The sequence below is a fragment of the Oreochromis niloticus genome, linkage group LG20 (assembly GCF_001858045.2).
Source record: "Oreochromis niloticus isolate F11D_XX linkage group LG20, O_niloticus_UMD_NMBU, whole genome shotgun sequence".
In the NCBI taxonomy this organism is placed as follows: domain Eukaryota; kingdom Metazoa; phylum Chordata; class Actinopteri; order Cichliformes; family Cichlidae; genus Oreochromis; species Oreochromis niloticus.
This window is the reverse complement of record NC_031984.2, coordinates 15,649,227-15,887,175: the sequence shown is the minus strand read 5'-3', so window position 1 is coordinate 15,887,175 and position 237,949 is coordinate 15,649,227. Positions and strand designations below refer to the sequence as shown.

The window sequence follows — 237,949 nt, the reverse complement described above, 5'->3', positions numbered from 1 at the left end:
TAAGATTTCTTAAAAATATTTTCATGGGAAACTGCACTGAGGGTATTTTAGACCCAGGACACACATCTTTTAAAAATGACCACATTAAATGTATTTCTTGTGAGTTATGTACAGTAGCACCTGCTCGCCTTCATTGTTTTATAATCTTCTGATTTACTGAAATGAATAAGTAATTTGATCTAAAACTTATAGGAAAAAAACTATAATTGAAATCAGAATACATGTGATCAGATCTTTTTAAACTAACATTTTGCACAGTATTTTCTAGCTCTATTTTAACTATCCCAGCAACCGCAATTACAAATATATATATATATATGTGTGTGTGTGTATAAAGCATTACTGTTACCACTTTATGTTACTCCTCTGAAAGCGTGAAAAATTCCTCACGTACAATGATGTAATAAATTTCATGTACCTTTAAAATCTGTATTTTTGGCAATTTTGCCAACATTAAAGAGCAGCAGGATTCTTTTGTTTTTCGAGGCTTCTCATGATTTTTGGGAGGAAGTGGCTTTAAAATCTTACTTAACGTAAACTGCCAATAAATTGGCGGGACAGGAGAGAAGAGTCTGTTTTGCAGTAAATGTATCTGGACAATATGCAAAATGCAAGATTTTATTATCCCTGAATACTGATTCTGCAAGCATCCCGTCAAAGGCAAATGGTCATGTACAAAATGGACTGGAGGAGTGTGTGACCTCACTGACATTCCTTTCATCCGGGTTAAGGGTCAGATTGGGATAGAAGTCTCTGTGGGGAGATTAAACGCGGTCACCAAGGTAACATTATGAACACTGGTGATGAATGAAGGGTCACTCTGGCGAACGCTGACCCACATATTAATCTTGAAGGTGAGAACGTGTTTATGTTTGTTGTCTGTATTTTGTAAAATTGGCTTTGTTGATCTGAATTATTAATAAATGTTTAATTAAAACATAACCTTAGTGAAAAAATTCTTTGAGTGTGTGTGGATGTGCGTGTGTGTTTTCCTGCTGGCTCGCCTAGCTTTAACCTGTGTTCCCCTACAGCATTCTGTCTGTGAGTCAGCCGACCAGAGTTGAAGAGTTTGAGCCATGTTGCTGGTGGTCATTTGGCTGGAAATGAATGTGTGTATGGAATGAAAAGCCAGAAGATGGTGGCCAAGTGTGAGACGAGCTGGCTGGCACACAGTGAACTCTGAGGGTCAGTGGAGGGGTTTAGGTCAGCTCGTGTCATGAAAGTATAGGGCAAAAAATAAAGTAAAACACCTTTTCTGTTCATTTATAGTTGCATTAAAAAGTACATGAAATGATTAGGAAGATTTCAAATCTATAATAACGTATTTTTTTAAAAATACACTTAACCTTGCAGTGAAAATCGACAATGAAAATTACAATTTTTACATGATCTCATTAAATTTAATCTTCTCATAAGACTCGTGACCAAATCAAGTCATGCCGAGTGGATTTATAACAATGTGTCTAACATTTTAGGCACCTATTTTAAAAATTATTCTAATAAGTTCCCATTAACTATACTGTGCGTAACTTTTCTTTAATAGACGAAGCAAATGAATGTTTATGATTGATTGCCTGTATCAATTAATTTTCAGTGTATCGCTGGATGGTTTCCATATTTTTCTGTGCATTCATTGTGTTTAATTGTGTGCATCGTGTAGGAGGTAGTCAATCTAGTAACCTGTAGTATGCTTTGGAAAATGGCTGGCAATACTATGATGATCATCGGCTCTGCAGCTGCAGAGCCAAATGTCATATATCACCACTGTGATCCTACTTACAGCAATTTTCTCCAGCAAAGTGGATGTAAAACACAATTATGAATATAATTATTTATAAAAATGCTGGCTAAGTGTTTTGCTACATTGTAAAAAAAAACCAAAACAACAACCATAGAACGTAGAACGCGCAGTCACAACACTGACATGTAGTTCAACAATCAATCATTATGTATAAAAGTATGCGACCGTGCCTCATCTACCAATCTTGCGGGCATCTCTGCGTGTGAGTGTGTGTGAGTGTATGTGTGTTAAAGAGTTTAAAGGTGTGGTGGGAGTTGTAAGCTGAGGTCAGTTAGTTCCGACCTCGAGGAGAGCACGGCCACAACCTTGGAACAGTGTGGGGGTGGTTCACTTCCCCTTTCCCTGCCTCACGGCTTCCTGTGAGTGCTAGAACCGTTAACCACACCCTCCTCCTCTGGCCTACACCCCTACACACCACCATAGCAGGCCCTAGAAAACATCCACAACTCTCCTCTCCCCTCTTTCTCCTTCATTCCCTGGCCAATGAACACACACACACACTCACACACACTCTCCAACAATAGCCCTCTTCCCTTATACCTCTCCCTGCTCTTGAACTCGACTCTACCCTGGCAACCATCTCTGCGCTTCCCTGGCCTGGTCCGCCTCTGACCCCAGACCAGCTAATTGTCATGAAGATGATTTAGGATGGATGTACGTAGGCACGCTTCTGTTTGAACCATTGTGGTTCTGCAGGTAGGTCTGCGCTCGTGATCTGACCACACAAACGAGATGCACGACCACCTCGTTGAAAGGCATTCTAAAGATCCCGTCTGTGCTTAGCAACAGCTGAGTCACCGATGAAAGATGTCGGTGAGCTGATTCTCCAACACTCGCCATTATCAAAAGAGATGAAATGATCTGTTTTATGGGATTTATGACACCAATAAAACAACCACAACAAAGCACAGTCATGTTCTGATCTATTTCACTTTATGCCACCGTATCACACCTACAGCACCAGCATTCCTACTATACTCCCATCAGTCATTATGCTGCAGAAGAGGAGAATTGTGAACGAGATCTTCTGTGTCAGTGCGTGTGTATGTGTGTCTGTGTGGGCGTATATAAGCCTGTGGTCTGTGGAGGGACAGTGTGGAAGAGGATGTGTGTGTGTGGGGAGAGAGAGGTGTGTGTGTATATATTATGAACAATGGTAGTGGTGTTTTTTTTTTCTGGGGGGGGGTCTATTCCTCGAAAGGGAGTGCTGTTCCCGTAGGGGGAGAGGAGGAGTGGGGTGGAGCGCATGGTGGACTGAGTGTATGTGGGGGAGTGAGTGTGGGGGCAGTTAGGCCATCTGGACTGTGAGGAGGCTGAAGAAAGGGAGAGAGTGTGTGTGTGTGTGTGCGTGTGTGTGTGTGGGTGTGTGTGCGTGCATGTGTGTGAGAAAGCAAGAAGGAGGCAGTAGGGATGAGAAGAGAGAAGGAGGGAGGGATGGAGAGCCAGAACTGAGGCTGTAGGAGACAGGATGGAGGTACACGAAGAGCAACAGAAGGAGGAATGTTGCTCATGGTCATAAACATTTCTACAGCATGGTAGTACTCAGCGTCGGCAATATGTATCGATTTCACTTGATAGAGAGACAATAAATGTGAAAGCTTATGTGAGCATAAAGAAAAGACGTGCATCTCAAAGCCTCCACATTCACTTACTGTGTTTTTTATATATATATGAAAGAACTGTGCTAAAGAAAAAATTCTATATACATAATGATAGCCTGCCAAAGCCATCCCACAGCTATTCTTGCGCTCACTTTGGTTTACTAGCATATATTAAAATGCAATGAAGGGCATGTAGACTCCACAAGATATGAGTACAATCTAACTGAAATCATCCTAATTCATTATTTACATGCAGTGACAGCAGAGTCTTTGTAGTGTTCATACGTGCCTGGAGGAGAACTCGCTGTTTAGTCATTTTACATAAGTGCTTCCAGAATTTTACTTGATTTTACTGTTTAAGTTACAATAAATATCTTTACAGACAATTTCGAAGCAGTTTGTTCTTCACTCGGAGACCAAAATGAATCTTTCCCGATCCATCACAATCCACAGCAAGCACTCTGAGGTATTAGAAAGCATTCTGAAAAAAAAATAAATCAAGATTGCAAATTCCATATTTGTCTACTGCTGCATGCACGTTCAGATCAAGATGCAATTTTCACAAAAAGTTCCACAATTCGAGGTTCTTTGTGCCACTGCAGACACTTCTGTCTTTCACAGCTGAACAAACATGGCTGGTGCTCTGCAACCACTGTCAATTCTCACAGTCAAATTTGTTCTAATTTCATCCTATATTTATTTTATAGTTACAGCAGAATAACATGCAACACTGGCCCTAAGCCTATATCAAACGGTTACACAGAATGAAGTCTTACTGGGGGGAATGCCTCCATTTGCACACTGAGGTGTGTTTACAGATCTTGGAAGGTTATTTCTGCAGATTGCATGCGTATGTACGGTGTGGAGAAGAAAAAAACCCATGCTATGGACAGCCTAAAGTGATGGTCCTTGACTCAGTATCAGTTGTGGCCAGTTGTGGAAAGAGGTGAGCTGGCTCTTCATCTCTGCTTGAGGCTAGTGGCTGGAGGCCCAACCAAAGATCACACCCAAATCTCTGAGCAAACTGTCAAGAAATGAGTTGCATAGTAGCTAATGTAGATGCCAAGATCTGACAAGGAAAAAACAGTATGGAATAGAAATATATAGATATTCTAATTCTTAGTCTGCTGCAAGGATTTTGATCCTGCTTGCAAACCCATACATCGTGAGTGAACATGGAGCCTGACTATGTTACAGGAGTGCAATGCTAAATAAGGTCAAATCATCAAGATGCACAACTTTGACGTCTGAAGAGCCACTTATCACAGAAGCATTCATTTACTGGTTGCATATATGGGCTACCAACCCGACCACCCCGACTGGATTATTATCTTTCAAGAATTGAAATTCAGTGTATGTGCAGCACCAAAAAAAAGAAAGAAACAAAGAAACAAAAAAGAAAAAAGAATTGCTTTGGGTCCATTATTCATTTCCTTTACCACAAATACCACCACTGGGCAACTTCTCTGTCTGCAAAAGCACAAGAGGCCTTTTCAGAGCAGCCGTTTTAACTCATTATAAAGAAAAGTACAGCTGATCCTTGTACAGCAGTGAAACTGAAACAGAAATCCACCATCTTTGATTTGTGTGAAAACATGTGAGAATGCTTCTCATGAGAAAACCTACAGTAGGGGCACTGGGAGACAAACCTGCATAGCAATCCTTTTTCAGCACAGAATATTTCTCACTGTCTGTGTAGTAGTGCATTGTTGAGCCCTGTGTTTCCTCTTTCAAAGGACTAAACTGGATTTTGAACAGGGAATCATCCTCAAGACAGGGTCGCGTGGATTAGCCAATGATCCTGGGGTACAAACAAAATGTGTGCCAGTTATCCTGGCACAAATGTGTAGCTTTTAGGAATGTGGAGCTGTTTATTTTGCTACATGTTAGTGATAAGAAAATAAATGTACCTGTTATCCAGGTAGATGTGTGACATGCGCAAATGTGAGTGCGCTACCAGAACGCTCTGTGAAGGAGACACACAGGTGCACAAAGCTGATGTGAGTATTGAGGTGAACTCAGTTCCGGAGTTGTGTACAGTATTCGTGAGAGCAAAAAGAGGAATCCCTACTGTCCCTGGATTGCCAGCTGACCCCCATCCCTTTTGACAATCAACCTCATTCCTCCTCCCATCATTTCCCTCCCCTGATGTTTTGGCCACATCAATATCACCTCCTCCTTTTCCAAACCTCCCACAAGACCTCACCTCATCCCCTTCCCTGCCCTGAGCGCTTCAGGTCCTCCAGGCTGAGAGGTCAGTATGGGTCAGGAGCTCGTGACTCCCTCATTCACGGTCTCTCCTCTCTGTCCTGACCCCCAGTGTTGTTCTATCACAGCTCTGTTCCCTTTTTCTGTCCTCCACACAAACACTCACCCTCTCCACTCTTTATCCGACCCACTTTTTTCTCTCTCTTCGCTTTCTCCCGCTTTCTGCGCTCTTCGTTAGCTCAAGCTGTTCTTGGATGCCATATTGATTGGGGTTTCTATTCACCTTCACTCACATCCTCTTCTCTCCCTCTCTCTATTCCTTTTGTTCCCCAGTGTACTGTAATGCTCAAACCTCTTTGATCCGCGTGTTTGTGTCTGTGTACTGCTTTCCTAAATGTCTCCATTTACTGTAAGCTCTACTACCACGCCATGCACGATTTCACTCTGTCCAGCAAATACGCACATACACACAAACACACATATTACAGATATATACTGATAGCGTCAGAGGACTTTGATTTCTCTCTAACCTTAACGATAGCAGTTACTTGGTTAACCCTCACCTTAAACTGACCTTACGTTAAACTTAAAATACGGTGAATGTCTTCACTTTACAGTTTAATAATTTACATCACTGGGACACCCTAACCAAGACATACCCCCATTATGTGTCTGCTTAAACAGATGCACAACATGAGTAACACCTGGACAACCCACACACACAGAAAAACACATCATACACATAGTCAGGCTCACATTTTATTTATTTGTCTGTTCTGTCTGACTTTTTTTCATTCTTTGTGTTTGCGTGCACTTTTGGATGTGTGGTTTTTTTTGCACATGATGTAAACCAACATGTTTCTCCCAGCATGTTAACCAGGAGTCTTATGTGGGGCGTGTTTTCCCAAAGGCCACCAGTGTTAAATCATCATTTTGAAGAAGGACCGCACAGCTAAAAACCTCAGGTACTTTAGGGGATTTACTCACAAACCCGCATGGGCACAGTGCGCATACACATTATATTAACAGAGCAAACACAAACACCGCCGAAGGGAGGGGCTGCACTTTACCCCCACATAGACGAAGGGAGAGGAGATGAGGTGCAGAACAAAAATTAGAAACCAAATTAGAGGAACTGGTCAGGCGAGGAGAGGAAGAGAGGAGATGGAGGGGTGGGAGGGAAAAGGGTAGAAGGAAAGGCAGGCTAGGACAAACAGAGCCGGTGACCTGAGGAGGGAGTGTCTGAGAACCTTACCAGCATGGATCAACAAGAAGGCTGCTGAGAGGACAGAAATACAAGTTAAAACAGTGAGCGCAACACACTGAGAGAAAAAGAGCACGAGTACAAATGTCAAACATGTTTGTTGGTGTGAGGCGTCTTTGCCCAAACTATCACCTTTTGACCCTTGTGTAGCACCTCTAAAATGATCCCAACAGAAGGCTCTCACTCTTTGACCTCACGCTAAACCCCCTCCCACCCTCCACCCCCAACACATGTCATCATCACCCCCTCAGATCCCAGTGAGATAAACACAGGTTTGAACACAAGTAAGCCTCACAGCAAAATAGGATTTTTTAAAAACTCACACGGCACACTTCGACCCCCCTGGCTCCCGCTCGTGATGAAACCACCTCCTGACTGGTGCATCCCACGCCTTCCCATTCAGCCTCTCCTTATCGAAGAGCGTAAAAAAAAAAAGAAAAAAGACAGAGAGTCAGCAGGGTGGGGCTGGAGAAAAAACACTTATCATACTGTCATCCTGATGACTTTGCCTCTTCCCACTTACAATGCAGCGTTCTAGTCGTCACACCTAGATACGTGCAATTTGCACCGGCCTAACGCTTGATGAGTATCCCCCTCACATAAAATAAACCCTTCCTTGATATGAAGACAGTCTAACTGGGATACTTATACATTACAACCTCCTACAACCATGACCTCCGCCCCCGACCTCTTCCAACTCTTCCCCATTCTCCCTCTCTCATCCTTTCTGCAGCTTCTTCTCCCTTTCTGTCTCCCTGTCTTCTATTGCCTCATCTCTTTCTCTTGTTGGTGTAAGTAAGCAGCTTAAACACCTACAGGGTGTGACATTGGGGCCCCACGCGCCTCCGAATGCAGTCAGTGCGGGCGGGAGAAGGCAGCGCTGAAAAGGAAAGCGTTTCATCCGTCTATTCTCTCCTCCCCGCTCTGCCTGGCATCGACGGCGCGAGTGTGGTTAAGGCATACCCAAGGCTGTCCCCTCACATTAGCCGGGGCTGAGCCAGACAAGCCGTCATCCCCCCCGCAAGACTGTCCTCCACTGCTCATCTTAACACCCCCCCCAATCAAATTTTTTTTCTCTCATCCTCTCATCCTCTATCCTCCTCTCCTCCACTCAGCTCAGCTCTGCCATGGGCACCAGTCCCCAATCTCCAAGGTGATTATGACAAAAACGAACGACCCCCAAGAGACGGGGCCAGCAGAGATAAGAGAGAAAGAAGAGGATGGTGGAGGGAGAGAATGAGGAGGAGGAGGAAGGGATTGGAGATGGATGATGTAACAGAGAATTTTGGCTGTGCATTATGATTTGGGTTGAGAATTTCAGAACCAGCAGCACATAGCAGTTCATATCTATCTATATCTGTATCTCTCTATCATACTGAAATTAGTTTTGTGCAGGAAGAAAGAAGCCAGTGGTGGTAGGTTGATAGCTGTAGGGGGAATTAAACAAGTACTCTTGTACCGCAATGCATATGGATACCTTTACTTTATGTATTTCTTCCAACTTCCAGCTTGCTACTTTCTACTTGTACTTTGCTTCATTTAAGAGGGAAACACTGTACTTTTTTGGTTTCGAACAACATATGGTGCATTGGTATAAATTAAACTACCCGGCAGTGGATTAAAATCTGATTCAAACCAATCCAATAATATGATCCAATAACAAAGACTATTAAAGGCCATTATGTATAAGGAATACTTCTTAATTTGAATGCCTACAAGGGACTGAGGAGATAGATAGATAGATAGATAGATAGATAGATAGATAGATAGATAGATAGATAGATAGATAGATAGATAGATAGATAGATAGATAGATAGATAATTAGATAGATAGAACAAATAAGATCTGTAAGGGTCAAAGATCATTGCTGTGGTGTGGAATGGGGTCATGACCCCAAATGGTCAGCAGAGTCAAATCAAGTAGCAGTGCTGAGCTCGAGGAGGTCATTAAAGAGGCAGAGTGTCCTGATGGGGACAAGCTGTATGGGGGGGAGGCTGTTAACCCCTTCCTTCGCCTTTCCCTGCTGAAACGAGAGAAAGCAATGAGAAAGGAAATGTAGTGGAGGAGAAGAGATGAGAGGTCATATTATTGTAGCATAGCAACCCAGGTTTCAGTGTGGGTTGAGGCGAGCAATAATATATAATATTGCTGAGAGGTTAGACAGCTTAGAAGAACCTTTCAAGATGGATGTGGAAAGAGAGGTGCACTTTCTGCACAGAAGAGGGGGAGGGAAGGTAGGAGAGGGGGTGGGGGTGAGCCGAGTCGGTAGAAAAAAATAGCCCAATCCTCCCATCTCCATCCACTCCCGACACTCGTCTCTTTCTCACTGTCTCTCACTCTCTAATACTATGTTAGTTTCCCTCTCTCTATCTTACTTTCCCTCCCTCTTCTTCCGCTCTGTGCATCATTAAAACAAGCAGAGTAGTGTTCAGAGCGTGGGGCTGAACTGAGACGGTGACCTCCACAATAAGAAGATGTTCTTGCTTCGGGGAAGAGAAGGTCGTTTTGTACTCCTCTCTGTCTCTCTCTTGCTCTCTGTCTCTCTCTCTTTTTCTTCTACTTACTTCCATTGGAGTAAATGAGATTTGGAGGGGGTAGTATAGTGGAGGAAGGGATCAAGAGGGTAGACATGCAGACGGAGAAAGACGAAGAAAGAAAGATGCAGAGGGGGAGAGGGCTGTTTAATGTAGGATTCATAACACAGAGAAGAAGAATATGATAATCAGGAAAGATGTGAATTCCCCTAAAGTAAAGTGGATAGTAGGGTTAGAGCAAGGCAGCCAGGGGCTGATACCACAGAAATGGGCATGAAAAGCCTGAATATGAGTCTGCCTGCATTTTCATTTGGGAAGAAGATCCTCTTTGCTCGGAAAATGGGTAAAATACATCTTCCTTGTCCACACATGCCGATGGACAGCATGAGATCAGCCAGGAGCAATTGTTATCAAAGAAAGGCACGATGTTGGATGTGGGGATGCGCAGCTTGTCCAGGGGCATCTTTTCATCTCATACATACAATAGTCACCAAGGCCTGAGGCCTTAGGGAGGACAGAAATTCCTATGGGTGACACAAGGACAGGCAGTGGTGTGAACAGCTCCACTGCCCCCCCCCCCCCCCAAACTCCACGCGGTGCCTTCACGCTGGCGCAAAATGTGTGGGCAGCGAGCACAAACACATTCTCTGAATCCTCCAGATGATTATGCATCCCTTAAATCCAATAACCTCAATTCATTCTGCTTTTCCTGGTGTCATTCTACATTGTAATTCATTCATTTACACCTTCTTTGAGAAATCGGCTCATTCTCTGGATTCTTCTCCTCCATTATTAATGCTACTTTCCTCTTGCCCCTCGTTCCTTTCCTTCCTCCCTTCCATCCTCTCATCAGTGGACTTGGTTCCCATACTCTTAATTTGGCCTTTCTCTCTGAGGGAGGACTCTCTTTATAAAAGGCTTGTCGTTTCCCAATACTGATTTGAGTATCACTAAGCTGCACCTTCACACATATTGTTGTCTCACACCTTGTGCCAAATATTCCTTTGTAAAGCCTTCCCCCATCCCCTGCCTGCACCTGGTAGAGATAGTGTTCTTTCAGCCGCAGGCTCTGCCTTCTATACAAGCAGGGCTAGGATGGCACAAGCAGCACACAGCTGTTCCCCTTGGTAAATTGATAGTGAAGGGTAGTGGATGGGGCTTTGAAAGCGCCTTGTGCTATTTTTGTGACAGTTGTAGATTTTTTTTGCTGTTTAATTCAATGTGACCAATTATGCTCCCGCGATCCTCAGCAGGGGAGCTTGGAGAGCAAATTAATGCTTGACTTCAAAAAGTTTTCCTAAAGTGCGTTTACATTCTTCATCCTGTTTTTTTGTTTGTTTGTTTTTTCTCTGATTCAAATACAAGTCATTAGAAAGGGACCTGGTCTCACTTCCTGCGCTGAGACAATGTGTGTTCTTTGTGTCTAGCTTTTAACTTCTTCTCTGCCTCAGCGACAAACTGTTAAAGTCTAAACAACAAGCTTATTTTCATTATTTAATAGCGAAACTTAGGTGGGAAAGGCAGAATACAGAAGAACAGTGACTGCCCCTTTGGGTAAACAGCAGCCCACAACACACCCATCACCTTGTGCTTCAAGGACTCTTTGTAAACATAAGTACCACACACACTCGCAGGCTAAACCCACTGTAATACCAAAATCCCGCTTTTCCCTCACACCACTCGCTCTCTCCTGGGTGGATTGCCTTGATGAGTGCTCCTAGGAGTGAATACATGTGTAAGTGGCCTAATGACGCCTAAACCCATCCATGAGCAGACAGGGGGAGAGAAAAGAGCGGGCGAGAGACAGGAGGAGTGGGGTTGAGGAGGGGATGCCAGGGTCATGCTTGTCGTGAGAGGCGGATTGGAAGGCCACGCTGGCGTGAGGGAGCACAGCTTTGAGTAAAGCAGCTTGTTTCAGAGAGGGATTGTGTTTGCAGACCCTACTCACAGAGAGCGAGTGTGTGAGTGTGTGTGTGTGTGTGTGTGTGAGAGAGAGAGGGATCTGTGCCTGGGCATTACAGACCTACAGCCTTAATCCACATGGCCTGACATCCTCTGTTATCCAGCCCTCTGCAGCCAACTACCAGACTGATGGAGACACAGCTCTACCCCCTGCTGAGCCACGCCACACATCACTCTCTCCACAAATGCACACACACACACGTGCATGCACGCGCAGTGCATGTTTTGCTGTACTACCCGCTCTCTTCCCCATATTTCGTCCCCACTTCCTCAAACCTACAGTGATTCCTGGTCACAGCCCATATATTCTATTTCCTAAGAAATAGGCTCATACCCAGTTCCTCATTACTATATACATCCACACACAAAGTTCACTCTAATCAGTGACTTGGACACACTGACACATACAAACTCCAGTCTGTTGACACTGTAAAAGTTCTGAATAAAGAGACAAGTTCTATATTTAAAATATTAATAATAATTAAAGTTTCCTTATGAGTTAATATGCATTTCCCCTCAGTTTTCTTTGTTTACTGTTGTTTATCTGCTGGATTTCTGTACATCAAGGAAGGGACCAGTCATAGCAAATGCTTATACACTCACTGGAAACTTTATACACCTGTTTGACTGTTCATTAATGCAAATGTTTAATCAATCAGTCACATGGCAACTGCTCTGTGCATTTAAGCTTTTATGGTGAAATTCTAAGTGAGCATTAGACTGAGGTAGGTGATTTAAGTGACTCTGAACGTGGTGTAGTAGTTGGGTCAAATGGGCTGCTTTCATAAACTGCTGATCTACTGAGATTTTCCTGCACAACCTTCTCTATGGTTTACAGAGAATGGTCCAAAAAATTAAAAATATCCAGTGAGCAGCAGTTTTCTGGGAATAAAAATGCCTTGTTGGTGCCAGAGGTCAGAGGAGAATGGGCAGACTGCTTCAAGCTGACAGGGAGGCAATGCTAATTCAAATAACCATCCATCCATCAACCTGGATTGGGGGTGGGGTGGGGGTGGCTATTCCAGTAACTACTTGTTACAAATATTAAGAAGAGCATCTCTGATCACACAACACATGGAAGATGGGCTACAGCTACAGAAGACCACACAGGCTGCTCCTGTTAGCTAAGAACAGGAAGCTGAAGCTCCATCAGCTCAATCAATTTGAACAATAGAGGGCTGGCAAAAGGTTGCCTGGTTTGAGTCTTGATTTTTTCTGTGGCATTCAGATGGTAGTTTCAGAATGTAAGTAAGTAATAAACAACATGAAAGCATGGATGGATCCTGCTTGGATCAGGCTGATGGTGGTGTACTGGTGTGGATGCTATGTTCTTGGTACACTTTGGAATCCTTACTACCAACTGAGTGTCATTTAAACACAGCAGTCTACCTGAGTGTTATTCACCAGCTGGGCCCACGTCCTCATTTTAGGTTTGACAGCGTTTTAGTAGATAAAGATGAATGCTTGGACATGAATTGAGCTGCGGTTTGGGGAAGGCCTCGAAGGGGACTGGTGGCGGCTCCCGGGCCTGGCAGATCCCCAAACAGAAGTGAAGAAGTTAAAGAATTGAAAGGGGAGGGAGGGTGGGGCATGTAAACAAGAATGAACACCTTGTAGAACTGGGGGAACATATATAGATAAGAACCGGAAGGAGTGTGTTTGGAGGTGTGGTCCCACTCCTGAAATTCAGACTTTATCTCCAATTGCTGACCATGACAAACCCTATATGACCAAAGTGTAGCCATGTTTTGATGGCTGGTTCCAGAAGGATAGCATACTGTGTCACAACGTTCAGATTATCTTACTAAACATGACAATGATTTCACTCGACTGGCCTCCATAATCACCATATCTCAATCCAATAGAGAAGCTTTGGGAGGAGGTGGAACAGGAGATTCACATCATGGATGCACAGATGACAAATCTGCCGCACTTGGGCTAAAACTGTCTGAGCAACCTTCCCTCCTTGTTCAATCTATCTAAGACTCATCTAGGTGCTGGAAAGAATTTATGCAGTTCTGATGGTAAAACGGGGTCCAACCCAGAACTAACAATGTGTACTTAATAAAGCAATTAGTGAGTCTATAGTAAAACGTGGTGTAAAAAGTTCTTGTATTTGTTGTAGCTCTACAGCATAGAATACCACATGAAAAGGATGTTTGAATAGTGGAAGATGTTAGGATGAACCTTATAACTGAAGCAGAAACACAGTGTCAGGTTTCAAAGTTTGTATTGTACCGAATGTTATCTACACACCTATGAATGTGAAAGTCAGTGTAATACATATCAGCCAGTCGGGCAGCACAAGCTGGACCGTGATGCCCTGCCTGATCTTATGACACCTGCAGTTTATCTCAACACCCTTTGGAAGCATCTGACTCCAGGTCCAGCTGGACTAAACAAGAGTTTTCAGATAAATAAATAAACAGACAAACCTCACCTATTAAGTGTATGTTCCTCATAATAGCAACATCTGTGCTTTTGCATTTTGAATGAATCCATTTTAGTAGTAACAGAGTATTTTTACATTCTTGTATTGACGCTTTTACGTAAATAACAACAACAAAAAAAGTCTGAGTGCTTCTTCCGTGTCTGAGAATTTCATCTGTTCAGTCAGTCCATCTGTTGACTCTAAACCCACCGATGCAGACCTGTACTTTAACGGGAAGTACACTACATTCCAATAAATGCACTGTTTGTTTTGGACTCGCACAGAACTTCTCACATCTGTCCCCCCTACCTTTTGTGTTAAATGTTTGCCACCTCATAATTTTCCCCAGAACTTAAAAGCATGCAATGAGAAGAAGAAAAAAAAAAATCCATCATGTGTGAAAAGGAGAGCTCAGGCTGAAAGTGGAATTACCCCTGACTTTTTGCCAAAAAAAAGAGACACTTGAAGGCCTGAGCATCACATGTCTGTCATAGGTGTTTTCCAGTCAAACTGTGTCAAACTGCAAAAGCCACTCTTGTTTTTGTTTTTTTGTTTTTTAAATCTTGACTGATCGGTGTTTTCTTGTTGTTGCCACAAGAGGGGGTAAGTTACAATAATCCCCCGGTCACTACTGAGCCCTATGGCAACAGACGCACAAGCTAGAAGACCCACAGGGGCTCATCACAGCCCCACTGCTTACATCATAACGCATATTATTATTACTATTATTACTACTACTATTAGTATCATTATTATTATTATTATTATTATCATTATTATTATTATGGCCGTTTCGGAATCATTTTACATTAAATGGATATAGGCTACACATAGTGCGTTCACGCTGTCTCATTTCCTGACTGTCCAGAGAGACAGCGAGAGGAGATACGGGGACACGGAGAGAGAGAGCGCGTAGGGTTAGAACTGAGAGAGAAGGGGAGAGAGAGCGAGAGAGAGAGATAGACATGAACAGAAGAGGAGGAGGAGGAGGGGGAGGCTCCTGATACCAAGACACGGAAAAGCAGGGGAGGGAAAGAGAGAAAGAAAAAGGGGCTGGTGGAGGAAGAGGAGCGGGGAGTTGGAGAAAACGGGGAATAAGACTTACAGAAAGCATACAGAGGAGAGGAAGGAGAGTACCTAGTGCTTTGGACATCCCCTCCTTTCTTCTCTTAGGCTGTCACACCAGATTGGACTCCGAAGGACCGACACCACGTCCACCCCAGACCCCATGGGGTAACAGGTATGTCTGACTTCCTTATATTACTAGTAGCCCTTTAAAAAAATACAGCGTTCAGCCTCTCTCCCTTTGGTAACAGGTTTAAGATTTCATTGAGACGCGGCGGATATCGCAATATTTCCATGGCTTCGGGCTCTATCTTACCAACAATTAGTTTTCTGCCTCACGGAGCCATCGCGTCTACAGCTGATAGTTGGTGGGCGCACAGGTTGGAGACATGACACAATGCAACTCTTCACAAATCGTGGCGCTATAGTAGTTGGGCATCGGAAAAGCTACTGTATGAAGGCCTGTCTGTCTGTTTTTTCTTTCTTTCTGTTTTTTTCTCTCTCTCAGTGCTTTTTAGTCCAGTCCGTCGGCATCATGTTAGCCACGCAGAGTGTATTTTGACAGCGATATACCCGACCGAGTGAGCAGGCAACAGTCTGAAAGTACGCCTACCTGTTCCATACGTGACAGCCAGCTGTCTATTGCGCTTGTTGATATTTGGAGAAGCTGTAATTTGTTGAATGGATACGCATATTAAAGCCATATTTCACACATTAGGCGGCGAATTATTAAAAAGATAGACAAAAAAAAATCTATTCCTGTCCACTTTGCTGTGTTTTTCCACATGTGTTTGAACATACTACCAAACTGCTTCAAATCCAAATGTATATTACTCGTATAAATGGGTAGTAACAAATACTTTTTTCATTGTTAGCACGCAGGAAGAAAATGCAGTTTCCAGTTTGCGTAATTTTCGACTGGTTTTGAATAAAAGCCATGCAACACTTAGTCAAACGTGTCCTTTTGACTTTTCGAAAAAGCCCATCTTATAGGTTAGGCAGGTGTATGTGACACTTGCCGACACATACATCATTTTTCTCTTGGGGTTAGTGTCAGCTCCTCGAGTTTGACGAAACCACCGGATCCTGCTGAAATTTTTTACAAAGTTTTGAAAAGCATGACATGATATCGTCACACTGATTGGGGTGTGGGGGGATTGTCAAGCGCACACGCCGTACCAGAAAATACGAGTGATGCTCCGTACAGCCGTCTGGAGGGGATTCAAAATGAAAGCGCTCTGAGTCTGGAAGACAAGGGCTTAAACCCTCCTCCTTCTCCCCTCGATTAACCTCCGTTTGGGGGATTTCTCCAGCTGGAAATTTCTGCTGCGTCAACACCCAACCCTAGAGTACCAGACAAGACAGAGGGGGGGGATTTTGTTTGCAGATGGTGCTCTTGGGTATTTTTTTTTCTTCTTCTTTTCTTTTTTTTGTAATTGTTGAGGTACAGCTGATCATCATCTGATCCGCGTTGAGAGTTGAAAAGAGAGTGGCGTCAAGTGTTTTCTGTTTATTAAAGCTGAAGCGTCTCTCCCGCTCGGTCTGTCTCCAGTGCTGTGGGTACAGTGTATGTCTGCTGTCTGTGTCTGCCCTCTCAAACCGGTCAGTTCCGTCTTCCTCCATTTTCTACCATGCTTACCATGTGAGAGGGGAACAACCCCACTTCATTCACGCTCTGTAAAGAAAACGGCGGTGGGCGCCTGGCTGTCGTGCATCCCCTGCACAGCCAGGTGAGCGCTCAGCAAAGAGATCTATGCATTGCTCTAATCACTGTCCATTATCACAGGGGATTTCAAACTTTTATATAACATAAGACAAACTTAGACTGACGCTGGGATTTATTCCTCATGAGATTATTTTAATTGTTTCACCTTGTTATGTATAACCTACATCAGTTAAAGCCTGTTTTTTCTGATGAGGCAGTAGCAAAGTTACAAGTTACAAAAGTCAGCGAGAGAAGGCTGAGAAGACATACACTTGGGCTTTTTTATGCTAACACAAATCAAACAAAAACACTGCAGATTTAAAGCGTGCCCTTTTGGCTTATAGCTTTGTAAAGCCAGTTAGATCTAGGTCTTTTCCTCTGTTTGACATCAGCTAACTGGATCTCTGGGATTAAGAGACCATCAAGCCATTTTTCCAAATTGTCTTAGGCCTCTCTCTGGATTTGTCTGGTTACTTTGTCCTTCCTACTACTCAGTTAAGAGTTGGCGCTTGATATGATAAATCCTCCAAAGTCTTTTATTCAGTAATTCAATTACTGTAGGCTTGTCTGTGTGTGTTTGTGTGTTTGCATGCATGCCGTGCACATTTTGCAAAGTCCTCATGAGGAGGTGAAAGCCTAATTATCTTCTTTTAATGCCTACAATCCTCAGCTGTTCTGGCATTCAAACACATTTCAATATGCCATCCATACTGTCACCTTAGCTTCTTCCAAAATCCTGTCTGTGGGTCCTGACATGACATCCCAGTGGGGCTGCTTCCCTAAAGTGGGGTTGTGTAGTATCATTATTGAGAACAGTGGATGTCAGTGTTTCTGTGTATGAGTGTGTGTGTGTGTGTGTGTGTGTGTGTGTGTGTGTGTGTGTGTCTCTGCACCTCCATCTGTGTGTTCCACGGGGAGAATATAATACAGACCAAGACAACAGTTACAAGGATGAGTGGAGGAGGAGTGTAGGCGAGATCGGCCGAAAGATGGAAAAAATATTAGCTGCGCGTGTTCTTGTGGGACTGCAAAGCAGGATTTGAAGCACTTTACACTTGTGCATTCTCTCATGAATGGACCTTTTGAAGTTGATTAAACAAGATTAAGTGCATCAGCATGACTTTTCTGTCTTTTTCTCGGTTGAAACCAAAGTTTCCCATCGTGTTTGCTGGAGGCTGGCGGAGGTTGTTGCACTGAATAATATCCACACGCCGCAGCAGATTTTGGACATCTGTGGGAAACCGTGAGGGTGTGGCTGTGTGTGAATAGAGGGTGAGAAAATGAGAAGGAGGGTTCTTGGTTTGGGTGGTGGTCAGGTATGAAGCTCCACACTATGGCCTCTTCATTGTGTGCGTGTGTGTATGAATGTAAGCCTGTAGCTGTGTAGGTGGTGCTCGGGTTGTGGGCTGAGCTGTGTGGTAGCGACTTCAGCTACGCAGACCCTGGGGATGCAGTGTACTACACCCTCACAACATTATGCGCGTGTTCATATAAACAGCGTGACAATACTCTATACAGTAAGTTTATCTAATTTACAGTACATTTTCCCGAAAGATAGATCAGTGCTCCACAAAGTCACATTTGTCCCTGTTAGCAACCTTGTACTTGATTCATCTCCCTGTCTCTATCTCTCCCTGCCAGTTTTCTCAACCCGATTGCCCCTCAGAGCTTACTTGTTAATGGGAACACCTGTTTGGTTAATACACTGCAAAATGAACCGCTTACTCTGGCATGTACATGTCTTACATGACACAACACATCTCTCTGGAGTTTTGTGACAACTCTGTTTCCTACCTGTTACATCGTGGATATTATAATTCTCACATCTATTTCATTTTTAGACAGTTTGGCACATATTAACCCCCCACCTCCCCCTACCCATATCTCCACCGGTTCCATCCCCCCATTTCGTAATAGCTCCCGAGGCCCTTTAGCTTAACTGGTTCTATAGCTCATTGTGCAGGGATGAATACAGGTGTTCCTAATCCCCATGGGGTTACACGGATGATGTGGGGGATGTGTGTGCATCCGTGTATTTGTGTGTAACAGCTGGCTTCCCTTTCTACTCATTTGACATGCTCTATCTGCCCCCAGCAGAGAGAACAGGTGAGTTTAATCCATCCCCACCCCAGACCCGCACACATGTGCAGAATTGCTCCCTACCTCTCACATATATCTTAATATTTCATAGCATTGTTTGCGCTCACTCGGTCACCTGCTTGTGCAAAAGGACGTCAATGAAAATAACAATCTGTTTAGTTCCTTTCTTTCGTTACTTTGCCCCTGAATCTTAAATTAAAAGATCGTTTCCAGCTTTTAACCTTTTTTTTTGGTTTTTTACAATTCAGAAGAAAGATTCAAGTCCTGAAGGAAAATTTAAATTTGATTGCTGCTAAAAATAAATGCAAGGGAATTTTGAAAATTTTTGCTTAGGAGCTGTTGATATTGCAAAACACCTTTTTGGATCACACATTCCTGAGAAAACAGATGACGGATTTCACTTTGCGTGCTCTCACCAGGGTGTGTTTTTCTTTTATTTAGGAATGTGGAGCAGATCGGCTTTTTTTCCAGGGAGCCATCATCACACAATGCTTATCAGCATCATGAGTAATTTTCTGGAATTGGCAACATTATCTAACATCAGTTATCAATTGCATCAATGCGCACATTCGGGCCAGCCTGTGGAAACCGATCAGATCCTCTCCATTATTTCGTCACCGCACTTCTAATTGTTGCTTTAATATTCTGTGCGTTTTCACTTGCTCGGAAGATGTCAAAACAAAATTGCAACAAGTGAAGTGATGATGGCAGTTTTGCACGTCAGGTAATGCAGGCCGGTTAGATAACAAACACATATTATCTTCCAGTTAGCATTCTGTCTGTTGGTAATAAACAAACAAGAGACAAAACAGAAATTATATCTGTTTTCTTATCCCTTTAAGCTTGCTTATTTACACTACATATTTCTCTGTCTCAGGCAGTTAGCAACTGTGCCCTTCATGTTTTTTCAAGCTACAGATTACCCCATGTTTTAGGATATTCTGACTCAAACTTTTATATCTCTGTGGGAAGTATGAAAAAAAATCAGCTTTTTAGAGTTAATCTATCTTTTTGCATCCAAGTTATTAAAAAAAAAAGGACCGATCACAGTAATTTGCAAAAGAATGACACACAAGAACAACGTCTGCATTATGAACCTGTGATACTGTATCACCACACTCTAGTAATGAGCTGACATGGGACTGATTAGTGTTGTTGTTCGCATGATTTGCTTTTGTTGACAAAAAACATAATATTTTATCTTACCCAGACTTTCTTACCTCTTTCTAGATTATTAAATAATTTCTGCCTCATTTGCAAATTGTTTTACTCGCCCTTGAATGTTTCCAATTGTCATTTTTTTGGCTCAGTCTCATATGTATATATGCTGGGTAGGCCATCCTTAATGCATATCTGGCGTGGATGAACTGGTAAACCAGTGAGAAAATACAGTCTGCACGAGCGGGCGCGCTCAGTTGAATTATTTTATCAACAAGATAGTTGGCGTCCTCGTCTCTCCACTTTGCAGAAAGGTCACCGTCTCCTTAGTCAAATTTATATAAGCCATTAAAAACTTGAAGGTTTTTGGGCTTAGAAAAACCTCTTTGTTGAGGTCTGGAGTTTGCAGACTGTTGAAAGCTTCATATAAGTACATGGTTGTTAGTTGTTATTTTCCCAGTGAAAGAGTTTGTCTTTTATACACATAGTGTGAGCATTTGATGAGAAATTGAGCGGCTTTGAGCAAATACATCTTTAGAAACAGTCAACTAGCCTCGGGCTCTGGCTGGTGAGAGATTTCCATATCAAAGCTCAGGTGAGAGAACGAGACAGGGGAGGCAGAGCGAGGAAGGAAAAGAGGGAACGTGAAGGAGAGAGAATGGGGAGGGGGGTAACTGTGTTGGAGGAGGGGTGGTGGTGGTGGTGATGAAACAGACATTCATTCCAAAAGCGCTCTAGCCCTTGTTATTCTGTCGCTTTTTTTTGTGCAGCACAGTTTAGTCTGTGTGTGTCAGTGCTGTCTGTCTCAATCTAAACTCCTGCATAAAAAAAACACACACGCAGAAAGGAAGGTTGGCAGGACTCACATACAAACCAGCACCTTTCTGTACTCAAATACCACACAAAAACTGTCTCTACAACCTTATGTTGACTGGCTCTGACCGCAGAAACAGTGTGTGGAGCAGAGAATGGTTCTCTCCCACTAATACTGAATAACATCTGACCTGTAAGCTTCTGCCAATATTTGGATCTCAGTTTAATATTAGTACTGTAGCATAGCGCCATCATTTTCCCTGGAACTATTTCTCTTCTTTAGCTATAAGTATCAGACCTGACCCCATGGAATTGATGGCGACACTCTAATTAATGGATAGAGTTTTCGTTTGACGCTTTCAAAGATGTGTGTGCGCCTCCGTATGTGTGTGCGTGTTTCTGACGAACATTATTCAGCTTTGTAGAGTTTTGTAATCCAGCCATGGACTCAGGCTAGAGTGCTAAAGTGCTGCTAACAAGGCCTGTTTAACATTCTCTCCCCTGCTCAACATACAATTATTCCACTTCGCTGCCATTAACATGTACAGTAGGACTGGGCTTTTAATTGGCCTGATATGACTAATGCCAGATCAACTTGGATTTGCTAATTAGTTTTTGCTTTAAAAGTGCCATCAGGACATGAAATATTCATTGATGTGAGGTGGAGCGAGGACTGTGGGTGGTATTAGTGGGATATTAGTGGTATAGGCAGGCTGCTCGAATGTGCTGGGAGAAGAGATTGAACCTACGTTGGCCTGTTGTGGTCGGTTATTCATACTTTGGGTGAGGTGTTAGTTTTTTCGTCATAATTTCAGACACCCACACGCACACACAAAGAGAGACACGCACACAGATTCATTGCGCTCACGCACGCACGCACGCACACCACCTCCTTTCTCAACATCACAAGGCCACCTCGTCGTCTCCAGCCTCCACCTCTTCTCTCTTTCTCTCCTGCTCTCACTTCCCCCTGTGCCCTTCTCCCCCTTCCCATTATTTCATCTCCTATTTTTTTCTTCTTGCCTTCTCATCTCACATCCTCTTCTCTCCTAACCTTTCTGCGTTCCTTCACTTTGCCCTAGCCCCCGTCCTCCCCGCGCCCACCTCCCCTTGCTCCGTCCCAGCTGTATCAACCTGGCTTTTTTCTCTCCAGGCCTCTTCTTCCTCATCCTCTCCCTCCGCTTCCTCCTCCTCCTCCAAATTCTCCTTTTCTTTTTTTCCCCTCCCACTCCTTAATCTTCCACCTCTCCTCCTCCTCCTCCGTCTCTCCTCCACCACCCCCTCCTCTGCTGTAAGTGGGCCAGGTGCCTCATGTGGCCTCCCCTACTCCATTTCTCATTTTTACCCTCCCTCTACTCCTTTTCTCATTTTTACCCTTTCTCTGTTCCCTTTCTCATTTTTATCCTTCCCCTTGACCCTAGCGCATATTTATACATTCTGTTAATATGAAAAGTTGCAGGGTCCAGTTTTCTACCAAATACACCAACAGACTTAGCTCTGATGCGGTATTACCTGTGAAGATAAGCCGTTCAACTTGCAGTAAGTTTTCTGCAGGACTGGAGGAAGTTATTTCACTTCAGAAAGGTTTTAACAAAGCTTTTTTTTTTGTTCCAAAACCCCATCCTTTGTGTGTTTACATGTGAAATTCATAAATCAATGAAACAAGTGGACCTTTGTCATAGTGGCCGTACATTTTATGGGCTCTTCGGCGTCAGCGTAGTTCCCTTTATGAACAAAAGAGGTGAAGCCAATCCACATGGGAACAGAAGTGAGTAGGTTCACATCCCTTTTTCGGTGGCAAGGGGCAAATTTCCCCAACGGCCCTCTCACCACTCTTTCCAACACCGCATTTTCAAACATGTACAGGCACACACACACTAACTGAAACATGCATATGTAAGCGTCATTGTTGCTGTCTTTTTGTTCTCTTCGAGCATAGTGAGATGGCATTGAGCTTTTCACCTCTCTCTCTATTTTTTTTCCTCACTCTTCCTCTTTTCACTCGTTGCCATTCTGTCTGCCTTTGTCTGTAGCTGGCTCTATCCCCGTGCCCTCATCTTTTTTACTCTCTCTTTTTCACCCCCGCATCCCTCCCTCCCTCCCTCCTGTCTTGTATCTCACCTCCCCCCTCCTGGTTGTTTTGGTGTGTGTGCTGGTGTGTCATGAAGGGGGTGGCAGTTGATTGGTGGTTGGTGGTTTGGACAGACACCTGATACTGGCACTGGCTCACAATGTGGGAATGTGTGACTTCTTCAAAATTAGGTTTCCGTGGTGGGTGTTGTCCTTAGCGATGGTGAGCACTATGGTGAGAGTTTACACAGTGGTCCTTTTGTCCTTCCCTCGCTCATTGTGTTTCTTATGCCTTCTTCTCTTTATGAATTTACAGTTCTTTCCATTGCTGTCCAGGGGTCGGGGAGGTGGGCGGGCAAGCAGTAGTTCCAAAAGCCTGCAAGCCATGGCAGCAGTCAACAGGTGACAGTCAGCGTCACATTCAACTTAACGCTGGCTGAGTGAAGAGACAGACAGATAAGCAGGGAGGGGGTGACAGAAAATGAGGTATCAGGACCGAAGTGAGGATTGAAGCGAAGCGTTTGTCTGATCAAGCCTCACTTTTCGTCAGTCACAGTGGACATAATGGCCTTGAGCCACTCTTCCGTCAATGCAAATGTCCTTTAAAAAGTCCCTTTTTATAAAAAAAACAAAAAAACCACTTACATTCCAACAAAAGAAACTTTACTTGAAACTTTACCTTAAATCCTCTCCTTTTTTTGCAAGAAGCTTTAGGAGGTATGCCATTAAAATGGAGCAGTTACTCCATGCGCAGCACAGCAGCGAAACAAGGAAGACAAAGAGTGTAATTGATTTTGTATCTTCACTGATTACTCTAAGAATTTAGTCAGAAGAGGAGCTGCAGCCTTTTTGTTGAAGAGGTAGAGCCTCCATATCAATGCTATGCATTGACTAATACCTGTGGTGATACCCTATGTCATGTACTAAACACTTAAGTCTTGTGGACTTAACACTAAGTGTCTAGTTCTCCAGAAGTCCACTAAGCAGTGCAGTAGATGAGAAACCTAATGAGTCTATACTGACGGTTTTCCATACTCCCTCCTTCTTCTTTTGCAGCTTCAAGGCTACTTTTTTCCACCTCCTTCCATTTCTGTTGCTTTTGTATTAGTTCCCTGTCTCTCCTCCTCTCTTTCCGTTCTCTTACATCTCCTGTCTCCCTGCCTCTTTCTTACCCTTCACTGTCTCTTTTCTGACTCCAAAATGCGAGTCTCTCTATATTTAGATACTCTTCTCCTCTCCCCTTGATTTCTCTCCCTTTATCTCACCTCCTTTTTTTTTCTGCCGTTGAAGGACAGATTTGCAAAAGCACTCCAAGATTCATCAGTGTTGTATAGCAGCTGCTTTTTGATCAGCTTGATGAGTGACAACACAGCCCCGGGCTATTATATACAAATGTGTTTTTATAAACGCTTCGCTCACTATATGTAAATCACAGAGCTGCTCAGTAGTACAGTTAGTTTTGGGAGTTAATATTGTATGTCGAGTGCTAAGCTAATACAGTACGATGATGTGTTGTTGTTTTTTCTTTAAATTTCTTGTTTTGTGTGCGCTCCAGAGTGTTTGTGAATAAGATTAGCAGGGAGTAAAGTCTCGTAATATTTGCTCAGGGGGATGCAGGGTGTGCCTGTTGAACTTGTGAGTACACACTTAAGCTGTCGTGGGTTTTTTTTTTTTTGCTCCCCTCTTTGCGTGAGCTCATTGTAAGCTGTGGCCCAGTGTGGATTTGAGAAAGATGCCTCTGTTTGCTGTCTGACAGAGCGACAGTCTCACCAAGTTACCCTAACACACACAGACACACTTTCTGGACGCCCGCCTCGGCACCAGATAGCGACTGGCCACCAGCAGTGAGTCACCATCATTCAGTCATTCAGCTGTACATCGAAAAACCACACACTCGAACAAACAACAATTAGCTTTCGGCTGTCAGACATTTCAGACGTGTAGTCCTTAAGGCCTACTATACAACGCGATCTTTTTTTTTCTTTTCTTTTCTTTTTTTACGTTGTCTTCCTCCTCTCCTGGTAACCCTTTGTCTCATTTCCTCCTCACTGTTCACTTGCTTTATGCGTGTATATGTGTGTGCTTGTGTCCTAGTGTGTGTTCTTGCCTGAGACCTTTGGAGCTGGTGGCTGCAGTGACTGTTTTAACAGCTCGGGAACAGCCTGCTTGTGTTCTTTGTGGTGCAGTCATGTACAGTCGTGTCTAGCTGAGTCGTGACAGGTTGCTTTTTTGCTGTGACAGGTTTTGTGTTAAGACCTATGAGAGGGTCTGGACAACCACACACACACATTTGCACGCACACACACCGAGTGGCTCGCTGGCATGGAGAGAAAGAGAGAGAGAGAGATCAGAGTAAGTGTTAAATGTGAGTTGTGAGCCAGTCCGTAGCCTTATATTGTCATCATCACTCTGGCCACAAAGCCATTTGGTGCTTTTGAAAACAGAACTGAGATTTGCCAAAATAAGAGAAACTAGAGGAGACGAGACAAGGGGATATAAAAACAAGCCCAGGGGAGAAGAGTACAATAAATGAAAATTATGCCTTTTAAACAACTTGAGTCATAATTTTTGTAATTTTATTTCGTTTGGGCTTTATTGTGACAGGATGGTTTGAGAGTGGACGAGAAAGTTTAAGCGGGGTGAAGACACGCAGCAAATGGCTCGGCGTAGAATCAAATCTTGGCCTCTGCAGCACATATTTTACCTGCTCAACCCAGTGAGCACCCTACTGTAGTTTTGTTTTATAGTAGCTGCTGTAGTCAAACTCATTCGTGGGTAGAAGTCAAACAGCAGAATCTGTTGCTTCTTTTATGTCGAGTTTTGGACAAGCTTAACCTTTTGTACAAATAAACATATATATATATTTATATATATGGGAACTTGATGTGCAACATATCACTGAAATGAAAATTGAACAGGTCGCAAAAGTTAAAGAAAGTCCAACAATAATATCATCCAATAACTCTCTAGAGTTGAAATTTTGAAGTTTAAAGTATTTCACCGAGAGCCCTAGAAAGGGTTAATGCTACGGCACCCAACACCACTTTTGTTATTCTTTTTCTATGTTTGATGTGGAAGTACAGTATTTAACTCCCTGCTCAGAGTCTAGGTTGGATGATATGTTAAATGTTTCCAACTGGGCGCTGTCAGTTCAAAAACTGGCGACTGCCAATATATTCACAAAGGTGTGAATGTGGTGTGGTGTGTGTTTGTGTGTGTGTGCAGGGAAGCCCTACACCCATATGCACTTGCTTGTTGTAATCAAAGCAAAATTTCCTCTCAAGTATTTGTTTGGTTTGAAACTGGACAAAACCAGCAACCTTTGGGGGTCCAAGCAGAAGCTATAAGATGTTAGGAGTCTTTGTACACTTTAACTAAACAACCTTATATGTTATTAAATGATCAGTATCTCCAACCAGTAACGCGTGACGGTTGTTGCTTCTGTTAGCTCGCATGCTTGTCTGACATGAGAACAGAGACTTTCACACCGGTTCTTTGTTGTGCAGTACTTAACATCAACTATACAATGCCAGGTCTCCGCGGTGCTAGATTTGCCGTTCAGAATCTCGCTTTCAATCTGTCAGTGTCTGTGTACAACTGCAGCTCGACACAACAAAAAGGAGACACTGCGCAGCTATTCAGCAGTCGCATTTTACAAGTTAGGTATGTACCAAGAGGCAGGCGGCTAGATCGGCAGAATAAAGAGACAAAAGCATAAGCAACAAATATCAAGTCTGAAAAAAAAAACAGCCAACACTAACAGAGCCCTAAATTCAAAGTCATCAGGGGTCTTTGGGATGAACTTAACCCTCAGCTGCGAGTCAGTAAGTGTTAGTGTCGTGATGGTCGCAAATCATTTGTTTGCAGGGAACAAATCTCTTAAAGGAATTATACATTCTCTACTCTTACTGCACAAGCAACTTGTTGTTTTTCTTCCACTTCTCTGTCGAACATATAAAATCAAATCAGCTTCACTCACCAGCTATGGCCAGTAACAGCCAATGATGCATGCTGTAAGCTAGCATATGATTGGCTAAGAACTAAACCTGGGACTAAGAGGATAAGCTTACAATGAATAAACAGGGGCTGAGAGCCGGGAACTGATGGAGTTGGTGAGTTAGTGGGTGAATGAGAGCCTCAGATAGGCTACCTCTTGGTTACGACAGAGTGAGGGACGCATGCCGGAAATAATCACTGCAGTATACTGATGCAGTGACAGGAGTGAGGTGGTGACTGAACCACAGCAAATATTTTAGGCAAATAGAAATTAACCACGCCCCCCTCACAAAAAAAGTGAAATTTCTCCCATCACTAGTAACTGACCTTACTAATGCTCTTTTACCAAATGGAAGTAAATCCCTGCAGCTCGTTTCCAAAATCATGTGGAAAGCCATTTCAGTAAAGCGGAGACTGAGGTGTTCACTAAGAACATTTAATGTTACATGTGTTGTGATCTGGCATCCACATATTTATGCAGTTATGCAGTACAATTGGTCAAAGTTTAACTTGAAAGTCTGTTAGCAAAAGCTGTCTTCAAGTGCTCGTCTGCATAGTTTTCTTTTTCTTTTTTTTTGCTTCAGCTTGTGTTCCTTCCCCTGTATGACACACATGTAGAGATTTTGCAGTGATGGGTGTAATGTTATTTTTTTCAATAGGAATCATTCGGATTGAAAATACAGAAATAACCTTGGTGTTTATAAAGAAAGAGGGAACATTTTTCTGTTGTAGCAGTCCAGATAATGTACTACTCTCCCTCGTGAGGAATGTAAAAGACATGATGCATTTGTGATCCATCAGAATACTCTTTTTCTTAAACAAAGGTTTCAAGAAGCCATGGACTAATCCTGCTATTAGACAATGCCAAACCTTAAAACCTGCACGTCCCATAAATTTCCTCAGACTATCAGGGGGTTGTGACTCAGCAGATGAGTCTCTGAACTATTCCAGTCATGAAACTTGGGTTTCACACCAACAGACCACATAAGGTGATGTGATCATTCTCACAAGTGACCTTCCCCCACCACCCCACCCCCATCTCTAATGCCACACTTATACCACTTGTCTCCACCCACCTGAAAAACCATAAACGAACACTTCCTGTTGGTGATTTCACTTCCACGTACACCGCAAACGTTTTTCACAAACCAGTAGCCTTTTCCCGTCTTTACCTGCACATGCATCGCAGGTGATTGTGCGACAGATTCTGGAAGATTCTAGCACTGGCTGTTAGATATTTGAATGATACCTGCTCATTTGCAGCAATTTATTTATCAGGGTGCTCCCTCTGTCTGGCTAGTCCCCGTCCCCTTTCTGTTAATGACAGCGTGTATGGAAGAAAAGACGCGCTGTCTGGGGATCTGCTCTCATCCTTTCACCCGCTTCATATCCTCCCTTTCCTTTTCGTCTATCCTTGCCTCCTTTATTTCCAGCTCTTGCTTGTTTCTCCCTGTCCTCTCACCTTTCCTCCCTCCGGTATAGCCCTCTTTCGTTGTATTACAGTCCCTGGCCGCCGCCTCCACCCCCCAAGCCTTGCGCTTCTCCCTCCCACTCCCTCCCCCCCTCTCCTTTCATTTTGGGTTCTCCGACAGTAGTAATGAGATGTTTCATTATTTGCATTTCACAGCTTTTAATAGAGGGAGAATTTAGGCTAAGCCCCGGGTCGTCAGTCAGGGAGTTACCATGGGAGACATAGCAGGCTTAGGGGCCTAGAGAGAAAGATAGCCCAGAAACTACATTCACATACAGACACACACACACACATCTTGGAGTGTGAAGGAGGAAGACATTGGAAAGAGACAACAGAGAGATGGTCACATGGATCTTCTCACCCTTTTTTAAAACTCTAAAATATTAAGTAGTGTCACAGCTTGCAAGGCATTTAAGGTGACGTTGAAACCCAGCCAGGGTATTTAAGCTAAAGGACATCAACAGCAGTGTGTTTGAGTCACACCTCTTTCCCGGTCACTCCGGGATGATCCCAGTCCATCCTTACTATGACCGGATTTCCATCAGATCACTCTGGGCTTAACACCTGCCTGGCTGAAGGTGAGAATGCATGGTGCCGGAAAACGTCTGGAGCTGCTTAACCGTATAGATCAGTGGGACGGAGGGATGGGAGGGTTGTAGAGGCTGATGTTTTTGGATGTGCAAAAAAATCTCCAAAAACAATAAGAAGTACAAGGAGCTGCATGAAAGTCTTCAGGTGAAAATAAGGGAGGTGCGGGTATTGTTTTTGGTCAGTGTGTGCGAGGTGTGACCAAGGATGGAAGAGCAAGGGATGAAGGGAGTTTTGCTAAGTCTCCCTAAGCCTCCTGGATCCTCTTTGGTCCCTCTCCACATGACATGGCTATCCTTCTTTGAGTCAATCTCTTCCTCCACCTTGGCTCCTTGGATGCCGGCCAGTGAAACAGAGAGCGGGCAGAGAAAGGGAGAGTGAGGTAGAGGTGCAAAATGTGGCACGATTAGAGCTGGTGGGGAAGGTGGAGAAAATAAAGGTGGACAGATGGAGGGCGTGTGATAAAAGAAACAAGGGAGACGGAAAACACAGAAAACCTACAGGGAGATTTAAAGAAGTCAGAAACTGAGATAAAATGACAGAAAAGACATTAGCAATAGTTTTTTTTTTCAACTGACAATAAAGGAAAAAGAAGCTAAGAACAAGCCGGCTAATAGCTTTGTTGTTTTATTTTTTTTTCTAATTGCTTGCATGCCTGCCTGGGCCTGGCTCTGTGTCATATGCATGTGTTTGAGTATGTGTGTGTTATTTTTGTTCGTGCCCGCCTTGTTGATGGACTGCCACCCTGGCTTGTCCCGGAAGGCTGCCAGCTCCGTCGGATTGGGGATTAACCCCGGGATAATGGCCTTGATGCCCAGTTGAGTGGAAGCAAAGCTGTTTAAAAAATATTGGCTGCCTGAGTCACTCTCCCCTCTCTTCCTGTCTCCCCCTCTTTCTATCTTCTCTCTCCATCGTTCTAGCCTTGGCATTTCTGTGATTCTCTGCTCTAGCTCTTTTTTTTCTCTCTCTGTTTTTCAGTGGTCTTTATCTCTTCCATTCTCATCTCTCCAGCTCTACGTTTTTTTCCCCCTGTCTCCCTTTTGACTTTTCACCTTGCTCCGTTTTCGCCTAACCTCGTCCCGCGTTCACCGCGACCTCTTATAGGCCCCTCATTTGTAAAGTGTTCGGCGAACATCACTAACACTCATCACACATTCAGTTTTACATTGAAAATAATAAACCTTGAAATTCAAAAGAACTTTTGTTTTGTTTTGTTTTGTTTTTAAGTAGTGGAAGCAGTAGATTTGAAACTAGAAAGTAACAGCTGCCCTGTGCCACATGTGTATGTAAGAACAGTGCCTCTATTGTTCAGCCGAATATCATTTTAATTCCCTCTATGCATGTTCTAATTTGTTCCAGTACTTTTCTCTCATTACGCAGAAAAAAAAGAGTCCACTCACATTCAAATAAACAAATTCTTACTTCCTCTTATTTTTGTCGGTATTAGTGTCAAAAAGCCACGTAATATAAACAACTTATTTTCATTCTACTTTGTTTGAAAGGTTAACACAGCGCGGAATCATTCAGTTCAGACCTGCCACCTCGGTTCCCTTTTCCACAGAAACTGCCTGCTCTGATATGATAGTGTGATGGTGCAAGTCAGTACTAGAAAATATGCAAAAAGGAGCGTGTTGCCTTTTTAGCTTAACTGATAAAATTTTGTAGCTCAGGCATGAAGCCGGGGTGGTTGACAGCATAAATGCCAGCTCTTGGCTACCGAGTCCCGCTTTGATATTCCTTCTGCCTACCTCCTTATATTCATTCACTTCTTCAATCTCTGGCCAGTTTCTATTGCATCCTCCCCTGCTGATTGTCAAAGACAGCGCCAAGATAATGATAGGGATGTTAAACGGGGGGAATTCAGTGTAATAAGGCCTGCTTTTGTTTATGAATTAAATGAATTGATCTTGTATTAGTAAAGATAAGCGATCTATTGCAGCACTGTGCCCTTTGGCAGTGTGTTTCAAAGCTGCATGTATTCTGTAATCTGTGCTGAACAGAATATTATTGTGAACATAAGTCTAATATTCGATGTCGTTTAGCTGCCGTTGGTCTCCACAGACTCTTGAAAGAAATATCTGCAACAACAATGTAAATGCAAAACACAGAAAAGTGGTGTAAATGAACCAAAAGAATTTTATACGTGCAAAAACAAGTTCACGCTGGACTTTAAATGTTTTTTAAATGTTTTCACTCTCATGATTTTATCAGTTTTGTTTTTTTTCCTCTTGATTTATTAATGGCTTTATTTATTTATGTGGCCACTCAAAATGGGGGCTGTGTGAACTCTGTGTTCACTCGGTTTGACATGCCGAACTCATTTTATCAAATAATGAGCTGAATTGTTACATTTGTCGAGCAGAAGGCCACAATTTGAATTTGGAGTGATTAGCTGAGGGTGGCGGTTTTGCGAGCAGCACATTGGCCACTTAATGATAATTTGCCCTGACCAACTGGAAATCCTTTAATTCAAAATAAATACAACTGCAAACTGCCCAGATAGCGCTAACATGCACATGAAGGAATTTTAAAGCCAGTTAATCTGTGTACCTGCTGACAGGAATGTTAATGACGCCTGAATCAACAGACACCAAAAGTAAAAGTGTGCTTTTGAGCGAGTTGTATTTGCTAAAATATGTCGTGCAATCCCATATTATCACCCTGTGCGAAGATGTTGCACATGTTGTAACTTCTTCATCCAGAGTGATGTGCGAATCCCTCGTGGAATCTCAGCGTTGGCCTGCCGTGAAAGCTCTGTGTTAAACCCTAGTACAAACAAAGTATCGCTCTGCCTTTGATCCACAAGGACCTTGCGCTCCGTCTCCCCTCGGTCCTGTGCGGTCAAGGAGGCAGAGAAGTGGCTCGGAGGGACAGGCTGCATTAAGAGAAACAGAAGAAGGAGGAAGCCCCATTCTCTCACTCCATCACACGTCTCATCTCTTTAGTCGTCTGGCCGGGGCCTAAAGTGACTTTGCCGTGATGTGACCAGGACAAACCGGGTGTGATGCCATGACGGCTCTGCTAAGCGTGTGAACGTGGGTGTTTTTAGTTCTTGCATGTGTATTGTGTATTTAGGGGCAGGGACTGAATGTGTGTGCGTGTTTTGAGGGGAACGGGGCTCTTGATTTTGTGTGCGCGCGCGTGTGTGTGTGAAGAAAGGAGGGGTTAAGGAGGACAGTCACTTTTGATTTGGCCTCAGAAGGGTGACAGGGACTTGGAGCTCCAGTGGCATGCTTTACTGAAACAATCTTCTCTGACCTCAAACAGGCGCACACAGACTGTCAGCCTGCCTCCTGATGACTTGTTCCTTGCTTCTTTTTTTTATTATATATTTTTCACTTTTGCAGTGAAATTTCATAGAAGGATGAAAAGCTTTTTCTTCCTGCTGTGTGACATCCTGAAAGCAGGCTTTAGTTTCTGTAGCCTTGGTGAGACTGCTAATGCTTTGGATGAGACGCAAAAGTCTCTGGCTCGCTCTCTGTATGGCTGATTGTTTGACAAGTTCATTTTACCTTGCCTTCCAGTCTTGCATCAGATACAGTATATTTGAAAAAAAAAGTAATGCTTTAATATAACTGGCTGTACTCATATTGTAGAAGGGATGGGTTTTGGTCTTGGTGATTCTGGGGTAAAAAGGCGGAGATCTTTGAGGAAGAGAAAGCTACTATGAACACGATGTTTACATGTAGCTCGGGATTGGTTCCTCTGGAAAAGGGGTCTTTGACTGGAGGGATTTGGACATGCTGAAATTAAACAAGCCAATTAGGCAAGCAAAGAGTTTAGAGGTCAAAGCGCTCTCCATTAAAGCTGCTTTTCTCTACCTAACGACTAACTCAGTATGTCTCGAGTCTGTTGAGGCAATAAATCTGATTATACCTCTCCCTTTCTTTCTCTTTTTCTCTCAGTCACTGCTGTTTGGGGGTTTTTCTTGTTTTACACTCCACTGGTTGCTGCTTTTGGTAAATCTAAGGCATCATTTAACATGTTTTGGGGTGCAATTCTAGCTGCGCGCTCACATTACATTCAACCAAACTCAATGACACTTTTTTTTTGTACCTGGTCTATTGTATCAGAGCAGTACCACAGGGCCATTATCATTAGATCTATGGACATCCATCACAGCAGAATATGAAAAGTCGCAACTATACGCTGATAAGGATTGTAAGCTGTATTTAAAATAAGTCAAATCAAATTACCATCACATTTTTTTCCCCCTCATCTCGTGGTGCGTAGCACTGATGCACGATATCTGTGTCAGACGTTTCTGACTTCTCTCAGTTATAGATGTGCAATGAATTTTGTTACAAACTGATTCCTGCACAGGCTGTAACTAATGGTTATTTTCATCACCTGCTAATCTGCCGGCTTTTTCAACTTAGACGTTAATCCCTCTCTCTACACATAATAATGAACCTTCCTATAGTGCAATTTTAGAAAGTCCAAGGTGATTCTTAAGATGTCCTTTGTCCAACTTTGATTTTAAAACCCAGAGAAATTTTGGTTAGTGTGACAAAGAAACACATTGAAATCTCACACAGACTTTTAAAAAATTAATTTCTTTCTCTTTTTTTTCATGTTACTCATTCAGTCGAGAGCTCATCTTTGTAACACAGACGGAAACAGAGAGCTGGCTGATCCTAAATGTGTGAGCGAAGACATTATTGCTCCACCTGATGACTTGCTACAGCTGACTTCCTCTAAACTACCAACAAATCTATGTCTGAAATGGTGCTGACCGCTGCTGAACGGTGTGTGTGTGTGTGCTGTACAGTGACCCTTTATTTCTCCATCCATGTTGGTTGAGAGAAAAAAACCAAGGCACAGAAATCAGAGGAATATGTCTCAGTGAATAAATGACTCCTTTTGTGTTTTATGTGGCTCTGAGAGCAAGTCTATCTTATAGACTTGTCTATACAATTGGATGTGCCAGTGGCCCTGAGAGAAGAAGGGCAGAGGGATGAGGAGCAGAACAGCTATGTCTTTAAAGCCGCTCGGTTTGTCCTCAGAGGTGAGAGGTGAAGACTCTCAATACCTCTATCAGAGCAATGCAGAAAGGAAAGAATATTTCAAGGTTAAACTGCCAATAGATTTTTTCTGAGAAATGTGTGAGCTGGTGGATAAAAGCATTGCGTCAAAACTTGCCTTTTGAGACTTTGAGGGACACTGTTATTCTACCTTCACATCCAACTTTCTTCCTCCTCGCAGTTTTTTTCCTCTGACAAACACCAATCACAGCGAAAGGTTTTGAGCTTGCTTTGCATTGATTGTTTTTTTTTCTACTTGTGCAAGGCAGGCTTCACTAGTTGTCACCATCACTCCATCCACTTGTCCACTGCTGTTCATAGGAGGTGTGTTTGTCCAAGTGGACGTGGGAGACACTGTGGATTTATCTGATCTTACAAGCCATCAGGTTGAGCAGAGCTTTGCTAAACATGACCTGAAGTGTGCCGGCCCCCGAGCAAACGCTGCTGTCACCTTGGCCAACCCGAGCTGTCATCTCTTAGAATGGCCCATGAGAGCTGACAGCTGTGGCGTTCCCAAAACAAATCACTGCTGCGTTTGGTAACACTCTGCGTCCCCACGATTTAGCCCTCACCGAGACAAGAGCAGGAGCGGCGGCTGCTAATGCTCTGGCTAATGTACTGCCTGCATGTGTGGGTCTTCTTCTTCCTCTCTCTCCCTCTCTCTCTCTCTCTCTCTCTCTCTCTCTCTGTGCATGTACATGTTTGTATTTGAAAAATCTTAATGTGGTTTCTCTTTGTTTTCCCGCCACCTTCTTCCCTGGTTCAACATAACGATGTTCATGTCTCTCTTTGTCTCCTTCTTCACTCCCCTCACTATGGCCTTTTCCTGCAGCGCTTCTCCAGTGTTTGAGCTCGCAGTACATCTTATGTGTCACCTAACCTGTGCACAGCAGGTTATAATGTTTCATCTACATTCAAAGGAAAAAAATGATTAAAAAAAAAACAAAAAGACAAATCAGAAATTGCTATTTGTGTGGCTAAAAGTAGAATCTCACTTATGAGAGAAGAGATTGTAAACATTCAAGTCGTGAGCTTTTTTATGGCATTTAATTTGCAAGAGTAACAATAAAATATGACAGTCTTCCTGTTGTACCACCATGAAAGTTAGATCTTTGTTCCCTGAGCCACTCCACAATTTGTCATTAAGGGTCCTTTCTTTGTAGTTTTAAAACAAAAAAAACCCTCAGTGTTCGCAAACCTTGACTGAACCGTGCAAGATCACAAACACTGAGGTGAAGGTTCAAGAGTGGATTTCTGTCTTAACTAGACAGCTGATTGAATATTCATAGTCAAAGGGAAATGAGAAAAAATAAATAAATAAAACAAATAGGAACCGAGGCTGTTTATTGATATATGTAATGGTGAAGTGGTCCGTACTAAATGAGTCTGTTTGCTCCCTCAAAAACTGTTTTGTGAAAGTGTTACACTTTTTAACTGACATTTTTAATGAGCTTACACCTGCTCTCTCTCTCTCTCACACACACACACACACTCACACACACACATTCGCAGCCACACACACTCCCACACACACATAAATGTACCTGTCAGACACGGTTTAAACACAGAGAATTTTGACTATTTGTTACTGGGCTGTTTTTAGACATCAAACTACAGCATTTGAGATGTGGTTTCCATTGATGTCAGGTTTTTTTTTTTTTATGTCACAGTCATTACTGATATATCCTTACCCTGGCTCATCTATAAAAGAGTGGTTCAGTTAAATTCACTTTTTTTTTCTCCCCCGTTACATGAAAATTAAATAAGGTTTGCAAAAATGGATTAGATTCTATTGCTGCTATATATACATATTTATCTATTTCTCTGCATTGCAGAAACCAGATGTCCGTACTGTACATTTTAAATGGTACACTTAAAATATTTTGATATGTTTTGCAGATTTAGTTGACTGATTGTGCATAATTTAATTTTCCAGCAGATGTTTGGAGGAGAGGCTTTTGTTCAGCTACACAGATGAACAACAGGAAGGAGGACATGGAGATCTCGTCTCACTACCGTCAGCTCCTCAGAGAGCTCAATGAGCAGAGGCAGCATGGCATCCTTTGCGATGCCTGTGTCATTGTGGACGGAAAGATCTTCAAAGCTCATAAGAATGTCCTCCTGGGATCGTCACGCTACTTTAAGACTCTTTACTGCCAGGTAAGAGACCTCGTTGGGGCAAAAAAATGATCTTTTACAGATATTTTTTCTTTATAGCATGAGGTAAATACATTTTTTTTTTTCTGAAAAACCACTGCTGTTAATACTCCTTCTTATAACCCTCCAGGTTAAAAAAGGGGCAGAGCCTCACCACCAGACTACTGTCACTCATCTGGACATTGTCACAGCAACAGGCTTCAAAGCCATCCTGGACTTCATGTACTCGGCGCACCTTGCTCTCACCAGTAAGAATGTGATTGAGGTCATGTCAGCTGCCAGCTACCTGCAGATGACAGATATTGTCCAGGCTTGCCACAGCTTCATCAAGGCTGCACTAGATATCAGCATCCGCTCAGAGATGGCTGACGAGCTGGCTGACTTTGAAATGGGCGCTGTGGCTGCTGCTGGCCTAGGTGGAGGCGGGGGCGTCGGAGGTGGTGGAGGAGGAGCTGGTCTACCAGGGGCAGGGGTGTTGCAGGAGCTGGTTTAGGAGGCGGAGGGGGCATAGTGGGCATGGCGTCTGAAGCCCTTGCTTCCATCATGTCTGGTCGCAGCACCTCTCCTTGGCTGGCGCGCCGGACCAGCCCGGCCAACTCTTCTGGGGACTCAGCCATCGCCAGCTGCCATGAGGGCGGCAGCACGTATGGAAAGGAGGACCAAGAACCACCTAAGAGCCATGAGAGCCAGGAAGAAGCCTGCCATGACTCCCAGCCCGCATGGCCTCATGACTATCGACCTGGCATCACTGTCAAAGAGGAACAGGTATCCCCTGCCTCCTCCTCTCATCCCCGGGACACTCCCAGGGGGGCAGCCCAAAGCCAGGCAGAGCAAGGGACTGGGGGACCTGGTGGAGGAGGTGGAGAAGGGCCCTGGCAACCTCTGTCGGGATCAGGGCGAAGGAAGAACAGGAAGAACAAGGACACAGTCAGACATATTACCCAGCAGGCTGAGAGGAACTGGGACCGCGAGCGGGACAGAGAGAGAGAAAGAGACAGTAGGCCTGGATCTCCTCTGCCCTCCATGCTGGCTGTAGCTGGATGGAACTACAATGGGCAGGATATCCCAGGTAGGATTGGCAAGCTTAGAACACTTTCTCCTATTTGTGGAAAGTTTAAAAGCAGTAGTAGTGAAAACAAACAAGGTGTCTTCAGGTCAGAAATGTGGTCTTTAGATTATCAGGTCAACAGAACAACAGCAGATGGAATTAAAGTGAACGGGCTCTCAAAACTGGTAGGATGGAGGGAGGCCAAAGAAAGCCCTTTGTGGTGCTGATTTGATGACTTTGAGGCTTTAGGGTGTCCTGGAGTTGCTAGAGTTTTATAATGCTGGTCCCTACTTAGTTAGTTATCCAGTCATGTAATTAGTGATTACTGGTGAGATAATAAGATCAGGTTAGATAATTGGGTGAGAGTGTCACCTAACACCTAACTGTAGCAAAATCTAATTTATCTTTTAAAAGCCATCTTCTAACCAACAGACCAGTAGATGTGTTGGAGCAATTAAATTGCTTTGTTGACTTTATGTGCATTAGAGTGTGCATGACACTTTACAATACGGTGCATTAGTGCCTAATACTTTGATTCCTGCATGCGTATTTCAATGCATGTCAGCTATCCACAGTTTACTAGTATAAAATGACCTCTTTTCCTCCTCCGGGGTTGAGATTAGCGAGCTTATACACTAACGTGTTAGGCCTAAGATGATTATCTCAAATCTTGGAGGTGTGAGGTGAAGCCTGGGTAAATGCAGATGGATAATGAAATCCTCTCCTTACTGCAGTTTATGTAAGCCACACTCCCACATAAACAAGCAAATGCATATGCAAACACACTCATGAACACATATTTATTTTGAGAAAGCCTGTCTTGATCCTCGGCCTTGTGTGTTTAGTGAATTCCTTTAGACTAAAACTTATACATGAAAAACTTACCTGTCTGTGTGTGTGTTCGTTCACCTCTGTGTGAGTGTGAGCGCGTGTGTGTATGTCTATGTGGAGCCCAAGGCGTCGATAGGTAGATCATTAAAAGTAAGGGAAGCTAATCCTGGGCGCATTAAGGGAGTTGGCTGTGAAATGGGCACACGCGTCGCGCAGCGAAAGAAAACAGGATAATTGAATTGACCTGGGTCACTGCACGGATTACCAGCGCGTCCTCGCCATCCCAAGCTCCTCCCCTCTCTCTGGGGTTTAGGGAAGGACCTTCTGGAAAGGGCGAGAGGAGGGAAAAGGAAGAGAGAGTGGCAGATGAGAGGGGTAATGAGAAGGAAAAACGACAGAGACAAAAAGAAACGCACGTTGGAGAGTGCGTCAGGCTGCGTATCTCAAAGTCTCCTAAGCAAGGTTATTGCAGTTACTAAAGCTAAAACTGAGAGTGGATATGAAAAACAAAAAAACGTTTTCACAAACTGAAATGGAAATTAAAAATTATACTTTAGAAAGAAGAAGTTTAAGTTAAAGTAAGATTGAATTTGGTCAAAAGCATGAGGAGACTGAGAATTCTTCTTAATTTCTTGCCCTTGGCAAACACTGCCATGTTATAATAAAAAAGGCCTTTAAAACTAATGAAACCCACTTTGGAAATCAACAAAAAGTAAACTGATTAAATTAATAAAAATGTCCCAGGTCCCTGATTTTTTTGATTGTAGTACGGTGCCAGAACCACATGCACTCACAAGGTGAATGGCTCTATTAAGTGCCTTGGCCATAACCATGGTTCTGAGCTGTGGTGGAAAGAAGAGTTTAAGCCTGCCTGTGGTGAAGCAGCCATTAATAAGAAAGGTGTTGTCTCACCTAAAGGTTAGAGGAAGTCTAGTGTTGCTGCTGGTGTAGACTCGCCTGGTGCTCGCCAAAAGGCAACCATTTATCCTCGCTTTCACCCCGGTTTTGGGACTGGGCTCAGCATGGCGAAGAATGGAAGGATTGGGTCTCCTTCAGTTGGATGCCATTTAGCAGTAAAACATCATGTTACCAGTGGGCTTATTTGAGATTTAACAGCAGCAGTTTATATCAGGATGTGTGACACCATATTGTGTATTGAGTCAGTTTACAGTGGGTGGTGTCTGTGTGCTCAGTAAAAGTTTAGGGGATTGCTGAACAGGTTTAGTGGCCTGATATTAGTCAGGGAGCCTGTACGGGGAGTGGTGAATTGTTTTGGTTGTGGGAGTGCTCCTCTGCTTGTAATGTGTAATGTCCACAAGTTTGTTTGACAAAGTCAGGGGTAAAAATATACAGGATGTCTGTGAGCTTATGAGAGTTAGTGTTCTTAAGTCCTAAGTCCCCTTTAAGTCCAGGATTTTGTCACCTGCAGGCAAAGATCACAATCAGGAGTGAAGGGGTATGGAAAGGCCAAAGAAATAGAAAGTGATGCATGATTCTGTTACAGATTTTTCAAATATAATATTAGAAAGCGTTACAGCAAAGAGTTACGTCTGTTTTATGACAGATTCTTTGTTGCTACTTGACAAATAAAGAGCTTATAATGCTGGAACACTAAAAGCTCTAGCTGACACATAAATAATATTAATTTAAAGATGAAAACAAACAGACCCAACAAACGTAAAACATGCAGCCTATTGCTGCGATTGTTATCCCTACAAATAGAAAGCCCACGCTGCATTATTTTGATGATGTGGCCATGGCAGGTCTGCTACTGTATTCTTTAGGCAATAAAGTCTGTAATTACTGAGTCATTCATTCTTTACTTCATTAGTTTTACTGACGTGTGGGATCGAACGCAGTTTATCCCACTGCCAATTATATAAATCAGAGCAGATTTAATGTTTGCCCGATAAACGATTTTCAAGTTTTCCAAATAGTTGCCTAAGTTCCTGCTGATCGACTTATAGGCTGTTTTTTATTGTCTTTTTTGTAGGGATGATTCTGAATGGTCACATCAGTTCAAAAGAAAAAGCATACATGAAAGTATGCATAATAATGATGATGATTCATTCCATTCACTCTCACAGTAAGCCAAGACACTGCAAGCAGGCGTTAAAACAGTCACATTGAAATAAAAATGCAGACATAATAAATGTTACTAATACAACAAAGCCTGCTAAATGTCCTTATTGTGAGGTGGTAGGTTAACGGTTTAGAGTTAGTTAGTGTGGTGAGGGTGTTGTTTCATGAAGTCCAGTTGTTGCTTGCCATAAAGGGTATCCAGGAGAAAGGGCACCTTCAGTCTTAGATTAGCTTAATTGCTTCATTCTTTATTGATGAGAAGTGCCTAGACACACTCTCTCACTCTCTCTCTCTCTCTCATTCATTCATCTGTAATCAGTGTCCATGCTTTGCTATTAGAAACTCTGATATGACGCACAACCATAAGGATTTCATTGGATTATTCTCTAATATAAGGATAATGTATAGCTGCGTAAAGACTCAGTGTATTAGCGTGCATGAAAATGCCATGTGCCCGTGTTGACATAAACAGCTGCGGGAATTAGGATTTGTTTTCTTTAGATCCCCTTCCGTTGCAAGCATCTGCTCTGTTCACTTGATGTCATTATTGAGGCCAGTAAGCACTCAGCATCCTTTTCTCTCCCGTGGTAACGCTTGATCTCCGCATTTCTTACGTTCACCTTGTCTGCCGCCGCGAATGTTTGAAACATCACACGTGACGCCAGAAAAGAAACCAGCCCCGCTTACATCTCGGTGAACTGAAACATGTGTATGTTTCTTTTTTACACAATACTATATTAGAGGTGACAATTTTTGAGGAAGAGAGTTTTTAATAGTCTGTACTTCTTTTGCCTGCATACGTCTCGAACCTTTGAATAATTATCCAAGATTATTTTTAGTTTGGCCCCCGCTGCTTTGTCCAGACCTGGATTAGAAAGCTTCAGCAAATCAAAGACATTGTTTTGAATATCAGGAGTCAATTTTTTTTTCTTTTATTAATCAGTTTAGTATATTCTTCTGCGGGGCCTTGTGTCAGCCTCTCTTTGTGTAATCCACGCAGGGTGTGCAATCAGTTAATCAATTTGATGAATGTGGCAGCTGTGTTTAAAGGAGGTAAAGTTGGTAGTCTGCTAATCTTGGGCCGGTAGCTCAATCCCAGGCTCCTCTAGTCCGCATGTCAAAGTGTCCTTGGGCAAGAAACTCAACCCCAGCCCTGGCTGCCCTCGATGTGTCAGTGTGTTAGTGAGTGCGGCTGTGAGTGGTCTACAAGACTGCAGAACTGCTACGTAACTGCAGTTCGTTTGATTAAGCAATATTAAATATTTTTTTATTAACCAAGAAAGTTAACCTCAAATGTGCACATGAGAGATAATATTCCTAGCAACTCCTGAAACGTAAGATTGTGCACACTACACACAATCTCATACAGTATTTATAGATATCGCCAGACATCAGGAAGACGGCTAAGTTGTGACTATATGAGTGTCATTTTGAGACATTATGTGCCGTCTGTGCTCATTTTACTTATTTTATTAAAGTAGGTGTCACTTGTTTGGTTGGTGGATTTGGAGGCAGACGTCACCCTTTCTTCTGAACCTGCCCCCTCAGACTGAGAAGGAGCCAGAGCTGCTGAAAACACGAGTTAACGATTGATTTAAAAAGAAAAAAAATTCTTGCTGCTTTTATACTTGGGGCAAACACAAACTTGATCTTTATCCCACATAATAACGACACTGGAAATACTTTTTGCTTGTGTTTTTGCTGGTATTAAAACACACACACACACACACACACACACACACAGTGACCTTTAGTGGCAGCTTGGGGGATTTTGGCAATGGCCGGTGTGATATACACGCTCACATACACACAGCTTAGAGCATCTGATTATGTAGACGTGAACAGTTCAATCACACGTGGGCTGTTCTTTCCATTTCCCTCTAGCTGTTGCACATTGATTACATCGAGAATCTTTTTTGAAATCCAACATCTTTATCTGACTCTCTTCCTCTCTGCTCTGTGGCCTCAGAGTTCCCCTCCTAAACCACTTATTCACATTCGCTCACACATATGCCCACAAAGATGCACTAAAAAGAGTGAAATCATTTTTCCATAGAAGCTCGTCCTGTTTATTCGTGCGAGCTCTTAAGCGTTGCAGTTGGCGCTGTGTGTTTTGGCGTGCTCGAGTTCACATTTTCATCCTCTCCTGCTCCGCAGCCTCCGGGAGCCTCTCAAAATTGCCCTCTACTTTGCACTTCCGCATAAACTTTCTCTCATTTTTTTTCCCTCTTCCTCTCCCTGCGCTCCTCTCCCCAAAGTCTCGGCAGTCTAAAAGGTGAACACTTGAAATAATGAATCGGATCCCCCTTTCGCCCCCTTCCTCTCTGTATTCCAGTTAAGACTCTCCCCATAGTATTTGCACTTCATTAAACTTGAAATAGGTTTAATATTTAAAACACCATGAACAGATTTCAACCCCCACACCCTTCGCACACCTCTCCACTTTTCCCTCTCCCATCTCCTCGCTCACGGTTTAATAATCTACTCTCATATTTCGTCCCTAATTCACTCCTCCTTCATTAAAAACCAAAATAGATTTAATATTTCAGACTGTGTAGACTTAATTTTTAACCCCTTTCTTCACGGCTTAGTGTTTGACACATGATGGGTTAGATAACTACATCATGTTGAGGCCTCTCTTGTCAATCCCCCCGATTCACTTTTTCACTCATTCCAGTTCACTTTTTCTCCTGCCTCCCAGTTCATCTTTCTCATTTTTTCCGCCGTCATTCTATTATCAGTTCTGTCTCTCTGCGCCTTTGTACTGCAGGCCTCTCTCTATGCCTCTTTCTGTCTCCCCACCCTCTGTTTGCTCTGCTGCTTTGTCCTCTCTGACTGCATAGCTGATTTTGGACCTTTCCTCCCATCCTATTGACTTCTACGGCCTGTTCACCCCACCTCCTTCAGTTTCCCCCTACTCCCCTCCATCCTCTCCTTCCCCTTTTTGTCCTTTGCTACCGCACATACACAAACTCATTTGCCCCCTTGTATGGTCTTTTTTGTTCTCTGGGGAGTTGTGACAGAACACTGCAATACTCTTTTTTCCCCCCTTTTGCTCTTTCCATCTCCTTTTCAGTCCCCACTAAATTTAAAAAGAAAAAAAAGTTCCATTATCACTGTGGTAACCAATCGTTTCTCACCGCCCACCAGCCCTCTTTGTCATATGACCTCACATCCTGCTGGACATTACGGGCAGTCCACCAGCTAAAAGCCCCTTCTCCTACTCCACCACGGCATCACACCCCACACACACACACACACACACACACACACGTTCACACAATTTTTCACACTCTTGCTGTCTGTCTTTTTCTCTCACAGCACTCTCTCTCTCTCTCTCTCTCTCTCTCTCTCTCTCTCTCTCTCTCTCTGAGTTCTCAATACTGACACCTGCTCTATTTATACTTCTCTGGCTTTAAAAGAACCATTTTGGACAGGAAGCTGCCCCCTCCCCACTCTTGACCGTGGCTTTTTTCCAAAACGTCAGCACCCCCCACCTCTCTACCTCCTGCCCCTGGAACAATCCAGAGAAGGATTGCTGGGTGGAGGAGAAGAAGAAGAAGAAGGGAAGGATATTTTGCATGTGATTGTGTGTATGTTTGTGTGTGTGTGTTGTTGGAGATTGGCGGGGGGGGGGTTAAAGATTAGCCATCCCACCTTTAGTAAACTTGGGTCGTGCCAGCACGTGTGCTTTAGTCAACCACAGCCCACACACAACCTGTAGACTCTCACCCACTAAAGCGCGGGTATGTAAACGCATACATGCAACAGCTGGAATCGTCTTCTAAAATGTTCTGTAGTATAATTCCAATATCTCACTTCAAAATATGGCCAAATAAACCCCCCCCACACACACACGCGCACCACACACAAACATCTTGGCATTGATCACACAGGTCTCAGAATTAAACTACCCAGAATGCATCCTGACAGGATGTCCTGTTGGCACGATGCAGGGGTGGGTGGGTCAAGAGGTTTCTGTGGTTAAACATTCATAGCAGTACCCCCACAGCTAAAACATGGCCCCGGCACATCCACACGCAACTCTTCAAACTGCATTGGAAGATAAATTTAATGTCTGTGGCTGCGGATCAAAAACACATGACGACACTTTTGTTATTCTCTCAGAGAATCTTTAAAAAAAATAAGATGATTACTCATTTGTCTTTGCTTTCCTGTTGACTTTCTGAGATGCGTTTTTCCTTTCGTATCAACGACCGCATACAACTTGTTTTACTCTAATTGTTGGGTGCCTAAAAAAAATCAATAATACCAAAATCTGGGTCAAACCAGATTTTTTAAATAGTATTTGCCTTGCAAGCACCCCTCACTATAACCATTCTATTTTTGCTTACCTATCACTTACCTTATCTCATTTTAACTACTCAGACACACTGCTGTGTGCGCGCGTGCTCGTGCGTGTGTGTCTGTGAGTGAGTGTGTGCGTGTGCGTGTCTGAGAGAGAGACAAAAGACAAAAAATATCAAGATAGTGAATTCACAACATGAAAGAACGTTACTACAACTGGATTTTGACTTTCTTTGTTATGCTCGATAGAAGGTAGGCAGCACAGAAGGTGGGTATTGTGTAAAGTTAAATGTGTGCTGCATTTATTTACTTATTATTTACTGGGAAATTGATGCAATGTAACGGTTTATTAGAAGTTAGCAGCTACACTTTGAAGTGCACACGTGGATGTCTGTGGTGAAGACACACATAGCCGTGTGGTTTTTAATGCACTTTGGTCCTGTGATTCCTAAGTGGATTTAAAGGCATTTCTTTGTGATGGATTATCAATAATGATGATAGAATTAGTAAGGAGAAGTAAGTTGCTCTGTATCATGCCTGGGTGTGCAGAACTCTCTGAGTTTAATGTCCATCATTCTGCACAGGTTTCAGAATTGCCCAAGGTGTTGCAAGACAGGATCACAACTATAATTAAATTTGGGAACTTCTGATTCTAATTTGCCACAAAAGGAACTTATTTACTGTAAATCCATTCTCCTCATACTGTAAAGTTTTTTCACACATGAAATGCTCCATTTGAATAAGTTCAAGGTGCTGCTGTGCAGAAGGCCAGGCACAGGACAAAACTGCGTAAGAAACATGACAAATTTTTTAATTTCACTTGTAATTAACTTGTTAACTTGCAATTTAATGTATAAAAACAAACTGGTTTTACATATGAGTGAGTGCTCCTGCTTCCACTCTTTGATGGGAGATCCATGACAAAGCTCCTGATTTAGAGATATGAGACGTGATGTGATGTGATGTGCGCTAGGATCCCTCCCTCCTCCAGTGATCTGATATCCCGTAATGGTCCTTGTAGTCAGTGAGCCTGGATAACACTGCTAGCTCATGGTGTGTGACATGGTACCCAAAAAATTACCAAGAGTTAGTCGAGCGCAAGCAGGCAGGATACTGATACTGAAGTGTGGGGGAGAGCGAAAGAGGGGCAAACACGTACACCGACATAGTGACGGACATCTAGAAGCAGAAGCTGCAACTTTAGGAAAGAGTTTAACCTTAAAATAAAGTACTTTACAGTAAGTTCATCTAGTCAAATGCATGCGCTCTCTTTCTCTCTCATTTTCAGTCAATGTGAAGTTCCTCTTTCCCAGTCTGTTTATTTTAGAAAGGTGGCTTTGTTCTATTTACTGTACCCACTCCCTCAGCAGCCTCTACCCCTGTCCGACCAGTTAGAAAAGGGGAGCGATGAGGAAGAGGAGGGGGAGGAGGGCATGATGTTTGGACAAACGGACAACCCGAACAGGATATAGAGGTCTACAGCCTGTGGGTGTGTCGGTTTGGCTGTGACACAACTCGCACACAAACACTCAAGCGTGCACACGCACAAACACACATACACACACACACACACAATCGTGGGAGTGTTCCCGCTGGAGGGCAAAGTCTCCCTTCCTCTTACACATTCATTCTCTCTTTTTCCCTCCTTCCCTTCATTCCCCCTTTCCGCTGTCACACCCCTCTACACCTCCTTCCTTTAGACCTTTCTTTCTCCTTCATCCCTCTTTCCTTCTCTTGTGACACCCCCCACCTCCCACCCCTCTGCCTTTCTTTCAAAAAAAAAAAGGGAAAAAGAAAGTGTTAAAGATACAGAAGAGTTGGCCAACAGCAATGAGAAACTAGGAGGGAGAGGCCAAAATCACCACAGGGGACAATTATGGCTTGGGCTGTGTACGTGTGTGTGTTTGTGTGTGGTTCTTTTTGGGTTTGATAGTTACAGTGACGTTGTTGAAAACAGTCCTGGAAGCCACTATCTGTCCTTCACAAGAATTCTTCCCCTTCTTCTCTCCTCTATCCCTCCTTCCCTCCGTCTGTTTGGACCTTTTTTACCATCCTGTCAATTCACGCTGTCACTTCTGTTTTCATTCATCTCGTACACTGGAGCTACAGCCACTTCTTGTGCCGTGCGTTTGTGTGTGTGCGCGGGCATGTGTGTGTGTGGTTTCAGATTGAGTACATGGGCTTCAAATAAAGGCAGAGCTGTGGGTTAAACTTCCTCCTCATCAGCAGGATCTGTGTCAGTTTGTTTGCTTGTGTAAAACCAGAATTTCCAGGTTAGGTTCCAAAAGTTTAAAAAAAGCAAGAAGAAACGCTACTGCATAGTCACATTTGTAAAAATGCAAATAATTTAATGATGCCTTTTTGTAATAAAGCTTTTTTTTTTCAAAATCGTGTACTTGCTTGAATGGCTGTAGTGTTTGAAAGGTGCTATATTAAAAAAAAACTCGTCTTGCCTTGCCTCACTGCAGTTCCTCCTGATTTTACACTCCTCTATTCAATAGAATTCATATAATCATCCCATGATGACAGCTAATGGCTTAAATTAAAGAAAACACATGTGCTATTACATTTCTAAACACAAATCAGTGCTAGCGCCACAAAAATACCCAACATGAAATACACATAATGCATCCTAAAATGTTCATTTCTAAATTTTCTCACTCAGTTACGATAAATGCAATATAATATATTGTTATAAAAGAGCAGCAGGACCTATAAATGGCCTGCTTTTAGTTACTGTGTGACTTCTTTCACATGTAAACACACATCAGGGAAAAGCTGCAGAGAGAAAAAAAAAACAAGTGATGTCACACTGTTGGTGGTTTGTCAGAGGTTACAAACACAGGCCAGTCTTTCCTTTTCCGAGTGTCTATATTCATTATTTTTGTATTAGCATTGCATTTCTGTGTAACATGGATATGAGTTTTTCTCTGACGAACTTACGGCGACATATTTCTCCTGTTAGAACAGCGGTTAGCCCAGAATTGACGTCAGGACTCCAGCTCTCTGTATCCTCTGTGCCTTGCTGTCCCTTAACATAGTTTGATAAAAGGAGGCCACAGTCTCCTTTTGTTCCCGTTGTCTCCCACTCTTCCCCAACCCCTTTGCCCCAGATCACCTGCCTGCCCACACTCCTCATTGTTTCCACCTTCCTCTGCCTCTCGCCTCGCAACTTTTTCCTCCTTGCTACCCTCATGCTCCAGCAGTAGCATGCAAACAATAACTTCATCTGATACACTTAATCTCCTCACTATCTTTTTTCAGCCCCACCCCCCAAAACCTTCTTTCTTATATGTCAGTAAATCTGAATCTGAATTGGGTCACAGGCTTGTTTCAGGTGGGCCCCAGCAACTGTACCCGTATTTGTCTTTTCCTTCATCAAATTCCCCAGTTGAGACTACACCTCGCCTGAGTGACCATAAAAAAAAAGGTTAAGCCTCTCTGATAAAGTCAGAGTGAATGAGAAATTAGGCAGTGGAACGTGGTGGTAAATATGTAAGTGAGCATGTGTTTGAGGAGGGCACAAAGAGATAGAGAAAAGTTTGTATATGGTGGAAATGTAATTGTGACCCTGGCTTTTTTTTTCTTTTCCCCTCTGTGTGGTTAGACTGTTTGGCCTTCCCGTAGTTTATCTAGCCTCAGAGACATCCAACTTCAAGGTTTAGTTTTGTGTGTCTTTGTAGATGTGTGTGTGTGTGTGTGTGTGTGCTGTACAGGAAAGAAGAAAGCGAGCAACGGGGGTGAGAGGTAGATTTGATAGCGGAGGACACCCAGACCCTTCTTCCCTCTCTCCCCCTTCATACCCCTCTGTTTAGACCTTGATAAGTGGAGCCGAAGTCTGTGGGGGTTAGGGATTCCTGTCTAGCACAAATGCATGCGTACACAAAGACACACACACACACACACATTGGGATCCGCCCGCTCCACATTCCTGTGTCCGACTAAGGAAGCAGCCTAGCCGTCTTCCCCTCCACTCCCAAATTATCCCCTTCTTCTAAAATCACTACATACTTATCACACACACCTCTTTACCTCTCTCTTCCATTCTGACTCATACATACCTCCTCTATCTTTCTCCATCCTTCCACTGAGCCCGGTGCAAACAGCGTGTCTAATCATCTCACAGTGAGCGTAAAATGTTTTACTAGAACAAGTGAAAAAGATCTGGTGGTACAGTGACATAATGTCCCTTCTTTTTGCAGTGCAAATACAAGTTCAGATTATGTCTTGCATCACTCTTAAGATTGCTTTGATAGAAGCCGAAAAACACCAAAATCACTATAAAAGCTTACTGTATGGCCAAATATTACATGCCCAGAGTAAAATTGACCTCTCACAGATTTTCAGGTATTTCTGCTGCTCACCTATCACTCTGTTGCAGTGGGGTTTCTTTGTATGATCTCTCACTGCTCACCTTTTTTTTCTCTCAACTCTCAACTTTCATCTCTTTTTATTCATTTCACTCTTTTGTGTGCTTCTTCTTCTGCTGTCCAACTCTGTTTATATATTTTGCCCCCTTTCTCTCTTCCCCCCTCCCTCTAGTCCTCCCTCCCTCTCTTTCAAGGGTGGGTTACAGGGGTTAGGAAGAGGTCATGTGGTCTCACGCTGCCCTTTCCTCTAATGGCTTCTTAATGAGAAAGAGAGAGCGAGGGAGAAGCAGGGAGAGAAGCACTTTTGAGAAGTGGGGTGAGATATCAGCAGTTCTGCTTGGGGTACTGACTCTGTGTGCATGCGTGTGCACGTGTGTGTGTGTGTCTCTGTACGAGGCTGTGTGTGTGAACATGTGTTTGTGCGCGCACATAGTCTGCGCTACTTGACCGACCCCTTGCTCCATTTGAAGGCCTTTCCTTGCTCTCTGTTCCTCTCTGGGGAAAGAGGAAATGACACGTTTGTAGCCTCGAATAAGCTCTGCGGCTCATCACACGCAGTGTCCACTGGGTCTGGCTCGGGGATGGGTGGGAGATGTTTTGGAGGTGAGGGAGGAGGGTGGTGCGGGCAGGGGGCTGGGGTGGGGTGGGGGCTCTTTAATTTGCACAGCTTCTGCTGATTTGATCATAAGCAATTAATCTCAATGGCTCAGCTCGGGTGCAGTGGGGGAAGAGAAATGAACACAGTCCTCTTTATGCAGGCGTCCCTTGCTCTGGTTTTCCCCTCCGTCCGTGCAGTGTGATTTTTACACTTCTTATCCCTTATATTTGTATCATAGAGGGAACAAGCTGTGGGGATTCTGCTGTGGCGTCGTTCCCATGTCGTCCCATGTGATTTCCCCTGCAGAACAACCCCAGCAAGTTTTGTCTTTGCAGACAAATATTAGTACTAAATCCCCATTTTTTTCCTTTTTTTCACAATCTAGTTTTCAGCATGTTTGAAAAGCTTTTAATGAGTCTAAGGTTGGCAAACATATTAATCACTTATGTGGATTAGCAAAATTTTGAGTCAAGTATAAAAATACAAGTTGATACTTGGAAAGCCAAACTTGGATTTGCACAGTTAGTGTGTAATCAGCTCCACGTTGGTTATAGCACCACAATTCAGAGCTGCATTAGGAGAGGGCATCGTCTATTTTGGTTTTCAGACTGCTGACAGGCTCGTGGAGTAGTGCGAGGTTCAAGGTCCAGATCTGTCATGATTGATCTTGAGATCCATCCAGCTTTTATCAGCTCAGGAGTGACACAGATCCCCCCTGATCCACTAGCACCAAGCTTGCAGCTAGCACAGGTGTATATGCTCATCTATATCTCATCTGTTGCGCTTCCTTCTCCTGTTTAACCCTTTGCTCCGTTCCTTCATTTTCACTGGGATGTCTGTATATGAGACAAACAGTCATTCCCTCACTCTCCCTTTCTCTGCAGTCACTGTGCCAGCTTTCCATCTCCCTCTATCTCCCTCGCCCTTGCTTTTTCCTCTCCATGGCACCATACTCCTCCCATGCTGAGGCCAGAGCTCTCTGCCTCCATTGTTGGAGGCAGGTTGCCAAGGATACAAGCACAGAGGCACAGTCTTAATGTTATGAGATGGGAGAGATGAGCAGAGAGAAGGGAAGAGGGGCAATAGCCTCTCTGGTCACTGGGCAGCTCCACAGCAAGCTAATGCTCTCCAGAGTACATGTAACTCCCAATGCTTCCCACTTTGTGAAGTGTTCCTGTGTGGATGGAGCACAGTGACACTGGTGGGTTGTGGAGTAACTTTTGTTCTGGTCGCCCGCTCCCCGCTCACCTGTTGTGACTGTATTGTATGACTGCAGTGCATGTGTTGTGTTGTGTGTTTGCACATTTGTCAGGCAGTCACTTGGTGGGAGTATTCGAGCCGCCGTTCTTTGGATATAAAACATATTAACCAAATTAATTTAAATGCAATTGTCTGCACATAACCAAGTGCTAAATTTTAAGAAATCTAAAAACATTAAATAAGAGTCTCTGTACACTTGGGTCCAGTGCAAATGATTTATTAATGATTTTTCGTTAATCAGGTGTTTTGAATTATTGGTTTCATGACTAATTGTTTTGGAAATGAAATGAAATAATCATATTGTTTTCATTTTAAGTAGGTAAGTAGGCAGTGGTATCTGTAGTCAGTTCCAGAAACTTCCATCACAACTATGTGGTGAGTTTGTGGAAAGGTGAGATATTTTTAAGAAAATATAATATACCAGTGAAAAATCTTAAGCATTTTTCCTCACCACTGTACTCTCTTGAATATGTGGGCATTAATATGCCATTTATCTCATTTATAGTTCCACAACCTGCTCCAGGATGTCCAGCTGGAAATATTTTGACATTTGCCAACTTTGTTTGCTTCTTAAACTTGTCTAAATTTATTTCCACCGAGCAGTAAAAAGATTATACCGGCTGGATAGTTAGACTCGAGCTTTTCTGTTGGTCAGTGTGAGTCAAAGATTGTGTTAACCCACACACCAGTAACCCACAGGCTATACCATCCCCACCCTGAGTGTTTGTCATTTTCCTCCTCCACTTTCCATTATCCCTCCTCTCAATATCTCCGTGTCCCAACTCACCCTTCAAAATACAACCCAGGACTGGGCTGGACGGGGGCATTGGAGCCGGGTCCTCTCCCATGTATAAATCCAAGACATAACCTCTCACTCTTTCTCAATCTCTCAATCTCTCTCTCTCTTTTTGCTCTTAGCACAAAGCCCTGCGTGTCTGCCTTCCTTCCCCACCCAGCATTCTTTCCCCATACAGACCTCTCCCCCGCTCTCTTTCGTTCTCTCTCTGTCGACTTCCCTCCTGCCCGCCAACTCGCTCAGCCTCACCCTACCTTTCATTAGCCCACTCTTTATCTCACGCACTTACTCGGATCGCTCTCTCTCTTTCCCTATCTCTCCAGCTTTTACACTCCCCGCTCTCTCTCTCTTTTTTTTGTCTACCCCCTCAGTTGCTTTGGCTTTTTTGTTTCTGATATATCTTCATTTATTTCTCTCTCCCTCTCTTTCCCTGCTGACCCTATTATTTTTATATTCCCTCTCTCTCTCTCTCTCTCTCTCTCTGCCATCACTCCCCCTCTCTCCCTCTCTCTACCTCCCTCCCACTCCTCTCAGTCCCTCTAAGCTGCATTAACTCCCCAGATTACCTTGAGCCCTGCAATCCTCCATCCCCCACGCACTCACCCGCTCTTCTTTCCCTCCCTTCCTTCAGTCATTCACTTGCTCACTCAGACTACGTCCACAGCTAATTTTGACAGTGTGGATAAACAGCTGCTTTGTGTCATTTTGTAAAGATCTCTGTCCACGCCGAAACACTTAAACTGTAGAAAAATAGATCTCTTTTCCACTGGCCTCAACAGAACTGTGGCTCATTGACTTGTGTTAAGGAAAGGGACATACACAGCCGTCTTTAATGTATTCAGTCATGACCACTGTAGTCAAAAGAAAATTCTTATTTCTCTCTGTATTCATTGATATTTAACTATAAGGCTCTGTTTTCAGGTGCATATGTAGAAAGCGTGAGGCGAGAATGCTGGCAGCAAGACCGCATCACGGAACCGGCTTTAAGTCTGCAACAAGATCAAAGGAGTTCCAGGAGAGGGGGGTGGGTTGCAAAGCAGCTTGGAGACATGCAGCAACAAAAGCAAACCTAAATAGCGTGGCCTAAATGAGATTTTCTAATTGGATGTGTAGAGCTGGGCCATCACCCCATGTCAGCTGACAATGATATCCTCCACCAGCTGGGATTGTTTGACTGAACTGATGCTAGTTTTTACCTGTATGTCATCAGAAATCTCTGATACTAGTGGTTCACATACTTTACTCTATGCGTTTACTGGTGGATGAAAGTTCTGTGCATACCAGCGTTTAAAAGGGCAGAAAAGGGGACATCAGGTCATTACAAAAAACTTGCTGCTCGTATGCTGTGTTCTGACGTTTTTTTATTGAATCTATTCTGTCAGAATGCAGATTGGTCCACAAAAGAGCAGACAGGTGCGAGGCAGAAGTTAAAGGTACAAATATATTTAGTGTGTTTAAAGAAACTGTTTTAAATGAAAGACAAGGTCATCTGTTCCATTTTAAAGGGAAGCATGTGACTAAGTAGATATAAAATGCATGCCAAGGTTGTCACTTGTATACGTAGCAACACTTGGCACTTAAGAAACAGAGCATGGAGCCCTGCCCTATGTGTGTTTGGCATTGCAAAAGTTTGCAATTCAACCATGACATTTTCCTAACACTAACTACACCATTCATCAAGCTCCATTATCAACCTCAAGAAAAAAATCAAACTGCGAGTAAAAATGACACTTAGAAGAGGACCTGGCTGAAAGTCATTTGTGTTTGTGCCACTGCCACAACTTTGTCTGCATGGGAGGCTTCAGAAGGTACGAGCTAAACCTCCCATATGGACGCTAACAAGCAACCAATCTGAATATTTAGTCTGAGAACTTCTTGGAACTTAGAGCACTGATCCATTAAGGATCAAGCAAATCCAACTGTTCTCATTTGGACAGCTTATTCTTCTTAAGTCACTCACTGTTGAATGATGTGATCTACAATGCTCAGCTCAGTGATATTTATATAACACGTAAGCCACAGAAAGGAAACGGTAAGAGAGAATAAGTGCAAAAGAGGCTGGCCGAAGTGTTAGCTGTTAGCTTGACACCTGCGGGTACGTGGGCCTACGGATGTGTCGATGAATTGTGCTGCACCGCTTTGAAGTGTGACCGCCATTTTAAAAAGGGATAAATCCTACCTAGAAATGCACGTATATCCTCCTCGTGAATACAAATGCACTGGAAAAACACTCGAGGAGGTTAACCGTGGCCAGATACTGCACTGTAGCCAGATTACGTGAGATCACATCCTGATTAATTCTGCCCACATGCTTGCATCTTGTGGTTGTTTAGCATTGCCGTCTTAATGTAGACACGGGCAAAAGCACAGAGAAAGGGAAGCGTTTTCAAATTTAGCTGGCTTTCCGTAGCCTACTCTCACACTCGCTCGTTCGCCCCCACCGTCACCACCCAACCCTCCCTCCCGGAGCCTCTGTAACCTCCCCCTCACCTCTCCTCGCTTCCCCTTCACTCACCCACCCACCCACGCTCCATCACCCCACCGTCCACCTCTCACCCCACCACTCTTGCAATCGTTGTGCTCCTCTTCTCTTTTCTCCTCTCCTCCCCTCCACCCACACTCTCTCTTTTTCCTCCGAGCCCCCAGCAGTACCACCATCACTACCAGCACCATCATCTCGCTCTCTCTCTTTCTCTCTCTCCTGTCCTTTACCACTTTCTTCCCTCTGTCCCTCCCTCCTCTAAAGCCTTCAGGCACTGCTTGATTTATGCTTGCCCTCCCTATCCACCTCCCCACCACCACCACCCACCCACCCATCCTTCCCTATCTCTCCTGGAGGTTGTGGCCCGGCTAGTCCCTAAAAACAACAGAGAAAGAAAGCAACAGCGAGAGAGAGAGGGAGAGAGAGAGAGGATAACAACCTCTTTTACTTTCCATCCTCCCTCCTTTTTAACCCAGCATTTTTTTCATTCTCCTCTCCCACACTGCTTTTTAAATTGCCTCTGAATTCTTGAGCTGTTTTAGTGCCTCACTCCCCCTTCTCAGCTGAAATTACTTTTTTACCCTCTCAAACTCTGGCATGCTGAGGAAGCAAGTTCCACCTTCCCTCCCCTCTTTGTCCACTCGAGGACAAACACGCACTAATCACAGGTTCAGCGTACGGAACTGTTTGTAATAAAAGGTGAAGGAGAGACTTTCATTTTCTCATTTGGAAGCTTGACGCTGTGACGGCGGCGCGCAGACAACACGGACAGCAGCGGAGTCTTGTGAGCAACGCGGCTCTTGTAATGCCTTGTCCTTTTCAACCTCAGGCTGGCCAAGCCATTAACCGGGCCGACTTGGGGCAAGGCTTCTTTCTGTATCCTCCACTGTCTCTCACACACACATGCGCACATATATGCATGGAGAGATACACATTGAGAGAGTCTTTCTCCTTTGTTTGCACTCTCGCATACTCAAACATGCACACAAGCCCTACTTTCTTCTCTGACAGCTCTCTTGTGGTCGACAAGCCTCAGTAACTCGTTGCTTAACCACCCTGGACTTTTTCTCTCCATTGTGTTTGGTTACTGTCTCTGTTGGTTTGAAGGCGGGGTGAGTTATGTGAGTGTGTGTTTGTGACTCGAGGTGTTGAAGGAGCGTGTCCATCATTAGCCAGGTCATGTGCGCATGAGTGCGAAACCTGTAAAAATCTTTTTGGGGGGTTTTTGTGCCTTTTTTGCTTTCTTTCTTTCTTTTTTTTTTAATCTATTAGAATCTTTATATTTGGAAAATGGAAACTCCCTCCCAAAACAGTGTCAGGCTTCATTTAGAGAAGAGGGAGGCATTTGTAGTGCGAAACACACACAAACACCCGCCCGCACACACACAAACACACACACACAATCACACAATCAGAACAGAAGATCAGAGGTCAAACTGGGTCACCCGACCCTTCCCTCCCTTTTCAGGCCTTCTCTCTCCTCCTTTTTACTGCGTCAAAGCGTGCTCTCTAGTAACACAACTCCCCTTGTGAAACACACACACACATATCACTTAGATACAGTGCAGCCTCCAACCACAGCGCATAAAACTGTATCTTCTATCCATTAGCCGTAACTCGCTCAATGGATGATAAATTCAGGATTCCTCATAACACATTTGAAGTATAGTTCAGCGCACACCTATTTTATTTCCAAGGCAAGTCTTATTCCTCCTTTGCTTTTTCCCACTCAAGCCCCTGCATAGCTTGCAGCATCGCTCACGCGCGCGCACACGCACGCAAAACACACACATGAACAAAGAGAACCCACCATTTCCACATATTTGTCTCTCTTTTTAAAAGGGGGTTTTATTTAGCATAAATGTTGAAGCCAAGGGTGCCCGGCTACCATGGCAACCAAATTAAACGGAAGATCTCTTCAGAAAGCAGAAATCTAAATTATTCGGACTCTTTTATGAAGGGGAAAATGAAAATTCCCTTCACTGTACAGAGACCGCTGCACTGTAAAGGCAGAAGAAAAGAGGAGGGGGAAAAAAGACGAGGAAAATGCTATTGTTTTTTTTGTATCTGACCACGCAGTTCAAAGCCATATTCCATGCCATTGAAATTCATAGGTTGCCTCATGACAACCGGTACGTTAACACTCAGCATATGTGCACAAAGGAATGATGTAACCACAGTGTCTCTAAAACTCGGGATAAACCTATTGCCTTTGAAAGATACCACAATATGTGTATCTACAAATCCTCAACCAAACCCGGCACATGTATGATGAAATCCATAAGCTGCGCGCATGGGATTAGGTGCTACTGGTTCTGGTGTGGTAAATGATTTTATCTGTAGGAACAGGATGAGGTTTAAGTAAGACAGCATCTACGCAGGCCCGATAAAGCTTACATAAGTAAAGGCGGATTATGCCGTATATTCCGATTATTTAGCGAGGAAGCCTGTTTGCGATCAGCTGAATACTAATTTCTAATATCTCGCGCTTAGTCCCGGATATGTGGGTATATCCTCAGAAAAGCAGGATACGGCGCTGCATGTTGCAGGCATGTGAGAGTGGCTCACTAATGCATCAAATACAAAAATTCATTTCACACATTTTTTGTGCAAGACAGAAGTTAGACCGGCATCTGCAAGGAGACCATGAAGCAATCACTCTTCCATAACCCTTCCATTCAATCTACACTGTATGACTGAAGGATTGTTACTGTATGACTGTAAGGAGTGTGGATATGTTCCATCTGTAGATGCACGTGTCTAAGGGGATGCTGGGAAACCGTTCTGGGGTCATTCACTCACCCGATGAACAGATGAGTGGAAGGAGATAGGGGTCAGAGATGACCCTCTTTTCCCTCTCTCCTTCCATTTGTCTGCCTCTTCTTTCTCCATATATGTGTGTATTTGTGCAAGTGTGTATGTGTGTGTGTGTGCTGTTGTTGGCCAACAGCAGATCTATGTTATTGATTGACTCCTGTGGCTGCTGGGCTGCCCACTGAAGGAGGGGGCAGAGCTCTAATGAATTCCTACACCTCATGCCCTGTGCGCCAACCCCTACACCCCCTCCTTAATTAACTTTGTGTGTGTGCGGGTGGGACGGGGGTGTGCGTGGATGCACGCATGTGTGTCTTGTGTGTATCATCTGTGCTTCCTCCACAGCTCAACACCCCCGCTTTTACACTCCCCTGCCTTTTTTATTCCTTTATCTCTTTCTCTTTCCACGCTGCCCATGCCTCCTCTCTTTTTTTTCTCTTTACTCCCCCCCACCCTTATTTTTTTTAATATCTTGTGATACGTTAGCTAGCCGTTTGATGACTACTGATTACTTCGTATGTATGTCACTCTCATCTGAGGCGCCCCATCCTCAATATCTCACTCATATCTCTACACCTTTCAGATCTATATGTGCAACCATGCATACAGAACGTGTATCCATCCATCTGATCTGGGATCATTTATCTATCCCGAGCATGAAAAATGACTGACAGTTTCCCCGTGTCTGTGTGTGAGAGAGGGAGAGAGAGGGTGGTCAGCACTGACCTAGTAAGCTGAGAAAAAGCTGTATACCCATCGGTATTCCAGACGTGGAGCCAAACTACTGTCTTTGTCACCTTGACTCCCCTGCAGCAGACGGCCACCAGGCTGCACAGGAAACACTTAACACTGCCTAACTGTAGTTAAAATGAACAATAGGGCTGTTTTGTTTTCTTGCTTCCATTATATTTTTTCATGTTTTCTTTCCTTTTTTGCTTCCCCACCCGTTTCTGTTCTGAGTGCCCCCGCATCACCCTAGTTACTGTCCTCACTCTGTTTATTCCCCATTAGCTCTGAGTGTGATTTCAGCTGTCGCTGCATGGGCGCTGTGCAACGGTAAACTTATATATTAGGATGTCAGAAGGTTTCTGTCCAGAACAGTCACACATAATTATGTACACACCCCCCTCTCCTTAAGGCAAGACTCAAGTCTGCATTAGCGCTCAGAAGTCCCTGTGTTTGTTTTAGATGTAGACAAGCCATTCTTTCAAAGACTCTAAGCCAGTGATGTGCCTGGTGTGTATTTTTGTCTACTTCTTTGTTGGAGAAAGCAACCTGTCATCAGCTAAATGTCAATTAGGAGGTAATAAAAGTGTGTTTGTGTCTGTATTTGTGTGTGTTTTTGTTTGCGTGCATGCATGCGTGTGTGTGTGTGTGTGTGTGTTGAGCAGAGCTGTCGTCAGCAGTGTGGTCTGACAGTCTTGTAGATCTACAGTGGAACCTCCAGCGACATGTCTACTGCTGACAGCTTCTCTCTGCTTTCAACGAGTCTGATGGCTAAATGCACACACGCACACACTCACGCACACACGCTCACAGGCGTAGCGCATAAACACACGCACACACATGCATCACGTCTGTGTCTGCCGTTCGCTCTCACACTGTCTCTTTATGATCTCTCTGTATTTTTGTTGACTGGTGATGATGAGGTATGTTAGGGAGTCGAGGAGAGCGAGGGATGAATCAGAGTGGTGACGTGTTGGTAGTCGCTACCAAAAACACTGGGTGTAAACGATGACTTGGCTGAGAGGGTTGAAAGGATTGGTTTAATATGGTGTTTTTTTGTGCTTTCACTCAGGCTGTTATCACTGTCAGGTGAAACCTATAAGTGTCAACTTTTTCTTGTTTGTTTGGGGGGGGGGGGGGGGGGTTGTAGTTTGACCATCCCTGTTTACCCCCTTTGGAGATGCTTCACAGTGTCAAAAGTGATGGAATTTTCATCCTATAGAGAAACACATAATCCCTCAAATATATTAAAACAGTGCTTCAGTGATTTAAAACACCAGCTTGAGCTTGAATAGCATTTTAATGTCAGTCATTTTTAGTTGTATAAGGGCACAAGAACTTCACCCGTCTTCTCTTACTTCATCTCTATTCAGGGGCAGACGTGACTGAACCCAACAGCTCAGACAGCCGTGGCGAACGCCTCGACTTCTTCCTCAAACAGGAAGAGCCTCTTACCACAGAGCCCAGCTTCCTGGGGACCAACGAATTGGAGGAGGCCGGGGGAGGAGCCGGGGGTGGAACAATCTCATCTGTAGCCAATCTGAAGGCAGCGCTGATGAGTAAGAACAGCCTGCTGTCACTGCGGGCTGAGATGATGGGAGATGATAACCCCTTGTTGTATGAGTACCTGCCCAAAGGAGGACACTCCCTGTCTTGTAAGTCACTATTTACTAACACTGCACTCACCCTGATTGTTATACACACACACACACCTCAATATAACTTAGGTATACACAAATTTTCTACTACTTTATCTTTGAGTACCTGCTTACGTGGTCACCTGCGATACATAAAACATACAGGCGTAACTGCTTCTGGCATGCGCCTCCTCTGTTGTAGTACTTTCCCTCATCAGCCACTGTTATCTGGATAACTCTGAATCCCTGTGTGTGCAAGTGTGTGTGCATATTGGTGCACGCGTGTGTGTGTGTGTGTGTGTGTGTGCCTGTGTGGTGCCACTTGAGTGTGTAACCAGTTTGTGTGGTAATGCCAGTGATGACTAGTCAGCAGTGACTCAGTGAGAGAACATTTTGCTGGGATCGCTCGTGCTGTCTTGAGAAAATTTGTTTGGTTTTATGTGACAGTTTCTTTGTGGGTATCAGTGGGTCTACGGCTGTATTTCACCGCAGCAAAATAACACAACAGTGCAGCAGCAACTGTTCAGATATTTACCTACCAAATTGCTCCAGATACAATATATAAATCTCTGCAAGCTGTTAGAAGGGCTTTCAAAATTAACAAATACATCCAAACTCACCAAATGTCATAAACAAAGAACACAATTACAGCAAGCAATAAAAAGGTGACCTATTACAAATCTTTGCTTCTTGTTACATATCTGTGCACGACCAAGCAACCAATAATTATTCTTCTCTTTAAAATCTGATATTCTCAGCTAAAATTAGTAAAAGAAGCTCTTAAATCACAGAATTCTTCCTGTTACAGTGTAATAAATCATTTCCTAATCATATCAATAATAGATCAATAAGCGGCCGCATTGGTGCTTAATTTGTCTGTGTTAACAAGAGATTTTTTTTTTCTTTGTTCTGTCAGTTTTTTCTGCCTTCAATGAGGGTGTTAAACTGTGTGTGTGTGTGTGTGTGTGTGTATGTGTGTGTGTGTGTGTGTGTGTGTCCTAGTGTGAGCATGCATTTGCTTGAGTCCACGTCCGCGTGGGCACATTTGTGTGCGTGCGCATGTGTGTATTCAACTCGTGTGTTTGTTTCTTTAGCTTTTACAGGCTAGTAATTGGATCTTTTGTCCTGAGTTCTGCCTGTTTTTGTGAGCGGAAGAAAAGCAAAGGAAGGGTACAACTCTGAGCCTAGTCATGTCTTTTCAGTTGAGCCCCACTCACCTACAAAATAAAAGACAGGGCCAAGACTTAATAGACCAAACACACATTCGCAGTCGCACGCGCTCGCGCATGCACGTCACATCACATCGTTTCTTTTGTGTCAGTGTTAAGTGTGTGGGATTGAGATGTTTCTGTTGGCTTAAAGAGGAGAATCGGATGCTGTCACAGCACAGATAGACAGCCTCACAAGCCTCAGAAAAGAGAAGAAGAGGCTTTCTGATACACACTCAGACTTTACAGATACACTCAGCCTTGACTATATGAATAGGGGATTTTGAGAATTCAGAGAATGTTAATCATTTGCTCTGTGCATGGAAAAAAAAACACATTGAATGAGCACTATATCTGTATTTTAGTTGTCACCAAAGAAACCTCAGGGAGGGTTTTGGTTAGCCAAACCCTATTTTCTAGTCCCTACACAATAGGGGTTGGGGAAATGGGCCTGTCGAGATGGCCAACATCCTCCCCTCCCTCCCCAGGTCTGTCCCTGTGTCTAAATGAGGACAGAAAATAAACAAACACTGTACCTCAGATTACTGGGCGGAGGATAAGTCTGCCTGGTTTGACAGATCACTGCTCCCTGCCTCCCTCCTTCCATTCGGCCCTTTCCCCCCCTCCTCTTGTTCTCCTCCTGCTTCTCCTTCAACCCTTCTTAACATCCTTCCTGTCCTTTTTCCCTCCTGTACTCCCCCTCATGCTATCCGTCCCTCCTTTCCTCCATCTATTTCTCCTTCACCCCTCCTTAACACTCATCCCTCACACTCTCCCTCACTCCCTCCCCTTTTGGCCAGCTCTTGCAGTTCCTCCATATTTGTCTCACTCTTGTCTCTTCCCCCCCTCTTTTACTTCAGCTGTGGAGCATCAAAGCATGTTGGTCTAAAATAGTGGGAAAGTATTGATCTAGGCGCGGAGGAGGCAGAGCAAGGTCACCTGTCCCAATTCCAGAGAGGCCTGAATATAAGCAAAAGGCCTTGACATAGAGCTACCACCTCCCACACCCTTTCATCTTGTTCCTCTTTCTCTCATTCTTTTTTTCCCCCGACATAACTGACGATTTAATAAACCGGGTTTCTGCTAAACATCCACGCATCCAAAAATAAGATCATACTGGAAATATCTCTCTCTGCATGTAGCAAGTCAAAGTGATTCGACCCCCATCTTGTTGACAGGACATGGAATTAAAATGCACAGCTTCTCTTTTTGCTATCCTTTGCATGGGTCACGGACCACATGCCAAAATACAGTGGAATCAGTGTGTATGTCAATCAACCTCCAAAATCCAATTAAGATCAATGGGATTTGGCCCCACTACCTCTCTGTGCGTCAGAGAGTCAATTCCAGACAATGGATTTTGCAGAACCATCCCTGCACACCTGCCCACACTGCCACCATGTACAGGATGTTAGGAACATCCAATTAACTATAGAGATTATACTGACATTATTGAACTTTTCCCTCCATTGCCAGCTCTCATCAATTCACATCTACTTTTAAAAATTGACTCACCTCTGTGCACTAGCTACCATTCGTTCCACAGCTACTGCCAAGAGATTTTCAAAATGTATTTATGATTGTGACACAAATTTTGTTCCAAATTTAACAAATGGATCCTATATAGCTTGTCTTCTGGCTCTCTCTCTCTCTCTCTCTTTTTTTTGGTACTGCAACTGGAAAGGAAGAACAGTGAGGGTTAATTCAAAAAGCACTGGTACGGCAGATGGAAATGAATCTAATCTAGACTTGGATTTTCAAATTGAGTCTACTTTATATATCAACTTTTTTGGATTCAACAGGACTTACCTGCAAGTGGCGGAATCTAATAGACGGATGTGCACAAAGCTGCTATGAACCCGAACCTGCACGGTCTTTTGTTCATATATTTTTTAAATAATAAAAAGTAAATAAAACTGTCCAAAGGTTATGACTAGCCATGTGTCATTAAGCATTTTTCCGTGAGGTTACAGAGAGGTAAAATCCAATCCAATCTTGCTATTTTCTCCTAACAAACTTACAGAGCTTTTTAGTTAATTAGTAACCTTGGTCAGTCACCTTCCACTAATTGCTTCCCTAAAGCCTAAACAGATGCAATAAGTACGGACTCCATTGGGATGGCAGGTGAAAGAAAGGGATGACGATTGTATGTTAGTTCATATTCAGTCATCCCATGTTTAAGTAATGCAATTATTTTACTTTTTTCTTGTCTTTTTTTTTTCTTGCTGCTGTGCAGGCAGTCAGCTGACTGCTATTTGCATACTTTAAAGCTTGCCAGACACAACTGAAATATTAAACTCAGTGATACGACACTGTAATATATGCAGTTACATGTTGCATTTCTGCAAGAGGCTTGAACCAAAACTGATTAACTATTCCATGAAAGCCCTTTCCTGAGAACCGTCTACTGCCAGAACACCATTTGTTAATGAGCTACTCCCTCTCACCTGTATCTCATCCGTTTACTCTCGGTCTCTACTTCCTCTTCGCTGTTAATGCTGTTTCCCCTGTCACTGATGGGGTGGGGAAGAAGAGATGGGGAGTTAAGCATTTGTGTGTGTTCTCAGTGAGTGGGAGTGGGGAGTGTCGGGTGCGGTAGTTTAACATTCCAGGAATCCATCCACGGCCGAGCCTCATGGTTGTGTGATTCTGTCCGTTGTGCAGAGGAGGGCAATGAATGGCTAACCCACTGCATAACTCTGGAGACATTCCCCAAAATGCTGCCCACATTTGCAAACGCTCGCATGCGTACACGCGCTGTCTAGAGAAGCATGCGATACATTACGCTTTGATTAATACACACTATTAATCAAAGCGAAGAAAGGGAGAAAAAAAGAAATGCGCTCTCAGTACCAGCTAATGGTGATATTAATGTAGCAGAAAAAAAAGGCTCTGTGTGAATAGTTGTGGAAAGCTAAAGGTTCTGTAAAAAAAAATTGAAATTCTTATCCAGCGTGTCTTAACTTGTTGCTGGTAAACATCTTACATGGTCGATGTAGTCGTCCTTTACCCTGCGTGCACAAAAAAAAATCTTCACTTGAGCTGCAAGATGGCTCCTCTCCAAAACAATCTCCTTCCACGCTACAGAGGATCCTCAAGCCCTCTCCTTATATGCATTTTACTCACACAACATGGCACATACACACTCACAAAACACACACCCGCTGCCATCCTCTGCGCACGCATGTGGGTGGAAGGAGAAGGAGAGCAGAGGAGCGAAAGAAAAAAAAGAGAGAGAAAGAGAGAAGAGAAGCCCTAACCCTTTCCCCTTGGCTGGTGGAAAGTGAAACTTCAGAGTTTTTCTTCCTCCCCCTCTCCATAGTGTTTGATAGTGTAGCACTGGCAGCCTCTGTGTGCCCCCCTGCCCACTCTCTCCCGTTGTGTTCTGGTGGCCAGCTGCTAGCAGAGTTGCAGTTGTACGTGAGTGGGTGGGTGAGACTCGTTTCCTGTGCTCCTCAGGGCTCTACTCCAACAACTACTGCAGCACGCTCCGGCCAGGGGCCACGGGGGCCACTATTCATAACAAACAGGGGGCTGGCTCCTCTCCTCCTCCTCTTCCTCTTCTTCCTCCTCATCTTCCACCATCATCATCACCACCACTACCGCCATCATCATCATCATCAACAACATCAACATCAGCATACTGCCCACCCACTCCACCCACACCACTGCACCCCTCTGAGCTTCGGCCCCTGGAGGCCCCCGGTCTGAGGGCTGGGGCACCCCTGCTGCACTCAGAGAGATTGGACATGGAAGTTGAAGAGGCCCCTGAGGGCCCAGAGCCCTCCACCTTGCCTGAGGTAAGTGTACCAGAGCCTGGCTCAGCTCCAGGGCACAGGCTGCTCTCTGGGCACTGCTACTCCACTCAGATAAAAGTTCTAACAGTGGAGATAAGTATCCAGGGGGCAGCATCACCCTGTTTCTATACACGCACACACCGAAGGGGTTTGAGAGGTGATGGAGGGTAAGAAGTGGCAAGTGATGTGTTGGGAGCAACCTAGGAGTTTTTGCAAGGAGGAATTGGGGGTTAATGGGGATATTACCCTTATTTCAGAAAGAGTTCTTTTTAAAAATGTTAGCACATCATTGCTCAATCCCTTTCTGTATCTCATTCTCTTTGTGGAATTTGGCATATTTCCTGCTTCGCTGGAGAAGAAATGCTATTTTTTTCCTTTGTTTGCTCTTTCTTTTCTGTATGCTTTGTTTGCTTTTCTCTTCCTTTCAGATTGCCAGTTCTTCACTCATGTCTCCCTTCTCAAATAATCTTTTAATATAGTTAGACTTGAATTCACCTTCAAGCCAGAAGTGTCTTTGCTCAACATTAGTGGTAATGTAGTCTGTTGTAGTTACATTAGTGATGACACGTCTAGTCACAATGGCAGCGTGTGCTTAGAGATGGCAGATAACAGGCAAGGTAGTGTGATGAGAGTGAGTAGAATCAATACAAGTAGACAATGAGAGGTTTGCTCTCGCAGCCCAGGAAATTGTTTGTTCTTCTCAGTGTGTGAGTGAGAGAGTGGGTGTGTGTGTGTGTGTGTGTGTGTGTGTGTGTGTGTAAGAGAGAGCATGGCAATATGAGCATGTGTAGCAGTGAGTTTTGTGCCAGTCTGTGTGTGTACGCTGTGTGTGCGGGTGAGCATTTAGGAGCAGCATTTGATTTCAGTGGACCTGCCTCCCAACAAGCCTCCCTATCTCTACGGACAAGCCATCTGTTTGCCCAGTGCATGGTGTTCTGTTCTTAGAGAGGAGGAAGGAGGAGGAGGAGGAGGAGGAGTGTAGGGGCTGAGCAAATGGGCGGGGGTGAAGGAATGGCAGGAGCATGGAGTAGACTGAAGAAGAGTGGAGTTTAGTTTAGTTGCCGAAGGAAAGAAAGTGTGGGGACGGGTGTTTAGGTGCACCTTGCTTACACCCAAGAGAGTTTTGAGTTTATGAGTATCTCTCCCGTAATTCATTTATTAACACTGTAGCTCAGCATAACTGCTCATTCTGTGCCCATGAGACAGCTGTAGCATCCAGAAATGATTTACTTTTTTTTTTCTCTCTTTGCTTTCCAGTTTCAAAGTCTTTGAATAATCATGACCTTGTTTTGCTTTACTTTTTAATTTTCTGCTTCCATGTTTTTGTTTCTCCATTTCTTACAATTTCTTTTTTAAATAAGCTTGCTTTCACAGCTTGTACCATCTTCCTTCCTCTTGCATGTCCAGACAACATTCCATACAGGCTGTATAAATATGCCCGTGTGACATAACCGTATGTTTTGCGCTTACAGGAGGGCATGAAAGACAACGAAGACACTAAAGAATACAACACAGGTATGGAGTATGCTATAAAAGTTGATGTCACAATTTAATAGTCATGATAACTTAAGCTTGTGCTTATTGTACCTCACTATTTCTCTGACTTTCACTCTCACCATCTTTCTCACTATTTCAGCCTTGGAAGGTGACCAGTCTCCTGTCGAGAGGGATCAGATGGGCGAGGGGAGTTGTGCGGGTGGCTTGACTGTGCCTGCGTCAGTGCCCGTGGTTGGCAGAGGGACTAAAGGGCTGCTTGGGCTGGGTGAAGAGGCTGGATTAGGGGAAAGGGTTGTGCCAGAGCACGGTGCCTGGCCCTCACAGGGGTTCGCCTGCTCCCTGTGCAAACGGCTGTTCCGCAGCCTGGAGCATCTCAGGGAGCACGAGTACCGCCACACCCTATCTCTGATGGCCTTGTCCCTTGACTGGCCGAGCATCCAAGGTCCGCACCACCAACCGACCCAGCCCCGTCACCATCCGCAAAGTCATCCTTTCCACTTTCAGTCTTCATACCGGCCTGCGGTGGCTGAGCCTGCACCGGCGCGGTACCTGTGCTCGCAGTGCCCCGCCAGCTTCACTCTCAAATCTAATGCGGACCGACACGAGAAGACCATCCACTTCAAGAAGAAGTTGATGCAGTGTGTGTACTGTCTGAAACACTTTAGAGACCGCACAGACCTACACAGGCACCTGTCGTCCGTTCACTCCAAAGAGAGAGGGCACACCTGCCCTGCCTGTGCCAAGGCTTTTAGCACCCAGAAAAACCTGGCCACACATGTAAAGGTGTGCTGCCAGGTGGGGTCAGTGCCAGGAGCTATACTGGGAAGCAACAGTGGAATGGAAATGTCTCAGGGTGGGACTATAGACCCACTGTGGCGAGTAACGCAACAGATGAAGGTTGACAATCATAATCACAGTATCAATGTGGAAAATTGAGAGTGGAATTACAGGCAGCACGCTACACAATTTCCTACCCATCAGTTAGTCGTGTATCCTCAAATGTGTTTTACGTTCATGCCAAAAATACTCTGTGGTGTCATCACAGTAACAAAGTAAGAGTTCCTTTTAAAATCATGTCTGTTGATTATGGATATAAATATCTAGGGACTTTTTTTTATTGCTTGCTAAGTTTTATGTCACTAATTTTTTTTTTTAATGGTGACTCAAACTGACGACTTATGTGTCAAAAGTGCACAACTGCTATGCAAAAAAAAGAAAAACAAACCTTTGACTGAAAATATATGTGGTCTTTTTAGACTGAGCGAATAGTTTTAGTGAGCACTGAGTGTACCCTTGAACAGGTGAATTACTTTCCACTGCAGTGCCGGGTTGAGAGACTTGGGGGGATGGGGCTTTCCACCTCCCCGACCTAAACCACTTGTCTCATTCTCTGTCGCCAGCCACCGGTCTGACTAAACTCTTCTCTCCTTTTTAGGCAGAGAGATCTTTATCTTTCTGTCCACCCCTGCATTAGGGGCACAAAGACATTCAGAGATATCTGCCAGGCATTACTCTGAGTCACAGCCCACACAACCACACCACCTGCAGGAATTTTGTAGCATTGCATCATAAGGACAGAATAAAAACCCAGGCGAGAATATGACTGATGCTAGGGGCAGTACGCCTCAGCTGATAGAAGGAACTGTCATAAAAGAACTGAAACACAGAACAAAAACATTAGATTTTGTTAACTATAGGCCAACAGAATTTGACCCCAAATCCACCGCTATTGAACACGCAGTATCTTGTTCTCAGTGTGACATGACTGCTTTCAGTCACTGCTGTCATATCAGTACAGATGAGGGGATGTGCTGAACGAGACAAAGCCAGCTAAAACAATAGATCAGTAGCAGCTAGGAAGGGGGGGTTGGGTGGTGTCATTTTCTCTTTCTCTGTCCATCTCTTCTGTCCCAGATCTGTAATTCTTGCAACGGCTGAGTGTGGTTGGAGCTGGACAGTAATTGGTCCTTCACGGCTCCGGCCCCTCTTAACCTCTGACCCCTCATCTGAAGAGGAAGTGGGCAATGAAGGGCAGATGCCCTTTAAACTGGATGAGCTTAGTGATGTCACGGCTGCAGACAGATAATGGTGTGGTTGTGAGCATGGGGTAGAAAATGAGAGATCAAGAGAGACAAGTAGGCAAATGCAGGAGAATAATAAGAGAGGTGGTGGAGAATGTCGATGGGCAGAAGCAGGATTATTGGAATCAGCTTGAACACTGGCTTGAAAACCATTGCTAATGTAAATTCACACCAATTTCTGCCAAAATTTTCTCTCTTTAGTTTACAGCAGGCCTTTAACATGCAACAAGATACTGTCTTGATAAAACCCAATTACAGTAAATAGGTTTATTGTGTATACGCATACTGTGATTACTATGCCCAAAGAGAAGCTATTCACCTGTGTTTACTTCTAATTATCACTCGAGCACATTGAGCTGCAACTTCTGTGTGCTTAGAATAGCAGAACTGGTGTCAATTGGGAATCTGTCCGCTTCCTGTTGTGTGCATATCCTGTGTATATACATAGGGAATTCCTAAATGCCAAATCCTTTCTGCCACAGAATCCCACATTTTCAGGTAGCACGCCCTGTCCTAGCCAGCAGATGAGACAGAGCAGCAGGCTCGGAGAAGTCAGGAAATAATCAGAGCCAGTCATTGAGTAGAAATGGAAAATACTGAAAGGCCGTTTTTGAGTGCTGTTGCAAAATGTGAAAATACTGAAAGATATTTCATTCTATATTCTAGATTTTCTCATTGACATCCCTGTGTTGTACAAAAGCTGTACTTTTTCACACAAGATTCTACTTGTAGATTTTATGCTGTAATTAAACAATGATGGAAATTTTTAAACTTTGCTGCTGTTTTTATTCTTTAAAGAAGCTATCCGTGTTATGTACACATGTGCACACATACACACACTGCAATATTTCTCTCATTACTTTTGCACTTTAACCAAAAAAAAATCCAAATACCTAACTCTGTTGTGCAGTTCATGTGTATTTGCATGTTTTTTTCGTGATGTGCTTCTTGAATATTTAATCAGAGCAGAAGTCGATTTGCAGATGGAGGTAAATATATTGTAAAGGCTTGTAACCCCTACCGTGTTTTTGACTCCCAACTATACGTGATTAGTGTTTGTTGTGTTTTTGTATTGGTAAATCCAGTTCCAGTCTCCCCGAGTCATATGCTTTGTGTCAGTGGCTAGAAACAGACAAACACAGAGAAACAGTCAGTTTACTTCGATGTCTTTTACCTAAGCTACCACTTAAATCTAGACCAGACCCCGACACAACACTAAGACATGGTATTAATATTTGTTGTATTTTGCCCTTGCCTTCCCTTGTGTGATTCAATATTCCTTCTTTGTGTGGGTGATTTTATTTTATTGTCATTGTCTGTGTTTGTCTTTCTGTCTGTGTTTTTCGCTGTCCATAGTAGAGACCTTCTAGTGCAACTAAGGCAGACTGGCTGTTGTGTTATGTGTTTATAGTATCTCTTTGCCTTTATTACTTTAGTATAGAGGAAGAGCTGTTGCCAGGGCAACCGTAGCTTTGACGGGGATTGGGGTGGCCATGGGAATTGATGGTACATTTCTAGACCATGCCGCTAATTAAATGCAGTAACTAAAAAGTGACATGTTGGTTTATTTAAACAAGCTTCACTCAACCTTCAATTTTTTTTTTCTCTCTCCCCCTTCTTTCTCTCTACCCTCCCTCCCCTTCTCTGTCCTTTCAGTGAATGACTTCACGGTGATCCGTAAAAAGTTCAAGTGCCCCTACTGCAGTTTCTCTGCTATGCACCAGTGCATCCTAAAGAGGCACATGCGCTCCCATACTGGTGAGAGGCCCTACCCCTGTGAAATCTGTGGCAAGAAGTTCACCAGAAGGGAGCACATGAAGAGGCACACACTGGTGAGTGCAGTCCTTTATTTACCTGTAGGCGGTAGCAAATTACACCTTACTCAAAGTGAAGATTTATAGATGTTATATATAAGAGACAGAACCAGTATACATTACCGACTCGTTTGTTAATTCCTGTGTAGAAGCTTTGATTTAACATCAGGGCTATTACCGGCTTTGTTTTTTGTGGAGCCATAAGTGGTTTGGACAAAAGGTCAGCTTATTTAGAGGCTATAGTGCAGCACAGACACCAACTAGTTAGTTCAAAGCAATCTTAGACAGTATAAAAGACGGACATAGCTACCACTAGGTTCTGAAGTGTCCCTTTTGAAGCCTTGGGATTAACGTCTCTGCCATCGCCATCTTGTTGCAAAATACTGGATGTGATGTGAGGTTTACCACAGACTTTAAAACCACTCTCTTGTTCTTAGCAATTTATTGTGCGTCTTCAGATCACAGAAAATACTCAATTTCGAAACACAGTATGACCAAGATTTACAAAATAAGCAGAATTTATTCAGTGTGACGCAAAATGAGTGACACAGTGAGTGTATAAACTCTGTGGGAAAGTGTTTACAGAGGTCAAATTAGGAGGCCCGGGACCTCTCTTGAGGTTTTGCAGACATTTGACCATCCATCATATGATGTTAGCTTGTCTGCCGGAAATGTTACAATCATGGTCACAACCTAGCTCACAATTTAAGTAAATAAGGCCCCAGTCACAGAGACCTAAAGAGTGGTCCAAGACCATCTCATAATCACCGATCGTGAGTGAAAACATTTGTATTTCCGCACTGGTTATGAGTGGCTGCTGGAGGTTGATTGCAAATGAAAATTGCTAAAGCCCAATGCACACAGGTCTACAGACTGGTCAATGACCCCCCTGGCAGTCACCTGTTGCCAGCAAATAAATTGTATTCCTTCTCCTCTTTATTTATTCAGTCTCTAGCATATTGCTGCAGTTGTAATTTGAATGGATTCAAATTCAGTTTCAGCTGTAAAGTTGGACCCTTTAACTTTGGTGCAGGTTTTTGCTCTTCCACTTGGAATTTAAAAATTTTGCAAAAATGTTGTTGTTTCCATCCCACAGGTCCACAGCAAAGACAAGAAGTACGTGTGTAAAGTCTGCAGCCGAGTCTTCATGTCAGCAGCCAGTGTTGGAATCAAGCATGGCTCCCGCCGCCACGGCGTCTGCGCTGATTGCTCTGGCAGAGGCATGGCCGCACTCCTGGACCACAATGGTGAGGTGGGTGGCGATATCTCTCCGGAGGAGGAGCTGTATCCTGGCGACCGTTTCCACGATGACCAAGCAGAGTGTGATGGAGATGGAGAAGGGGAGGAGGAGATGATGGTCGAAGGGGACGGAGAGATGCTGGGAGAAGGGGAGGAAGACAGAGGGAAGTGGAAGGACTCAGGGATGACCGCTGAGACGCACGGAACGCTGGACAATGAGAAAGAGGAGAGTGACTCCTCGGCACAGGAGGGGGAGCAGCAGAATGGGAGCGAGAAGGACTTTGCCTGGATCTCATAGAGTCTGTCCGGCTCCTGTTAGTGGCCCATCGACCGATCTCTGAAGATCTTTTGCGATCTCTCAGGCAGAATCCTCTGCTCTCTTTACCCATTCGTCCCACTTGGGACAGGCCTTCCTTTGAGTGGAAATGCTGTAGGGTGATGCGCGACAATGATCTAATACCATTACGAGTAACACTCAAACGCACACATACCGACATACACACACTTTTACCACACACACACGCACACACACACGCACGCTCTTCTCAACCTTGACTGCCATAGTAGAGGAAGAGATGGCTCAGTGCAAGGCTTTTTCTGCTTACCTCCTTTACTTCTGATGCAGTGTTTTTGTGTTATTTTTCTCGAGGGTTCAGGCCAGAGTCCAGTAGTTTTCTACTCTGTCAAAACAGGAATCAACGGCGGCGCTGCCAAGGACATGGCCAACGCCAGACTGCTATGTATGTTTGCCATCACAATCATCATGGAAATCAAGGATCACTGACAGTGTAGGGAAATAGCCAGGAGGAAGGCTGTCTTGGTCTTATAACTATGACTATAATGCTTCTGGGAAAAGTGTCTCCCTATGAGTGAAGGGGGGGTCTAAATCTATTGCAAAGCTACGTGTGTCAGAGGACCGGGCAGCCCAATGGCACATTGTTGAGTCCTACTGCCACAGACTTGCACTTTAATGACAACTGACTCCTATCAATACCCTGAACCCGTGGTTTACATTTTTGATCTGATCTTTACTTACCTAAACAACTCGGTGACCGCACCTACCTTTAAGGATATACTTTATGTCCTCTTGACTGTTATCACGAAATAGAAATCACTGAATCTTTGTGCAGATTGCTGTTTATATAGCCTATGCCTTTCAGTGGGGTCCTTAATCTTTTCTTCACTTAAGTTTACCGCCTGGTTTCTATTGATCCATTCCGAGAAATACTGGAGTTTTGAGAAATGTACATAAAGTTTTGTTTTGTTTTTGGGGTTTTTTTGGTGGAAATTTAAAAGGGGACTGTAGGCTGTGCGAGACAGAGAGAGAGAGAGAGACCGAAAGATGCTTTTTAGCGTTTCAGCCGTCTCCACCCACAGAGTGGACATCAGTTTCTGCTTCCTGTTTTTAAAATCAATTCAAGCACACAGTGGATGCTCTACACTAATAACTCTTTCCTTCTCTCTCGCTTTCTCTGGTGCAGATTCTCTCACACTGGAGGTTGTGACGATAGGACCTGAGAGCTAAGTCTCTCACACTTAAGGAGGAGCTGCCTTTGTGTAAATTTTTTTGGGTTTGTTCATTTGCCGTGTGCGCGTGCGTGCGTGTGTTTTAAGTCAGTCATGTAACTCCACTTGCTGGAATCAGAATATGCAGACTCTTTCCACGATTCTTTTGCTGATATGCTTTCTCCGGCTTTGCAAGGTTAAAAAACAGAAGAATTGCAGAATTGTGCTTGAAATTCAGAGTTAGCTATTTGCAGAGAGTGTAATTTTACTTTGTTTTGTTTGACAGCTATTTATTGAGAAAACTGTTTATTTGTGGATTCCTAATTTTCAGAAGTCCTTCCCTTGCTCTCGCCCTCTCTGTACGTGTTGAGTGGAACAGGATGGCTGCTTGTATGCAAGGATGAGTGTCCAGTGTCCAAAAGATATTCTATATTCAGTTCTTAAGATTATTTCCATGTTTTGTTTTGTTTTTTAGTTTGTTTGTTTTCAGCAAAGTTGACAATTCAAGTGAGTCAGATGACATGTCTTATTATTATGAATATCAGAACTATGATTACTTGTTGTTGATGTTACTATTATTAATTATTATTAAGTGCTGGATGCTAAGCTTTATTGTGTGTTCTTTTTTTTTGATATTTTATATCTTGTATAAGAAAAAAAAAAGCTTTTATACTTTGCCTTGTTGTGGACAGCAAGCCATGGGGCTTTTATCAATCTTTTATTGTGCCAGTTTACGCTTTCTCTGTCGTATTTGCTTTTATTTTTATTTTCATTTCTTTTTTTTACCAAGGGGGAAAAACACATTCACTGTCAAACATCTCTGTTAGATATTGATTGAAACATGTATTCAGCACATGCTTTTGCATCACTAATGTACACTAATTGATTAATATCGAACCAAAAACAATCTAGTAATTTGTATACATAAAGTGCTTTTGTTTCACGGTCTGTGTGTGCAGGTGCTTCTGGATTTATTGTTGTGGTAAACAGTTTCCTTGTTGGGTTGTTTTTATTTTTTTGAACCTGTCACTATTTGTCACAGTTTGGAAAAAAAAAAGTGCACGTTATGGTATTGTTGTGAATATGAAGGGCTGTGTGAAAGGACCAGCTAGCTTTTGAAGGCCGCATCTTAAAACCAGGCTGATTCTTTTTTTTCTTTTCTGGCTACTACTGTGTCTCACGCCTTCGATGACACGCAATCAAGTAGAAATGCAGTGTGCAGACGAAACACGTCTATCAGACAGTAGAGCGTTGAGTCCACATGCTGTATTCCTACATGACCCTAGTTCATTTACATAAAGGGAAAGAGTGCTGCAGTAGTAACTCTGGGAAACATTTTGTTGCCAGTGCTGGTCGCACACATTTGGCCTCTTCTGTAGGTGCCATGGACTGCACTTCCCATCAGCCCCTGCTGAGAGACTCTCAGTACAGTGAGATTTGTGATGCTTTCTTTATGTCTGACAGATGTCTTTATTTTATTTGCATTATTTATTGTGCTTTTGTTTGACCCATTTATCAAACAGTTGTACTTTTCTGGGGTGGAAAAAAAAAGAAGAAAGACAATGGGGTAGAATATGTTTATGAATGTCAATGGTGGGTGTGGAAGGAGCCCATAATCGGTGGCAAATCTCTGTCCTGTGGTGCTGTTTTGGCCCCTGAGAGGCATCTGGATGTATGCGTGACTCCCCCGGCCCCTGCGCTCTTCTCACGATCTGTACTGTACGTCTTCTTCCTCATTCTGGGTTGTACTTCAGGAAAACGTCTGCCATCAACCCCTCAATATGTGCCTCAATGACATTTCACCTGTGTGCTTGCGAGAGTGTTTGTTTCCAAGAGACGACTGAATATTTGTAACTCAATGGATAGAGATTATCGAGATGCGACCGATCAGATTAGAGGGCCAAAACGTTCGAGGATTTTGAAAACTTCAAAGAGACAAATCATGATGGGCGACCAGATTCTCCTTCCCACCGTGTGTTGATGACCTTTTGTGCCCTGATTCTGTGGTCTTAACTGCATGCCTATGTTCATTTTGTCATACCAAAGCGGCATCTTCGGCATCTGCACACAACTGTCTCATTCCACACGATGCAAAACTGGAACTTTTTTGCTCTATTGCAGATGAATATGGGTATTCTTAGACATGTACAAATTGCAATCCTCATTTAGCCTGTATAGCTTGATTCACACGTGCAAATCATGAAGCCATAGATATGGGTATATCTATATTATACTATATTTCAAAATTGGCGCTTTTTACTTTAGATTTTGTTCTTCTACTAAGAGTGATGTGTGTATACCTTCATATATATAAATTTATATTACTATTATATATTATTTATTTTCTCCCTCAAGTTTCAGAGGGTCTCTGATTTGTAAAAGGTCGCACTTGAAGCTTGAGGTTTGTTTATTTTCATTGGGAATATTGTTCAATATGATGCTGACTTTATATTATCATAATCCTGTGTTTGTAACAAAATGTGCTAAATAATCAAAAAAAACCTGTCCTGTTTTTACACCTGTTTTGTTTTGGGCAGATTTTAAGTGCTCTTGTGCTGATATTTTTTTGGTTGATAGTACTGATCACAAAACATTTTTACAGTCAACCATGAGCCTCCTGTTTTGATGTTGGGACAGGCCCGCCAGCCGTCCAAGCCTCTTTCTAATTCATGTTTAGTGGAAGAATTAGCTTGACTATTATTTGCAAAAACCAATCAGTCTCAATAAATTTTGAAATTGCTGCTGTAAAGAAGTGACCAGTGTGTGCTGTGCCTTTTGTTTTCATGAACACAGCTGATAGCAATGGTGCTGTCACACCACCTGTTGTCCACAAGGGGGAGGAATACACAAGTCAAAAGACAGCCGAGGTAGCAAAAGCAGAAGGAATGAATCTATTCTGTTGCCTTTGAAAGACTGCTCATCATAAACTTACACTTCGATAGTCACACTCATCTTCATATACACAAATGAACCCGATGACAAAGCTGCTTCCATTTAGGTTTTATTTTCCTTTCTGTCACATTACATCACAAAGATCACATTATCAACATCATACATGTTTCATCCATCTTTCCAAGCTCTCGTCATAAGCTTGACATTCACACAAATACTCCTTGAGTGCACCACTCCTCAGAAAGTGCTTCCTCCATGTGCGTGGGACTGCTGATGAGGACCAGAGGCCAAGCCCACACACAGGAGAAATCTTGCCCTCCAGTGAAGACCCAAGACTGACGTCAAGTTTCCCACAAAATGCTCTTAGCACTGTGTTTGTGTGTGTTACGGGCTGCAATGAGCATTTTTTACATCTGGTGAAAAACAGACTACATCAGCCTTGGGTTACTGGATACTTGGAGGGGAAATCTAACACATAAAACCCTTCAGTGTTGTATCTCCTAACAAAAAAAAAAAGAAAAAAAAAGGGGGAAAAATGAGCAATACTAGACATGCAAAATAACCTCAAACTCAACCAGACGATGAATCAATCAATCAGTCAATCAATCAATCAAGAGAGAAATAAAAAGCAAAGGTTGGTTTTTATGCCAGCCAGCGTAAGGCTCAGTAAAAACACGAGATGGTATGGGGGGAAAAAAAAGGTCATCGGATGAGAGAAGTGACAGACGGGATAAACGCCCAGACAAACAATACAGCACAGTAGTAGAAGAAGCAGAGAACTGTGTAGAGCTGCCATTGCAATGCATTACATTTGATTTGGAAGGAGATCTATTGGCTTTGCTGCTGCTGGTTTACATACGACATTCACAAAAGCACCACATCAATTTTGACGTAATTGAAAAAAAAAAAGAACAAAAAAAAGAACAAAACAACAACAAAACAAAGGCTTTCTGATGCACATTTCAAGGGTTTAGTTTAGCTTAATATACTGGGTAAAGGCTTGGGTGTGACCACAATAAAGCTGGACAGGACAAGAACAGGAAGTGTGAAAAGTGATCGGGGAAATCGCTGTAGTAAAAAGGAAGTGGAAAGGATTTTTTTTTGTGTGTTTTGTTTGTTTTTAAGTGAGCAGTTGGAAGACACTAAAAGCATGCCGTCTATTGGAATGTGCAAGGCAGGATCAAAAATGTCCATGGTGCCCCATGACGAAGGTTATCCTGCCTAACAAAAAACTTAACATCAAACCCACAAACAACACCTCTGACAATGATAACCACACATATTCAGAAAAACAAAAAAATGCCAGGGTAAAAGAACAGCAACGGTGTGAACGTCACCAAAAAGCAAGTTAGTTCTTGTTCCATTGTAAAGCGTCTCATTGCACAAAATAGGATAGTAAAGCAATACTGCAAGGTCGTGCCATTTTATATGATTTAGCACTGCGGCAACAGCTGTCTGTGGGTGTTAAAGATTTGGATACCAAAAATCAGGACATGTTAAAGGTTCACTACAGGCAGTAAAAACTAGCCAGCAACTATTTCAACAACAACAACAAAAAAAAGACTTTATACTTTTTTTTATAGGTTTTACATTCAACATGTTTTGTTTTTCTCCCCTTTGCCTCTAAGCTACAATATACATTGAATCTGTTCACTATAGCTTCTCAAACAACTTTAAAAATGAAAGAAAAACATTCTGTACTGTAAAAAAAATTCCTTTTCATTTGACAGTTACAACAAACAAAAGAAAAGCGATATATGAAAAAAAACAACAACCTCACGGTTCTCTTTATGTTGCATATGTACAAGAAAGCCCTGAAAATGCAAAAAACCATCTATATCGTCACTGCTTTCCATCTACTGCAAATGTGCACACCCACAAACGGTCAACTTCAATCTCTATCTCTCATTATGTAGCTGAAAAGGGGTAACGGCTGATCTTGTCACCACAAATGTTCTCTTGTCTAAGATCTGTAACACAAGAGCAATTTTGTACCCATGTTTTTACCCAAGATTCACTCAAAGAACAAAACTCCAAATAAAACAAGTCTAGGGACTTACCCTCACAGCCCAGTTTAGTGCAACTTAAGAAAAAACAAAAAACCTGCCTCTGTGGCAGGCAGAGGGTCATACTAGCTTAACATGTGCTAAAAGTCCCATTCTCTGCCAGCTAAAGCGCTGGCCTGTAACCCCCGCTGGTGGAATCTGAAAGTGCTTGCACTGTGGATGGGGAGGAGAGAGAGAGTGAGAGAGAGAGAGAAAGAGCTAAAATGGGGTGCATTTGACACTAACCCAAAGCTCAACCAAGGATACAAAATAAAAAAGTGGTATCCAGCACTAATAACATATGTACATGTTACTTTTTTCAGCAAAATGTAAAGAAGCAGGAACTTGTTTTTAAGTAAAGGAAGCACAAGGCTGAGCTTTGTGGATAAAAAGTTTGAGTATTGTGAAAAGAAACTCCAGGCAATAAAACACTGTAAAGCATTTGTTATCAAGCTGATAATGTGTAGCTACTGGCTAAAACTGGTGTTTTCCCATCACTGAGACAAGGCTGGTGCTGCGTTCATCCCTTGGCACTCTTCCAAGGAAAGGCAAAGTGACTACCGAGTACCTCACTGTACTTCCAGTACCACGCTCCTAAAGCTGGCAGCACTGCCGTGTTTAGTACAACAACTCTGACACAGAGTGCAAGACACTGACTCTCAGGATCACGTGCTAATAATGGGGAACCGCAGAGGTTCGCGACCCCTGCCCCTGACACCCCATTTATTCCATCAGGCAGTGACGATACCCCTCCCACCCACGACCCCACCCAAAACAAAATACCCCTTTCACTTAAAAAGTTTCGTATATAAAATTTTCAGTTATAAAAACACGTCTTTGCACAGTGCAACCTAGTGCAACTTGATTAGTTCAGCATATCTTTTCCTTTTTGTGTTCTCTTCATTGGCACTTGGTGAAACGGTTAAATTTCTGACTTTAGAGGCCTGCTGACCTAGCTTATGTGAGATGCCACTGGAGTAATGCTTTATCGGGAGGAATTTTTTTTTTCTCTTAAAAGGTGGGGAAATTAATGTTCAATAACAACAATAAGTGCTTGTGTGTGTTTAATGCTTGAAGGGGGAAGTGCTACCATACACAGTGGGGGAAATTATTATTTGAGTCCTTGCTGTATTTACAAGTTTGCTCACTTACAAAGAAATAAACAGTGGCTAATATTTAAGGGAGAATACCAACCAACCAAAAAAAAAACAAAAAAACCCCCCCAAAACAAAAAATCCCCCCCAAAAAAACCAACATTACATAAACATCATAAATTTATTTGCAATCAGTGAGTGCAATAAACATCTCCTACAACCCAGCCAGAGTTCTGGCTCCAACAGATTGGCTAGTTAGAGATACTCCTTTATCTCCACTGATTGGCTGCACTAGACCTGCACTAGGCTGGAATGAGCTACAAGACCATCAGTAGGAAGGTTGGTGAGAAAGTGACAACTGCTGGTGTGAATGTTGGGAAATGGAAGAAATACAAAATGACTAAATCGCCCTCAGTCTGGAGCTCCTTGCAGGATCCTGCCTCACAGCATGAAGATGATCATGAAAAAGGTGGTGGATTAGCCCAAAACTACACGTCAAGAGTTTATTAATGATCTGAAGACAGTTGGGATCACAGTCACCAAGAATACCATTGGTAACACACTAGTAAGCTGTAATAGACTGAAATGTTGCAGCACCTACAAGGTCCCCCTGCTCATGTAGGCACATGTACAGACCCATCTGAAGTTTGCCAGTGAACATCTAAGTGATTCAGAGCAGGCTTTGGAGAAAGTGCTGCAGTGAGGCATCATGTTTGGAGGAACAGAAATGCTGAGTATCACTCAAAGAAAACCAATCCCCACAGTCAGAGGTGGAAACATTAAACATTATGCTTTGGGGCTGTCTTTCTCCTAAGAGCACAGGGCAACTTCACCGCATTAAAGGGGCCAATGGACGAGGCTGTGTACTGTAAAATCTTGGAAGAGAGCCTCCATCAGTCAGCCAGAACACTGAACATGGCTCGTGGATGAGTCTTGCAGCATGACAATGACCCAAAATATACCGCCAAGGCAACAAATGAATGGAGTGGCCTAGCTAGTCTCCAGACCTCAGTCCTAGAGAAAATCTGTGGAGGGAACTGAAGCTGAAACTGAGCTTTAAAGTGCCAAACAGAGGCTGAGAAAACTGAATGAATTTAGAGTTTCTGTAAAGAGGAGTGATCCAAAATCTCTCCTGAGATGTGTTCAAACCTGGTGACCAACTACAAGTAACCTCTTACTGCTGTGCTTGTCAACAAGGGTTTGTCCATCAAGTACTAAGTCATGTTTTACATGCAAACTTTTATGTAATGTGGTTTACATAAAAGTTTGCATGTAAACTTTTGTTGTTGTTGGGTGTTTTTGGTTGATATTCTTTCTTTTTAATTACATTAAAATGTAATTACCATAAAAACTAGTTTATTTCTTTGTAAGTGAGTGAACTCCAAAACTCAGGAGATAAAATAATTGTTTCTCTCACTCTAAGGTGGCATCAGCCAACAGCAGCAGCACATGCGACTCTGCGATGACAAAGGACAGCACAGGTGTTTCTATGGCGACAGATGTCTGAAGTCATCCTGCACCTCAGTCAAGGAGACTGCTCAAAGATGGCATTCTCATACAGAGGACAGGCACTCTGTTTGTCATACATTTCTACTGAGATCAGGTAACGGCAGTGTCGCTTAGAGAGTCGGGGGCATGCTGCAGAGCTGCATATAAAATCTGCTAAAAATAAACACAAAGTTGAATCTCAAAAAAAAGAAAAAGGAAAAAAATATACATCCGTTTTATCTGTCTCTGAGAGAAACATAGTTACCCGTTAAAAGTTTTTTCTTCTTAATGGAGTTGGGTTGTATCAGAATTAGCAGTCCAAAGAATAGATATTACAAACTGCACAGAAGATCCAGCAACACTTTCAACAGTCACATCGGTCAAAAAGTAAAGCTATTCTACATACTACAAGGGCTCATGGCGCCTTACTTTCAGACTTTACCTTCTTTTCTGTGACCTTTGAAAATAGGTGAAGTTTTGCCAGAAATCTTTATTTTGTCACTAAGAATGTCAGTACTTTTATTTGGCTCAATGGTTAATGAGAAGTATCTTTAGAAGATTATCTTTCATCTCAGTCATTTAAATCTAAAAACCACCTCAGCCAGCTCTGAGGAACTTGATGAGATGTACACTATGAATGGGGGAAGGGGAATAAGCGTAAATAATAATGCACTCTTAAAAATTGTTCCTGATTTTTTTTTTTTTTAAATAATATCAAAAAGAGATCACTACATAGACTACTCATGTCATTTATTTGTCAATTACAAGTGCTTTTTGCCCTTGAAGTTCACAATTTAAAGCTAGTTAACCTTTAAACAGGGACGAACGAAAAAATATCTTGTTTTTATTTTGCTCTCTGTTGCTTATTTGAGATAAATGGGATTTTAAGACGTAACCATTTATTTTAAATTTCCAGTTGTGATGTAAAACATCCTTAAAAGGATTAGGTTGAGGGGAAAAAACGAACAATAAAGAATTTAACCTTCTAAAAATCTACCACTTATATTTAATCTAAAGCATGGAAACCTTGGCCTCTCTTTTACTCTTATAGGCCTAATCTGAAAAGTAAGACTTCATTTTGGTAAAATATTGCTACATTAATTGTTTACATAAATCAGTCAATCTACAAAAACCCTGCCCTGCACTGACTTGACTTAATCCTGCTTATTTATTTCCAAATGTTACACCAGAGCAAAAGATAATTTCAGATGTATGAAATTAACTCTGGTGTGCAATGCTGGTTAATGCTAACTATTCCAAATATGGCAGAGTGAGTAACCTGTCCACTCAAAACTGTAAGAAAATGAATTAGAACGCCTGATCGTCATCATCAGGTGGCAATCAAGTCAGATAATAAGTCAGACTGTAAGTTAAAGTTTCAAAGGGCAGTTCTCATTCACGTATCGTTGTGGTAAACAATCTCTTTAAGAGCATCAGCTGTTAGAAGAGAAAACTATCAGCCTTTCAGCCTCAACTAAACCACAAAGCAAGACAGATGATAATCAATCCTGCAACTCTGCCAATTGCACAGTGAGTCTACTTGTTGCGTCAGCAACTCATTGCTGAAAATAAACTACACAGTATAAGAAACAGATGTCCACTTTTTTTGTTACCGTGATACTTTAAAAGAAGGTGCATATTTCTAAAAGTAGAGAGAAGAACAGAGGGAAATACATATCTTGAAAACATTTTGGTGCATCACAGGAAATATTTTTGTACCACTTAGTGTGAAGGGTTTTTGTGCAGCTTTGCAAAACAAATATAGCTGTTTGGCTACTCTGAATCTGCGTAACAAACTAGTTGTTTCATACTGGACAACACGCATTTCGACATGCAGTCAGCCAGACTGCTGAAGACAGAGATGGTAGAGCTTACGCCAAAAATGCTGGCTGTAAGTGAACAGGCTTTTTGCACCTGGTAGGTTTGGAGTCCCTTAAACAGTGACACTGAGAAACAGATATGCTACAGAGGTCTTACAAAGCACATCAGGTGTTAACCCATGATCCGACTCAAAAACAGTAGCTTGCATGATGCTCTTCTGATAAACAACAGAGCATACCCAAAAGCTTATTTGTAGTCTTTAAACAATGCCTTGAGTTGAAGCAATTTGAAAACAAAAACTCAAATCAGAAGGCTTATAATCGAATTTAAATGTTTCTTTTTTTCCTTAACTCAACAGAGTGAAAATGTTTCAGTCTTAGAACAAAGTATCCAAACCTGCATTAAAGATTTCTTTTTTTCCCCTCTCTCTCGAGAAGTTTTTTTTTAAATGTTTGTTTTGAAGCATCAGTTTTGTTTTGTCTTTGTGTTTGGAAACGGAAAAGAGTGAAGGCGAAACCCCCTGCTGGGCTGGAGGAAGCAGTGCTGAGAACTCCATTGTGAAGAGACTCCCCTTATTTCCTCAGTGGAAGTGTCCACCTCGCTGTCGCTCCTAGCGGGGAAGAGCTCATATCGCAGACCGAGGAAGGGGACTTTATTAGTCGGTGAATCTCTGACAGGCCTTTTTCCAACGACAGGCTGTGCACCACATGTCTCTCTTCTCCATGCCGTACACCTTTCGGCACTTCTTCGCCTCCCCACGGGGTTTCCTTGGTAACAGCAGATGTGACAGCATAAGGACATGCACATAGACATCCAGACATACACATGGGCAAACGGCATACATTTACGAACAATGTGCTTAAAGGTGAGTAGGTATAGTATCTCTCTTTTAAATAATTCAGTATAAATGTGATTCAGTACAAGAACACCATTTTTGAAGAGGCCGATATTATCATAACTATACACATATAATATCTGACATGGTTCAGCACCTTGAAGAGTAACGCAGGCTTCAGCCCAATAACATCACACTGGTACAAATGTAATCACATTCACATTTCAGAAAGTATATTAGTGCAAGCAGCTATAGTTTTATTCATTTAACCTACTGTGACCCACTGAAAAGATAATAGCTTTGTAGCTACAATAGCCACAATTTTTCATTTTAGTTCCCAGCTTGAGGAGTTTGCATGGACTTCCTGCAGACTCCTCTAAGGGAACTAATGGAAAGTGTGTTGAAAGCATAGACAATTAAAAAAGGTGGACGTAGCTACCATGACGTCACCAACTGGTTTCTGAAGTCCAGTTTTACACCCTCGAAATGAGCGTTTCTCACCATCTGACAAGGACGGGCATGTCTAACTGTGAAACCATGTGCTTTCTCAGCTATTGACTTGTGTTTTACAAGTTGTTAGCTAATGACTACGCAGTTTCATACCATTTCATTTTCCCATAGAGTTCTATAGAACCATAAGTCTTTTAGCAACCACAGCTTTCGCCATCTGGAGGCCTTTAGATAGAACGCAGGTTTAATTTTTATAACCCAGATGCTACGTACATGTTTTTTACTGTATATATTTGTAAGCAAAAGTAAGAAAAAAATGCAAAAGAAAGAAAAGATTTCACATTTGATACCAAATGCTGAATCTGCAAACACAGAGAGAAAGAGCCAGTCATTTACACTCCCATCCAGACCTATAGCCAATTTATAACACCTTTAGAACACACACACACACACACACACACACACACACACACACACACACACACACACACACACACACACACTGCACACAGAAAAGCACCAGATGACCAACAGTTTAAAATCCAAAACGTTCTTCCTATGAAGCAAAAGTACTTTTAGTACTTTGACTCAACCAGACTTAATCAGCACTCAAAGTAAATTGTGGATGCATACCTGGCTCCTTGTGTTGATTTAGGCGATGGCGTAATCAGTGGATGGTTCTTGTTAACAGTGGTGTGTGCGCTAGGTGCTGGCTGCCGCTTTTCTCCAATGCTAACTGTACGAACATGAGTTGTAGCCCCCTGTAAAAGAGTCATAAGTCAGTTGCTCAATATCATACTGACACAGAGAAGACCAGCTTCATCAAGAGAAATGATCAGTTATCAAATACTGATTGAACAGACACATGAGGTTTATGCAATTACAACCACATAATGATGACAGCTGAAATACAGAAAGACACAACCTTGATTTTTCTGCCCGTCTTAATGAACTACAGTACCTTAGTGTAGCACAAGACCACACCGTGTCACTCCTGTTAGTTAATAATAGGACAAAAAAGAACAACTGGATAACACAAGATTTGAACAATGTCAGCTGGTCTGATGATTGCCAATTTCTGCTGCCTGCAGATTAGTGCTGGGCGATATGGAAAAAAATATTTATCACAATATGAATTATTTTATATCACGATAACGATATATATCACGATATACCACCTGACCTGTGGTCATCTGGAAAGTATGCAGTCTTTAAACAGCGAGTGGAGAGGGTGCAGTCTTTGTTTTGAGTTACTGTAAAGCATGTCGCAAATCCGGGTGAACATAAAGCAGCACCATGTTGCAAAACAACAAGACAGAGTTTCTTTGCAAAAAATGTCAATTTTTTATACTTTATTTTCTCTTGCATAAAGTTAAGAGTATGTATAGTGAGAAGACAACATTAATATATTTGCACAGGCTATTTAACCCTTTAAGACCTACCATAGAACCAAGTAGGCCAGAGCTTATCTTTAAATTTATTTATTTTGAGTGTCTTCATAGTTTTATTTTTGAGATACACAAATTTTTATATACTACAGGAAAAATGAAAATAAATAAATGCAAATTTGCAAAAACACAGCATGTGCATCAAAATAAAGTATTTACAGCAGTGTAATTTGACTTCTAAGCATCCCAGAAACGATACAGAAGAACATAAAGTCAAACATGACTTTTAAAAACACCAACATAGACTTTGAAGCTTAAAAAACTACATTTTCCGGGAAAATGACGTCACTTCCGGTTTCGGACACGTAATGGCGGACATGCGATAGTTCGCGCTGAGTTATATTCCAATGTAGGAAGTGTTATGAACAGCTGATCGGATCGGCAATATTTTTGTTTCTGGAATATTATGTTTTTGTTGCTGCAAGTCTGGAATATTATGTTTTTGTTGCTGCAAGTCTGGAATATTATGTTTTTGTTGCTGGAAGTGCTTTTTATGCAATTTTTGCAAAGCTATATGTGGAAGGAAACCGTGACCTAGGGCAAGCTAGTGGAATAAGATGTAAGTACAACTCCTCCGGTTTCATATGCAAAAAAACACATTATTGCGCTACCTTATGTGGTTACAGTTCTACAGGGATTTAAAAATAGTTAGGGAAAACGGAGTTTGCCTGCTCCGACCGGTTTTAAAGGGTTAATGATATATTTTATGTAATAATTTGTAAAATTCGGGTTAGAAACGATAGAAACGATAGAAGACAAATGGCACGATAGACACTTTTCTATCGTCCACACGATATATATCGTCATATCGCCCAGCACTACTGCAAATCGTAGAGTCCGATTTTGGCTTAAACAGCATGAAAGCATGCTGCCTTCTATAACTGGACTCCTAAGAAACTTTTTAAAATTCATCATTTCAACAAAGCCTTCAACCTCTAGACTTTTTGTTTATTTATACTCTTTTGTAAAGTGTCCTGGGTTTCTTTACAGGTGCTATACAAATCTAAATTATTAATATTAATATTACATCAACAGTTCAGGTTGCTACTGATGGTGTAATGGTGTGTTGCTATACTTGCTCAGGACACTTTGGGTTCCATAGTATCAAACTAATCATAACTAAAACAGCGTGACATGAGTATTGCTGAGTATTGTTTTCTGATCACGTCCATCTCTTCAGGATTCTGGTGAACCAATTCTATCATGACTGCTTCCAGTAAGATAATGCTGGTTTCTTAAACAGGACAGTGAGTTCTTTGTATTCAAAGGGCCTCCACAGTCATCAGATCTCAATCCAATAGAGGTAGTGGGATATGGTGGAGATTCACATCATGGATGTGCAGCCAACAAATCTGCAGCAACCGTAGGATGCCATCATGTCAATATGCACTAAAATCTCACAGGGATGTTTCCATCACCTCATTGAATCTATGCCATAAAAAACTAGGCAGTTCTGCAGACAAAAGAGAACAACGCAGTACTAGCAAGGCGTACCTAATAAAGTGGCAGGTGAACATACTGTTCAGTGGTCTGAGCACCCTTTGGCAAATTACATATATTTCTGAAGTGAAAAGTAAAAATAGCAGTCTTTTCTTTGCATTTTAATGCAGAATTAATGTTCATTTCATATACTAAAAAAAAAATAAAAATCAAAAGACAAAAACAAAATACCAATCTAAAAAGTAATTTTTTATGTCTACGTTTCTCACTGTTTTTGATTACTAAGAGCAACAAGATCACCTTGTGGAGCGATGTACTGTGCAACAACTATAAAACATACACAGGTTTATCACAAATATACAAATGACATTGAAATTTTGCATTTGTGTGGTTCAGACACTGGCACGAGCATGACTTAAAAGTTCTCTGCAAAACAACCGTGAGAAAACAGAGGAAACTGCCTTTCCATAATTACTCTGCTCCTTCTTCCAGCTCCAATTTTTCCTACCAGTGGGAAAGCTACCACTATCTACAGTGGAAAACAAAAGAACTCTTTTGCTGGTTGTGTAATCGAGCCTTCATTCAAAGTGGTGGTAAACTCTGTTGGTATCATGTTATAGCCATTGCACTGAGCAAACAAATTGTATTAGATAATGATAATTTGAAACCAACAGACTTGTAAACTGCTTTAGGTACAGAAACAAAGACTGACACTTCTCTGTATAAAAGAACATAGCGTAAAGAAGCAAGGATGGGAAAAACAAAAAAGTGAAAAAAGCTTCCATGAAAAGAGCAGTGGAGAAGTTAAGATGAAGTTAAAAGGGTTGTGAGATAAAGCCTCACTCACCGGGATGCCTTTAAAAATGACAGGAGGGGACTGCCACGACACACTGATGCCATTGCCAGTCCCAGTTCCAGGCCCGATCCCATTACCACTGCCTATCCCAGCCAGCTCAGGACCCACTGGGATACTCACTGGAGCGGTGGCCTGGAACATGGACAGCCACCCCACATAGCCAGGAGAAGACACAACAGAAACGAGAAGGGACGGGAAATGAGCAAAGAGAAACAGAAAATAAGAGATCAGAGAGGGAATAGGTTGTATAAATTAGAAAGGAAGGCATATCTTCAGCTTTCAATCTGAAAGGTGCCTTAAACTAAATACTGATTACAAATGTACAACAAAACTGCTAATATTTTTTAATTCACACAAATAAAAAGATTTGAGTGAAGATTTTAGTTAACCAAAACTGGCAGGCACTTGCAAAATATTGCACAAACGGCAGTATAAAGAATAGCAGGAAGAGTATGAAGTTAGGATAAATAAAAGAGTACGCATACAGTACAATACAGAGAAAATGAAGTAGTCCTATTCAGTTTCTTTGCATAAAAGAAACATCGCAGTTTCTTTTATATGTGTATTCGGTTGTCATAGCAACTAAAAGTGTGATCCTACCTGATGCCAATTAAAAGGACTGAATTCTGTGAATTCCTAAAGTATTTAAACTTTAACCAAACTTCCAGCTGACACCATGTAATTTTACTTTCAAGGGCGGGTCAATAGAAACGGCGCATAGACAGGCAAGGAAGGCCAATGAGAAGAGGTTTAAGAAGGCATAGACACCTAAAATACACAGGAGTAAAACTTTTCTGATATCAAAATGACCAAAAACTGGATTCGGACTTCATTCTTCATTTGAACTTCTGTCAATATTTGCCAGAAAGTTTTGATTCTCTCCTTGTTACATACTCCCACACTGGCGGAGGAGCTAAGTAACTCACCCTGGCCTCTTTATTTTTTCATTTGTTTGTTTTCCCTGATTTCAAAAACTGCCTCTGCACATTCCACATATTAGAATACTGAATCCTGGATTAGTAACATGCCAAATGTTTAATGTTTTGTCTTGGTTTTTTTTGTTGTTGTTGTTTGTTTGTTTGTTTTGAATGCAGCTTAAGCTATTCTGTGTGTCTTGTCTTGCGCTGAATGTGAATTACCTGGTAGGCATGGTCAGTGCGGATGTGGCAGAGTGTGGAGGGAGCTGACTGACTGAGCAGTGAAGGGGCGTGGCACTGCGAACCATTCATGTTGATGTGCTTGGAGTGAGGGACATCGGTGAGCGGTGGAGGGAAGATAGGCGGCGGACCGGCTGTGGTTGGGGAGGTGGGTGTGAGGTTGGACAAGCCCTCCGTGAGGCTGTCCATGTTGACCTCAATCTCTGAGTAGTAGAAGTCCTCTTCTCCATCACTGTAGTCAGAGTCACTGCTTCGTCTACAAGGGAAGGTTACATATTCACGATTTAAAATAAACATTTAAATTGGTTTTTAAGATAAACTGTAAACATACAAGTGATAATGATAAGAAACCACAAACAGGCTCTCAATACATTATGACGGAATCAAGATAGACATCTATAAACATGGATAGACAAGTTGTTGATTATAACAAAAAAAGTGTACTCTCTCCAACAGAAGGGGGCAGTATAACCCAGTGTGCTACAAAGGTCCTTAAACATACAAGCTGGGAATTAAACTAGCAAAAACAAAAACTAAGTACAACGCCCACAAGACAAAATAATCCTTCGAGTAACAGTGTCTCTTTCTCTTAACTTAGAATTGCATAAAGGTATGAAATCACTTTCAAGCCTTCTGGGAGTGATTTCTGATTACCCAAGGCGTACCTGCTGCACAGCAAAAACAGCCACAGCATGACTCATCATTGCCAGTTGACCATATATAATGTAATGTGATGTCTTGCAAAAGAAACAACATCTCCATGCACTGTAATAAATAATGGGTTAAGCTGTGAAGAATTGGTCTTAACTGGGCAATGCACAGCTGCAGTCATAATTATTCACCTTCATAAACTTGTGATGTGAATACTATTTATACAACATTTTTCCTTTTGTAATATTCACATAACCTTTTATGTGCCCTTTGCTTAAGAATGTAGAATCTTCCTTCAAGCACTGCCTTTTTTCGTGTAATCAGTTTAGTCTTTCTATCTTTTGAGACAGATCATTTATCTTTGCTATACTTGGTTGTCGGCTTAAAAACCTGTATTTTAAGGATTTATATCTGCTCAGCAGGTCTAAATCCCCTAAAAAAAATCTTATTTTTGAGCAGTTAGAAATTCTTACCAGAAAATGAAAATGTTTAACTTGTAAACCTTTGCATACGCTCCATGGCTGAATGGTTTTTGATAGCAAATGTGCCTGTGAGCACCTGTGCAGATGCACAGTAATTCAATAGCCCAGTTGGACACCATCCAAACTGTGGCAATGTGTGTCACTTTTCTTGTCTTACCGCACTATTTTAAAATCACAAGGTATGGGAGTATTATCTGGAGCTGCAGAAAAGAGATTACTAACACAAACAGAAAACACAGCCTTAAACAATGACAGCTTCACAAAAAAGAATATCCGTGTGATCTCTTGAGATTATAAAACACATGACGGTGGTGCGTGCATGTTTAGGTATTTAGCTAAGAAAAGCATGGTGCTAAGTGCATGATACACACAATATAAAAAACTATGTTTGAGAGCCTGATATTTTCTAATCATTTAATCATTTTTTTAAACATCTGACAGCACAACATGAATATGCAGCTGTAATCTGGTCATATTTTACACAGATACGGTCTGCTGAGCCCCAAGGCAGTAACTCAACACTGTGTGGGTTTACTTTGTAATGACTACCAACTAACCCCAGGTGGATGGTGCGGATGTGTCGCTGGATCCCTGAGGAGGTGCTGAGGACCTTTTCACAGTTCTTCCACAAGCACTTGAACATGACCTTCATTGAGTTCTGCAAGAGACGTTTACCAAAAACAAAACTAAAGTTAGCTGGCTGTTGCAAAATCTTAGCAGTTGTGCTCTGGTTTCTGAATGTGAATCAAGCTGCAATTAAAACAATAAATAAATGAACACATTTTCTGCATAACACTGTTATGCATGGGATGGCCTGTGTCGCCACCTCAATAAGAACTGCTCTGTTGAGAAAGAGGAAAGGATAAAGTCAGAGAGGCGACAGTGGGAACTCTTTGGGATGGAATGGGGATATATAGCACAGGAAATAATTCGGTGATTACATAAAAGGCTGGTCACACTGTTTAACAAAACATTCAAGACCTCTCACAAAACTAGACGTGCAATTTGGAAATTTTTCTCATAGCTGATCCTCTTGTTTTTTTGTGATTTTACCAAAAGAAAGAACAACAAAAGAACAAAACATAAGACCTTAGTTCATTTAAATGGGAAGCTGTTAGTTGATGAGAGATAGATTGCCACTTTTTATTTTGACTTATTTTCTTTTTCCACATATCAGGCCCTGGCAGCTGTCCCTTTAGCAGGCAGGGACCTGCATTGCTGCTAATGAAAGACAGTGGGTGAAAGACGGTGGGTGTGTGCTTTTATTACCTTCCAATAGCCTCTGGAGAAAAAAGGGCAAGAAGAAGAGAACTAAGGGAGGGAGGCACAAGAGAGAGGAAGCAGGGCAAGAGAAGGGAGATTAAAGCAGGTTTTTAACAATAGTTACATTAACTTTCTCCTGCACCGCTATTCCTCTGAACTACTTCTCACTGACTCCTACTGCATACACTTACCCCTAACTGTATTCAAAAACACAAGAGGCCAAACTCCTAAACTCTTTGACTGATGCTAGCTTTATGCACATACCCCATGAAGCTGTTTGCAACAAAAAGTACACAGCAAAGCTAATCTGTAATCCTACAAACAATCACAAATCACTTAATTCTCAAAGCGTTTTTCTTGCCTCTTACCACAGTAACATTAAGACTAGTGAACGCCATGTTAAATAATCCTCTTAATTCAATGCCTGCACAAAAATCAGACAGCCTAAAATCTAGTGGGGGTAGTTGCTGTTAAGAGTTTGTGACAGTTATGTCACAACACAAAGCTAACCAGCAAATTAGCCAACCTTTAAGCCCACTTCCACACAACTTGTTTTTCTATACTTGCCCCAGCATCATCCTACTTAATTTCCTGTCTGCTTATCTATAGAATGGCATGTCCTTGGAGTCTTTATGGTTTTCATATATTCTGCAGCTAAATAATCTTCACTGCTGCCTCACTCCAGGGAGGCTCAATTGCAAACTCCCACATATACAGTATATGAGCTCTCCTTTGTCACCGTATGGCCGGAGGAAATATTGAGATTGATTTCTCCTTCTGCTGCTACCCTGTGCATCAGTTCTCCTTTCCGTTTTTATACCCTCCAACTGCCCTCATTTTTATGCATCCCTTGCATGCTTACTTCCTGCTGTTCATTCCTACACCGTCTGCCGATTTTCTTTCATTCGTACAAAACCCTACCACCTCTTTCCCTGAAAGGACTGAAAAGGCGATTGGAAGCTACTTGACAGCAAAAACATTTTGCTGTTCTGGACTGCTTCTGTGGTACAAAACGGAGGAGGTAAAGTAAAAGCAAGAACATAATCAATCGTCCACACAACCAGAGAGTGGCAGGCCATATGTAAGAGCTTATTTAACCTGCCTAGTGCTTATGTTTGACTGTTTGTGTTGTGGATTTTCTATCTCTCCTACCTAGTACTTAAAAATCAGAAAGGCACAGAGCTGTTTGTATACAAGCTCAGCTTGATTTACTATCTTCAGGATGCACTCTATATATTTAGCCTAGGCATGTGTTAAATGCTCTTACCCTATAACAGCTGGGATAGCCTCCTGGCCCCTGGGACCCTAAGTTGGATAAGTGGTTAAGAAAATGGATGGACAGATGGGTGGATGAACCACTGATTATTCCCTATTCAAAATTCAAATTTAATCTGCTTTTTCCTCTTTTAAACTTAAACTAAACTTCTCTATGAAACTTTATCAAGTCGACAACAGTCACTTCAAGGAGCTTTATATTGTGAGGTAGAGACCCTACAATAATACAGCAAACACTCCCGCAATCAGGCGACCCACTAAAAGCAAGGGCTTGGCAACAGCAGGAAGGAAAAACTCTCTTTTAATGGGAAGAAACCTCCGGCAGAACCAGACTCAGTGCAGCCATCTGCTGCAATCAGCTGGGGGTGAGAGGAGTGAGACAGGACAACATACATGCTGTGGAAATGCAGTATGGTGTATAAACACAGAGGGGAAAAAAGGTCAAGAAGAAGAAATGCTCAGTGCACTATGGGAAGCCCCCAGCAGCCTACACCAAATCTAAACACAAACTGTAATCATCAGGTGTAGTCAGGTGAAAAAAAACTGTTGAGACCAAAACAAACAAAGTCGAAGCTTCAGAGGTGTGACACCACTGCCTCAAGCTTCAAGCCGCTTGGATGCCACAAAACTGCCCAAGTTAAGAAAGAAAGAAAGAAAGAAAGTCAGGACGTAAGCTTTTATCTTTACCTTTCGCTTCCGAGGTATGGGGTCTTCAAACATGAAGTGCGGGCTCTCTGTGACATCCTCACTGCCATCATCACCCTGGGACGAGAGCGGGAAGTTCTTGTTGGTATCGTTTAAAAGTGGTGGGGACGGAGTGGAGGGGACTGAATGGTCACTGGCATCCCAGCTCCAGTTGCCACTGGTCGAACTGCTGTAGCTAGCTGACAGCACCTCTTTCCAAGCTCTGCCGGCCGGCTCGGGGGCTGTAGTTAATACAACACAACAACTTATTGTTATTGGCAAGACGTGACTGAAATGAGGATGTTTTATGTTTGAAGACATACAAATCTGACCATGAACTAAGAGCCAAATGTGAACCAGTGAGGTATGAGAAAAAAATAGAAGTTCTGAGAACAGGTCCATAAAAACAGCAAACTTAGCCGATTTAAATCTGGCCATCTCATGGATGAGAAGACAGCTTTGAGCTTCCAACACAGCTGTTATTTTCAGATCGCTTCCCGTCATCTTCTGACCATGCTGCATACCAGAGTGCCAGCTCAGAGCACTTTTTGGCCAGACAACATAACAATCTTCATTCACCATATGGGCCCCTCATTAGATTTGCCTCCCTGCAACTTTCTCCATTCCCCCAAAATAACAATGAAGTTGAAGGGCAGCAGTTTTGGCAAACTGGACCAGATTCAGTGGCCATTGCAGACACAAATTAAGTGGACAGCTGCCCTGAAGGAAAAAAAAGAAAAGAAAGAAAAAACAGTCCAGGGGGTGCACAAGGAGATGGCCTTGAATGGACAACCAATTTTAATTTGATCTGTTATCAGAACTCTTTCATAATACCTCTCAATTTTAAATTTGCATTACTGGAAACATAATATTGGGGCTCTCTTGCAAAACAATCCCAATTCTAATGTCACAAAAAAATTTAAACATATATCTTAATCTATAAACCTTGCAAGCGTATTTCCACAAATTATATAATATCTAAAACAATGGATTCTTTACTACACCACATATTTTTTTTAGCTACTGTATACTGAAACTTCAACCATTGAGTCCAAACTTTCTTTACTTCCCAGAATGAATACTATACAATTTCCAGTGTATAGGCCCAGAAACCCTTCAATACATTTGTTAATTTGCTGATCAATTATATAGTGCTTTAAGACTTGATTATCACAATGGCTTTATCTGACTTTTAATCTGGCAAATTATAGTGAAAAACGCAGAGCAAGGACTAATATCATACATTTTGGAGAGAACTTCTACAATTCAATAACTGTTTCCCATACAAATATAAAGAGATAAGGGTTATCAAACTATTTTTCAGAATTATCAAGGGGCTTCAGTGGACTGTGTGTTTTCACACAAAAAAATATAAAAATAAAAATAGGATATCCAATCCTGTCTCAACTCATAAAAACAAAACCTGTCACTTTTTTAACAACCAAATCCACCAGGAGCTAAACAAATAAATAAACAATTTAATTTTTAAGTTACAAAAATATAAGGGGAGGTTTTGGAGCTTACATTAAAAAAAAAAAACTATCTCAACAGGGATCCATACAACCATGGATATTTTTTATAAAAACCACTGTGATTTACCACAGAGTAATCAAGCAACACCCCCTTTCTGAAATATTTTGTCAAATAAGCATTTCATCAAGCATTGCAATCACAAACCCACAGCATCCTCTGATCTAATCTAATGACGGCATCACAGACCATTTCTAAAATGAAAGCTTACGTTCTTGGTTTATTTCTATTATGTCCAAAATGGTGCAGCAGTGTCAACAGGGTGCTTCTAGCCTTTAGAGATAAAAACTATATGAGCTCTTCCTGAGAGCAAAAAACCAGCAGCCCGGGTTTAACGCTGAGCTAAAAAGCTGTCAGGACTTTGACCGTCTGGTGGTTGGCATGGTAATAGCAACCACAGCAACACTGGAAACAGCAAAAGGAGCTGTGGTGAAATGGTCAAGGCTAAACAGTTGGCAGTAAGTGCTGGGCTTGGGTAAACATACATGCATGGAAAGATGAGGGAATAAAGTGCTAATAACACTGCGTGACCCTTCTCTGGGATAAATACATGTTAACACATCAACGAGTCAGCAGCTCAGTCTGTGTCAGGGTAAACTAACATCAAGTGATTTGTGATGAGCACCGTCCCCAGCGAGCAACACAATGTGAATGTCCTTGATTTTGTTAAACACAGTGGATGAGTCAGTGTGTGACAAAGCAGCTTGCACTCAAGGAGCAGTAGGTGCATGGGTGCATGAATGCAGCTGATGCCGAGCCATTGGTGTTACCTGTGGGTGCAGACAAAGGGTAATGCACCAAAGGTGATGTGGACAGTGAGGTCAGGACGGTGGCAGCCATCACCTCCTTATCGGCATGACCTGACGGCTTCCTGCAAAACAAAAATGGACACTGAGCACGAGAAACATATCTGGTGTAGTTTTAAGGGGTACTCTTGTCTAACTAACCCCATGCTCTATAAAACAGGTTTGTCTTGACTGTTTTTCAGAGTATTAGAAAATATTTAAGGAAAAAAAACAGTCTAACCTTGTCCCCAGAGAAACATTCAATTCTCTATACAGCCACAAAATACAAATTGTGATGTTAGAAGAAATTTAGATTAGGAGGTAAACAAGTCCAACAAGTAGCCAGAGCACAGAGAGATATGTAATTTCATGTACAGTAAATCTTAGACAACTTACTATTGTGTGGGTTCAAATATGTGCTTGTGTGCATATATACAAACACGGGGACAATGCCTCTAGAGTGAAAGTGTTTTGTGGTGTGTTTCTGCACAGCTTGTGCAACCTCGCTTAGAGGGGAGAACCATGCTTTTTGCTCAGTTCCTTCTCAGAACGCCCCATGCAAAGCAATCCACCCTCATCTTAAATCTTGTTCATACTACCCACTTGAACTGACACCAGAAAACATTCACAAACACAGGCACAAACAGCCTAAACAGTGTGTTTTGGCATAAGGCATTCTTGTTAAAAAAAAAGATCCTGCAAAGACAAATAACCTTATCTGCTTCAGACACACACTTATTATATCTGTTGGTTCTATTTAAGACTTCTACTGTCCTTGAAAGCAAAATGTGGGGAAAACTATTTGAGGCCAGGCCAGGCATTCATCCCCACACAGTTGTTCACATTTGCACACACATAAACAGATTTCAATTCTCATGTAAGATCCTGAAAAAAAGAGGCCCTATCAAAGACATACCAGTGTCCATACCAATCAGCTATGTAAGTAAATATAAATCCAAATTTACCGATCTGTGCTATACACAGTAGACACACACTCATATTCTCATAGAGAATAGTCTGCAGCTTTAAGAGCTCTAGTCCCGCCCCAGACTTCTTCACTACACAACCAGAGTAAACTGGTTTGAGGCATTTTCTCAGCCAAGCCCTAAGCCCTGGCAGAGATCCACTCTTGAATTCTCGGTGCGCGTACACACACACACACACACACACACACACACACACACACACTTCATGCTGGAATCAACAAACAAGAGAAGTACGCTTCTAAAACAGCAAGTCTACGTGTATCTGCGCACATTCACACACATTTTCAAATGAGAAGTCTCTAAAACATTTTACAGACGCAGAAAAAATTTTTAAAAAGTGCCTAAGCTCCCACGCTGATGAGAATGTGTCGGACAGGAAGCAAACAGATCAAAATGGAATGTACCAGATACGGAGAAATCTTTCAGCCAGTCTGAGCACAAATGTGCTCCCACAAAAGTTGTTGGTTTTACTCTCCAGCATCCCAAAACTTGTGTATGTTTGTGAATTCAACGCAGACATTTGGAAAAATGGCAGGATATACTCTATAATATTCAAACTACTGCCAAAATAGAAGCCATGGTCAGAAGTAGGGTGTGCAGCACACAGGACAACACACACACCCACACACCCACACACACACGAGATAAAGAGATAACAAGATTAGCTGTGTCCTATTGCAGTCATTAGCCTTGTTTTCAGCAATAACTCGGGTCAGGCAGGGACTGATTTACCTCCATCTCTCGTTTAATAAAATCCATCTATAAAATGTGCTCTAGGGCTCTTGGTTACCTTCCATTTGGCCTGCATATAGTGTGGTACTCTGATAGCATACCACTGACAGTCATGCATGTCTGTTTTCTGGTGTGTGGCCTTAGCAAGAGAGATTTGGAAAAACAAACACAAACTGGGAGGACAACAATCCCTGTAGTTCATGTATGGCCTCATTCAAACTTTGATATTCCCCTCTTGTACACATTGATATAGACACACCCATTCCAGCACACCCCAGCACTCATTAATACCCATCCCTACAACCCACCCTGATTTCCTGACATTGAGTGTTTTCCTTCCTCCTTACCAGAAAAAGCAGCGATAACTCCACCACAGTTTCATTGCATCTGGTTCAAGTTTTTAATGTGTTTGAGTGTGCATTAATTACACAAAAACAAAACAGTCAAGGCCTCCTTCAGAAACCTTTTCTAAAAAGGCCAGTTGTTGATTGACTTTTATTCTTGCTGACAGCAGCAGAGCTAATCTGATATCACACCGACTTTGATATCAATGTTTACATCAACTTAGAAGCAGACAGCTGTCACATTTTACCATCATAAAACCAGATTAGACAGATAACATTCCCTGTTCGTCGCTCACTCTAACGCAGATATTGTACACTAAATAGCACGGCCTGCTACTCTTGTTTTCACTTCTCATCTGCCTGTGAAATAACTAAGGAGCCTTTAAACATGGTGCGAGTGGATGACAGCTGAAAGAGCAACAGCACTGATGTGCCGTAAATCTGTCTGCATCTTCTTATGAGAGGCTTTATTTTGGAGCAAGTTAAACTGGGGATGTCTTTATTTAGTGCCCAGAGTGAGGCAAAGGGAGAACAGAGATTGCTGTCAACATAGTTGGTCTGTGTGTGGTATATGTATATGTATTTGGGAGAGGAGAAGGGTGGGGTTTTGGTTTCCGAATCCCCCAATCAGGATGTTTACATGAACCATAGAGTCTATCCGTGGTGCATTTATGGCATGCAGTAAATTTAATAGTGACATGATAAACATAGCAGCCCTCCACCCTCCCACATATGCAGATGAACATGTGTAGGCACATACTATGTGGTAACTTTGGTATTTGTTGAACTATAATGACATCATTTGCAATTGAAGCTCTTAAATTTACAAGCAGTGCCATTGACAACTCTCTTTTATGAGACAGGTAATATACGTCAATTGGGAAGTTCTAACTCTATTTTACAGTACTTGCATGTGTGTGTGTGTTTTGCGTCTAGTTTGGTTGAAGCATTTGGCACACTTAAGTACATGCCGAAACAACACCATTCACTCAATCTCGCTCACACACAGCCTCTTACCTTCCTTCCTCCCTCAACTTGTATTGGCCTTGGCTGGGCCAAAAACACTCCCCTCTGGCAGCAGTACAACACAACCAGCTAAAAATCAACAAGCCAGGCCCAGGCACATACAGGGAGAGGGAGAGAAAGAGACTGCCACTTAAAGCCAAGCCAAGAAGCAGGCAGGAACAACAAGGTGTGATTATGGAAAGGGGGGGGGGGGGGGGGGGGGGGGGGCAAGGATGTGTATATTTGTATATTGTGTGCCAAAAACAGTTAAGTTTTAAAGATGACCATTTCACCTAATGTGCAGTGCAATAAGCCAGGCAAGAGCTGGCTGTTTCCGTGGGATGATTTTCCAGCTGACTTTTTATTATGTGGATGTGGAAAACATGGTAGTTTTCCAAGTTTCCTAAGGGGACACTTGAGGACTCTGATACTGCCAGTGTTGATGCGATGCTGCCGAGTTACTGTTTGGCACCACCAGCCGGTACTATAGTGGGCTCTGTGCTGTTGTTGGGGAGACGACAGGGCCTCCCCACTATATTTAACACATCACCTCTGCTCTAGTTACCATTCCAGTCAAAATCCCTAGGATCTGCCTGGTTTATAGAACGATAGCCCACTTAAGATCGAGGTCAACACATGACTGAAAAAGCGATACACTGTGTATATGGCTGAAGATTTGTCATACTGTATTGGCTTTTCTAAAGTACACTTTTCATCTGAGTTTTTCCCAACCTAATCTGATAATTGCATGTGTATCCAAAGTGCTTCTAGAAGTGTCTCACTACTTGGTAATGCCTTTGGGCAGTTATTTTGAAGCCTCTGTCAAATAATTGGAACAGGGCCATACATTTATATTAGGTTCTCACTTTGACATAAAAACTACGTCTCCCATTAGAGTACTGTACAAATCTATACAAATTCCTGTTGTGGATTTGCTCTTTAGAGGGGTAAAATAGATTTCTATTTAGGATTCTCTATCTGCTATTTCTTCTTCATGTAATGCCACTGATGTATCTCACCTGTATGCCAAAGAATATACTCATTTTATAAAAACTGACTACCAACAATCCCCCTCTTATCTAGGGCTTCTCCTGCATGTCAATGAGACTACATTGATGTATCTTGTTTACCAAGAAAGAAACTGTGCCTCACTTGACTCCAGTTTTAGAAGGTCAAAAAAAGAGGAAGGCAGAGTGACAGGGACTTGGCAGTATTTGTAATATTTATCGTTTTGTTGTATCACTTCAGTATGACAGGTCCAGTTTTCACTGGAGCAACACACTGCCAACAATAATCTCTGATCTTCCCCTAAGCCCCGGTGGTGGAGGTTTTAAATAGCACTTATCTGTCCAATGTGATCATGTGTTCAACATGATCCCCAAAACAGGCATCAGATAGCTTTTTTTGTGCCTGTATGTACTGTATGTGTGCTGACTTCCTCATTTTCAAAGCAGGTGCACGTGCCTTAAATTGGCAGAGGCTTGCGTGTGATTGGCAGTTAGAAAGACAGCAAACACGGCATCACAATTACATGAATAAAATAAACTTTGAAGCACCTCTCTGTTTGAGTCATCATGGAATCTAACCCTACACATTCAGCACATGCTGACTGGTGTTTTTCCTATGTTTTCTTATGAGGTATCGTTACTGAACACAAACAAATTCAAATGCACATGGGGTAGAGAGATATGCACACCAAAAATAGAGGTAACATCTCCGATCAAAAGACATAGTTTTCTTTAGGGAAAGCCTTTTGTTAATTCATCTCTAAAAATTAGGCCTTCATTAGTCATCCTCATGCACACACTCTGTGAAGGAGGCTGACAGATAAATAGATGGCAGCCACAAAGCCACAAATTGTGTTGCTAACATACTTTTTTCCTCCCTTGCTGTAATAGGTGTTTTCTTTCTTTTTGATTTCAGTCTATTTCAGACTAAGAGGGTTGTAAATGCTGCCTTCAGAAAATGTGGACTGTTGTCTAAAAATGAAGAACATTCAGCAAAATGTCATCTAACTGGGATATTCTGTACAATGAGGTAACGTTAAGACAATAGAGGCTATTAGAAAAGACCAGGCTTGTGTTGATGTTCCTCTTGCCTGGGGTGCAGCTCGGACAGCTGCCCCTTCCACACCCACTACTCTCAATCCCACACTCTCTATGCCCCTCATCATCTTGCCTTGACTCCACAGTATTACGTAATGCCCTCTGTTCATCTTTTTCTGTCTCACTATTTTTGCTGCAGACAGATGGTAATGATTAGCATTAAACACTCTACCCCAGACCCAACACAAGCTGGTGTTAGTGTCCACTCTGCCTCTTTCTAGGCTTCCTGCTTTACACTTCTATGTAAAGGTACTATGCACTGTATAAACTGAATGAATACAATGTAAAAATATATGAAGTATATAAATATAGATGTGTGGGTAGGCATTAAGTATGATTATCATTGTGCATGTAACCACGCATGTGTGTGTATATTCCTAAGTCCGCCATTATTGTCCATTCAATACACATGTTGCTGCTTATGTAAGTCTCCAGGCTTTGAACCCCCGGAGAGAGAGAGGCTGTCAGACAGGAGCCGTGTCTCTTTAAAGTGGGTTGTGAGTGTGATGGTTATTCAGTGGTGGGACAAAAAGCCCTCTCTTTCTCTCTCTCTTGATCCTAGAACGCAATCTGTGCCCTTAGGGAGAAGCACAAACAACAGATAGCTTTGTTCTGGCAAAATAATACCGGCTAGACGTTGAGCAAAAGGCATGATTCCCTCTGTGGCGGTGGCGTTTCACTCAAGATGTCATAAACTACACAACACAGAGGATGGTATCTACGAATTTCAGCTGAACTACAAGCTCGCACTGATTCAAACCTCAGTGAATAATGGTTATTTTGTGTCGAGTAACCGCACATCCCATTTCAGGATCACACAGGTGCTTGTGACGAACATGCCTCAGTGAGAAAATGTTGACTCAGCAACAGCACTTAAAAGGATGATGACAAAGTAGATCATGACACACTGCCTGACTGCATACCATGCTCATAAACTGTGCATGGGGTAATTGTAGGTGATCAGATTTACAGTGCGAGCTTAACACAGTCCAATGCAACCAGACACCGAGTGAAGAAAGGTTGACTTTAAACCTCACCTCACCTCATCAATGAATAAAAAATAAATAAATAAAAAATCCACAGTCACTTTTCCATAGCCACACTTTATGGTACTACTACCTCACGTAAGACATCAAATCTGTATTATAGCCGCATATTGCTTATACATGTAATGTTATTACGAAATAATAAATACTACAATTAGTCAGTAGTTCTACTTTTAGACATCTTTATAATAGTGTTAATGTCTCTCAGGTACCTTCCTTAACTTCCCCACTGTCAGTGGATGATATACAACAAGATTAACTTAGTTCCTTAGTTCCCTCCAATAACAATGTTGTTGCTAGGGGGAATGCGGGGTATTCACTTCTGGCCTGTGCCTTTATTTTCCTCTAGGAACTAAACAAGAAAAGACCTTTCTGCCTGAAAACATCGACTCCTTATCAAAACAAATATGAATCTATATTTGAGTACATGTAGTAAGAAGTCATCAGTGCATATCACATGTATGTGTCAAACTAATTTAAACCACCCTGCCACTCAATGTACTCACATTAACTGGCAAAATAATAAATAAATACTAGAAATGCTACTTCGTGTAAATGGTGAAAAGGCTTTGAATAACGGTCAAGTTCTCTTCCTGAAGAAGTCATGCTTTTATTTTGTTTTAAATTCTTCACTTCTCACTCCTACACTTGCTTACTCCTGAGATTTGTCCGTCTGCCATCACAAGCCAGAGCAGGCCTTTGGTTTCCTGTGTTTTGCAAAGGCAAACCAAAGCTGTTGCAAAGCCACTCTGCTCTACTTACTCCTATAAAGCCAAATATCTGCAGGGCGCCGTCAGACAGACAAAGACTCCAGCCAGTAAAATAAACTGATCACTATCTTTTTTTATCTTAAAAAAAAAGGTAGGGGTCGCACGAAGCATATCAGTAGAAGCACTCTAGCAAAAATTTCTAAAAAAAAACAAAACAAAAAACAAAAATGAATGTGAAGCAAAGAGTTAAAAGCAAAACTATTACCTGGCTTCTAAGTTGAATGTTTGTCTACAGCCTGTTTGCTTACTGTGCAGTAAAAGCAAAGATGTGTTAGGAGTTATGTTTGTCGTGTAAGGATGACCTTTGACACAGTTTTGTGGTGGACTGATAAGCATGCACAAAAAAAACCTAATACTTGTGGATTTAATGTACAAGAAAATCCACAATTCCGTGGTAAATGTACGATCACAACAAATGGCTAAAAAAAAAAAAAAATAATTTTTTTACTCAACCCAGATCTCCACTGAATATCATCCTACTCTCCGCTCCTCACTAATCCTGCCAAACTGCACCGGATAGTGACTAATATAGAGGAAAATGCCATAAACCATATCTTTTAGTAATTTAAGCCTCCCTGTGGAGCTTCTGGCCTTATGACAGTATTGGGAATAAGGTAAGGAAAATGGTCCCTTTATCACTCTGCCACGTCAAGAATGGAATAGTTAATAAGATAAATGGAAGCAATAAGAGCACATCATGGAAACACTAGAGAGATGATGGTGATGATGATGAAACTGTCACAGATTATTGAAATAGTATTAAACCTCACTGCTGGTCCAACCTGCTAGGTTTTTCTGTTTTGTTTTGGGGGGTTTTAAACATTTATCAGCTCACTGCAAAATGAATGTTGGATGTAATATGATGAGGAGGATGACTAGCTGAATGCAAATGCTGGTTCCCCTCTGAGAGTTATGCATTTTCCAATAAGGATAGGCCGAGTGGTTGGTGGTTGGTCAGACTAGGACAGGCTCGTTCTCTCACACAGACAAACAAACAGATGGGTGAACTTGCCCCGATGGAGCTCTGGCCCAGTGAAAGTCATGCTTTGTGCAAGCAAGATGTCTTTCTGTCAGACATTCAGATCTTTTTCATCCAAGTCTCTGCGGCTCGGACACACATGCACATGCACACAGTATTTCTGTGCTTTGGGACAGCTATGAAAGTTCTACAGGTTAGTCAGGAAGTGATCGGTGCTGTACTTAACACCTCACTGAACAGCTTCACACACTCACTGCTTTGTGCAGTGGCATGTTGGTGCTGGAATCCACTACGATTAAGAGGGGTTACTTTATGCCTCTCCACAGGCCGGAAATCTCCACATTATCTTGGCAGCAGTCAGGAGTCCAGCCAGTGTGTTCCTGAGAGTACTCAGCTAAAATAAATAAATAAATAAATGCTTATAACCCTCTTCATGTGTTATTAATAGCAACTAAATTTAAATTCAAGTGAAGCAAAATACTATTGTAGTTATAAAACAAACAAGCAAAACTTGGAAATATGGGCCGTGTGAAGTGCTTTCTCTTCAATAGGACTGATAAGATTTAGCTAGCTCAAAGACAAAAAAAAAGGGTGTGTGGAAAAAAAAAATCAATCCCATCAATTGGAGAGCACAGATACCAAGTTAACAGGTGAAAAAGCAAACAATGTGCACATAAAGCAAAAGGAGCTCCACTTCTTTTCCTTCTATTTCTCTGTTACACACAACCCAGACACATACATTTTATCAAACAATAATATGGAAACATATGTTTCCATTTAGCCACATGAAACATATGTGTATCATGTGGCTAAATCATGGAGTCATCTATAATTTGCATATAACTGACTTATGTGTAAATATTGCTGAATAGCTTAGCAGGGGAGAGCAAACAGTGTGACGCATGAAGCAATAACCAGGAGGTGAGAGGACAACAGCCTTACTGGCAGATCGGTGTTAAATGAAACCTGACTACCTCACTGTGGCTACAGAATGAAAGCGATTGTGTGTGTGTGTGTGTGTGTGTGTGTGTGTGTGTGTGTGTGTGTGTGTGTGTGTGTGTGTGTGTGTGTGTGTGTGTGTGTGTGTGTGTACACACACGTCTGTGCGTGTTGATGAGATGAAGAGAAAAATAGGGGGGTGAAAAAGGAAAACACACATCTGTTCACATGTTGCTTGACTGCTCATCTTGTCCACCAGCATGAGGATAAGTGATTATCAAAGCCCGTATACTGTAGTTCTTTTGTTCAGGATGCACATGTCTACACACACTTAAGGATACACACAAAGCGTAGGGGGTTTCTAGAAGCTTGTGAGGATCTGGGCCCACTGGTTTTTCGGAGTCTGGGTGTGGTAGCTTTTTATAATCTGTTTATCTAAGCCCTAATCTTTGAAAATTATTTTGAAGAGAAGATTTACAGTCTATGCAGTGCTTCCAGGTATTTTCTTCCCATTTTGATGTATTGAATCCCTTGCAGTTCCTGGCACTTTGAGAAGTCTGTGCCAACACAAAAACGACTGAAATGCCAGTAGCTCAGTACAACTGAATTTTTGACTAAACCAAAAGACGGGGCTGTCAAAGTCGTTTACTACAAGTGAGATCATGTTCACCTGACGTTTTTCAGGACACTGCCAGAAATAAGCTTTTCCCATGTCCTGCATACTACCAAACTGAGATGCAGATAGCCACAGTGTAACAAAGAAGAGACAGGAAAAAAGAAGAGGAAATTTTTCTGACAGAGCAGAAATTTCTACATAATAAGTTCAGTAATGGCCAAAAGCCATCAAGAAAAAGCATCACAAGGACACACCATTTTAGTTAAACAGATAAAGAAAGGTTAAATAAGCATCCTGCCAAGGAAAAGGGAGCGGGGTATGTGTGTGTGTGTGTGTGTGTGTGTGTGTGTGTGTGTGTGCTAATACAGAAGTACCACAAGGTTTGCACCAGGTAAGCTAAAAGAAAGAATATCAACCAACATATGGATTTTTTACAATGATTTTTATTTCCTGTTAACTGTTATCAGCAGTGACATCACCAAACCCAAAAATCATTATCAGTAATTTAAACAACTATAAGACACTCGGCTCTGCACAGGGGAAAGTACGTAGTAAGAGTCCATCAAACTTTAAAGTTTGCAGTACTGTCTGAATTTCACTCCTTGTTGTCAGCAGAACGAGATGACGTCGATAGAGTTGTGTGTGTATTTATAAGTGTTGTGATTTGAAACAAGGGAAAGGAAAACCCATGAATGTGGCTTGCTGTCAGCCATCATGGAGCTGGTTTTGGATGCCATTTGCAAATGCACTGAAGCATTACGCGGCATACTCAGAACATTTTCATTTTCCTGCTGTGTTGTGCCAATCTATCTTTCACAGGAAGGAGCAGTAAAATTGGCATAATTAGCTTTGTCATTGGATTTTTACAATTTAAAATGTATAATACTGTCAGATGATATGCTTTGGAGAAAAGAAAAAAAAAAAACTTTTAACCTTGCACATCAGTAAACTCATTTTCTACCCAAAATCACTCCTTGGCTTTTGAGTCTGCAAATCTGCAACTTCAATGCCAACAAAAACAATGTGAAAATTCCAGTGATGAGCGTGCCATCGTTTCCACACCTTATGAATGAAAAAAAATGAAGGGGAAAAATTGTTTTGTCATGCTTTTTCTTTTTTTTTCCCCCCCCCTTTTTTTTAAATGGGAGTCTGAAATAAACTTGGAAAGCCTCAGTATTGTTCAGACTCCAAAAACTATGTATAGAATGAAAATCAAATTCAGTAGCAAGGCAACTTTATAAACCTCACATAACTTGACTCATACATCTTTCTATGATTATCTTTAAGGTACTTTTATTGTTATTATTATTATTATTATCATTATTATTATTATTATTATTATTATTCCCCAGCAGGAGACAGTGCAGGGGAATGACAATGATTAAATTGGTGGTGGCTGTAGCTCAGGAGGTAGAGCAGGTCAATTGCTAAATGCTATGGTTGGTGGTTTGATCCCTGGTCTGCATGCCAAATATCCTTGGGAAAGATACTAGCTCCAAGTTGCTCTCAGACGCATCCATCAGAGAATAAATGTTTGTGAACGCTAGATAGAAACAACTTAAATGGAAAAAGCACAGAAAAAAGTGCTTGTATGAATGGGTAAATGAGGCAAGTTGTGTCAAGAGCTTTGGCAGAGTAGCTCAGGTAGAGTAGAAAAGCGCTACATAAGAACCAGTCCATTTACCACTTACGTTATTAAGGGTCTTTTCACACTTATACATCATTTCCTCTGGGGAAGAATCAGCTCAGGAGTTGGTAAACTTTTCCATGGTTTGGTTTCTTTTCACAGAGAGAAAACGCCAAGCGAACTGCAAGCGATCCAAAATGTGGCACTACAAACCACGTGAGAATGTTTGGTACGCTTACTGGCCAGATATGTGAGGGGAGGGAGCAACCAAAGTAAATACGAGAGGAAGGTGCTGTGGTCTGGACAAGTGGATAACATGAAGAATTTACTCTTAACATTCGTATTTACCTGGTAATATTGTGCAGGTTTTGTATGATACACAATCAGTAGTGCTCTGCTAGCTCAAAAAACTTGCAGCATATACCTGTTAACTGAGTCAGATTGAGGTCGGATCATAAACAACCCTCTCTGGAGTTTGTCTGAAACCAGACTGAGACCACCTTGTCCAAAGAATTTTAGTAAAACTGTTTTGGTCCATATCCGACTGTGTATTCACATCTACAAAAACAAACTGCACAAAAAGAGAAAACAAATGAGAGTTTGACTTGATTCGGTATCTCTGACTGTCTGTGTTTGTTTCTTTATCTGTTAATTCCTCCTACGCCATCAGGAGTTGCATGACCAAGTGCATCTTACATCCCTGGAGGTTGTTATCTATGTCAGATATTACGTAATCATCATGTTGCCTAGAAATCACACCTATAACCTCATTTTTATTTACCTATAATAACACCAAACTTTTCTTGGAAAAACTCCAATTATTTATGATATATTATGGCATCAGGTTGCCTAGCAACCACCTAGCAACATGATAAAAAAAAACTTTATCAATCTACAGCACATTACAAAAGGATCCAATTGTCCATATAAGCTGATGGATACATTATAATCCCATGATGCTGCCTAATAACAACAAAACAATGGGCTAAAATCATATTTTAGTTTATTTTTTTACATTTAGACACCAATAACAACTTAGAAAATCACTCCATCATTTTCTTTCACAGCCTTGTGCTTCAGTATGGGCACATACCAGTAACTGTAATCTGGTGCAATTACGGGGGGAAACAAGTAAATAAATTAGTTACATATAAAAATATTGGGTCGCATCCAAATACATTATGTCCCATGTAACGCTTCTGTGAGAATACAAAAGTTATTCTTTTTTGTTGCATTTTCTATTGGCCCTTTTGCAAATCACGCGGGTGAGCAAAGCCCTGGGACAAACATCAGTGCAACAACGCATTCAAGAACCTGTCTCTACATGCAGTGTCCATTCTTGCATTTTGTTTCTGATTCTGCCCGCATGTCAAAATGCAATACTTGAACCAACCCGAGTCTGTCATGCGAGTAACCAGCTGACCGCGTCAAGGCAGGTGGCCATGTCTTGGGACAAGAATGTCTTTCAGTGCTTCAAATTCCAACCAAAATAAGGAAAGGCCTCTGATGTTATTGTACAGACTAAAGTGTTTTTTGTTTTTTCCAGCAGAAACTACCTCTCTCCAGCCTGCAGATGATTTGTTTTTGCTTTACACTCTTCTCTGTCAGTTTGAACTGCTGGGAGTCTATGTGCAAGGAGTGTGGGCCACATAGACACTACGATGCAGAGGTCTAAATGATCAAAAGTATGGCTGCACCTGAGTAAGAGTTGATAGGAACGATAACAGTTGCGACAAACCTTATGCTTGTATGGCAAAAAATTGTAGATGTCTTAATAAAGCTGGAATAAAAACTAACATGAAAGGGATTTATCTCTGAAAAAATTAACAGAATGATAAATAATCTAGGGGTGGGCGATATAAACGATATACGATAGAAACGATATAAATTTGGCCAACGATAGAGATTTTGACTATACCGCTCTATTGCGATAGCGCATGTTGATGATGTCATCAAGCTGCGCCTGTTTTGGTCGAAAGCATCGCAGCGGCTACAACCATTATCATCTGCAAATTATGCCAGGCGACAGTCATAGCAAAGAGATGAAGCACTTTTGAAATATGGGGAAAGCCAAAAACTGCTATGCGATTGCATTTGCCCCTAACCACCAGAATCCCTCACGTTAACTTTTATGGAGTGGAAAAAAAAGTTGGCGTTCATCCTCCAGCTTCACTGCGCTAATGTTATGCTATGTAATTCTGTTTTCATGGATGTTAAACTTAATTGTTACACCTGCTAAAGCAGCAACGCTGATGATTTTATTAAGGATGAAAGAATTTAGACCGTTTTTAACTCTCAGTGTTCGTTTGACTTTGGGACCTGAAGCGGACGGAGTTTTGGACCCAGATTACTCCGCGAAGCTCCTCACTACGGCAGCCGCAATGCTCTGACAATTCATCAAAACATTTTTTAAAAGATTTCTGCACGCCAAAATTGGTTCGAGGTCAGTAAGCACAACCAGAATTTATACATAAGGCACACTCGATTTTTGAGAAAATTAAAGGATTTTAAGTGTGCTTTATAGTGTGGAAAATACGTTATACAGAAGAAAAGAATATATCGCGATATATATCGTTACCGCACATGCTTCAAATTATATCGCGATATGGATTTTAGGCCATATCGCCCAGCCCTAAAATAATCTGTAAAACTTCAAAAGTAACCTTCCCAACACTGCAACAGAGAAAGTCAATGACTCAACAGGGAAGGATATTGAGGGAATGATAACAGTTGTTTAGATAAAGCAAAGTTAAGGGAAGGATATAATGACACACAGGAAAGAGAAAGGTGGCAGTTGTCGGTGGGTAGGAGGGGATTGCACAGCTGGTGGTTGGTATAAAGAATTGGGCAGAAGGACAGAGAGACTGACTGAGGAGAAGGAGAGATAGTTGACTTTGGAATCTTTAAACGCTGCTGAGGCAGAACAGGAGGCGTTATGTAAGCATCTATTAGTGTGTGTGAGCAAGCGATAAAGCATTTTTCTGCAGCCTTGCCAGAGCTGCGCAATGAGAGTTTCCTTCCCTCGTGATAAGCATTTCTTTCCCTGTCCTTAAGGCATCCTGCCCGAGGACAGATGTACATTATAAAAACTGACATATACACTACCGAACACGAAAAAGCAGTCGAGGCCTTTTAACTGAACATGTATCCGACACATAATATAGAGAGCAGTATTTTTGCAACAGAGCGCTGTTTGCAGAAAACATTCCTGCACGCCTCCTACGCTCCTCCTCACTTATGAAACTGAAATGAAATTTTGCCTCTCTTCTTCACCGCATATCAGGAGATGATTAATGTCTCATTAGAGCTCTGTACACACACACAAACGGTGCAGATTTCCCCCATTAGTTTGCGCTTCTTCCAGAGACCCTTATTAGTATTAAAGAAGGAGTGATTCAGAGCCAGCCACAAAGGTGCACCCTGAAAACCTTTTACTTTGATACTAGATCCTCATTCCTCGGTGCCCCTCCAAGTCAGTAGACAGTAAAGCTGCATAGTTAGATGATAAGCTGTCTGCTACAATCCTCTGTGGTTATAAATCACCTATGTAGCTCATAACCCAGATCCTGAGGCTGACCTAGCAGACATTCCAGATGCCTGCTTGCGTCCTGATCTGACCCTCCCCGCTTGCATGACTCCATTCATTGAAGATGACCTTTAACCCCTGCCTGTCAGTGCAAGAGGTTTAACCTCTTGTACTCTGGAGAGAAGAAAGGAGGCTACAAGCAAGGATGAAAATGTACCTTCTAATTCAGAAGGGATTTTGCAGACATTGATTTTATGAAAAAAAAACACATTTTTAACACACAATTACCATTTAAAGTCCTAATTATAAATGAAATTATGTTTGATTGCCACATTTTAAAAAATAACAACAGTACTATTCAGCATAAACCAAATTTAGCAACAGATGCAGCGAGTTTGTTTGACAGAAGACAGGGCAGATATTTTTTTTTAGCTTTTTAATAGCAGGACTGACTCTTAAGTGTGGTCGTATTTCATTTTTCAGCATAGTGCTGAGAAAGACTTGATTAAAAATTGCCACCCTGTCTGCAAAATATCCAGAAAGGAAATCCATTCACAAGTACTTCCCACTATTCAAAAAGAATCAAAGTTACTTTTCAGGTGGCTAAAAAATGGGAAATATGACAGTCTGCCAGTCTGACTTGTTAGCACATTGCCAGCAATATAAACTGAAGCTATCTTTGTAACCTACTCTTGTAAAAACGTTGCATGTTGTCCTGTTGCTGCATGTGTAATGTGTATTTTTTTATGTGTTTTAACAGCACTGCAATAATACTGATAACTGTCGTAATTTTCCTCACTTTAACACTCACATTAATTTTTTTTAATCTCTAATCTGGAAACCCTAAAGTGTCATTCCAAGGCAACTATGCAACTATATCTACCTCAATCAGGACAAAATGTCAGCACCCTGAATGTGGGTTAGACATCCCCACACTACAGTGGGGGTGGGTCAGATGTTCCTCTGACTCTGACCTTCAACAATCGCCAGTAATGTCTCCTTTGGGAGAAGTGGATTGGTAATGAGGTGGATGAAGGGGGATGGAGAGGTGATGAACTACATTCTGCCTGCTCGCCAGACCTAAAACCTGCTGGTGATTCTTATACAGACTGAGTCAGAGGCCGGTCAGTAATTATGATAAAAACAGACCTGTGTTTTTCCCTCCTGGTGTCTTGTTTTTGCTGATTCTATGTTTTCTATTCATGTTACCCTAGTGTGGTAACGGTGTACCTGACCAAGGACAGATAAGAGAAAAGCTTTTCACATCACAACAAAACAGCCCCGCCCCCTTCACTTCTTAGAGCTCTTTTAATGTTCATTCAAACTGGTCTTTGTTCTGTTATCGGGGTACTAGATCTGACACTGATGACTACTGACAGGTTGACGTGGTCTACTTAGGATGTGGGTGAAAGGGAGACTTCGCAGAGAGAACATAAAAAAGAGAGTTAAAAGGAGACACACACACTAAGACCGCAGCTGACAAGACAGGTGGGAATGTTTAAAAATGTGCTGCAGTTTGACTATGTTTAGATGACTATAACCATTTGTGCCCAAGTAAATGTGCTGATTCTTCTTCTTCCTTCCTGCAAGATCTTTGTCCAGGCTTGTCTAAGGAATAGTGACCTACTTTGCAGCATTTGCAAAATAACAAGACAAGGTGTAAAAGTACCAAGTTGTATGGAAGAAACAATATGCAACTGACAAAGCAGTTAATATAAAACACACAGAGGACTGAGTGACATCTTTAAAGTAAGTTCTTTTTAAACGCAGTTAATCCTGTCCCACACTGAAGGTATTACCCAAGTCAGTGGAGAACCAATGAAAATAAATAGTTTTGTTGACATAATCTAACGCAAGGCAAAGAGTGCTACAAATGCACTGGGGGTTACACCCACATAGACAACTACCACTTTCCAAATGTGGCCAACACTAGCAGAAAAAATAGGTACCTTACACTGCAACGCAGTGCTGTTACTTTGTGAAAGTCAAAGCCAGATTTGTCAAAACCAAATTACTGTGAGTGGGTTTGTGTGGCAATAAGAGTTCCCTTTTAAAGTGCTCTTATAATTTGTGATGAATACCACATGCATGCACATCTGGGTAACAGAGAGAGCTGAGATGAGCCAAGAAAATTAAGCAAGCATTATGAGCTCTCCTACTAGACTCAGTACAAAATTCATTTTACGTAGAGACAGATTTATTAGCTACCAAACAAAAAAATATTGATAATCTCATATTACCAATATTACCTTGAGAGCTGGAAGATCAAGTTTCAATACTTTCTTATGTTTTATAGAGCAAACAACTAATGAATCAATCACAGACCTAGTTTAAATCCAAATATGAATAATGACTAGGTAAACAATTTCATGGAGAGAGAGAAAGGAGATTCTATCACCAGCAAAACCAGTTGGAGCAGAGTAGAGACTAGAAGTTACTCCGAAAGGTCAATGGAGCAACAAAGAGGCCTCGCTAATATCACTGCGCAGTTATATAATGTTATGCAACCTCTTTTAGCCACTGCATAGTGTCAACCCAGACTGTGTTCTTGTGCCTTGTGGAGATGAAAAGAAACATAAATGTTTCTAAACTGGACAGATCAGTAAAAAAAAAAAAAGAAGAAGAAGAAGAAAAGAAAAAAGAGCCATTTTGTCTGTGTGTAACACTATAACCCTGGTTTTTAACACACGCTCAGTCTTGCATGCTCCCAGGAGACACTCCCTCACATCATACATGACCAGCAGCACGTGAAATTCATGTGATGATGAGAGAAGGAAGGAAAAGAGTAAACGTGCAGTGTGCAAACCCCCAGACCCATACAAAAACAATGCCTGCTTACTATTTGTAACGATGAATGTTATTACATTTGCAGAAATTATCATACAGAACCTCTTAAAGAATTGTGACATTTGCATATAAACATATTCAACAAGAAGCTGCTCTGTTTTTATACAGCTAACAGGTATTTCAGTGTGAAAGTGCAGTCTGACAGGCAAACAGTTTTTGGACACGGACAGTAATCCCAACAGTTGTATAAAAAGAAGGAAAATGCTCTTAGGCACCACCTACAGCCTCTCCCAGTCCGCTTTAACTGTTACATAATCACTTTAGTGCAGTAGGCTTGTCCCAGGGTGCACGTTCTGCCTACCCTTAGGAAACTGTATGCATGTATGTTTAACGAAGACCAATCACAGAAGGCCCTGGGCAGGAATATTCATGTGTTTCTGTGTGAAAATAATGTGAAACAACTGGAGGAAAAGCAAACTGCAATGCACATGAAACATCTAATAAAATACATTCACTCGCACACACACCAAAGGTGCATTTTACTGCCTGACATACAGTGAACACATCACGCTGATATATTCACTAGCCCGTCAAGAGAAGGTCAACAAAGATGGCATTGAGCTTAGGTACAATCAATACATTTAGACATGTGAGTAGTAAAAAAAACTTTCCGAAATCTAGATAATGGAGTTATCAGCGAAATGCACTGTGACTATTTCATGCAGTCTCCTTTTCACTTGGTCAAGCGCTTGAGCAATCCTGGTCCTCATAAAGCTTTGGCTCTTTTAAGACGAGTTTCGAAACCATTCTGGATGAAATACCAAACATGCGGTCAGTTAACCAGCACGCCCCCACACCATTCATGCCTGAACCACTGTACAGTTTTAGCCAGATGTCGAAGCATTGGTAAGGAACAGAAGTCCAGAGCTGTGCATGAAAACTGCCTGCAACACTTTTATCACCACATATTCAGTACCAAATTAGTAGTGGGATGGGGGCTTAATAGACGCAAGAGCACAAAATCTGGTTTGATTGTTTACAATGTGCTGCATAAATCTATAGCTACAATCTATTCACACATGCCCAAGCTTGTGAATGGATGCAAAGATAAAAGTGGGAAACACATCAAATGACTAAATTTCTTGAAGTTCTTTCATGCAACAAGGAACACTAGAGAAAAGAAAACCAAAGATTCACCAAGTGTTCATGACTATAGATGACATCAGCCTCTCCATACCTGTTTCTGGGGACAGGGATGTGGGATGATGAGAGGGAATGTCTCTCTGTCTGTGGTAGGATCTGCCCTTGCGCTGCTCTGAAGTTGCTGGTCGGCTCTGGCTGTTTCCCAGGGTTTCTGATGTCCAAATGCATAAAGCCACCTGGCAACTGCCCGTTTACACCTAGGCAGTGAGTGGGGCTTGCCCTTTTCAGGATCCCCATGGAACCTGTGTCTTTTTGGTCCAACGGGCCATTCTAGAAAATGTAGCAAGAAAAAATTACAGTCAGTTTATCTCTGTTACAATCAAGCCTCGATTAAAAACATTAAGCCTAGCAATACCATTAAGTTCTTATTAGGGCTGCCACAAACGATTATTTTGATAGTCGACTAGTCACCGATTATTTTTGCGATTAGTCGACTAATCAGATCATGCATCCATTGGACGTAAAATGTACAGTTTATTGCACCAGCATGCGTCTGCTCTTATATAACTATCATTAGCTTACAGCTTGAAGTGTTTAAGGTATGTGCTAACTAAAAATAAAGACAAGATGATAGTTTATTACACTTTTAATGAAATTTGCAGATTGTTTCAGTGAAGTTTAATAAACTCAGCCGTCTGCTCCTTGCTATCTAAAATATAACAGGACACCGGAGTATATTCTCGAGCATCTCACACTTCTGATAATCAGTTGTCTGCTTGACGTTTATTCATCTGTGCAAAAACTATAACTTTATTTCTCAGCCAAACCAATTTACTCAGGAACAAATAAAATACTAAAAAAAAAAGCCAAACAATAACATTTTTAAGTTATCTAAGTGACTTATACTACATGTTTAACCTGAGTAGCGAAAGACAGCGGTGAGTTTGAAAACGATTTGCCGGGAGTCCGGTGTTCTCACCGACTCTAATGAGCCTAAAACCCCGGCTCGCTATCGAGCTGGTGGGTAACAGACGTCTCCGAAAATGTCGGAGCGCTTTTGAAAATATGTGGTGTCTTGATAGACTGAGCAAACATTTGAGGTTTACACAGCTACATTCTCACCTGAAAATATGTTAAACGTTTATTTTGTGACCCAGAAAGAATAATAAGAGTAACATTAAAACTAACTAGCTGCCGCCATTGTTGACAACTGCGCTGGGCCGCGCTATGAATTCTGGGACACAGTTTCTTCTTCTTCGGCGTTTAACGGCAGCTGGCATCCTTGTACATGCAGTGCTGCCATCTTCTGTTTCAGTCCGTTATTACACTCTTAAATACTACTACTTGTTCCTGCGTCTTTTGGGATCTTACAAAGCTTCAAACGACGCGTCGACTATTAAATTAGTCGTCGACGATTTTAATAGTGACTAGTCGACTAATCGTGGCAGCCCTAGTTCTTATTTAACTGAGCATAAGATTACTGGTTTTTCTCTGATTTTATATATATACATATATATATGGGTACAAGCCAGGGTATGGTGTTTTTTTAGTGTAACCATTTGCCTTAAAAAGCAACTTCTTTAATTTTTCCTTCCTCTCACTTAATAAACCCAAGGTTATTGTCCTCTCCACTGGACATGAACGCTGCTGAACCAACCAGATCAGAAGCAATCCTGGGTTAGAATACGGTTATCATTTCTGTTCCTGCCACCTACATTACAAAACAACACAAATCTAGAAAAGTAGCTGTGTAAATCTGCTAAATACATATAACTGCCAGGTCCAATGTCCAGTTTTGTGTATTCTGTGATGCAAATGGAAACTCTATTGAATAGTACATGATAATATATGAAAATAACTAGCACGAACAATGTAAAAGTAACTATATGCCTCATTGTGTTATATATAACTGATTAACCACTAACTTTATAAAATGTTACAAATATACTTTGGCAGTCCTTAACTTAAAGACTGCCAATTCACTTTCACATGTGAAAAGAAAAGCAGAAAAACTTCCGTTTTTAAATCTGAGGTGACAGAAATAAGGGCATGGCCACGGACACCAGACCTCTGGGATTGTCCTATGGTGTCTGCCACTGGGATGCTTGCAGAGTATCCATTGGGTTTTGTGGGTTGTGGGGTGGGGCTCCTGTGGCTCTGGCTTGTTCTGCTGGGGCAATCAGATTGGGATCTTGGGAATTTGGTAGCAGGGTGCACTATCCTGCTAAGGAGAGGCTGTTGCAGCCCATGCTGTTAAGGGGTGTGCTTGGTCTGCAAAAATGCTCCAGCTGGCAACAAGTGTCAGAGCCGCATTCATATGAATGGCAGGACCCAGTATTTCCCAGCAGTGTTGCATTGTGAGGAGATAATTTTGATAATCTGATGTCGTGGTTTTAATATCGTGAGTAATTGGCATATTTATTATGAGATTTATTTGCTGTCTGCATAAAGGCTCAAAAATTAAATACAGGCAGACACAATGCAAGTACAAGGCCGATGCAAACAACAACAACAACAACAACAACAACAATATATCACGTGTCTTTACTGTTAAGTCCGTGGCGTATGTGTAGCTAGAGTCGGGCCTTCCCATGTCGCCAGGAAGCCCAAACTGTAGCTTCACCCTTAAGTTATGGGGGAGGGGGGTTGGGCTTGTAGTTTGAAGTCCCTGCCCCCTTTTCTGTAAACTTTGCAAAGAGTGAGCCGCCATTAAAAGCGGTTACAGTACGATGGAGTTAATAATGATAGGTACGGGCAGGAATTGAAATAACGGGCGCTTAAAAGTTATTTAAAAATATTTAAAAATAACGACACAGTAGTGACGTATAAGCCTGACAGTCGCAACCTTTAAAACGTAATAAAAGCACATGAAAACGGCGTAAAATGTCAAAACTTTAAAGTCACACAGCTTGCAGACATGCTGACGTTACATGGGCGATCTTATCTTGAGCGGTAACTCGGGTATATGAAGGGACTTTACCGGCTAATGGAGTCGTGAGCACACGCGTAAAACATCTCAACTGCACTTACTTTTTCCACGTCGTGCAACAGCCGACCACCCAGAGACAACCCGTTCCCTTTTAGATGGGTCCTCTCGCTTTTAATCTCCGCCGCCGAACCGCCGTCCATTACGTTTTTGTACGGCACGGCCCCGTTTGTGTACGCCGACATGGAACCGTTTTTTTCCACCGAAGGGACCCGGGTGTCGCGGAGCACCGAGCGGCCGGTCCGACAGTTAAAGTCCGCACCGCCAACTCCTGTCCCAACCGACGACTTCTCCACAATATATTTGGACTCCATATTCAGACAAGGCGAGCAGAAGGAGAAAGAAAACCAGCTTTCTAGAAATTTTAGTGCAAATTGCTGGAGTCAGATACATTTATTAGGATTGTCGCAAGTTGATGGGAACTGTCTGTGTCTTTACTTATATTCTAGCCTACATGTAAAGTTTTCCACCACTGCCGCCGCCGCTACCCCAAAAAGCCGCCCGGTCAGGAGGATAAAAGATTGTTTTGCCTCTTTCCTCCAAATGGCTGCCACGCCCCCTCTGCTTCACTCCTATTGGTGCTCTGCATATATAAACATTACATTCTGGCACGCGTCCACCGCAAAGCTGCAGGTGATTGGCTAGTTTCACTCTGTCAATAACAGTTTTTTTCGAAGCCAAGTACTGTGGGTGGAAGAGAGAGAGGGGCGTGTTCTCAGTTTACCGGCCGGTGTCTGTCGACGCTGAGCCGGTCTGCGAGGGAGGCGAGGTCGACAGAGTACAGGAAAAACAGCGTGTAGGCCTCGGTGGCTAACTGCGCATTTATAATTTTGCAATTCAAATGGCACTTTAGCGAATTGCAAACTGTTTAACCTGAACTACTCATTGTAGACAAGTTATTATAGAAAAAATGCATACACTGCTTTCTCCTTATAAGTGACAGGTCCTGCATTATTGGGGAAATGTGTGCTAATCATATTCAAAAGTTAGCATTTTGGACACAGTAGCATGAAACACTGCAACTCACTGCAGTAAATAAGGTCATTTGCAAAAGCAAGGTACAGCTTTATGGTGATTAATTCAAATTTGCGTAAGCTTGACTTGCACTGTATTGCACGAGTGGTTTCAGGTCATATTTCACAGATTCCTCTATTTTTATATGTCCTCCATGTGTCTACTTCCTTTTCATAAAATGCCTTTTGAGTGTGGTCAGAAAGAAAAAAAAATACTTCAGCAACCTTTCTTCATTTAGCATAGCTCTTGTTATTGAACGATACAGTACACCTCCCAGCTGCTCCTGCTGTATTGCTTAATTTCTCACATAAAAAAAGCATTTTATTCCAAGCTGCACTTTCAAATGAGAGGCCGCTACAGAGCAGGAACCAGCTGTAGTTTGAAAGCTGTAACAAAGCAATGAAACTACAGGCAAAACAAACACTTTCTGATGTGCCACTTTATTAGAAAAGTAAAAACTCACTTTAATATTTTATGAAGGTTAATATAAAACATTACAATCTTCTGCATACAGTATCTGCACTGTCACACTATATTTTAATATATGAATTATTTTGAAACTAAAACCTGTGCTTTAGGAACATACAACATTGGCTACAGCTGTCACAGCAGTATTGGCCCATATTTATATCAGAAGACAATTAAGAAACAGCGTCTGTATCTGCATGGAAAGCATGAAAGATTTTGCATCCACAAAGTACAATGTGTCTGTGATAACCATCTCTTTTTTTTTTTCAACAAATGTATACTGTATGTTACATTGCAACAACATCAGAACAGCAACAGTGTATTTTACACATTTACATCATCATACTGTATTTGTGCAATGAACATCTGTCTCGATGCGTGTATAACAACCAAACATCTCCATCAGTGCTTCTTTTTCCTCTCAGGATAAAGGAAATGTGACACATTAGGTGACAGCCAAAGAAAAAGGATTAAGTGCGATAGCGGCTTCCAACCGGCATTGTTTAAGGGAAGCTTCAGCAGAGCTTGTTAAGCGTCTCAGCTGTTGGCCATTTCTCATATTAGACAATAGTTGAGCCGAGGGTGCATTGTTGATATCGGACTGGGGTTGGCGTGACCCACAGCCTCTGCCCCCTTCCTCAACCTCCATTTCGCTCCCAGTCCCTCAGAATAGCACATCAAACACCTCACCTGCACAGCGAGGAAGGGAGGGAGGGAGGAAGGTGAAGCTAAGGAAAAAGAGGTCTGTATTATAGAATGAACACAGCTGGAAAAGGGAGCATTTTGCAAGAGCTGACCAAAGGTAAGCAAAATGTGCTTCCTCCCCTAAACTGGAGAAGCACATGGTTGAATGTTGCTCTCTGTGCACACGCTAGAGGAGAAAGAGGAGGAGGAGGAGGAGGAGTGTCCTGTGGGTCTGTGTCCATTTGCAGTGAGCCTCATCCAGCTTTATACTGCGTGTGCACCCTCACCCGCCACCCCCTCAACATGACACTTTCTTGCTCCCCCAGAGCAGAGAATAAACACAGCTCTACCCTAAACTCCCAGCGGCTCCTCCCTGTTAGCTCTCTTGTTCTGCTTTGCTCCTCCAAGTTGTTGCTTTGGAAAAACTGCTTTGAGTCACATGGCAAAAAAGAAAAACAAAAGTACAACAGAAAAGATTAACAAACAAGATCAGTTAAGTACCACAATATTTTTCATCTCAATATATTAAAGCATGCACTTTTTTTTGACCAAGCAGGAAATATTGCACCAACAACATAAACATACTGTTTTTATGGCAGTGGTATGAGCTATTCAACCAATAGAATTGTCAGTAGGTAAGAAAAAATAAACAGTGCATTAAAATACAGAGTGCATTTGTTTTTACATACTTTCTTACATTATTAAATTAATTTACTAATCTTACTAAACCTGTCTTCTCTCTGCGTTTTGTCTCACAGTGAGATCAAATACATCGTTTTACTCTCAGCCTGCGAGCAAGTTTGTATCCCTCTTCACCTCATGTCTTTATGCCCATTTATTAAGCCTCAAATATTTTGTTTTTTCCCCTCTGTTCCTTTTTTTTCTTCAATGTTTCCCCAAAGCTACATGGGAAAGACATTGTTTATAATGGAAGCAAACTCAGGACAGAGGCTGGAGACATGGGTGGGGAGAGGGGCAACCTTCCAAAAGACACTTGCTGGTAATTTTTATGCCCAGCTCTTTATTTTCCTTGGAGTCCAAGACTTCTGTTGCTATTTCAACCACAAGACTTAAATCTGGTAAGCTACCAGGAGCTCTGGGTTTAACTTAAGTCCAGAAAACAAATCAGAGCTGTGCCCTTTACGGCACAATAATGCACAAATAAGCCCAGCAGTCCTGCAGCTGTCCAGCGCTAAATTACAATGGTCATAAAATCAGATGTTTACAGTGCCCAAAAGATATGACATTAACTGTGCACGATGAGGCATCCTGTATTATTTTGGACACTCTTTCACTTCCTCTTTTTTTTTTTTTTTGAAAATATTTTTTTCTCTGTATTCGCAACAATACTGTAAAAGTCTAAAAGTCTTGCATTGTGAAATCTAACACCCATATCACTCTGGGGAGATTCTTGCACAAGCCATTAATACCCCTGACCTGATCACTTTTCCCTGCATCACTGCCAAATATGTGTGCATGTGTGGGGGTGTGTGTTGGGGTGTGTCAACATGCCTCTAGCTACAGATGTCAAATTTAGGTGGATTTTTAGCTAATCTCTTCATTCAAGTGGAGGTTACACTATCGAGCCAAAAGTATGTGTTGTGATTATTAAGAGGGCTATTACTAAAAACTGCTAAAAAGCTTGGGTCAGATCATTTCTGATAAAAAGGCAACACCCTTCACTTTTAAACAGGTCTACAAATCGTAGGCCAGTATTTAACCACAACACCTCAATCGCGTCTTCCAGGCAACAGGTCAGCGCACGATGAAAACCTTTTTCGAGTGTTTCTTTAGGGAGAGATAGCACCGCAAATCTCTGTGACATCCATATGCTTAAGAGGAGGCATGTACATGTGTCTTTGTGTGTTTGTGTGTGTATACTGTGGACAATACGTTACAGTGTGCCTCACATTCCTTGTACAATATAGCCAGTTTCACTGCTACTACTATTTTTATGTGTTTTTAGTTGCACAATGCATGCACATTTCTTTATATTATATTTTATTATACTCAGGACAGAGTATAATATATATATATAAGTGTGTTCTTCTGAGGTTGTGAGTTACACCACATACGCTTTAAAGAGTTTTCATATAAAAATAAAGATATTATGGAAAATGTTGCACAAACAGGTGAGTATGGTGAGTGACACAGCAGACTGAAGATCTCTATCCCAGTTTTATTTGTTTGTTTGTTTTTTCAAATGATTTTAGTCCATATTTGGGCTGGACTAGGCTTAGGCTGGTTCTTAAGTACAGACCAATCAAGGGAAGTCTGAACCTGGATAAAGACCCTGTTTGTACCTGATTTCAACACATAATGGATCCTCATGTTGTTTTACTATAGAGGGCCTTGTGTCTATGTACAGCAACCTGTTGTCCTGTAAACAGGAAAATCTCCAGACTCTATACCAGTGGGTTCTGGGCCCTTTTGCCCGTCAGCCAGCTACAGGCCTGTGACATACATCTCCATGCCATCATTGAAAGTAAAGATGGTGGTAGTGCTGTTGCCCCCTTGTTTCACATCACTGATGGTCTCATAGAAGTTTTCCCCACCAGGCAGGCCTCTAGCAGGAAGGGTGCTTGGTCCTGAGGCTTGAGGTGCTGCTGGTGCTGCCTGCTGCTGCTGCTGCTGCTGCTGCTTCTTTCTCTTTAGAGTGGCACTACCCCCAGCTGTGCTGTTATTGGTTCCCCCTTGCTCACGTTTCCGGTGTGGGTCGATAGTCGCGTACGCAGGGTCTGACTCAGCCACTGGGGAAGACCAGGACCTGTCTCCTACAGGCTCGTAGCAGGGTTCCTCCTGCGAACGTGCTTGGCTCTGGACTCCCCTACCTCGGCCCCGAGAACCCATGTTTCCTCTATCTCCACCAAAGGATCGTGGGAGGGTCTTGGCTCCATTGTGTTCCATAGGAGGTTTCTTTTTCTGGGTTTTACATACGATGGAGTAGGTGTCTGCAATCTGAGAACACACACAGTAGGAGAAGGAACATGTTGTTAGTTAATAACGCTGAGCTACAACTCTATCCTGTAGTCCACTGATGACAGCTCCTGAAATAGAAGCTGTGTTGGTGAAAGTCCGTAACCACACTTGCACTGGGATTTGAATAGTCATCTCTTTCCCAGTTTCTGAGTTATCTATATGTAGCTCCTATATTTTTGTAATTACCCGTTTTTGTCCACTTCTGTATGTATTCCAGATATAAAGGTATAATTTGTGAATAAGTCGTTTTATATACAGTCCAGGCTCAGACAAATAATAATTGTCTGAGCCTGGACTGTGTACGTATGCAACAGTTTGTGTGTGTGTTGACAGAGCTCTGCGCCGTGACCTGACCTATTTTTTTACAGGGCAGGATAAGAAAGAGTAAACTATGTTATCAGTCCGTTAAGTTCTAGGCCGAGAGGCAGCATTAACTGTGCAGTGGATGAACCTGTTAAAATTTCACCACGACTGCTTTGGCAACAGAAGTATAGTGTGAAAGAGCTGGATCACAGCCAACTTGCAAAAAAAAAATGTAAAAAAATAAAAAAGCTTTGTGCTCATTAACGGACTTTGTTCCCGTCTTATTTGCTTATGTGCATGTTTTTTTTTCGTGCTCGGCATGCGCCTGCAGCATGACTGCATATGCAATATGAGCTCACTCATACTGCATATGCATGTCCGAATGAGAAAATCGGACATGCATATGCAATATGAGCTCACTCATACTGCATATGCATGTCCGAATGAGAAAATCGGACATCTAGAATTTGCCACTTAAGGCCATTTGTGAGGTCTTATGCAATTTTGACACAGAAATACCAGAGGTCACGACACTGGTTTATCAGTATTCCCCACAATAGAAGCATAAGAGCAGAGGATTGTGGGACATGGTCTTGTTTACCTTCCGTGTTCACACCCAGGCCGGCAGCTCCGTTCTACTGGCCCTGAGAAACACTGGCTATGCAAACTCTTGTGTCCACCCCCACACACAAACACACACACACATACACACACACACACACACACACACACACACAAAGACACGTACACGCTCGCACGCGGAGCAAGATTAGTCTTGTTTTTGTGCACTCCCAAACAACTGAAACCTGAGAACACAGAGTCAGTGCTCTTTGTGCGTGTGCTCACCTTGCCTTTATATGTCTTACATATTGACTGTCCCTTTAAAATACACTTTAAGTGCAAATCACTTTCACTGTCTGTAAATCTTTCTCTCTCTCCTCTGTTTGTTGGTTCTATCTCAGAGATTTCAAGCGACGCACACTCCCTCCCCCCACAAATCTCTCTTTTGTGACCTTTTTGGATAAACAAAGACCCTAGCGTATGGTATAAGTGTGTGCAGCTAATGTGGTGTGTGTGTGTGTGTGCCTGTGTGTGTGTATGTGCAAGCGTATGCACACGTGTGCACACAGAATTTGCAGCTCTGCTGCAGAGGAAGGAAGTCACAAGATGATGGGGATTTCAAAACTGGGCTTCATATCTGCAGCTGTTGAGGAAGCCTGCACATTGTATGTTTTCTTTTCTCCTTCCTCACCCAGTACTCCTTTTTGTTATGTTTCTGGCATTGCTTGAAAACTCTGCTTAGACCGAGGCTTCGCTAAGTCACAAATTTATTTTCTGCATTTGCTGGTTTGCAGTGGAAACAGCCGTATGCATGATGCATCTGTGTGCGATCAACTTTATGAATAGCAGATATGGCGCAAGTTTCCAAACAGTCTTCTAGCAGTTGATATTCATCTGGTAAGACATGTTTCATGCAACGCGATTGGTTGGGGAAGGCAGCGCCTCCTAATAGCCACAAAGGGAGTGGAGCAGAAGAAGAGAGCGCCAGAAAAGAGGAGGAGATTTAGTCGGGAGTGGAAATCCAACACCTTTTGACAACCGTAACTGACAAACTTTAGAGGATACAAAGTATATGGGCATGTTAGGGCAACTGCAAACAGAAAAACAGCCGCTAAACAGAGAGAAAAGTCTGTAAAAGACAAAAAAAAGAAAAAGAGATAGCAGGATGCATTCAAGGCCAGCTGCTCTGTGTATCAGTCTGATTTGCAAAAAGAGGAGTTAAAGTGAAGCCAAACAGCAGAGATGTAACCCCTTCGTCTCCACGTACAGCATCCAACCTCTTTGGCTCAACACAGGCGTAGACAAGAAACTTAGCAGTAGCTTTAAACTTGTCAGGACTGCTGCTCTACTGTTCTGAACATGCCTACAGATAGACAATATGGATACAACCATACTTTTTTTTGGTTCATCCTTTTGTCCTCATCATTAATGCAAGAAAGTTTTATTTTGTTGTCAAAATTAAGAAACTATTACTGCACAGAAACTATCCCTGGCCTGTTGAAGATGATAGAACAGATTGGTGAACGGAATGGAAAAAGAGAAGTTGTGTTAAACACAGACTAATTATAGACAGGGGTCTATTTCGGGGACGCCTGTCCATCTAGCCGGACTGACTCCCCCAGCCCCTCAGGCATAACAGAATTTCCTACACAACTTGCAATTCTCTCAGCACTTCATTCTGTATCCAACAGAGAGAAAAGATGAGACAAGGGACCGAGAGTGGAAAAGTGGGGGTGGAGTTGCTCTGCACAGAAACGCATGTGGTGGAGTATCTGACATGACTGGCAAAGTGCAGGTTTCCTCCTTCCCCCACCCGACATATGCTGACATATATATACATCCCAGTCAAGGTCTCGGTCTTGGATTGACGAAGCAAAGAAAACCAACCAAAATCTAACATATAACAAGTATCTCCATGAATGTGAAGAGATTATTAATTATTTCAAGGCAAGCGATACTCATGTCCGATCTGTCTGCTCATGCTTTCAAGGCAGATAGATGAGTGGGGGGAGGGGCTGGAGATTAGGGTCAGGGTTCACGCAAGCAGGGTGTTGGATCCATGTCACGTAACCTTTGCCTGTAAGCAGAAACCTTGTATGACAGGCAGGTCACAGGGCAGCGGTACTATGACGGCATGCCATATCAGATGGGCGCCCCCTTCAGTAAACACAGCAGTAATCAGAAACCTGTCTATCTATCCATCTTCTTGTAGCCCTTACTCTTTAGTAGTCCCTCCCTCAGCTCCCACCACATACACAGACACACATACTACCTCCTTTGCAGTTGGAGGCGATGGGTGCCCCTGTTCATTCTCCCCAGGTGGGTGATGTGGAGGTGGGTGCAAGGTGATGATGTCGTTGTCCTCTGGAGGCTTCCAGATGTACTGTTCCCCATTGCCCATGAACACTGCTTCCTGTTAGAAATCAAAGGAAGAGCTCAGGCAAATATTATATTTATAATCTTTAAGCTCTGCAAAAAGTAAATCTCACAACATGTAACAAATAATACGCTTCTGAAAAACAATTCTATTTCAAAATAAGCTATATATTTATTTTGGAAAACTCTTTAGAGGTGTAAACTAGTGCCAAGCAATGGATTCTATCTGGAGTGAGTTAATCAGTTTCTCCTTGTTGTGTGGCCAACTGTTCCACAAGCTTTTATGCAAATCCCTTCAGTCAAAGACATCCTGCTGACAGACAGGCAGACCCACTGACACACAGACAATGCCTCCGAAAACACAACCTCCATTTAACTCCGCCGGTAGAGGTAATTTTAGCAAGAGTTTAGGGAAAACAGCTAAGAAAAATCTGTGTTTTACAAAATTACAGGACCTTCTTAAACTTCAATTCCTACAACTGAATTCACAGTTGCATAGATTCGATCAAATTATGTGAACAATGCCATTCTATTTGTTTCTATGCTAAGAAACAAAAGAAGCGTGGGAGACTAACACTAAAATGGACACAGCAACTACTGGTGATGAAAAACCAATTAGAAATCATGTAGTGGTGTGTACACATGTGATCAAGGATGATTAAACTTTTATATGTTCCTCCTGTTCCTCAGTCAGAGTGAGTAATAGAGGCCTGGGTAGAGTAAATGGCTTCAATATGTGAACAATATTTATTCCCACTCTGGCTGCTGGCTACCTGTTAGCCGTTTCTAGACAGACTTGCTGATAGATTCAACAGGACACATATATATACACACACACATACACACAAAGCTGGGCAACCTGCCAAGCTCTTACATAATCTATCTTTCCACCGTTTACTCAATATTACTGCACTGCACAGCAAAGTGCAAAGGAGGGAAAGAGCCACACATGCACAAGCATGCACGTACAAGCACACACACACTCACAGATCATCATACTATCAATGATTTAGCAAGCACGGCTTAAAGGTGTCGAGGACAAGCCTGACAAACAGAGTAAATGATTTTTTTTAAACAACCCTTAAATAAATCTCCTTAAAAACACAGTAATAACCATCCCCATGCACACAGGTGTTTATGAATACATCCCAACTGGCACATGCAACAATTTCAATAAAACAAATACAATTAAGATAGGATAGAAAACAATAAAAACAGAACTTATTGAGGTCAGTGATGTGGTGAATGTAATCACTTCTACTGTTGTTTCAAAATTTTTTTAGCAGTCCAAGAATGCTAATCTTCAATCTGATTTTAGAAAGCTGTTTGTTTGTGGACAGTGCCCCCTGGTGGTAATCTGATAGAATTACAGTTTGGAGAAGTGGGTGGATAGTTGGGCGTTATGATGGGTCGCGTAGAGCATTCTGATTCAGTAATTTCTCTACCTTTGGGAAGGAGTGAAGGTGAAATGGCTCCAGTTGTTTCCGTGGAAACTCTTGACTGCGATGTAGTGGAGGAGGACCAGCAGAGGGTGAATCACTCACGCTCGATTGGCTGTCTGACTGGCTGTCGGCGCCGTTGTTTTCCTTCCTGTTTATCTTATCAACCTTGAGGTTTTGAATCACCATTGAAAACATTATATGCAGTTTTAATAAAAGTTTTTAATAAAATAGACGATTTTAACAAATCTGCGTGCAGTGTAAAAGATTGAAAGCGAACTTCTTTACTCAACGAATTACACCAGTTTTTAGTTACTGCATTTTCTTACTTGCACGACCTCCACCGCTTAACATTACTACGGTGCGATACTTTAACCACCACTGATCATATCACTAACAATCTGCTACCCTTTTTCCTGACTGGTTAGTGTCACGCAAACACATACTTCTGTAGAGATAACATCATGTGACATGACAAAAACATCACCTATCACCTGGTACCCACCGTAAATACATAAAAAAAAAAATGTTTCCATTCGTCACAGTTGGTAACAAGATACACGCAGTGTACAGCTGAATCTGTGTCCTTTTATTACCTCGGGTTGGGCTTGCCGGAAGTTTTAAAGTGAATGTAGGTAAATGATTTAGGATTTACTCCTTATCCTAAACTTCCTTAGAATAGGTCCCTACTCATAGCCTTAATGAGGGAAACACCACCACTTTACTTTTTTAAGATACCAGCTTAAAACACTGATAAAAACAAATCAATGCAATTACCTTTCTAAACTTTCGTATAGATGCATACTCGGCTAAAGATGGATCTTGAACAGCCAGGGAATTCACAGAAGAGAGAGGTGACCTACTGACCCCACTTGCTCCATTACCTCTTCCCGTCATTGGTCCATTAATAGTGTCATTCCCTCTGCCACCCTGGGAGTAAAAAAAAAAAAAAAAAAACATAAAATGGGAACAGAGAAAACATGTAAGCATTTCCTAAAATTATTAGTGTCAACCATCCAAAAACACACACACAGACACAAAAATTACATGCAAAGCACCCTAAGCTAATGTTGCATGAACAAGGCAATGATGCAAGCCATCTATATGCAAACAAACAGCGATTTTAGTTGTAATACTGATTCTTGTGCAGCACATTTTCTTTCACGTGACTAATAGCTGCTGTTAAACTGTTTAGTGCATGTACCTCCCCAGATGTTTTTCTGAGAAATGTAAATGAATGCATGATTGCTCGTGAGCAAGTTGTTTTATATTTACAGCTATTTAAAATGCATGTACGTACGTTTCCGTGCCCGTTTCCACTCCGAGCTCCGCTGGCATGAGTAGAGGGGCTTTGAGGAGCCCTGGCTATAGCTGGAGTGTTGGCTGATGTGGTTGGTGGGGCAGAGGGTACTTTTGGGCCTTCCCGGACACCTACGCTTTCATATAGGCCATCATCCAGGTAGTGGGTAGGGGTGGGGTTATTGCGCAGGCCCACCTCAGTGTAGGTGTCCTCAGTGTAGGTGTGATCTCTTGCTTCACCTCCTCCTCCTCCTCCGCCTCCCCCTTCCCCTCCCATTTCCCCTTCTCCCCCCTGGCCAGATCTCTGTGGACTGGTGGGGATCTGGGGGAGCTGTCGGCCGTGGGAGGGCCTCAGATCCGTCTGGGAGCGGCGACTGTGGAGGAGCAGGAGGTCCATACTAGCTGGACGGCTCTTACTAACAGCTGCGCAAAAGAGAAGGATGAGGGAGAAGCGGAAGGAGATGGTTGTGTCAGGGCTGAAACAGTGTAACAGCTTATGATAGTATATCATTTATTGTCACTTAAGAGCTGTTAGCCACCACTTACAGTTTCCATTGCAGGGAAAGCGATTGATCTCATGGAGCCTGGTGTCAGATTTACTCATGGAGTTGAGTTTTGGGTGGCGAAGGGTACCCTGCTGTCGTGCACACATGGACTTGTTAATACAGACATAAAACATGCAAACGTATGCATGTGCATCTGTACTTAGCTTAGAAGAAAAAGAGCAGTGGCAGATAGAGAAGTGGAGAGAGGAAACGAAGAAGGGAGGAAAAGATAGAATATAATGAAAAGATGTCTCACCATATTTACAGATGTCCCTTTCTCCCCAGCCGGAGGGTGCTTGCTCTTGCTTTTCCTGACACAAAATCAAAGTGAAGAAGGTCAACAGAAGCCAGTGGACAGAAAGAGAATATACACACACTCAGAGCAGATAGATACTATCAGCATCCGACTCTGGTTAGGGCATAAAAGTCCTTGGTTGATAACAAGAGCCCAGTCAAACATTGAACGAGCGTGACTCAGGCTTTTTTGCCAAAGTGGAGAATGACCTTCACTGCATTTTGTTTTTCAAGATAAGAGCAAGCAAGCTCACAATTATTAATATGTTGTTTGCTTTGTACCGATTCTCTTTGCGATTTCACGTTACTTTCCTCTAGTATTAGCCTCATGAAGTAAATGTATGGCGTGCACGCATCACTGTGGATCCCTGGAGGCTGTATCTATAGGAAACAGTTGATATGGCTGAGAGTGTGACGAGAAGACAAAAGCTCCTAGGTGCAGGTGCAAATGTGACAACAGTTCTACCCCCATCTCTGAGATCTGAGCACTTACTGCTGTGCTGCAAAACAGAGCGCTGCAAACAGGTGCAGAAACCATACACTGCACCTTCTTATTATGCAAGTCGCTTAAAATAAATCTGAATATAAAAGGTGCCACGGGAAGTTGTGGCAGATCCATGTCACTGGAGCTAGATATTATCTCCTCTAGTAAGCTGGAAATCTTTTGTACAAACATATGGCCATCATTGCCCAAGGAAACCACGAGAAGAGAGCTCCCCTTGGAGCTTTTCATAATAACATGGCACAGCACAAGGTTTTAAGGTAAAAATGACGTGAAGGCACAAAGTCAGATCCACTGCAATCTTTGGAATTTAAAAGAACCTTAAATCTTAAAAATCAGAAGCTTACATCTTCTTTATATTTTAACAATACTGCAGTTATATTTTCATAAAACAAACTAGGTTCTCTCCACATGCTTGTCTTTGTATACCATAGCAACAAAACTGCAGTGCCTCTGATTGGTCTCTGAGGGCTCGGCAAAAAAGTCATAGGCTGTTCCATTGCTCCTGCCTGGCTCAGAGTCTAATCCTTTGTAAACCGTGGGGTGTCCCATTGCTTTTGCCTGCTGAGTAGTTTGCTGGAGAGGGATGACGTGATCCTGCTCTGACTCTGGCCTGTCTCGTCAGTGTCCTGTAAACATCATTTCATCTGATCCGACACTCGCAGCCATTAACATTCATTAGCGCCACTCTGCTCAAAGCAGGGGATAAATGAGATGGAGAGAAAGGATGTAGAAGTGAAAAGAAAGGAAGGAGGAGAAGAGTTCAGAAGAAGCGGAGACACATAAAAGAAAGAAGGGATAGTGAGAGTAATTTGGGAGGGCACTAAAGCAAGAAGCTGCAAAGATTATAAAACTGGCCGTTCATCATTTTATTCCCTGGCCTACTTATACCACATTTCAATGTCACGTGACCACCAATCATACCTCTGGCAGCCAACGCAGACAAGGACGATCAGGATGGTGACCACGAAAGCAGACGCTGCTGCAATGGCTCCAAGTAGAAGCAGGTTTTGGTAGGTAAGGTTGTCTTGAGATCCCCCTTGTCTTTCCATGACACCCACTCCGTTTTGCTCACTTCCTTACTCAAGCTTAAACTCTTCCGCTCAGACCGTCTGCTAAGGAAAACCTGCAAAGATAGAGGAGAAGGATAAAGCAAGCTATATAACATCTGAGTGACATGAGAGATAAGAAAGCAAAATGCAGCCTAGAACAAGCTGAAAAATGTGTGCGTGTGTTTGTGTGTGTGCTCCTGGTTTGCCTCTGGCTCTTTGTCACTGTCTCATTCTGACATATCAGTTTCTATTTTTGACTCAGTCGAATAATGCACAGAAAATAGAACACCTTACAAGGCAGCGACTACGAGCACGCCAAAAATTGTTTCATCACATTCTTTCTTTTTGCTGTTAAAAAAGATCAAACGATACCGTAACATTCATTTGACTAGCCAGAGAGATTCTTGCAGTTAGTTTAACAGGAAAAACCAACTGAGCTCCCAAGAGTGTGGCCTCACTGACGGAAGGACCAGGCTCGCTGCGCCAACACTCCTAAGCCTGCAGAATTCTTTTTCTCATATCACAAGTGGCTCAAACACTGACGAACAAAATGTTTCATTTTTAATAATGAAGTGTACGACATATAAGGTAGGATTTTCACTTCAGGTCTTTTTATATAATTCACTTCACAAACATACTCAATTCGATTTACATAAGCCTTAAATGAGATTAGTTTTCCAAAATGTGCTGTCTACTATTAGGTTAAAATGCGTTAATATCATCATATTTTTAAGTACAGTAGATAAACAAGGTCGTAGTAATGACCAATTTTTATAATAAATTGAGTATTTTACAAACTAGGCTGAATTGTTTTTATACCTGTGCATTTCTGGGAGGTGGTTATGGTACTTCTATCTGAAAGTGGTAAGGAGGACAGTATGTAGTAAAGAAAAAGCTCATTCTTCCTCCAATTGCATTTCTGTGAATATATTTTTATAGATGGACTGCATTCATAAACTTTACCGAGCAGTACAGAGAGAGGTGTCGTGGGAAACAAACATCATGGTGAGATGAGTCAGATATTTCAGTGCTTTTACCCTGTCAGTTTCCTAATGCGGTATATTTAGGTTCAGTCAAAGTGACAATCGAGGAAAATGATCAGTGAAATTACAGCAAGCTGATATAACCTACTTTCTGTATGCTCTATTCAGGATACTGCTACGCTAACGATCTAATTACGCTAATGATCTTTAGCTTTTAGTGCACTAAGCTGCAGTATTGGTTTTATTCCAAGCAGAATATTTTAGCGTTTTGCCCGGTTAAGTTACTTTTAATATAAATGAACCTTACATTTCAGTTACTACAGGACAGCCTAGCTTTTAAAAAGAGACTCACACTGTTGATGAATGTCTTACTTAATGAAAAATGCTAGATGCTTTTTACTGATATTTAGTGCTAACACTAACTTTACCAATACTATATGATCAGTACAGTTAACATACACATACCAGCATAATGTTTTTATGTTGATATTATTATTATTATTATTTTTTATTTGAGGCTGACTATTAGTAGCTCTTTGCCAATATACTGGTACTGAAAAGAAGAAGAAATGGGACAAACACATTTCAACCATGTTATGAGTGTTGTGGTTGCATAGTGTGTCCACAAAGGCAACAGCCAACTGATCTGAGCAGAGCCAGACGGACCAAAGCAAGATTATTTCTATACTACATACATACATCCATACATCGGCCGATATATCAGGTCCAAATCCAAATCCAAATATCTGCACTGGTATCAGGTTCAAAACTCGTATATTGATTGGGCTTTATTTTTAAGTATATTGTGTCTTCACTTGAACAGAGTCTTTATACCTTGTGCTAATTTACTTCTTTCAGTTTTAACGGGCCACATTGTGGCAAGCTAACCCTAGTAGTCAGCTATGGTTATCTAGTTAGTCTACAGTGTTAAGTTATCAGTGTTAATATTTAACAAGAACTAATGTCTACTCATATCTTAAGTAAGTTAAGTGAACATCTAAGCTTAATTTTGCAAAAAGCTGCTTCATCCATCTCTAAAACTTGAACTGAATATAGTCCAAATATACTTGGAATTACTAACTTATCAGCACAAGTTATTAGGAATAAGGCACAGAAGAGCACACGAACACACTATATGCTTTGCATTCTTCTAGAAACACAGACAATGGCAGCCATGTGGTTAAGGATTGCATCCAAGTGACAAAGCAAACAGTGCACAGAAAGAGGTCATGGCAGGCTGTATACAGCTGTACATAATGTGTGTGTGAGAGTGATTCTGGAACATACCACCACAAGATCTGGCTCTGGCTTTCTGTTTCTTGGAGATAAAACTACATCTTTTGCATGTCCTCTTTTTTTTCATCCGTCTCTCTCTCTCTAGATCTCCTTTCCTCTCTCTCTTTCTCTATCTGTCTGTCTGCATAACCCTGCAGATATGTGAGGCGATGCACAGCGAATGAATTAGCAGAGCAGAGGCCTCAGACAGCCCTTTATGGAATAGACAGACAGGCAGGCAGGCAGAGTACATCACAGTGGAGAGAAAGAGGGGGGGGGATGAGGCAGAAAATGAATGAAGGCAAATGGTAAGAGAGAGGTGGTCAGACACAGGAGCAAATGAGTGGAGATGAAAGGGGAGAATGGTGGAAGACATGCAAGAAAATGGGGGGAAGACTGGGAAAGAGGGGAGCGCACTTCAAACGCGAAGGAGGAACGAGGAGGGAAGGGTGCAATAAACAGTGGGGGAGGGAAGAGAGAAAAGAGAGTGATGAGACTAGGAGGATGAGGACAGTAGAGAGATGCCGTGGAAGCCTGAGAGAACGTGCGATCTACGCGGGAGTATGGAGGGGGGGGCGCAGAGAGGGAGAAAAAGGAGTCGATGAGAAGGAGGTCATCAGCGGTCTGTTTCTGCCTGCATTTTGTTAGCCCCCTTCTGAAATATTCAGAGGAGAAACACATACGACGGGTGTGTTTCTGAACTGCCAGCGAACACAATGCAAGACGGGAGCACATGTCTAGCAGCATACTTAACAGTATGCGAAGCTCACAAGTGGTGAACAAGCCTCAGAAGGAGGAGGAGAGGCAGTTCCTGCACGACGCGCAATGCCCCTGCAGCATGCTCAACAGTGACACACAGTTAGGGTGCAAGAATGTTTATTCCAGCATCTGTCTTCATTTCAGAAGATTACGTGTAAAATGATGACAGTGATAATAACAGCATATTGAGAAAGATGACAATGGTGGTGATAGCCCTATTGAGGCCCGCTGCTGGTGATTATAATATAGATGTCAGCAATGATGATGAAAGGTGCAGTAGCTAATACTGATGGTAATGGTACTGATGATAATGAGTAAAGAGGTCAAAGGGATTGTTACAAAGACACACTGAGGTGCGGATGCAAGCAGCAGAACTGAGAGAGCAGCAAGCAGGATGCAGCGGTGCAGCACAACCACAGGGTGGAAGGTTTCCTCTGTGTGTCTCTGAGACTCACATACACAAACAAAAACACACACATGCACACACAGAGAACATAAAACAATTTCTGTGTTACAAATCAAATGCCAGTCTTTGGATTGCACAATCACTTTGCAAATAAAAAGTCAAATCGACACACTATTTAACCCTCTAACGTATAAATGGGGTCTGGCAAGCTTGTGCAGCCTTGTGATTTTGCGATCTCTGCTTAACTAAAGCTAATTATAGATTCCACTTTTAGTTGCTTAAAATAGACTGATAAAAAAAAAAACATCAGCAAGTTTTTCAGGTGCGTGGAAATCTGTTTTAGAGACCAGCAGAGGAAATTTATCAGACTCGGTTCTGCACATGAATAACTAGAAGCATTTTTAGTAGTTATCCCTTTAATTAGATATTAAAAAATCATTATCAACAAGCTACTTTATGAGCAATGCTTTTTACTATGAACCTACCTCACTGGGATCTCTTAGATTGCAGCACTAAATCAAAAGTGGGCTTTTTTGTAAAGTTTAAAAATAAACGTAACCTGGCTCACTTGCATATCTAAGATGACATTTATATTTCTCTTTAAATTGTGGATTGCATCATCGGTTGTTATAAAATTTTAATAACTGTCAGTAGTCAAGATTTGTTGGTTCAGCTTCCTGTGAAGGCTAGCTTTAACCCCTCATTGGGCAGGGACATCAAAATTAGCCTCCCCATGCTTCTCTGTGAGGTTGTAGAACCACATGACTTTCTCCCAGTTAAAAAGCAAAGATCTGAACAAACATGAGCCTGGAGTATTTCAAACTCAAAATGTGCTTTTATTTTTTTTTGCTCTTTACTATTCTTACACCCAGCTCATTTTTAGACATACACCAGATGCATTCAGTAAGCCATTCTTAGACATAACACATAACTCTGGACAGTAGTACTTATTAGTACATTGGATGTTGCCAAAGGTTGGTATAACAATATACAGTGATCCAGTAGGAAGTCTACTTCACTTATAGACATTTTCAAGCTAGAAACAGTGAAATATGTGTGTGTTGTTAAGTTTTATGACCTTATAGCAGTTTTTATATTGCATATACTGGTGTGTATTTATGCTGTGAGACTTGGTACAGCTAAAATTGATTTAGTAATCCAATATTTGGGATTTATATAGTTTTGATGAAATTATGTGCAGGAAAAAAATTAAGTGGTACCACTTAATGTTATATATTTACGATTTATATGTCAATATATTTTGTTTTCAGTGGATCTGCACTTTACTGTTACTGTTTCACTTCAAAGTGGGATATCAATGCGGATTTAAAAAAATCTTCTTTTGCAACTGTGATCTGCCCTTTTACGGAAAAAAGAGGATGTTGCTGTGCCAGACCACCAACTACCATGCCAGAGAATAGTTCAAGCTGTATTTGGATTTATACACATGCTTAATTTGGTGTTTATGAAAGAGCTTAAAGAGCTGCCACATTACAGCAGTTTCACCAAGTGCTATGAAACAGTTCCCTAGGACTGGACAGGACTGCACTTTGTGCTCTATTTCTGACAAATGCGAGTATCAGTAAAGAAAAATATTCCTCCATAATAATAATTTTGCCTTAAATGTGTGAGAAATCATGCAATTGACCTTGATTTGCAGCATAAAGATATTAGAAAAAAGGGGCTGTGCCATATCATACTGTCTGCGATAATATCATATACATTTTTATGTGATATAAAAGTGTTACATCGCGATATTACATGTCACTAGCTGTGCTCACTAGTTGCAGTCCATATGATATGATTACATGGTGGAAAAGCATAACTGTAGGCAGCTGGTTAAACAGCCCAGCGTAAGTAAGATGGAACATCCCAGGTAGAAAATATATTTCAACTGTATTATCTGACAATATTGTGCAGCTTCTGAAGCATTACAAGGTTAAGTTAGTGTTAAACTAATGTGTTAAGCAGTTATTTTATACTTTGACTTAAAATTTACAAAGAAAACATGACCTAGGCTACTTTTCTGTTTACATTTGATTTGTGCTTTATCACTGAATACAATGCTGTGTCACTGTAATGCTGCTGCAGACATCTCGTACGTTCACTCTTTGAATTACATAGTGTGTCATCATTGATGGTAGCTCACTTGCTTACATTTGCTGCAAGCATTAACAAAATGTTGTTCAGTAATTATTTTTATATACCGTCCAAAATATTAAAGCAAATTTAATTTAAATATCGTGAGAAAAAAAAAGTACGAAAATAAATAAATAAATAAAAACTATTTTAAATCACATCATATCCTCCAATAACACACGAGGGTCGAAATTTTACATTTCCTAGTATTTCAATGAGTGCCCTACGAAGGGTTCACTGAAAGAGCAGAAGAGCTGAATAGAAATGACTTCAATACCAACAGCGCCAAATGTTGCACAAAGCACAAGCTGGACGGCTTTGGGGAGTCTGAGTATATATTAAGTATATTAAGGTTAGTCTCAGCATTTCAACAGTGATTCCCTGCAGTCATCCAAAATTAAAGAAATCTGTGCAGCTGCTCTTCTTATTCTTGTATCCTAGAATGTCTCTCTTATAACGACTTACATAAGGTTACTTACATTACTTAGTTTCTGATTTGGCAAGCTTTGCGAAAGAGAAATTTTTAGAGCACCACGTGCATAAACACAATGCAGAACATGGAAGTAAAAATATTATGTAAAAATAAATCTATTTTGTATTTTACTGATTAAAATGTTTTGACAATGCAGCACTAACTTCTCTCCCATTGGTCTCCATTAAGCATAGAAAACATACTGTATAATGAAGATGTTAATTAACACTCACTATAACACACATTGTCATGTTTTTGCAAACTGGACAGATTTCACATCACAACCACAGTATTTCACCAAGGAGAGAAATTAACCTTTTGTTTTCGTCAATCACATCACTATCTTTGATTTGATGCCTGTCACTAACTAAAGTTGATGAATCTATTTGCTAAATGTGGGGAAAAACAGAACACTACAAAACAAAGAGGAGGAAAATCACTCTCTGCCTACATCCCCATTGCATAAACTATTATTCCAAAACTTAAGCATAATAATATCCAAAATCACAGGAATACTAAGAATGAGTGTGTAAATGAGAAAAGACATTAATGTTCTCATAAATAATCTCATAAATTAAAATACTTTAACATCATAAACATATTCTTTATTTCAGTAAATTATTCAAAAATAGGCTGTAAGTTAAAAAAGATATACTCTTACCATTAGTGGGGTAGAATGAACTATTAATATGGCAATACATTATAATGATTCCTCTTCAGGTACAATTACTGACAGACTAGGAACAAATATCAGTACTTCAGAAAAACACGCAGTCACTGAACTGCACACCCAACAGTTTCACCAGAGTTATTACTTTATGAGTTCTCATGCAGCTTACTTAATGAAAGTGAGCAAAAGCTGCAGTGAAGAGGAGGAACTCACTTTGGGTAAACAATATTGACATTAAATAACACAATCCTGACAATAAAGAACAAAGTAACACCACAGTGTAGTGAATGAAGACACAATTTCAGCTTCTTCAGGTGTATTTTCATCTTCAGTTACATAGATATTAAGATTCATTTTGGACTATTGCTGTATTTTCAATTCAATTTTATATATAGCGTTAAATCAAGGCAACAGTCGCCTCAAGGCGCTTTATATTTTAAGGTACAGACTGTACAATAAATGTTATTTTGACGCCATAGCCACTGTGGGCAACACTTTGTGATAGAATTACAGTAATGATTTATTAATAGCTCAAGTAAGAAATAAAAAAAATAATAAAACAACAAAAAACTAAGCTATCGGTAACAAGACTTTGCTTACGTAACTATATAGTTACGATCAGGAACAGTATCAGTTTCAGCAGGCGATGTAATGTAACAACACGTAACAGTATGCAGTGCTTTATTTGTAGATGACAATCATTTCCATCTTTTTTCACAATTTATAGTTTGGCTGGCGCTTTTTTCAAAAAATTGTGTTACCTCCGCAAAGTTTTATAAGATTTGTGTCATCGAATTTTTATCTCATGGTCTTTTTCTTAAAATAAGTTTCAGAATTGGCCATTTTGTTTCCAAAAACTACACAAAGAGACTTGTTTTGGTTGGCATGACTGTCAACTTGAAAATAGTTGAAAATAGTCACAATGAAAACTGATGACGGCTCGCTGATTGACAGCTTGCTGTCGAACGCTTTTATATTTTCGAAACTTTGAGCAGCACCAATAACCTTTTCAGAGATAGATATCTCAAAACCTCAGTATGTAAAACTGAAACTGCCTACATTGCTAGAGAGCGCTGCAGGTGAGTTAAATTTTCTTTTCCCTCCAATTCACACGTTGGCCACTGTCTCTTCCGTCCCCAAGCTTACTGAATTTATCACATAAAGACTCCCCCAAACCCCATCGTTCCCTCTTCACACTGGATTAATAAAGCCAGCATTCATGCAATTTTTGTAAATGCACCCAGACAAGGCTGATATGCCCCTGCCATGATCCTGAGCACAGCTTTCAACCTCTGTCATCACATTAGGACAAATTCAACTAAGTGATTATTAATCAACGGCAACAATGGAGTTCTGAGACATGAGGGTTGCTGCGTAAGTGTGTGGATCTTTGTGAACGAGGGGGTGTGCAGCACTGCTCTTTCCCAATAAATCAACACATCAGTTACAGGCCACCAATGCTCATCGAGTGATACGACATATTTTCACTTAAATCACCTCCACAGCACCGACTTGTAACTAAACAGTCTGTCCTCTTTACTTCCCACCTCCAAGTCAATCAATAATGCCATTTGAAGATCAGTCATTCAAGCACGCATTATCTGTGTTTGACAGAAATAGATGGCAATCATAGAAAGAAAGAGGAGAGTGTAGAGGACAACATGCCTTATGAGGCAAGTTCATCAGAGGCCTGTAGTGCAGCACATTACAGCTAAAAGGAGACGCGGAATCACATCATGTCCGTGGCAATCTCAGGCCCCGCGGGACACCGCTACGCTGTGCATAACAACATGGACTGATGGGGAGACAGCAGTAAAAAGGGAAAGAGACGCACAGGAAGGCAGGTGGAGTGGAGGGATGGGGGTGCACAGCTTAACCCTCTGACATTTTTGCCATCAGCTAAGCCTCATTAACACACACGGACACACACACACAGGCACAGGACTAAGACCTTGTACAGGAACTTGAAAATTCAGTTTGCAGTTTAATGCCTATCCCGAAGTGACCTGTTACAAACGGTCGCATAAAAGATCAAGTGAATTTAACCTGCTGAGCTTTTGTCCTGGACTAACGTTCTAATCTCATAACCAAGAACAAATGTGATTTGGACTCTGCTAAAAGCTTTCAGCAGCATACTTTCCTTAATGAGCAAAAGCATTAAGTGACAAGTGTAGGGTCAGCTTTTTTTTGTTTTGTTTCAGGACAGCCTGTTTATTTATTAGATATAAATAAATATGTTTTATAGGGATTATTTTTTGGGGGAAATTCTATATTTTTTGACATTTTTAAAATTAAGTAAAAAAAAAAAAAAGACGGTTTTATCAAAGAAAAACGTAAAAAAATATTTTTTCCTCAGTTAGCTTCTATCTTTTTGAACATTAGTATCTGGCTCTGCAGCTCTGGCACAGCTGCTGACAGTTATCCTTTGCTGAGCTGCTGAGTGTGTCTTTCTTGCACAGAACGTATGACTTATCTCTGTTGACCACAAGATCATCAGTTGCCATTTCACCTAAGCCCTACGTTACTTTGAAATGTGATTTAATATGTTCACTTATTAAACATTCAAACAATTTCAAAATCATGCCACATAACCAAAACCCCTTTGCTGTACACATTTAAAAATTTACAGCTAGGCGCGCACTTTGCTGATGCGGTAATCTGTCTATGAGATGAATGGTCTGCTTTGTCTTTCCCTAAATTCAACCACTGGTATGGTCTTATTTTCAAGGCTCTCTCATTCAGCTATCCATTTTTTATTTACAGACCTACATCCGTCATAAAACTATTGGAAGTCACTGCCTTCGCTCCCAGGAGTTATTCCTTTTATGTGTCTACAAAGCATTTAGTGAATTAGGAAGGCGCATAGTCAAATTTGCTTTGAATCAGGTGCAAAAATCAACAAATTTAGTATTATGTTAACACTTCACCTGTGCACCTGTGACGACTGTGTGACAATTCAGTTATGTTTCTGTAGCCTTAAAGTTTATAATATTGTATGTTTTTATATGTCACTGTCCATATTTTGCATACATACAGTCTTTTTTTATGTTTTGCTGTGTGCGTATTATTGTGTAATCCATGGTAACTAAACAGACTGCTGCCCATTCCTGAGCCTGGTTCTGCTGGAGGTTTCTTCCTGTTAAAAGGGAGTTTTTCCTTCCTGCTCTCGCCAAGTGCTTGCTCAAAGGGGGTCGTTTGATTGTGGGGGTTTTCTCTTTATTGTTGTAGGGTGACTACCTTTTAATATAAAGTCCTTGACTTGAGACTGCTGCTGCGATTTGCCACTATATAAATCAAATAACATTGAAGTTAAATGAATTGAGCTGCTTTCCATCTTGGCCAGGACATGCTAATTTGACATTTTGGTCTCTATAATTACTATTACCCTTATTAAATGAAGGTTAAATAACATAAATAAATGAATAAAAATAAAAGATTTTCATATTTTTCACATTACATTATATTTACACTTTGTAACATCTACTGATACTCTGTACTTATGTTTTTTAACCAATTACATGAATCAAAACCCATCACATGACTAACAGACTTACTAACACCATCCAAAGGCTAAACTCGCATATTTGTCCATGCCACAGCCCTGCATACTTGTCCAAAATCAACAGTGTAGTTTATTTTCTCAGCTTGACAAACATGCCAATTAATGCTGTTTGTGCGATGTTTGATAAAACCTGCAGACCTAACATTACTCAGAAAATGATAGGAAATAGCTCATCTAGAACTGCCTTTTAAAAGATTCGTCAGAAGAGGGATGGACTAATGTTTTGTTAGATTTAGTCTTCTCATAGGATCTGCTTTCAGTACAGAAACTACGGAATAATGTCAGGCTTATCCTTTAGCCTTAAGGCTGTGATGGGACTAACTATGATTTTATTGCATCACACGGCATTTGTATTACATCGTCACACAGCGTATTATGTAATTCAAATGTAAATAAATGATATTTTGCACATTATGGTGCACTTTGGATACGCTGTGCTGATTGAAGGCCCTTGTTGTTTGTCTGCCATTATAAATCTTAAGGGCACTTGGTTTAAAATGTTAAACAGGTAAACATTTCTAAAATCCACTCTCTGCTATTCTCAGCAGAGGACAGTTGGCAGCTCTACCCCGGTTGCTGTTGGGTATAAAGAACTGTTTGTTTTATCTGTTCCACACCCGATCGAGCGCCTATGATGTCCTCGAACGGCAACCCTTGTGTTGTTTTATTTTTAGAGTTACACAGGGTTTTGACATTTCAGTTGTTTGCCTCATCCTTTGTCGCATGGCGAAATCTTTCCACCATAATACAACAAAGAAAATCCCAGAGGTTGCTCAACAGATTTCTTTGTTTCTCTGAGTTTCGGAGGGGGTGGGATACGTGTTTATTTTAACTGCTGAATGCAGGATGTGCAGAGCAAACAACATTTACCACGAATTGGTGGGAGTTAAATAATAAAGTGTGAGAAATGAAACCATTAGCGTATCTACTGCCTGAAAGCTAATGCTGAATGGGAGCATTTTCTCTTGATGTATATGTAAATTTCAGAGCTGACAGGAAGTGTGTGTGAAATCTTCTGAGTATAAAGAGGCTGTGCAGGTCAAGCTAATAAAAATAGGAGGAATAGACTCAATACAATTTGTTCCGTTCCTGCTTTGTGAGTGCACAGAGGACAGTTCCAGTGAGAGACTACATAAGCTGCAAATACAGTATAGTGCTGATCCTACAGACTCGGGGAAGGCAAGACCCCATTTTCCTCTCACTTGACTCGACTTAATTAACCAGAATGAGTCAGAAGCAACACTCAGGATTTAAGATTTGTCCTTATGGGATTGGGGATCTCTCTCGCCCTCTCTCTCCCTCACTCCCTGTTTTCCCCTCTCCCTCTCTAACTCTCTGTTTATGGTTGACTTCAGTGCTAACTTCCTGCTCATTACTTTAATGATGGTTCTACTGTGAGCTTATGCTCACGAGTGCAGTTTGCTTTTTAACACTGCAGTTTGGGAATAGCAAGAAACACACGCACACACACGCAGAGAAACCCATGCATACAGTGACAGAGAATCAAATGAAATCAAACTACTATGTATGCATTATGTATGTGCGTTGTAACTAAAAAGAAAAACTTCCAAAATTCAAGAATCTTTCACACTATGTATCACCATCCGACTTGCATGTTATCTGCAGTCCTCTGCGATCATACATGCTCACATTTCCAGAGAATAAAAGAGTTAATAACAGACGGGAAAGTAAATGGGAAGAAGGGTAGAGTGCGTCAAACGTCTCTTTTTCTCTTCTGAAGTATCAGCAGAACTCCCTACATAACTGTAATACAGAGAAAGAGTCTGACAGACAGATATATCCAACCCCAGCTCTCTGCTTTTGCTTTAGATGCATTATTCATCTGTGTGCCAATTTGGAGGAACCCTCCCAATTCCCCAGCTGGCAGCAAAAAGACGAGAAGCGCGAGAGAGAGAAAGAGAGAGAAAGAGAGAGAAAGAGAGACAAGCAGACTAGAGAAAAAGAAGTCGCCGCGAGAATGTCAGAAAAAAAGAAAGACAGAGAAAGAGAGAGAAGAGGGAGAGGAAAACACCAGAACAAAGAATGGGTGAGACAGATGCAGTAAAGCGGGAGTGGGAATGGCTCAATCTCTCAGCTGCAATGTAGTGAAACATCCAAATAGGATTTCGAATGATCCAGGGAGACTTCTCCCTACATGTTTTAATATTCCCAGCTCTGTTTGACTCGTCTGCACAGAGCAGATTAATGACGATTTCCACACTAAAGACTCTTAACCCCTTAGAAAACACATAGGAAGCAAAGAGCAGGGGCATGAGGCTCACTTCTTTTTCCCTGAAACCAAACTGCACACTATCGCTAAATCCCAGTTTCACACACGCAGCAGTGTAAATGTCAGTGCAAGCGTGCTGTCAAACATATGCAAACACTTGCTTAACTGCATGATGACACCAGAAACTCACCATTTTCTTTCATAGCATGCTCCATCATCATCTCTTACTACCTTGAGTGTCTTGATAATGTCATCCCTGCATTCCCTCCCAGTAAACCCCATCCACGCTGACAGCTGTTGAAGCTATCCATCCTGGGACAGCCTGCCCCAGATTTAACCCTATCTCACCCTCACCCTATTTCAGGTTTGTTACCTATTATGGCAAAACACTGCCACATGAACAGACCAGATTACAGCCCAGCAGAAGATAAAATGGTCACTCACAGTAGCACCTCCTCACCGTGATGAATGTGGGCGTGTATGAGGGGGAGGGGGAGTGGCAGGCTAACTGTGTGGGGCTGGATCAGCGGGATTGCTGTTTAATCTGCTGCTGTCTCCCCATAACGGAACACCGAGTGTTTAGACCCAACAGCTGGTTGAGTCCACCCCCAAGCCTGTGTTACTGCAGCACTAACACTTACTCCTCAAAGGTTTCCTCCTTATTATATAACCTCACTTTCATACTGTACAACAAACAGTACAGTATACATACCGTATCTGATGGGTGATCTGCCATCGTGATCATTTCCACTGTAGTGTTATGAAACAGCATTAACGAATCGCGCTCCTGTGGAGGGCGTTGGCTTGTGCTTCTCCGCTGAAGGATCTGTCAAAATGTGGAGCTGCTCAGAGGATTCGCCTGTCAGATTTGGCCTTATTTGTCACTTTGCTGTGATTCTGCTCCCTCAGCTTTGTCATGTCACCGTTTCGACTGCTTCAGAGGGCTCCTGGGAGGTGCTCGCTGGGAGAATATATGCCAGGCATTGTAGCTGATTTACATCAGGTCAGTCCTCTCTGAGACAGATGGAATGCTTAAGCGCCGCACAAAACACTAGTTATGATTATTTAAACAACTACGATAATCTCCAGAGCTGCTGTTACCACAATCAAACTACAGAAATAGGTCTTGTCCTATATTTAGCAATGACAGTTTATGGAAAAATATGTCATGTTGCAGTACTATTGGAAAACTGTAAAAATACATATATATATATTTTATAACTGAATACAAAGGATCATTAGTAGTATGGATTTTGATCTGAGCATCTTATTGGTAACGGCTTAATTTTAATGCATGATTATGATCCCATACCATAACTGGATTTTTTTTTTTTTTTTTTTTAAAGTTAAATAAACTGGTTCCTATATAGCGCTTTTCTCACTCAAAATACTTTATACAACAGGCCTCATTCACCCATTCTCACCCATTATTCACACAAGTGCTTTTTTCTATGTTTAAGGTATTTCTATCTACCGTTCACACAAATTCACACTCTGATGGATGCATCAGAGAGCAACCTGGGGTTAGTATGCTGCCCAAGGATATCCGGTATGCAGACTGGAGCAGCAAAGGATCAAACCACCTGAACCACCACCACCTGAACAATAGCCATGCCAGTGGATCACTCATGTGCTGGTCTCCCCAGAACCCGGACATCAACATTACTGAAGCAGTGTGGGATCATTTTGACAATACAAAGAAGAGTTTCGGATGTGATTCAAGAAACCTGTAGAACTATTCCTGAAATCTACTTAAAGAAATTGCAAGAAAGCTTGAAAGAGAGTTAGGCTATGTTGAAGAATAAAAGTGGTTACTTGACCTTAAAGCTTTTTAGAAGTGTACAAAGCCTGTTTTTGGCTTATATATTCCATTTCAATTTATGCTTGTGCATCTCTTTATATTTTTCTAGCAAAATATTAAATTTTTAAGGTTTGAGCTACATGCGCAGGGTGTGATGATCAAAATGCTGCTCTTACAACTGGAGATGGACTCAAAAAGATTCCACATTTAAGTTCTTCTTCAAATCACACAGGCCTGAGTGATCGGAGTATCACGCTGAAGGAGGCATCCTCTCATTTCTACGTCACAATATTTGATACGTTTTCATTTTGTAGCTCAGATACGCAAACGTCACCACCTCCGCATGTAATGAAAGGCATGTTGAGACCGTGGATACTCCCCCTCTAAAATATTCACAGGTTAAAACAAAAAAATGACAAAGGTCCCACATAACCTAATACAGTCAGAAGCACACACGCATACACGTGTAGACCCACATGGCAGCACCGGTTCCCAGGTCTCCGGTGGCAAGTGATGTTTTCACACTTATGTGGGGAGATTGCTATTTCTGCGCGGAGCCAGATAACTCAATTATTCATCACGGATGCTGGTGCACTCACTTTACCTCAGTTAGGATGGAGGCGGGTGTGTCTTCCTTTGAGTGTGCGTTCCACTCGCGCTTGTCTATGCTCGAGTCGGAGCGTGCGCGCGTGTGTGCGAAGACCTCCAACAGAAGATGAACTGCTGACATGCCACACCACACAGCAGGAGAGGAAAGAGGCAAGAGGAGAAAAGGAAAAGGAGCTGTCATAAACATGGCAATCAAAGAGATATGAAGCGGGAGGTGAGGATCAAAGAGCAGAAAGAGAAGAGGCAAGGAATTAGTTCCCTTATCTTCTCTCTAAGCCAGCCGTGCACCTTCCAATCCTCTACAGCTCAATCAACAGTTACAAAGAAAAAAAGATTTTTTGAATTACCAGCAAAACTGAAACTCAGCTACCGTGGCGCTCAACCTTTTCAGCACAAGAGGGCTTTTTTTTTTTTTTTTTTTTTTTAATCCACCTCACGTACTCTTGCTCAGCAGCTGTACTCATGAAATAAAGCATAACATTTCAGCCTTTTATTAACAGTGCACCTAATCTTTTCCAGTTTAAACTTAATGGGACAATTACTCTGTCGCTTAGCATCTGACGTGCTTAGCCGTGGTCTAGAGTGGCTCCAGCTAATCTCGAACCCAGAGGGGTTTAAAGCGCAGCTGCATGCCAAACTAGACCTGATTGCTCTGTCAAAACAAGCACAGGTTCAGATGAACCAAAGCTAAACTGGAGCTAAAAAGGGAGTGTCTGTTCCGCCCAACACAGTGAAACCTCAGTATCATGCAGAAAACTGAAGGACGACTTCTCTGATGACTTATGACTGTGCCAAGGGGCGATTAATTGCGTTGTTGCACTGTTTGGTATTGGTATAATTGTGATATGCACTGTGTTCTGTTACGTTTGCACTGCTGCTCATGTTTCCATATTAACATGCAATTAATCATTACAAGCATGGGTGTAACATTACATGCGTCCGGTCTGAATTGTTCGTTACCGACGTCTGAGACTTCTGTTTGGTATGCCATCTTATCTAAACAGTTATTGTCAGAATACTATAATTATGTACACAATCCTGCAACAGCAGAGTAGAAATTCCTGACTGCAAATCCCAGAAATGTTTGGCAGTGCACCAGTTATCGTCTATGCTGATAGAGTTAACCTGGAAACCTCGGCAGACCCTATACAATTATTGATCTCATACAATATGTTCACGTCACGTTTTAAGTGACCTTTCTTAAAGGTCACAACCTGAAAGTTATGTGCACACACACTGCACAAGTCAACCAATCTTTAAATAGGAACGAATGATTTTGTCACGACTGATTGTTTTTACGTCACTGAGTTATTTGATGACTGATTCATGGCACTTTAGTTCTTTTTCCACCAATGAACCACATTAAGTGAGAAAACATTTCCTATCTGAAAGTATCTGACCTTATATTGACAGTATATTTGACAGAGTTGACTCCTTAAATTTCATCACACAATTTCCAGTTAATTTCCTTTAGGCTGATCAACACTTAACACACTGACCAGTATCGATAATCTATTAACAGCACTGACTAACAGTAAAACTATAAATGGGATTTGGTCTGATGATGCACACTGTATATGATTAATTATGGGCCCGGCAAAATGGGTACAAAACCCCGGATGACAAAAAAAGCGGATGACAGGGCAGCATCTTCAGCTATGTCATTAGAAAGGGTGTAATATGCAAATGAGGTGGTTTGGGTGGGCTCAAATCCAGAGCACTTTATGCTTTATCATGAGCAGAGAGCCACTTAACCACATGCCCTTACACACTGGAGGGTAAAGGTCATGGTTCAGTGTGACTCTGCAAACAGCTGCCAATTGTTCCCCCTAGAGTCCATTTATTGCCCCTAACGCCATATGGACTTCTTGGAAGACCTGACTAAACCCACTGCACACACTTAGCCTTTGGACACAGACAGTATGTCTACATATGCTCAGACATATTGTTCATGTAAACAAAGACATTTCTAGGCTCACAGATAAAACTTCTATAGGTCTAGCTAGATATGAGATGCATGAACATGCACGCATACAAAATGTAAATGAGGAACTGCATCCTGTATCTGCACATTCTGCACATTTGTTGCATCTCCAGGCATCAGTCTTAATGCACAAGAAAAACCTGCAAATATGGGAAAGACACATAACTCTGTATCAGTGGCAGCCTATCTCGCTTGTGCCGGTGCCCTTATTTCCCCGAGGACAACTCCGGCAAGCCAATTGGAGCAGTTACACATGCCAACACTCTCATGCAGCCATTTAGCACACCCACCCAGTGGCTCTTTTCATCACCTTTACAGTCAGTAACTCTCACGAAGACGCAGACTACATGCACATGGCGTAAATTCACAGAAACAAAAGAGAGACAAATGCAGACAAACTGTCTTATTTCGAATGATCACACAGAGACACAAACACACTCGTCCCCCACTTTAATCTTCAGGGCAGGCAGAATCTATGAGTGATTTATTTTAAACCTTTCCCTGGGGGTTTTACAGGATTGAGCCAGTGCTGAACCTGATCACAGCACTCACTTTCTATGTCAGCAATTTGTGAATCCACCCCCTTAGTCTGAATTTGTCTGGGTGCGCATGTGTGTTTGCAAGCAAGCTAATGAGTGATAGAGAGAGGTGGGAAGCAAAGACATGGCGAGTGAGGGAGAGAGAGAGAGAGGGGGAGACACAGGAAGAACGAACTGGCACTGTGATGAGTGTGTACTGTAACTTAGCATACTGTCTGTAGCACACACCCCCATGGTTTTGGGTGGTGAGTCACTCTCTGCACTTGCAAGCTTGCATCTAATCGTACATGTCTTGATATGAAACACAATTTCTTTTTGCGTGTTTTTGGGTGTGTTTATCGAACCTCAAAGATGTGAAACGTGAACCTCGAATGTTCTGCACAAGCTAAGCTCTGGGACAACAAAGTCAAAGCGTGACACACCCTCAACAGTCGCGCTACCATCTCCCATTCACAGCCCCGTAGCTACTCAGTACCATCCAGATAACTGTGTCTAATTTCACTGGATACTACATTTCCATTTGAAAGGTGGTTAGTGCCTATTGAGCAGTGTTATCGTTGCTGTGCAGACAGAGACAGGCTCCCTCGCTCCTCCCAGCCTCAGACGGAGAAGCCATCGATTTGATTCAGTCTTAAAAGCCAGGTCAGCCTCAACAATGGCAGCTTATGGAAAAACCATTACCCCAGGTGAATTCTGAAATGTTAACCTACATGCATGTTTCCCATCACTCTCCTGCTTTCCCTGACTGTCCTACACAACACCACAGATGGAGAAGAGACAGGAGAGGGAGCTCTGTGGGTTGCTCGTCAATGGAGTATTGCATGCTCCTCGCTAGGTGAGTCATCCTGCCTTTCTTTACACTCCTTGTCCAAGGCCACCTACCTTACACCTCCACTGTAGCACAGCTGCTGCCAAGTTACTACGCCTGCTCATCCATTATACTACTCACAGCCTCTGACACTGAAGAAAAGTCACAGATGACTAATTTTATCAGCACAAATCGTGCTGCTACATCTAAAATGATATGAGGGGTTTGAAGCAGAGACCCATACCAGTTAGCTAGATTATCATTATCTTCTGACTTTCGCCTGTGTGAATAATGTTAAGAACAGCATTTTGACTGTGCTTGGAGTTCCTTTCTATTGAGTCTAATATCTGTTCACTTTGGCTTACAAACAGAGCTGCCAACCAAGGAGAAGATGGGGTTTATTTGTCATTTAAGTTTGGTTAATTTTCCATACATTAATTATCCCATTTGAGTACAGTGAACTTCTTGCCATGTTTCCAACCAACCATCCATTCCAGTTCCAGTAACTAGTTGAGATGATTTGAACTTTGTGACATGTTGCCAAGCAGCCATCAGAAGATGGGCACACTATAGTCATAAAGGAATTGAAATGGTTATTAACAATGTTTAACACAATGTGTATTCAGAGACACACTAACATTCTACGTTCCTTGGCTGTAATGAACGGTTATTCAGTTCAATTCCATTTAATTTATATAGCGCCAAATCACAAAAACTGTTTCCTCAAGGTGCTGTTGCCTACAATAATACAGAGAAAACAGGGAAAACCCCAACAGTTAGATGCCCCCTATGAGCAAGCGCTTTAGTGACATGTGGGAAGGAAAAACTCCCTTTTAACAGGAAGAAACCTCTGGTAGAACCAGGCTCAGGGAGGGGCGGCCATCTGCTGCCACCAGTTAGGGTGAGGGGAGGATGACAGGCCAGAGATTAATAATAACTAATGATTAAATGCAGAGTGGTGTACCAACCATCATCAAAAAGAAAAGTTTTAAGCCTAAGTAGAGAGGGTGTCTGTCTCCGGAAGCTTGCACCACAGAAGAGGGGCCTGAAACATCTGCCTCCCATTCTAATTTTAAATAGCCTAGAAACCACAGGTAAGCCAGTAGTCTGAGAGCAAAGTGCTCTATTGGGGTGATGTGGTACTACGAGTTGTTTAAGATAAGATGGGGCCTGACTATTCAAGACCTTGTATGTGATCAGAAGGATTTTGAGTTAGAGTCTGGGAGCCAGTGAAGAGAAGCCAATAGTTTCTGTTGTCTTCCTACCAGCTCGAAACAGTCTGCCTGTTGTCCTCTGACCTCTGGCATCAACAAGGCATTTTCTCCCAGAGAACTGCCACTCACTGGATATTTTCCCCTATTCAGAGCATACTCTGTAAATCCTAGAGATGGTTGTGCGTGAAAATCCCAGTAGATCAGCAGTTTCTCAAATACTCAGACCAGCCAGACTGGCACCCACAGCCATCACATAAATTCACCTAAATATTTCTTCTCTGTTCTGAAACTTCAGCAAGTCATCTTGACCATGTCTACATACCCCAGGTGCACTGAGTTGCTGCCATGTGTTTTGCTGATTAGATATCAGGGTTAACAAGTGGATGAACAGGTGTACCTAATGAAGTGGCCAGCAAGAGTATTTTAATCATTTTAATTATTAATTAAACTAAACATAGTACAAAAAACAAGCGAAATGAGAGCCAAACAGATCAACTTCTGTAGCATAAATATACAGTATAATGTATTAAACCTGCTAATGGCAATGTTTTATAATGTTCAAACAAAACAGTTGTTTTTTATATATGTTGTAATAACTCTTTGTTTCACTGGCACAAATAATAGCAGATAAATAAATAATGAAAAGTGAAATAAACAGAATATGCTTATATAAGCGTCTAATAGTAGGAGACAGTGATGGCTGACATCATACGTATAGCTCCACTTGCACTGAATTTTTGGGCATGATGAAAAGCATTAGCTGAGAAAAGTTCAATAAAAACACGCATTTTTAACATAAGCGCAGGATAAACAAACATCATCATAATGAGCCAGACGTTTTTGCTGTGGAATCATCGACTTACTAATGGTTGCCAGCAGAAAAACAAAACAAAACAACAACAAAAAACACATAACTGGAGACGTCACAATGCTTCTGTATCAATAAGTATATAGAAAAAAACAGTATAGGCATTGATAACATTCATGAACAGAAATGACTTTGGAAAAATACCAAACATCCTATTCAAGTCCTATTTCCTGAATTATCCAATGCTTAATTTATTTGAATAAAAAACAAAAACAACAACAAAGGAAGAGACATTACAGCCCATTAATATTTTACAACCATTAATGCTCGCTATGGAAGAACCAAAGGGTGTGAGTAGTGATAAGGACATTAGGTCTAAGCCTGTTATATGAAATGTTCTATGCACTTGACTTCATTTCGCTGAATGTCTGACCAGCTGCATGGCCGTGCATGCTTCATGTCAGGGAGATGTATGTGTGTACCGATGTAAATAGGGTTAATATAGTGCAGGGGCACTGCTAATTGGGTTAGCAAAGATTCCATTACAGCTACCACACCGTTAGAGCCAGCTTGCTATTGATCAAATGGGTGAATGAAGGGGACAAACAGCAGGTGCTTTAATTAAACAAGTCCAAGCACATGAAAAAAAACCCCACCAGACTGTATCCGCACACAAATATGTTTCTTTACACTGGAACGAACTGCACCAGCTTAGTTGCAAAAGGGAGGGCAGATGTATGTGGATCACATCATATATATATATATATATATATATATATATATATATATATATATATATATATATATATATATATATATTATATATATATATATATATATATATATATATATATATATATATATATATATATATATACATACATACACACACACACACACACACACACACACACACACACACATATATATATACATAAATGGTGATGGTGTTGCAAAAATGGTAGCAAATAACTAAATAAATATGGATTTGTGCATGTGTTTGCATGAAAAAGTGTGCATGAGCAAGAAAAAGACAAACCGCATGGGACCTAAGCGCTCTTTCATGTGGAGGTGAATACATAAATAATAAAATTAAATCATCAAAAACAGCCCAAAATAGTCCCAGCCCTTCTTTCAATAATATACGCACTGTATTACATGTTCTACATTCACTGGAGTTACATTAGTCTGTATCAGTACTGAAATTAAATTATCTATAAATTGAATTGTCAAAATTATTATTATTTTTTTTGTTAGCACTTGCTCAAAAATTAAAATGACCTAAGGATAGCGATAAGAGGCTTTCTGATTAGAAATGTCATTTTGCAATAAAATGTAAAAGAACTATTGTCAGTAATGCCTTGTTTATCTTCGGGCTTTGATGTGCTGCTTGCTTCCATAGCTACTCATTATCTGATGGTAGCTAGGTGCAATCTGCAAGGTGTCGGGAGAGCAGAGTACTAAATAAAGATATTTTCAAGGTTTTCAGACACCAAGAAATCTCAACCCCAGTTGTGTCACTTTACTTCCTCGCTTAGCACAATGTGCTGCCTCCTTAAATAGCTCAGAGTTTCTCTGAAGCCAGGCACTTGACTTAACACCAAGATAGACAGATAGGGGAGCGTGCAGCAAAAAAGGAAAAAAAGAAAAAGAGACGTCAGTGCACAAAAAACCACACCATCCCCGCTGTGACAGGCGCACAAACCCAACGCAAGATCTCAAGTTTCGTTTTGTGTGATCCTGCTATGTACTATGTGATAGGTAGATACATAAATTCTAGCTTTTAGGTTTTGAATCAGATGTATGGACACACTTGTGACAGGGTGCTCATCTGGCCATGTGTCAAAAGTTTTTTTTGGCCGTTACTGCATGTTTGAAAACCTGAACTGACCTCAGGGAGAAAGTGCAAGTAAACGACTCTGACGTGAGCTCTTGTGTAAAGAGATACCTCTGAATCCTGAAAGTTGTGGAGTGCCGAAAACCATTATTTAAACGGATTAGCCCCCCTCTTGTTTATGTTTTGATTTTGCTGTGAACTATTCTTTAAAGCCGAAGACAGCCTCTGGAGTGGAGTTCAGATGATGTGATCTCTCTTTCCACAAGCCACTCTTATTAAGCAGCCCCACTAAAAGCCTGAGGATTCTCTTACTAAACCAATCAATAAAGGATCTGTCTTGCCATGGTCCCCGGAGCCCTCGACTCCACCCTTCATTCTTCCTCCGGCTTTCACTGTCCCCCACAGGCTCACTCATTCATGGTAAGCACAGGGTGAAGCTGACGCTACTGTGCATGCGTGTGCATGTGTGACAGACCTGGTACCCGATGTGCCGCTATCTAAAACCTCAGGAGGTGAAACGGGTGAAAATAGTCCTCTGAGGCGGAGCTGAGGAGCAAACCGCCTGTTAATGAATAAATAAACAGGGAAGTCAGCATGAATGCCCCACTGTCACTGTGTTCTCTGAGTGCAGAGGCTGATCTTCCATCGCTAACACCTGTGTGACTGTCAGAGGAATCAATAAACAGCTACTGTTGCAAAGGTGAACTCGCCCACCAGTGCACACTGTGCTCCCACTGTCTGCGTCTCTAACAGAACGAGACTTACGGCGGTGGAACACCTCACATTCAAATTAATGCATGAGTGTGAGTCGCCAGTAAGAACAAACTATATAACATATATGCATACGACATAAGTGGAAGTACAGAGACAGATGGCTGGTATAATAGCACCAAATCTAATGCATTAAATGGGAAGATATAGCTACACTCAAAAGACAATAAAAAACTTTTAGCTCGTTTCCTCTTGTACATTTTTTTGCTGACGTCCACTCACAAACAGACATTCATTGCAATCAATAAACACTTAAAAATGTCTCCAATAACTAACTCCCTGTATGTTTGCTAGATGGTGGTAGCAAATGTGGTTTATTTGCAGCCAAAGCCAATCTAGAGGTCTCTCGCACAGATGCCAGTATTAAGCGTAAGTAAAACATCTGATGAAACACATCTGTAACTATATAGACGATGGCTTTAGCTCAGCCTAAATCTGATCATGGAAAATGCTTTTCTTGAACCAAGAGTAGGGAGTATTTTTTGTTATTTACAGCAGTACAAAACAAGAGGCATGCTAAAGGAGAGCATCCCATCCTCACTAATGAGATCAAGAAGATATGCTCTGTTTGTGCAGATTAAACTTACAGTATAAACACTTCTCCACCCACAAGAAGTCAGAAACTCTAACTTTAAGAATGAAAAACTCTCCTCCCTCTTTTATCAGCATGGAAACAGGGTACTTGTTGTACTGTAGCTGTAAGGCTTTTTCAGTGTGGTCCTGAACATTCAGAGGAGCAACACTGCAGACAGCAGAATGCTGTTGGAAGTGCTGGAAAAGGTCGAGCCAAGTCAAATTTCCTTAGGCAAATGAAACTAAAAAGATTCACTTTTTATTTAAAAATAGGAACTTTGCACACTTTGCACTTTGTGACTACACAAATGGTAAATCGGTTCACGCACAAAAAGGGGACATTTGTGCAAGACATCACATGCAGCTATTTATTTTATTTTTATTTTTTTACTGACATTGGATGGTTACTCATAATTTTGGCCACAACAACTGACGAGATTTTTCTGCAACCCCTGGACATGCTTAGACACACCACATTTTCTAAATTATGAGAAAGAAAAGAAAAAAAGTCTGAAAATACAGACAGAGCTTATCAGAAATCACCTCTACTTAGGTAATTTTCGAAGTCTCAAAGATTTAGCGATCTGGCTAATCTTCTAGAAAAAAATCCACCTTCTCAAGTTGCACCTGTAATGCATCACAGAGTTATGAATTCTGTTGATTCACATTGTGCAAACTGAGCAACTGGTTTATGATGCATTCATTTTTTCCCCCTTTTTCTCAAGAAAAAAAGCCTCAGTCACCCATGACTCAAGTACAAAGTAGGGCAAAAGTGGCTCCTACACACGTCTGGCACTCTGAAGAGAAAGGACTTTGGTGATGATTAGGATTGGGACAAACTACGTAACCTGATATAGCACTTCTTTCCATGTGATACAGTGGTCTGGTCTACACCAGTGCCAAATATTTTAATAATAATTTTTTTAAACCATTAAGAGGCCCTGAGTGGATTCCCAAATTTAATTTTCTGGAATTACTACTTCATGAGTTCTTGTGGTGGAGCTTACCGAATGAAAGATGACGAAGAAACTCACAGGGGACATTTCACAGACAGCAGGACAAAGTGACTCAGAGAGCTAATTAATTAAACAATATTGCAATTCAATATTTATGGGACTTTAAAAAAAAAACCATTCACACCACAATACAATAAGTCAAACAAAATTACCAGTTCTTACCTTTATGGTTATTTGATTCTCCCTCATTTCCACAGATAGATTCGATCTACTATAAATAACTGTCCTGCTACGTGACACGTATCAAAGAATTGTACGGTTGCATTATGATTATTGTGGGTGATTTATCATGTTTGTATTGAAACATGAGCTAGGTTATGAGTTAACTTGTGGTTCCCACAACGGTGATGAAAAGCAACTACGGGAAAAAACCAACACACACGTGCTTTTTGTTTGCCTTCATGCAACCCTACCAAATAATGGATCACATGCAGTGGCAATGCTGAGTATGAGCTAAAGGTGGAAGGAATATTTCCTCAAAGCATAATTAGACAACTATGTCTGCTGTTGAGACTTAAAGGGTTTCAGACTTTCTAAAACTGGCTAATAGGAAGTTTAATGCAAGAAGATTCCTGTGTCTGCTACAGTTTTCTCTGCCTAAATAAACTGACATGTAAAAACTGCAGCATTTTACTACAGTAGTGTCATTTTCCTCAGCTTTTCATCAAATTACTGGATGAGTTTGCTTACTTCAAGAAGTAATACTGAATAAAATAAAAGCTGGCTCAGGGTTCAAAAGAGGAGAGTAAGTTCTCTCAGGTTCAGCAGAAGAGGCTGCAGTACATTACTTACATGTAATAGTAAAGCTAAAATGTTCTAAGTACATTATTTTATGTCGTTTGGATTATAAGTGCATTACAAATAGACATAATGGGGAGTTAAAAGCATAACTATGTAAATCACTGCCTTTTCTTTACTTTATTTATTGTTCGCGCTTGTTTTCAGGGACATTATGCTGTAGTGCCGCTGAGACATGAATCAATACTTACTGTATGAATTACCGTGCTCAGACTCTAATGGCAAGCTTTTGCCACGCTAAGCCTGAAATATATTTAGTGCACAGCGAGACAATGGACACTAAACTTTCCATGCACTCGACAATTAGTCGGGAGGATCCTGCATAATTGTTAGTTAATTGCGTCAAGTGATGACTCAGGGGATGAGCCGTGGTAACCATTTCCGAGGTTTTTTTAATGGAAAATATGGTGAAAATGATGAAAGCCTAACAAAACTGTTTTTGTTTTGTTTTTTAATTAGGCTAAGGGAATTGTAAGAGAAGTGCCGTGCAGTCACTGTATTGATCTGTGGTATGGTAATTTTATCTGATATAAATTTGTTAGAATGCACATTATATGTATTTATTGAATATGTTATCCTTGAATGACAGAGAAATAAAGAACATGTATTCCTTGGCCACTGCAATGCCATTTATTGCCTTATACAACAGAATTAATAATTTAGAGCATTTTATGCTGAGAGTAACTTTTGGTGGCCTTTGGTAACAGATCCGTGGCACTAATGCTGGGTGGCAGGCCAGTTTGAAGCCCTGCACTACAAGTCAAGGCTAGGGCACATCTGTCTGGCTGACTGGCCAATCTACAGCCCCTCGATCCCTGAGCTATTAGGCACACAGCTGACATGCTTGCATGTGTATGCACATGCACACTTTGAGGATTCATGGACCATTAACGCTGTGATCTGTAAAGTTACCATCACGTTTAACAAGCAAACCAAAAGCCACTGACAATGACTTACATTTTCAAAGCTCTCAACAACTACGTGCTGCCGAGGGTCTCTGTCAGAGAGATTATAACGGAAAGACAAAAAAAGAAAAAATAATAATAATAAAGAATCCTGATGGGAAAACTCTGTAACGGCAACCCGTAACCCAAAAAGTAATCTGCTTTGTAAAGTCAGTTGTGTTGTTCCATTGCTACAAGCACAGTTTGCAACTGCAAAATGTTGGTTTCACGAATCACTTCAGAGAGTGCAATGTATTTTGAATCTGGATGAGTCAGTAGTGCTGCAGTTTGAAGAACAGAGTTGACACAGAGCTAACATTAGTTAGCTAATCAAGTTAGCAGTTGTTGGATTTGGGATCAGTGTAATCAGCGTTCTTAGCGTCAGTCTCACATTTGTCAGATTATGAGTCAACCCATTTCATGGATGTGCAACATGCACACAACGGTCACCGGCACACTCACAGCCATACACCAACATGTCGCCAGTGTGTGGCTGTTAGCAAGTTCTTCACTGTGAGTGAGGAGGACACAAATTTCACTAAAGTAAATTGCAGAGGAACACCACCACCATGTTCCTAACAACTAACCTAATGAGACACTTAAATCACCTTCACCTTTGTTTCTTATGAAAAAAATTGCACAAAAATGAAAAGTTGATTTTTGATTCTGTATGCTGTCAGTTGTAGTTCTTTTAAAGAAAATCAGAACTGACAAAAGTTAGCATTGGCAAATCACACTTACAGAAAAAACACAAACAAACCACAAAAGAGAGAAGTTGAAATTGGACATGAAAATTGCACTTGGTTCAAATATATTTTAAAAAAGGAAGATTTGTGTGGCTTTTCTTCTAAACATTATCATTCTTACTTAAAGTCATGCCAACATATCCCTCTTTTTATAATGTATACATAACTGAATGGTAGTTTGCATGATTTTTAAAAATGCATTTTTAAAAGAGAGCATGATACTGCGAGTGGGATCAGAAGGATATCTGCTAAAAGCTAGCATGTAGGCACACATCAGTGTGTGGGGAAGACTATAAATGAAAGACTATAACTGTTGTATAATTGTTTGCATGAATATTATGAGTCAGTACGATTGTGCGAGAAGAAGAAAAATGACAGTGAATAGGCACTTTACATCTGTGTCAGTGTGCAGAGCATTTATTTGAAACAGGGGGTAGTTTCTCTGAACAGAGAAGCTGTTGAGATTCTCAGTTTCTGATTGGCTCGCAGCCTTTTTGGAAAGAAATCGTGTCTTCCGGCTATCTTTACGTTTCAGAGAGGATTTAAATCCAACCACAGAAGAACTTAAAAATTCACAAAGTTCAAGTTGTTCACCAAGAATAGCAACATTTATACAAAGATGATTTTTTTCTTCCAGTACAGCCTTACAGTATCTCTTTTCTAAGCATGCTAATTTACCCAGCTGGCTAGCAGTTACGTGAGTGTTTAGTGAGTTTAAGGTCATGCTTGTGCAACAAATCAGACTGATCTCACAGTGTGACCAACAGCCTGACTTTATGAGCAAATATATACGTGTACGAGTGACTAATACTACCTTTTTATGACACACTGACTGCATGTGTATGACATAAAGCATTGCAGTTCAATTCTTCTATAACATTTTAAGTTTGTAGTATTGAGAGGCTGTTGACAGCAGCTGATAAAGATGCGGTGGATGATAGTGAGAAGTGTTTGTACTTTTTTAAACACCTCTGAATCCTTTACATAATCATCTTTATGACATAAATTCTACTCAAACACAGTTTAACACTCATAAAAATGAGACTTTATAACAGAACAGATGCATTTGACTGCAAATAAATAAATAAATATGTGTGTTGTGGTGAACAGCAGCATATGTAATTATGACAAAATGCTAAAAAACATGATTGTGGGTATTATATGTGAAGTATAGCTGTGCTGTGTGTGAGAACAGGTCTGATTTACGACCTAAGCAGCCACTCATAAATATTAGTCCTGAGGCACACGTCTGCATGTGTGTTTATAAAGGAGGGTGTAAATGTTTCATATGTCGAAGCGCAAGGAAAACGGAAAGAGAAGAGACGCCGTGGTGCAGGTGTGCAAGAGAACCAGTGAGACTCTTTTTTTCCCCCTTTTTCATTTTTTTTACCATTTCTCTGAGATGAAGGTGGGAAGGGATGATGGGATGTAGGTTGGATGAAAGAAAAGGGAGGAGGAAAGAGCGCTCCAGTCCTGTCGCCTTGGGTGCATCAGCAGCAGGAATTGTTCTCTGCCCTGTGGGGGCCATCTGACTGTTCTGTCACCCTCAACAGAAGGCTGACTCTGCCTTAAAGTGCTCGGCCCCGCGCTCGCAGTTCGACAAGCTTGATGTTTAATACATACACAGGGAGAATATTGAAAATGCCTCAGGAGAAATGCAGCACACGGGCTGTAAGGGAGAGAGGGGTTTTTTTTGGTCAGTTTGTAGAACAACCAAGAATAGTGGGGCTCCTGTACAAAGCATGCGTGGGCAGGCTGCAAAATATAATTGCTGAAGACTCGGACCAAAGCCGGAGCTCCATACCAAATTGGAAATCTATTACGTGCAAGAGTTAAGCACCTCTCAAAAACAAAGCACTTGTAGTGAGGGGGGTACTTCTTCATTGTGGTGATTGTGTAATGCACTGACATATCTGCGGCAGGAAATATACGTCACACTCATGCATGATGCTTCAGTCGAAATAACAGGCCGTGAATTTAACACGTAAGCTGAAAAGCCTCTCCCTCGTCTGTAATCAGGGCGAGCATGGTGAAATTCAGGGCATCACTCCTCAATAAGGCAGGAGAACGGGCCTCAGGGGTGACCCTCCTGCTTAAGTCAACACAATGGGTGTAATGAGGTGAAATACACACACACACACACACACACACACACACACACACACAGAGGAGATGGGAACCCTTATTGCATAGTTAAGTGCGATTCATTCATCTACATGCACTGAGCCTGCTGCAGAAGTTCTGCTCACACCCACACATTTAGCAGCACAGCAAGGATTTCACTCTTATTACAGGTTACTGAGTGAATCAGATGTTATGAAATGATGTCATTTCTAACTGGCGAGCCTATATTTAACACACCACGTGTCTTGGTGCCCGAACCTGTATTTTGAGTAAAAAGAAGAAGAAACAAAGAGCCCAAATGCCACGACTGAATTGTGATAATCCAACTTTAAGCTGATCTGAAAAGCCACTGGTTCTTTTTGACAAGCCTGCATCTCCTCGGCACTTAATAGTCAGCGAGTTCATCAGTTCTGAGTCCATAATTAATCAACCCGAGCGTGTGAGCAGGACTGGTGCCTTTCTCTTAACATCACGTACAGCAACCCACGCCCTCCGGGCCATCAGTGGATTAATGATAAGTGCCTTTGATAGGAGAGCCCCTCACAAAGGCTTTATTAATTAGCCTAACACCGACGCTGTGGCCGCAGTGTGCAACACGTCCCCGCTAATCAAAACTTTAAAGGGGCACGATCGACCTCCCAATCACCCGCACGAGATCAAACCCCTGACGCCTGCGTGCATTAAGTTGCCGCTGAAAGTGCACCATTTCCAAATGAGCAGGGCAACTTTCACACGTCGGTGAAGACGCGGTTATGCGCGCTTTACAAAGACGCCCGTGAATCATTGATCAGACAGGTGGGATCGAGTAGTGGCTACGGCATAATTCAGAGGTAAGGAGGGACACTATCCAAAACTGCCCAGATGTCGCCAAAGTGGAAGCAAAAATGAAAACGACGGAGACCAGATGCGTCGTACTCACTCGCCCCCGGTGCCTTAGAGGAGCATCCCGGTCTCTCACGGCCAGCTTTTCAGATGAGTTCTCCTGGGACAGCGCGCCTTGATCCTCACTATCATTCTTTGCAAGGCTCCAGCCTCCTCACAGCCTCCCTTTACTCTTCTTCTTTGGCATTACAAAAGAAAAAAAAAATACAACGAAGAAAATCAAACCCGTTGCATGCCAAATAAAATTCTCCTTCAGGTGTTGTTTCGGGGTTGCTGTCGTCCGTCTCTCGGTGTGCAGGGCAGAAGTGACAGAAGCGGATTCCTATTTGAGGGGATGCTGACGCGCAACCGGAGGGGCTCGCCTCCTGTCTTTTTCATCTGGCTCCATCAGCAGCCCTCGGTTGGGCAGCACCATGTGACTGAAAATAGCGTCAAACACACGTGATGGCACGCTTACTTCCCTTTACCGCACTTCAAAATAAAACACTATATCGATAGTTTTGGGAAAAGGAAACAAGAAGAATCCCATTAATAGTGAATTAGAGATCACCAAAAAGATAGTAGATTAAATTTGATTTCATCTCGCAAAATAAATAAATAAATAAAATTAGACAGGTTTATTTCGAATATTTAAAAGAATAAAGTTGACATTTATGAACACTGATCAAAGCTAATATCCGACATATTAATTCAAGTAAAAAGCAAAGTAAACGATGCTTTTATTTGTACATAAAATATTATTTAAAACCATTCCCAGCTACGTGTTAGGTTTGCAACAGCGAATACCAAAAACATGAATCCCACGTTTGAAGTGGCAATAAAATATAGTAAAAAGAAAAAAATTTAGGAAGAAAATAGTGAAGGAAAGTATGCCTGTAGTGCTGTTGTCCTTTTAAAATGCCACAAACACTGTGTTTCTTGTATCAGATCATTAATAAATATTAATGTAGAATTAATGCCTGTACTAAGGAACAGTTGTTTTTAATACCACACAACAGAGAGGCCTGTATAGGCTCAACCTTGGCCAAAAGTCATTAGTAGTTACAAATTAAGGACAAGATTTGACATGGTGATCTGGGGATTTCGCATGTTTTTCTTCTTATAATGTCTTGTTAGTTCCTTCTTCATCTTTTCTTGTCTTAAAGTGGTCTGAGTTGATTGTGGGCCTGATATATCTCTCTAGCAGTATCTGCTGTTGATTTAGTATAAACTCCAGTTTATTTCTTCTCTGGTTAGGAAAACTTTGTGCTTTCCCCTGAAGTCTAACCAGCATGAAATATATTACTCTTATTTTGAAGGGGTTCCTCTTCCCCTCTTTTCCGGCTTCAATCTCTATTGACGCACCTGTGAAGGCACCCATTCAATTAAGACTGACCTCACAGAGAGTGCCTCCAAGCGACCGCAGTTAGAGTAACACCGACTTCTCAAAAATTATCCTGAGGAGAAATATTTCCTTTCCGAAGTATTATTGACATGTTCCTTATAGTAGCCTCTGTATTCCTTGTTTATCGAGTTCTGAACTTTTTTTTAATGGCAAACAAAGAAAAGGAAAAAGATCAGATGGGACTGCGCCCCCATCGTCACATGCACTGTATAACGTTAAACTTTTATGAGCATAGGCCTAAATAAAGAAAACATTCATATGCGTGTTGGAAAGCCGGCGGTGGCTGTAATTTGAAGCTGTGTAAGCTAGTTGACAAATGTCCCACAGAGCTGAAGGGAGCAGCTCATTTTGCTTTTGATTTAAAGGTAGGTTGTAATGCATTTCAGTTGCACCACTGCAAAAATATCCGGTGTTGTTTTGTTAACCCCCCCTAGCTGACATATTCATTTCTGCCTGAATAATGACATCATTTGCAAACCTTTGGTGTGAGCAAACTACTGTTGCAAGAACAATAATTTGGGGGAAATCAAGTCTTTCAGGCTGCTGTAAGTATATGGATTCAATTTCTTTTGCTCTCATGTCTCAGAAATGATGAATTGGCCCTTTGATAAAAGTGAAAGAGACTTCTGTTGAGTGCTGCAGGACAAAATCCTCACTGGTGTGTTTGAGCGCCAAAAACGTGTGAGAAGAGAATCAGTGAGGAGAAAAGAGGGAGAGAAAGAGAAGAAAGAGAAGTAAAAGCGACAGGCTAAGACGCTTTTTCAAAGACAGACAGGCCTTGTCCTTTTGAGATCTTTTCCTATTGTTGTCCACTGTGGGCCAGACTCTTGGGTCTCCTCCACAATGCAGGTCCCCTCACAGCAGTGCACCACTGGCTCTCCTGTCTCTTCACATTAGTGTCTTCATGGAGAACAGCAGCCCCGGAGGGCCACACTTTTCATGAAAGAAGTACTCTAGATACACACCCACTCACACACACACACACACACTATGCAGACTGTGAATATAGGAGGTGTCAGGCAAAATGAGAACACAAGGAGAACCTCCATCAAGGCTTCTAACAGAACTTTAACAGTGACCTTATTTCAGCCTCGTGCTTGCCTCTCTGTCTCACTCTCTCCCACCCAACCAGCAACCCAAATACACACAAGCACAGATTTATGGCACACATTCAGAAGCCGTGTTCTCATGAGAAATGCGGCCTAGGAATAAATAAGATTCACGTATGTCTTGCACTTACAGGCTTGATGTGTAACAGTGAAACATGCCATCTGTTACAGGCAAACAGAGCAATCACTCACATGCAACCAAGAAAACACCTTTATTCAATGAAATATGAAAAGATAAATAATATTTAGAATTTGGCATAAAAATGTGATAGTAACCCCCCCCCCCAAAAAAACCCCAAAAGCCAAACAAACCAAAAAAAACAGCATCACTTGAATTTTAAGCTTGAACAGTATTTCCTGGCTCTAACTCAGGTCCCCTTAACCTTTTGAGCATTAACTGCCATGACTGTCATTCTTCTATTATAATTTATCTGAATAACTTCTAGCTGTTAGTTTACAGGAACCAGGTGGATCTTGAGTACATAAGCGAGCACACCATGACTGCTGATGAAGGTGGTGTGATTTGGGGAAAAAAATATAAGGCTGACAGTCTTACGCCTGGAAGAATACATTGGCACAAAAATATTTTCATATTTTAGTAATTTGATTTTAATTATTTATTGCCATCGTCACAAATGTTCAATAAAAAGTCATTCATAGTCCAGCTGTACAACATGTAGTAAATGCTCACCTGCTGAGATTATGTAACACGATGCGCCATTGCTTATCTCTCTGAAATAAAAGTACCGGAGCGTACGCAAACTGTAAGTCATCACTCTATTGGGAAACAGGGGCGGGTGGATTGCCAGAATGTTTACTCGGGCTTCAGCTTTTCAGTTTTTCTTTTCTTTTCTTTCTTTTCTTTTTTCCATGCCTGATTCGTGCCTGCTCGTCGGCTTCCTCAAATACCCTGAGGTTATTTTTGGCGATGGGGGGGAGGAGCTCCTCCTGGGCCGGCTGGACGCAAGAGGGCAGGGCGGCGCACGGAGGAGGAGAGAGGAGAGGAGCAGTACTAGCAGTAGGGAAAGAGCGCGGGAGTGTGTGATGAAATGAGATGTGAAGTGTTCCCTCACTCAGAGCCTGCAGACGCGTAAAAGATTTAAGAAGCTAGTGAGGGGAGAGGTGGGACCTGCCTTCGTGCGCTCCTGCAGAGGGAGAGGTAGACTGAGAGACTTGATGCTAAGATCCACTGTCTTATAAATTATACCGACCACTGGTTGCCTAAAAGGCAAGTGGAGATTCACACAAAAGGTCTGGGGAAGCAGGGCAAGAGGGTTTTGGAGAACGAGGGGGGGCAAAAGATGCACGTAAAGTGAAAACAGACTCGAAGTTGTGCGTAAATAAACTAAGCTAATTACATCACGGAATTAAAAACATCTTTAAACTGAACCCCTAAGATTTAGGGAACACACAGGAGCTTAAATAGGTTTAATTATTAGTGAAGAAGTTGTCAAGAGCACCAATACGACGGTTTATTAAATATGAAAAGAGACGCCATGACGCAAATTGTAGAAAATTATGTTTTGTGTGATGTAGGTCTTTGTTGAAACTTGCCAGGGTGTGTGTCGACATACAGCCATGAGATGGCGCCAGTTCTCCACTAACTGCAGCCTCACAGATAGCAGCAGTGTAACCCGGTATCCGTCCTCACGCTCTAATAATACGTCCGAGTTTCTCTAGCGTCATTAATTCACAATTAATACGAAATTCTAACAAACACAAGTGCACTTCTTGACAATTTCCACTGCCCAAATGAGATTAATCTCCATTTCTGCAAATCTAATTGGCTCATTTCTTTTTAATTAGTCCAACAGAGACAGAGTTTTATTCGCCACGATAATAAACTAACCTGTGTTAAAATATTTCGACTTATAAAGCCCGAAATTTATCGACTGCCACGGTCAGAAATCAGTTGACGCCCTCAGTCAGCCCTGTCTCAGCCCCGGTTTTACTACCCCACCACCGCGACCACCTCCCACCCCCTCCTCCTTTTTCTTCTTCTTTTTTTTTTTTTACACACCGGCTCGCAACCACCCTCCCAGTCAGTCACCTCAAGTGCGGCCGAGCGGCTGGAGCAGAGGCAAACAAACAGATCCAGAGCATCCGGAGCGACTCTCGTCTATCGTGTTTTGGGCTCAAGTAAAAGAGACCGGGGTGGAAGAGGAGAATGGGACGCCGGTGCCTGGATCAACACTGAGTCCTGCCGGCACACCGAGAGCTCCTCTGACTTTTTCTTTTTCTTTTTCCCCCTCCCAGAGTCACCGTGTTTTCACCGCTGACACAATGGGCTGCTGCAGCGGACGATGCACTCTCATCTTTATTTGCACTTTACAGCTGGTGAGTTGTTGCACTTTTTAGCTGTTAGAAGTTGTATTCTACGAGGAAGCCACTGCGTGTTTGACAAAGGAATTACTTTCCAATTCAGTGTCTGTTTTTAAATGGGCAGACGCACGGCTTCTGTTGGAGGATGCTGAAAACTGATGAGGACATGTTAAATAAATTTTTTTTTAAACTTTAACTAGGCAATAAGGGTCCTACTTAAAACAAATCTTCATTCGTCATGTCTACTGAATCCAGTTTGTTTAAACATAGTAGTTCTGGGAATAATCGTGGATTTCTAAGTTTTGTGTTTTAGTGAAGAAGTGTTGTGTTGACATGAGTTGTGACAGACAACATGTGGTGTTGTTGGTCTAAAGAACTCAACCTCTCTGAGCATCAGAAGCCTTAAGCAGCAGAGATATGACAGTAAATTTATACTAATCACAATATTATAATTGAGTCCCATCTTCCACCTGCACTAACCATCATTCACCTATCTTTGTATGGGGTGTCACTTAAGTGTTCATATAGCCACTTAATGTATTTCACATTTGTGTAGTATAGTTCTCATGTAAAACATTGGCTAATATTTGTGAATTTTGAAATTAATTTCTACGAAATGTGTTTCTTAGAAATTCAAACCAGCTGTAATTTGCGAATTTTTAATAACAAGAGGAGGAAAAAGGTCGTTGAGACATTTTAGTTTCTGATCAGTGGTGTGTGGGCTGTGACATTTTACTGATGATACGTCTCGGATGATGCTTCCTATTGACTCAGAGGCTAGCTTCCCTTTGCCATTATCCCGAGTGAAGTTTACCTGACAGGCTGTGACAGTGTTATTTATGATGGCATTAAAACTCAGCTTGCTCACACCATAAGCTCCCACGTAAATGCCACTTTCAGAAACGAACACAGCTATAAAATCGTCTCCAGACAAAGAGTGTAATGGGAAAGTTGTGATATATTGCATCACATGGGAGGGAATTCAAAATGGAGCGTTAAAAACAAAAAGGAAGCAAGTATCAGTTGGTGTCAAACTTTAAGAATCTGGATTTAATAACAAAGCCCACAACTTCTAATTTGTAAAGGGTTTTTTTGGCCCTAAAACCAACATTTTACTCCAGTTTTTAGGTTTCTGGCTGCTGGGTTGTCTCGCGGTCATACCTTTCAAACAATACAAGGCTGCTAAGAGCTCAATCGCTCTCTCAGCTCTTAAATATTTGTTTAAGTTCCTGCTATCTTCCTGCTGCTCAGTGTCTTGCTGTTCTTTTGTGTCTCGGACCTGTTCCTCCTTCATCACGGTGTGAAGAACGGGGAACTTTCTTGATAGTTTGCTCATTAGGCCACAGGGGTCTTTGTGTTACCTCTTGATTAAAATGTGACTCGCTTCACTGGTGACACAAACAATCGTCTCACACTCGCATGAATACAGTAGGCTATCAGCCCACTTTGAACCACACACCTGTTTTTCCTTCGCAGTTCTCGGACCTTTTTGCCTCATTAGAGAGAAGGAGGCTGACCATTTGTTATGAGGTTTATAAAGCTGTCAACTAGCTGCCTAAAAAGTCCCCGAAGACTTCTGGAAACAGCTTTATTTTCCCCTGGCAGTATTTCTGGATGACCTGACACTTCCTGTCTGGAGGAACACACACATACACACACACACCTGCACATTGACAAGTTTAAACTGCAGCGAGGGGTTGTATTAAACCCTGCCTGACCTTTGAAAAGGTCGTCAGGCAGTGTGTGTGTGTCTACGTATGTGTTCACATGAATATACATGTGTATGTAGAGCAGCAAGAGGGACCCCCAATCTCCCCTGGCTGAAACCTATGCATTTAAAATGAGCCAGGTTATTCCCAGTCCATTACAGGGTAAAACTACCATTAACAAAACAACATACTCTGCTCCTCAGATGTAAAAAAAAAAAAAAAAAAAAAGCCCTTGTGAACCGCTGTGTGTGCTAATTAGCCTGGCAGAGTGCTTTGATCAAACCTCTTTTGGCATCTCGGCCATCCCCTAATTGAATTGTGGTGCGCTTTCCTCATCAACAGGCCGAGTGCTGGGACTCATCTCTCTGGGACAGAAGGCAACAGATAATGAGCCCGTATTGATCGAAAACGCCTCTGTTCCCTCTTCTCTTTGCAGCCTAACTGTTCCAGACAGTAGTGCTGGATGGTTGTCAGAACCCCGATCAGCTCCAGAGAATAGCGAGCGTTGGCAGGAAGCCCCGTCTGTGTAACGATTTGTTTGTACTCAGAGACACCAGCGAGCTCATTTTGTTATCAACCGGTTGGGTTTTTGAGGTGTTGACCTTAACTTGACCTGGCAGTAAAGCACTTCCATTGGTCAGATACAAGAGCCAGTCTAGACATGTGAATGTCAGCGACTTGCAATGACGAGGAGGTTGTCCTTAATAGAGCTGATGGTTATTGTGGCTCAGCGGAGCTTGATGATAGATGAAGGAGGCCTTTTCAGTGGTCATGGCGGTTTTTCAGGAGAGTGCAGACAGGCCAGCACACAAACGCACACACACACAATCACAGTGGACAAAGGTAATGAACTTAGAAGTCAACATTGACCCTGACAGTCCCTGGCCATAACTATTCTGGCTACACTGACGGATGCACTCTCGCAGACACACCCACACAGTCACAGCTGCACATTCTTAACTTTGAGTTATAGGTTATTAGGTCTAGTGGTGGGTAAAGATTAGAGCCCTCGTACGAGTGCAGCTGTGTTTGACCTCTGACGAGACGAGGCAAGCAAAGGAAGAAAATTGAAGCTTTTTTAAAAAATGCATTTATTTTTTAAAAATTTTATCACATGCAAGGAGAATAAACAATGTCCTTGTTGTCACAGTAGCTGCATAATTTGTGTCTAGGAAGGAAAAAGTCACCCACGGTACAGCGGCACAGGAGAACTGCAAGTTTTACCTCATGTTCACCCTTTAAAGGAGACTACCCACAAGCACCGTGTGAGTGTTTGTGTGTTACATCTTGCATCACACTGCCCACTTTTCCTCTAGCCTTTTGATGACAAAGCTAGAGAATATACTCGGTAGAGAAAGCTTCAGAGAAGAAAAGCGAGTTCAGCCAAAGTACTTCCAAGAAAGTTTTTTAGCAGAAAAGCTGAGCCCCTCGTCCTGAAGAGTGTTATCTCTAAAGGCGCAACATTATCCCTTGGCAAGCTTCACGTCATCTTCTACATATTACAAAGGATTTAGGTTGTGTTTTTCCCCAGTTTCCTCTGCTAACTCATTTGCTTTATGGAGGCACGAACATTCAAATTTCCTGCTGAATATTCATGATCTCAGACATGCTGGATGCCTTTAACATACTGTTTCTCTCTCCTCACTAATCTGTATGTGCTAGCGGGCACACAACACATGGAAGGTCTTGGCCTGTAGCTTTGATATTGATGCGTCGCACAGCTATAATTAAGAATAATTACTGCAGCTGGAGCAAATTGTGTGGCAATAAAACACTATATGCTGTCAGACCAGCAAACCAGGGTGTGAGGGTTACTGCTACTGTGTAATCCTCCCGTGCCTTGCAAATTTACTGGTGACGTGATGTTTTGAAAGCTGTTTACTACAGAAATATGAGCGCAAGTGCTAGAATATTTTAATTTTCCCAGTTACAGATGCCTCGGACATCTGCTCAGTGGGTTTTGCTGAGTGCATTTGTGTGTAACTTCTTTACAGAGTGCCTGAGTGAACCTGGAGTCGTAGCTGTCTGATCAGTGATAATAAACTGCATTTCTTTGACATTGCCAGGTTGATGGAGGCCGGCAGGAATAAAATGAATGGTCGTAGCTCTTTATCGCTTCACTTCGTTCTCATTGTCTTCACCTCTCTGGTGCTCCTATTATGTTTTATAAAGCTTCTCTGGACTGTGATTTATATCACTGTGGGCACAAGCACATTTTTTACTATTTGTTTTGGCTTGCACAGATGGTGGAGGACTAAGACAGCACCCGTACTTGAATTATCCATGCAAAAACAAAATGTGTTGTCAGTGTATGTTAGACTCCTCGCAAACTCTGTGTATTCACTGAATACCAATAGCAAAATGACTTCTTGGGTCGGTCTGTGTACGTTCTAGGTTAGTCATAGTAGTCTAAGGAGCTTGGACAGAGAAGTGACTGGACTTTTTTAAGTTACTCAAAGACGTTGCACTTCTCATCCGAGAAGCTTCTTCAGAACTGAAGTCACTGTCATTTTTTTCAAGTACTTTACTACAGTATATAGCAAATTTACATATGCTGTCCCCTGGCAGTTAGATGTTGAAAACAATATAAGCGATCATGCTCTGCCTTAAGCTTAACAGGGAAATGCAACCCTGCCCCCAGTCCACTTCTTGCAAATCTGGTAATGAGCTTGTATAAACTGTATAAATCTTTAGGGAGTAAATCTTTTTGCCCCTCCAGTTTTTCCACTTCTTTGTACATTCCCTCACATCCATTCCAATAGTTTCAGCAATTTGCTAACATTTGTGAGTCCTTTTGTTGATGCGGTGATTATTTTTTCTTACATTGTGATGATAATTGTTACTCTCTCACTGATAAATTTACAAAATTCAACAAAGAAATTGTCTGGAAATGCATAAGAGTAATTGACAGTAGGGCTGCACGATTTTGCATAAAATGAGAATCACGATTTTTTTGCTTAGAATTGAGATCACGATTCTCTCACGATTTTCTTTTCCAATATAAATATTTATTGCACTTATTAACTGCACATCAACTTCGTAACAATTGAAACTGAACATAAAAACAATAAATAAACATAAAAACAACAAATGCCTCACATTTTGTGGTTGCCGCAAAATGTTGTACTGCTTGTAATTCCGTCTCCACCGTTGCTCGACACTGCGTGTATAGAGCAGGTAGTGCAACAATAGAAAAATAGTTGCGGGACGGCACTGTGTAGCGTTTGTCTAGGGCGTTGATCATTTTCCTAAATCCCTCGTTTTGCACAGTGTTGATATATCTTTGGTCAGGTGATAAGTAATAGCCTCCGTAATTTCTTTGTGCCTGCAGGAGTTCGACGTGTATAGGGAAGCGCTGTATAAGGTTCCCGTTACTGATGTTTGGGTGGTTGACCGGGGGTGGTATAAGGCTCCGCCCTTGTCATTTGTTGAGCAGGAAGAGGGAGCGCTTGTTTTCATGCAGATTACGTCCCGGATCAAAATCGTCGTCGTCTTTTTTTTTTTTTTTTTTTTTTTTTTAAATCGTTGTCATTTGGAAATGAGATCGCGCATAAGTATGAATCGAGATCGCGATTTTTTTAACGATTAATCGTGCAGGCCTAATTGACAGTACTGTATAGTCCAGTTTCAATAGTTGCAGGCTTTGTCAGCCCTACATGTAGTTACATTTCTAGGGAGGTGCACATCAGGTTATGCTGTAGGTAATCCAGCAAAGAGCTGACACAGAATCTGAAAGATGTAGCTGGCTTTTCAGTAGATCAAGTGATTATTCTTATGGAAGGGAATTGGGCAGAAGATGCTAAGGTATGCCAAATGCTACTTTGTTTTTGTTCCACCATGCAATACCATCTGGAAGGCATCTGTTTGGCAACTACTTCCATTTTTCAGCATGGCAATGATACCAAACATGCTCCTAATGCAGAAAAACACACAGTTGAACTCTATCTGTCATGGATTAGCCTCCCCAGAGCCTGGAGCTCAACATTATTGAAGCAGTGTGCGATGACCTTGATAGGAAGAGAACATCCAACATCCAAAGAACAGCTATGAATGTCCTTCTACAAGATTTGAACTATTCCTGAAGTCTACTTACATAAGTTCTATATCTTGTCATACTGTATTTCCATATATGTTTGCATGTGTCAACAAATTGCTGCAATTATTTCCCAGCAAAAGATAAAGAAATAAGGGATTGCTAAAGACATTTGTCCAGTACTGTAGATTTGGATCTGTCCCGATATGTGCTTTGGCCTTAGAAGAATTGCTACTTGTATCATACAGTTTATACAAGCTGATTAACAGATTTGCAAGAAGTGGACTGGGGGGAGGGTTGCAGTTTCCTGTTAAATCCGAGAGCAGCATCTATCAGCTAACTGACCAGGGACAACAGATGTAAAATTGTTATATACTGTTGTTAAGTGTTCTTCCTGTTTTATAAACTAATAAATCAAACTAATCTGGAGTCAGTTGAACACTGATCAACACTATGAGGCCTTAATAATACATTTAAAAAATAATAATGTAACAACCTGCCCAACCTATTATAACTGAATAAATCATTTTGCATTAAAAATTGCTCTTCAGACTGCGTTAACTAAATAAAATAAGCATTTTTAAAAGAAAGTTCACATGCAGAAGCCTATTTCCTTTCAAAAATTGCTGTGTGTGAAACGGGGAGCTCAAAGGTCTGACAGTAAATGACTATAGCTCACAGAGCTCCATTAGTTCAGATAATCTCAGAAATGAAGGTCTTAACCTCATCTTATATTGTCTATGGGCCCATATTCTTTTCTTTTTGAAGGTCATGCGGTTCGCCCTAATTAGGTACCGTAGGTGTATGTGTGTAAGTGCTGTGCTTGTGCTGTCAAATAGACCCCCAGTGTTCAATGCTGATTGTGGTCTTGACCCAGGTGCTCTGTTGATTGCTATTCCTGAACAACCCTCATCCACAGAAGAGCAGTTTCTGACAGGTCATGCCCGACCTGAGCTGCAAAGTTGATTAAACAACAGCTTACAATGAGACACCAAGACAAGGTGACTCTGTAATAAATTCACAGTCACATCGCTGACTTCTGGAGCTCCAATGTGTCATCATCTCACCTAAGAGCTTAATGTAACCTGGGTACTCGGGGATGGGAAGCACTGCTTGAATCTGTAATGAATGTCTTTAACATGTATCCTTTGTGGAAAGACAATAAGGCTCTGCGCGATCTCCTTTCCCCCTTTTTGTATCTTCCACCCCTCTACCCACCCTGTTTTCTTTTCTCCGCCTGCTGGGATTGTGGGCAGGTTGGAATATGTTTGAATTATTGATTACCATCTAATTTATCAGTGGGGCAACAGTCACTGGAGATTTGGAAGACATACAGATAGAAAGAGGGAGAGAAGCAGGGAGCCAAAAGAGGGGCGGTTGTGGTAGTTCAACCTCTCACCCTAGACCAATTATGAGCATGACCCTCGAGACCTGAGATCTCTACATTTCACTTTCCCCTTCCCCTCTCTTTCATTTTCTTTCATTCTCCGGCCCTCTTTCTGGTGCGCTGTTACCAGGGAAACCTTTACTTATACAATAAGATGCTGAGGAGCCTGCAGGTAATGAAAGCCAGCTTGTCAAAAGGAAGCTTGGTAATGTATGATGCAAATCTGAGTTAGCATGCTGGGAAGGGAGATGAGTGTTAGTAGACAACCTCTGGGCGTTAGACTGCAACGATGATGGCTCACATCCTTTTGTCAGGGCAGCTGTCACTCTAAAGATAGCCTTACTTACATGCAGTATGTATCCTCTAACTGTGCCACAAAAATGTCTGAAATCCAACATTCGAATCAGTATGACCCACCTGGTTTGTTCACAAACTTTATTTGAGAGCAAGAATCAGCTGATCTCAAGCCAACCGTCAGCCGATGGCCTGTCTGATAGGCTTCAACTGACAAAGCTCACATATTACAGGGAATATTACTTTAAATTGCCTACAGCTGCTTCTGCAAGCCGCTTTGCAGTCCACCTCCATCTCCTCTTCATGCTGTTGTGTCAGCAGTTACTGATGCTTTCTTAGTTTGTTTGTTTGTTTGTTTGTTTTTTATGGGTCAGTGTTGCATGTCCCCACTTGAGAAGATCGGGAGGTGCCAGTACATAATCATGCCACCAGTGCAGATGGCAATGACAGCCTTCTTTTGAATATAGTAGCCCTGACTGGAGCGGGGCATGGTTGTGCATTGGTTAGCACTGTTGCCTCATAAGAAGGTCCTGGGTTTGAATCCAGACTGAGGCTTTTCTGTGTCTGCAGTGGTTCTCTCCGGGTACTCCGGCTTCCTCATAGTTCAAAAACACCCATGCATGATTCTGAATTGACTGTAGTTGTGAGTCTCTGTGTGTTAGCCCTGTGACACATTGGTGACAACTCCAGGGTGTACTCCTCTCTCACCCTGTGAAGGCTGGCTTAGTCCTCCACCCGCAACCCTGATTCAGACAAGCTAAAGAAAATGAACAGTCCTGACTGGAATGTGTTTTTAATATACTTCTGTCTGTGATGACATGTTTAACAGATTAAAGCAGCTAGGTGGTGACCTTTTTCTTTTGTGACCGTCACAATATTGCTCATGGATGTGAGTTTATAATAATATGAGTGTTTGTCAAAAAACCCATCTCCTTTGTCCCTTGTTGCCCTTTTTACAACTATTCACGATTTAATGTCTTCAATTTACTAGACCATTAATTATGTTCTTAGAGAGAAAGCCGTGGACTGGGAAGATGTGACCGTGCACATATGCCCATCCATGCAGAGGCTTGTGCCGGTGTGCCTGTGTGTGTGTGTTCCACATCAATGATATTGCAATATTAAGCTATAATGGAGATAGAACTAGAACTATTTGCAAGCCCATTTCTCTCTTTCCATTCCAGTGGTTCCAGTGGTGTCATTTGTTATAGTGTGGCATCGAATAAATTGCTTGGGGAGCACCACAGCTGGGATGACTATCTTGACAGATCATACTCAATTGAATGGCTGCAATGCATATTCATCCCACTCAAATCCCCCCCCCCCACAGTTTTTGGCAGCCTGTCCTTGTTTTACAAGCAGCTGATGACTTCACGGATGTTTTTGCTCTAATTGTGTTTTGTGATCAAATGGTCGGACAGCACGGATGCACGCAGCGTAACTTCCTCTACGGTGGATGAAAGATTACGAGTGATGGTATTATGATGAAAAGAGCAACATTACTGACTCAATTATGGAAAGCAGAGCTGGAGGGTGCAAACTGCTGACAGCTGTTTGCTGTTCTTGACTGCATATTTTTGATGAGAATTTCCTCTGTCGCTGCTAAATTGCCTACTTGTTAACTGGGGCGAAACCTAAACAGCTCTTTGTTAAATCTGGGACATGATGAAGCAGAAGAGCGGAGACGATTGGTTGGTTTAAGCTGCTCCCATTCTTAACTTTTTCTTCCATCCCATCTATGGTTGATGTGTTTGGGTTTTAGTCACCACTTTATTCTTGTAGTGCTTTTCTTCTGTCATCTCCCTAGAAGATGTTGTTACTTTATATTTTTGCACATTAACCGTTTTTAAAAAAAAAATGTGACCTGATCTAATTTATTAAGATTCAGTCTGCTGTCATTTTTCATTTTTTCAAGAAAAGCACACATACCCACTGAACTTACATTAAACCTCTGGTCTGAGGCTAAACTCATAAGTGCTGCTACATTCACCTGAAAGATGATGCAGTAAAGTCTCATTTAACCTCTAATAATGTGAGCATTACTGCCCCTGATTAGCTTAAAAATGTTATCTGAAGGAGGAGAAAGAGGAAGCGATATTGAGCAAGACAGCTGTTTACCAGAAACGAGAAGGCTTTCTGGTGTCACAGTGTACACATTTGGGTCATTTCTTAGAGGAACATGTTAATCACCGAGTCAGCTTCATGACGAACATGTGCTAATTCCTCTCAGTGCTGGCCAGTTTTTTCCAGGTGTATTATTCCATTCTCTAAGACTGGATGCATTAAAAGTTAACTATAAAAATATTACCTTACTTGTAACTAAAGATTTGCCAAGAACCTTTGGATGGGCTCAGTACATTTCCACCACGGGGACCAAGGTCTTAGTTAAGTTCTGAGGAAATTATTTTTAGGAATGTCCTGAATACTGTTTTTTTAGGCTCTGGGGCTTCAGTAGTAATCACCAGGAAATTTTCAAAGATTAGGTGGTTTTAACATTGCAGCTTCACATTCCTGCCCACTTCAAAACCAGAGAAGCCAAGAGAAATAAAGGTATGCAGAAAACTGACCTTCCATGCCTATTGATGATAGTCTCCCACAGTTGTTGCTTTTTCATTGAGACAGTAGGTGTTCTTGTATGTCTGCTGCGCAAACACTGATTTAAATACATTATAGATTGACTGCTGTCTCATCAAAATCATGTTTAACTAAAAGATTTCTGAGAGTGGATGTAATTATTTTAAAGCAAAGCGCAGCAAACTCAAAATAAAAGAAGAAACTTCACAGCAGATGGAGAATTAGAAGTGGGACAACTTTTACCCGTAACGAGGTCAGTGGACAGACAGGCTAAGGACTCTGAGTGGGTCTCAGCGTGAACGTATGCTATGAAGATGAGCTTGATTCACTTGAACTGATTAAGCTCAATTACCTGAGCCGATTGTTGCCTCCAGTCCAGAAGATGTTTAAAACCTGATCCTAGAGCAAACACATGAGAGAGAGAGAGAGAGAGAGAGAGAGCACAACAACACAGGGCAGAATCCAAAAAGTTTAAAGTGGTTTGTCACAGTTCAGAGGGAGAGTTAGTTCAAAGCACTGGCTTTTGTCACATTTCTTTCAGGAGGGGCAGATTTACGTGCTCCCAGTAGCACTGACAGATTAGCATGTTATTAGTAGTAAGAACACTTACGGTTTTACATATTTCATCTTAAATAAGGTTGGTTATTTTTTATATACTTGAAATAGCTTCTTCTTCTTCAAAAAAAAAGAGATGCCCCCAGCACCTCTCTTCCCCTCTGTTTAGCACTGCAATTTAAAGCAATTGATATTTAAAGGCACTAGCTGCTGTGTGTTTCATTGTGCAGGCCATATTTCAAACAGTGAAGAAGAAAGTGGCTTATGAAGGCACCCTACCTCTTAATCCCTGTCTCAGCTCTGCTAGACTAGGCACGACCAAGGGCTATCTATCTGTCCAACTCTCCATGTGCCCAATCAAAGCCACACGCACACACACACCACCACACACATACTGAGATTGGCACCATTAGTTACACTGCTACACAAGGACCAGGCAGCCACCAGAGTATAATAACTTTACCCAGGCAAGAGGTGAAAAATTGGATTGTAGAAAGTTTTTGAGAAGTACTTTACCGCCTGCTGGGAGTCACAGAATAAAAGACAAGTCAGAGCAAAAAAAGAAAAAAAAATGACAGCCAGCCTCTGATTCACGGTTTGTCCCCGTTACTGTCCTGCTCTTTATTTAGTCTCAGAGTAAAGCATTTTAGTAGTTACCTCTAGTAACAGCAGCTTGGTCCCACTTCATTTAAGCACAGTGTCTTCTTGGATCCACTGAGGTTCATTCGCATATTGACACACAGACCCAAGATGATGTTCGTTTGACTCTGAACCTGGTCTGTGTCGTTTGTTATTCAGGACTGAGTGAACCTGTGAAAAACAGGTTTAAGGATTGTCCTAATCCAAATGGAAAGGGTGATTTCCTGTTTCTCTGATCCACCTGTCTCTCAGTTCTTCCAGAAATTCACGAGAAAAAAATAATAATGCATGAAAATGACATTTCGGATAAAATGTGCAGCAGAAAAGTTTTCTAATTTGCTGTCTCGTCCAGACCCCTTAAACTAGTATCCCCTCGGGGGTATTTCAACACCCAAATTGGCAACCCGTTTAACGGGGCCATGCAGGAACTCATATTTCAGTTATTTTTATATTAGGTGTGGAAAATTCAAAAAATTAGAAGAGACAAGCATGAATCCGGACTGGATTTTTTTTATACTTTGCCATAATTTGCACTGACTTTGTCTCTATTCCCAGTAACTTCCAGCAGGCAGGAAAGCGCCAGTTAGAGAGCAAGACACACATGAAATATTAGTGCCTGTTTGAATATTACATACAAATTGGCCCTGTGAGTCTCATTTTATCTGGCTTGCTCTCACTGAGTAGTGTATTTTTATGTAAGTAAAATCAGCCATTAAAGCCAATGAGATAAGAAAACGGGAGATGGCCGAATAAGTAGGAGTTGTCTTTAATTTGCCCCTCATATCTCCTGGCTCGCCTCAGTGTTGTCCTTCAGCCTGACAGTGTGAGTCAGAGTTATACGCTTGAACACAGAGGAGTCTGACTCATGCAGCCTAAAGTCATAAAGAATGGACACACGTACACACACACATATCCTGATGACACATCTAGTAACATGTTATTAGAGGACATTTCACAGAGGACAAACACAGAAAGAGAAACACTGATGTGTGATCTCTGGTATCTGCAGGCTAAGGTGGGAAGCTGTGGAAATGAGAGGGTCAGCAGTCACCTCTATCTACTAGCTCGGGGTGGAAATCACACCTAACACCTCACCAGAAATCTGCCCTACTTTCTGGATATCTCGAACTCACGGCAACACGGTTTGAGTTAATGATCATAAACAACTGTCAAGACGGCGCGACACATGTTTCGGTCTCTGTCTGAAACCCCGGGTTGGATGCGCAGTCAAAGCACGCTGCCTTTCATTCATTTCAGCCACTTATCTTGAGCACACATGCGCGTCTTAATTAGCTCTCAAACGATGCAGATCAAACGTTTTTTTCTCCCTCAGACAAGTTCACTCTGATCCCCCACATCACTCTTATGTGTGGCTTGCTTCCTTCTTTCCTTCTTTCATGGCACATTTAAAAGGTGGCGGTGATTGAAATGTCTTTCGGATTTGATATTCTCTTGTTTCATATTGGAGAAAATGGGGTTTATATTGTCGGGCTGTGTTCTTTATTGCTCTGTTTGTGTTTGCTCATATATGCATACCTCTAGAGACTGAGTATATTTACCAGCTAAGTGAGAGAAGCAGCAGCACTGAGGTCTGTGTTCCTAATTTGGTATTTCATGGCCAAGTAATTGACAGCTTTAAATAGATATTAAAAAGCAGAGAAGAGAGAGAACTCAGAATGGACAGTAGTGGAAGTGCGTGGAGTGCTTGTTGCATCCTGCTGCTGTACCCATCCCATAATTGGCAGTTATTTATAGTGGGAGGAGTGGTATGTGTGGCCAACATGCTTCTCCACATATACACACCCAAAACCAAAATGCACACTAAGAGTTTCCGTCACCCAAGAGGGAGTCATTTGTGCTTGCGAGAGGTCAGTGGGAGGCTTTTACGGGCCGTTATGTAGCCGGCTCAATATTCCTGGAAGAGCATTGGTATCTTTTGATCAAATTCCACCCCACTCTCCAGTAACCCGCTCCCTTTGAATTGTGGGCTAATTATGCTATATAGCTTTTGTGTAAGTGTGTGTGTGTGTGTGTGTGTGTGTGTGTGTGTGTGTGTGTGTGTGTGTGTGTGTCTGGGGGTGGGCAAAGGCCTTTCTATCCTTGATTGATTGTTGTCATCTTGGTGTATTATTGAGTTAGCAGCTTGCGTGATAGGGTAACTGCAGCTTCTCAGAGGAGAGGACACACACCAACGCACACACACTCACACACTCACACGTGCCTCATGCCTATATGATCTTTAATTCAGTGACTGGTGGAAATAATTCAGGGGAAAGGTCTATGGCTGTGTGTAATAAATACATCATGGGATCTGAATTATGTTTGTTGGATGGATGGGGTTTATACTTATTAACTAGACTGCTGTCCCATGCCGGGACAGCAGTCCATGTCAGATAACATATGTGCTGAGGACAGTGTGTGTGTGTGTGTGTGTGTGTGGGTGTATTTTTTTTATATTATTAAGCAATATTTAAAAAAAGAAATCAGTGTCAGGATAAGAATTATTAGGAAACAGTTTAGCATTTTGGCTGGCGCCACATTGCAAAATGGATGTCACAGACAACAGATGGCCATGCGGTAAAGCACACTCTGCTTCCTTGTCTTTTTCACTCTAAATGAAACTGTATTTTACATCATGAACATCATATTGCGCTAAATAAGGCAAGAGACTGAAAGCTTTAATGCGTGTTTACTGAGGTCATAAATTACATCAGCAGTGAGGTATTTTTTTCCATGGACTTCTATATAATCAGACTTCCTTCTGAAGCCAAAGGAGTTGACCTCTGTTAGTCATTAGAAAAAAATGCAGCGTTAAGGCAATTTCTGTTTAGTGCTGCTTCTGAAACCCAAATGCAACACCCATCTTTTATACGTAAAAGATAAGTACACCAGTTCAGTTCTAAGGTTTTAGTATTAGGACACAATAAAAAAAATCTGCCAGTCTTAAAATCAGGTAAATACAACGTCAAACAATTTAACAAAACCTAAACCACAATGCAGACGCAGTGAGTGAAAAACTTCTCACTGATTCCTTAGGAATTAAGAGGATAAGTAGCAGCCAGATGCTGCTAATTAAATGCACTTGATTCAGTGATCATCAGCAAGCCTGAGCGTCTCTATAGAAGCACAAGTTTTGGGATTTTGCTTGTTTGGAGCATTCGACTGTCTGTTAACATGATACCAAGGAGAAAAGACATCAGTAATGATCTTAGAGATGCAATTGCTGCTGCCCATCAATCTAGGAAGCGTTAACAGGCCATTTCCAGACAATTTCAGTCCATCATTTTACAGAGAGAAAGGAGTGTGTATCTCAGCAAATTCACCCAAAGATCAGAGTGTGCAACACTGCACGCTGTGCGACCCAGCAGCAACAACCCTGACTCTACAGACATCAGTTAGCATGTGAAATGTTGAAGGTTATGACAGTATAATTAGAAAAAGACTGACCAAATATGCTTTGTTTAGAAGGAGAAAGCCTCTTGTCTCTAAAAAGACAACTTTGTTCACAAAGTTTCATGTGAACAAACAACATAACGTTTGAAACAATGTCCTTTGGATAGTCAAAACCAAAGTGGAGATGTTTGCCACAATACGCATTACCACATCTGGAAAAGCACACATAGCACATCAGGATTCAGGCTTGTTTTACAGCCACAGTCATTGAGTTGATCATGAACTCTTCTGTTTACCATTTGTTCGACAGCTAAAGCAACAGGACAATTATGCAAACCACAACAGAAAATCTACAACAGACTGGCTGTAAAAGAAAAGATTTAAGGTGTTGCAATGGCCACATTCAAAGTCCAGACCTCAACTTGACTGAAGTGCTGTAGGAGCGTAAGAGAGCTGTGCAGAAATAAATGCCTGCAAACCTGAACTGAACTGAAGCAATATTGTAAAGAATTGTGGGCCAATATTCATCCACAGTGACGTGAGAGACTGATAAAGTCATACAGGAACAGCAACTTATTGCTACTAAAGGTGGTTCTACAAGCTGCTGAATCATAGGGTGTACTTTTTCCTCACTGCTTCTGCATTTTGCGTAACTTAAAAACTGACACACAGCCATTTATCATGTGTTGTTGTTCATCTGATGTCTAATTTAAACCTGGTTTTATTGTGCTTTTATTTTACGTTGTTATGCATAAAGCCTTAGAACTGAAAGACGGTAGACTTGACTGCAGTCTGTGTTCTCGAAACCGATAGACATGCTAAGTTTTAATGAAGAAAATATCTAAAATTACCTCGTGACTTTTCCTCATTCTTTTAGCCTTTTCAGAAATTGTACCAAGTACACGCAGATAAGACCCTGGGGCTATTTTCACTTATCTAGCCAAAGAGAATAAAAGCTGGTTAATAGAATTTGATCTCTTTTTTTTCTTCCACCAGGATTAGCGGACAACATTTTGGGGGAGCTGTATCATCTGTTCTTCCCGTTATTTCTTTTCTTCTCCACCCCCCCACCCCACCCACATTTCACTCCCCCACTTAGATAATTATTTTGAGATCAAGGGTGCTTGGGGAGTTCGGAGTAACATATAACTAGATGAAAAATATGAGAAGTCAATTTGTTCTTATTTCACATTTTCTTGCAACAGTAATAAAGCTCAGTTGTAACCTCAGGGAGAATCCTGGCAAAAAAAATATAGCACAAGTAACCGAGAGCAGAATAAATGTAAAGTGAATACTGGATAAACAGACCAAAGCAAAAAGTTTTGCAATCTTAACTTCCTCTCAACTGAAAGGACAAGAGAAATGGGAGAAAAAGGAAAAAAACGTATAACAAAATGTCAGGCTTTCCCTGTGGAGCTGATGAAGGCTGACAGGGAGATGGGTTATACCTCAGACCACCATACAATGGACTAATATACAGGCTATCATTAGGCTGCAGACCAGTGCAAGATACCTCAAAGTGCAGCTCTTTCATGTGATTGTGTGTCCTTCATGTGATTGGCTGCAGGACTTTGTGTTCATTGGCCTGGAGCACAAGCCTGGATAACCAGAGCTGATATCCATCCTGCCACATGAGAAGTACAGTGCATTAATTCATTTAACCATTACACAATCAATTATGGATTTAAAAAAGCTGCTTTTTAGAAAGTCATCTGTATCAACTTCAAGAGCCTGTTTTAAAAAGCTCCTTTAAAACCACAAACAGTACATGTTTGCTTGTCTTCCATTAAGTTTATTATTAAAATTTAAAATTTATTATTGATCGGCCTGAGGTATCTCATTAAGATCATTGATCAGGCTTAAAACTGGGTCTCTTTCATGTTTGACTGTAGCCAGTGTGATGCAGGAGTAGCACTTGATTCTTATTAACCTTCTCTTATGTCTTCACAAAATAGGGAGGGATTAATTCAGATATTTATCCAGACGTGCATCTAAAAGTCATAGCTGAATTATAACTCCAATAATGGGGTCTGGGTCAAGCCGGCAAACACTTCAAACAAATTAACTGCAGCCTATAGCTGCGTCTAATTTTTGCTGAAGTCCTCGTGCATCAGTTTTATTTAGCTCTCTAACCGTGACCCAGAGCTGGCCAGAAGATCTATGACTCCGGATTTTATTCATTCCCTCCAGGCTTTCTCAATTCTGGGATAGACAGAAGTTATCAGGAGAGTTGGGGGGGCTCAGTCGTCTTGCATTAGCATATGCTGTTTGTGATTTTTTTCCCTTTATCCTTTCCCATCTCTCTGAGTTTATACCATGTATTTCCCCAGCATTCGCCCGATCTCTCTCAGTTTTCTAGCCATCTTTTCTTGTCTGTTGTCCTGTTTCCATGTGCGTGAAAAGCTTTATCTGTTGTTTGTGGAGATGTTCGTTGGCTTTGGCATGGTAAGGCTTGATGCAGTTCACTCACCTCTCCCTTTTGTCACTTCACACCCTGCCTGTGGACTTATTCCCCTCGTTCATTTTTAATTATCACTCAGTGTTTGATCTTCTCCCTCCCCTGCCTGTCACAATGTCTCATTGAGTTTCTAGTAACATTTCCATTACATCAAGGAGCGCAGCCACCGTGGTGTATGGAGTGTGGTGTGCGCGCGCGCCTGTGTGTGTGTGTGTGTGTGTGCTTGATGGTTTCTTCCTATCTTTGAGGCAGCAACAAGATTTCTCCCTCTCTCATCCATCTTCAAGCGCTTGGCTGTAAATGACATGTCAGCACACAACGAAACACATCATTGGTTGAGACACACACACACGCACACAGACACACACACACACACTGGGAATGGAGTGGAATTGGATTGGCAATGGAATTTTAATTAAGCGGTTTGCACCCTCTCCCTGTATTTTCCAGCAAATGGCATGCTAATTGCGTTGATGCAAATAGGGCTTGCTAGTCTTGAAAGTTCAGCTTGCTTTGTTTTGTGTTTTTTCATGCCACAAAATACTGCACAGAAAGATTGGAGCTACAAAGAAAGGTGAAAGAGACTGATGTCCTCTTCAAAAAAAAAGAAGAAATAAAGCAAAGACCAAAGAAAGACATCATACAAGAACAAATCTTTATTTAAACGTAACTAGCCTTAAAACATTATTGATGCAGGAGTAAGAATGATTAGTCTCTACTGGGAAAACTGTGGAATTCCTCTTTTTTTAAAATTGTAGATGGTTTTACTTTTCTTGTGCATGTGAACATATTGGTGCATGTTGTTTGTAAGCTCACTGCAGTGGTATTATTAAGGAAGGCTCTCACCTCCCATAAAGTTCCCAGAGCATTCTCATTCCTGGCAGGCGTTGGCAGAAAGGTTGGAAATAGTGATCTAGTCCGTGGCTCAGCAGGGGTTGAATCAATAAATCTGTCATTGTTTATTTTATAAAACTTCTGCCCCCCCACTACCACCCCACCCTGGGTGCTTCCATCGTTTGAGGCTAAACTCTCAAGCTGTTCATGTCAAGTGGCTCAGTATGGATTGTTGGCCAGTTCCTTTGAGGGAGACACGTGTTGTCTTCAATAAACCAAGAGCAGGACAGGCTTGTAGTGTTTATCTTGATTCTTTCTTATTATTAATTATTGCCCGTTGGTGTTTTTGTACGTTTCCCTTTTCCGGATTTATGTAATCAGGTTTCATTTCTTGCAGTTCCCTGCAGCCTCGAGAAAGACGGTTTTCTTCCACTACATGTTAACCTGACCTTCTTCTTCTTCTTCTCACCCTTTAGGTGTTGGCTTTAGAAAGACAGGTCTTTGACTTCCTTGGTTACCAGTGGGCCCCCATCCTTGCCAACTTCTTCCACATCATCATCGTTATCCTCGGCCTCTTTGGCACTATCCAGTACCGGCCACGCTACATTGTAGTGGTGAGTGCACATAAATAAATCACATTTGTCTTGCAGTTCAGCTGAAACTCTGTACAGTCTCTCAAATAATCCTATTTTTTGTGGGGGTTTTGCATCACTTTGCATTTGCTCTCAGTCTGTGCATGTACCATAGCTCGGACATGTTGTTGCTTTTCAATTGTGCTGCACTCTTTTGTGCATTGTGCGACACCCTTAAATCACTCTAATCCCTTGGTAATTAGGCCTAATTAAAGGGGGTGGGATCTTGAGGGGGTGGTGGGCCACTAAGGAGCTCATCAGATTTATACACGGCTTCAAGTTTGGGGACAGAGAAGGTCGTTCTTTAAAGTGCAGTGGAATGCATATGCAGCTTGTTCATTACTCTGGCAGAAAGCACCACTACAAGGCTTTATAAATGCACTTTTACGCACTTCGGTTTTTATTTGACAACGTAACATTCATCTAAGGCATTAAAAGCCTATTCTGAGCAGCATTAGTGGAAGCACAGATGGTGATGTTAATGACAGGAAAAGACTGGAGGAGTGTGCAGCAGATACAGAGAACAGAATAAATAAAAAGAGGCAGGGGAGGATAGACAGAAGCCACGCAGGATAAAATGAAGACACAGAGGAAGCAGGAATTGAAGGGAGGGGAGGAAGGAGGAAAAGTTTCAGCCATTGTCTATTGTCAGATGGAAAATGGAAGAGTGCAAGCTAAGGGGTTTTGAGATCTAACACGTACATTTTTACAGGGGTGCTGATTTGCCCTTTACTCTTTCGCTGACATTTTAAACACACAGTTGATCATGAGTCAGAGGATTTGACAATCTTCACTGTGATGAGTCTGTCAGTGAATACCGCTCAGTAGCACTCTGTAGCTGTCAACAGTTGGCTGTCTAAGCGTACAATTTTAGAAATGGTTTAGTTTTGAGCTTCACTCAGCTCTTAAAAACCTGCAGCCCCCTTAGGGCTCAGATAGACTTGCTGAACTTACTGGCATCTTGGAAAAAAAAAAAGAGGTCTTCCATATAAATTTGTGTGTGTGTATAGTGTCTGCATGTGTATAGAGCTATGTAGGTTTGAAAGCCCAGTGGCTGCAACCTTTTCTTTGTTTACTACCTTATTCATCCCGCCTGCCATTTATTTTGAAGCTGTCATATTTGTCTTCTATTTTCCCTCCAGCTAAACAGTTTTTTATTCCCCTCCAGTACACGGTATGGGCCGCGATCTGGGTAGCCTGGAACGTCTTCGTCATCTGTTTTTACCTGGAAGTAGGAGGCCTGTCCAAGGTGAGACTGTCAAAATTCCAGCCTGCTGTTTTCTCAGGATTTTCCTTCATGTGTCTTCGTCCCATTGAAGCATTACTGTTTGTACCTGAGATAAATCTTTGTAAAGTCATGTATGTGCACATGCAGGTGGAAGGAAACAGTCCCACTTTTTTAAATGAATTATTAAAAAATGTGACTTGTAAGATGTACCTCAAATACTTTGAGTACTAAATAAGAGAGTAACATAGTAGCCAAACCTGGTCAGCGAGCCAGCTAGCAACGAAAATATGAGAGAGAAAGGGCCGGGAATATACATTCAAAATATGAGTGATGGTGTTGTTTGAAATCCATTGTAGCACTAATGATAAAACAAAAATAAAAATCATAAGTTAACTTGCCAAATATATTTATATAACTGACTGTTCAGCCCGAGTAAAGTCTATGTGTGGCAAAGGCTTGTCGAGGTTTCAGGCTGGTGAGGGAGTAGGCCTGTGTTTGAGAGCTGCAGCCCAGTCTACATCTATAATGGCATGATTTTTAATGCACCTGAAAACCCCTCCGTTACAGATATGGATCCGTGCTATACCTACTAAACATCCAACCCTTGATCCAAAAGATCAGTAAGAGACCACCTCAAATATATCTCTGTTTAAACGGGTAATCACTGTCCTAATTATATGCAGAAGATAAACTGTTACGTAGGGCTGGGCCATATCATACTGTTCACGGTAATACCGGTATAATGTTAGGCAATGATAAGAAAATGAAATATTGCGATAGAATATGTGTAAAACGCGCATGCACAGCGTCAACGCATTAGCGCCGTCCAGCCCCACGCACGGGGCGATCCGCGTTAACTAGCTAACGGAGATTTGCCGCGTTAACACGGTTATGGCGTTAACGTCATTTTAATGAGATTAACGCTGACAGAACTAGTTTTAATACGACTTTGGCAAGCTACGAAGCCGCAACTCTTGATGGATTGTCGGAGCATTACGGCTACCATAGTCAGGAGCCTCATGGAGTAATACGTACTGTGCTTCAACATGATTTTACCGTATTGTGTGTGTATAACCTCTTTTTAAGTTTTGTGGATATTATACATGGTTATGCTCAGGATAATGCGGCCATTTCCACTGGAAATGCCTTTTGGTTAAACTGTCAGCACTGTTAAATTTTTATATAGCTTTAATGCACATAAAAAACAGCTGCTTGTTTAAGTGAAAATACATTGATGGGTTTTTTTTTTTTAGACCGGACTATGTACAAGAGTTTCTGCACAATGAGCTATAATGTGTACATATGAATCACTTTAGTTACGTTTTGAATCCTTGCTTTCTTTCCTTTGCTTTTGTTTAAGGCCATTAAAATTGTTTTGGATTTCTTTTTTGTTGACGCTTTTGTTCTGCAGGTGATCAGTTTGAGTTGTCTCAGTCTGGTGCAGACTGTGTTGATATGATGAGCAGATAATGGGTTAAATCCTGTAAGGATAACTGTCAGGTTCTGGTAGGTGTGTTCTCTAACCGTGTTGGAAGGCATTTGTTTTCAAAAACCACACTTAGATAAGGTATAAAATCTTATTCTTTTCATTCCACTCGAGGACAGAGGGTGTAATCTCTGTGAAAGGCTAGCTAATTAAATTGTTAGTGTTTTCAAATTTGAGGTTTGATTACAAATTCCAAAAGAGAAAGGGTGCAGTTGTCCTGAAAGCCAGGACAGGTGAAGGCAAAGATGGTTCTCTGGAAAAAAAAAGCCACAAAAAAAGCCTCAAGTAATAGTTTTCCTGAAAATGATTCAGCTTCATTTTGACCTTGTGCCAGTGCTGTTGCTTTATTGCACCAGGCTGCGCCTATAAGAATTGTTGCCATGTAATATAAAAGCATAATTAAGGCTTCTTGAGCTTTATCGGCACTGAACATATATTTCAGCTTTAATTAGATATGATGCATTGCCGCCAGGTCTTTTCTGCCTGAACAAGCCCGAAGGCCTTGGTGAGAATAACAGTGAAGCCAGAGTAAACACAATTACTTGCAGTGTATAATGAATGTGTGACACAGCCATCTATGAATCCACTCTCTGAACAATAAATCACTCCCTTGAGGATTCTGTACAATATTCACCCACAACAGCAACCCCCCCAGCATGTGTGTGTGCATGTATGTGTGTGCTTTCTTATATTTGGCTGGTGCGTTTCTGTCGACCTGTGGGTTACCCTGCTGTGTTTCAAGTGGAAGCTTAAATGTAATAGGTAAATGATCAGGAACAATCCCCTCCCAAAGCAGTGTGAAACCCACACACATGCACACTTTTGAGTTCTCTGTGGCTGGATCCCCTGTGGTTCCTCAGCACAGATCAAATTGGTATTCAACCAGACAAAGGCAAGTGTTTGGGTTGTCACCTTCACTCTACCCCCCCTCCTCTTTCTCCAAGTGTTTTCACTTTGTTCATTGTGCCTTTGATATATAAATATATATTTTATTTATTCCAAATTTATAAAGCCTAGAAAATGCAGCTCCTCTGCTCTCCTTCCCTTTTCTCTCCTCTCCTCTCCTCTCCTCTCCTCTCCTCTCCTCTCCTCTCCTCTCCTCTCCTCTCCTTTCCACTAATGGGTAGCTTGTCCAGTTGCAGGCTTGACCGTTGAGAATAATGAATTCTTGTCGGCAGTGTTCATCTGACACCTGCTCAGACAGCCAAAATGAGTTTCAGAAACACCTTCCCAGGCAGGCTCTGGCGACTTTGTCATTGTGTGATAGTCCTTGGCTCCATCAATTGTGTCTGTCTCTCACTGCGAATGTCTTTGTGCGTCCACTGTGTGTGCGTGTGGCGGTTTCGAGGTTTTGCATGGTTCCTGCTAGAATAATGAGGCTTGTAGGGGACAGCTGCTCGGGGCTGAGGCTGGGCATTAACCCGACAGATGGAGCCGGCCTGGGCTCCAAGCTCTGCATATGGTGGCCAGGAGGAAGGCTGGCTAATGGCGCACACACACGCACACAACCACGTCCCATGCACACATGCATGGCCAAACTTGACACACAGGACCCTAACACATTTTATCATAAAACAGCGTCAGCTAATTTTGTCTGGCTTGCTCTGAGTGATGTTGACAGAACTTTACTGGAGGGTGTGCACGTGTTTGTGTGAGTGGTGTGTGCTAGCCAGGCCCTCAAAGTGAGGGGGCAGGTTGTCAGAGTCATATGCCACATGCTCTGTCACCTCCTATTGATCCCTTATCCCCTCCCCCATGGTACAGCACAGACTGACAGACAGACCCCTGCTACTCTGCACGCACCTCTGTTTTAAAGAGTCCCTGGTCATTCACAGTCTTAATTCTCTTTCATGCTTTGCACATGAGATACTCTGGTTCACAGAAAGTTGACATTTTACCCATTTTTTCCTGAATTTTTTTTCAGAGGGGTTGTACATAAAAATGTCCAAATTCTTGGACCACACATTAAAAAGACTTCAGCCAGCCAGATGTCTAGTACAAAATCTGTGTAATGTTCAATTTAACTCATAAAAGAAAACATTTTGTTCTGACTCGTTCCTGGCAGCTTCTCGCCTAAATCAAACCTGTAGATTTAACGCAGCTCAGATAGTGTCCAAACCTGATTCTGCTGACACTGTCCGAAGTTGACATGTGACTAATATTGGCTAATACTTCCAGTAAATACTTTCCTAATCTTAGTTTTATCTGGTCTGAAAGTGAAAGGACAATTATTTATTCTTCCTATAAGACTATAAAAGTGCTGCACAGTAGAGAAATCTGAAAACTCTACTTTTGTGTTTAACATAAATATGCCTACCTCTGTGATCGCTTAATTTATTTTGACGAAAGCAGCTGATCACAAATTACAGTTTTTGAGCTTTTGTGATGGTCAGTCTGTTGTCCATCCTTCCACAATTCACAAAAATCCCTGCTCCTCCTACATCATCGGTCAGATGTTAGTTAAACAGGATTAATTTCTCCTTTATGTGACTGTTTGTGAGCTCCCTCGACTTCCCATTAGTTTTGGGTTTTTTTTAAATAAATTCTCATTAGTTTGCACTTCACACATCACAATAACCTGTATATTGTGATGAATTGTTAGCTGGATGGGCTTGACGTTTTGGTTTTAATTGACCTTTGTTTATGTTTAGTGTGTCAGGTTACTTGGTGGATATAAAAAAGGAATTGCATGTAAGTGTCACAGCTCAGACGTTTGCCTGTTTTTAGATTAAGTGGATGTACTTCTGAGCCATGATTAGCTCAAACTTTTCAGACTTGATAAACAGTCTTTACACATAAATTAAAACATAAGTTAAGATAAACTAGTTATACGCTGAATGTGTATTTAAAGCCAACAAGGGCAAACATATTAAGTGTTTTTTCCCCTCTGTTTTCCTGGTTTCTTATCTTAAAACAATAATGTGGACAAATTTTCATATCGATCCATCTAAGTGTGAACGGAGTGTGAAACTTTACCCTCTGCCTCTCTCTCTCACTCATCCCCAGCACACACTGTGTCTGCTGACTGTGTTTTAGAGATGATAGAAGACCACCGCGAGCACTTTCTTTCCAGCTCATGAATCAATATGCGGCTCACTGTGTGTGCTCACGGTTGTGAAATTTAAGTAAATTCGAGACTAATCAGAACTAGAAGAATCTAAAGCATTTAGTTCAGTACTCAGGTTTATTTCCCCAGTGCGATCACTCAAGCATAGTTTCTAATCTTTTTATTTCACAAACGACAAATTAAATAAGAGCCTAATAATTTCGACGCTTAGCCTCATAGACTGCCTCGTGTTTCTAGTATTCCTCTAACAGAGCTGTCTCTAAATCTCTATTGACTTTTGTTAGAGAAAATAGTTTGAGTAACATCAGTAGACTAATCTTAAATCTATGATACGGGGGGGATTGATTTGTGCTTTGGGGTGCTGGAAGCATAACAATAACACTCCTGACAGTAAGTTGCCCAAAGCCTCTTCAGTATCGACTGCTGACGTAATGCAGTTGTGAGCTTGGCTACAGCTGGGGTAGAGATGGTTTCCTTAGCTTGCAGGATCCATCAGTGGCATATGTCAAGTCATTAGTCTTCACAATCCTACCTATTGACCTTCAGCTGTCCTTGTCTTTGTGACTGTTTGAGAAAATGACAGAATGATGGGAAAATAAAATAAGAAACTGTGAGGGATGATAGGTAATCTACAAGAAGAAAGAGGGATAATATCAGCATCGTGATGAATATTTTTTCTGACTCCTTGAAGACTTTGCTGCTGACTGCACAGATGGACTGGTGTTTATGTGGCACTTTTCTGGTGTTATTGACCACTCAATGTGCTCTAACACTGCGAGCCGCATTCACACACATTTTTTTTGTGCTTTCTTCTATGCACGCACACAAAAATGCCTGTCTTAGGTGCATATTTAGATTTGATATCTTGGCATGTGGACTAAAGATTCTGGGGACTGGACCCCCAAACATCCGGATCCTGAGCCGGAAGATCGGTGTTCCTGAGCGGTGTTCTGCCACTGCTCTTAAAATCTGGTTATATTATGATGTATGTGTTGTTGATGTGTCCATGTATGTGCCAGTGGGGGTTGATAGGAATCAGATGTTTCCTGACAGCACTTGGCAACGTTAATAATGCATGTCTTGTCACTGAGGGGCAGATGCAAGGTTAGATTGCTGTATCGGGGTATTGATTTGTGTGTGTGTGTGTGTCCATGAGCTCATATGGTTGTGTAAAAATTGAGCAACACCGTGCAGACTTGTATGCATAAAAAGTTGTCTCCAAAAGTTGCAGTATTGCTGTAGTATGGCTTAAGAATTTATAAACCTCACATAAGCAGCAGATCTCCTGGCTGAGACTTATGCACATATTAATAATATTTAGTTCAGCCAAATTCTGAAATATTATTTGTCTAGCCCGGCAGTTGTTTTTGATTTTACTCGATTAAATGTAGAATATAAGCCTCTTAAGATTTCTCTGTTCAACCCAAGACAACTGAGGTCCAGAGAGAGGAGTGCATTTTTAAGATGTCAACAGAAAGATGGCGTTAATATTATCATTTATGTTAGGCTTTTTTTTTTTTTTTCAGAAAGTAGTTCCAAAAAAAGTGACTGAGATGTTTCTCAGTTATCCTGAAAAATAAGCGGCTTCTGGAAAAGCCTATAGATGATTCTAATTCATGACATTTTTAATGTTTTTAAACTATAAAAGCTCTTTTATTTACCTCAAATATAGTGATGGAAGCAGAAATTTGAAAAAATATGCAAACAATAGCTGTTTACATGGAGAGATCGCACTTTTTCTAAGTGGTAGAATGTGTTTTTTGTCACACATGAGATATGACAAGTGCTCATACTAAATACCTGACATACATGTGATGTACGGTCACTTACTGTATTAGATGAATGTGTTCTTCTGTGTGCGGACATGGTTACGACAACCTGCCGAAGTTCAAATCTAAGTATGGAACAAAGGTGATTTCAGTGACTTCGAACATGGCATGGTTGTTGGTGCCAGACGAGCTGGTGTGAGTATTTCAGAAACTGCTGATGTACTGGGAAAAGAAATTATCTAGTGAATGGTAGTTCTTTGGGAGGTTGTTCTTAGTTAAGGACAGAGATCAGAGGAGAATGACCAGACTACTTGTTTTCAGAATTTGACATAAATAAAATGAAATCCATTCTGGATTGTATCAAAGTTTAAGACTAGTGGTGATGTAATGGTGTGGGTGATATTTTTTGGCACACCCCTTAGTACCAACTGAACATCATTTAAATGCAACAGCCTATCTGAGTCTTGTTGCTGGCCATGTCCATTCCTTTTAAGACAACAACATTCCCATCTTCTTATGGCTACTTCCAGCAGGATAACACGCCATGTCACAAACTCAAATCACACACACTGGTTTCTTCAACAGGACAGTGAGTCCACTGTACTCAAATGGCCTCCACAGTTACAAGATCTCAATCCAATAGCGTGCCTTTGGGATGTGGTGGAATGGGAGATTTACATCAGATCTGCAGCAACTGTGTAATGCATCAATAGAGACCAAAATCTTTGAGGAATGTTTCCAGCACCTTGTTGAATCTATGCTACAAAGACTTAAAGCGGTTCTGAAAGCATAAGTTGGTCTAAACTGGTACTAACTAGCAAGGTGTACCTAATAAAGTGGTTGATGAGTGTACCTTGGCAATCCCTTCATGTTCCCTGTAATGCTACAGTGACGTCAACATTTAAGGATTTTTGCACTAAAACGTTAGTGTTGAATTGTTTGAGGGATTGCCTTCAAATAAATCAGACACTCTGCAGCTGGATGAAGTGTAATAATTGTCACCACTATGTTTGCCTGAAGGGTTTTTTTAAACCACATTTTTCTGGTTGTGATTATCTATCTATCAGTCAGTGCTGCACTGGCATAACGTTGACATGCTAGCACACGAAGGAAAGACGGTGAACATGTTGTTATATTGTGTTTTGAAAACCAGCTCAATGCAGAGCTAACATAAGTAAGGCTTTGGAGAGTCATTAGCAGTCTAAAGATGCTTGTTTGTAATTTTATGAACCAACCCTTTGAGCAAAGGAGTACAACCATAAAAAGTCTTCCAACAGCTTCTGTAAGTTTCCAAAGTTAAGCTCCCTGCCTTTTGAGCATCGGTGCTTTGGTTGCTTTGAAAGCCAGCCTTGGTTTCCTTATAAAAAAATACATGAATGTGCTTAATAACTAAAGAATACAGTCCTAGCAAAGAATTTAATGTTTTTCCTTCTCCTTCCAGGACAGTGACCTGCTAACATTTAACATCTCAGCTCATCATTCCTGGTGGAGTGAACATGGCCCCGGCTGTGTGCGGAGAGAGATGCCACAGGCTCCTGGGGTCCATACCACGGAGAGCCACTCCTACATCACTGTCATGGGCTGCTTCATGGACTATCAGTACATCGAGGTCATGCACAGTGGGGCACAGATTCTTGTTGCTGTGAGTACAAGTTAACAATACCCGCTGACATTATGCACATTAAAATACCATTCATACGCTGAGTCTAGATGGCCAGGACTTCTTTGTATCACAGTAAGTTGGATATTTGTGAGTTAAATGTGAACAGAATAGAAAGGAAGGTGATGTTTTTGTCTTACTTTAAGCTTTCTTTTTTGGTACAGTTCCACAGTAGCCTGTTATTTTGTCTGCCTACCTTCCTCTGCCCTGGTCTCCAAATGAAAAATTGCTCAGTTGTTTTGTCTGCTGAGGCTCAGAACGGCCAGATGCTAACGGGTTACTCAAACACTGGAAGGACTGTTATTGTTCTCTTTATAAGCTCTGTATCAAAACTCACATCCTGCCAGCATGGACATTCACACACACACACACACACACACACACACACATATATGACCGACTGCCCCAATCCTGGATGGGTGCCAGGGCACTCTTGGTGACCAGCTCTGCAGGAAGTTGGGTTCAAGACACGCACAATGGCACAGATTTACTCACACTAACAGTCACTTACCCTTTGACTCCACCGTGACACATCCACACCTATTTTTCACAGTTATTGTCACTTTAATACATGTGGAGTAGTTAATGTTGGCAGTAGGTGACAGACAGAAAGAGAGAGTGAACACGCAGTGATGTTGTCAGCCTTGAACTATGATGCACCAGTGTGTTTCAGAGTCCTGTTGATTTTATCTAATGCTGGAATTATTTACAACTGGGGAAGTGTCGTGAATGCAGTTTGATAGATTGGAAACAAGCAAAGGGACCCGTCCATGAGAAGCACTGGATTTCATCCCTTGGCCCCCACGGAGAAGGATAATAAAATGGCTGGCCTCACTTTACAGCCCCGGCACTCTCGCTGAACCTCATTACTACTTGCATTATGCACAGTGAATTGGTTTATCCTTCGCCTTGGTTGGATTTCTACTCCACATGAGACGGCAACACCCTTTTGCCTGCAATTTACATGAAATTGTTCAACCAAGCATTCAACTGCAACTCCACGGGAGTCGCTCCCTAGAGAAGCAGGGAAATTGGTACTGAAAACTTAGCGTCGCGAGTGACAACGCTTTCCCTGTATCCCCACTTCCTCTCCGGGTAAAACCAGGGCGCTGCTTAGGAAAATTGAATCCTTTTGAGATGTCCGCTGTTGTTTTGGTTAGTCCCCTTTTCTTCTCTGGCTGGAAAACGGGGCCAGACAGGGAAAAAGAGAGAGCTGAAGGGATGGTTGAAAAGAAAAGGAAGAAAGTGGGGTGTCCCTTTGTCTTTGTTAGAGGGGTTTCAAGGTCGCAGTGAGAGGCCATTAAATATTTAGTTTGGGCTCCAAGGAGCATGTTTCATTAAGTTGAAAAATGTGGATCCATCGGCCAATAATGGAGGCATCGCTGTCATCTATCAGCTCAGATTTGTCATAAGCTGGATGGAAGTGCTTCAGAAGTAAAGCTTTGGGTTTGGGGAAGGCTGCCTTGTTTTGTTGCTTACTGCTGCTGCAGGCAACATTCAGCCAAAAAAGGAACTTCAAGATTTGAAGGATGAGCTTGAAGTGGAGGCAACCTTTTCGAACTGGGTTAATGTATTATTCATTTATCACTGCGAGGGATATTTTCCTCCATCGCTGTCCTTCTATTCTTTGTTGCCTTCACTAAATCGATATTATAGTACATATCACTGTTTACTGGGTTTGGTTATCATACTAGCGCTATAAGAATGAGTCATTAAAAGATCAATGCAGTCAGCAGAAAACCCACAGTTGTTTTTGTCGTCTCTCGGTATCGTCCCATCTTCCGTCTTTCTTCTTTCACTCCTGTGAACTTGCTTTACTGGTAAATAAAACAGTTGTGTCTGAGAAAACATTTCCAGTGAGGTAGGTAGAGTGTGGGTAGGAAGACAGCCAAAAAAGGAAAAGAAAAATGGTGCGGGATGTGAAATTGAGTTTACATCTGTAGACATAACTCTTACAAGCTTAAAGGGAACAGTGAAAGCTGTCTGAGATGCTGAGCTACTCATAAAACAGCCGGAGAAAGTGCTTTCGTGTACACACATACACACACAGATATCATATCATTTAGCGTAGGTTATTGCTGCCACAGGCAATGCTTTCTTCTGTTGCATCTCTATTCCCTAGAAACCCGCAATGGGTGGAAGATGATAACGGGAGAATCGGCAGTGTGCGTCATTCTCTCGTTCCATTGCTCATTTCCTCTGTTTTCATGTTTTTCCCACATCACATTCTCACAGCTCAGCCCGTCTTCCTGTCTTTTTCCTGAACACATCTCGCACTGTTTGACCTTCACGTCATTCAAATTCACAAGAACCTAAACAACAAACGATGACAATGCATTTCTTGCTCACTCAGTGTCACTTGTGCTCCTTCTCTAATTTTCTCTTGCGCTTTGACAGCTCTGTGATGTCGGTCTACTCTCTGTTTTAAAGGCGCAGCTTGCTTTAGCACCAGGGGGCAGGGTAATATGGTGGATGAAGCACCCGCAGTTGATTAGATGGGTATTTTCAGCAGGGCTGCCATGAGTAGACCGCTGTGATCACTACTCTGGGGTCTGTTTGCCTACAGGGTCTGTGTGTGTTTTTTGGCTGTTGAGATTCTCTCAGCTCACCAGCGTTAAAACATCACGGGCACCCAGGCTGCCCCCTGATACATCGGAGAGGTCAGAGTGCTCTTTTTTGGAGAGTCCTTTAGTCCATGCTCTTTATTCCAGCTCTCATGCTGAGCAGCACTACTGGAAATGCATTTTTTTCTGTTTTTGTGTAAGCTGCACTGGGAGCCATCTGGAGGATTTCTCCAAAAACATTAAATAGCTTTGCATTGTCCAGTATAACAATGGCACAAAGCACCTCTCTGATATGTCAGCATTGACACTGCGTTTTAGCTGCACTGTAAATTGTACAGCTTCTGCTTCAAAGGATTATAAAGATTCTGGGATTAAAAGATTTATAATGCAGTAGTGAGCAGTTATTAGGGCTCTTGGTTGCAGCCAAAAGCAAAGAGGAGAAGAGAAAGACCTCAAGACCAGAGGAGAAGAAGGAGAGAAAAAAGCGACTGGCCGCTGTTATACTTCAAAGGCTGTCTCGGCCAAGAGCTTTAATTGTTAATCTGTTTTGCAGGGTGAAGGATAAAGATTATCTTATTATAGTATTTGGTCTTTTTAAACTTAAGAGAGAGCGCAAAAAGAAGAGTCAACAGAGGAGAATGTGGAAGTGAAACACAATCAAGTTTAAATGAGTTGACTTCATCTCCAGTGCGATGCTCGCTTACCTGTTTGCTCATTGAGCGTCAACTTGTTTTGTTATTTACCTTCTTGTTTCGGCTTCAGTCCATTCGTTTCTTATCCCACAGAGCCCCGTTTTTCCTTCCTTCACTCAGACTTCATCTAAAATCTATTGTGTGAGGCAGCGTGTGAAGAACAGCCTGTGTTTGCTTTCTTTATGCAGCTTTTATTTCTGCTTGGGTAAGCCTGTTGTGTTTGTGTGACATTAGCACGCTGTTAAGTGCAGTTACTTGATGTGGAAGATGCAAATAAGCACCGCAGACACTTCCCAATGCCTTGTGGTTGTATGTCAGCTGTACAGGCCCGTGTGTTTGCGTATGTGGGAGAAAACATTGATAAATGTGGACTGTGCACTCTCTACCTTATAATGGTTTGTCATTAAACGTGCAGCTGCCTACACACGAACACACACATCGAATTTTCTGCAGATGAGTTGGCACCTTATTGTCAGGCAGAGAGTCCTGTGTAATTAACCTACAGGACATCTGTACCACCTCTCTATCTGTTTTGCGCCTCTCTGCATCCCCTCCGCCTTTCTCCCACGTGGTATGCTTTACCTGCAAATTCCTTTAATTGTAGTGCACTCAGTGAGTTTTCTCCTGACACTGAGCCGCAGTCAATACTGTGTTAATTAGCTGCCAGATCGACCCAGATATCCATCGCTACGAGCACATGCATTAACCAGGCAGCAAAGAACTGATGACGTCTTGAGATAAACTGAATTTAAGTGTGGCATGGTGAAAAGAGAAGTATATGGGGCTAAAACTGTTAACTAAAGCTGAACTTGTGCAAAGCAAAACAGGGGCTGGAGACAACTTGAGAGCTTGTTGCCTTTGAAATGGTTGCTTTGAAGGGGAGGGGGTCAGGCCAGTGACCATTTGCAGTCAGTTGCTGTCTTCAAAGTGATGGATGGTGATAAAACAGCAATAAGACAGTCAGTCTTCTATCAGTTTGTGGATGAATGGGAACAAGTTGGCAATTAAATGCAATCTGTTTGTGATAATATGGTGATTAACTTTGATAAATTGGGAAAAATTGCTACTCGTTTGCAGTCTACGTTCATCGGAAATGCAGAGTCCAGCCAGAGCCTCAGATTTGAAACTGAAATTCCTCCACAAAAAGTGATGCAATTGCTGCAAAACGGCTATTTAACTGCAAAATACCAGGCAACCCTAGGAATATAAGTAGAATATGACCTGCTGGCAACTAATTGAGTTGGAAAAATGAATTGCAGGGCTGATGTCCTCAGCACAAATCCAGTTGCTTGCAACATGCTGGCAGCATGTCTACATACATAATTTTGATAAACTGCAAACTGTGTCAGGCAGTGACTGCAGTCACTCCAAGGCAGACTGCAACTGTTTGGTGACAACCACAACCACAACTTTTTTTTTTTTTTGTGGTATCGCAATAGTGCAAATTTGCTTATGTATTTTGCGATGGACGTCATACAGAGAGAGGTTTTCAAACATTACAAGCGTGCTTCCATAAAGTCCTTCAAAATCCCAATTGCACGTTACTGGACGCAGATGATGCTGTATATGCTGTCGAATACTGATTGGTTGACAAATGGGCCAGAACAGGGAAGAAACCAACAGCAGAAATCACCAGGAAGGGAGAAGCTTAAAAAAAATCAAAGACCAAAAAAGTATCAACAGGGGCTGCTGTGGACACTTTGCATTGTTTTTAACACTCGGTTTCACTTCAGTTCTTTGTATGTTATAACTTTACTCTTTACCCAAACGCCTGGAAAAACCAACAACAAGATGAGTAGTAGCACACAGACCAGTTTTACCACATATTTTATGCACTCTCTCCATCCACAGATGTTTTCTCCTTTTATAGGGGCAGTCCATGGACTCCCAACATGCTACCACTAGTGAACCACAATTTCAGCATTAGTCGCAGAGGTTACCTTCTATTTCTACTCTAATGTGACTGAATAAATCTAATGATCAGTATTTTCATAAACTGTCAAATATTTTTTTTGTGGAGTCTAATTATCTTTCACAAAATCCATTGTTGATATTTGTCATTGATATGAATATCAAAGTACTTATTTGAAATAGAAAAGCAGCATTTCTTCCAGTTAGAAAAGCTGTAACTAGCGAATGCCTTCCTAAGTCATTATCACACATGAACTGCAGCCTTTAACTTTACCTGGCTGAGCTGAATGCGAGAACGCAACTGTCTGACTCAGATTAGACATGAAGTGGTTTTTATCCTACCAGCTCCTATCAGACATGACTAAAATATCTCAACGACAAATGTACTTTTTTTACTGGAAAACCACAGGCAGCTCAGATTTTATAACATCCACATTCATAATCTCCAAGTGATGAACGCGATGTTTTATGATTTCGATCAAAATGAATTTAAATAACATTAGTGATTTCCTGACATTCGTTTCCTAAAAAACTGACACCAGAGCATCATGAGCTGCACTTTGCATTTATTTTACAGTGGTTGACCAAAGTAGCTGCATGCCCAGTGGATTGATGTTTATGAGTCAAAGGTGGCTTTGTGTCTTTCTGGACAGACACATTCAATGTAAACTTGACCTTCATTAGCCTATGCAAATACAAGTAACCTTTCTCTAGCTCTGTGCCTGATCTTCTCACTCACACACACATTAATGTCAGAGCCTTTAACTTCTCTTCGGCCTCATTATCTGAGAGAAGAAATGCAAATGGCACTGAAATACCACTAATACCTACTTAGTTCACTCGGCAGCATGAAGACCCACTGGAGGACATCTTTACTTGTTTTCCTGAACTGAAGTTATAGTATCCAATTGTCCGCCTGCTTGCTTCTTTCTCTGTGTTATTAATTCTGGAGATCACTGTTCACTGCTCAGCAGCCCCAGAGACAAAGGAGAGAAAATAAAGAAGAGAGTGGTATTTAATGTTAGAAGAGCCGAAAATCGGGAATCACCGAGGGCTGGAGAGAAAGAGAGCAGAGGAGGTTTGCAGATCGCAGAGTGACAGGAACATATAGACCTGTGTTTAGAAAAGTGACTACCATAAAGACACAGAAAGTACACAGCGCAAAGGAGAAGGAAAAATGATTGGCAGCCAAATTAGTTGGCTTTAGTGTGACACGTCTTCACAGAAAGACTGAGGTCAAGTCACAGAGGACATGCGGGGGCTTTATGTGCTTAATTAATATGACATTCATTTCTGCACATAGGTGACGAAAGCTGAGTGTGTTGGTGTGTGTGTGTGTGTGTGTAAGTTTGAGTGTGAGACCGAGAGAGACAGGCATTTTATTAGCTTCATTTAAGGACGCTTAATATGCAATGATACATAAGTGGAACTGTCACTTGTTATTGAGGACACCGACCTATATTGGCTGCTGCCTCCAGCAAAAAGCCGCCCAGTGTTCGCGTCTCTGATTTTTTTTTTTTATCGCATTTCCTGTCGCACTATATGCATGGAAGTAATATAAAAAAGGACTTGAAGACAGATCGGTTTAAGATTAGCTCTAAGATGCAGTGTCTGACTTTCTTGCAGTCAATTGTTATGAGCGAATGAGTAAGAGAGAGATGTAATTTGTTAGCTGTTAATTGTTAACAGGAGAACTGCTGGAATTTTTTGGCCTCTTGACACATGAAGTTTTCCCATTTGTGAGCTACGCGTCAGTACTTGCAAACTGCTTTTGTGAAAATGGTCTGCTGTCAGTGGGAGTTTCAAAGCTCTATCAGACACCAAAAGCTTTGATTTTACACATAAAATCAAAGCTGCAGTCCTGACTTTTCTAGACATCACCTGACAGAGTTGGTTCAGGCTTATGACATTAAGTCTTCTACCTGCCAGCTCCTTTGTGCAAAGTCTGTGTGGTGTTGGGATTGAACCAGTGTGTGAATAGCGCAGCTAATAAAACCGTGCATTTACTGTTTGTGAATTTGAATCATGTGTGTTCCCGCCTGCAGGCAGCAGTCTCGCTTTAACCGCACCGAGGTAGTTCCAGAAGCGCAAACAATTTCCTGCTGTGTGCTAAATCAGAGAAAGCACAACCGGGAAAAATATCCTGACCTGATTCTTACTAAATTGTCCAAATTTAGTGGAAACCATATAAAAGACGAATGGAAGATAAAAATCAGCTGTAACATGCAGTGTTTGATCTGTTTTGCTGTCAGCATTTATTTCCCATGTCTGACCGTTCGATGGGCACACTTTGAGTGATAGTCAGTAAAATTGTTATATCAGACACCAAAACATCTCAGCATTTTATGATACTATGAATCACAATTTTGCATCTCTCGATTGTTAAGATACAGGAAATATTTTTCATCTGGCAAAAGGTACACACTAAAATTACTCTGTTCACATTACAGTGTAATCTGCCAGACATCTGTACCACCAGCAACCTGCTTCTACATGTATTAGGCCAAAGCAGTGTTGGGCAATTGCACTGCAGTGCACATAGCTTTGCTTTAAAATTACTGCCTATATTTTCTCTGCTATCGCTAAATTGACCATGAACTATTACATTGTTCTTCACTGCCATAATCATAACAGCAAAGGTATTCAATCAAAATGGCAAAATTTTTCTTTGTGAAAGAATGTCCAGACACCGACAAAATCAATGAAGCAGCACATGAAAGCTTTTCTGGCAGCTCAGTTATCCAACAAACCTTACATAGACACTTTATGTCGATGCACACTTTAATTCGACTCACTTGTGTATGCTACACAGGCATCTGCTTGCTGCTCTGGCCTTCTACGCTGATGCTTTGACTATTCTATGTTTGAGTCAACCCCAGACTGCAGAAATCAGGGCCTTTTTTATGAAGTTTAAATCAACATGCACTCATGCATATATTAACTCATAAGAGCACACACTTTTACAGGCAAAACGCACATGGGCACACACACCGAGACACAATAAAATTGAAAAACGGGGTGTGCCCCCTGCTGTTAACACCATCTTGTGTTTGACACTGGCTTTATACATATGCTAATTCACCTCCATTTCACTGCCACTGTAATGGATGGGGTGAGACCAGCAATTAGATATTAGAAAGAAAAAATATAGTGACAGCGAAGCAGAAAGAAGAGTATCTTATCTAGCCCACACAGAGACAGAGCCCTTCCCTTTTATACTAAATGTGACACCTGCTTTTCACTCATAAATAAAACATTTAATCTACATCTGGAACTTCAGTGAGGGCCCAACATATTTTGTACATGCGTAAAAAGGAGCAAAAGCGCAAACGACAGAGACGAACAGCGCATTATCTTTGTTTCATCTATAATTACATCAGCCAAGCTAAGTTATATGTTGAATGAATCTTACATAAATAGATATCATCGCGCACAGTCATTACCCCCTCGGGTTTTGTGTTTGTGAACCCAGTGTGCGAGCAGGGCAGCGTGCCCGACGCTGTTTTAATTGGCATGGCAGAGTGCCAAATGATGGATGGGTGGCTGGGTGCAGAGACTCGCTGTGTATGTTTCTGAGTTGATGACAGCCATCTGCCAGTGCCATGGGCCATTCTCAGTGCTGTGTTTCCCCACACGTGTGTTCCTCCTATAGTCAGCTGTGTGCTGGCTCTGCTGCTTTCTGCTGTGTTTGTGGACACAGGCAACCACTCTATGCACACTCCATAACCTACGGCTAAAGTAAAGCAAATTACAGTTAGAGTGAACACACACACTTATTCATATACAGCCAGTATAGAGAAATGCTATCATAATAATGGCTTTGCATTTTTATTTTCAGGGAGGGGACTTTTCTTTCTGTCAGCCAAGGTTGAATCCTGGACAGGGTTGAGCATAGGGATATTTTTCTGGTGACAAAAGTTGCAGCTGTTGGGTTATTTAATGTATTTTATAAGTATCTAAAAGCTCAAAGAGTTGCAGTGTTAGTAGAAATAAAATGGAAAACAAAGAAATGGGGAAATGTTATGACTAAACACCCTTTTTCCTTCAGTTATTGTTTAACGTGTAGTCAGGGAAACCATGACTTGGTGTTTTTCTCCTGCTGTATCCTACGTTTCTTGGTAGAAAGGGGAAATAAACTCCCCTGCGTTTGTCTCTTTCTCTTCACCAGAAGCAGCTGGTGAATAGAACTGTGCTAATAGAGTGCAACATTAAATCCACCACTCTGGGGCCAAATCCAGCCACTGGGCTTAACAACTTTTCTGGCAGAAACCCTCGACTGCAGTATCTTTTACTGACTAAATGTTCCTTTGTGTATTCCAGCCAGACACTAACTTTGCCTTTCTATGCCGGGCAGGTATGGTGGCAAAGAGTTTTTAGAGGTTGTTATTGTTGCTGCCTGCTTCCCAAGAAAAACATTTAGTATCAGCAGTAAGAATGGTCCAAAACAGTAGAGCTCCAGCCACACTGCTGAGAGGCGCTATGAAGCTCTAGGAGCAGAGGGAAACTGTAGAGTCAGATGGCAGTTCTCTCAGGATTCCTCACCACAAGGCTATCACATTATCAAAAGAGAATTTCTAAGTGCTTTGGCAGTGCTTGAGACACCCCTCATGTCTTTATACTTTACTTCCAAGGAGCAGGACTTGTTTGTCTTTATTAAAGTGCTCTCGAGGAATAGTTATATAAAGCAATATGCTTTTTCTTTGGACACCGGCTGTTTCTTTAGTCATTTTCAGTCTAGGCATTGTACCTGATCATTTTCAGAGGAATGTTGTTTTGGGTTTTTTTTTTGTTAAGCCACTTAATACTGACCTATGAATCATTCAAACATTTAAAAAAGGCATCTAACTCAAGTTATGAATCAGTGTTGTGTCTGCACATAAACAGACAGCTTAGCAAAGAACCAGTTTTAGGCACTTTGTTACAAGCAGCCTGTTGCAAAAACACATAATTTGTTCTAATTTCTTTAGTTGAACCTACAATTAAGCTAATGATAGCACAAATTGCCAGGCATAAAAGATTATTTTGCAAATATTTGTGATTCCCTTAGAGCTGTTACCATAACACCTTTTCATATCTCTGCATTATGTGCACTGTGTCACGGTTTGGGGCTACATTTATCTCAATTATGAACTCAGAAAAGTTCTTTCAGATTTTGAGCCACACTGGAACGCCATCTGGAAAGGGTCTGATTGGCAAGGGCTTCATTTTTCAGCATGCCACACTGGCAGTGCAGTAGAGCCATACCTGGATACATAATGGAACACTATCAGAGCGCAGACCTCAACATTATTAAAGCAGTGTGGGATCATCTTGACAAAGAACGAGACAAAAGGAAGCCAACATCCAGAGGAGGCTGGACAAGTGTTCCTGAAGACTACTTAAAGAAATTACAAGAAGGTTTACCTAAAAGAGTTCAGGCTGTGTAGAAGAAGAAAGGTACCAAATATTGACTTCCAAGCTCATTAGAATTGTACAAAATCGCAAAAAGAAGAAGAAGTAAAGCACAAATTTGTAAGGTGTCTTTTTTTAAAATGTTTTCGCTCAATAAATGTCTTTAATGATTACTCGATTTTCTTATTCACAGAAAGATTTAATTAATGAACAAATTATTCTGGCTTTCACCCTGCTCTTTGAGCAGTGTTGCATCATCCAGTTACTTAAGGATGCAGAGAACAAACACATTTTCCTCCTTTATTGTCTCTTTGTCTATCGAGGAAAGCGCTCAGCAGCTTAACTTCACCCTGGCAGGTCTGTGGAGTCTAACCTCATATGTTTGCTTGTGTGTTCGCAGCTCCTTGGCTTCGTGTACGCCTGCTATGTTGTCAGCGCTATCACTGAGGAGGAGGACAGCTGTGAGTGACTTAACACACACACACACACACACACACACACATACACACACTCATTCTTGCAAAGGAGCCTCACAACAATGAGTGAATCACACCCAGAACCACTCGCACAAGGGAGACGAAAACGCCTGAGTTGAGGGGAATAAAGCTGCATCTTTCTTCTTCTCCCTCTTTTCCTGTCCCACCCTATACCTCTCCTATCTGTACCTCCTTCCTCCCCCACACCAGCTGGGCCCTCTTGTTTTTCTTTCCCTCCAGAACCAAAGGAGCCATGTGTTACTCTCCACACCTCCTTCAGCCCATTCTTTCCTTTCGCTTTCACATGTACGCTGGGCGCCTTGTCTCTCGCAGTCTGTCATCCTTGCTGTTGTTGGAAACCTGTTATTTCCCTCCTTTAATGTACTGTGGCCTTTTGTTTCCTCACTTTCTTCTTTCTGTGTGCCCCACGTTTTAACACTCCTGCCGTCTCATACCTGGTAGAGGTGAGATGGGGCTCTTGTTAACAAACACAAACCTTTCTGCCTCCCCCCCTCAGGCCTGTTTCTTTTGGAGCAACTGAAACATCTAGATTTCTTCTCTGAAGCGGCTCCTCGCGGTGCGCCATCTCAGGGCCCTTGCTCTTTTTCTTCTGGTGTATGCTGATCTGTGTTAGTTCCTTAAGTTAAAGTTAGTTGAGGGTGAGAGGCTCATTCTTTTCCTGTCAAGCATAAACATCACAGAGCTGGTGAAGAGTGTGGGAAAAGACAGCAGGGAAGCATGAAATGAGTCATAAGAGAAGATGGGGGGGAAGCAGAGACGGACACTTTTGATAAATGACGCAGCTGCTGTGACCTCATAGGCAGCAGGTCGGAGGTCCTGCAAGAGGTTAGCCAATCACAGGCCAGGAAAAATTTGATCTAAGGGTCAATGGTAGTCATAAATTTCTGATTTGTTCTGCAGTAGCTCTCATAGCTACACAAGCTTGAGAATCTGTCTTCACAAATATATCATTCAGTGGTTAAATGGACCACTGGCATAGTTATGTACACGTTTTTTAGAATACTAATTTCTAGAGCCTGGCTGTATTCATGTCTCTTTTGTAGCTTTTAATGTGATTTGAAAACAGAGTAATGAACAAAGCACTACATGCACTAATTGAATTAAAACTGCAGGCTCTTGTAATTTGGTGGAATTGAGATGTGGTTCCTGTGTGTGTGTGTGTGTGTGTGTGTGTGTGTGTGTGTGTGTCCGCGTGTGTGTTTGTGTGTTCCTACACACCAGTGTTACAAAGGTCTAAGCAGTTCTTAGGTGGTCACATACCAAAGGCTGTGAGTGGTTTGCATCACCACCCAAGTGTCTTGCAGTCTTAGCTCTAGCCGGTACAACTTAATCAGAGTCAACCATAAGTACTGCTTTGAAGGCAAAACCAGTTCAAGTCAAGTTTTTTTTTTTTTTTAAAGTAGGGGTTTTTTCCTTCAGCAACTCCTTCTTTTTTGAATTCTGTTCATTCCCAGTGAGAACATCCATTAAAACTGAAGTGGATAGTCATCCTCTCTCAAAAATAAGAGATAAAAAACCCCAAACAAACAGTGAAAGGATGGCTAAAAAAGAAAAAAGCTTGGGGTGAAAAAAAGATTGTGGTGTGATTTTTATTGGTTTTAATTATCTGGCCCAGGCTGTGTTAAAGTGAAACGCTGCTACATCGCTTCCAAGTGCTAGCTCTTTGTTATTGTAATCAGCCCTTTGCCTGTACGCACCCACCAATATGCACATGTTTGTTCGAGCAGACACAGGTGCACACACACACACCAGCTAAGCCACTTTCTGTGCTCATTTTCTCCTCCTATTTGATGTGTAGATTAAAGCCAGTTTCTCCACCGAGCTCCCTGGCTGTCTCAGCATTTCTCCTCCTACTCAGAAGTATATCTTCCATATTCCTCTCTCTCATTTGCTTCATTTCAATTCCCAGTTTCTTCACAGGTTTAGGGAATGATAATATATCATAGCCCAGGTTTATTGTGTTTAAGAAATCCTCTTTCCCCTGCTCTTTTACCATATCTGGCTTTTGAACTTTAATGAGGTGTGCTTGTAAAAAGTTAAAGGTCTCTGGTCACTCGTTGTATCAGCCTCATTAAGCGCCTTGCTGGTCAATAACTTCCACGGCTGATTGCGCCTTACTGAGAGAAGAAAGGTAGAGACAATCCTCTGGAGGGATGGAGAGAAAAGAAAGCTTGCGCGCGAGAGAGAGAAAGAGTGGGCATACATTACGGGAGCAGAGGGAGGTGTTTATCGGGAGCAAGTTGGGAGGAGAAAAAGGACCCAATATGCAAACAACAAGAGACATGATGAGCTTTTCATGAATAAGGAGATAAGAGAGGAATTCCTTTCACGCGAAGCACTCTTTCACTCTCCAGGGACAGGACTGAGTTGGATTTGAGTGCTCAGACTTGCGTAAAGACTAGCAAAATGAACACACACACACGTGTATACAGGCACATACACACTCTCAAAAAGCCAAGAAGACACAATGGGCAGAATAACAAGCATCATATACCATCAGCTCAGGGTTTGACATGGCTTTCAGGCTTTATTACTGATAGAGTGTGTATGCGTGTGCGTGTGTGTGCATGAGTGAGCTCCCTTTTGATGTGAGTCTCTCTCCCTCTGTCACTCACAAGTGCATCTATACGTGGTCGCGCACTCGTTCGTACCTGGATGTGTTCGTGTGCGCGTTTAGCTGACTGTGTGTGACTGACTCACTGAGTGTAGGTGATTGTCTATATTTGTGTGCATGAATTTGTTACACAGAGTTATCTGCGGTGAGCAGACACACCAGCAGAGTGAGTGGTGGGGAAAATCCTCTTTGTAAAGTAGGTCATGGAGTTAGCCGCCTAGCACTGGGATAAGCTTGCTTTAGCTTGTCTGCTAATTATGCTGCCGCCCTCTGTGCTGAGTCACATCTGCAGAAAATTCTCTAAAAACAGACAGAGGAGCTATAGGGCAGGATGCACAGGGGGCGGTATCATCAAGTTGTGTGAGAAGGTCAAAATAACAAAGTTCTAGTATCTTCAAAAACATGGATGCACGTGTTCAGGGCCTCGTTTGTGAAAATTTTCGTTTTCTTTTTTATACTTTAACTTAACCTTAGTAGTGCAGTCAGTCATTTTTTGAGGTCATTTTATACAGAAAAGAGAATATTGTACATATAAAAATACGTTGATTAGTGTACAACAAACTGATGTGATCTCGTGAACTTTGAATTAATCCATTAAAAAGACGCAGGAGCAGGCACTGGAAAACTTGTCCACAAAGAATACACTGTGAAAAAAATGAAGTCGACATCAAGGTATGATGAGTAGGTCGTGATGTTTCTAAACAAGCAAAGGAAGAAACTGAAATTCTTGGTTCATCCAATTCTAACGAGAAGGCAGCAGCAGGGAGAATTTCATGGTTTAATCCAGGAGTACATGTTTCAGGATGTCAGTGGAGCAGGTTAAGCTCTTGTTGGCAGAGTTGGGACCACACCTGAGGACGCAGAAAAATGATTTCCGAGCGCAGAGTGACTCGAGCAGCGTCTAGCTGTGTGTCTGAGGTAAAATAGTATTATTTTACTATTTGTATATTCAGTACCACTGCATGTTTGAGCTACGAGTGCACTTGTTCCCAAATGCAGTGATCGGATTGGACCGATATCTTTATTCGTATCCGAAAAGTCTGGAAAATCAAGCTGGGTTTAAGAAAAATGCCACAAATTGGTCCAGCAAAACTATGTGGTCGGCGTGAATGAATAGGTTAGTCTGAAAAATATTTTTAAGCTTCAAAATATTCACATGGATTTTACACGCCTGGTGAGTAAAGGCCTTCAGACTTCAGATATGAACCTTCATATCTATGTTTTATCATCTAAGAAAGGGCCCCCCCCCCACTAAAGAATTAAAAATCTTCCTCTTCTTCTTACTAATCTCAAACCTATTTTCCACAAGCCTCATCTTCTGAACTGAAATCAGGACTTTAACACGTGAAAATTTGCATAAGCGTGCTGATTTATTCCTGATAATAACAAAGTTACTGTCAGCAGTGAGCCCACTAAACAACAACAGCTAGTTTTAAGTTAACGTTATGACAGTTAATGTTACGCTCGAGTGTCCTAAAAATCACACGTTCCCTCTGATAAACAGTTTGATTAAATTCTCACATCATATGAGAGTTTATTGACTAAGCGCCAGAGTCCAACAATGATAGATCGACTTCAAAGAAAATTTCACGTACCGAGAGAAAAGTTTAGGATATCCTCAATAACTAATTTCAGTGTTGTTAACATAGACACAAGTGAACTTAATTGACTCATCGACTTGTATCAGAATTTCTTCACAAAGTTTACAGCCTGCTTCAGAGTAAATACATGTATACACCAGCTGAGGTGAACAGCAGACTTGCAGCCTACACTCAGTACAGATGAACAGTGGCCACCATAACTAGGATTATACCCTTGAATTAGGAAGGTTGCAATCTGTCTGCAATCTACTGACATCTAGCAATGATATTTTACACACTGTAACGTTAAGATCATTTCCATTGACATTTAACAGTATCCCAATCACAATTTTACAAATGAAATTTAACTTAATCATATTGCAAATCTGAGGTGGGCGGTACCTGTACTTCATTGTCCATCTTATTTTTTATGCCATAAAATTTTTTTTTTTTTTTTTTTTTTTTTTTAAGGGAACATGTTTAACATAAATATTCCCATTCTGTGCATTGTACCAGAGTTAGCTTAGAGCTAATTTGCATCTGCAGTCCCTTGGTGGGTTACAAGTAAAATATCACAGCAATAAAATATATAAAAACTGAACTGAATTATAAACTGCATTGTTTTTAAAGCTGACAATAGAGTTAGAGGCTTTAATGATATTGTGGCATTCCACTGAGTTGGAAATCAATACTGTCAGAGATTTTGTGCTAATTAAACTACAGTCCCTTTTCACCGCAGCTGTTTTCATTTGCTATAGTTCAAACTAAATAATGGCTGATATTAATCTGATATTTATGTTGTACCTGTGAACATCTCATCAGTGTGACCCGAAACTGGAGGATCAAGCATCGCTCCATTGATGCATTGACCTAATAGCTGATGTTTATGCAAATAAATTTTAAATTAGTCAACCAAGGTGACAAATCAGTTTCTAATATAAAATCTAATATAAAGGTCTTTTTTTTACCCAACTAAATGTCAAATACCCAGACATATGAAAACGAAAAGAAACAATGGAGAGGCTGGAACCAGAGAATGCATTAAATATTGCAAATGTTACAGTAGACAAGTGTGTTCTCCAGGGTCTTTTGCAAAAACACAAAGAAATGGGGGTGATCTGCCAAAACAAACAAAAAGCCAACAAGCAAGTGTTTCGGGGTGATTAGCCAGCCCCATAATATGCTAATCAAGGATCCAGGCTGCAAAGATGCATGAATTTCTGTCTATAAGCTGCCCAACAAGCAATTGAAGCAAAATAATAGTAAAAAAAATATTAGGATGTTGGTCAACAAATTTCAAAATCAATACATACTTAATGGATCAGCAGTTACATTAAAGTAAAATTAGGGTGGCAACCTCTTTGTGACTAGTAAAAGTTAGGGGTTGACCAGTGATTGCAGTTGTTCTCAGACAGGTTTGCACATTACTGGTGTCTAATCTAGAAGTACAGACAAATTCCCAACACATTGAAATCAGTCTGAATTGTTCTTTTCATTTCCAGTTTATCATCACAGATCTGGTCCCTGCCTTTGAAAATGGCAACAAAGTCGCAAGCTCACTGAACAAAGTTGCAGTAATTTTGGTCATGCTATGATAACATAAGGTCGACGATTAATGTAATTGTTTATGATATATTATCTTCAAAGACTTTATAATAACAGCTCATAATAAGAGCAAGCAATCAACAAAAAGTGTTTAAATAGTGCAGAGTTCATTTGGGTGGATGATGGCTGTCACGACGGAGTTTGAAATTCCTAAGAAAACAGGATGGAGGAGTTTAGAAACATCATTAATGCAGACAAAGTTTCTACAGACTCCATCTCTCCCTTGAACATCTTACTCTCACTCATCTTTGCATGGATCATAAAATTTAAATGTACTTTCAATCAAACAGACCCAACATTTTTATGTGCAGAATAACAATGCATAAAACAGCAAAGATGGCTGCGTGTGTGAGGAGAGAGATGCAGACATGCAGAGCCAGCTAGGAGTGTGTGTGTGAGAGGGACCACAACTGTGTCTTTTAATTGACCTCTTCCATCATTACAGATTCTCTCTACAGAAGTCTTGAATGAGCTGTCCAGTCTTTTATCACTCTCTCTGTCTTTGTCTCTGCCATTTCTCACCCTTGTTTTTCATGATTTTCCTTACACTATACTCTGTCTGTTTTAGTCTAATTTTTCAAGCGAAGCCCTGCCGTCCCCTCCCACACACACACACACACACACACACACACACACACACACACACTGACTGTCTGTATCTCTGCTGGCTCAGTACAGGTCCTCTGATTTCCACTTGAACTGAAACATAATCGTCTTACATTACATTACTCCCTGCTTGTTTGGGGGCACTACTTAGATGCCTTAACTACTGACCTACATACCTTTCATATCTTGCATGTGTCTGCAGAAGGGGAAAAAACACAGCTTGCTCAATCTGCTTGGAAGAGAGTGATCTTGCTTCTGTCATTGTTGGTGTCAAAAAACCACCACTATCTGTTTTAATAATCTCTCCTGTTAAAGGTTTTCTTTTGCACTGGTGTTACTAGATTGTCAGTGTGTGTTTTAAGCTTACCATCCTGCAAAATCAAAAGGAAAAATAGATTCTTAAGAGATCTGTTCTGAATAAACAAGCCACATTTGATCTTGGAAAATTTCACTATTTCTTCTTAACAGTTTTTTCACTTTTATTTACTGTTGCATCGACAAAGATTGCTACAGTCTGAAACATTCCCAGAAAAGTGGAACACATTACAGTGAGATAGACGATCACACCTGACATGTTTTCAGAGAGCTGTGTTTTTAATGTTGAAAAAACACAGTCGTATGGATTTTTTTTTTTTCAGCAATTTCTCCACCATCAAGGATCAGTGAGCTGCACAGAAGACCGACCTCAGAGCAGGGTCAGACTGATGCATGCTGTAATTAATAGGGAAATGATTCAACATGGAACAAGCAATTAACTGGCTGAAAAACAATATAGTCTGTAGGAGGAATAGAGGTCGGGGTTATAAATTAAGCATTTAATAGAGAGCAAAGTAATGTTTTGACACACTGAATGTCTTCATTAGAGTGAGAAGAGGCAGCTTTAGAGGCAACCTATTATGCCCAAGCCAGGATTTCTTTCTTTCTTTCTTGAAATGTTAATAAAGCAGATTTAAATGATTCACACAAAATAATCCTTATTTGGGTCCTGGCAGACGCAGCCCCTCAATTCATCATCTACATGAAACAATCTCTTTCACAACCCTTCCCCCTCCCTTTAAGCCAGCTTTCTTATGATTGGCTGTCCGTTGTAAACAAAAGGTTTGAACAGCAGGTGGGTGGGGCTTCTGTACTGTAAAAGCCTTAGTTTTTAGCTCATAGGTCATTTTCTAAGCAGCAATTTTAAGCATCGTAGCCCAGGTTGATTAAACAGAAGTGGCCCCATTCTATTTAGTGTTTCACAGCTGTTTCCTGTCTTTTAAAAACAGAGCCATAATTAATGTTACTGATTAATTAGTAATACCTGTGTTTACTTAGCAATTATATGCGAAAAGACTACTGTGAAAAGAGCTTATGAGGATTGCTTGCACATGCCCGAGCTTATTATTTTTAACTCTGGCTCTGCTAAATAGGAGAAACTAGCATTCTAACAGTGTATATACATGACAGAAAATAAGGAAATAATACAATACATACACACTGGGCCCAGTTTAAGTTTAGGTTTAGGTTGGTCAGTGAATATGTCACAAGATTCTTTACAGAAATCTGACTTTCAAATACTTTCCAAGTGGAGAAGTTGACCTATTTGTAGTATTACATGAAAGGCACACGGATCGCCAAAGTCATTGGGATTTCTGCTCTGGAGTCCTCGAATATCTGTGTCAAATTTTGTGGCAATCCATCCAGTAGTCAACCTGATATTTCACTCTGAGCCAGAGTATTAGATTCACGGACTGGTGGAGGGATCCACCGAGCGATATTGCTTTGCTATCCCACGAGCTGTAGCGTGTCTAAAAATGGCAACCGTGATTATCATCCAGCTGTATTCCTCAGCACGGTTTATCATGGCAGGAGATGGATCCCCACCTGCTTATAATGAGAAAATCACTCGTACAGAAAAGAGCAGGGGAGAGGTCTTTGTGTGTGTGTGAGTGTGTGCATCTTTGTATCTTTTGGTGGGTGGGTGGCATCTGTGTGTGTTTGTGGTGTGCAGATGAAACAGTGAATGCCTGGAAACCGGGACAGGGTCAGAGGAAGGGGTGACACAGCACAACCCCTCTGGCTGGTGTGTGCATCCTGTCTACCTATCAGCATTTAGCAGACCACCCCTGCCTCCTCTTATCTGGATGGAACTGATTGGGCCTTCCACTAGTCTCTATGGCTGGCTTGTATGTGTGTTTTTCCACCACAGCTGCTGGGTTCCAAAAAAGAAACAGATGTGCTCATTTTGTTATTCACTCAACTAGGGTCCTCTATATATATTTGGTGTCTTTTCCCACTGAATAGGGTTCAGCTTTTACTTTTCTTCCACTCGCTGTGTTTAGAGGAGACTCGCAGCTCCTGGACACGCTGGCCTTTTTCACACGGACTCCCTAATCTCCTTGGCTCCCTGTCAGTCAGACCGACAAGCGTGACGCACCCCGTCCTCTCCTCCTTTTTCCTCCCCTCTCTGTCTGTCTCCCTCTCTGCCGTTTATGTCCCCTCAAAAGCCCCAAGCCTTTTCCATCCATCTCAAAAATCCCTCTCTCCGCATCTGTGAAAAACACAGTGCACTTTGGTACCAGCATGTCCTTCTGTTTCTCGCATGACATAACACTCGCTCGCTCATCTGCACCTCGCCTAGAGTCTGAACTCTTAACTGAGAAAATAAACAGAAAGGTTTGAGCATCAATTTGGTGGCTGAAGGTCACCTCTGTTTCTGAGCGATAAAAAGGCTTAGGCTATTTTGACAGCTGGCAAGCTTTCACCTGTTCCCAAGCTTTCCCTTAGGCTTGAGGCAGATGCACAGATGAAAAACTGTTTTTTCTTTCCTTCTTTTTCTCCTTCTACTTTTGTAGATTTTGTCAAACTAAGAGTCTCAAAGTTTGCACTGTTGTTCACGAGCTGCCTACATTTCAACATCTGTGCACTCCATTTGTTCCCATTGTGTCTTTTTGTTTCCATTTCATTCTTCATTCAGTTCCTTTTTTTAATCGTGCATGTATTTTTAGTTGTCTGTCTTTTGATTTACTCCGGGATTTATGTGTTCAATACTTTGTTTTCAGTTGATTTTATTGGAGGATTTGACCCATTCCCACTCTACCATGTCAATGAGAAATCATCTCATCTCCTCTTAAAGCCCATGTACCCGTAAGTACGAGTGCGCTCTCATCCCATTACATGTGTATTTATCTCTGTGCGTTGGAAGCATATTTATGTGACCTTTCACATTGTTGTTGGTGCAAGTTGTGATCGTGAAACTTTTACATGCATTGGAAAGTGCAAGAAAATAATCTCCACTTTCATGTCCATGCCAGAGTTTAGTGTCAGCATCTCTAGGTTACAATACAGCATTTGCTGACAGAGATTACACAGAGTTGCTTACTCAGTATCTGGAGATATGACTCATGTCTGGAGAGTAAACTACTGTCTGAAACATGCTACATCCTGTCAGGTTGCTTTGGGGAATATCGAGACCTTTCATAGCACTGTGTATGTAAGTGTGTGTGTCCACAGGCAGCTACTGGTAGAAAAACACATAAAAATATGTCCACAATTGGATTAATCACTTAAGTCGTGCAGAGGAATTAATAAAAATAAGCCTGGGAAGTAATGTAATAATTCTCTGCCAACATGAAATGAATATTTTATTAGCTTCTTGACAGTTTAATCAACTCTGTCTCTAATAGGAGGAAGTTTTCCTCTCCCCTCTCAACCTACTGAGAGTTACCTGTATATCCTGGAGAAATTCTTCTAAGTGTGTGTGTGTGTTTGTGTGAATAGAAATGTCTTTTTCCATTAGTTGCTCAACAAGTCCTAAAGCTTTGCCCTTTCTGTCTATCTTTTTGTCCCTTTCAGGTCTACGTAAATAGGAGAACATCCAGCGGGGAGGTGATGCAGCAAATTCCTACAGAGACAAAATGGTTGCTTTGACACAAACGTCCCAGTGCGCTTCGGTGCGCGAGACGTTCCTCCCTCTTTTGATTTCAGTCCTTTAAACATGTAATTTGCTGGTGTACTGCCCAGAAAAGCCAACATTTCTCTGTAAGGGTCCATCGTGATGGGTTTAGGGAGCTGGGGAATTGCAGTAAAACAAAGCATGTATTTAGGGTTATTTGTGTATTTAGGCAAGTATCAATCATTTTGTTCGTGTTGATTTCTCTGCTGTGGTCCCACTGCTGCAACCTGCCCACAATGGGCAAATACTCCCCCCCCTCTCCCAGACTGTGACTGTATAGAACATGTACAGCTATTAAATACATTGTGGATGTAATCAGGGGCTGCCCATCATTGCCAGTCTGTGGTGCTGTGTCTTAGAGGACTCACTGATTTAGCATATTATTGCTGGTTTGGCTCAAATCTTAGCCGGAGGGCTGAATTACAGTGGAGCCTGTGGAATGAGCTATTGTGTGCTGTCTGTTTACTTTAGGCCAGGATGTGTGTGCATAAATACAGAAGCAGAACAGGAAGAGACAGGGGAGTGTAGAGGTAGAGGTAGAGGGTGGGGAGGGAACAAAAGCACCAAACCTACAGGGGCATCTGTCAAAAATAGAAAATGTAAATAATGAAAGTGGGAGGGTTAAAATTAGCTTTTTATTTAGAGTTTGAAAATGTGAGCTATCAAGAATGCAAAATAGCGTGAGCCTGCAAGAGGCATTCAAACACAAAGGATGGCATGCGAGTCTTAGTTTTATTTCGGGAGTCTTATTATTGTGACTATTTTCACCAACAACAAAGTCGGTGTTTCTGAAGTGTCAGGTGTTTGTGCTAGATGATACGCTGAAAGCTTTGTTTTCACGTCAGTCCCCCTCTAACTACTGTCAGATCTGGCAAGGGTGATCATTACACACACTCAAACAAAGGTTACATAGCATATTTTTAACTTGAAGAAAACAATAGAAGTTGTTTCATTGTTCATATTTGAGCACAACAGTGCTGAGATGTCTGGGTATGGTCTTCAGTGTAGAAGTAGCGTGGCCTATACCTGAATAGATCAGAGCGTTTTCTCCTGTCACTTCAGCAGTTTAAATTGTCAGTGTTAATAGTCGCAGTTGTGATTGTTTGAGAGCATGTTGGAGTGTTTTGTTTTGTTTTGTTTTGTAATTTTATGCATATTAAGTAATAAGTAAAAAGCAAAACTGGTGTCTTTAAATGGCTTTATATGAACTGGCAACTTAAATTTCTTGTATTCTGACCCAGAAACACGACAACTATTCCTAGGCAAATGAAAAAGTTCATATCTCCCGTACTGATTGGTAGCACTTCTTTTGTTCCTGTTAGTGTCATTAAGAAGAAGTCAGATTCGCTCACGCCTTACTGGTTGTGTGAATCACTACTGCCCTCTGGTGTTCAAAGTATTCATGTGCAAATTTCAAGGCTACTGAGTTTCTGCTAACCTTCCATAAAACTCCCTTTTTTTTAACACTTTCCCTGGCCAGCATTTGTTTCTTATTTTTGTGTTTTCATAGTTGTATTTTCCTTCAGTTGTATGCTACATCATATAGACTGAGATTTGGTCCATTTGAAAGTAATTGCATTGTGTTAATTGATTGGGATAGTTGGCCACTTGGCTTTTTTTCTGTGGAAGTTTTTTCATTTCTGTTTTCAGCACCTTCAGCTATCAAGTGCGTGTCAGAGTCCTCTGTGATCTTAAATGTGCTTTACTGCCAGACAAACAGTTTTTCAACTGTTATGATTCTTAAAATGATCTGAATACTGTTTCCATTCGATTGATCACCTCGCTGTCTGAGAGATGCAATAATTTTTGTGTCATTGTTATCTTTATAATTTAAAGTTTACACACTCCTGGGAAGCCAGCTAGCGTGTGAGTAAAAACACAAAGCACCTCATATTGTAACATAATCAGTATTAATAGGAAAATGCTTCTAAAATCCTAATGTAAAACAGGTCTTCCTCTCAGTGCAATACAGCCTTTTCCTAAACCTGGTGACTGGTATTAGTTGAAACATGTTATATTTGTTAAATTTCCACTGAAAAGAGTCTCTCTGTGTAGATACTTTTTGTTTTTATAGAAAGTGGAAATGGGTTTTTTTTCTCTTCCATTTTGCGTCCTGTGTTCCTCCAACCCGATGTGACCTGATTGTGTATTCCTATTTATCCAGAACTGTGCTTTGTGCTCATGTAAATATGTGTTTGTTAATAAAAGAATGTGCTCTTTTGATGGTCCCATGTGTCATTTAGTAGGTCATTCTGTTTTTGTAAAAAAAATAAAAAATCCCAAAGCTATAAATATGATGGCAGCTTGAAATGTTTATTGTAGAAAATGATCTGGTAACCCTGACAAAATAAGCAATCAGCACTCTTTATTCTTTCCAGTACAACAGAAACTGGGGCCTGTGGAAAACTCAAGGCCACTCATGCAACACCTGTATAGGGGTAGCTTTTCACTACAGCCTTAGGACATGAAAGCACGGACGCTGCCTCTGATGACAGCTCTGCAGATGGGGCAGTGACGTAGGCTGGCAGCACAATCACCACAAACCACCAGATGACCACAGGGGATGAAGACAATGGACACAAGCTTGTCCATGCACACTTTACAGGTCCTCTCCTCCTGCAGCTGCCTCAGCAGTTCCTCTGGACTGTTTTCCTTAACTGCTGGGAGAAACCGATGAAGACAAACACACAAACTATTTGTTTAAGCACAGTGTTGTAAGTCAAGCCTAAAGCAATTATACATTTACTGTTTAATTGGTTGATTTCAAATAAATAAAACTACTACAAGCACAAAATGTTGATCTTTTTTGAAAATCTTTGAGAATATTGACTGCTGACCTTTCCCTCTGACAGGTGTCTGTGTTCGTACATTTCCAGCACTGGAGCCTTGCCTCATCTCTGGCTCTGATGTACGCAAACATTAAGAGTCAGTCAGATATATTCAGAACTTAAGGATCCATTAAAATTGTGAATTTTCCTTAATAAAAAAAAACAAACCCATTTGAATTCTCATTGAAATACGAGGGCTGTTGAACAAATACAGTGAAAGGAAAAGTAGAAAATCCCCCCCTTCTATTGTGAAGTGGAAGTATATAAAGTAGCAGGCAAGTTATGTAAATAAACTTAGTTGCTTTCTAACAATGACAGCTACCTCTGCTTTGAGGCCTCCTCTGTCTGTCTTCCTCCTCCGCCTGCAGTACATCAGTAACCAGGTCAGATACAGACGTGTAATGCTGGCCTGTCAGAAGGTACTTGGTTTGGACCAGACTCTCCACCAGGCTGGCTTCAAAGCCCATCTGGAGCACAGTCTGTACCACAGGAGAAAGCATGGCCGATGAAGCTCCCAGACCTCCGACCAGATCTGGGGATCAGAGGAAGGGAAATGCCAGGATGATGAGAGAAGCAGCAGCCTTCACTGGATGCCGTGTGAATTTTATACTAGTCTAAGCACCCCACACACTCTACCCTCTATAAGATAATGTGTAAATAATTGCCAAATTGTGCAAGCTTACCTCAGTCTGCCAATATATAAACATGTCAAAGCACAGACCCCTTCTGCATTTCAGCTGCTATGGATTATAATTGTGCTTCCTTCATTGTATGGAATAATTGCCCTCTCATGCCTGCCCTGCAACCATGAGCAATAGTCAAATGGCTTCCATAGCTCTCCCTAATTACTTCAATTTTAGAGCAAACATTAGCTCAGGTAATTGATCGCCCATTAATTTCATTTTCAGCTGCCCCCAAAGCAATGAGAATAGAAAGAAATGGACCTGCTACTCAGTGGCTAATTTAAGGTATTAAATCGAGTTTGTGAAAGGTATGCTTTTATCCATCAGATCTATATTTCAACCAAAGTGGTCGACTTAGGAATAAATCAATCAAGTGGCCGCAGACCTCTTTTCTCTCTTTGTGTGACTTGCAGTGCAAACAGAAATGTTTGATCCCCTTTTTTCTCTCTTGTGTGAACAAGCAAGACTAAGTGTTGATGGTTTAAATCTTTGCTATATATAGAGTACACATATATAATTAGAGACATGAAAGCAGAAGGCTGCTATGTTGTTAGTCATATCTCCTCAGCAAAAGTTAGGTTTATTGAAGGTTTTGGTACATAAAGATAAATCTGCTTTTTATAGAACTTACCGCCTCTGGAGCTGATATCTCTACTCGAGGAGGTCTGTGATCCTCCCTGGAGAAGTAATATACATTTTTTTTATTTTACTGATTTAAATGCAGCAGTGACAAACTACATCTCATTAATGTGCAGCTATAATATCTCCAATGTTCCAAATAGATAAGAAGCAAAAGATCTCACCATAGTGTCATCCAGGTGGAAATGAGTGTCCTGTATGTTGCTGATGTATTCCTGCCCCCTCGATTGGATTAAGAACTCACATCTGAGACGTTTAAAAACAAAAGCTGCTTTATAATCTACAATGTACAGACACACATTTATCCATATGGTGTATATGTGTGTGCCAGAGATTTGACCAAGAGCATCTTTTCAAATATAATACCACCTAATTATTTTTTCAGTTAATTTCTCAAATCAAACATGAAAGATCTTTATAACTCTGGCTGTTGGTTTGTGGTAATTAGGTCATGCTGCAGAACGAATTTGGGACTGATCACATGCATCTCGGATGATATTATGTGATGCGAATTTTGACATCCAGAGTGACTAAAACCTTTGCACAGTGCTCAATATAAAAAGAAATATTGCCATGGCATGACACAAAAAAAGCATTCAGCTGATGTTTCAATATCTGCCTGCGAAATGTCCTGTTGTTACCGTGGAAACCATTTGGCATGTTCCTGCCAGGGGTCGTCGCCTGGCTCCCAGTTCCTCAGCCCTCCGTCACAGTAGAAGCATTTGACATTGTCACCGTGACCTGCGATAATATAAAACGGCTGTGAAAAGGGAGCAATGACACACGCCCACTAAATCTTCGCAGCTTTAGAACGAACTCAGAAAATCTCTTCACACACCAAAGGAATAAAATACATGCAAAGAGTATAACCTGAACAAACTGTGATCAAGGTTAATCAAGCCTTCCCTGATACTGTCTTGACAAAACTGCTTGGAATGGTGTTCATGATATTGTGTCCAAACCCCGTGTACTGCCTGAAGCTGTACAGATCCTACCTCTTTAGCAGCTCCAGCTTTGTCTAGGTTGTTCTGTCCACAACATCATGAGTCAGCAAGACAATTGTACCATGAACTCTCACACAGTGGGGTTGGTCACTCTAACAGTGACAAGATCTGTGCTGGACATTTTACTTACAAATACGAATAAATACTATAGTTTTGCTCATCATTTGTTAAAAACAAGAGGTGATCAGTGCTATTAGGCTTTAGAGTGAGACATTTGAGTACCTGTGTAGAAAAAGCCTGCTCTGGCAAGAACATCGGGTTGGATTGAGGCTTCGGTGGGCCAGTTGTGGTAAGTGGTGAGCCTCGAATCCTCTGCTTCCATCTCTGGGTAGACTGCTTGCCCAGCTGTTCCCTGGTCATCCATAGTCATCCTCTGGAGCTGACTCAAAAGCTGTCCATCCACAGAATCTGAGGAGTCAGCTTGAAGTGGGATATTTCCTACAGCTCGACCCAGAATGAAGCTGCAAGCAGGGAAATGTCTCTTATGCTCAGTGGCTGGGCTATCCCCTTGTACCCAGCATCTTAAAATCCCTCCACAGCAGAAACACTGTACTTTATCCCCAGGGCCTAGAAAGAAAAATCCTGCCTTGGCCAGATCTCCAGATGTGACAGGTGCATCTGCTGGCCAGTCGTGAAAAGTTCGAAGTCTCTCCCCTTCTCTTCGCATCTGAGGCTCCTCAAGGATGTGAAGCATAGCTTGCCTATCATCCATCATTGTGTAGCATATAGGTTTCCCTTTCCCTTTTTGTTCTGAGCCAGTCATCCCTTTTGCGGTCCATAGTGGAGTGCACACTGAAGGTCAGCGCAGCACATCCAGTTGAAAATAATGTGATCAGCTGCAGGGGGCCTGCACAGTGACCTACAGGAGACTGCTTTCCAGAAAATCCCCCAAATGCCAGAATGTTTGCTCTTTGATCCTTGAATGAATGACAGCCTGAACATGCCATGTTGCTCCGCCTCTTAGGAAAACGCTGCAAAACATTTCAGCAGCATGCTTTTCCCTAATAACTAATAAATGTTAAAAGGATGCTTTTCTTTAAACAAAATAGCAGAAAACAACTTAATATATAGGTCACGAGAATAAAAGTAAATAAAAATAATAATAATAAAGATTAGAATAACAATACTGTGAATGCTTTTCAAGCATTCACACTAATGAGCGCTTACACGATTAAATGTGAAAACTAATTGCTTAAATACACAAAATAATAAAATATGTCATCTTCTTTCTTGGAAGGAAAAAAGTGTACATTTAAATCTAATTAAAAGACCTATCTAAATAGTCTATAATATATGGGAAAGTTGGGATGTTGAATATCTAGATGATGAGCCACGAGGCAAGCCAAGTCGAAACATAACCTACACAAGATGGGAAATCAAAACAGCTCTTATAACGACTTTGTTTTCATTATAGATAATCAAACATTTTACCATCTATTAACACTATACACAGTAAATAAATTTGACCTTTGACTGAGTTTAGGGGATTGCGTATGTCTCGTTGCTTCCTCCTAGTGGTTAAAGGGTGTAACACTTACTGCACAATTGCATTTCTAATCTATGTAAAGTTAGCTATACTAAAATAATCATGACAACTCAGCTGTTTTCCTAATTGTGTTTCAGGCTGATTATATACCATATTCATAGCAATAGGAAACCAGTGGCCCTGTGCACACAGTCTCACATGCGCGCTGTGCCTGTCTGAACTGTCAGTTCTAGGGGGCCTGCAGAAAACCACCAGCAGTCTGCTGACACCTCCTGGCGTTATTTACACCCACAGGAGATGCAGAAAATAGCACTCGTGACCCTGGAATAGTACTTATAGAACTAGAATTATGTTTTTTTGTTTTTTGTTTTATTTTGTTTTTTGTTTAACGACTTGGATTTATTCGTTGCTACCATTAAATCACAGCCATGGATGCACTTTGCCGATGGTGAGAATGCCTCAAACTTTTGCCACCCCGTGGGGAACGATGTGAACTACAGCGGCGGCTCAAAGCCCGGATGGAGCAGCCATTGGGGAAGTGTACAGGGCTTTAACGTAACTGAGGAGGTCTCTCTCTCTCTCTCTCTCTCTCCCTCTGTGGAATAAAAAAAAAAGACAAAGTAAGAGGCGACCGAAGATTGAAATATTCACGGTCGGAAAGGCCCGTTCGGCGACACGTACCATCAACTTGAATACCTTTACCGGGGACTTGACTGCTTTCGGACGCAGTATCCGAAGCGACTGACTTGAACTGTGGAAGTTGGGATACGTCCACACAGCGGAAAATATACAGCTGAGCCTGCGCTACAACTGCTAGCCACACGCTAAGCGGCGCAGCTAGCCACAAAGCTAACTGTAACTGAGCTGTGAACTTGCTTTTCAAATCACGGGGGTTGCAATTCAGTCACAAGCTCAGGCTCTGTGAGAATCCAGGGATTTGCTTAATGAATTATGTCTGCCACAAGCATTGACCCTCAGGTAGGAAGGACGACTTACTTCGTCTGTAGAGAGCTTCTAGGCTACCTCACCTGCTAACGTTAACGATTTATTGGGCTATGGCTATTGCTCGGAAGTGCTAGCAAGCCACTAGCATTTGGCCGGTGCTTGTAGCTAGCGAGTTAGCCACTTTCCGTGAAATTGCTAAATGTTTTAATAGAGGAGTAAGAAAGATGACACATTTTCGTAAATATTCAGGCTGTTGTCAGATGTATCTTTAACAGAAATGATATGTTTTGGTGCCGATTGGGGAGGGGGGAAAAGTAGCAGCCAATGCCTGAATACGTGAAAACCAAAGCTAGTTAACGTCAACAGATTTACATAAAGGCTCATGCTAACTTATTCTTTAAATAGTAACTTTTATAATGGAATGTTTTCTCGTGTCTGGGCTGACCGAAATGTTTGAATCTGCTAAGAAACACTAAGCTGAGAGCTGCATTAAGTCTGATGGCTTTTGTAGAGCCATTTTAAGGGAGCTATGGTAGTTAGCAAAATTGTATGTGGATTAGAGCTCTCATGAACTGGTTATTTAAATAACCAGTTAATCATAGACCATTAGATTGTACAGTATGCCAAATAAAAGTGTAATTACTATACACCTTTTAATATAGAGTAGCGTAAGGCGAATGTTTCAGATGGCTCTCTTCAGGAAGTAGTCTCATGTTCAGTTTCTGGGCAATGGATAGGTAACATTATGGGTTGTACTCACAACCTACGTGTGATATCTCAGGCCGACTCAAAATAACTTTGTGGTCTTCTTTTCCCCCCCTTTTTCTATGATTTACTTGGATACAGAGATCAAAGGGACAAGCATCTAAAGGTGAGTTGTGGATGACTGTATCAAGATAATTACTTTTTACATCTAAAGACCAGGACAAATTAAAGGAAAACTTTAAATGCTTGCCCTGGGGATATCCAGTGGATCTGTTTTGCTGTTGTGGTTTGAGTCCACTTATCACCTTAGAGGGAAGAGTATCTGAATTACTACAATATTGTTCTTGAAGATCACCTTTGTTCTATGACGAATAATTTTAATTAGATGTCAGTGGCCTTTTTTTGGATGATAGTACCCTCATCCCTCATAGTCATTTAACTGCATTGTTAAATGACTATGGAAATATAAATTATATGCTACCAGAGCCATGTCACAAGTAGCATATGATTGATTTTTGAACCAATGTCTTGGACAGTGCACCACCACCATTATCATAACACTAAATATCTTTTAGTACAATGTTTTTACAGTCCCTCACCCCCCAGACACAGACACTTTTTAGAATAAATGCCAACTTTCATAGATGAACTCTTTAGAATTTGGCTTATTAAGATTGGGTCAGTGTCCGAAGTTGTCATTTTCCACATGTAGCAATCAAAGGAGATAGTTTCCCAGGTTGGTACTACTTAAAACACTGTTACAACAGACCGAAGAACCATAGTTAGTCTGGTTTTACCTAAAGCAGCGAAATTGGCATCCTTATCCTCTCTGTGGTGTGCAGTACCATATTTCTGAGTAATTAGTACACTATGCTGGAGATTGATACAGTGTAATGGAAATTTATTGATAAAATTATCTAATTGGATTGTCAAACTACATTGTCTTTTGTGTTTGACACTGGTAGATGAATATCTACATTAAAAGGTGATATCTTTTCCGCTAGTGATATTTTTATTTTAATGCTCTTATTCTTCATAAGTCAAGTGTTAACATGTAATACAAATAATATTAAAGCCAAATGGCAAAATACTGTACTATTTCACATTCAGTGGGATATACTAGATTAGAATACCTTTGCTATTGAAATTTTTTTTTTCAGAAACCTCTAGATCGGTGGTGTCAAACACAAGGCCCGTGGTCAGAATTAGTCTGGCAAAGACCCCGCTCCGGCCCAGTGGAGGGCTTTGGAAAATGTGATGGAGGGCATAGATTATGGACTTTTAACTGTATTTTACAGTATTTCCTACTGATAAAAACCATTGACACTGACAAAATAGAATTACTAGATAAACATTAACAAATAAAACACAGCAAAGTTCCTGGTTTTCACTGCCTGATATAAAAATGTTATATATATTTTTTTTTAGAGTAGATTCACAGGGGGGAAAAGGGACATTTAATTGGCAGTTGGCTAGCAGAATGTTTTTACTTGTGCAGACGGATCTCTTACATTTGTGGCCTTGGATTTGTGTATGTGGCCGATGATGTAAAATTTGACATCCTCCCTTTCCTGTGGATTCAGTAACATTTTCAAGAATGTGGCATTTGGGCGAACATGTTTCATTTTTATGTTTACAGACGGGATTGATATTAATGAGATGCAATGATTTATGTCTGTTATGGTTTGGCATTTATTTAGTTCATGATTTTATAGTAAGGTCACAAATCCATCTTTGTAGTATGACACACACACACACACACACACACACACACACCTATAGCCTATAAAATTGCCTGCAAATGTTTGCAATATAATAAAGGGTGGGGGAATAAAGGTTCCAATCACTGGAGATGCACTAGATTCTAGTTTACATTTCCTAAATCCCATGTTGATAAAATTTCACATTGTTACTTTCCATCCACATTAACAGTCTTTTTCCAGTGAATACTATCATAATCAGAAACCCTTGTAATCAGAGTGAATTGTATCATACCACCAAATTGTTAACGATTGCCATGAAAAAGCTATTTTGAAAAGAACCTGCTTAATGTTGTTTTGAAGGCACAAGAAGAACTTCCTGTTGCTTCAAAATTGCTCTCCTCTCACAGGTGAGGGACCCAAAAGTCCTGGGTACTAAGAGCTTTAAATATCAAAATGTAGTTTTTGATGATAAATCACATTTTTATTACATTTTCACTGCACCCGTGCCTCAAAATTCTTATTACTGCAGCTGTCCAAAACAATAACTCCTTTGTACTGAAATGTTGTAGGTTATTTGTGTAAATTAACTTTTTTTTTTTTGTCCCAACTAATTATTACACAGAAATATTTACTTGCAATTTATTATTGTCGGTTCTTCATGAACACTGATATTGGTATATTTGATCTGCCGCAGCTTTTGGAGTAGGTGAAGTGACAGACAGGTCTTAAATTGTGCTCATCTCAGGTCTGGCTGGCAACAGGCCACAAGCTCATCCACATCTGGTATATGGTTGTCTGGCATGGTTTGCCAGTTTTGGTGTAATGTTTGGGGTTTTTTGTCTTTTGGAAAAGCAGAGACATTAAAGACTGATTAAACCGACATTTATAGAAGTAATATCAGTGTGATTTGATTTTTGATTTTGTTAAAAATATATTAAGAGTTTCATACAATCATAAGGTTATCCCTGAACACACTACATCCTGAAAGCTAAAAAAGCTGTTGCTATATAGCCCTCAAAACATAACTGCATCCTCAGTACAAAATAAGTTTAAATGATCCATTAATGTTTTTGTTTTGTTTTTTACAGTGCAAAATGGTTCACTGCATCAGAAGGACACTGTCCATGACAATGACTTTGAGCCATACCTCACTAGTCAATCAACTCAGGTAAAGTCTGCTCTTCAGCTTCTCTCACATGAGTTGTAAGAATGTTATTCATTATCGAATGCCACAGCATGGCAAATTTATGAACAGTCACTGTTTATAAAAAAGTGAACCTGGTAACCTAAGCAGTGAAATGTGATTTGTATGAAGCATTTAGCTATTTACCTATCAAAAATCTACAACTAGCAGAGTTGTATTTAATTTTTGGGGGGTATTTTTAATTTAAACTCAGAGTTTTTCTAATGTTGTGATTCTGACTTCTATTCATTCAGAACAACAGTTACCAGTCCATCACCGACCCTTACTTGCCAAGCTACTACGCTCCTTCCATTGGATTTCCATATCCCCTAAGTGAGGCTCCCTGGTCCACAGGTGGGGACCCCCCTATTCCATACCTCACCCCATATGGACCCTTGAGTAATGGAGACCATCACTTCATGCCGGACACAGTGTTTGGCCAGCCAGGGGGCCTGGGAAGCAGTATCTATCCCCACAGGTTTAACTTTTTCCCTGAAAACCCTGCCTTCTCTGCTTGGGGGACGAGTGGCTCCCAGGGCCAGCAGACTCAAAGTTCAGCCTACGGTGGCAGCTATAGCTATCCTCCCAGCTCCCTGGGGGGCACTCTGGTGCCTGATGGTCAGACAGGGTTTCACAGTGATACCCTGAACAAAGCCCCTGGTATGAACAGCCTGGAGCAGGGTATGGTTGGCTTGAAGATCGGTGGGGATGTCACTGGTCAGGGGTCAGCAGTAAAGGCTGTAGGATCTGTGATTGGTGGACCTGCTGTGGCAGCCACAGGAAACGGAGCAACGCCGATTGGAATGCCCCCACCTAAACCCACCTCCTGGGCGGCCATTGCCAGCAAGCCTGCCAAACCACAGCAGCTAAAAGCGAAGGTGAAGCCAGGGATGCCCAACCCAGGGGGAGCTCTTCCCCCACCACCCATCAAACACAACATGAACATTGGGACCTGGGAAAAGGGCCCAGTGACTAAAGTAGCCACAGCTCCACTGCAGCAACAGCAGCAGCCTCTTGGCCTGCCTCATGCCATGCCACCTCAACCCCCCATGCAACAAGGACCCATGCAGCCCCCTCCTCCACAGTCTTTGGTGCAACCCCAGATGCCACCTATGGCCTTACAGCCCCAGCCCCCCCATCACCACCAGCCACCACCCCAGCCCTACCAAAACCACACCCAGCCCCCACAACCCCAGACCCGCTGGATTGCTCCACGCAACCGTAACCAAGGTTATGGCCAGGGTGGACCTGGCCATGATGGTAGTGGTGTGATGGGTGTGGTTGGTAGTGGGAACAATGGTCCCCAAGCATCTTCCAGCCAAGGACCTGGTGGAGAGTCGCACCCAGTGCTGGAGAAGCTGCGGGCCTCCCATAGCTACAACCCCAAGGACTTTGATTGGAACCTGAAGAATGGCCGTGTTTTCATCATTAAGAGCTACTCTGAGGATGATATTCATCGCTCCATCAAGTACTCCATCTGGTGCAGCACTGAGCATGGCAACAAGCGGCTGGACTCAGCCTTCCGGGCCATGAATGGTAAAGGTCCTGTATACCTCCTGTTCAGTGTCAATGGCAGTGGTCATTTCTGTGGTGTGGCAGAGATGCGTTCACCAGTGGACTATGGGACCAGTGCTGGTGTTTGGGCACAGGACAAGTGGAAAGGCAAGTTTGATGTGGACTGGTTGTTTGTTAAGGATGTGCCTAATAGCCAGCTGCGCCACATCCGCTTGGAGAACAACGACAACAAGCCAGTGACCAACTCCCGTGATACCCAGGAGGTACCTCTGGAAAAGGCAAAGCAGGTGCTCAAAATCATTGCCACCTACAAACACACAACCTCCATCTTTGATGACTTCTCCCATTATGAGAAGAGACAGGAAGAAGAGGAAGAGGTGCGCAAGGTGGGTACAGTCATCTCTCTGTCATCTTACAAATAGGATTTTGTACCTTTTTAGTGAAAAACTGGTGAAAGTTTCTTTAGGTAATTTGACTCTTGATTTGTTCCTGATCTTGTTTTTGTCTGTTTCCTCTTTGCTCTTTTTTGACAGACTTTTGAACCTGCTCAGATACAGAACCGCTCTCGGTTGGATCAGGTAAAAAGCTGACTTTTTTTTTTTTTTGCCGTTTGATCAGCACTTTAAATACATGTAGACATCTGTTCACCAAGAAATGCTGCACTTACTTTACTTTCTAATGATCATATGAGTAATGTTTGAGTAATTTTTTTGTTTGTTGTTTTTGTTCTTTTTTTCTGAACAGGAGCGCCAGAACAGGAATAAACAATAGAAGACATCTATCCTTGGCTTGATCAACAGTTACACTAGGACTTGATTTAAAAGACAGAAGATTATGAAAATGCAACCAAGCCCTTCTTTTTTTTTTTTTTTAATTTAATCCTGGTGAATCTGCCATCATTGACACTTGTGCTTTTTTTTTTTTTGCCCCATGTACCACCACGTTTTGTGCAGGGATAACAAGCTGATTTAATGTATTACCTAGCCACCACCACCACCACTCTCTTTATTTCAGTTTTTTATAAACATTTTTCTTCCCATTCCATGACGTACTCTTCTCTCAACAGACTGGTTTTCTCTCTCTTGCCCACCCACTCCCCCCTCCTCTTTCCAATTGAATCAGGGTTTGACTGCACCATGGAGGAAAAAAAAATCTGCCACTTTATATTTCAGTACAATCAGGAACGGATGTGTCCTGCCCCTATTTGTCCATTTGGGGGCAACATTGCCATGCTTCAGAGGTTTAACTGTGCCAACAGGGTTGGAGGATCACAAAGGCAATGTTGGACTTGGAACTGTGCGATAATAAAACTTCTTCAAGGTTTTATCTATTTTTCATTCAGATCGACAAAATCTCTATTTTTTGGCTTACTACTGACAATTTTCATTTCAGAAACCTGTTTTCTGGAGCCTTAACATTTTTTTTTCTAATTATTGGTGACTTCTCAAAAGAACTGCTCAAACAGTGACACTGCTGGAGAAATCAGGGATAGTGTGAAGTCACACGGGACTCGAGACATTTCAGAGGAGGAATTGCAAAGGCCTCTGGGAAAGAAATAATGGATGTGTCCTCCACAACCAGAACTCTCACCATTTAAATCAAAAATTGTACTATTGACATCTTTCAAACCCCTCTGCTTTGCTTTCTTTTGATGTTTGTCTTGAAGGGGTCCTTTGTATGTTTCATCAGGAGATTCTGCTTGTGTACACAACCCAGTCTGAGAGAATTGTCGCATCCACCACCTTAAATTACTTTATCAGATTTATGTAATGATGTAAGTGCTGCATTGAATCAATTGTTGCTATCATATTTTTGTTCCACAAAAAGGGGGAAGGTTCCGATATTTGTCCAGTCACCGTCATTCTGTCTTAATCCTTTCTTTCTTTTTTCCTTTAATTTGGTTTCGCTAAGTCTATCATGTTGGTCATAATGCTAAGCTTTAACGTAGGAGCCTATATATTCATGGAGAAAGCCTAAAAATGTATAACCTAAAAGTTAATGTAACTGATTTAATATCAAGTAAGAAAAAAAATAAGAAGAATGAGATGTGGTTTCTGTGTGTTTTTTGGATGTTGCGATTATAGTTTGTTCTAGACTGAAGCCATTGATTATGATACTGTAAACTACATTGAGGTATGCTTAAAAAAAAAAAAAAAAAGATTGGATATTAAAAAATAAAAAATATTAATAGATGTGTGTGCCCATGCATGGCAAGCTGCATAATGGAAATCTGTTGGGGATGGTTGAAGTATTATTTACTCTGCAGCTTGTTTTTTCGGGTGATGACGGGTGTTCAGACGCCCGTTTTGGAGCATTCACAGCAAGATTATTTGTGAGATCAGTTGGAGTTGGAGCAGTTTGAGATTGTCATTTAATCTTGGACTGAAAGATCACAAAGATGAAGAGAGGAATTCATGACTGCCTCTTTGCCTTTTAAGGGATTTTTATTTTTGTTTCTCTCGTCTGTGTAATTCTTATTTTTATTCTGTTGTGATTTTACAGTAAGCTAATTCAATTTTCAGATTCCACTTCACAGTTTTCTGAAGTCGTGTCACCTTAACAGTAATGTCAGGTAAACATGTCCTGGAAATAAGCTGTTTGTATTCTCAGATTATGTTAGATTATGTGCGTGCTGTGCGATCTGTCTTGACTGTTAACACCGTTAAAACATTGAAATGGCACAAGTGCTGCAGTGCATTGTGCTGAGGTACTTCAAGTCATTTGAACTGTCTGCTTCACAGCAGTATTTTCCAGGTGTGTGTTTGCACCTGACCAGTGTAACCCCCCCCCCCCCCCCAAATCATCGAGAGAACTGCCATCTAACAGTAGCCTTTGTTCTTTGTCTCCTCATTTTTTTATTTTATTTTTTATTTTTTTTATTTTTTTTTTTAAATCTGCACTAATCAATAGCTAGGTGGATCCAAGCAATACGGTGAACGCCCTTCACATGTTTGCCTTCACCAACACCACTCTCACCAAGCAGCGTAAAGGCAGGGAAAAGCTTAAGGATGCCGCCGACGACCCGTCGCAGCCACAGCCGTCTTTCTCTCAGGAAGCGACTGGTTGTGATTGTAGGACAGGGCCTAAATGCGTGTTAATGTAAACTGTCAGGAAATGTTTGCTGCAAGAGGGATGTCAGGTTAGCGATGAAATTATATTTATTACAAAAAGGATCAATGAAATACAAAGTACTAAATAAACCTTATCTTGTAGGCCACAGCTGTAGTGAAGAAAAATTGTTCAAAAAGATCTATCTTGGTTTTCTATCTATTAAAAAAAATCAAGCCTTAATAAACTGTCCATTCAGAAATTACTTCGTCTTGATCTCATGAATTCTTTGTTAGTAACTAAACAGACATTTAGTGGCCTTATATAATGAGTGAAATCTCTGTAGTGCAGCCTGCAGAGCTTAAATGTCACTGAAAGGTTTTCTTTGCTGCAATTTGTTTTTCTTTGTGTTTTTCACCATGATGCTGACAACAGTGTAAATACTTTATTGTAGTATAAGGCACCTGTGTCCACAGTTTCAAATAGTCTAGAGAAGAATTTGAGTGCACAAATGGAGTTGCTGCCCCCTGGAATAAAAATAAAAACAGATTTGAAATTTATTGAAATTGATTTTGCCATTTTACACTTCTAAAATAATACAAGATAGAGGCTTTAGGTTTGAATTAGGAAAAGGGTGGGGGCAATCTAGTTGTTTAGTCTGAGATGTTGTTTTCGCTTGCTGTAAATGAAAGTTGTTTTGAAACTCCGTTAATGATATAATTGATCCACAATAGATTTTCTTTTCTTCCCTTGACAGGAGCTCTCCGTGGTGCTGAATTCTTGATTTGAAGGACCTGCTGGTAGGATGTTCCAGTCACAATCTGGGGTGAAAACACTCTGAAATCTTTTGTGAAACAGAGATGGAGATTTTCTTCTACCTTAGATATACATTAATGTGATCCTTTTAAAGGATGCGCGCGCAAATGAGCGAATCCTTTCCAGATCATCAGGGAAGATCTGTGGAACAAAACCTATATCACAAGACTGCTAATGTGTAACTCTCAGTTCTACATTTATAAAATATGCTTATGCAAACAGTCCATGGATGCAAAACTTGGATGAGGGCATACAACTGGTAATAAAATAATCACAAGAACAGATAGAAAACTCAGTGCAGCTTATTCTTTATTTGTTTTGCATCATTACAAAATATAATTTCAGCTATAACAACAGGCAAACAATATTTTCAGACTATCTACAGATTAAGCAGCAAAAGGTGCTAGATTAACTGCTAATAGAATGAGATGAGTTCTTATTGCTGGAAATCTTCCTGAGTGAATTAAAGAAAAAGAAGATTTTTTTTAGGTGACACAAGCTCCAAACCTGAGGTTTCAAGTTACATGACAGCAGCAAATACTGAACTAAAAGTGTTGGGAAATGACAGAAAACACAACCTCTGGCTCTTTGTGGTAATGTTGGGCCATTCATTTATTCATATCTAATGAAGCTTTTATTTTTTAATATGTTTTGAAGACCTTCAGATGATCATTAAAAGCATACCCATCTGAGCTCAATTTTATCGAGGTATCAACCAAAAACATCCAGTGGAGACAAGCACTATCACAGGCACTATTCTTCTGTAGTGCTGGTTGTAAATCAATGGCCTGTTTAACAGCAGAGTGAAAACCGAGCTGGTCTAAAAGGAGCAGTCAATTATTTTGTGGGACTTTATCTTATTTAGTATTCATTGCTATGCCCCGTGAGTGATATACAGCTTCCGCGATGCGTTGTCTGAGGGACGCCTGTAGGTGGCATTGAATCGCCTATGTTTCTATATGCTGACTCCGTGCGAATAAACCCTGTCGCTATGGTCAGTTTGTAAACCCTTCGAGGCTCTTCAGCCTGTGCTGTGGGCCCGAGGATTCAGCCACACCGTGAGGTGTGTCGGAGTGGAACTGCTGTCCTACTTTTCCTCTAGAAATAATTCATCAGACGCCAACCCCGGCTGAAGCTATAAAGTCCACAACACCTCGGTGGTGGCCTCTGTTACATTTGGTAAAATACCTAAAAAAAAAAAAAAAAAATTGCCACACAAGGAAGGCACATAATCCCACCGATATGGATTTAGCATTCATGCGCTCACAGCTGTTTCCGCTGTCAGACACGTACAGTTTGGCGATTTCTTGGCGAGCTTCGGAGCTGGTGCACCAAAACAATTTGCTGCTTAACGGTCCTGCTTAATTTTAAAAGCACAACAAATATAAAAACATTTTATTTTAGTTTTTATTTAATTGGTCCCAAATCTTCCGCTTGGGTTTAGAAATGTCATGTGTTTGTTTGTTTGTGTGTGTTTTTGTTTTAGGATTGGCGCACTTAAAAATGAAAGCCTTTCACTTAGTACTAAATTTAAAAGAAGAAGAAAGCTGAAGAAGACCATATTTTAAAATGATTCCCGAGACTGTTTTATAAAACCAAGAGGTGGACTACTGACTTGGCAACTACGTTGTGCGTATCCAGATTTCAGATACACTTTGCATTTAAAGGATATCCCGGACTAATCAGGGATTTCATAGCAATGTGTTTCTCACTAATGACTTGAAATAAACGCTAGATTGGACTACCCCAATTCTATACCAAAATGGCCTATTAAAGTACGCATTGCGTCCATACAGTCAAAGCAACACACACACTCACACAGACGTCCAAGCTTCCGCGTGCGCACGCACACACGCGCCGTTGAGTGACAGTACAGCAGTCAGCTTTATCCTGCTGCTATGGTCGGCAGTCAGGGCCTGTCCCCCCTCCCCTCCTAGCATTCGGGGTGAAAGGAGCGCACTCTAAGCCGACAACCTGATGAAATAACGAAGGAATAAAATGTGAAGCATGATGCTGTGTAGATTCCTCTCTTGGCATTCACCGCGTGCCTTAATTGTATGGACATTAAATCAAGGTCCGCTGTGAACACGCAGAGTGACAACCCTTTAAGAAGTCGCCTTCTCACCCCGCCGACGGGTGCAGAATGACGACGAGGAAGCAGCTTCTAAGAAAGCCTGACCTCCACACGCTCAAACCCCCAGCATCTTCTGCCAAGGAGGATGCAAGACTGCTTGACTGCGATTTAAGTCCTGCTCCCGTTTCCGTGCGCGCGCTCGGGTGTACACGCACACACACTTACGCACACACAGGCACGCATCTTCTCTATCTTTCTCTTACACACACACACACACAAAGACAAAAGTAAAGCCGATTTGCAACACAATCACGCGCGCGCACACGCATTTCGGACACTCAGATCTAAAAGCCGATTTGTAGCCTACACCAGCAATAATGCGCACCGCCACATTCTTTCCCCTGCGCCTCTTTAGATTGCACGCAAAGAAATATTGATATCACTGCGCCACAACTCGGAGCCCCCCTCCCTCCCTCCTCCCCCTCTCCCCATCATATCAGAATACGATCCATAAAGATGAGAAACAAACCTTAGCGTGGCGTTTTTGCAAACACTTGCGCTCTCTAATTCGGCGGGTTGCGAGTCTTTACGCATCTCTTGGCAAGATACTTCGCGCAGATTGACACCTCAAAGCTACACAGCCTCTCGCTTTGTCCTTCCTCATAAAAAAAAGAAAAAAGAAAACCAACTCATTTTACATTAGCCTGACCAAAAACACAAAGAGTTAAATGTAAAAGAAAGCAACCACGATGGCAGTGCGTCACAAGGCTATTTGAAGTCATACATCCCAGTGCGAAGAGTACTGTATGTTCCATTTCATTTTGGCTTGAGTGCAGTTCCACGACTTGTCCACGATCAACGCCCTCGGACAAAACGCGCGATGTCTCCTCTGCTGCTGACAAACTACAGAAGGCTAGTTTTACAATAGGCTACTGAATATCTTGAGACCCCAGGTCGCTTCTTCTACAGCACTCTAGCATATCCCTAAAGCTCGTTGAGTCGGCAGGCTGCTTTTCTCGTGCTTGAGGTGAGGGGAAAATGGCTTCTTCATCTTCAGAAATGTCCTCCTCTACCAAGAGTCAGTCGGTTCCTTTCGTTTCGTGTCTTTTTAATCTGACCCATTTCAGGCACAATCCAGCCCTGGATGCATGCCCCCTCTCTCGCTCCCCCCTTTCTCTCTCTCTCTCTCTCTTTCGGGCTGTGTGATCCACTGTCTCCCGGATTAGAGCGCCCCTCTCTTCCCATCCTAGACAATCGCGAGTCTCTGCTGATTGGGCTTCAGCGCAAGAGGATTACATGGGCGCACAATGACGTCATGGCCCGGGGCCCAAACCACCACCCGCCCCCCTTCTCTCCTCACCTCCCCCCATTAAAACCAAATCCTCATCATCCCCAAATGTCCTTGAAACCACCGACCTGACTTTCTGCAACGCGTCATGCATGCATGCATCGGTGCATTTTACTGTGTATGCTTACAGATAATAGAGTAGCTGTAGTCCATAGCCAGAATTTACATAAAATCCAAGTTAGCCTGGTTACCGAAGAAGCCAAATATAACTGGGATGTCCAGCGTCGCTTGTGTGCACCTGAACCCCTTGAAGGTTTTCCCTGCAGATGCAGGTGCAGCGGCCAATTCCTGCTTCATGTGATGTTTCAGGCTTGTGGTAAAAAAATAAAAACAGATAAATAATACCATTTGAGCATGCTCAAACGTGACCCGCACTTTGTTGTCATTATGAGTTCAGCATAATTTCCTAAAGCAACAAAATGAAGTTTTCACTTGTTTCAGGAACCCAAAACAAAGCTCGTTGGCGTCTAATCTTAAATTATGACTAGATTACGAGATGTTAACGAGATGTTAACCGTGGGCAAACGGTGAAGGGGTTTCTGCTTTGCAAACTAACCACTGGTTTTGCGGTTAGCATGTTGCAAATGTAACAGGCACACAGCATGGAAAGCTTTCTGTGTTAAACGTTTTATCCAGAAAATCGGTGCTTGCCAGTCTGCAAAACTGTGATTGTAGTCACGGTTATTGCCTCTAAGGTCTGCGGTCTGTGATCCTGGATGGTCAGGGCCATCATCACATGCTGCCGCAGTGAATGTTCCACGACATCATGCACACTCTGTAAATGGTGTAGAAGACACTCGGAAGTGGTTATTATTTTATTCTTTAGCCTGACTGATAGTATTGTAGCAGTCTCATTAAACATTTTTTATGTTTTAGTTTTAGAGGCGTTGTCTTGTTAGGTTGTCTGCCTTTTAGGTGTATATTTGTCAGTGCCCCTGAAGGTAGGTTTGATTATTTATTTATTTTTGGTTTGCTTGTTTTGTAGCAGATATTTTTGCCTGTTGCTTCCTCCTTCACTTTCCATCTTGAAGTTCCTATTTGCAAAATACTTTTAAATATTCTTAATATCATTCGGGCCAAATTAAATGTTCCCTACTTTTTTGTATTCCATTGAAACAATTTTATTATTTTAGATGCCGTTTCCATACCAGCATCGAACAGTGTTATTAAACCTATATGACTGTTTTCATTGCAATTTTGCGTAAACACACAAGTCCCCTAAATAGTGCCGCATACTAACACGTATGCATATTATACATTTAAACGCCATTCCCATGAAATCCTTCAGTATTTTGATTTCTGTCCCAGAAGAAAATGTCATTGGATTTTCAAATGTTTCTTCCCTCTTCCGTAGCGTGGTTCTACCTCCCACTGTTGGCTGAACAAAGACAGGGAGAGGAAGAACCGTCAGCCTTGTTTAGGAAGAATCCGCTGCGTTGCTCTCGATAACTGAGCCCATAGAATCGCAAATGTGGTCTTTTTCGAGCAAATGTAATTATTAACTATTTTACCAGGCGCTTTCTATTGACTCATCCCAGCCCCCGCTGGAATCTGCATCGCTAAACAAGCTTCCAGCATTTACTTTAATTCAAGTCAATTCCCTAAGTCACCTAATTTGTTAGGCCTATAAGCCTGCTGGTTCCTGATGCCAAAATGCAATAACCCATATAGCACAGCGGCCACCTGCTACAGGAGATGCGTCCTCTATCCAAATATAGCCTATACTGATAAATCCACGTCGGCTTGGACTCGAAATCCTTTGTTCAGTGTCTTACTCTCGTCGTTCCTGGCATCCTCCAGCTATGCACCACAGTGTGGCTCCATCATATCTTCTCTCCACTTTGTGCAGCCGCTGTTTTTCTTCACTGTTAAAAAAACACCCCAACAAAATAAATAAATAAAAGAAAGAAAAATACATACAAGAGCGGGAATTACGCCTAAACGTGAACGAAATGCCCTCCGTGTCTCTCCACATGCACGAAGAAGCAAAGACAGCTAGATTGCGAATTGAATTGCAGTTGCTTTTTCCCTCCTCGTCTCTCCCTCTGCCGAGCTAAGCGGCCTCCACATCTTAAGCTGAATGAAGGGGGAGTTGTCCCTGTGCATTACAATGACATTCAGGCCCCATTCATTCAGCCACTGTCTAACGGTCTTTGGACAGCAAATGCACCCCCATCGGGGGGTCGCAGCCCCCTCATTACACCCCCAATCCCAACATGCAGCCCCCCACAATAGCCCCAACAAAAGAGAGGGGAGAGTCGGCCCCAGTTGTGCGAGCTGCGGCCCCTGGACTTTTGAGGTATGCTGGGAAAATATTCCTGTGCATTTGAATTACATTAAGAAACGTGCCGCGGTGGAGTTTAACGTGAACACGCCATTAAAAACGTTTCAAAAATAAACTGTTTGGATGCTGCCTGCTGTTTATAATTTCTCCATGCCTACCCCTTTTTAACATATTGACCTTTTTTTTGCAGCAGGTGCAGCAAGCTTTCCTATAAAAGTTCAAAGCAGTTGTGAGGTAAAACGCAAAACGCTCTTTTATTTAACTGCCTATTAACGCTATTAAACATTATGTGAATGGCAAAGTTGGCGCAAACAGGTAAAAAAATGCTGAGAGAATGCGCAAAGAGAGGTGAGCTATAGACGTTTCAAACGCAGTTTTGCATATTCATGCATATGCTGCGTGAAGTTAAGTTTTTCTCTCTCCTCTCTGCGCGAAATTGCAAATCAGAATTAAAAATGAATGCATTTGCAAACATTGCGGAAAAAATGCAATTTTAAAATGAAACATGTTTTTATGGTAATAGTAACATTTAAAAAAATGCAGCTTTTGTGCTGTAAAAAATTAAATAATTAAAAAAACAAACAAACATCTGGAAGTCCTGCAGTAATGACCAGTGCAAGCAAACAAACATCCACAGACATCATAAAATCTGACACAACAGCAGCAGCAGCAGCAACAACAACAACAACAACAAAAACAACAACAATAATAATAATGATAAAAAAAATAATAATAATAAGCCAAAATAGTTCAGATTGTGGAGAAATGGTCCCGATGAAGACAACTTTCCCAGGAAAATCATACCGATTTCCGAAATGCTGTTGAAGGCCCGAATAGGCACAGCTGGGCATCTGCTTATGGGCCTATTCATCAAGAGGAGGGAGAGGTCAGCACTGCTGCTCCGTGGGCAGCTCTGCACTATAAGCACGTTATGCAGATGCACAGCTTATAGTTTATAACTTTAACAAAGGAAAAAGATGTTTTCCAAAAATTACCTCTATCAGGCGACAAGAAAAAAACCCGTAATGACACTTATATAATTTTGCGTCTTGTATTAGTTGTGTTTTTAGTTGCGTTTTCATTTCTTCCCAACTTGTTTATAATATTCATATTTTTTTTTTTAGCATTTGCATTTTACTAGTTTTCTTGTTTTATATAGTTTTTAATCACGAGCAAAAACATTCCACTTCAGCTAAAGACGCCAGGGTTTTCCAAAAAAAGAAATGAAAAGAAAAAAAAGAAAAGAAAAAACACACAAAAAAGTGTTTCAAATAGATCTTTAAATGCTGGAAATTTCCTTTAAAACACTGCATGAGGTTTATCAAAGAGGGGGGGAAAAACAAAGCAAAAAAAACAAAAAACAAAAAACAAGTGTCCCGTGCATTTTCCTCTAAACCTCCCACACTTTTATACTGGCACTGCTACTTGTTTTGAGAGGCATATAAAGAGGTGTAATTTTGCAAACATTTCTTAAGTGCACAGAGCCAGAAGGACCCTCTAGTATTGTCCAGGGAGAGAAAGAGAAACACATTGACAAAGGAATCCATTGTTCCTGGTGAACAATTCAAGGGTCCTAGTAAGCTGTCCTCTACGATCAGGCAGCCGGCCGCTGATTTGAATGCAAGGGGCCCCTCCAAGGAGAAATGGTAATATATGGCAAGATACTCCAAACAGTATCCTATATTAAACCATGCTATTACCAAGTTCTGTAAAACCGCAAGCACAAACACAGTTGACAGAAAGATAAGGGGGAAGCTGGAAGTTTGAAGAACACTTTACTGTACTTTGGATGCAATGGGCTGCACCTGTGCTCAGAGTAAACCTCACTTTTTTTCCCCTTCAAACCTCAGTTATGATGCTGTGGTTCACATGGTTACAGGTAAGCTTATTAATGCTGAATTGTTTCCTGACAAGTTATGTTATTTTTAACTTGACCATATAACTCTTTAGTGCTCTAGACAATTAAGTATAGTTTAAACAGATATCCATAATTGCCTTCGTCTGTTACTGTAATTGTCTTAAGGGTCATATAATAATATGAAATACCATATGATACGTGAAGATATATAATAATATGATGTTAGCTAATAGGAGTAAAGACCTGCCCTCGCACTATAAAGGTACTCTTATTCCAGACATTTTTCAGATCAATTAAATTGAAATTAGTTATTTCTTGCCAACTTTTTTGTTTGATTGTATATTTAAATTTTTGCAGTGTTTTGGAATCTCTTTGCAACCTGCTGTATTTAAGTATTAAAAATATTATGTACAAATATATATATATAATTATGTGCACCCACACAGTTTTAGATAACTTGCAAATTAAATAAGAAAATATAAGACCAAAGAAAGGTTTACATATTTCCCTTTAAAGTTGTCCTAAAAGTTGTCTTGATAGAGTGAAAAGGAAACTTTATCAGCTCTTACCCACCAAATAAAAAGCATCTCCGATGTCACTGTTCATC

At 41.6% G+C, this 237,949-nt stretch overlaps 6 protein-coding genes across 15 annotated transcripts; 3 read left to right on the top strand and 3 right to left on the bottom strand.

The window, feature by feature from the left end:
* Positions 1-14,703: 14,703 nt before the first annotated feature.
* On the top strand, positions 14,704-74,799 carry zbtb46 (zinc finger and BTB domain containing 46). Of its 2 annotated transcripts, XM_025901962.1 has the most exons (7): positions 14,704-15,042; positions 35,729-35,952; positions 36,080-36,404; positions 36,443-37,018; positions 58,638-58,919; positions 69,141-69,316; positions 70,395-74,799. In XM_025901962.1, the coding sequence occupies exons 2-7, from the start codon at positions 35,767-35,769 to the stop codon at positions 70,833-70,835; spliced, it is 1,986 nt and encodes a 661-aa protein (XP_025757747.1). In that variant the 5' UTR covers positions 14,704-15,042; positions 35,729-35,766; the 3' UTR covers positions 70,836-74,799. The 2 variants fall into 2 exon arrangements, with proteins under 2 accessions (XP_025757747.1, XP_025757746.1); XM_025901961.1 differs by lacking the exons at positions 14,704-15,042; positions 35,729-35,952; positions 69,141-69,316; positions 70,395-74,799 and adding exons at positions 63,569-63,909; positions 65,379-65,421; positions 65,543-68,255 and having other exon boundaries at positions 36,321-37,018.
* Positions 74,800-75,027: 228 nt separating this feature from the next.
* On the bottom strand, positions 75,028-116,377 carry slc2a4rg (SLC2A4 regulator). Of its 2 annotated transcripts, XM_003438876.5 has the most exons (9): positions 115,875-116,377; positions 112,939-113,174; positions 94,225-94,325; positions 91,928-92,166; positions 89,260-89,360; positions 87,552-87,825; positions 86,404-86,544; positions 83,302-83,429; positions 75,028-82,150 (listed from the first exon to the last, which is right to left on the bottom strand). In XM_003438876.5, the coding sequence occupies exons 1-9, from the start codon at positions 116,142-116,144 to the stop codon at positions 82,039-82,041; spliced, it is 1,602 nt and encodes a 533-aa protein (XP_003438924.1). In that variant the 5' UTR covers positions 116,145-116,377; the 3' UTR covers positions 75,028-82,038. The 2 variants fall into 2 exon arrangements, with proteins under 2 accessions (XP_003438924.1, XP_005448857.1); XM_005448800.4 differs by lacking the exon at positions 86,404-86,544 and having other exon boundaries at positions 115,875-116,376.
* An 888-nt stretch (positions 116,378-117,265) lies between these two features.
* LOC102079641 (uncharacterized) lies at positions 117,266-159,731 on the bottom strand. Of its 6 annotated transcripts, none has more exons than XM_025901792.1 (10): positions 159,334-159,729; positions 144,248-144,366; positions 129,219-129,420; positions 127,755-127,809; positions 127,500-127,590; positions 126,955-127,376; positions 126,432-126,584; positions 125,661-125,822; positions 124,112-124,252; positions 117,266-120,954 (listed from the first exon to the last, which is right to left on the bottom strand). In XM_025901792.1, exons 3-10 carry the CDS (start codon positions 129,344-129,346, stop codon positions 120,442-120,444), a joined length of 1,665 nt encoding a protein of 554 aa, XP_025757577.1. In that variant the 5' UTR covers positions 129,347-129,420; positions 144,248-144,366; positions 159,334-159,729; the 3' UTR covers positions 117,266-120,441. The 6 variants fall into 6 exon arrangements, with proteins under 6 accessions (XP_025757577.1, XP_005448853.1, XP_005448852.1 ...); XM_005448796.4 differs by having other exon boundaries at positions 144,248-144,363; XM_005448795.4 differs by lacking the exon at positions 159,334-159,729 and adding an exon at positions 144,600-144,614.
* A 4,061-nt stretch (positions 159,732-163,792) lies between these two features.
* nkain4 (sodium/potassium transporting ATPase interacting 4) lies at positions 163,793-215,444 on the top strand. 2 transcript variants are annotated; one of them, XM_025901551.1, is made up of 7 exons: positions 163,793-164,126; positions 182,464-182,601; positions 183,788-183,868; positions 191,611-191,811; positions 202,788-202,848; positions 212,331-212,415; positions 213,124-215,444. In XM_025901551.1, the coding sequence occupies exons 1-7, from the start codon at positions 164,073-164,075 to the stop codon at positions 213,131-213,133; spliced, it is 630 nt and encodes a 209-aa protein (XP_025757336.1). In that variant the 5' UTR covers positions 163,793-164,072; the 3' UTR covers positions 213,134-215,444. The 2 variants fall into 2 exon arrangements, with proteins under 2 accessions (XP_025757336.1, XP_005448850.1); XM_005448793.4 differs by lacking the exon at positions 212,331-212,415 and having other exon boundaries at positions 163,794-164,126.
* On the bottom strand, positions 214,786-220,229 carry birc7 (baculoviral IAP repeat containing 7). 2 transcript variants are annotated; one of them, XM_005448792.4, is made up of 7 exons: positions 218,600-220,229; positions 218,015-218,114; positions 217,538-217,619; positions 217,366-217,411; positions 216,374-216,583; positions 216,061-216,126; positions 214,786-215,883 (listed from the first exon to the last, which is right to left on the bottom strand). In XM_005448792.4, the coding sequence occupies exons 1-7, from the start codon at positions 219,138-219,140 to the stop codon at positions 215,681-215,683; spliced, it is 1,248 nt and encodes a 415-aa protein (XP_005448849.1). In that variant the 5' UTR covers positions 219,141-220,229; the 3' UTR covers positions 214,786-215,680. The 2 variants fall into 2 exon arrangements, with proteins under 2 accessions (XP_005448849.1, XP_003438922.2); XM_003438874.5 differs by having other exon boundaries at positions 214,786-215,880; positions 218,600-219,521.
* A 169-nt stretch (positions 220,230-220,398) lies between these two features.
* On the top strand, positions 220,399-229,227 carry LOC100695982 (YTH domain-containing family protein 1). The gene is made up of 6 exons (XM_003439023.5): positions 220,399-220,841; positions 221,655-221,679; positions 224,305-224,384; positions 224,654-226,300; positions 226,448-226,492; positions 226,659-229,227. The coding sequence occupies exons 1-6, from the start codon at positions 220,815-220,817 to the stop codon at positions 226,683-226,685; spliced, it is 1,851 nt and encodes a 616-aa protein (XP_003439071.1). The 5' UTR covers positions 220,399-220,814; the 3' UTR covers positions 226,686-229,227.
* Positions 229,228-237,949: the final 8,722 nt, after the last annotated feature.

Coding starts and splice junctions, on each gene's coding strand:
- zbtb46 (XM_025901961.1), top strand. CDS start 36,466: ATGGCGTCTGAAGCCCTTGCTTCCATCATGTCTGGTCGCAGCACCTCT. Junction 37,019..58,637: donor CAATGGGCAGGATATCCCAG/GTAGGATTGGCA, acceptor ATCTCTATTCAG/GGGCAGACGTGACTGAACCC. Junction 65,422..65,542: donor CACTAAAGAATACAACACAG/GTATGGAGTATG, acceptor TCACTATTTCAG/CCTTGGAAGGTGACCAGTCT.
- slc2a4rg (XM_003438876.5), bottom strand. CDS start 116,144: ATGGAGTCCAAATATATTGTGGAGAAGTCGTCGGTTGGGACAGGAGTT. Junction 113,175..115,874: donor TGTTGCACGACGTGGAAAAA/GTAAGTGCAGTT, acceptor TACATTTTCTAG/AATGGCCCGTTGGACCAAAA. Junction 86,545..87,551: donor GCACTGACCATGCCTACCAG/GTAATTCACATT, acceptor TCCATGTTCCAG/GCCACCGCTCCAGTGAGTAT.
- LOC102079641 (XM_025901792.1), bottom strand. CDS start 129,346: ATGGAAAGACAAGGGGGATCTCAAGACAACCTTACCTACCAAAACCTG. Junction 127,810..129,218: donor GTCTGCGTTGGCTGCCAGAG/GTATGATTGGTG, acceptor ATTTTGTGTCAG/GAAAAGCAAGAGCAAGCACC. Junction 120,955..124,111: donor CGCCTCCAACTGCAAAGGAG/GTAGTATGTGTG, acceptor GTGTGTTCTCAG/ATTGCAGACACCTACTCCAT.
- nkain4 (XM_025901551.1), top strand. CDS start 164,073: ATGGGCTGCTGCAGCGGACGATGCACTCTCATCTTTATTTGCACTTTA. Junction 182,602..183,787: donor GGCCACGCTACATTGTAGTG/GTGAGTGCACAT, acceptor ATTCCCCTCCAG/TACACGGTATGGGCCGCGAT. Junction 183,869..191,610: donor AAGTAGGAGGCCTGTCCAAG/GTGAGACTGTCA, acceptor TTCTCCTTCCAG/GACAGTGACCTGCTAACATT.
- birc7 (XM_005448792.4), bottom strand. CDS start 219,140: ATGACTGGCTCAGAACAAAAAGGGAAAGGGAAACCTATATGCTACACA. Junction 218,115..218,599: donor AGCAGGCTTTTTCTACACAG/GTACTCAAATGT, acceptor ATATTATCGCAG/GTCACGGTGACAATGTCAAA. Junction 217,412..217,537: donor TCCACCTGGATGACACTATG/GTGAGATCTTTT, acceptor TTACTTCTCCAG/GGAGGATCACAGACCTCCTC.
- LOC100695982 (XM_003439023.5), top strand. CDS start 220,815: ATGTCTGCCACAAGCATTGACCCTCAG. Junction 224,385..224,653: donor TCACTAGTCAATCAACTCAG/GTAAAGTCTGCT, acceptor CTATTCATTCAG/AACAACAGTTACCAGTCCAT. Junction 226,301..226,447: donor AAGAGGAAGAGGTGCGCAAG/GTGGGTACAGTC, acceptor CTTTTTTGACAG/ACTTTTGAACCTGCTCAGAT.